At 43.2% G+C, this 288358-nt stretch overlaps 14 protein-coding genes, 1 non-coding gene and 1 pseudogene across 30 annotated transcripts; 3 read left to right on the forward strand and 13 right to left on the reverse strand.

Moving 5' to 3' along the window:
• Positions 1–2828: 2828 nt before the first annotated feature.
• On the reverse strand, positions 2829–32273 carry LOC118384971 (phosphatidylinositol-binding clathrin assembly protein). Of its 7 annotated transcripts, XM_052520740.1 has the most exons (20): positions 30033–30347; positions 29518–29635; positions 27797–27939; positions 26993–27068; positions 26673–26775; positions 26253–26346; positions 26034–26145; positions 20540–20646; positions 19562–19603; positions 17661–17746; positions 15852–15945; positions 15460–15587; positions 15067–15167; positions 13815–13952; positions 13660–13690; positions 10748–10886; positions 10226–10249; positions 10071–10127; positions 8849–8968; positions 2829–5915 (listed from the first exon to the last, which is right to left on the reverse strand). In XM_052520740.1, exons 2-20 carry the CDS (start codon positions 29597–29599, stop codon positions 5883–5885), a joined length of 1710 nt encoding a protein of 569 aa, XP_052376700.1. In that variant the 5' UTR covers positions 29600–29635; positions 30033–30347; the 3' UTR covers positions 2829–5882. The 7 variants fall into 7 exon arrangements, 6 of the variants coding, with proteins under 6 accessions (XP_052376700.1, XP_052376701.1, XP_052376695.1 ...); XM_052520741.1 differs by lacking the exons at positions 29518–29635; positions 30033–30347 and adding an exon at positions 32180–32273; XM_052520735.1 differs by having other exon boundaries at positions 29518–30347.
• LOC118385743 (ras-related protein Rab-38-like) lies at positions 30578–33451 on the reverse strand (annotated as a pseudogene).
• A 3499-nt stretch (positions 33452–36950) lies between these two features.
• Positions 36951–50928, forward strand: LOC118384972 (ras-related protein Rab-39B-like). 2 transcript variants are annotated; one of them, XM_035771703.2, is made up of 3 exons: positions 36951–37306; positions 38501–38727; positions 46820–50928. In XM_035771703.2, the coding sequence occupies exons 2-3, from the start codon at positions 38513–38515 to the stop codon at positions 47244–47246; spliced, it is 642 nt and encodes a 213-aa protein (XP_035627596.1). In that variant the 5' UTR covers positions 36951–37306; positions 38501–38512; the 3' UTR covers positions 47247–50928. The 2 variants fall into 2 exon arrangements, with proteins under 2 accessions (XP_035627596.1, XP_035627595.1); XM_035771702.2 differs by lacking the exon at positions 36951–37306 and adding an exon at positions 37389–37776.
• Positions 50929–52905: 1977 nt separating this feature from the next.
• Positions 52906–70700, reverse strand: LOC118385744 (cationic amino acid transporter 3-like). 3 transcript variants are annotated; one of them, XM_052520742.1, is made up of 12 exons: positions 70536–70700; positions 61524–61985; positions 61203–61364; positions 60777–60966; positions 60493–60611; positions 59335–59557; positions 59073–59212; positions 58388–58490; positions 57989–58212; positions 57662–57828; positions 57431–57539; positions 53466–57285 (listed from the first exon to the last, which is right to left on the reverse strand). In XM_052520742.1, the coding sequence occupies exons 2-12, from the start codon at positions 61888–61890 to the stop codon at positions 57137–57139; spliced, it is 1953 nt and encodes a 650-aa protein (XP_052376702.1). In that variant the 5' UTR covers positions 61891–61985; positions 70536–70700; the 3' UTR covers positions 53466–57136. The 3 variants fall into 3 exon arrangements, with proteins under 3 accessions (XP_052376705.1, XP_052376702.1, XP_052376704.1); XM_052520744.1 differs by having other exon boundaries at positions 70498–70675; XM_052520745.1 differs by lacking the exons at positions 53466–57285; positions 57431–57539 and adding an exon at positions 52906–53040.
• Positions 70701–73524: 2824 nt separating this feature from the next.
• LOC118384973 (sorting nexin-12-like) lies at positions 73525–77790 on the reverse strand. Of its 2 annotated transcripts, none has more exons than XM_035771705.2 (5): positions 77405–77790; positions 76985–77080; positions 76606–76730; positions 76243–76333; positions 73525–74890 (listed from the first exon to the last, which is right to left on the reverse strand). In XM_035771705.2, the coding sequence occupies exons 1-5, from the start codon at positions 77567–77569 to the stop codon at positions 74882–74884; spliced, it is 486 nt and encodes a 161-aa protein (XP_035627598.1). In that variant the 5' UTR covers positions 77570–77790; the 3' UTR covers positions 73525–74881. The 2 variants fall into 2 exon arrangements, with proteins under 2 accessions (XP_035627598.1, XP_052376706.1); XM_052520746.1 differs by having other exon boundaries at positions 73525–75132; positions 77405–77789.
• Positions 77791–80537: 2747 nt separating this feature from the next.
• LOC118384975 (cytokine receptor common subunit gamma-like) lies at positions 80538–107463 on the reverse strand. The gene is made up of 10 exons (XM_035771711.2): positions 107377–107463; positions 106937–107001; positions 88481–90460; positions 87431–87524; positions 83096–83262; positions 82800–82936; positions 82494–82665; positions 82296–82395; positions 82077–82146; positions 80538–81952 (listed from the first exon to the last, which is right to left on the reverse strand). The coding sequence occupies exons 3-10, from the start codon at positions 88578–88580 to the stop codon at positions 81731–81733; spliced, it is 1062 nt and encodes a 353-aa protein (XP_035627604.2). The 5' UTR covers positions 88581–90460; positions 106937–107001; positions 107377–107463; the 3' UTR covers positions 80538–81730.
• On the forward strand, positions 97000–116216 carry hif1al2 (hypoxia inducible factor 1 subunit alpha, like 2). Of its 3 annotated transcripts, none has more exons than XM_035771707.2 (12): positions 97000–97250; positions 108505–108755; positions 108853–108992; positions 112998–113082; positions 113169–113266; positions 113471–113646; positions 113758–113864; positions 113964–114111; positions 114336–114493; positions 114590–114669; positions 114794–115053; positions 115513–116216. In XM_035771707.2, exons 1-12 carry the CDS (start codon positions 97150–97152, stop codon positions 116081–116083), a joined length of 2175 nt encoding a protein of 724 aa, XP_035627600.1. In that variant the 5' UTR covers positions 97000–97149; the 3' UTR covers positions 116084–116216. The 3 variants fall into 3 exon arrangements, with proteins under 3 accessions (XP_035627600.1, XP_035627603.1, XP_035627601.1); XM_035771710.2 differs by lacking the exon at positions 97000–97250 and adding an exon at positions 107456–107576; XM_035771708.2 differs by lacking the exon at positions 97000–97250 and adding an exon at positions 107702–108271.
• A 417-nt stretch (positions 116217–116633) lies between these two features.
• Positions 116634–116715, forward strand: trnas-gcu (transfer RNA serine (anticodon GCU)). The gene has a single exon. It is a non-coding gene; the product is annotated as a tRNA-Ser (tRNA).
• A 1484-nt stretch (positions 116716–118199) lies between these two features.
• LOC118384976 (endosialin-like) lies at positions 118200–121227 on the reverse strand. The gene has a single exon (XM_035771712.2). It carries the CDS (start codon positions 121028–121030, stop codon positions 118946–118948), a length of 2085 nt encoding a protein of 694 aa, XP_035627605.1. The 5' UTR covers positions 121031–121227; the 3' UTR covers positions 118200–118945.
• A 26212-nt stretch (positions 121228–147439) lies between these two features.
• LOC118384977 (ras-related protein Rab-1A-like) lies at positions 147440–154454 on the reverse strand. Of its 3 annotated transcripts, none has more exons than XM_035771714.2 (7): positions 154290–154454; positions 153992–154077; positions 151410–151482; positions 151221–151316; positions 151025–151120; positions 150800–150931; positions 147440–149847 (listed from the first exon to the last, which is right to left on the reverse strand). In XM_035771714.2, the coding sequence occupies exons 2-7, from the start codon at positions 154003–154005 to the stop codon at positions 149653–149655; spliced, it is 606 nt and encodes a 201-aa protein (XP_035627607.1). In that variant the 5' UTR covers positions 154006–154077; positions 154290–154454; the 3' UTR covers positions 147440–149652. The 3 variants fall into 3 exon arrangements, with proteins under 3 accessions (XP_035627607.1, XP_035627608.1, XP_035627606.1); XM_035771715.2 differs by having other exon boundaries at positions 153992–154115; positions 154290–154453; XM_035771713.2 differs by having other exon boundaries at positions 153992–154447.
• A 3221-nt stretch (positions 154455–157675) lies between these two features.
• On the reverse strand, positions 157676–180307 carry LOC118384979 (EH domain-binding protein 1-like protein 1). Its single transcript, XM_052520748.1, has 18 exons — positions 180234–180307; positions 179761–179813; positions 178281–178454; positions 176747–176803; positions 176243–176606; positions 175013–175504; positions 173975–174529; positions 162712–163084; positions 162387–162559; positions 162102–162150; positions 161435–161992; positions 161231–161282; positions 161010–161071; positions 160211–160322; positions 159953–160052; positions 159717–159790; positions 159270–159384; positions 157676–159113 (listed from the first exon to the last, which is right to left on the reverse strand). Exons 6-18 carry the CDS (start codon positions 175318–175320, stop codon positions 159026–159028), a joined length of 2619 nt encoding a protein of 872 aa, XP_052376708.1. The 5' UTR covers positions 175321–175504; positions 176243–176606; positions 176747–176803; positions 178281–178454; positions 179761–179813; positions 180234–180307; the 3' UTR covers positions 157676–159025.
• Positions 180308–182124: 1817 nt separating this feature from the next.
• On the reverse strand, positions 182125–195767 carry LOC127930710 (EH domain-binding protein 1-like). The gene is made up of 6 exons (XM_052520749.1): positions 195138–195767; positions 183421–183478; positions 183196–183291; positions 182987–183040; positions 182680–182858; positions 182125–182561 (listed from the first exon to the last, which is right to left on the reverse strand). Exons 1-6 carry the CDS (start codon positions 195239–195241, stop codon positions 182381–182383), a joined length of 672 nt encoding a protein of 223 aa, XP_052376709.1. The 5' UTR covers positions 195242–195767; the 3' UTR covers positions 182125–182380.
• A 4805-nt stretch (positions 195768–200572) lies between these two features.
• Positions 200573–202781, reverse strand: LOC118384981 (leucine repeat adapter protein 25-like). 2 transcript variants are annotated; one of them, XM_035771726.2, is made up of 3 exons: positions 202293–202781; positions 201770–202030; positions 200573–201427 (listed from the first exon to the last, which is right to left on the reverse strand). In XM_035771726.2, the coding sequence occupies exons 2-3, from the start codon at positions 202019–202021 to the stop codon at positions 201143–201145; spliced, it is 537 nt and encodes a 178-aa protein (XP_035627619.1). In that variant the 5' UTR covers positions 202022–202030; positions 202293–202781; the 3' UTR covers positions 200573–201142. The 2 variants fall into 2 exon arrangements, with proteins under 2 accessions (XP_035627619.1, XP_035627618.1); XM_035771725.2 differs by having other exon boundaries at positions 201770–202779.
• Positions 202782–203281: 500 nt separating this feature from the next.
• Positions 203282–205558, reverse strand: LOC118384980 (protein ZNRD2-like). The gene is made up of 4 exons (XM_035771724.2): positions 205357–205558; positions 204730–204881; positions 204440–204524; positions 203282–204139 (listed from the first exon to the last, which is right to left on the reverse strand). Exons 1-4 carry the CDS (start codon positions 205370–205372, stop codon positions 203694–203696), a joined length of 699 nt encoding a protein of 232 aa, XP_035627617.1. The 5' UTR covers positions 205373–205558; the 3' UTR covers positions 203282–203693.
• An 11118-nt stretch (positions 205559–216676) lies between these two features.
• LOC118385745 (putative thiamine transporter SLC35F3) lies at positions 216677–222505 on the reverse strand. Its single transcript, XM_035772949.1, has 7 exons — positions 222377–222505; positions 221704–222070; positions 221077–221296; positions 219191–219316; positions 217361–217553; positions 217092–217181; positions 216677–216927 (listed from the first exon to the last, which is right to left on the reverse strand). Exons 1-7 carry the CDS (start codon positions 222456–222458, stop codon positions 216677–216679), a joined length of 1329 nt encoding a protein of 442 aa, XP_035628842.1. The 5' UTR covers positions 222459–222505.
• Positions 222506–223242: 737 nt separating this feature from the next.
• arr3a (arrestin 3a, retinal (X-arrestin)) lies at positions 223243–234270 on the reverse strand. The gene is made up of 14 exons (XM_052520751.1): positions 234190–234270; positions 229592–229624; positions 227669–227699; positions 227479–227539; positions 227337–227381; positions 225976–226229; positions 225802–225875; positions 225491–225629; positions 225288–225372; positions 225135–225207; positions 224908–225045; positions 224737–224820; positions 224182–224627; positions 223243–223825 (listed from the first exon to the last, which is right to left on the reverse strand). Exons 2-13 carry the CDS (start codon positions 229597–229599, stop codon positions 224525–224527), a joined length of 1095 nt encoding a protein of 364 aa, XP_052376711.1. The 5' UTR covers positions 229600–229624; positions 234190–234270; the 3' UTR covers positions 223243–223825; positions 224182–224524.
• Between the last annotated feature and the right edge of the window lie 54088 nt (positions 234271–288358).

Raw genomic sequence — 288358 nt, forward strand, 5'->3', positions numbered from 1 at the left:
GTTCTGCATTGTATAATAATAGTGAAGACATCAAAACTATGAAATAACACATATGGAATCATGTGGTAACCAAAAAAGTGTTAAACAAATGAAAATATATTTTATTGCATTTCAATTAACAGGTGTGCCATGTTAAAAGTTAATTTGTGGAATTTATTTCCTAAATGCGTTTGAGCCAATTAGTCATGTTGTGACAAGGTATGGGTGGTATACAGAAGATACAGTAGCCCTATTTGGTGAAAGACCAAGTCCATATTATGGCAAGAACAGCTCAAATAAGCAAAGCGAAATGACAGTCCATCATTACTTTAAGACATGAAGGTAAGTCAATGCGGAAAATCTCAAGAACTTTGAGTGCAGCGGATAAATTCATTTGAATTACCAGCCTCAGAAATTACAGCCCAAATAAATGCTTCACAGAGTTCAAGTAACAGACACATCTCAACATCAACTGTTCAAAGGAGACTGCATGAATCAGGCCTTCGTGGTCAAATTGCTGCAAAGAAACCACTACTAAAGGACGCCAATAATAAGAAGAGACTTGCTTGGGCCAAGAAACACGAGCAATGGACATTAGACTGGTGTAAATCTGTCCTTTGGTCTGATAAGACCAAATGTGACTTTTTTTGTGAGACGCAGAGTAGGTGAACGGATGATCTCAGCAAGTGTGGTTCCCTCCATGAAGCATGGAGGAGGTGGTGTGGGGGTGCTTTGCTGGTGACACTGTCTGTGATTTATTTAGAATTCAAGGCACACTTAACCAGCATGGCAACCACAGCGTTCTACAGCAATATGCCATACCATTTGGTTTGCGCTTAGTGGGACTTTCATTTGTTTTTCAAAAGGAAAATGACCCAACACATCTCCAGGCTGTGTAAGGGCTATTTGACCAAGAAGGAGAGTGATGTACTGCTGCATCGGATGACCTGGCCTCCACAATCACCCGATCTCAACACAATTGAGATGGTTTGGAAGGAGTCGGACTGCAGAGTGAAGGAAAAACATCCAAGAAGTGCTCAGCATGTGTGGGAACTCCTTCAAGACTGTTGGAAAAGCATTCCAGGTGAAGCTGGTTGAGAGAATGCAGGGAGTGTGCAAAGCTTTCAAGGCAAAGGGTGGCTACTTTGAAGAATCTAAAATCTATTTTGATGTGTTTAACACTTTTTTGCTTACTACATGATTCCATATGTGTTATTTTATAGTTCACTATTATTCTACAATAAAGAAAAAACCTTGAATGAGTAGGTGTCCAAACTTTTGACTGGTACTGTATATTATACACTGGGTATACAAAACATTGAGAATACCTGCTCTTTCAAATAAAATTTTATTGGTCACTTACACATGGTTAGCAGATGTTATGTTTCTAGTTCCAACAGTGCAGCAGTATCTAACAGGTAATTTCTAACAATTCCACAGCAAAATCTAATATCTAACATATTCCACAACAAAACCTAATATCTAATAAATCCACAACAAAACCTAATATCTAACAAATTCCGCAACAAAACCTAATATCTAACAAATTCCACAACAAAACCTAATATCTAATCATTCCGCAACAAAACCCAATATCTAACAAATTCCACAACAAAACCTAATACACACAATCTAGTAAAGGAATGGAATGAGAATAAATAAATATGAAATATATGGATGAGCAGTGACAGAGCGGCTAAGATGCAATATATAGTCTCAATCTGATGAGTTTGGAGGGCACTATGGTGTTGAATGCTGAGCTGTAGTCAATGAACAGCATTCTCACATAGGTATTCATCTTGTCCAGATGGGATAGGGCAGTGTGCAGTGTGATGGCGATTGCATCGTCTGTGGACCTCTTTCCATGACGTAGACTGACCAGGTGAATCCAGGTGAAAGCTATGATCCCTTATTGATGTCACTTGTTAAATTCATTTCAATCAATGTAGGTGAAGGTGAGGAGACAGGTTAAAGGAGGACGGGCTCATTTAATGGCTGGAACGGTATGAATGGAAGGGTATCAAACATTATATATATGGAAACCACGTTCGACTCCATTCCATTGATGCCATTCCAGCCATTACAATGAGCCGGTCTTCCTATAGCTCCTCCTCTGGTGGGCACCTACATCCAGGACGTCCTTCCCAGCGGTGCCTGTGTCCTCCAATGAGCTTTCAGCGACACATACTATAGTAGGGATCAGAACCTGAGAAAGTGGTATTTCATTAGTTATCTGACCTGTTCCTCATGGAGGTTCATTTATTTAGGTATATTACATACCCCAGGAAGACTGTGACTGACATAGACAGGGAGACACTCCCTATGAGGGAGAACACATCACAAGATAACACTATTTTGAATACCAACTTCCTTTGATATGGCAGATTGTTATGTAATGCACTGTTTCAAAATTCCAGTCCTTAGGCAACCCCAACAGTCCTCATTTTTATTGTAACCCTGGACAAGCACACCTGATTCAACTTGTCAACTAATCAACAAGCCCTAAATGAGTTGAACGTGGTTTGTCCCGGGCAACAACAAAATGTGTTCTGTTGAGGGTACTGGAGGACTTGGCAAACATTGCTGTAATACATATAGCTAGGTTTCCAGGCTTGTTGTTCACAGCAGGTAGATATTTGTTAAATAGATGGTAAACTGTGATTCTATGTCATAGTGAGCGATTTTTGCAATACTAGTGGTAGTGAAATTAGTTATTAATTATACATTTGTGACAGGTACTGTATGGATCTTTGAAATTGATAGAGATTAGTGACAATCGTGTACACGGTTGTTGTGAGTTACAAGGTGTAGCAGCTACAATGGGCAAGAAGAACTACATAAAACCTGAGCAAAATATGACATTTTATTCTATTTTATTCCAAAAACAACAACCTCTGCATTTAAAATAAGAACCAATTGTTTATAACAATGTAACTTATCATTGACAATACAGTGTATTATGTATTATCAATCCATTTGATGTACAAAATCAAAAGGTATGGGCCCTCACTCCTCAAACAGGACATCCTGGACAATGCTTTCATCACAGGAAAACAGACAGTTTCCAGACAGACAGTATGGTATACAGTAGGTAATACTGTTCTCACATTGTGAAATATGCATATATTATATATAACCAGAGAACGTCAGGCAAAAAAGTGAAAACGCATGTTGTTGACATCTTTCAGTAGCCAAAAGATATGAGAGTGAGATTTTCCACTGCAAACACAAAGGAAGCTTATTGGCAAAGAATGATGTGGTCCAATGACAAGGGGACAAGACATCCTTAGATATGTCCAAAAATGTTGTCAGAGTACTCAAAAAAGAGCAAGCATTCAACAAATGTATTGCAAATAGCAACGCTTTAATAAAGAGGGGTTTTGCAGACTAATGTCTGGCTAGCTATAGGTGATGCATGTCATTCACATTCATGTTGTTTCACAAACGAATGGTCTCACAACGGATTTGATAGCGCTTCCGAATGCAACACAGACGTCTGGATATCTGGTGGGACAAACATTTATGAATTCCAATGGATGCTTCTGTAAAGAGGTAAGTAAAAATATTGTTTTGCAAACACACGGTAAGTGCAATTTCACACATGATCATGCTTTTTACCGGGCACACAAGTCAATAAAAAGACAACACTAATCATGCATAAAGACTTGTGTCTCTGAAATCAAATTCCTTCAAATTGGATATCAGCAATGTGACCTTGAGAAAAGCTGCGCTTGATGACTTTGGTGCAAAATGTTCCTGTACGGACTGAGAGGACAGTGTCCACTGCCACAATGAAGACACTCTTGGTAGACAAGTTGTGATACTGTTGAACCCAACCCCCATCCCTCATCAAGATGTAGACAAACATTACAGACGAACAGCCCATCACATCTCCAAACACAATAACCCCACCACAGACACAGCTATAACAACCCATGGCATCTCCATGGGCCATCACTTACAGAGAACACATCAAAAACACGTGAGGTTATATACAGAGGACAGCAGAACGGTCAGAATTGGTCTATGGGACTGCACAAACTTGCATGAAACCATTTAACTGACACAGAGGACATTGAGACTGAACTACAACGTTTCTAATAACATCTACACAATGTGGGCTGGTCACAGATCAGAATGCAGTAGTCCGACAGGCCAATGATTAGCAGAATGAGAGGCTCTAATAGCAATCTAACAGACGACGAACATGTATTGAGACACGTTACGACACTTGACTACTCATTGCTGAATACACGCTACCGGATTGCCTAGATGACTTCAGTGACCTCATTGACCTCGGAGGACCCAGGAGCTGGGAGGCCTCGTGGAGGATCACTACCCTGTTTAACTCACGGGGAAGGCATGGACATAGAGAAACACAATCAATAGAAAACAAAGCTTTCCCCAGCCCCTTCGACTGTACATCCCAGCAAGGGTTTTAGTTTTGTGCAGTAGAACGCTCACCCCTCCAAGGTTTGTGCTATATATGCTGTCTGTCACCGTTAGTTCTTTTGGGAGTTTGACGGACATGACCCTTGATCACATTTACAGATCCCTGTACTTCCTCCTCACTTGTCCCCTGCCTTCAGCTAAAGATCCGGACAGGCTAGGCTCTCTCTGGGGCTGGAGTTAGCAACGGTATGTCAGATAGTTGCTGATTCACTAGAGCGAGTGTCAGTTTCACTGTCTCAGGACGCAGTCTCAGAAAGAGCTCCTCAACAACATTCCCCAGTGGTTGGTGAGGAGCTACACTACAATAACTGCCACTCAGAAACACAACCACTCAGTAGGCCTCAACCTGGAGCAGTACAGTTAGCTGGAGAAGAAAAACAAAGAACGCACTCTCCCAACGTTTACTCACAGACAGGGCAAGACTGGTAGGACCATTACAAGAACAGCACATCTATCTATAAAACGCAACCAGTTTCAAAGAGCAGAATCTGTTGTAGCAGCTCAAGAAACATGGATCATATAAAACAACCTCAAGCAGAGCGAACAATGGACGGGACAGCAGAGGCAGAATGTGTTATGACGTTACATATGGAATGATGAGTGGGGCTTCTTCATTGCTTTCATAGGAGTAATACTTTCAGTTTGTGGATGTATGTAGACATGTGAACCAGCAGTGGCCAGTCAATGCCATGCAGACCACAGCTTTCACAGGAACCCATGAAAACAATACACAATAGCCTTTGTACATTTAGATGTCTGAGTGCTACCTAACCCTCAGATAGATACACAGTACATACACACAACATGTGTCTCCAAGCCATTTATCCAAGGTCTTGCTACAACTGGCTGTGGAATCTGCAGTTAACAACAAAATGGAATGAATACTGATGGTGGTGTACATTGATTTAAATACACACAAAAAAAGGACACACTTATCCATGTTACAACGATGGCAACAGCAACTCTGACAGGAAGTTGGAGAGGAAAGACGTAGCGGTACTGTAGTGGTTTGTATGAGATGCTAAGTGGACAATGCGCATGTAGACATTGATTAAAGTGTGTGCAAACTCTTAGAGAAAGAGATAGACACCGGTGGATAGGGGCTGGCAGTTGTCTGGAATTCACTACAAATGGCCAAGCTCCAAACTGGAATACAGCAGTCATCATACCAGGGGTTCAACTGACAGAACATTACCCATTCAAATGATCAAATTAAATACAGAATGAATGTGAGCTGTGACTTTTCAAAAGACTTGGATGGGACTATCAGTCATGATACACAATGTGACAGAGGTTCTATTCCACAGAGGCCGCTGAAAGAGCACGGACACCAACACATCTCCAGTCTGTCTCCACCCCGATCTTCTGCTCCTCTATCTTGCATTGTATTTGGTTCTGGATTGGTTTGTTTTGTCTCTCTGCTTTGCTGCCATGGTAAAATAATCCCGGTCCTACATGAAGTGCATCTGCATAGGAAAATAAGCCTGTTACGGTTTAATAACAGATAATTCAGTGTAAGAAACAAAACAGTACGGTAACACTACAAAAAGTGAATATAGTAACAAGATCTTACATTATTCCAGAACCTACTGGCAAACCAACACTAATTGGCATTGACAAATGAAGTATTAAACAGTAAGTGATACATTCTAAAAGGAGCAGAGACAGGATTAGAAGTATGATTATGATGATTAACTTGAGGCCTCTTAGCTGATGCCTCGAATCATGATTCACATAACAGAAGTAGTTAGGGAGAGGACAGTGAGGAGAGAGGACAGTGGGGAGAGGACAGTGGAGAGAGGACAGTGGAGAGAGGACAGTGAGGAGTGGAGAGAGGACAGTGAGGAGAGGAGAGAGGACAGTGAGGAGAGGAGAGAGGACAGTGAGGAGAGGAGAGAGGACAGTGAGGAGAGAGGACAGTGAGGAGAGAGGACAGTGAGGAGTGGAGAGAGGACAGTGAGGAGAGGACAGCGAGGAGAGGACAGTGAGGAGTGGAGAGAGGACAGTGAGGAGTGGAGAGAGGACAGTGAGGAGTGGAGAGAGGACAGTGAGGAGAGAGGACAGTGAGGAGTGGAGAGAGGACAGTGAGGAGTGGAGAGAGGACAGTGAGGAGTGGAGAGAGGACAGTGAGGAGTGGAGAGAGGACAGTGAGGAGAGGACAGTGAGGAGTGGAGAGGACAGTGAGGAGTGGAGAGAGGACAGTGAGGAGAGAGGACAGTGAGGAGAGAGGACAGTGAGGAGAGGGAGAGAGGACAGTGAGGAGTGGAGAGAGGACAGTGAGGAGTGGGAGAGAGGACAGTGAGGAGTGGAGAGAGGACAGTGAGGAGTGGAGAGAGGACAGTGAGGAGTGGAGAGAGGACAGTGAGGAGAGGAGAGAGGACAGTGAGGAGAGGACAGTGAGGAGTGGAGAGAGGACAGTGAGGAGTGGAGAGAGGACAGTGAGGAGGGGAGAGGACAGTGAGGAGAGGACAGTGAGGAGTGGAGAGAGGACAGTGAGGAGTGGAGAGAGGACAGTGAGGAGTGGAGAGAGGACAGTGAGGAGTGGAGAGAGGACAGTGAGGAGAGAGGGGAGAGGACAGTGAGGAGAGGACAGTGAGGAGTGGAGAGAGGACAGTGAGGAGTGGAGAGAGGACAGTGAGGAGTGAGGACAGTGAGGAGAGAGGACAGTGGGGAGAGGAGAGAGGACAGTGAGGAGTGGAGAGAGGACAGTGAGGAGTGGAGAGAGGACAGTGAGGAGGAGTGGAGAGAGGACAGTGGAGAGAGGACAGTGAGGAGAGAAGAGAGGACAGTGAGGAGTGGAGAGAGGACAGTGAGGACAGTGAGGAGTGGAGAGAGGACAGTGAGGAGTGGAGAGAGGACAGTGAGGAGTGGAGAGAGGACAGTGGGTAGTGGAGAGAGGACAGTGGGAGTGGAGAGAGGACAGTGGGGAGTGGAGAGAGGACAGTGGGGAGTGGAGAGAGGACAGTGAGGAGTGGAGAGAGGACAGTGAGGAGTGGAGAGAGGACAGTGAGGAGTGGAGAGAGGACAGTGAGGAGTGGAGAGAGGACAGTGGAGAGAGGAGAGAGGACAGTGAGGAGTGGAGAGAGGACAGTGAGGAGTGGAGAGAGGACAGTGAGGACAGTGAGGAGAGAGGACAGTGAGGAGTGGAGAGAGGACAGTGAGGAGTGGAGAGAGGACAGTGAGGAGAGGAGAGAGGACAGTGAGGAGAGGAGAGAGGACAGTGGGGATTGGACAGTGAGGAGAGAGGACAGTGAGGATTGGAGAGAGGACAGTGAGGATTGGACAGTGAGGAGAGAGGAGAGAGGACAGTGAGGATTGGACAGTGAGGAGTGGAGAGAGGACAGTGAGAAGTGGAGAGAGGACAGTGAGGATTGGACAGTGAGGAGAGAGGAGAGAGGACAGTGAGGAGATGAGAGAGGACAGTGAGGATTGGACAGTGAGGAGAGAGGAGAGAGGACAGTGAGGAGAGGAGAGAGGACAGTGAGGAGAGGAGAGAGGACAGTGAGGATTGGACAGTGAGGAGAGAGGACAGTGAGGAGATGAGAGAGGACAGTGATGAGAAGACAGTGAGGAGTGGAGAGAGGACAGTGAGGAGAGAAGAGAGGACAGTGAGGAGAGGAGAGAGGACAGTGAGGAGAGGAGAGAGGACAGTGAGGAGAGGAGAGAGGACAGTGAGGAGAGAGGACAGTGAGGAGAGAGGACAGTGAGGAGTGGAGAGAGGACAGTGAGGAGAGGAGAGAGGACAGTGAGGAGAGGAGAGAGGACAGTGAGAGAGGACAGTGAGGAGTGGAGAGAGGACAGTGAGGAGAGGAGAGAGGACAGTGAGGAGAGGAGAGAGGACAGTGAGGAGAGGAGAGAGGACAGTGAGGAGAGGAGAGAGGACAGTGAGGAGAGGAGAGAGGACAGTGAGGAGAGGAGAGAGGAGAGGAGAGAGGACAGTGAGGAGAGGAGAGAGGACAGTGACCATGGAGAGAGGACAGTGAGGAGAGGAGAGGACAGTGAGGAGAGGGGAGAGAGGACAGTGAGGAGAGGAGAGAGGACAGTGAGGAGTGGAGAGAGGACAGTGAGGAGAGGAGAGAGGACAGTAAGGAGAGGAGAGAGGACAGTGATGAGAGGACAGTGAGGAGTGGAGAGAGGACAGGAGAGAGGACAGTGAGGAGAGGAGAGAGGACAGTGAGGAGTGGAGAGAGGACAGTGAGGAGAGGAGAGAGGACAGTGAGGAGAGGAGAGAGGACAGTGATGACAGGACAGTGAGGAGTGGAGAGAGGACAGTGAGGAGTGGAGAGAGGACAGTGAGGAGAGGACAGTGAGGAGAGGAGACAGCAAGAAGTAGACAGTAAAGAGAGGACAGTGTAGAGAGGACAGTAAAGAGAGGACAGTGTAGAGAGGACAGTAAAGAGAGGACAGTGGGGATTACCTGGGCTCCTGGCATGGGGGCAAATGGATTGGTGTGTCGCAGGACAGGCTGGTTGTACATCATAGACTGTGGTGCCATCATAGGGACTCCACCCATCTGCCCCATCTGATGAGGAGGCATCTACAACGGGGGGAGGAGGACAAAATGTCACCTGAGGATCAGTGGTCTTTGTGTGCAGATTCCCCTTTATTGTTAGGCCTGGGTACTGTACCATGGTGTAGATCATTCCTTATTGTTAGGCCTGGGTACTGTACCATGGTGCAGATCATTCCTTATTGTTAGGCCTGGGTATTGTACCATGGTGCAGATCATTCCTTATTGTTAGGCCTGGGTACTGTACCATGGTGCAGATCATTCCTTATTGTTAGGCCTGGGTACTGTATTATAGTGCAGATCATTCCTTATTGTTAGGCCTGGGTACTGTACCTTGGTGCAGATCATTCCTTATTGTTAGGCCTGGGTACTGTACCATGGTGCAGATCATTCCTTATTGTTAGGCCTGGGTACTGTACCATGGTGCAGATCATTCCTTATTGTTAGGCCTGGGTATTGTACCATGGTGCAGATCATTCCTTATTGTTAGGCCTGGGTACTGTACCATGGTGCAGATCATTCCTTATTGTTAGGCCTGGGTACTGTACCATGGTGCAGATCATTCCTTATTATTAGGCCTGGGTACTGTACCATGGTGCAGATCATTCCTTATTGTTAGGCCTGGGTACTGTACCATGGTGCAGATCATTCCTTATTGTTAGGCCTGGGTACTGTACCATGGTGCAGATCATTCCTTATTGTTAGGCCTGGGTACTGTACCATGGTGTAGATCATTCCTTATTGTTAGGCCTGGGTACTGTACCATGGTGCAGATCATTCCTTATTGTTAGGCCTGGGTACTGTACCATGGTGTAGATCATTCCTTATTATTAGGCCTGGGTACTGTACCATGGTGCAGATCATTCCTTATTGTTAGGCCTGGGTACTGTACCATGGTGTAGATCATTCCTTATTGTTAGGCCTGGGTACTGTACCATGGTGCAGATCATTCCTTATTGTTAGGCCTGAGTACTGTACCATGGTGTAGATCATTCCTTATTGTTAGGCCTGGGTACTGTACCATGGTGCAGATCATTCCTTATTGTTAGGCCTGGGTACTGTACCATGGTGCAGATCATTCCTTATTGTTAGGCCTGAGTACTGTACCATGGTGCAGATCATTCCTTACCATTCCATAAACAGGCAGTTGCTGTGTCGTCATGGGAAAAGCGACTGGTGCTGGAGCCTATGGAAAGAAAGGGTCAAGTGGAACAATGCAAGACTAGAAGAACAGACTGAGGAATGCACTACAGGTACTCCCTCTACAGATATTCATGTACTTACATAGCCAGTATAGATCATTCCATTCTGCAGCATGAGGGTAAGAAGAGGAGGAGAAATAGCAGGACATGTAGATGGGAATGGATGGTGGTGGATAATTGAGTGGAAAATGTAAAGAGAAGATGGATGAAAAAATGAAATGAAAAGAGGAGAGAGATAATTAGAGTGCAAACTTATTCAAATATGCAGAGGGAAAATGAGAATTGCCAGCGCCCGAGAGGAGCTGCAATAACCACTTCCATTTTGAAAGATGAGATTTGCAGCAGAATCCCAGTGTGTAATGCGTGCTGTTAGATTTTATAAGGAAAGAGTACATCTAATATCAAAGCCACCTTTTGCATTGCTGGCTTGTCCTTAAAACATTATATTTGGTGAGAGTAAGCAGGATACTCTTTCAACGCCAGGAACCCGTGTTCGATTCCCGCTGGGGCCACCCATATGGAAATGTATGGACATACAGTATGATTAATGTCGCTTTGTATAAAAGCGTCTGATAAATGGCATATATTACATACTATCACTCACCAGCTGTGGTATGGGCATAGCTTGAGGAGCCATGAGTGTGTGGTGGCTCCAGTTGGGGGTGGTGCAGGTGGTTTTGGCCTGCCAGTGAGTCCCCCCTGTGGGCCTCTTCTCTACCAGGTGGGTCCACTGGAGCTCTGGCCTGAGGGGGTGGGGGTTATGTATCAGATCATACTGGACCAATACTGTATTATACTGGATCCAATACAATACTGTATGATACTGTATCCTATACTGTATCCTATACTGTATTATACTGGATCCTATACTGTATTATACTGGATCCAATACTATACTGTATTATACTGGATCCTATACTATATTATACTGGATCCTATACTGTATTATACTGGATCCAATACTATACTGTATTATACTGGATCCAATACTATACTGTATCCTATACTGTATTATACTGGATCCAATACTGTATTATACTGGATCCAATACTGTATTATACTGGATCCAATACTGTATTATACTGGATCCAATACTATAGTGTATTATACTGGATCCAATACTATACTGTATCCTATACTGTATTATACTGGATCCAATACTGTATTATACTGGATCCAATACTGTATTATACTGGATCCAATACTATAGTGTATTATACTGGATCCAATACTATACTGTATCCTATACTGTATTATACTGGATCCAATACTGTATTATACTGGATCCAATACTGTATTATACTGGATCCTATACTATATTATACTGGATCCTATACTGTATTATACTGGATCCAATACTATACTGTATTATACTGGATCCAATACTATACTGTATCCTATACTGTATTATACTGGATCCAATACTGTATTATACTGGATCCAATACTGTATTATACTGGATCCTATACTGTATTATACTGGATCCAATACTGTATTATACTGGATCCAATACTGTATTATACTGGATCCTATACTGTATTATACTGGATCCAATACTATAGTGTATTATACTGGATCCAATACTATAGTGTATTATACTGGATCCAATGCTGTATTATACTGGATCCTATACTGTATCCTATACTGTATGATACTGTATCCTATACTGTATTATACTGGATCCTATACTGTATTATACTGGATCCAATACTATAGTGTATTATACTGGATCCAATACTGTATTATACTGGATCCAATACTATACTGTGTTATACTGGATCCAATACTATACTGTATTATACTGGATCCTATACTGTATCCTTTACTGTATTATACTGGATCCAATACTATACTGTGTTATACTGGATCCAATACTATACTGTATTATACTGGATCCAATACTGTATTATACTGGATCCAATACTGTATTATACTGGATCCAATACTATACTGTATTATACTGGATCCAATACTATACTGTATTATACTGGATCCAATACTGTATTATACTGTATACTATACTGTATTATACTGGATCCAATACTGTATTATACTGTATACTATACTGTATTATACTGGATCCAATACTGTATTATACTGTATACTATACTGTATTATACTGGATCCAATACTGTATTATACTGTATACTATACTGTATTATACTGGATCCAATACTATACTGGATCCAATACTACACTGTATTATACTGGATCCAATACTGTATTATACTGTATACTATACTGTATTACACTGGATCCAATACTATACTGTATTATACTGGATCCAATACTATACTGGATCCAATACTATACTGTATTATACTGGATCCAATACTATACTGTATTATACTGGATCCAATACTATACTGGATCCAATACTATACTGTATTATACTGGATCCAATACTATACTGTATTATACTGGATCCAATACTATACTGTATTATACTGGATCCAATACTATACTGGATCCAATACTATACTGTATTATACTGGATCCAATACTATACTGGATCCAATACTATACTGTATTATACTGGATCCAATACTGTATTATACTGTATACTATACTGTATTATACTGGATCCAATACTATACTGTATTATACTGGATCCAATACTGTATTATACTGTATACTATACTGTATTATACTGGATCCAATACTGTATTATACTGTATACTATACTGTATTATACTGGATCCAATACTGTATTATACTGTATACTATACTGTATTATACTGGATCCAATACTATACTGGATCCAATACTACACTGTATTATACTGGATCCAATACTGTATTATACTGTATACTATACTGTATTACACTGGATCCAATACTATACTGTATTATACTGGATCCAATACTATACTGGATCCAATACTATACTGTATTATACTGGATCCAATACTATACAGAGTAGGGTTATACTGGATCCAATACTATACTGGATCCAATACTATACTGTATTATACTGGATCCAATACTATACTGTATTATACTGGATCCAATACTATAGGGTATTATACTGGATCCAATACTATACTGGATCCAATACTATACTGTATTATACTGGATCCAATACTATACTGGATCCAATACTATACTGTATTATACTGGATCCAATACTATACTGGATCCAATACTATACTGTATTATACTGGATCCAATACTGTATTATACTGTATACTATACTGTATTATACTGGATCCAATACTATACTGTATTATACTGGATCCAATACTGTATTATACTGTATACTATACTGTATTATACTGGATCCAATACTGTATTATACTGTATACTATACTGTATTATACTGGATCCAATACTGTATTATACTGTATACTATACTGTATTATACTGGATCCAATACTATACTGGATCCAATACTATACTGTATTACACTGGATCCAATACTATACTGGATCCAATACTATACTGTATTATACTGGATCCAATATTATACTGTAGATTGTTTGCACATCGGTCCTTTTCAAATAGTATTGACACTCACTTTTTGGCTGGTATTTCTCCGAACTGCAAGTCTGGAAAATGAGCGATTAAGATGTGTTACATGTTCAGATGTTATTACAGACCATATGACCATTTAATTACTACTGAAAAATAAAAGAATATGTGAAGCAACAAGTAAAAGCGAGAGAGACTCACTACCAACGAGGTTGGCTAAAGAGGAGTCCAGGTGGCTGGGTATCATCTTCCCCCCAGAGTGCAGCGGGATCCCAGGGCTGTGGGAGTGGACATGTGTCGGCTGAGCTGGCTTCAGAAGATCCCCTGGGAGCCCCAAACCTGAGGACAGAGACATACAGGGGGATATAGTTTGTTCTCACGAGGAAAGAGTCCAAGAGTGAATGTTTACTGTTCATTTTTGATTGTTTATTTCCCTTTTGTTTATTATCTATTTAACTTGCTTTGGCAATGTAAACATGTTTCCAATGACAATAAAGCCCTTTGAAACTATTTAAGTCAGGTCACACAGAGAGAGGGTCAGAGAGTCAGGTCACACAGAGAGAGGGTCAGAGAGTAATGGTCACACAGAGAGAGGGTCAGAGAGTCAGGTCACACAGAGAGAGGGTCAGAGAGTCAGGTCACAGAGAGAGAGGGTCAGAGAGTCAGGTCAGGTCACACAGAGAGAGGGTCAGGTCACACACACACACACAGAGACAGAGAGACAGAGAGACAGAGAGACAGAGAGAGAGAGAGACAGAGAGAGAGAGAGAGAGAGAGAGAGAGGGTACAGGTTAATAGCCCTAGCCTCAGGCATATTGTAAGGCTATTTCAGTCCTGTCATATTGTAAGGCTATTTCAGTCCTGTCATATTGTAAGGCTATTTCAGTCCTGTCATATTGTAAGGCTATTACAGTCCTGTCATATTGTAAAGCTATTTCAGTCCTGTCATATTGTAAGGCTATTTCAGTCCTGTCATATTGTAAAGCTATTTCAGTCCTGTCATATTGTAAGGCTATTTCAGTCCTGTCATATTGTAAGGCTATTTCAGTCCTGTCATATTGTAAGGCTATTTCAATCCTGTCATATTGTAAGGCTATTTCAATCCTGTCATATTGTAAGGCTATTTCAATCCTGTCATATTGTAAGGCTATTTCAGTCCTGTCATATTGTAAGGCTATTTCAGTCCTGTCATATTGTAAGGCTATTTCAGTCCTGTCATATTGTAAGGCTATTTCAATCCTATCATATTGTAAGGCTATTTCAGTCCTGTCAGCTGTCCAGTAGAAAGCTACAAGCCATGTTGACTCAGCGATCAGAGAGAGAGGGACTCAGCACGAATTGTGTGTTTGTACTGTATGGATGTGTAGTCTGTGGGCCTCACCTCCCCAGGCGTTGCTGTTAGACGGTACAGTGTGTGTTTGTACTGTATGGATGTGTAGTCTGTGAGCCTCACCTCCCCAAGCGTTGCTGTTAGACGGTACAGTGTGTGTTGTCTGGATGGTTGGGTTGTAGGCGGGCTGGACGTTGAATAGGTCGCTGGTGAGGTTTGGCACGCTGGGGAGACAGAGGAGAGAGTCAGACAGCAGAGATAAAAAAAAGATAGCAGAGCAGACCCCTTCAGGGGATGGTTGGGTTGGGGGGTTCCTGATTCACTAATAACCAGAGATAAAAAAGATAGCAGAGCAGACCCCTTCAGGGGAGGGGGGTTCCTATTCACTAATAACCCAACTAATATACTATAAAGTGATTTAGCATGCTCCCATTTTTAATAAGATACATAGAGTAGTTATACAGAGCAAATAAACTGAATGAAACACGACAATTATCAGACAGCGGGTCTGCTTACGTATTTGTACCGGATAGAACAGATGAGTTGGAGAAGAGTTCTGTGGCCCCGCTGCTGGCACTGCCCACTGACTGGGCACTGGGAGAGATGGTGGGTGTCTGCATGTCAATCACCTTGGCTCCCTCATCCTGTGGGACAGACACACAGGAGTGAATCCACATGAGACAAAAGTACGTACAACAGGGCTGGGTTTTACATGTGTTTCCTAATTAGCCTATATACACGAGTACATTATCTGAAAGAACAATGTATAACAAGTGTTTATAATATGTCAATTATAAGCGTTATAATTTATTCTCATTTATATAAGTTGTTCATAGAGTAATGCATTTACATTGTAATGGGTTATTCAAAAAAGTTGTTCTACAGTGGTAGCAGTGACCCTGTCTGACCTGGATGCTGTTCGGGTCCTCCTTCTGTTCCATGAGGCTGAGGGAGATTCCAGTACTGGACAGTGACGATACAGCACTGGTTAAGGTGCTGGCTCTAGAGAGACCACACAGCGCTTGTCAGGGACCACCACGCACACTAACTGTCACACATAGCACTCTGGGACTAACCTCAGGGATCAGAAAAACACTAATAATGTGTCTGACTGTGTGCCTGTATTGTATTTGTATTGTCAAGACAAGACAACTAATGGTGGAGCAGTGACTGATGAATATGTTGATGTGCCAGCTTCAGTGACTGATAAATATGTTGACGTGCCAGCTTCAGTGACTGATGAATATGTTGACGTGCCAGCTTCAGTGACTGATGAATATGTTGACGTGCCAGCTTCAGTGACTGATGAATATGTTGACGTGCCAGCTTCAGTGACTGATAAATATGTTGACGTGCCAGCTTCAGTGACTGATGAATATGTTGACGTGCCAGCTTCAGTGACTGATGAATATGTTGACGTGCCAGCTTCAGTGACTGATAAATATGTTGACGTGCCAGCTTCAGTGACTGATAAATATGTTGACGTGCCAGCTTCAGTGACTGATAAATATGTTGACGTGCCAGCTTCAGTGACTGATAAATATGTTGACGTGCCAGCTTCAGTGACTGATGAATATGTTGACGTGCCAGCTTCAGTGACTGATGAATATGTTGACGTGCCAGCTTCAGTGACTGATGAATATGTTGACGTGCCAGCTTCAGTGACTGATGAATATGTTGACGTGCCAGCTTCAGTGACTGATAAATATGTTGACGTGCCAGCTTCAGTGGCTGATGAATATGTTGACGTGCCAGCTTCAGTGACTGATGAATATGTTGACGTGCCAGCTTCAGTGACTGATAAATATGTTGACGTGCCAGCTTCAGTGACTGATGAATATGTTGACGTGCCAGCTTCAGTGACTGATAAATATGTTGACGTGCCAGCTTCAGTGACTGATAAATATGTTGACGTGCCAGCTTCAGTGACTGATAAATATGTTGACGTGCCAGCTTCAGTGGCTGATGAATATGTTGACGTGCCAGCTTCAGTGACTGATGAATATGTTGAGGTGCCAGCTTCAGTGACTGATAAATATGTTGACGTGCCAGCTTCAGTGACTGATGAATATGTTGACGTGCCAGCTTCAGTGACTGATGAATATGTTGACGTACCAGCTTCAGTGACTGATGAATATGTTGACGTACCAGCTTCAGTGACTGATGAATATGTTGACGTACCAGCTTCAGTGACTGATAAATATGTTGACGTGCCAGCTTCAGTGGCTGATGAATATGTTGACGTACCAGCTTCAGTGACTGATAAATATGTTGACGTGCCAGCTTCAGTGACTGATGAATATGTTGACGTGCCAGCTTCAGTGACTGATGAATATGTTGACGTACCAGCTTCAGTGACTGATGAATATGTTGACGTACCAGCTTCAGTGACTGATGAATATGTTGACGTACCAGCTTCAGTGACTGATAAATATGTTGACGTGCCAGCTTCAGTGACTGATAAATATGTTGAGGTGCCAGCTTCAGTGACTGATGAATATGTTGACGTGCCAGCTTCAGTGAGTGATGAATATGTTGACGTGCCAGCTTCAGTGACTGATGAATATGTTGACGTGCCAGCTTCAGTGACTGATAAATATGTTGACGAGCCAGCTTCAGTGACTGATGAATATGTTGACGTGCCAGCTTCAGTGACTGATGAATATGTTGACGTGCCAGCATTAGTGTAAATGCCTCCTTCAGACTCAAAGTGTTACCTGGTGTCTGTGGAGAGCTCCTTGGTTCTCCTCCCCTCCAGAGAGGCCAGATGCTGCTCCAGAGCTTCCAGGAGGCTGCTCGGGGCCTGATTGAGAAAGGGGGGGTGAAGTAACAATACTTTACCAATGGGAGAACAGCATTGTGTAGAAAAATTGGGAAAACACACACACACACACACACATACACTCACTCACAGGTGTGGTGCGCACACATTTTTGCACGCACAAGCACACAGACACACACACACAGACACACGCGCACACACAGAGCCAAATAACACATTGTTCAGCATAGTCTCCATATTTGCAGCTAGTTTTACATATCAATACATCTGGTATAATTAGGTTTGGCTTCACGCCAGACATGCACAGATCAGTCATCTCTCTCATGCAATCAAGTAGACAGGCCTGGGAGGTCATTACAGTGTATGGGCCTGAGGGGGTCAGAATACAGAAAAGAGCTTAGCCCATGCATCTATGCCCCCACATACACACATCACAGTCCATTAATGGCCAGTTAACCAATGGATTCTGTTTATATGCTAATTTGAGTATCAGTATTCATTCATGAATATTAATTTAATAAATTGTATTTTACAGGTTAGAGGAGACATAATATTAGTGGATGCTACAATTTTGTCATTAGCTTAGTGTCCAATTCAAAAAGGGTTTGGGAGCCAAACGAGTTAACTGACAGAAAAGCCAAATATCTGATGAAAATGAGGTAAACACATTTGGCAAATGAATAGCATATTTTATAAAGATTTAAAAGAGGATTGTTTAATAAACCAAGGATGAGCGAATTAATTTTGCACATGTCATACCCATGTTTCAACCAGAGGCTTGCTTTTCCTTACAGAACACAATCTTAACTCATGCAGCTACTTGTATAATTATTTGGGGGAAACGTGAATAATTAAAATTCTGGATATCCTTCTTCAGAGAATGATAGAATATTCTAAAAGTTTAAAGTAAAGAAAAAAACCATCTACAGCTCAGTAAAGACACGGGTTACTATTTAGTTTAACAGGGACACATAAGGTCTTCATAAGCACTGCAAACATGACATCACAGTTGACAGAAACATTTGTTCATGATTATTTTTCTCAATGTGGAGGGAAAACATGAGTGTCATTGAAGAAAGCTTCAACAAGTGTTTGTAGCGTCACATCAGATGTTATGCACTGCTTAGGATGGCATTACGGACACTTTGGTAGAAACCATTCGCTGCTCTCCCCACAGCTATGTTGATGGGATATCTTTTCAGGAAAAATATGTACAATAGTGTTCATTTTGAGGCAACACTGTAAACTGTATGAGAAATCATGAAGGGATGTCAAACCTTGATGTACAAAAGGATTATATGGGCGGACACCCTAGGCCCATATCTGCTAGGACAGAGGCTGAATTTGCCTGACTTTTCAGTGTCATTTCAAAATCAAACTAAATGTATTTTGTGATTCAACTAGAAAAAAAATACTAAAATCAAGGTAGAGAAACAAAAAAAAAAAAAATAATCACCAGCACTTGACCCCCCTACTTCTAGCTCTGACTCTACTGTTAGCTATGTTATTGAGGGAAAATGTACTTTCCATGCCTGTGATATGTGTTTGTCCCAACTAGCTATCTTAAGATGAATGCACTAACTGTAAATCACTCTGGATAAGAGCATCTGCTAAATGACTCAAATGTATGTTTTGCACAATCTCCAAAATTAGAAAGGGTCACATATTTTGGAACCCATTTTGAAAGTAGCCCCCTCTGTACCCCAGAGCTCAGAGAGAGAGGGGGGTTCATCAGAATGAGAGGAAGGGCTTGTGGAAGTCTGTAGGGTGAGTAGGGAATGGGAGCGTTCAGAATGGAGCCACATGGGAGATATTGAGATGAAATGTACCACTGACCTGTGTGAGATCGGGGATGTCACCCTGATCAATTCCAACTTGCTGTGTCACAAAAAAGGAGGGAAGGGGGGGGTGGAGGGCAAAAAACCAAACATAATAAACAAACAAACAAATAAACAAACACATAAACAACCACGGAATAAAGGGGGGTAGGTGTTCGGAGGAGGGAAAAAGAAGAATCAAACCAAAGGATCCATTACTCCATGCACTGACTACAAACAAAACAATAAAAAGACAACAGGGGAATTGGCATGCCCACACGTACATACACTACACACACACACAGGATCTGAAGACTGGTTTGAAATGAATGTTTACACATTGAAATGCCATTGACAGGTGTGCCGGGTACATTGGGCTGTAATACTCATGTGACTGCAAGGTGAGAAACATCCAAAACAAACACACAACTAATGTTGACTTTGAACGAAAAAGGCAGGGACACAAATGACAAACACATTGTTAGACGACTAAATGAATGGGCCCTTAGAGTCAACGTTAGCCCGTATTTGGATAGAAGCCCACCCCCATCACCCCAAACCTTCCTCCAAATAGTCACCAAATCAGTAAAGACAGCAAGAACGCCTTTTAATAAAAGAATGCAGGAGAAACGATAAAACTACAGAGAGATACTAATTATCTTCGCAAATCGGCCTTCTGAATTGCAAGTAGTACTTTACTTGGATAACAGCAGACATTCATCATTGCAAAAGAGAGAAAGGGAAGGAAAGAGTAAGAAAAAACCTCTTCCTTAGACATGCAACGCAGGCATCAGAACAGGCAGCACATGGAGGGGCCTTCACTGTGAGATTTGTATGCCCACTAATAGGCTAACCTCTGCATTCATGACCTCAGCATGAGCCTCCACCACACAGCAACAGAGGGACAGAGAGACGGAGAGGAGAAGAGCCCTACCTTCCTGCTGGATCTATCTGAAACCTTCCTTTCCTCAACACAAACCAAACAGGGAAACATTACCTCTGCAACTTTGAGAAACTCTGACAGCTTGGTCATTCTGTTCAGAAACGTCTTATAGATCTCCAGGGCGTCTTTGCATTGGTTCTTCTTCATGTCAAAATATTTCTCTTTAGGATAAAAAAAGAGGATATGTTAACTAAGAAAAGAAGAAAACAAAAAGGGACAAAGGATTTTAGCTAGGTCTTTTCTAGATACATTTACAAACATCCTAGTGACACCATAGTGACATCCCAGTGACATCCTAGTAACATCCCAGTAACATCCCAGTGACATCCTAGTAACACCATAGTGACATCCTAGTGACACCATAGTGACATCCTAGTGACAACATAGTGACATCCCAGTGACATCCCAGTGACATCCTAGTGACATCCCAGTGACATCCTAGTGACATCCCAGTAACATCCCAGTGACATCCTAGTAACACCATAGTGACATCCTAGTGACACCATAGTGACACCATAGTGACATCCCAGTGACATCCCAGTGACATCCTAGTAACATCCCAGTAACATCCCAGTGACATCCTAGTAACACCATAGTGACATCCTAGTAACACCATAGTGACATCCTAGTAACATCATAGTGACATCCTAGTGACATCCCAGTGACATCCTAGTGACATCCTAGTAACATCCCAGTGACATCCTAGTAACATCCCAGTAACATCCTAGTAACATCCTAGTGACATCCTAGTGACATCCCAGTGACACCATAGTGACATCCCAGTGACATCCTAGTAACATCCTAGTGACATCCCAGTGACATCCTAGTAACATCCTAGTGACATCCCAGTGACATCCCAGTGACACCATAGTGACATCCTAGTAACATCCTAGTAACACCATAGTAACACCCTAGTAACACCCTAGTAACACCCTAGTAACACCCTAGTAACACCCTAGTAACACCCTAGTAACATCCTAGTGACATCCTAGTGACACCATAGTAACACCCTAGTAACACCCTAGTGACACCCTAGTGACACCCTAGTGACATCCTAGTGACATCCTAGTAACACCTAGTAACACCATAGTAACACCCTAGTAACACCCTAGTAACATCCTAGTGACATCCTAGTGACATCCTAGTGACATCCTAGTGACACCATAGTAACACCCTAGTAACACCCTAATAACATCCTAGTAACACCATAGTGACATCCTAGTGACACCATAGTAACATCCTAGTGACATCCTAGTAACACCATAGTGACATCCTAGTAACATCCTAGTGATATCCTAGTAACATCCTAGTGACACCATAGTGACACCATAGTGACATCCTAGTAACATCCTAGTGACACCATAGTAACATCCTAGTGACACCATACTAACATCCTAGTAACATCCTAGTAACATCCTAGTAACATAGTAACATCATAGTAACACCATAGTGACACCATAGTGACATCCTAGTAACACCATATTAACACCATAGTGACATCCTAGTAACACCATAGTAACACCATAGTAACACCATAGTGACATCCTAGTAACACCATATTAACACCATAGTGACATCCTAGTAACATCCTAGTGACACCATAGTAACACTATAGTAACACCATAGTGACATCCTAGTAACACCATATTAACACCATAGTGACATCCTAGTAACACCATAGTGACACCATAGTGACATCCTAGTAACATCCTAGTGACACCATAGTGACACCATAGTGACACCATAGTGACATCCTAGTGACATCCTAGTGACATCCTAGTAACATCCTAGTAACATCCTAGTAACATCCTAGTAACATGACATCCTAGTAACATCCTAGTAACACCATAGTGACATCCTAGTAACATCCTAGTGACACCATAGTAACATCCTAGTAACATCCTAGTAACATCATCCTAGTAACATCCTAGTAACACCATATTAACACCATAGTGACATCCTATTAACACCATAGTAACACCATAGTGACATCCTAGTGACATCCTAGTGACACCATAGTAACACCATAGTAACACCATCGTGACACCATCGTGACACCATATTAACACCATAGTGACATCCTAGTAACATCCTAGTGACAGCATAGTAACACTATAGTAACACCATAGTGACATCCTAGTAACACCATATTAACACCATAGTGACATCCTAGTGACACCATAGTGACATCCTAGTAACATCCTAGTGACACCATAGTGACATCCTAGTAACACCATATTAACACCATAGTGACATCCTAGTAACACCATATTAACACCATAGTGACATCCTAGTAACATCCTAGTGACACCATAGTAACACCATAGTGACATCCTAGTAACACCATATTAACACCATAGTAACATCCTAGTGACACCATAGTAACACTATAGTAACACCATAGTGACATCCTAGTAACACCATATTAACACCATAGTGACATCCTAGTAACATCCTAGTGACACCATAGTGACATCCTAGTGACACCATAGTGACATCCTAGTGACACCATAGTGACACCATAGTGACATCCTAGTGACATCCTAGTGTAGTGACATCCTAGTGACATCCTAGTGACACCATAGTAACACTATAGTAACACCATAGTGACATCCTAGTAACACCATAGTGACATCCTAATAACATCCTAGTGACACCATAGTGACATCCTAGTAACACCATATTAACACCATAGTAACATCCTAGTGACACCATAGTAACACTATAGTAACACCATAGTGACATCCTAGTAACACCATATTAACACCATAGTGACATCCTAGTAACATCCTAGTGACACCATAGTGACATCCTAGTGACACCATAGTGACATCCTAGTGACACCATAGTGACACCATAGTGACATCCTAGTGACACCATAGTGACATCCTAGTAACACCATATTAACACCAGTGACACCATAGTGACATCCTAGTAACATCCTAGTGACACCATAGTAACACTATAGTAACACCATAGTGACATCCTAGTAACACCATATTAACACCATAGTGACATCCTAATAACATCCTAGTGACACCATAGTGACATCCTAGTAACACCATATTAACACCATAGTGACATCCTAGTAACATCTTAGTGAAACCATAGTGACATCCTAGTGACACCATAGTGACATCCTAGTGACACCATAGTGACACCATAGTGACACCATAGTGACATCCTAGTGACACCATAGTGACATCCTAGTAACACCATATTAACACCATAGTGACATCCTAGTAACATCCTAGTGACACCATAGTAACACCATAGTGACACCATAGTAACACCATAGTAACACCCTAGTAACATCCTAGTAACATCCTAGTAACATCCTAGTGACACCATAGTAACACTATAGTAACACCATAGTGACATCCTAGTAACACCATATTAACACCATAGTGACATCCTAGTAACATCCTAGTGACACCATAGTGACATCCTAGTGACATCCTAGTGACACCATAGTGACATCCTATTAACACCATAGTGACATCCTAGTAACACCATATTAACACCATAGTGACATCCTAGTAACATCCTAGTAACATCCTAGTGACACCATAGTGACATCCTAGTGACACCATAGTGACATCCTAGTAACATCCTAGTGACACCATAGTGACATCCTAGTAACACCATATTAACACCATAGTGACATCCTAGTAACATTCTAGTGACACCATAGTAACACTATAGTAACACCATAGTGACATCCTAGTAACACCATATTAACACCATAGTGACATCCTAATAACATCCTAGTGACACCATAGTGACATCCTAGTAACACCATATTAACACCATAGTGACATCCTAGTAACATCCTAGTGAAACCATAGTGACATCCTAGTGACACCATAGTGACATCCTAGTGACACCATAGTGACATCCTAGTAACACCATATTAACACCATAGTGACATCCTAGTAACACCATATTAACACCATAGTGACATCCTAGTAACATCCTAGTAACATCCTAGTGACACCATAGTAACACCATAGTGACACCATAGTAACACCATAGTGACACCATAGTGACATCCTAGTAACATCCTACATAGTAACATATAGTAACACCATAGTGACATCCTAGTGACATAACACCATAGTGACATCCTAGTAACATCCTAGTGACACCATAGTGACATCCTAGTGACACCATAGTGACACCATAGTGACATCCTAGTAACATCCTAGTGACACCATAGTGACATCCTAGTAACACCATATTAACACCATAGTGACATCCTAGTAACACCATATTAACACCATAGTGACATACTAGTAACATCCTAGTGACACCATAGTGACATCCTAGTAACACCATATTAACACCATAGTGACATCCTAGTAACACCATATTAACACCATAGTGACATCCTAGTAACATCCTAGTGACACCATAGTAACACCATAGTAACACCATAGTGACATCCTAGTAACACCATATTAACACCATAGTGACATCCTAGTAACATCCTAGTGACACCATAGTAACACTATAGTAACACCATAGTGACATCCTAGTAACACCATATTAACACCATAGTAACATCCTAGTGACACCATAGTGACACCATAGTGACATCCTAGTAACACCATATTAACACCATAGTAACATCCTAGTGACACCATAGTGACATCCTAGTGACACCATAGTGACACCATAGTGACATCCTAGTGACATCCTAGTGACACCATAGTGACATCCTAGTAACACCATATTAACACCATAGTGACATCCTAGTAACACCATATTAACACCATAGTGACATCCTAGTAACATCCTAGTGACACCATAGTAACACCATAGTAACACCATAGTGACATCCTAGTAACACCATATTAACACCATAGTGACATCCTAGTAACATCCTAGTGACACCATAGTAACACTATAGTAACACCATAGTGACATCCTAGTAACACCATAGTAACATCCTAGTGACACCATAGTGACATCCTAGTGACACCATAGTGACATCCTAGTAACATCCTAGTGACACCATAGTGACACCATAGTGACATCCTAGTAACACCATATTAACACCATAGTGACATCCTAGTAACATCCTAGTGACACCATAGTAACACTATAGTAACACCATAGTGACATCCTAGTAACACCATATTAACACCATAGTGACATCCTAATAACATCCTAGTGACACCATAGTGACATCCTAGTAACACCATATTAACACCATAGTGACATCCTAGTAACATCCTAGTAACATCCTAGTGAAACCACAGTGACATCCTAGTGACACCATAGTGACACCATAGTGACATCCTAGTGACACCATAGTGACATCCTAGTGACACCATAGTAACACCATAGTGACATCCTAGTAACATCCTAGTGACACCATAGTAACACCATAGTGACACCATAGTGACATCCTAGTGACACCATAGTAACACCATAGTGACATCCTAGTAACATCCTAGTGACACCATAGTAACACCATAGTAACACCATATTGACATCCTAGTGACATTCTAGTTCTCCTCTAACTAACAGATAGTGTACTTACCCAGCATGTTGATAACTCCTTCATTGTAGGCAGCAAAGAGGCGGATGGAGTCTTTAAAGAGCAGCAAGAAGGCGCTGTTGATGACACCATTGGTCAATTCATTAGAGTTAGCCTGGGAAGAGAACAGATGAGACATTGAGAGTTCATACTGACAGCTAGCTCACTGTCATCATGCAGCCCATATTATGGACCGCTCAACACCCCAACCATGCAGCCTACCTGAAAGTCCAGCAGAGCATCCAGCTGATTCTGAATGATAGGTAGAGTCTTGATCAGCTTGTCAACGGTCATGGTGCGCATCATACCATCAACCCTGTCAGCAAGAGACACGCAGCGCCACTTTACCAGGACAAGTGATGACTAACATGATCATACAGCATGAATCAAACAACTCCCTGTCAATCATGTTGATACTTAATATAATCCACACATTATCCAAAGAGGCTGCTGAAATAAATGACTTGTTTAGCTGGATTACCTTGAATCTATTTAAAGGCTTGTCCCCAATCTTTGCCATTGTTTCTATGACGAAGTCACCGTTTCTCCCTCTTGAGGTGGGCCTGGCCACTGAGGTAAACTATGTATCCCAGGGTGACAATGTGGAGGTTGTCCACACCTAGCCACTACAGGACATCTTACCCTCTCTTCATCTTGGTGAAGTCCACAGCCACCAGTCTGTAGGACAGGGCCTTCTCATTCAGATACCTGCTGTAGCGTCTGATGAATGTTGACATGTCATAACCTGGCAGAGAGGGAGCACTTACATTCATATTTAGAGTACTGGCATGGCAGCATACAGAACCACACCTCTGCAGCGCGTTCAGAGTGACAGTTTGAATTGTTGTACTGCACACTGCTGTTCATGCATTGCACGATTATAATGTTTTTTTATGCCTGTGACTTCTGTACAGTTTGTCTCTGCTGTGAAATGGCTTGCGGTGAAAAATTCCCTACAGTACCTTGTAATGCCCCCTTATCCAAGAAGTTGCTCAGGTTAAAAAGTGTGTTTCTGGACGCCAGGTACTGGATTAATCGCTGGTGATAAAATACAGAGAGAGTGGGATCAAAACCAGTAAGAATAAAGATTCAATCAAATGTTTGAATACCAGAGGACTTGAACAGTGCATAATATAATAAATAATACATGATATGCCATTTAGCAGACACTTTTAACCAAAGTGACTTACAGTCATGCGTGCATACATTTCACATATGGGTGGTCCCGGGAATTGAACCCACTATCCTGGCGTTACAAGTGTCATGCTCTACCAGTAACAATTGAGCTACAGTGAAGCCAGTCATTGCCATACATCATTGGGCTCCCGAGTGGCGCAGCGGTCTAAGGCACTGCATCTCAGTGCTTGAGGCATCACTACAGACACCCTGGTTCAAATCCCGCTATATCACAACCAGCCGTGATTGGGAGTCCCATAGGGCGGCGCACAATTGGCCCAGCGTCATCCGGGTTTGGCTGGTGTAGGTCATTGTAAATAAGAATTTGGTCTGAACTGATTTTCCTAATTAAATAAAGGTCAAATATAAAATAAAAAAGTGATGATGATGAAGGCCTTGAACCCCAGCTACTAGTGTTTGTTTTTAAACAAGGAAAAATCGGACATTTTGCCGGTTCCGACAGGAAAAAAAATTATAAATCAGGCAAATGGGGACATTTGGGTTATGGTTAGGAGTTTTTTTTTTTTTAGTTGGGATTAGGTCTAGTTTTAGGTTAAAACTGTGTGTGTGCGTGTATGTTTGTTACGTACCTCGTTGCCGTACATCATGAGGTGGTGCGTGGTGATGAGGGATTTGAACACCACCACCCAGCTGTTGTTGGCCGTCCTCTCAAACAATGTGTCAGCCAGGTGGGGCACACTCACGTTCAGCTCGTTGGTGCAGTGGATCAGGTCTGCCAAAAAAACACGGCACGTGGGCAATTAAACATTGGACAGTGCTTTCTGTGCTTTACATATAGTCTACTTTACAGGTTGATCAACTCATGCTGAACATTACTAACAGCAGTTAGATCTCTGGTAGGCACCTCCCACCCTAGAAAAAGATCCTGTTACTAGTGAATTAACTATCACTTACTATGCCTTAATTACAGTGACTAACCAGCAATTAACATTTCAAACTGGAAATCTGATTGTAAAGCAGACGGTGATCATGAGACCTGAAATATAATGATGTATTCCTTCTAGACATTTAACTGTAGGGGGGATTTCCCTCCCAGGAGTTTAAGCTTATGCTAAATCATACAAGAGAATATAAAAGTACATTTCCTACATTCTTACCCACCGGATGTTTCCACTTTCCTCAAAGACTGAAATGTGAACTACGTGAGGCATCAGGATAATCCATAGCAGTACAGACTCTTTAAATAACTACATTTGCAGCAGGCTACCACATTTTTATGTCCCATTTGAAGTCTTCGATTCCACTCAGAAATGACTATTTTTATTATTTTAGCTTATGTAATTGCACACAAAATGACTAACATGACTCAAATTTGCACAATTGATTACTTTCAATAAAGATTTGGTAAATAGAGAATTCAACAATGAAAAAATCCTTCCCAGAAAATAACCAGACCGGCAACACAAGATTTGTTAATTGAACCAATAACCCTCTGGATCTATGGGTTGATACAGGACAGGACTGATTGAGCTTAATTGATTGGCTGGACACAGTAATTATTTGGGTAGAAAGCCACCGAAACCTAATCATCAGCAGTTAAATGTGGAGAAAATGCTTGATATCCAACACACACTACAGTTCCAGACAACACAGATAAACAGAAATGTTGAGATCAAGGTTGCCTATGATACTGTTGTCATTGCACTAATATGATTGACCCATGGACACCAGCTCACCACGAATTAAAGGAGCTGAGAAACCTCAAAGGGTACATACAGCATAATATACTGTACCTTTATGGCAGCAATAATATCGGAATAATACCATTGTTAATTAATAAGTTAATAGTCTTAAATTAGACTTATTTTAGTCTAAAACTCAGTAGGAAATAGAGGAAATAATAGTAGATGAACTCAAATTATGCCTCTAAACCTAAACTGCCAGAAAATGTTAGCCTACATAGCCAGTCCTATTAAAAGGGGAATTGATTGCATTATTACTTCATACAATGATGGATAAGGTAATAGGCTATTTATGATCACAATGTGTGCATTTGCATGTATGACACTGAGTAATAACCTATTTGTCTCATTATGTTTAGGCTACAGTACGATAGCCTACTGTAGGATGATGACACTGTAATGATTGACTACATGAGCTGTTGAAGGCTATGATGCGCAATTATTCATAGCCTATGACCATAGAATGTCGAAAACCTTGCTATTAAAACTACACCAATGGCCAATCAAACATGATGAACATACAGGTCTTCTTGAATATTCAATGTTACCAATGCTTTTGTTGCGAAATATGTAGCAACGGCGGGACACTGGTGGTCTACTTAACCTACAGTCAAGGTGTTTCTTCTTTGGTCCGCTGACTTCATGCGTCGTGGCCTTGCAGACGGCTTTGCTTATAGCGGATCCTGTCATGCTGTGCTGAGCCGCAGCGATCCGATCCGTGATAGACTGTCCAGACATGTTCCAAAAGCAAGTAATCGGGGTATTAGAAATCAAAATGTATTTAGTGGTGATTGGGAGCGTGCCCTCTAAACAGATTGCCCGTCTGAAAACAAAAAACGTACACTGACGCGAATCCGATGGCAGAATTCATACGGCAGCCAAATAAAATATACGGCTACAGTCAGTAGTAAACCATATATTTTATTGGCAATCCAATGGTCCACACATACAAATCCAAAAACCTTATCCAAACCCGAGCACACCGAAATCAGCCGATAATGATTCGTTCGGATGGTCGTGAATGTATCCCCATAAAAGCGTTCTAATGGTGATGATGCCGGTTAGTGTACAGCCAGTACAGTATACTACATGAACAGCAGCAATCATTGATTAGTTAGCCTACCAATGCTCGGTTGGTGATCACACAACGTTCGCGCTGGTTAGATGATTGCTGCTAGACTGATTTTGAAGACGTTACAAAATAGCATATGATTAGTGTATTTTCTCTCAAGCTTCCTTGTGATCGTGTCGAGGTCTTGTAGCAGTGACACCGAGTTTTTCCGTATCCTTTAATTGCCGTGTTCCATATGTTTTAATCTGAAGGCATTTACAAATGGTTCTTACATTTTACAAATGTTTTTTGTTAGGTAGCTGATTATTCATTTTTTCAGTTAAACTTCATGTGTAAAATGGCAGTATCGCCTATGAATCAGGTGACTTAGAAAGGGGTTGATTGGCCAACACAGAAAAGGTCCGGGGTGGGCATCTTAAAGTGGAACACTGCGTTTTAATTTTAGGAAGCTGGTTCATGATTTGAAGTGGATGGAATCTGTCTAAAACTCAAACCGATTAGGCCTGCAGTAGGCATGCTGTCCAATCAGATTCAGCCACATCTGAAGACAAACCCCTGGCCTAGTATGGTATTGATGTTATATCATTAGTATTTGGCTATAACAACAACCTTTCACAAAGCACTAGCTTCTCAGTTTCCTGGCTCTCTCTACAGTAGGGTTTACCAATGTTAGTGTTCTCCTGTGCAATAAAACCAAAAATATACAAATTATGGACAGCTAGGAGACAAGCTAGGAGACAGCTATGGGACAGCTAGGAGACAGCTAGGAGACAGAAGACAATAGATCTCAGATGGGAAGTAATCCCAGGGCAGATCTGCTCAGGATTTTAAATCCTTTTACATCAGACAGAAGGTTTATTCTAATCTTTCATCATCTTTATCAATGTAAGATATCAGCTGGGTTAGCCCCAGTGACATATTCACCCAATCAGCCTTCACACTAAACTGAGTAACTCATTAGAGAGTAGCTGTGAGTGTTCCCTTTCTCTCAGTCTGTGAGGAGGGAACACACATTACACAGCCTGCTGGACCATTTGACATGTTCCTGTTCACATTCCCCTTGGCAAACTAGCCTGTGTTCTTCTCAAATGCCCCGCGGCATGCTAGCATTTCATTCCAATTGATCGCATGTATTTGTGATTACATTCGAATGAGTTAAGTTAACCCAAGCTGACAATCAAAGGCTGCTGTCAAATGTGTCTGTGTTCTTTATAAGAAATAGAGACCATTGTACAAAGTGATCTTCCATAGGACCAAGACTGTCAAATGTTATCAGCCAGGGAGCTCCCCAGCAGTCTGAAATGTGTTTAGATTAGAATCGTTAATATACTGAGGCTAGTCTGTCTCACACACAGACACACACACCATTTAAGTGTATCTTATCTTAGCCATTGCAAAGACACCCTCTAGAGCAGCCCACAGAGCAGCCCACAGAGCAGCCCACAGAGCAGCCCACAGAGCAGCCCACAGACGGCAGTTGTGAGAGACTAGGAGGACTACAGTAAGTAAGCTGAAGCGTTTCCTTATCTGCGTCCCTTACCTTGGCTGAGGTCTCAAACCAGCCCACAAATCCTTTTCCCCCACAGAATGTGTCCAGATTGAGCTGCTGGGAGCAGACTTAGTCAGACTTGTAGGCCAGCACCACAGCTGGGACAGGTTTGCCATGACTGAGGGTGACCTTAGTGTCCAGGTCGTCCTTCCACTTGAAAGGACGACCTGGACACTAAGGTCGTGGGTCACGTGGGTCATGTCAAACACCCCCAGAGCTCCAACAGCCTTCCGGTAACACACGCGGGTCATGTCAAACACCCCCAGAGCTCCAACAGCCTTCCGGTAACACACGCGGGTCATATCAAACACCCCCAGAGCTCCAACAGCCTTCCGGTAACACACGCGGGTCATATTCCAATATCTTTCTTGTCCTGGGACAAACAAATACGTGAACAGTACATATCAGGGTCAGACCGACATACAGCACTGATCTATAGCGTATACTGTAATTATATGTACCTATCATCTAATTATATTGCATTATGATTTAGCACATTCCAAAAACAGCAGAAAAGGTCAGGTTTTCATAGTACAGACACACACACACATACAGAGAGCGAGAGAGTAACTTGTGCGCATATGGCTCTAATGAGCATGAGACCAGATGAACCCCGTCATTGTCTGTCACGTTCTACATTTACATTTACCTTAGTTCCTTTGTATTGTCTTTTGTTTTAGTATGGTCAGGGCGTGAGTTGGCTGGGTTGTCTATGTTAGTTTGTCTATGATTTTCTATTTCTGTGATTGGCCTGGTATGGTTCTCAATCAGAGGCAGCTGTCAATCGTAGTCCATGATTGAGAACCACATTTAGGTAGCCTGTTTTCCATTGTGTTTTGTTGGTGGTTATTTTCTGTTTAGTGTTGTGTTGTACCTTACGGACTGTTCGTTGGTTGTTTATTGTTTTGTTTTCAGTGTTCATTAAGATATTTAAAATATGAACACTTACCACGCTGTGCAGTGGTCCTGCTCTCCTTCCCCAGACGACAAGCGTTACAGTATCAGTGTTTTGTTACTTGTCATGTTTGTTGTGGACCCCAGGAAGTATAGCTGCTGCCTCTGCAAAAGCTAATGGGGACCCTAATAAACAAATAGACAAGACACATGCTCCTCCACAGCACACATGAAATTCTGTAGGGAGAAAAACTGTACACTGGTGATTATGATTGTCACACTCTGACCATTATTTGCGTTGTTTGTTTCTATGTTTTGTTTGGTCAGGGTGTGATATGAGTGGGCATTCTATGTTGCATGTCTAGTTAGTCTGTTTCTATGTGTTTTGGCCTGATATGGTTCTCAATCAGTGGCAGGTGTTTGTCGTTGTCTCTGATTGGGAACCATATTTAGGTAGCCTGTTTTGTATTGTGGTTCGTGGGTTATTGTCTATGTGATGTTGCATGTTAGCACTCAGTTTCGATAGCGGTCTTGTTTGTTTAGTGTACTTTGTGTTTTTTTCATCATTCATTAAAAGTATGTATTCACACCACGCTGCGCTTTGGTCACTACGACGATCGTGACAATGATGATACATGTACACAGGCTATCTATGGATAAGACCAAATATAATTATCAAAAGTGTGCTAATTCATTGATATCGAGTTGTTAAAAACATAAACTTGAATAAAGTCTGATGTAGACTGATTGTCTGCAGTTTTGTCCAAACCACTGATGTTACAATAAATTGATAATATATCAAGTAATATCAAAGTAAAATGAAGTGGTTTGACATACTGGCAATGTCCCAAAGCTGTAGTCTTATAACGGAGTCACTGTCCCAGTGCAGAACCTTCAGCACAAAGTCAACATCAATAGTTGCTCGATAATGATGAGAAAAGATCTGATGGACATAACTCTTGACTGATGTTTTACTGACCCCAAGGTCCACTATAACGAGAAGTTTTAACAAATGCTCCAGCTGCATGGTCTGCGTTTGTACAACAGCCCATTCAAAACTCACACTGCTGTCTGATCCAATATCTGCCGGTGTTGATGGCGCATGGAAAACATATTACAATTTAGTTTTAATTCCATTCCAACAAGAGCCTGAAATTCTTTCAAATGTTTCCATACAGAACTTTTAAGGTTCACTGTGCACCTTAACATATGAGGATGTTAAGGATGGAGTCAAGGAAATTATGTATCCTACTTGATTCCATAGTCCGTACATGAAAGGTCAAATTTTTATTTTATAAACTTGTCATATGTTCTCGTCAAAATATATACAGTACCAGTCAAAAGTTTGGACACACCTACTCATTCCAGATGATTTCTTTATTCCTCCTCGGGATAAATTAGCAAGTGCATCGGTGATGTTGTACCCACGGTGACTATTTAATCCTTCCCCAACCAGCAACCTAGGATTGATGGCAGTATCTGTGCAAAACCTGAAAGCGCGAACCACTGCTTTTAATCTTGGCAAGGCGACCGGGAACATGACCGAATACAAGGCAATCAAACAAGCTAAGCATCAGTATAGAGACAAAGTAGAGTAGCAATTCAACGGCTCAGACACGAGACGTATGTGGCAGGGTCTACAGCCAATCACGGACTACAAAAAGAAAAACAGCCCCGTCGCGGACACCGATGTCTTGCTCCAAGACAAACTAAACAACTTCTTTGTCTCACTTTGAGGACATTACAGTGCCACCAACACGGCCCGCTACCAAAACCTGCGGGCTCTCCTTCACTGAGCAAAACATTTAAACGTGTTAACCCTAGCGAGGCTGCCAGCCCAGACGGCATCCCTAGCCGCGTTCTCAGAGCATGCGCAGACCAGCTGGCTGGTGTGTTTACAGACATATTCAATCAATCCCTATCCCAGTCTGCTGTTCCCAAATGCTCCAAGAGGGCCACCATTGTTCCTATTCCCAAGAAAGCTAAGGTAACTGAGCTAAATGACTATCGCCCCGTAGCACTCACTTCCGTCATCATGAAGTGCTTTGAGAAACTAGTCAAGGATCATATCACCTCCAACCTACCTGACACCCTAGACCCACTCCAATTTGCTTACTGCCCCAATAGGTCCACAGACGACGCAATCGCAATCACACTGCACACTGCCCTAACCCATCTGGACAAGAGGAATACCTATGTAAGAATGCTGTTCATCGATTACAGCTCATCATTTAACACCATTGTACCCTCCAAACTCGTCATCAAGCTCCAGACCCTGTGTCCCGACCCCGCTCTGTGCAACTGGGTCTTGGACTTTGACGGGCCGCCCCCAGGTGGTGAGGGTAGGAAACAACATCTCCACCCCGTTCTCAGCCCTCTCCTGTACTCCCTGTTCACCCATGACTGCGTGGCCACGCACGCCTCCAACTCAATCATCAAGTTTGCAGAAGACACTACATTGGTAGGCTTGATTCCCAACAATGACGAGACAGCCTACAGGGAGGAGGTGAGGACCCTCAGAGTGTGGTGTCAGGAAAATAACCTCACACTCAATGTCAACAAAACAAAGGAGATGATCGTGGACTTCAGGAAACAGCAGTGGGAGATCCCCTCCATCCCATATCGATGGGACAATAGTGGAGAAGGTGGAAAATGTTAAGTTCCTCGGTGTACAGATCACGGACAAACTGAAATGGTCCACCCACACAGAGAGCGTGGTGAAGAAGGCGCAACAGCGCCTCTTCAACCTCAGGAGGCTGAAGAAATTTGGCTTGTCACCAAAAACACTCACAAACTTTTACAGATGCACAAACAAGAGCATCCTGTCAGGCTTTATCATCGCCTGGTACGGCAACTTCTCCGCCCACAACCGTAGGCTCTCCAGAGGGTAGTGAGGTCTGCACAACGCATCACCGGGGGCAAACTATCTGCCCTCCAGGACATCTACACTTACCACCCGATGTCACAGGAAGGCCACAGAGATCATCAAGGACAACAACCACCCGAGCCACTGCCTGTTCACCCCGCTATCATCCCGAAGGCGAGGTCAGTACAGTTGCATCAAAGCTGGGACCGAGAGACTGAAAAACAGCTTCTATCTCAAGGCCATTAGACTGTTAAACAGCCATCACTAACATTGAGTGGCTGCTGCCAACATACAGACTCAATCTCTTGCCACTTTAATAATTGGAGGTAATAAATACATCCCTAGTCACTTAAACAATGCCACTTAATATAATGTTAACATACCCTACATTACTCATCTCATATGTATATACTGTACTCTATACCATCTACTGCATCTTGCCTATGCCGTTCGGCCATCGCTCATCCATATATTTAAATGTACATTTTCTTAATCAATCCTTTACAGTTGTGTGTATAAGGTAGTTGTTAGATTACTTGTTAGATATTACTGCACAGTCGGAACTAGAAGCACAAGCATTCCGCGACACTCGCATTAACATCTGCTAACCATGTGTATGTGACCAATAAAATTTGATTTGATGTGATTAGAATAATAGTGAAGACATCAAAACTATGAAATAACACATATGGAATCATGTAGTTAAACCCTTTGCCTTTTTGACAGTTTCTCTCAACCAGCTTCATGAGGTAGTCACCTGGAAGGCATTTCAAGTAACTGTAACGGCAGATTTCCTCCTCTTCGTCTGAAGAAGAGGTGTAGCAGGGATCGGACCAAAACGCAGCGTGGTAAGTGTCCATATCGTTTATTATAAAACATCAACTGAACACTAAGAAATACTTAACAATAAATGTGACCATGAACGAAAACCAAACCGAAACAGTTCCGTGTGGTGACAACCACAGACACGGAAACAAACACCCACAAACCAACAGTGAAACCCAGGCTACCTTAGTGGTTAGAGCGTTGGACTAGTAACCGAAAGGTTGCAAGTTTGAATCCCCGAGCTGACAAGGTACAAATCTGCCGTTCTGCCCCTGAACAGGCAGTTAACCCACTGTTCCTAGGCCGTCATTGAAAATAAGAATTTGTTCTTAACTGACTTAAAAAAATTTAAAATTCAAATCAGAGACAACCAACGACAACGATTGAGAACCATACTAGGCTGAAACAAAAACCTAAACATAGAAACACAAAACATAGACTGCCCACCACAACTCACGCCCTGACCATACTAAATCGAGACAAAACAAAGGAAAATAAAGGTCAGAACGTGTGTCATAATAAACATTGTTTTTTTTTACTACCAAGCCACACTCATTCTCTTGTATCCTGCAGCCTACTGTAGGCCTAACTCAGAGCATGATTCAGACCCTTGCTATTTCGATCATTCAGGTGGTTACACAGTGTGACATCTGCTTCAAACTCACACTCAAACATGTAGATCCCCTGATGTCACTCTCCAGATCCCAATCACCTCAATTCTAGTCACCTGTTCACACACCTGTATGTCATTATCACACACTATTTAGTTGAGTTCCCTGCACCCATCATTGTGAGATATTGTTTGTGACACACTTCTATTCGGAGCCCTGGTTTTCCCCTGTAATTGAATCCTCCAGTGTATGATAGTTTTGGCCTGCCTCACTAACAATGCCTTTTGCCTATTCCCTGCCTGTACTTTAGCTTATTGGATTTTCTGTTATAAACCTATTGCATGATCTCCCAGATGACGTTACTAGCCTTTTCCTTGCTTGTACTGTTGCCTTTTTGGACTCCCTGTGTATAGCCTTCTGCCTGCCACTGGACCCAGCTACCTGCTTCATCCTGGGGTCCTTTGCCAATAAACACCTGCTGCGCCCTGTGCTTGAAACCAGCTCTCTGTCTCCCCTGGTGTTCATTACACACAGTTGTCGTCATTCTTTTTCTCCAACAAAGACATTCCCTTTCTGTCAGGTATGATAACCCGAATCTGATCTTCATAGGACTCCATTTAAATGCCCATTTGTAACACCCAATGTAGTGCCCCTTGAGATTTTTACTGCGTTGATATCTGAGTTCTTACGGTAATGGTGCTGATGAGGAATGAGTAATATATGTGATGCTGTTACTGCCATTTCATCAGCGGATTTTCAGAAACATCTTTAAACATGAAATTGCTATGAAATTAAACCATCGACAAGTTGTGAGGACGGCCGTTATCCAATTTTACATCAAACTCGCCATCACAGTAACAGTTCCCTGTGTAGAATAAAATAATACAAAAGGATACCAGGACAAGGCCTATTTGCGTATCACTGCTTGGGGTAAAACATTGTTTGACTAGGCCTCCTGAGATCACTGTTTCAGAGAGCATCTTCGATATACGAGATTTCTCAAGAACATGGGATTTGCTATTTCCAGCCGTTGATTGCTCATCTAACAAGGTAATTAATTGCACATAAAATTAGTACACGACCATGTTCTAAAATGTATTATGGTATGCCATTGCCACAGATAATACCGTTGTAAATCGATTTTAGATTAAGACTATTGTTTACGAAGAGCAGAAAGAAGATAAGTTAAATGTGTTTTAAATGTTATAAGACTCGTTCAGATGTATGTAGCCCAGAACTAATACGTTTTATTTTTTCCAATGGTGAAATTAGTATTCAATACGTAGCCAATTGTTTGTCCATTAAAAATGCGCATAACTGCCCTTTTAATTGTGTTTAAGGAAAACTGTTTTTATGTCAACACATGTTATTATTGCACATGTGAGCTGAATATGCGAGTGTTCTTTTTTAAGAGCTGTCTGCATTTACCAGGAAAGAGGAGATGCCTTTCCCTAATAATGTACGGCAGGCAGATACGTTTTTCAAGAAAAAGCTAATAAACCGTGCGCTGTGGGCTATAGGGCAAACAATCAAGTCGGTTTTCGATGTTGTGCGCGGTTTTGAGCACACATCCTCACAAATAGGTTTAAACATATATAAGCAGGCCTACCACACAGAACTACATTTGTAAAAAATAGCCCGATAAGGATATCACTGATAGTGGATTGGATAGCCTACCCTTGGGGTCAAAACAAGTGTTAAGTTATTTGTTGAGATGTAGACGGGCCATGCGCATGATTTACTAATCGTCAAATATTTTATTTTTTCCCCATAGATTCTATGAGAGATGGAAGCGATATGGCTGTACCAGTTTCGACTCATTGTCATTGGGGACTCGACAGTAGGAAAGTCGTGCCTGATCCGGCGATTCACAGAGGGACGCTTTGCGCATGTGTCCGACCCCACAGTCGGTGTAGACTTCTTCTCACGCCTAGTGGAGATAGAACCAGGCAAACGCATTAAACTTCAAATCTGGGACACAGCCGGACAAGAGCGATTCAGGTGACACTTTTTTGATTTAAAAACATATATATTCCATTGTAAAGACCACAAATTGTGTGAAATAAATCACAAGTTTTTTTTACAGTCACCTGTAAGTATTATTACACTACCAGTCAAAAGTTTTAGAACACATACTTATTCAAGGGTTTTTCTTTATTTTTTACTATTTTCTACATTGTAACGCTTTTCCAACAATCTTGGAGTTCCCATACATGCTGAGCACTTGTTGGCTGCTTTTCCTTCTCTCTGCGGTCCAACTCATCCCAAACCATCTCAATTTGGTTGAAGTCGGGGGATTGTGGAGGCCAGGTCATCTGATGCAGCATTCAATCACTCTCCTTCTTGGTCAATTAGCCCTTACACAGCCTAGAGGTGTGTTGGGTCATTGTCCTGTTGAAAAACAAATGATAGTCCCATTAAGCCCAAACCAGATGGGATGACGTATCGCTGCAGAATGCTGTGGTAGCCATGATGGTTAAATGGGCCTTGAATTCTAAATAAATCAGTGTCACCAGCAAAGCAACCCCACACCATAACACCTCCTCCTCCATGCTTTACGGTGGGAAATACAATCATTTAGTAGTGGTTTCTTTGCAGCAATTTGACCATGAAGGCCTGATTCACAGAGTCTCCTCTGAACAGTTGATGTTGAGATGTGTCTGTTACTTTAACTCTGTTTCTGAGGCTGGTAACTCTAATGAACTTATCCTCTGCAGCAGAGGTAACTCTGGGTCTTCCATGGTCCTCAAAAGATCCAGTTTCATCATTGCGCTTGATGGTTTTTGCAACTGCACTTGAAGAAACTTTCAAAGTTCTTGAAATGTTCCATATTGCCTTGGTTTCTCCCTCAGACATGTCTTAAAGTGCTTATTTGAACTGTTAATAATAATATGGCTTCTATATTCCTCCCCTAACTTGTCACAACACAACTGATTGGCTCAAACACATTAAGGATGAAAGAAATTGCACCAATTAACTTTTTATTTTTATTTTTTTGTGTGAATTTTACCCCTTTCTCTCCCCAATTTTGTGGTATCCAATTGTTTGGAAGCCGCACTGCTTCTTAACACAGTGCCATCCAAACCGGAAGCCAGTCGTGTCAGAGGAAACACCGCGCACCTGGCAACCTGCGCACTGCACCTAGCCTGCCACAGGAGTCGCTGGTGCGCGATGAGACAAGGATTTCCCTACCGGCCAAACCAATTGTGCGACAAGGATTTCCCTACCGGCTAGGCCAATTGTGCGTCGCCCCACGGACCTCCCGGTCACGGCCGGTTATGACAGAGCCTGGGCGCAAACCCAGAGTCTCTGGTGGCGCAGCTGGCGTTGCAGTACAGTGCCCTTAACCACTGCGCCACCCGGGAGGCCCTACCAATGAACTTTTAAGAAGGCACACTTGTTAATTGAAATGCATTCCAAGTGACTCGCTCATGAAGCTGGTTGAGCGAATGCCAAGAGTGTGCAAAACTGTCAAGGCAAAGGGTGGCTATTTGAAGAATCTAAAATATAAACTATATTTTGATTTGTTTAACACTTTTTTGGTTACTACATGATTCCATGTGTTATTTCATAGTTTTGATGTCTTCAAGATTATTCTTGTCACGCCCTGATCTGTTTCACCTGTCCTTGTGCTTGGCTCCACAACCCTCCAGGTGTTACCCATCTTCCCAATTATCCCCTGTGTATTTATATCTGTGTTCTCTTTTTGTTGCCAGTTCATCTTGTTCGTTCAAGCTTACAAGCGTTTTTCTTGTCAGCTCCTATCGTTTCCCAGCATCTCTTTGCTAGTCCTCCCGGTTTTGACATTTGCCTGTCCTGACCCTGTACCCGCCCGCCTGACCTCTCTGCCTGAGCCTGCCTGCCATCCTGTACCTTTGTTCCACCTCTGAATTACTGAACGCTGCCTGTCCCTGACCCTGAGTCCGCCTGCCGTCCTGTACCTTTGCCGTACCCAGGATTTTCGACCCCTGCCAGCCTTGACCTGTCTTTGCCTGCTCCTGTTGTTACAATAAATAGTGTTACTTGGACAGTCTGCATCTGGGTCCTACCTTGATTCCTGATAATTCTACAATGTAGAAAATAGTAAAAATAAAGAAAAACCCTTGAATGAGTAGGTGTTAAAAAACTTTTGACCGGTAGTGTATAGCAATATATAATTTTATCTAAAATTTGTCTCATCACACTATTTTGCAATGAAGGTCTACAGTAGCCTCAACAGCACTCTGTAGGGTAGCACCATGGTGTAGATGGAGGACAGCTCGCTTCCGTACTCCTCTGGGTACATTGACTTCAATACAAAACCAAGGAGGCTCATGGTTCGCACACCTTTCCATAGACTTACACAGTAATTATGACAACTTCTGGAGGATGTCCTCCAGCCTATCAAAGCTCTTGCAGCATGAACTGGTTATCCACCCAATCAAAGGATCAAATAATTAATCTAGTACTGTAAGAATAAGCTACAGCTATCTAACACTGCAGCGTATAAGACAATAGTTGAACAGTTTTTAACAAATTAATTTCTTACAAAATTAAAAAGCAAGAGAGAAATAGAGTGAGAGTAATTTTTTCCACTTTCAGTTTCTATCACATTTCAGGTATAACCCAGATGCAGACGGTGTCGAAGGAACCAATGTTTATTTCTAATACAGGGGCAGGCAAACGACAGTTCAAAGGCAGGCAGGGGTCAATTATCCAGAGAGAGTGTAAAAGATCCAGAACGGCAGGCAGTCTCAGGGTCAGGGCAGGTAGGGGTCAATAATCCAGTGAGGTGGGGCAAGATACAGAAGGGCAATAAGGGCTGACCTCCATCTTCCTGCTCAGGGAAGAGCGGGGGCTGATACCCCAGGGAACACTCAAAGTGATAGGCCTGTGGCAGAGCAGGGAAGGGTGTTGCAGGTGTATTCGACCCACACAAGCTGCTGGCTCCAGGTGGTGGGGTTGGCGGAGACCAGGCAGTGCAGAGTAGACTCAAGGTCTTGGTTGGCTCGCTCCGACTGGCCGTTGGACTGGGAGTGGAACCCGGAGGACAGGCTGGCCGATGACCCAATGAGGGTGCAGAACGCCTTCCAGAACCAGGATGAGAACTGAGGATCCCGGTCGGAGACCATGTCAACTGGCAGTCCATGGATCCGGAAGACGTGCTGCACCATGAGCTGGACCATCTATTTGGTAGATGGTAGTTTGGGGACAGGAATGAAGTGGGCGGCTTTGGAAAACCGTTCCACAATGGTCAGGATGGCGGTGTTGCCATCAGACGGTGGGAGACCCATGACAAAGTCCGGGGAGATGTGAGACCAAGGACAGTGAGGGACAGGCAGAGTTTGTAGGAGACCAGCCGGCGCTTGCTGAGGAGTCTTGTTCTGTGCACAGACCGTGCAAGCGGCGAAGAATGTGAGACGTCAGGAACCGTGGTAGGCCACCTAAAGCGTTGTCTCACAAAAGCCAGGTTCCGACGGGAGCCCGGGTGGCAGGCAAGCATCGCGTCGTGCACAAACATCCGGTTATCTGAACCCCCCCCCCAGGGTTCGGCTGGGAACGCTGTGCTTCCCAAACCTGCTTCCCTATTCCCACCTCGTCGCCAGGCACGAGGTGGGAAGGATGGTCTCAAGTTCCCGGGGTAGTAGTCGTGGGGCTATAGCGGCGTGACAGCGCAGCCGGTAGGAGAGGGAGAAGTTGAACCGGGTGGTCCCGCCTAGCCTGCCTGGAATTGAGGCACTGTTCGGTGTGGAGATATTCCAGGTTCTTGTGGTTGGTCCACACAATGAATGGATGTTCCAACACCATCTTCACCGCGAGAAGCTCACGATTCCCCACATTGTAGTTCCTCGCCATGCCGTTGAGGCGGTCAGAGAATAAGGTGCAGGGATGTAACCTGAGGTCCAGGCCAGACCCCACTCAGACATCCAAAACATCGGCCTCTACTCCGAACTGGTGGGACGGGTCAGGATGAACCAAGATGGGAGCTGTGGTGAAGCGGTGTTTGAGATCCCGGAACGCCCGGTCAGCAGCTGGAGACCAAGTGAACGGAACCTTAGGAGAGGTGAGTGTAGACGGGGGGAAGCCAGGGTGCTGTAGCCCCGGATAAAGAGGTGATAAAAGTTGGCAAATCCCAGGAAACTCTGCAACCGTACTCTGGACGTACCGCTCTCTCCTTCCCGGGACCCATCTGTTTCACTTACTTCGCTAGTAATGCAGCTAACTAGTTTAACCTACTGAATCACTCTGCTCAAACAGAGGGATGCTATGTTAGCTAGCTGGCTATGACTTTCCAACACAACACTGGAACTCTTCCAAGTCAAAGTAAGCTTTTGGTAATACTCATTTATTGCCACCGGGGCCCGCCGTGTAACTGCTAACTGACTTGACTGTACACTAACGTTACTGCATGATTGTAGCGGTTTACTAACGCATTAGTTATATTAGCTATGCTGACTAGGACGTTACTTTAGCTAATATGGTGACAACGATGTAGGCTGTTTATAGAGGTTTGTCTTGGAAAGGGTTTTTCGCCTGGTCACATACAGCTGATTTGTTGTGCATTGAAGTCTACAAGCGACAACGTGGCTGTTATGAGTGAACTCTGTTTACGTGTGATCAGGGGTGTATTCATACTGCTGATTCTGTTGAAAAACGTTTCTTAAACAGAAGCAAATGGAACAAAACGGGGATAAACATAGCTGAATTTGTCCAATAGAAACTCTCATTTGCAACTGTTGGACTAATGATTACACCCTGTATCAGCTAGATGCAGGCATGAGTGTGCAAGGCGGTATTGAATGTCAATCACCTCAAATTTGTCTCTCAACCTGTGTGCACCTACATTGTAAACTTTCATTCATTCGCTAGGTTTTAGGAACCTCATGATGGGAATAGGGAACATTTGAGTATCATGTTGTAGCCTAAACCTATCGCTGTTGTATTGACTGGGTGAATGGAATATGAATGAGAGTAATCCAATATGCTGTAATAGAAATAAGGCCATGCTCATGAATTATAAGAAAAATAAATAATAATAAACAGCACTGACCGCCACTGTTCTCTATGTCACATCCTCTGTGTAAACAGCACTGACCTCCACTGTTCTCCATGTCACATCCTCTGTATAAACAGCACTGACCGCCACTGTTCTCCATGTCACATCCTCTGTATAAACAGCACTGACCGCCACTGTTCTCCATGTCACATCCTCTGTATAAACAGCACTGACCGCCACTGTTCTCCATGTCACATCCTCTGTATAAACAGCACTGACCGCCACTGTTCTCCATGTCACATCCTCTGTATAAACAGCACTGACCGCCACTGTTCTCCATGTCACATCCTCTGTATAAACAGCACTGACCGCCACTGTTCACCATGTCACATCCTCTGTATAAACAGCACTGACCGCCACTGTTCTCCATGTCACATCCTCTGTGTAAACAGCACTGACCTCCACTGTTCTCCATGTCACATCCTCTGTATAAACAGCACTGACCGCCACTGTTCTCCATGTCACATCCTCTGTATAAACAGCACTGACCGCCACTGTTCTCCATGTCACATCCTCTGTATAAACAGCACTGACCGCCACTGTTCTCCATGTCACATCCTCTGTATAAACAGCACTGACCGCCACTGTTCTCCATGTCACATCCTCTGTATAAACAGCACTGACCGCCACTGTTCTCCATGTCACATCGTCTGTATAAACAGCACTGACCGCCACTGTTCACCATGTCACATCGTCTGTATAAACAGCACTGACCTGTCACACATATATACTGAACCAAAATATAAACACAACATGCAACAATTTCAAAGATCAGATTTTATTGAGTCACGGTTCATATGAGGAAATCGGTCAATTGAAATAAATAAATTAGGCCCTAATATATGGATTTCACATGACCTTAAAAAAAATGGGCCACACAATGGGCCACAGGATCTCGTCACTTTATCTCTGTGCATTCAAATCGCCATTGATAAAATGCAATTGTGTTTTTTGTCCGTAGCTTATGCCTGTCCATACCATAACCCCACCGCCACCATAGGGCACTCTGTTCACAACGTTGACATCAGCAAACCGCTCAACCACATGACGCCATACACGGAAACGGTTGTGAGACTAGTTGGAAGAACGGCCAAATTCTCTAAAACAATGTTGGTGGCGACTTATGTTAGAGAAAGGAACATTAAATTATCTGGCAACATCTCTGGTGGACATTCCTGCAGTCAGCATGTCAATTGCACGCTCCCTGAAAACTTTAAACATCTGTGGCACTGTGTTGTGTGACAAAACTGCCCATTTTAGAGTGGCCTTTTATTGTCCCCAGCAGAAGGTGCACCTGTGTAATGATCATGCTGTTTAATCAGCTTCTTGATTTGCTACACCTGTCAAGTGGATGGATTATCTTGGCAAAGGAGAAATGCTCACTAACAGGGATGTAAACAAACTTGCGCACCAAATTTGGGAGAAATAAGCTTTTCGTGAGTATGGAACATTTCTGGGATCTTGTATTTCAGCTCATGAAAAATGGGACCAAGACTTTACATTGTCGTGTCTTTGGCATCATTAAAAGTGAAGACTGTTATTTCATCAAATCAATTCTCTGTAATTATAATTACGTGATTAAACTAATCATGTAAATGTAATTAACCAGGAAGTTGGGGCACCAGGGAAATCTTCAGATTACAAAGTTATAATTTTCCTAATGTAACTCTTCAGATATTTTAATATCTGATCAATTAGTTTTATATTAATGAATTATTCTTTACCTCACTTCAGTCTCATTCTAAATGTCGTAAATGGTTGGTTATCTGCACGAACCCAGCCTTTACTATAAATCGTCCATACACCAATTGGTTTATTCATTTATTTACTAACTAACCAAATAATCCCAGAAATGCATAAACAAACAAAGCAGTAGATCTGTTACTAACAAATGATAGGGGAGATTCCCTAGTGGGCCAAGCCGATATGACGGCTTGGTGGACAAAGGGAAGTGGGTGTGGACTGAGCGAGGGCAGGAAAGACCAGAGGGATCACTACACACAGTACTACTATAATTAATTGAAATGCTAATCCTTTGCACATGAACGCTCACTCATTCGGGAATAATTCCAAAAAATAAATACATTTGCGCCCGTGTGTCATGATCTTTTCTGTTGGAATCTGGTCCGTCTGCTGGAGAGTCAGTTCATCCGCATCTCTTTCTCTCTGCTGCCCTGAAGATCAGTCTTTCGTGGTTACAATGGATACATCAGAGTATCACTCAGAAATAGATGTTTCGGCGGTTGTCAGTAATAGCACCCCAGGTTTACATAATTTCTAGCTGCAGACTATTAATTCGTATCTAAGATTAGCTCTTATTCTGTCGGCATCAATAGTCTGAGTTTAACCATTTCCAGCCGTGTAGCCATGTGGTATGGTTAGGAATTCAATAACTATTCGCAATCACAGCTCACGCTGTGGGTTTGCTCAATCTTTGTACTCAAACCTGTGCCACCTCAGCTGACACCAAGGTATGTGTGGTCTGAAGAGGATTTCCTCAGGAGGGGTTTTTCTTCATAACAGTAGAAAAGGCGGTTCTATGGCGCCTGATCATGACTGTGTTCACAGGGGCGGACCAATGACTTAATTCAACTTTAAAGGGAATACATCATTTCACAAATAGTTTCATCTTTACACATTCATTTTATACAATAATTTGATGCAAACCTCATAACGGAGGCACCTGTATAAACAGAGTTATGGTAATGTGGCTGTATTGTCTTTCATGAGGTCACAAACATGAAACAAAACGGACCGGATCATAGCTGGCTTCTCCACCGACTGTTTACACATCCTCCAAAACATGAATCAAATTCTGGAATGTCGTAGAATTTGGCAGGAGTTCCTTTGTTCTGCTGTGGAACTCTCTCTCCATACTGCATGAAAAGGGGGAGAGAGTCTCCGCCAGGAATTTACGACCTGAGATAATAGAACAGTAGGAGAGAGTGAGAAGCCATGATCTATACACAGAAAGGGCCACGTTACGACAACATGTGATATTTTTTCAGTGTATTTACCACTGTCCCTCTTCTTTGCTTATCCTCTCACCCTCTCTAGGTCTATTACCAGGGCTTATTACCGTAACTCTGTTGGGGGGCTGCTGCTGTTCGACATCACCAACCGTCGCTCCTTCCAGAATGTGCATGAGTGGCTGGAGGAGGCCCGGAGTCACGTCCAGCCTCACAGCATCGTCTTTCTGTTGGTGGGCCACAAGTGCGACCTGGAGCCCCAGAGGCAGGTGAGCCAGCAAGAGGCGGAGAAGCTGGCAGGTACCTATGGTATGCGCTACGTGGAGACATCGGCTCGCGACGCCGTCAACGTGGAAAAGGCCTTCACTGAGCTAACGCGGGACATCTTTGAGCTCGTGAAGAGCGGTGACATCAACATCCAGGAGGGTTGGGAGGGGGTGAAGAGTGGCTTGGTGCCCAACGTGGTGCACTCCTCAGAAGAGGTCACCAAGAGCGGCCGGCGGTGCCTCTGCTGATTAGCCTGTCTGTCTAGTTGGCTTCACTCAACCCAGCCCATGCAGTCCTGTTACATTATGTCCCACTAGCTCGCAATCTTGTCACATATATATATCTCTCTCACTCCCATTCTGACTACTGGAAGGCCATTCCCGCTCTAGTCTACCACTGAATAAAACATGAATACAGCTACTTTCCACAGTAACCTTCCTGGCGTCTGTCTTACCTGTTACAGGCACTTGAAAGACAAGAAATGGCCTGTTTTATGATTTCATTGTCCTCCCTGTATTTATGCTTCATCTTGTGACCCACAGAAGGAACACACTTCAAACTTTACACGTCTGTTCTGTGTTCTGGAGTCTGGGGAACTCACACAACTATCGGGGGGAGGGGGTGGGGGGTGTTCAATACAGGGGGAAACACCAAATCTATCACAGCTTATTCCACCTTGGCTATGGAAAGAACCAGAAAGCTTGTGTTGTATTACTGGCTGTGTGCAATGCCTCCTGCTTTTGGTGCAAGACTGATGACACCCCCAGACACATGAACAACCAAGAACACAATAGTGTATTGCCATCATCCTTTTCATCACAGATGGAACCAAAGCTTGCGTGGACTGAATCAGTTCTATATGAGTATCAACAGGGAATTTGCACAGTTGAGTGTTGGGTAGCCTGCACTGTGCGATGCCTAACATCAATGTTTTTCATTTGCGGTTTTCTTCATCGTTGCTCATATTAAATGCACAGTTGGGGACACAAGGTACTGCATAACATATCACCTTTTTTGACCACCCTGGCCATCCACCATAATCGTTAGAGAATGCGTCCCATGAGAAAGACGTTTTATATACTCCATTGGCTTTAACAGTAAGCTCACCCCTTAAACATTGACATCTACACAACGATAGCGCCTCCTGATGTTGTGAACACCAAGCTTTAAATGTGGTCAGCTGTTCTAGAGTAGTTTTTTTCCTTCCGTTTATTTAATACCTGCATACTGTAGGGTCATATGCTTGTAGTTTTAACATGATCCTAAGCAACATTCCACACGTGTCCAATATTTCTTCCCAGACTATTGGACTCAGCCACGTGCTTTATCTAACCGTTATATCTTCCAATCACAACCTTTAGTACCCCTCTAAAATGTATTTTTTCTCAATGCCAGTTTCCACCCTCCCCATTGAACTTTTTGGGTCAGCTATGATCCCATTTGCTGGGATCATAGCTGCCAGGCCCATGTCCATATACAACGTTAATCCCAAGCAGACCATATCTGAGAGCAATTTAAAGAGCCTCCTAGGTTCAAAGTATCTATGCAGCAGGAAACTAACCATTTGCTCGAGAGGAAAGCTACAACATGTATTAATCAACCTGAATTTTACTCTCCTTCAGGGTTGTTCAATACTGCACGTGTATAGTTGCATTTTATCCATTTGTAAATAGCCAGGGTGTTCTGGATGAATTAATTTCCAGAACATGAAATGTCATAATGGTTTGATAGAAATGGTAAATTCCATGACTTTCAATATTTGTAGGAGATACAGAGCATTCGGAAAGTATTCATACCCCTTGACTTTTTCCACATTTTGTTACGTTTCAGCTTGTAGCGTCATACCCAAGAAGAATCAAGGCTGTAATCGCTGCCAAAGGTTCTTCAACAAAGTACTGAGTAAAGGGTCTGAATACCAGTTTGGGCACACCTATTCATTCAAGGGTTTTTCTTTATTTGTACTATTTTCTACATTGTAGAATAACAGTGAAGACATCAAAACTATGAAATAACACATATGGCATCACGTAGTCACCAAAAAAAGTGTTAAGCAAACAAAAAAATATTTTAGATTCTTCAAAGTAGCCGCCCTTTGACTTGATAACAGCTTTGCACACTCTTGGCATTCTCTCAACCAGCTCCACCTGGAATGCTTTTCCAACAGTCTTGAAGAAGTTCCCACATATGCTGAGCACTTGTTGGCTGCTTTTTCTTCACTCTGTGGTCCAACTCATCCCAAACCATCTCAATTTGGTTGAGGTCGGTTGATTGTTGAGGCCAGATTGTTGATGCAGCACTCCATCACTCTCCTTCTTGGTCAAATAGCCCTTACACAGCCTGGAGGTGTGTTTGGTAATTTTCCTGTTGAAAAACAAATGATAGTCCCACTAAGCCCAAACCAGATGGGATGGTGTATCACTGCAGAGTGCTGTTGTAGCCATGATGGTTAAGTGTGCCTTGAATTCTAAATACATCACTGACAGTGTCAGCAGCAGAGCACCCCCACACCATCACACCTCCTCCATGCTTCACGGTGGGAACCACACATGCAGAGATAATCTATTCACCTTCTCTGAATCAGACCAAAAGACAGATTTCCACCGGTCTAATGTCTATTGCTCATGTTTCTTGACCCAAACAAGCCTCGTCTTCTTATTGGTGTCCTTTAGTAGTGGTTTCTTTGCAGCAATTCGACCATGAAGGCCTGATTCACCCAATCTCCTCTGAACAGTTGATGTTGAGATGTGTCTGTTACTTGAACTCTGTGAAGCATTTATTTGGGCTGCAATTTCAGTGTCTGGTAACTCTAATGAACTTATCCTCTGCAGCAGAAGTAACTCTGGGTCTTCCTTTCCGGTGGCGGTCCCCATGAGAGCCAGTTTCATCATAGTGCTTGATGGTTTTTGCGGCTGCACTTGAAGAAACTTTCAATTGTCTTGAAATGTTCCGCATTGACTGAACTTCATGTCTTAAGGTAATGGACTGTCGTTTCTCTTTGCTTATTTGAGCTGTTCTCGCCATAATATGGACTTGAGCTTTTACCAAATAGGGCTATCTTCTGTATACCACCCCTACCTTGTCACAACTGATTGGCTCAAACGCATTAAGGAAAGAATTTGCAACATTTTCCAAAAACCTGTTTCTGCTTTGTCTTGTGTGTAGATTGATGAGGGAAAAAACCTATTGAATCCATTTTAAAATAAGGCTGTGACGTAACAAAATATAGAAAAAGTCAAGGGGTCTGAATACTTTCTGAATGCACTGTATATTACAACAGCTGGAGTGTTGCTGTGTTCAGGGTAATAAGATTGGTTTGGTTTGGTTTCCCCCTCTTTCACTGAAGTCACACCCTCTGATTATGAAAGGAGAGGGATCCCTGGGGAAGTCCACAGCCTTTAGAGAGACATCCGTTACCTATATATTAGACATGCGTATTGAGCCTCCATGTGCCAGACGTGTGAATACCCTCCCCACCACAGGTGGCTGGTGGCATCTTAATTGGGAAGGACGGGCTCATAGTCATGGCTGGAACGGAATAAATGGAATGGTATCGAACAAGTGAAATATGGTTTCCATGTGGTTTATTATGAGCTGTCCTCCCCTCAGCAGCCTCCTGTGCTCCCCACCAATGTCGTTGAATGGACTCTCCTGGCTGTATTCTCTGCTAAGCCAGGTACCAGATCAGCTGCTGAATTGACAGCACTGGCGCTAAACCAACTTTGTTTTTCATTCTAAACCATTGAATGACTGTGATATAGGAATGTAGAGAGAACAATCGTTTCATATTTCATGTTCTCTGCTATACCCCTGAGGCTCTGAGTGATGGTGCTTACCTGCACAGTGTCATGCAGAGGTTTGAAATGGCTATGAATCATGTCTTGATAAACCTAGTCAGAGCTAGGATGTATTCCAATTAAATTGTGACTGGTAGATGTCATTTCTTTTTTTGAAACAAACGTAAAACAGACCATGTTTCTTTAGCGGTGTATAGGTTTGGAGTGCATAGCACAAGGGCAGGTTCGATGTCTCATATGCTTGTAAGGAATAAACATTTGATATCAGCAAAGGCATGGTCAATATTCCAGTGCTCTATGATGCCCATCCAAAATACATGTGCTCAGTGTTAGTTGCCTTTGAAGGCACACGCATACCAATGAATTTAAAAATATTCCCCCAGCCTGGAAAAACACTGTTTATTCAACAAGCAGTTGAAAGAAATTGATATTCCGGAGGTTAAACTGGATGTACACTCTATATAAAAATAAGTATGTGGACACCCCATCAAATGAGTGGATTCGGCTGTTTCAGCCACACCCATTGCTGACAGGTGTAGAAAATGGAGCACACAGCCATGTAATCTCCATAGACAAACATTGACAGTAAAATGGCCTTACTGAAGAGCTCAGTGACTTTCAACGTAGCACCGTCATAGGATGCCACCTTTCCAACAAGTCAGTTCCCAACAAGCAGCCCCGGTCAACTGTAAGTGCTGTTATTGTGAAGTGGAAACGTCTAGGAGCAACAATGGCTTAACCCCGAAGCGGTAGGCCACACAAGCTCACAGAACAGGACCGCAGAGTGCTGAAGCGGGTAGTGTATTAAAAACATCTGTCCTCGGTTGCAACACTCACTCCCAAGTTCCAAACTGCCTCTGGAAGCAACGTCAGCACAAGAACTGTTCATCGGGAGCTTCATGAAATGGTTTTCCATGGCCGAGGAGCCAGAGACAAGCCTAAGATCACCATGCGTAATGCCAAGTGTCGGCTAGAGCGGTGTAAAGCTCGCCGCAATTGGACTTTGTAGCAGTGATGAATCATGCTTCACCATCTGGCAGTCCGACGGACAAATCTGGGTTTGGCGGATACCAGGAGAAAGCAACCTGCCCCAATGCATAGTGCCAACTGTACAGTTTGATGGAGGAGGAATAATGGTCTGGGACTGTTTTTAATGGTTTGGGTCCCTTCGTTCCAGTGAAGGGAAATCTTAATGCTACAGCATACAATAACATTCTAGACGATTCTGTGCTTCCAACTTTGTGGCAACAGTTTGGGGAAGGCCCTTTCCTGTTTCAGCATGACAATGCCCACGTGCACAAAGCGAGGTACATACAGAAATGGTTTGTTGAGATCGGTGTGTAAGAATGTGACTAGCCTGTACAGAGCCCTGATCTCAACCCCATACTTTTGGTCATTAATGTTAAGTCAGTGATGTATCTATTTGTACTACAAAGATAATATATACTCCCTATTAAATTGTGAACACGTGATAAGAAAATAACCAAAGATTTTTTAAATTAACTAAATAAAGTTAGACCACAACCTGTCGTTTCCAATGGGCGGAACAGGCAAGGAGGCAAGGAGGTGGGCAGAGCCAAGCCGCGTTCTGGCATGTATTTTCATATTTCCGTTAGGAAACGGCTACTCTTTCAAGTACGCATGTGCAATAACTCAAACAGAAACTGTATTGAGGTCAAATGTTTAATCGATGAGAATATTAGCAGAAGGTTGGCCAAAATACATCTCACTCCATCTTCCCCCACTGCCGGCCACTAGGCTTCCTCTCATCACCATATTTGGTAGTGAGTGGAAACGCCAACCGGATGCTTCACATTTATACAGCTGGTGAAACATCCGTCTCATTGTTCCATCTGTGAAACAACTGTTTGAAGTCTTCATTAGTACAATGCCATATACAAACACAAGAGGGCAGCACACACTAAACAATTGACCTTGTGAATGGTTACAAGGCACAACATCAAATGTTTTATTTGATTTAACCTTTATTTAACTAGGCAAGTCAGTTAAGAACAAATTCTTATTTAAAAGTTCAAGAACATTAAAGTTCAAATATAGGGTGGCCAAATAATATGAGATTCTATTGTGAACTTAGAAACAATTCCTATTAATTGTGAATAATGTAACGTTAACTCCCCAATGGCGATCCACACACAGCGAAACGGCACCACGTAGCCAGGTCCAGCTGCATCATGAGGTAGATGTTGACAAAGACACTGAACAGAGGCAGCCAAGGCAGCAGGGGCACCTAGAGGGAAGAGGTACAGGTTAGTCATACTTTTACTGCATATCAAGCTGGATTATAAACTGGTTGTGAGACATTAATAAACACTGGACATGTTTAAATTAAATTCAGAAACTGACCTTGAAGGTGAGGGCTTCCATGATAATGGCACAAAGGGTACAGAGCAGGGCCAGGAGAATCTGAACGCTTGTCATGTTTAACACATGAACCAAAAGAAATACTTTCAGGTAGATAGATATTAGACATGCAATGCCATTCCAAAAGTTGCAATGTTTAAGTGTTGTGAATCTGTAGATGTGGAGGAAAAGGATATGGATTTTCCCTCGGTTTGATAAGCTTAATTTTTACAACATTTTTATATAATATTTTTTTTTTTAATTACTAAAATAATTCCATCTACTGTTGAGAATCAACAAAGGCATAGAACGTCATTATAATAAACATTTATTTAGAAAAGACAACCTTAAAAATACAGCTAATTTCTACATGACAGGCATATATTCACAGTATATAAAACCAAAGACAAAAAATATAATTGATATTTATGTGACAGCATTTAGAGTAGTACTGATCAATCAGTACTATGGCCTGATATAAGACTTGGTTTACCAGCCCCTGGTATCTGAGGCGGGCGGTATTTTCAGGCACTGGTTTCTTTTTGAGATTCTTACAAGTTGTTAAAATGTATGTTAAGAAGCACAAGTATAAAACACCTCCTTTGAATAAGTGTCCATTTGTATAATATTCAGCATTATACAAATATGATACAGCTATACACATACTGTACATGAGTTATTACTGTACTACAACTCACTTAAAAGGAAATCTCCACACAAATACTATTTTGGTATTTGTTTCATTAGTCCATTGTTGATATTGGCCCAACATCTTTTGCAAAGCAACAATTAACTTAAGATATCATTTTCTAAATACAGTTGTTATGATGCATTTTGCATCATATAATGCATCAGGTTTTGCATGGTATTTTCATTTAACAAACCATAGAACTCAATTATCCTCACCAATTCCAGTGTCTTTACAGATGAGCACAAATATACTTCAGATTTAGAGAGCAGATTTTGCTGGTCAAATTCCTTATGTCCTTGACCTAGTGTATCCAATGCACACTGCATTTTGGTCAAGCAGCACCACAACTAGTGATTAATAGCAAATGGAATCACAAGTTGAAGTCTCAATCATTTGGTGGTGCAAAAGTTTTGCTATATAAAGTAAATCATTAAAGGTGGTCGTCAAGAGTACTTTAAAAACTGTAAATGTAAGAATACAATAACATCTATAAAAGAACATTACTTGATTAACTTAATTTGAAAAGCATAAAATAACTACATATAATAAAACAATTCTACAGAATAGAATATTCAGATAAAATGATGCAAACTCGACAGCTAAGCTTCCAAGAACAAGTTAACGGAAACTAAAAAAAAACATTTGCAAACATGTTTTCACAAGAATCTCCAACTAAAGCTCCATCAGTGGTAGTGCATGACCAGGACTAAAGTCACTGCCTTTAAGATTCAACACAGAGCCACTGAATAGACCCCCGGGGTACTGGTCTTTATTAAACATCTGTAGAGACAGCTCAAGCATTGGATGCAGGCAGAGAACTCAAACTCAAGTATGTTCATATAAAAAGGGTAGTTCTGATTTGTAAAGACAAACTCCAGTGAGATAAACAGAGATACATGAAGGGTGGGGGGGACAAGAGTACAGTACGGCCCAAAATATATAAAATTAAGATGACACTGCAGCAGCCAGCTACAGTGGGGCAAAACAGTATTTAGTCAGCCACCAATTGTGCAAGTTCTCTCACTTAAAAGGATGAGAGGCCTGTAAATTTCATCATAGGTACATATCAACTATGACAGACAAAATGAGAAAAAAAAAATCCAGAAAATCACATTGTTGGATTTTTAATGAATTTATTTGCAAATTATGGTGGAAAATAAGTATTTGGTCACCTACAAACAAGCAAGATTTCTGGCTCTCACAGACCTGTAACTTCTTCTTTAAGAGGCTCCTATGTCCTCCACTCGTTACCTGTATTAATGGCACCTGTTTGAACTTATCAGTATAAAAGACACCTGTCCACAACCTCAAACAGTCACACTCCAAACTCCACTATGGCCAAGACCAAAGAGCTGTCAAAGGACACCAGAAACAAAATTGTAGACCTGCACCAGGCTGGGAAGACTGAATCTGCAATAGGTAAGCAGCTTGGTTTGAAGAAATCAACTGTGGGAGCAATTATTAGGAAATGGAAGACAAGACCACTGATAATCTCCCTCGATCTGGGGCTCCACGCAAGATCTCACCCCGTGGGGTCAAAATGATCACAAGAACAGTGAGCAAAAATCCCAGAACCACACGGGGGGACCTAATGAATGACCTGCAGAGAGCTGGGACCAAAGCCTACCATCAGCAAGGGCATTGAAGATGAAACATGGCTGGGTCTTTCAGCATGACAATGATCCCAAACACACTCCCCGGGCAATGAAGGAGTGGCTTCGTAAGAAGCATTTCAAGGTCCTGGAGTGGCCGAGCCAGTCTCCAGATCTCAACCCCATAGAAAATCTTTGGAGGGAGTTGAAAATCCGTGTTGCCCAGCAACAGCCCCAAAACGTCACTGCTCTAGAGGAGATCTGCATGGAGGAATGGGCCAAAATACCAGCAACAGTGTGAAAACCTTGAAGACTTACAGAAAACGTTTGACCTCTCATTGCCAACAAAGGGTATATAACAAAGTATTGAGATAAACTTTTGCTATTGATCAAATACTTATTTTCCACCATAATTTGCAAATTCATTAAAAATCCTACAATGTGATTTTCTGGATTTTTTTTCTTCATTTTGTATGTCATAATTGAAGTGTACCTACGATGAAAATTACAGGCCTCTCATCTTTTTAAGTGGGAGAACTTGCACAATTGGTGGGCTGACTAAATACTTTTTTGCCGCACTGTAAATGTAGTGGTGCCAGGATGTCGTTTCAGCAACAATATCTCCATGTATTCTTTGGATGAACCTGATATGCATATACTGCTTCCGTTACACAGGGACTAACCAGACAATAACTTACATCATTACGCAGACTATTTTAACATACGTTTAAAAACATTTTCAATGACAAAGACATCACTGGCAACAGATTGTTCATAAATGCCTTTGGGATATTTAGTCCCCACATCTCTGTGGTGATATTTAGTCCCCACATCTCTGTGGTGATATTTAGTCCCCACATCTCTGTGGTGATATTTAGTCCCCACATCTCTGTGGTGATATTTAGTCCCCACATCTCTGTGGTGATATTTAGTCCCCACATCTCTGTGGTGATATTTAGTCCCCACATCTCTGTGGTGATATTTAGTCCCCACATCTCTGTGGTGATATTTAGTCCCCACATCTCTGTGGTGATATTTAGTCCCCACATCTCTGTGGTGATATTTAGTCCCCACATCTCTGTGGTGATATTTAGTCCCCACATCTCTGTGGTGATATTTAGTCCCCACATCTCTGTGGTGATATTTAGTCCCCACATCTCTGTGGTGATATTTCATCTTACAGAACAAGCCGACACCAACAATAAATACTAGTTTCTGCCACAAGGCCCTACTGTTAAATACACTGCTCTGTGACAGGTGATGGAGGACAGTTTGTCTACGCCAGCGATCCCCAAAACACCTGCATCAGGCCTTGATCCACTAACCCTGTGCTGTTGACCCAAGTACACAGAGGTTCTGACCAAGATTGTAAACCCCATAGACCCACTCTGTTTACACATGGCCCTAACCAACACTCCTGGTCAGTTGTAGTTCATATTGCTGCTGGACACCAGGGGCTAACAATTAGAGGCACAGACACAATCAAACTTGGAAGAGACTAACTTCTAATAAATAAAATCACTAGTAATGTTAATAGCAATGTTTCAACTGTTAAAAATATAATTCCTCAAAATGTCCAATAAAGCTTAAAACAGAGATATCCCAAAAATGGAAAACAAAACAGATGAATTGTAGTGTCAATCAGTTGAATTGTCTGCCTTCACTGCAGAGGTATTATGTGTGGGGTTTCATCCAGCTGTTCAGGGGCTCATCCCCTCCACCTCACTCTCGTCTCCCCCCAGGTAGATGTGCTTCTTCTTGGTCTGGAGGGCAGGCTCATATTTCCCACGGGTGCTGCTGGCTGCCGCACTGCTGTGCCAGATCCCATAAAAGAAGTAGATTGCGAATCCTGAGGGAAGGAGTAAGAGGAATGGTTAGAGGAGTCCACACAAATTAAGGTAATATTCTGCTGCTCATAAAAACAGACTTAGTTTTGAGATTCTATTGTGACTTTAGAAACATCTCCTATTGTGTAGAATGTCACATTAACTCACCAATGGTCATCCACACAGCGAAACGGCACCACGTAGCCAGGTCCAGCTGCATCATGAGGTAGATGTTGACAAAGACACTGAACAGAGGCAGCCAAGGCAGCAGGGGCACCTAGAGGGAAGAGGTACAGGTTAGTCATACTTTTACTGCATATCAAGCGGGATTATAAACTGGTTGTGAGACATTAATAAACACTGGACATGTTTAAATTAAATTAATATTCAGAAACTGACCTTGAAGGTGAGGGCTTCCGTGCTCTCTGGTTGTCTCCAGATGATAATGACACAAAAGGCACAGAGCAAGGCCAGGACTACACACACTGTGACCCACACAGGCTGAACCTCCATCAACTCATCCAGCTTCCCTGCCAGCACCACACACAGCACAGTGATGAGCACCGCTAGAAAGGATGAAGAGAGAGCGAGTTAAAATTAGCTTTCTAAAAAAAAAGAAAGAAAAAAAGAGCTGCTTTGAAAACAACCAATGGTCAACCGCATAAGAAAACAACCAATGGTCAACCGCATAAGACGGCAAGTGCGGTTGAGAGAGGTGTCACTCACAGATAATGGCCGTGGTGGCATAGACGATGTTCCCCGAGGTCTTGGTAGGTAAGGCACCACTGGGGAAGAGGAGGAGGCAGGGGGTGAATTTTTCCCTGATGGGGCGGTCCTCCAGATCCAGGCCGTACTCATCTCCACTGTCCCCCCGGGCCACCTTCTCCCCTCCAACCAGCTCCACTAGCTTTTCTGTTTGACTGGATGAGCTCAGGGTGCCGGGCTGGTACCTGGACAGACAGACAGGTCAGTCTCCTGGAACATGGGAGGTATTCACACTGAGCGTGCCATGTAAAATACCATAAGCAAATCCAGTATAGGAGGATAATCACCGTTTCAATATCACAAATGCTAGGTTAGGTATTAAAGTATGTTTAAAATAATGTGGTATAAGTCGTCACCTACCGAAGGATAAGCACACAAATGGCCACTAGTGAGTAGGCCAGCAGTGTCCCTATGGACATGAGATCAACCAGGGCAGCCAGGTCAAAGAGGAAGGCCATCAGAGCTACAGGGAGAGGTGACAAAGCAGCATTACTCACTATATAAAGACAATCTACTCCGTGAAGTTGGTTCATTACCATCATACTCACTATATAAAGACAATCTACTCTGTGAAGTTGGTTCATTACCATCATACTCACTATATAAAGACAATCTACTCTGTGAAGTTGGTTCATTACCATCATACACACTATATAAAGACAATCTACTCTGTGAAGTTGGTTCATTACCATCATACTCACTATATAAAGACAATCTACTCTGTGAAGTTGGTTCATTACCATCATACTCACTATATAAAGACAATCTACTCTGTGAAGTTGGTTCATTACCATCATACTCACTATATAAAGACAATCTACTCTGTGAAGTTGGTTATTTACACAAGTTATTCAAAAACAACGGAACAAAAAAACAGCATTCCGTTGTTCAGAGAATATTTTTCTACGGTCTTCCCTCATGCTGTACATTCCTACTTTCATACATAAACACGAACACAGAACAGCAGGAGTTGACTACAGTGGAACCCAGCAGTAGTAGAGCAGAACCAGATGAATGAACAGAGAGGGAGGAGGGCTGAACTCACATGCCACACAGCCAGAGACTATAGTGGCCATCAGGGGGGTCTTGGTGCGCGTGTTCATGCGGGACAGGCCACGGAACAGGAGCCCATCCTCTGCCATGGCGTAGATCACCCTCGGCATGGGGAACATGGACCCAAGCAGGCTAGGAAAACAAACATTGACTACATAGCAAAGACAGAGTGACTTAAGTACCGATGAGCGTAGTGGATACGTTAAGGGAGCTATAGAACAGTAGCCATAGTGTGATCTATCAGCCTAACTGACCTGGTGGAGAGAGCACAGAGGGAACCCACAGCCACGATGTAGCGAGCAGGATCCCAGCCCACGTAGTTGAAGGCCTCTGGCAGGGGGCTCTGGGTGTCCAGCATGTAGTAAGGCATCATGAGGGTGAGGGCTGCAGACACCCCGAAGTAGGCGAAGAAACAGATGAGCAAAGAGGCCACGATGCCCACAGGGATGGAACGCATGGGGTTCTTAGCCTCTTCACCTGTGGGAAAATACAAGGCAGCACTATGAGAGAGGACCACCAAAGAGAACTACAAGGCAGCACTATGAGAGAGGACCACCAAAGAGAACTACAAGGCAGCACTATGAGAGAGGACCACCAAAGAGAACTACAAGGCAGCACTATGAGAGAGGACCACCAAAGAGAACTACAAGGCAGCACTATGAGAGAGGACCACCGAAGAGAACTACAAGGCAGCACTATGAGAGAGGACCACCGAAGACAACTACAAGGCAGCACTATGAGAGAGGACCACCGAAGAGAACTACAAGGTAGCACTATGAGAGAGGACCACCAAAGAGAACTACAAGGAAGCACTATGAGAGAGGACCACCAAAGAGAACTACAAGGCAGCACTATGAGAGAGGACCACCAAAGAGAACTACAAGGTAGCACTATGAGAGAGGACCACCGAAGAGAACTACAAGGCAGCACTATGAGAGAGGACCACCAAAGAGAACTACAAGGCAGCACTAGGAGAGAGGACCACCAAAGAGAACTACAAGGAAGCACTATGAGAGAGGACCACCAAAGAGAACTACAAGGAAGCACTATGAGAGAGGACCACCGAAGAGAACTACAAGGCAGCACTATGAGAGAGGACCACCAAAGAGAACTTCAAGGTAGCAACCATTTTAAAAGTGACATTTTGAATAACGGAGAAGAACTCTTGAGAAGAAACGAGGTGGACCCATCTAATGTTTATCGCTAGTGCAAAGTAAATAGCTCAAATAACTTGATAAAGTACGACTAGAATTTATATATAAATGCCTTTAGTATTTTAATTTGGGAGAATCTCTTATACAATGGGTTAAAGTTATGTATAGTAACCCTAGGTGTAAAATAATGGCTACTTATCAGAAAAGTATTAAACTGTCAAGAGTTTGTTTAGCTCTGGAGCAGAGTAAGTAACTCACTGGTCGTGGCGATGCAGTCGAAACCGACGAATGCGTAGAAACAGGTAGCAGCACCGGACATAATGCCACTGAGGCCAAAAGGAGCAAAACCACCCGAGCCAAACATCTTATCCACAACCCTGAGTGACAGAGAGGACACAGGGGGTTATACTGTTATGTTTCTGAAACCAAATGCAGAGATCAAACACAGCTAGTCAGATACAAACATGATTTACTCCGTACGATTGGTCTATAATGGAATCTGCCAAATCTCAGCTGGTAGCCATATTAAATGAATGACTCACTCCTGGGATATGCTGGAGGTGTTGGTGTGGTTGGGGTAGGTATTAACAAAGTCCTCCAGGGTGAGGTTCCAGTGGTCTGGGTCTCCCTTCACAAAGCCTGAGATGATGATGAAGCCCAGCACCACCAGGTTGACCCCAGTGAAAATCTTATTGATCAAGGCAGACTCACTCACTCCAAATGCCAGCAGCCCTGGAGGAAGCAACATGATGGCATGATTAACACAAATCTACATTTGTACATTGTCATTTGAGTCATTTCGCAGATGCTCTTATCCAGAGCAGTGCTTTCATCTTTAAGGTAGCTTGGTGAGACAAATCAAGTCATATTACTATACTGTACATACAGCTTTTATGACGGGGTTATTAGTTATGTGCTGCCTCCCCGGGCCCCAACATTATCCATGTTGGTTGACAATGGGTCCTCACCAGTTAATAGGAGCACGATGATGAGTGCAAACAGGTCAGGGTATTCAGCCAGCACGCCCCCCGGGACCTTCATGGCCATGGAAGACCTGAAGAAGAAAGAGATCTTCTCCTCCACTAGATTATCAAATGTAGAGCTCCAGGCTCGGGCCACACTGGCTGTACCTTAAGGACAGAGGACCAAGGAGAATAAGTTAACATGACGCAAAACATCAACCAAACTAAAGAGGATAAGCCATCCTAGAAACAAGCCTCCATCCATGAACATAGTGGCTCAATGCGAAGCCTTTGAATGCTTCACCGATTTCCAATCTACCAACTCACCGATGACATAGGAGAGGATGAGGTTCCATCCCGTGATGAAGGCCCAGATTTCACCAACCGTCACATAACTGTACAGGTACGCCGAACCCGTCTTGGGTACGCGGGCGCCAAACTCGGCATAACAGAGCCCGGCCAGCATAGAGGAGAGTGCAGCGATGAGGAAGCAGAGAACGATGGCAGGGCCAGCCTTCTCCCTGGCCACTTCACCAGCCAGGACGTACACCCCTGCCCCCAGGGTGGAGCCCACCCCCAGGGCCACCAGGTCCAGTGTGGAGAGGCAACGGGCAAAGCGTGTTCCCTCATCGGAACAATCCAGTGCCCTGCGTCGCAGTAGGATCCGGCCGAAAGAGGCCATTTTTTCTACCATGGTTGTCTGTGGAGGGAGCGGGGGCCGAGGCTGTGATCAGTTGCTGATCAGAGCAGTGAAAATGTGTCACGAGCTGAGATGCAGCAGGAGAGATCCTAAGGTCAAACACAGTGGAGAAGCAGATTCATGAGTATATAAGAAAGTCTATAGGCAAAACGCATGCTATTAGTTCTTGCTAATGACATGAAATATTATGATTCAAAAAATTAAAATTTTAAAATTTTAAAAAACTTTGTTGTGTGTGCAATCCTTGTTTGCAAACCAACTGTCTCTGGAACAACAAACAGATTAACTGATTAGTTCTCATATGCATGAGAGAGAGAGAACAACATGAACATTCAAGAAATTTGCCCTGGCAAAGGAATAGCCTACTACTAAAATGGCTAATATTTGGTCAAGCCGGGACATTACAATTGTGTTTGATGCCACACTAGTGTATCCTCCTAAACTGGTAATTCCAGTAATTCTTCCATTTTGGGATTTGGTCCATGTTTTAAATCCCCCTCCTGCATGTTTCCAGACAACCAAACCACACATTCTTCTAAGAAACAGCATGCTGGTATTATGGAACTTCCCAGGATTACATTTTCTCACTTTAGGGCTTTCTGAAAATAAAAAACAAACTGACACAGAGAGCTTTGATAAGCAGACATGGAAGCGAACACCAATATCTCTGTGCGTCACAATCCACTTATAACCTTCCTGGAAGAGTACTGAGTTAAAGACATGCTGACCAACTTTCAGTCATCAGAAACAATTGTTTATGTAGTCTATTATAAACTGGGTGGTTACAACCCTGAAGGCTGATTGGCTGTCAGCCATGGTATATCAGACCATCTACCACTGGTATGACAAAACATTTATTTTTACTGCTCTAATTACATTGGTAACCAGTTTATAATACCAATAAGGCACTTCAGGTGTTTGTGGTATATTAGCCATATACCACATTTCCCCTTGTGTCTTATTGCTTAATTATACTCTAGTACCTAATAGGCTATATTCTATCACATATTCAAGTCCATATCAAGTTTCCAGAATACAGATAGTTCATTTTTTTATCCTAATGAAATTATACCAGGTGGTAAGACAACCACTTAGCCTACATACATAAAAAAAAAATTGTATTACCAAGTTCAACACTGTCACAAGGTTCATTTGCATTCCACCAAGAGCATGTATCAGCGTTTCCCCTATATTCATTTAGCAGCAGCGGGCCGCCAATGCCAAAAAAATTGTCTCCACTCCAAAAGATGATTTTTCTTTAGACACACACGGTAAAAACGGTTTCAGTGTTAAACGACTAAACCTATATATAAATCTACATATTATAATGGAGCTATATATTTAGGAACTGGCCATCACAAAAATAAAAACTAGACAGTCAGGGAGAAACAAAAATCACAAATGTTATGGCATGGAGCCACCACTGATTTTGTTGATGTTTGAGCCCCATGGCAAAAAGTGTAGAAAAGCAGGAAATCATACTGAACAAAAATTATTTGTCTGTACTAAAGCCCTTTTGTGGGTGGGCATGGCTTCCCAGTGGGTGGGCCTACGATCTCCCAAGCCCACCCGTGGCTGCGCCCCTGCCCAGTCGTGTGAAATACATAGACTAGGGCCTAATTAGTGAAGTTCAATTGTCTGATTTCCTTATATGAACTGTAACTCAGTAAAAATCTTTGCAATTTTTGCATGTTGCGTTTATATTTTTGTTCAGTATAGCTTTAAAACAGCATCTTTTTTTGTTCAGCCCCATTACAAAATGTGTAGAATAGCGGGAAACTAGCTTTAAAATGGTAAAAGTATCTCTCAGCCAATGTCAAAATGTGTAGAATTGTAAGAAATTTGCTTTAAAAACAGCTTTTTTTTTTTAATCGAACATTTCCATTTGGCGACTCTGCCATTGGCCACGCCCACTACCACACCCCTGTATACATTACGCATGTTGCACAGTACTTAAGGTCATTATGGCTACTGCTTATTCTACATATCTGAGACACTGCCTCTTCAGCAGCACACCACACACACTCTACAAAGCCTGGAGACTTGTAGCTTAGCCTGTGACACTTAGGCCTTTAATAATAAAGGTGTACAGGCCCATTCTACATGTTGTGATCCATAGAATACAGTGCACAATCACCGGAAATGTGTTGAGAAAACTATTTGCATGAGGAATGGCAGTCTAAAATAAACACAGCCGGCAGTCTAAAATAAACATAGCCCCTGGCCTCTGAAGGTATTGGGAAATTAAAACAATTGTTCAAAAATAACAACTTTCATGTATCGGGCATTGCGTCTGCCACATGAGTCACTGTCACAAACTGTCAACAGGGAAAATAGCCAATGCGGGTTTGATCAGGCTAGCAGCCGTGATTGGATCAGGATGGTGCTGGTATGGGGCCAAGTAGAAAATAATTGCAGCCAACAATACTGTCTCCTTTCCTTGGACACGCACAATAGCTTCCCTCATTTCAGTCTACATGGGCTTGGCATGTCCACCTTGTAACTTAAACCACTGTTCTAAAACACGGAAAGTATGACTGTGCTCTCTAGGGGTTGATTTAACAACTGAACAGTTACACAAGACTGACATGTTAAAACAGATACAGAGTGTGCTCTGCTCGCCGTGAAGAGTTAAACTAGCGATTAACCGCCTTGGGCCAGTAACCGAAAAGTTACTGGTTCGAATCCCCGAGCAGACTAGGTGAATAATCTCTTGATGTGCATTTGAGCAAGGCACTTATCCCCCTCTGGATAAGAGCATCTGCTAAGTTACTCAAAATGAAAACATAGCCATTTTATATGTGGCCCTGGGAATGTGCCCTCTGGGAGCCTCCCTGCCAGCGATTCATGCCCAGTGCCTGAGAGGTTTAGTCTGTATTGTTCTGCCTACTCAGTAAGCTCTCGAGATAGTCTCTTCGGTCTGAGTGATGCAGGGTGGCTGGCCTGTGTGTATGAGTGAGTGGATGTGTGAAACCAGGTTGTGAAGAAGCGAATGCTCAACTCTTCTAAATGTAACGTCTGAAAGCTCAAATCAGACATGCTCGTTGGAGCCTCCAGGCTGAAAGGGTTTAGTGTCCACCTGCCCTTCTCTGTAATAGGTCGGCTGTAGTATACAATGGATAGGACTACTTCAGCAGACCTAAATGATTAGGCCTAGGCTAATTGGCCTAATACCATTTGGATTGCATTTAGGCTTTTGCTGTGGTGCTTTTCACTAGCCCCCCACCTTCCCTCTGTACTACAGTAGATAGTGAATATTAGGTGCCTCGCCGAGCTTCTGGAAACATATATAAAAAGGATTATCCAAAGACTAACCAACCTGTTAATCTCATTAGGGACTGTTGCTCACTCTACACAAAGCATGTTATTGTTTTGACTCTCACTGTCAACAACAACATGTCTGTGTACTTCTTGTCTAGCCCCTTCTCTGCCTGTATGACAGTTTTTTGTTATCATGGTGTCCTAAACTTGCTAGTGCTAAAAGATAACACACAAAACAAACACACTGAAGACCAAATGATTTGCTTAGTTATTATAGTGTACAAGTAACTGGAAAGAGTGGGTTCCCTTTGTGGTTATAGACACCGAGTTCCTGCCCACTGGTAAAGTTCACTATTCTTCTTTTTATACCCAACATGGCAGTCATAGACACACATAGATATTGACTAACATTAGAAAACAATTAGGCTTACACACAATGTAGATGAGAAGACCCACAGAGATAATAATAAGGTGGAAGTAGTATGGTATGGGGCATTTATTGTCTCGCTCAGTCCCGGCGTGTGAGATAGAGAGGAGGGTTGGTGGACAGGTTGTTCTGTCCGGTCACTTGCCCTCACCAGTCTCTAAAAGGGGGATTTGTAGAGAGATTGCACAGCTTGATCAATATTGTACTACATTGTTGAGGAGAGTTATGAAAGTAACTAATAAACTTTGATTTTGCTCTACTCATAACAAAAAAACATTTTAACTGTAACAAGCATACCCATTAATGAGTGCACTGTTCAACATGACTGAATCAGAAAATTGCAGCCCTACATTTCATGTTCGACTAACGACTGCAGACATCATGACCAGAAGAATCACGTGACAAACCGGGTCACCATGTAATGTGGGTAGAGCAGCGTTAATTGGGGAGTGGATACTTTAAGAGGTTTGTACAAATGCGGCACTCTCGCCAGCGTGGGGAATTCAAGAGTGTCCTTTCAGCATTCTAATCTCAGTGGGTAGCTCACCCTTGGAGCTACGTGATGGGCGGCTACATTTCATATGTCATTGTCAATAGTTGTCCAGCTGTTTGAAGTTATGGAACAATCTGTTTTCTTGGCAAAGAAGGACATACTGCTGTGAGTGAACTGTGCAACCCCTCAAACCAATGGAACCAAGCCAACAGGGTCCCTCCCTCCTTCCTCAAGGACCAATACATTGCCTATGACAACTGACCAGTCTAGGACAGACACCAGGCTAGGTGCAAATTTGCCCCCGAACATTTCTGAAAATGTCCCTGTAATTATCATTTATTTCCATCGATCAGCTTAGAATACTAAGGTGAACAAATAAACACCTCCAATGCAAAAAGCGTTGAGTGATATCATCCTGTTTATAGAAGTGAAACCATCCTGCCCATGCATAACTGGCATGAGACTGAAGTCAAACACCACAACTCAACACATGATCTTCAATTTGAAAATTACATTTAAAAAAAATGTTGCTACTGTAGTGGCTAGCTACAAATGTAAAACGCAGCCATCAAGATAACGTAAGCTACCTGCCAGTAGCCCAAACTGATGCAACACATCAAAGGCGCTAGCTGTCATGCCAAGCCCAAAGACCTGTCTATTGGCTACTAAACTCAGTCGTAAAAATCCAAATAACTTCACAGATCTTCATTGTAAAAGGTTTAAACACAGTTTCCCATGCTTGTTCAATGAACATGTACATGTGGAACGCTCGTTAAGACACTAACAGCTATCAGACAGTAGGCAATTAAGGTCACAGTTATGAAAACTTAGGACAGTAAGAGGCCTTTCTACTGACTTTGAAAAACACCAAAAGAAAGATGCCCAGGGTCCCTGCTCATCTGCGTGAACGTGCCTTAGGCATGCTGAAAGGAGGCATGAGGACTGCAGATGTGGCCAGGGCAATAAATTGCCATGTCAGTACTGTGAGATGTCTAAGACCGTGCTATAGGGAGACAGGATGGACAGCTGATCATCCTCGCAGTGGCAGACCACATGTAACAACACCTGCACAGGATCTGTACATCCAAACATCAAACCTACAGGACAGGTACAGGATGGCAACAATAACTGCCCGAGTTACACCAGAAACACACAATCACTCCGTCAGTGCTCAGACTGTCCGCAATAGGCTGAGAGAGGCTGGACTGGGGGCTTGTAGGCCTGTTGTAATGCAGGTCCTCACCAGACATCACCGGCAACAACATCACCTATGGGCACAAACCCACCGTTGCTGGATCAGACAGGACCGGCAAAAGGTGCTCTTCACTGACGAGGTATGGTTTTGACTTAGATGGGGTGATGGTCGGATTCGCGTTTATCGTCGAAAGAATGAGCGTTACACCGAGGCATGTACTCTGGGGTGGGATCGATTTGGAGGTGGAGGGTCCATCATGGTCTGGGGCGGTGTGTCACAGCATCATCGGACTGAGCTCGTTGTCATTGCAGGCAATCTCAACACTGTGCGTTACAGGGAAGACATCCTCCTCCCTCATGTGGTACCCTTCCTGCTGACTCATCCTGACATGACCCTCCAGCATGACAATGCTACGAGCCATACTGCTCGTTCTGTGCGTGATTTCCTGCAAGACAGGAATATCAGTGTTCTGCCATGGCCAACGAAGAGCCTGGATCTCAATCCCATTGAGCACGTCTGGGACCTGTTGGATCGGAGGATGAGGGCTAGGGCCATTCCCCCCAGAAATGTCCTGGAACTTGCAGGTGCCTTGGTGGAAGAGTGGGGTAACATCTCACAGCAAGAACTGGCAAATCTGGTACAGTCCATGAGGAGGAGATGCACTGCAGTACTTAATGCACCTGGTGGCCACACCAGATACTGACTGTTACTTTTGACCTCTCCTTTGTTCAGGGACACATTATTCAATTTATGTTTCTGTCACAGGTCTGTGGAACTTGTTCAGTTTGTCTCTCAGTTATTGAATCTTATGTTCATGCAAATATTTACACATGTTAAGTTTGCTGAAAATAAACACAGTTGATGGTGAGGACGTTTCTTCTTTTGGTGAGTTTATTACACTAACCTGTGAAAGTTGTCTATGATCGGTTTGCTAGTTAGCTACCTTAGCCAGAGTGAATTTACAAACACATGCTATCTACTCAGATTTCAGAGCACTCTCGTTTGAGCGTGCCAGAGCACAGAATAACTGATGACTAACGTCCAACACCCGTTGAATATGGGCGGTGCCAGTAAACATTGGCAAAAAAAATGAATTAAATTGTTGCCAGCAACACAGTTAAATACACCAACACTCTGGATAACATGAGGTCAAGTAAAATGGTCAGTGAGGTGTTCTCTCGAAGTAACGTAAACTCACCCCATTCCGTACAAATGTGCGCAACCGCAACATTCAAACAAGGCTACAAAGAAAACTAATGGGATTGTAGCGATTTTGAAGTCAGCAAAATCGGGGGGGTGAACTAGGTTTCTATTCAAGCGTTGATCGACATGGTAATGGCTCTATACTATTGGAGAAAAGTTGAAAAAAAACTGACCCTCCGTTACATCGTGACGCGTCATGTCGTAACGTACAGAATGCATAAAGCAACTATTTCTGTCTTACAATCTCTCTCCACCAGGTGTAGCACTTCTCTCATCATTTAAAAACAAGAAATGGACAGTGGGGGCCTCCCGGGTGGCGCAGTGGTTAAGGGCACTGTACTGCAGCGCCAGCTGTGCCACTAGAGACTCTGGGTTCGCGCCCAGGATCTGTCATCTGTCATAACCGGCCGCGCCTGGGAGGTCCGTGGGGCGACGCACAATTGGCCTAGCGTCGCCCGGGTTAGGGAGGGCTTGGCCAGTAGGAATATCCTTGTCTCATCACGCACTAGGGACTTCTGTGGCGGGCCGGGCGCAGTGCGCGCTAACCAAGGTTGCCAGGTGCACAGTGTTTCCTCCAACACATTGGCTTCCGGGTTGGATGCGCGCTGTGTTAAGAAACAATGCGGCTTGGTTTGGTTGTGTATCGGAGGACGCATGACTTTCAACCTTAGTCTCTCCCGAGCCCATACGGGAGTTGTAGCGATGAGACAAGACAGTAGCTACTAACAATTGGATACCACGAAATTGGGGAGAAAAAGGGGTCACATTTTTTAAAAAGGGGAAAAAAGAAGAAATGGACAGTGACGGGGGTAAGGGGGGGATACCTAGTCATTTTTTTTACGTCATCACTGCATGCGATCATTCTCAAAGTCGCTGTTTACTTCCAAGATCACTTTACCACCGCCCTAAAAACGCAATTCAAATTCAACACAAACCTTCAAATAGGTATGTAACGACACATTATATAAACTCTTTATAGTGTTTAATTTACATTTTAGAGGCGATAAGGTGCTAAGTTGGACAGATCGAGTGAAAAAAAGCTATTTTCCCCACCCTCTCACTATCACGCATTAGTTTCGCTTCCCCACCCGCCATTTTTAAAAAGAGCCGACAGGGCTCCATTGCCTGCTTGAATTATGCAGAAAAAGGCAGCGTTTAGGTCATGTAATTGATTCTGTTGGAAAGGGGAGAAATTGTGCTTTACGATGGTATTGACATTAGTTGATCTGGAAGTATTACGTTTTGGGGGCGCTAAAATAAGGGCAATTGTACGGACCAAGGCGTTGTACGAGTTTACGTTCATTTACGTTAGCTAACAAGCTGGCCAACCTTGGCTTGGGTGCTTGACTGTCGCTGTGGTCAGGACGCTCGGATCAACGCTACTCCCTGGCCAGAGCGGCCAATCGAACGCTCCGAGAGCGAAACGCTCTGAATTTACCAACGCCCAGAGTGCACTCCAGAGCGAATTTACGAACGCATCCATATTTATGCTACACACATCCACACAGTTCGTTGATGTGTTGTTTCCTAGCTAGCTAGTTAAATATATAAATTACATGTTAGTTAGATAACGTTTGCTAGTTGACTCAAGACTGTTTGTTTGTTAGCTAGACAGCAATGAATTTGTTAGCTAAACAATAATGAATTGACACTTTTTCACACGGCAGACAGTTGCAGTAATGTAAATTTAAAATGCACGTATTTAATGAAATTGATCATTACAATACTAGCAATATGCTAGTTAGCTCTCGTGTAAAACAATCGCGTAGCTAGCAATGCTGGTAACGTTCGTTGTAAGATAGGTTTGGTAAACATTATTTGTTTCAAACAAATAAGTACCACTGATCATTCTAACACCGAAACAATAACCTTAAATGTATTGTTTCAAAATTGAGTAACAGGAGTACATCTGACAGCACACGAGAAATAATTGCGTCAGGGTTATAATAAAAGACTACGGAGCATCGTGCAGTTCATGCAAACACATGGACCACGATATCAAAAGGTATAAAGCAGACCTACTTTTCAGTAAAATGTGTGATGTTTTCAAGCTACTTTACCGTTACTCTTCACTCTGAAGTGTTCGGAGGATCTAGCCACACCGCACGACAAAATACTGCTGACTTCCATAGGCTGATGAAACATCCCGATTTCCTCGGTGAAATTTCCTTGTGGACTTTTTGATTTTCAGAGGGCGGAGCCAGTGACGTGTAAATCATAGTATTAACAAGCCCTTCTTTATGGGGCAGTGCTATCAGGGATATTTGGACCTCCACACCCTTAAACCCCACCTTCACCATTTTACATTTCAACTTCAAAGGGGTGTATGGACGTCCCAAGGATTCTAGATAGCAGGGACCCTTCTTTGAGGGGTGGAGCAAACCATTCATGCATTCCAGGGTGTTTCTCAATGTTCTAAAGTGGCTTCCCCTGTGTGTGTGTGTGTGTGTGTGTGTGTGTGTGTGTGTGTGTGTGTGTGTGTGTGTGTGTGTGTGTGTGTGTGTGTGAGAGAGATTACACAGACCCACAAATAATTTGAAAATAAATCAAATTTTGATAAACTATCTATTGGGTGAAATACCACAGTGTGCAATCACAGCAGCAAAATGTGTGACCTGTTGCCACACGAAAAGGGCAATCAGTGAAGAACAAACACCATTGTAAATACAACCTACATCTATGTTTATTTATTTTCCCTTTCGTACTTTAACAATTTGTACATCATTACAACACTGTATGCATACATAACATGACATTTGAAATGTCTTTATTCTTTTGGAACTTTTCTAAATGTAATGTTTACTGTTCATTTTTAATTGTTTATTTCACTTTTGTTTATTAGCTATTTCACTTGCTTTGGTAATGTAAACATATGTTTCCCATGCCAATAAAACCCTTTAAATTCAATTGAGAGATGAGAAGTCATCATGTTCATGTCTCCTTCGCCCAGATACTGGTTCAGGCAGCAGCCTGCCTTCCCCAAAAAAGGCTTACCCAAGTATGGAAAGAGAGGGTCATTCTCTTTTCAAGATCTTTCACTCCAGCCACTGACCTGGCACCAAGGACTTTCCACGATATCCTCTGTAGCTTTATCACCCAGATTAATAGAATAAATTTTTTTATTCATCTCCGCCCCCAATGCTCTTGTGTGGAGTGTTAGAGGTGCAATGACCATGTTAAATGAGGAAATACTGATGGTGTCACCAAATATCTTTAGAACTAAACCAAATAGAAACAAATGAGTCATGTGGGCAGAACAAGCAAGGCGGTGGGCAGAGCCAAGCACAAGTTTATGAGATCCTATTGGCGAATTTGAGCATATATTTGCATATTTACGTTAGGGAATGCCTACTCTGTGAAGTGTGCGGTTGCAATAACTCAATTCGCCTTTGCACTCCTTCGAAACAATAACATTTTTTAAACTTTAGCAAAAGGTCAAGTCTAATTATCTTAGTCCACTCTGGTCATAACAGATTCTAGTTTTGGGAACAGAAAACGGTATTGAGATCAAATGTTTCATCGATGAGAAAATGTGCAGAATGTCAGCCAAAATGAATCTCGTTCCAGCTTCTCCCACTGCCGGACACATGGCTTCCATATTTGGTAGTGAGTGGAAACGCCAAGCGGATGCTTCACATTGATACATCCGGTGAAATATCTGTCTCATTGTTCTGTGGTGTCACTATATGTATGACATATGGCCTCCCAAGTCCTCATATCTCATTTGGCATGCAAACTCTCAATAACAGACCATAATAAGAATAAAACAGAAATTGAAATATGCATTGACTAATTATATCCCACAATGCTTCATTTGGTTAGTCTTTCTATTTGACTATTTTTAGTTTAACTTTGGTTAATACCCAACCTATTGTCCTTGCTCAGTGACGTCTGCCTCCCTCAAGGCCGGCATCGAGTTGCTCTTTCAATTAACTACCACTTTATCAAGCTAACAAAACTGTGTGTTTCCCTAAATAAAACAAGCATCGTCACCACTAGCCTTATGCTCTGGGATGGTATCGCCGTCTACACCATTAACATAACACTGCTAATCTCACTACTGTCCCATGCAGTTCAACCATTCTGCCCCCTTTCATTGCACAGGACAAGGCCTGTAGATCAAAAGAGAGGCCTGTTTTTTTCAAACATAAGCTCTGCAGTTTTGGTAATGGGTTCTCCAAAAACTCAACTCTTTACTTCACACATCATTTTTGTTTAGCACTATATTCTAAGAAATATGACATGGGGACGTGATCTAAAGCATGTTTAACTGAAAAAATATGTAGTGTTTGTACTCAAGCATTATTTTATAGCATGAACAGCCCATTGTGAATAATTTCATCCCCTGCTATAGTAACTAACTGACCGCACCTGCACACTGTATGTGGGGTGGCTACAAAGGAGCAGAAAATCCCATCATTTTAGTACTACTTTCAATTAAATCTTAACATATGGTTATTTGGGACAATTGTGTTGTATTACAGTCAACTTTAATTAGATTTTTGAGCCATGAACCATACAGGTCAGGTATTTTGGGGAGAAGTTTAATCCCCTTGACTATACTTTCCTTCCCCCTGTTAATCCCGCAGAGTATGCTACTAAGAAATTAAAGTTAAAGTTTAACAGAGCAAGTAACCCCATTTATCCATCCACCAAACTACAGCACTCAGTACTTTGGTTGTCCATGGAGTGTAATCTTATATAACCATGCTGACCTACTTTTGAAGTTATTAGTTATACCAAGAGTTTACATTTTAACACGGATTATGATTGCTGGAAAATGCTTATAAAGGGAAAATAGCTGGTTTATTAGAATATGACTTGCTCTCGACTAAGAACTGTTTCCATAAACTAATCTCTTGGAGCAACAGGGACTATTCTACTTCCGGAATCAGCTGGACACATACGAGGCCACCTAAGAAATGACATTCTAGTTAAAAATCAAATTCAGGAAATAAACAGTATGGTCCTGTACAAGATGCATTAGGAAACACGTATCCCGACATGAAATTGAACAGACCATTTAAAAGAGACAACTGGACATAGCCCTACAGGTAGAGGGAATTTTATTTATGGTACAAACAAGGCAGCTCTTCTGAAAACGGAGATTAAATGTACATGATAATAATGAAGACAAAATACATACGACAAAAAAGGCATTCAAGAAATACTTTAGGTCAATAAACTTCATGCCAAAAGCTTCTTTATCAATAAAAATGTGTGGATTATTCATCAGCCTCTTGTTTTCACAGTGGTTTGATTACCTGACATTACCATAGAGACTGAAGACGATGCAAAGACTGATAATGAACAATTCAAGGCAAACCAAGTCAGAAAAAAAATCTGATAATAAAAAGTAAAATCATAATAGAAAAATCTAACTGCATGAGCATGTTGGAAAGCCACAAATTCTTATTTCAATGGAAAATGCAAAGAAACATGAAATGTCATGTTAGAGGAAAAGTATGGGAAGATCTCCCTTTAAAAAACATTTTTCCAATGATGCTACATTTTGCTTAACTTTGGAAGGTACCATTGTTCACTGACATCCATCAGAGATTTTAATCATACAATTGGAGAAACAATTTTGGTTACTGTGGGTAAAGGGACGGAGATACCTTTAAGTTTTCAATCATAATGTAAGAAATCAGACTATTACAAAAGTGAAACGTCTCCAGAAGGAATGACAGAAATAGGTATTTTTTCATTATTGATGCGTGAAAAAAAATGGGTAACCCATTAACTGGAATGACAGAACCATGAACATATAATCCTTTAGGCTATGCTGGGCAGAGAGAGTATAACAATTTCCTCTCAAACAGCTATGTATTTTCTATTAGGTTATCATATATACTTTACACGTAGACACAGCCAGTCTTCTATGGATGAAGATCATTAGAGAGAGAGATTGTGATTTGTGGATTAAATCATTCAAGAAAATAATTTATTGAGGGAGGGACAAAGACAAGTGAAACAAATGTAGCTGGGAGGTTGGGCAGATTATGAGGCATAGCTGGAATTGATACATAGAGGTGGACTCAACTACAGTGTCAAATGCAATGCTTTTTTTTAGGCGGAAAATTCAGTCAAGATACAGATTTTTTAAAAGAAAATCTAATTTCTGTTTATTTGTAAATCTGCAACAATGTACTAACTTCCCTGTAACACACCCCATTTAGTGTGCTTGGTTACACACACATTATAGGGCTGCGGAGGGCCGTGAACCGGTGTAGCTGGGGTATCTAGAAGAATATACATGTATATACAGTACAAGGCATTAGAGAGACAGAGGCAGCTGTCAGAGGTGGTTGCGGCTGCGACGGGGACAGGGCTCTGTATGCTTTATCGGGACGAGGTGATAAATCAGACGTGTTCTGGCAGGTGCTATGCACATCTCGCCTCTGGATCACTGGATCTGGATCCCAAACAATTGTGCCACATATGATCAGATATCGTCTTTCCATTCGTGAAAGAGATGTTCCACACATTGTGTAAAGTCAGGTCAGATTTATTTTATACTAATTAAGCAGCACAGATATATTAGCCATGTGAACTGTCACTAACATCACAAGATTTTGTGGCCATGCATGCTATCATCTGACTTCCAAAAGATTGTAGTGTTTAAAAAGTAAATAAACAGTCAAACTTACTTCATACCTGTATAAAAAGAGAATAAATAGAATCAGTAAACACACCACTCAATTCACCATACACAGTAGTATTTACAACATATGAAATAAAACAAGTACCGTAATTTCCGGACTATAAGCCGCTACTTTTTTCCCACGCTTTGAACCTCGCGGCTTATACAATGACGCGGCTAATTTATGGATTTTTCCCGCTTTCACAAGATTCAAAAAACTGAGCACCGTCACATAATGTGACGTAAATCGAGCGCGCTCAAACTTCCCATCATTCTGATTACGGTAGTCATTTTGTCACCCTCAACATGGCAAAGACACGGAGAAATGCATATGATGCAGCTTTCAAGTTGAAGGCGATCGATCTGGGTGTTGGAAAAGGAAATAGAGCTACTGCATGGGAGCTTGGCCTTAATGAGTCAATGATGAGACGTTGGAAACAGCAGCGTGAGGAACTGACTCAGTGCAAAAATACAACAAAAGCTTTCAGAGGGAAGAAAAGCAGATGGCCCAAACTAGAACATGAGCTTGAAGACTTGGTCAACACACAGAGAGCAGACGGCCGAGGTGTTTCATCTGAGGCTATTCAATTCCGACACCGAAGGAGATGACTTCAGTGGTTTCAGTGCACAGGAGGAGCAAGATAGTGACTAATGACTTTCTTGGTAGGCTACTGTTTAATGCATTTTATTTTTTTAATTGTTACAAGCCGTGTTTAGTTTAAAAGCCTATTTATTTTTGTTGTTACAAGTCGTGTTTCGTTTAAAAGCCTATTTATTTTTGTTACAAGGCGTGTTTAGTTTAAAAGCCTATTTATTTTTGTTACAAGCCGTGTTTCGTTTAAAGGCTGTGTAAAGTTAATTTGTTTCAATGTACCGGTAGGCACCTGCGGCTTATAGACATGTGCAGCTTATTTATGTACAATGTATTTATGTACAAAATACATTTATATTTGTTTAATTCAGTGGGTGCGGCTTATATTCAGGTGCGCTTAATAGTCCAGAAATTACGGTACTGCACTACTTTGAATGGCAAAGAGCTCAGTGGAAAAACAACAAATGAGAGAAGGGGAACAGAGCAGAAAGCAGTCATTTCCACAGCCCATTGTCAAACCCAACGGCCGTACCTTTCCGGGAATGTAGTTACGGTCAAGGCTCTCGTCCTGCAAAAACATGTGAAGACAGCGCTCGTTTTGAGCGAGAGGATGACCTGCAATTCTAGAAAAAAAAAGAGAAAGACATGAATTTATAAAAAAAAATATGCATTTAAACATCTTGCCGACTGTGCATTTAAAAAATGGTGTCTAAAAATACGACTTTTAGTTATCCACACCAGCAGAAGCCAATTCCAAATCTGTCACCACAACATTGTTTCAGCTTACTTCACATTATTACAAAAAGGTTGATCTTGGTTAGCTCAAAATGTATGTTTTCTCCTGGCATCGGTTGTCTCAAGATGATCCTCTAATGTTTAATAAGTTAAGACCCACCTGTTGATGAACTGCTCAAGACCCACACGTCGCTCTTCGATGAAAGCCTCTTCAAAAATGCCTTCATCCCCACGGAAAGGTAGCTGTCTCTTCAGTGCCTTCCCAGGCAAGGGCGGCACTACAATCTGGAATAAATCAATAGCAATGTACTTAGTCCTTAGCCGTTAAAATAGCTGATTAAATTTAACCATGACTAATTACATTATTATTTCTCTAACTAATGACATTAGTAATGTAATAAGCAACTTGTGTAGACGTCACCATTGAGAAAAACCCTACTGTAATGATATGTAGATACAGTATTTATTATAGTCCATCAATATAGGTCCTACCCAAAATACATTTGAACCCAAAACAAATAGATAAATCTTTCACTCACCTTGCTGTCTCGCTCCAACTCATTCTTCAACCACTCAAAGTCACTGTATCTTCTTCGCACAATGGAATCCTTTAACTTAAAAATCGGCAGGTTTGTCTGCATTTAATGAAAACAGAAACAAGAATATTCTCGTCAAGAGACAGCCACCAAGTATATAACTAACGTTAGCTAACCCTGTTAGCCTAAAAGGGCTAGAAAGTTAACGTTTACCTCAAAGGGTATTTTAATAACTTCCCTAGCTGACAATGCTAGGTTAGCTATCTAGTAGGCCCGTTCTTAATACCTCAGTAGGCCGGACTAAATCCTGGGCCTCGATTTTCATCCACCTAAAGTTCGTAAGCTATAACTCATTAGCTAGCTGAAAATGTTTGTAGGTTTAGCTAGATATGTAACGACAGATATCTATCTTTAGCAACCTACCCGCATACGGACTTCGTAAGTTGTGAAACGGTTCCGCCCGACTCCAACAGTTTGTGGGTCATAAACGTCAATTTCAAGAAAATTGCTGGGGGGACCATAAGCATCCGTAAGGTCCTGAGGCTTTGAGTTCAACCGGCGAGTATCAGCCACTGTGGGATCTGACATTTTCCTTATCCGACAAACCCAGTGAGTTCACGTCAGAACACTCAATACTGAGAAATAATTATTAGATCTCCCCTTTCATTAATTTGATGTGGTATGCAAATGTAAACGAATCTACCCTGATTTAGAGGGCCACCCTGTGCCCTCTCTCGCTACACACACACCCAGCCACACTGAGGGAGTTCGATTAAGTGCACCGGGGCTATGGCCCATGATGTAAAATGGGTAAAAGCGGTGTCGAGGGGCGCCCTCTCAAATGGAACAGTAATCTGCGCCAGTCGGTCATGTTTTATCAACAAGGCAACAATATGTATCGTTCAAAAACATACAATATCTCCTTTCCTTAAAATATATGCTAAAATGTTACAACTACTTTTCATTGCGAAGGTAGATAAAGACTTTAAAAAGAGCAATACATTTTGCATGTGAAAACACCGAATCCTACAAATTACTCCACGACTTTCGGTGTCGGCCTAAACGGGTTCCAAAACGAACGCAATCAACGCTAACCCGGGAATGCCCGGAGAATTAATCGAATCCCCACACTGACTGAACGTGCCACAGTATCAAATGCTGTACATCCATTCTGGAAATGTCATAAAATAGATTCAAACGCCTCAAACTTTAGACAAACGTACTGTACATGTCATGCAGTGTTTTCAGTTGAAGTTTGTTATTTGTCAGATAAACTCACTCCTGGGGGGAGGGGGCTAAAGAAAGCAGGGATCAAATGTGATATTATTTTGAACACGAGGCACAATTCAAACATAGATGTATTCAAATATAGGTGTAAAATAAGCTAAGAGAGGAATTAGCCAATTATAACAATTGCTTATATAACTCTATTTTTTTAAACTGCATTGTTGGTTAAGGGCTTGTAAGCATTTCTTGGCTGATTCACGTGATGTGTTGTCTCTACCTTCTTGCCTTTGTGCTGTTGTCTGTGCCCAATAAGGTTTGTACCATGTTTTGTGCTGCTGCCATGTTGTCATGTGGTGTTGCTACCATGCTGTGTTGTCATGTGTTGCTGCCATGCTATGTTGTTGTCTTAGGTCTCTCTTTATGTAGTGTTGTGGTGTCTCTCTTGTCGTGATGTGTGTATTGCACTATATTTTTTATTTTGAATCCCTCATCCCCGCAGGAGGCCTTTTGCCTTTCGGTAGGCCATCATTGTAAATCAGAAATTGTTCTTAACCGACTTGCCTAGTTAAATAAAGCTTAAATAAATAAAAAAACTTACTTCATACCTGTATAAAAGAGAATAAATAGAATCCGTAAACACACCACTCAATTCACCATACACAGTAGTATATACAACATATGAAATAAAACAAGTACCGTGCTTTCAAGACAACTGGGAACTCGTAAAAAAAGAAGGTTGAATCATGACATCAGTGATTTTCAGGACGGAGCTCTAGAAAGAAGCCCAAGTTCCCGACTTGGAATTCTGAGTTGAAGGACTGTTCTTCCCAATCGGAACTCGTTTTTCTTTAGTTGGATGACTGTTTTCCCAATCGGAGCTAGTTTTTTCTAAGTTCCCAATTGACTTGAACTCACTGAAGTCTGAGATTTCCCAGTTCCGAGTTTCTAGTTGTCTTGAACGTGGCAGAACTCATGCTGGATTGACAGCATGTCCAATGTTGAATGTTTATCCTTTTAAGCTTGGAAAGAGACCCTTAAACTCAGACCACACACCCATTCCACTTAATAGCAGGCTAGTGATTGCTTTGCAATGCTTGCAGTTAACCACTGATTCCTTTCAAACCACTCATTGTTGAATTTGTGATTTCTAACTTGTTGTGTAATGTTTTTGTCCAATGGCTTATGAGCACTGATACCGTTGATCTATAATTTCTATTCATCATTTTTCTTCATATGACAAGGATTGAAAAGGATTTGCCAGCTAAGATTTTGAAAGTACGATGTTGACATAATCAGTCCAATCAAAGCTACGGTAGATTTAACGTGATTTGACATCATTTATCTGTGGCCAATTATTATAATATTTTTTTATTTAACCTTTATTTAACTAGGCAAGTCAGGCCAATGACCTTGACCCTTCTTGGATGGGCACCTCTAATACAACTCTATGGCAGCACCCAAGGGTCTAGAATTTTCTATCTCTACCCATAGATTTTATGGTGATGTAGTGTCATCATGACTGACAGAACACTAAAGCAATCACGGCACAACTAGAGAACCTTAACAAACCCTACGCTCCATATTTTCCGCTGGCTGCCCCACCACCACAGAAAGCCCTGAGCTAGGCTGAAACACCTGCATTTTGGAGCTGCCTTACATGCTGACCAGACCGCTCGTGCGCATGCATGCACATGTTGATTTTGTCCACCCACACCAGACACAATCAGGACACGCAGGTTGAAATATCAAACAAACTCTGAACCAACTATATTCATTTGGGAACAGGTCAAAAAGCATTAAACATGTATGGCAATTTAGCTAGCTAGCTTGCTGTTGCTAGCTAATTTGTCCTGTGATATAAACATTGGGTTGTTATTTTACCTGAAATGCACGAGGTTCTATACTACTACAATTAATCCTCAGATAAAAGGGTAAACCGAGTTCATTTCTAGTCATCTCTCCTCCTTCAGGGCTCTTCTTCTTCTTTGGACTTTATATTGCGGTTAGCAAGCAACTTTAAAGTGCATTGGCACCACCAACTGGACTGGAATGTGGACCTCAGTTCATCTTTCAATCACCCATGTGGGTATATGCTCCTAAAAATCAATGAGGAGATGGGAGCGGCAGGACTTGCAGCGCATCAAGTGTCACAAATAGAACCAAGTTCTATTTTATCGCCTGGCTCCACAGACATTCGTTGACTCGCGCGAGCAGTGTGGGTTCAATGATTAAATAACATGTATGTGTAAAATTATTCCGCAAAGCAAGCGCATGCGACGCGAGCGGTGTGGTCAGCGTGTTACTCAAGAAAGCAAAAAAAGAGACCATGTTTGTCTGCAGCTTTATTATCTCAATGAATATGTTTTTTTTGTTTACATTGTTTGCAAACTGATATGACTTAAAACAGGTGGGGCACCTGCCCTGAATGACAGGTTGCCACTGGTAGGATTACAGGATATCATGCAACATTAGGAAGCAACGTTTATCATATTTATTTAAGAGGAAATAGGCCAATAGCCTATAGTAATTTTTATAGCAGTAACCCCCGCTTGGAAACAACATTTTAAAGAAAATACTATTACAATCAGATTTTTTAAAAACAGATTAAAATATACCTTATGGAACAGCGGGGACTGTGAAGAAATATACACAAAGGTACAGACACAGGCATAGGCACACAAGCGCTAGCACACTCACTCTCCACACATGTACATTGTAATATTGTTGTTTGGTGGTATTATACATTTTGTATTGTAGATATGCAGTGGTGTAATAATGTTGTATGATGTACTGTTTTATCTTTTGTACTATTTTATAATTTGTTTTATATGTACTGTAAGTGCCTTAATGTGTTTGGACCCCAGGAAGAGCAGTGGGTATCCCTAATACATTTAAATACAAGCTCCTTTAAAATACCATTTTATTGAAGGTATACGCTAATATTCCACATTTCAGATGCTCCCTCTATTCCAACGAGATACAGTGTGCAATAGTACAATTGAAATTTCACAAGGGATTGTTTATAATATTAAAACTGTCAGCTGAACACTCAATCAATTCCAACTATGTTTAACCCTGTGCTAAGATCATTTTTTTCATTAGCTTGTATATGCATAGATGTCTTTTTTTTATGACATTATTAGAACCATTTTAGACATGCATGCTCATAAGTAGCCTAGCTCATGTGGTCAGTTTGTGTAATTAACAGTGTTTTATCTCGCAATAGGAGGGTATGTCATTATTGCAATGTTCAGTGCATTTTACGTTTTATTCTCTCTCAAAAATCGATGCATTTAAAAATCTTACAAATGGTTGAACATCAAACAAAAATGCTTGCATTTATTACAAATTGGGTGCCGTAATATTAAGGATGTTCATATGTTAAAATTCAACAACAAAAAATATGATAGAAACTCCCTTTAGCCCATGCATACACCCATCTAATACGTATTATCAATGAGGGGGAGCAAGCAAGTGCACACCTAGGGGAGAAGGGTAATTAGAATGCAGCCATTGTAAGTCTCATTCAATACCAGCTTGTTCATTTTCACTTGTGACAGGAAAAGTGGAAGCTGAGGAGGAGCACGTGGACAGGAGATCTGACTGGTCTGTTAGGATGGAGAAGTTGCTCTCAGATTCACTGACGCTGCCAGTTTGGGGAACCAGACTGTACTCACGAACAGGACAGGCAAGCTCAGTGAAGTTAGACTGGAAGCAAATGTCCTTGGAGATTTGACACCAGGCCTTTAAAGGTAAAGGTTACATGTAATATGTGAGATATAAGATGGGATTTACATTGTATATAACAGTAATAGAGAAACAAAGATTATAATGAAGTGCAATGCATGGGACCAGGGATAAATATTACCTCTACATTCTCATCTAGGTTCTTTCCTGGATTAGGCACAATGGGAATGAGGATGAATCTCAGTCGTTCTCTACAAAGAGATCAGGGTCAGTTCAAAATCAGAGTATCACAGAGGAAGAATGGAGGAGACTGATTTTTAAAAAAATGTAAACTATACCCCTTGATTTTAGTCTTTATTTGGGGCCTAAGTGTGGCATTAACTTCTGTTGGCAAACCCACCTTTCCCTGTAGACCAGCATGCAGGCCAATATGAAGAGTGTCATGGTACCCACTAATGACAATACTGGCTTCCACACAGACATTGAGCTGCCAGATATTTCTAGGCCAAAGAGAAATGTTGACATGACAAAGTCCTGACAGAAGTCTGAGCACTACTTTATAACCATAAAGCAAAGCAGAGATGTTGTATGTATTTACCTGTGATGTTATTTCCCTTCCTGGAATCCCATTGAATAGGCTGACTCCATTCACTCCAGAACTTGGACTCGCCACACATGTTGTTGACTCGTGCTCTCACTTGAAACTCATACCGACTGCTCTTTAACGGGAAAGCCACAGCATACTTCTGTTCCTTGCTTGGAGTAGATGTCTGAAGAAAGGAACAAAGAGAGTGGAGGAGGGAGAGAGTTTTTTTCAAAGATTTGTCCAGCATTTTGTTGAAAAATGACCAGTAGGCTTGTGTCCAAACAGTAGTCCAACTCCTGAGTCCTGATCCATGCCCACCTTCCACTTGTCGCCGTTTATTCTGTAGCGAACTTCACTCTCAATGCATAAGGTGTTCTTGCTGTTGTTCCAGTACAGATTCAGCTCTGGGTCTTTGTTCATCTCAACTGACAGGTTGACAGGAGGGTAAAGCTTCACTAGAAAAAGCGTTAAGGAGGGTCAAATGTTAACGACACATCAAATGAAGATTGAAATTGGAAAAACACCAGTTAAAAAGCCTAAAGATGACTATTGCTCTTCATGTTACATGCTGTTCTGTATGTAAGGTTATGATTTGATTGAGAAAAATAACCTACCCATGCTTTTCAGGTTATGGTCCTGCACATAACTGTTGTTCTGATGGACCAGCTTGGTTGTCAGTGTTCTAAACCTGTCAGACTTGTCATAGGACAGTCTACATCCCACAGCATAACTCTCCTCCTGGAGATATGTTGTGCACTCCTCCATCTTACCTTTGATGAACCTAAACACATACCATGTGAAATTGATGGATGAGAATTAGTAACAAAGTACGGATATTCAAGATTTGACAGAGATACACTCCCCCCCGTTTGTATTCGGACAGTGAAGCGATTATAAATGTTTTGGGCTCTGTACTCCAATATTTTGGATTTGAGATGTTTCCTATGAGGCAACAGTACAGAATGTCAATTTTTATTCACGGGTATTTTCAAACATAATGTATGCATTTTACAGTTAGGAAATGAAAGCATTTTTATGTATCTAGTCCCCCCATTTGAAGAAGTCTTAAGTATTTTGGCAAATTAACTTATGTGTTATAGTAGTCAAAAGTGACAAACTTGTTGGATGCATTTGCAGTTTGTTTTGAGTTATATTTTGCCTAATAGCAACTGAATGGTGAATGATGACTGGAGTAATTTTCTTTCTGTGATAAGATGTTTCTGAACACTTCTAAATTAATCCTGATAATGCCATGATTAAGAAAATAAATCATGAATAGTGATGAGTGAGAAGGTTATAAAAGATACAACAAAACATACTAACCTCTCACCATTACCCATAACAGGGGAGGTTAGCATTGTTAGGGGGTATGATCTTTGTGCCTCTGCAACCTTCTCACTCATCATTTTTCAGGATTCATGATTATCCATAATCATTATAGTATCCACATTAATCCGCGACGCGGATCCTGTGTTCTGCCTTACCAACAGGACAACGGAATGGATCGCATGCAGCGACCCAAGAAAACGACTCCGAAAAAGAGGGAAACGAGGCGGTCTTCTGGTCAGACTCCGAACAAGGGCACATCGCGCACCACTCCCCAGCATTCTTCTTGCCAATGTCCAGTCTCTTGACAACAAGGTTGACGAAATCCGAGCAAGGGTGGCATTCCAGAGGGACATCAGAGACTGCAACGTTCTCTGCTTCACGGAAACATGGCTCACTGGGAAGACGCTATCCGATGCGGTGCAGCCAACGGGTTTCTCCACGCATCGCGCCGACAGAAACAAACATCTTTCTGGTAAGAAGAGTGGCGGGGGCGTATGTATGCCTCATGACTAACGAGACATGGTGTGATGAAGGAAACATACAGGAACTCAAATCCTTCTGTTCACCTGATTTAGAATTCCTCACAATCAAATGTAGACCGCATTATCTTCCAAGAGAATTCTCTTCGATTATAATCACAGCCGTATATATCCCCCGCAAGCAGACACATCGATGGCTCTGAACGAACTTTATTTAACTCTTTGCAAACTGGAAACCATTTATCCGGAGGCTGCATTCATTGTAGCTGGGGATTTTAACAAAGCTAATCTGAAAACAAGACTCCCTAAATTTTATCAGCATATCGATTGCGCAACCATGGGTGGTAAAACCTTGGATCATTGTTACTCTAACTTCCGCGACGCATATAAGGCCCTGCCCCGCCCCCTTTCGGAAAAGCTGACCACGACTCCATTTTGCTGATCCCTGCCTACAGGCAGAAACTCAAACAAGAGGCTCCCACGCTGAGGTCTGTCCAACGCTGGTCAGACCAAGCTGACTCCACACTCCAAGACTGCTTCCATCACGTGGACTGGGACATGTTTAGTATTGCATCAGATAAAAATATTGACGAATACGCTGATTCGGTGTGCGAGTTCATTAGAACGTGCGTCGAAGATGTCGTTCCCATAGCAACGATAAAAACATTCCCTAACCAGAAACCGTGGATTGATGGCAGCATTCGCGTGAAACTGAAAGCGCGAACCACTGCTTTTAATCAGGGAAAGGTGTCTGGCAACATGACCGAATACAAACAGTGCAGCTATTCCCTCCGCAAGGCTATTAAACAAGCTAAGCGTCATTACAGAGACAAAGTGGAATCTCAATTCAATGGCTCAGACACAAGAGGCATGTGGCAGGGTCTACAGTCAATCACGGACTACAAGAAGAAACTCAGCCCAGTCACGGACCAGGATGTCTTGTTCCCAGGCAGACTAAATAACTTTTTTGCCCGCTTTGAGGACAATACAGTGCCACTGACACGGCCTGCAACGAAAACATGCAGTCTCTCCTTCATTGCAGCCGAGGTGAATAAGACATTTAAACGTGTTAACCCTCGCCAGGCTGCAGGCCCAGATGGCATCCCCAGCTGCGCCCTCAGAGCATGCGCAGAACAGCTGGCCGGTGTGTTTACGGACATATTCAATCAATCCCTATACCAGTCTGCTGTTCCCACATGCTTCAAGAGGGCCACCATTGTTCCTGTTCCCAAGAAAGCTAAGGTAACTGAGCTAAACGACTACCGCCCCGTAGCACTCACTTCCGTCATCATGAAGTGCTTTGAGAGACTAGTCAAGGACCATATCACCTCCACCCTACCTGACACCCTAGACCCACTCCAATTTGCTTACCGCCCAAATAGGTCCACAGACGATGCAATCTCAACCACACTGCACACTGCCCTAACCCACCTGGACAAGAGGAATACCTATGTGAGAATGCTGTTCATCGACTACAGCTCGGCATTCAACACCATAGTACCCTCCAAGCTCGTCATCAAGCTAGAGACCCTGGGTCTCGACCCCGCCCTGTGCAACTGGGTACTGGACTTCCTGACGGGCCGCCCCCAGGTGGTGAGGGTAGGCAACAACATCTCCTCCCCGCTGATCCTCAACACGGGGGGCCCCACAAGGTTGCGTTCTGAGCCCTCTCCTGTACTCCCTGTTCACCCACGACTGCGTGGCCACGCACGCCTCCAACTCAATCATCAAGTTTGCGGACGACACAACAGTGGTAGGCTTGATTACCAACAACGACGAGACGGCCTACAGGGAGGAGGTGAGGGCCCTCGGAGTGTGGTGTCAGGAAAATAACCTCACACTCAACGTCAACAAAACTAAGGAGATGATTGTGGACTTCAGGAAACAGCAGAGGGAACACCCCCTATCCACATCGATGGAACAGTAGTGGAGAGGGTAGAAAGTTTTAAGTTCCTCGGCATACACATCACAGACAAACTGAATTGGCCCACTCACACTGGCAGCTGCGCCTCTTCAACCTCAGGAAGCTGAAGAAATTCGGCTTGTCACCAAAAGCACTCACAAACTTCTACAGATGCACAATCGAGAGCATCCTGGCGGGCTGTATCACCGCCTGGTACGGCAACTGAGGGTAGTGAGGTCTGCACAACGCATCACCGGGGGCAAACTACCTGCCCTCCAGGACACCTACACCACCCGATGTTACAGGAAGGCCATAAAGATCATCAAGGACATCAACCACCCAAACCACTGCCTGTTCACCCCGCTATCATCCAGAAGGCGAGGTCAGTACAGGTGTATCAAAGCTGGGACAGAGAGACTGAAAAACAGCTTCTATCTCAAGGCCATCAGACTGTTAAACAGCCACCACTAACATTGAGTGGCTGCTGCCAACACACTGTCATTGACACTGAACCAACTCCAGCCACTTTAATAATGGGAATTGATGGGAAATGATGTAAATATATCACTAGCCACTTTAAACAATGCTACCTTATATAATGTTACTTACCCTACATTATTCATCTCATATGCATACGTATATACTGTACTCTACATCATCGACTGCATCCTTATGTAATACATGTATCACTAGCCACTTTAACTATGCCACTTTGTTTACTTTGTCTACATACTCATCTCATATGTATATACTGTACTCGATACCATCTACTGTATGCTGCTCTGTACCATCACTCATTCATATATCCTTATGTACATGTTCTTTATCCCCTTACACTGTGTATAAGACAGTAGTTTTGGAATTGTTAGTTAGATTACTTGTTGGTTATCACTGCATTGTCGGAACTAGAAGCACAAGCATTTCGCTACACTCGCATTAACATCTGCTAACCATGTGTATGTGACAAATAAAAATGTGATTTGATTTGAAGTGTTCGGGAACATCTTCATTTCTTAATAACAATAAAAGTCACTCCAAAATGACATAATACATTATTCACCATTCAGTTCCTATTGGGCTAAATATAATCAGAAATACAACCAAAACAAAATGCAAATGCATTCAAAGAGTTCGTAGAGTCACAAGATTGATGTGGTCATTGAGTGCTAGGAATTTTGGACCAAATACTTGGCAAGCATTTTGGGCAAAGACCTCAACACCCATCACATTGCACTAACCTGCTGCTGAAAAAGGTGAAGTTGACCTCTGGGATCCTCTGTTCACTCCAGATGCAGTTGACATAATCCAGATTAATGATCAGGCAGTTTACATCTGAAAAAATGGAACAGAAGTTGAAAATCTGTTTCTAATATGACATTACACCGAATCTTTTAAAGGGGAGCTGTGTTATGATATCAATAGGAGATGCATAATTACATTGGGCGCTAACAGTGTTTTAAGAGACAAATCAGATAATATATATTAAGGGTCTATACCTTCATGTATATCATGACTAGAGTACTTTTCCACCATCACATTGAATTAAATGAATAATTTTATCAGTATGCGAATGTATGAGACAAGATGGATGGCCATGTTACAGGAAACCACAAAGTAGTTGACGTCAATCTCAGACTAGCAGGGGACTTTTGGTGTCGCATCAGCAATAGAAATGGCACATGAAACTTTACTTTTCAGATTATTTTGTGTTTCTAGGAAGTTATGTAATAGTTTGATCCAATAAATTGCTATAATACCTGGTATAAAGTGTAATTTGTTTATTATTTGATGACTCCCAAAGAAAGGGTAATTAAATTGGCATTATGTAATTACATTACATACCAGGTATCAATTCAATAAATATTGTTTAACCAAAAAATTGAGTTTTTTAAATGTAACGATTATATTTCCTGAACATAGAATACTATATGTCATAGTCTAAAACAGTTATTAATAACTGGAGAGGAAAAAAACATATATATCATTTGCTGAAACACTTTTGTGAACATTGAAAAAAAATTCAAGACAAATGTCAACTGAGCGGAAACCATCCATCAACATGAGCACACGATAAAATAATCAGAAGATAATCTATTTTATTAACACAAATACATGTTAAAAATTATAATAAATCCTACAAAGATTCTCTAAGATTAAAAACAGTCAAAAGTTAAGGGCACATTGGCCGGATGTGTTGTTGTAGCACCAGGTCTTAAACAGGTTGAATAAATTAACATTAAAATAAATGGCACAGGTGTAGCATCATTATTCCAACAGAACAATCTTACTGTGTGTGGAGGGAGCCTCATATCCTTGGAGAGAGATGAGGAGAAACAACCAGCTTCCAACCATCTTCATGTCAAAATGGATGACAGTGGGAATGAACATAACTAGCTATACGCTAATGCATTTGTGTATGGCTGCTCAGTGACTTCCTCTTTTATCCCCTTTAGATTAACTTTTGTTAAACAGCCATGGTAGGTGTTACATTTCCTGTTCCACTGGCCACATCCTTACATCTATGAAAAACACAGAAAGACAAACTACAGAAAAGAACATTACAGGGGGATTGTACAGACCATTAATAATCTACAACTATAAAGTAAATTAACTATGCACGTTCATTAACAGTCAGTAGGTAAGCGATAAACACAGAAGCTTTGTGTGTTGTTATGTGTTAATAACATTTAGACTACATTACCCAGCGGGCTATGCGGGCGTGGGAGTTGGTTAAAGAATGCCTTGCATGGCTAAACATGGAGTTGTCTAGCTGAAATATATGTTCATTAAAAGTAGTTAAACCTACGCCCCGGTTTGTCATTATATAAGGAACAAACATAACACTTTGTACATAATTAGATTATAAATAACACTTAATCCAATGTTTGTTAACAATCAAAAGTTAGTAAAAACAAACATTTAGTATAGTATATCCTTTTGAATTTAAAGTAGGCCGTCTATAAATATGCGTTGTGCTGATACTGATTAACTTGAAGCAAATGAGAAGTTCCTGTGTAAAACATTTTTTTTTACATTTAAAAAAAGTTCCAGTTAGTGTCAGTTCCACTACTTAAGCTTCAATCAAGTTGCCAGAATTCATCAGCTACATCATCTGTCTTTTTTCTACTTAAAAAGGGTACAGGCACCAAAAGGAAGTCTGTGGCAGGGCTTTGACACGGAAACATACAGGTGTAGGATCTTAATGTTGTGACCCTGTTGTTGCAAGAACATTTCCTGCACTTCAGAAAATGCTAACTTGTTGTGTATTCAAGGTTTAAAAAGGGTTCTAAAGTTTGTAATTTCCACTTGAACATTTCAGACTTTATTTGCTCTAACAAAAATGTATCAAACCCTACACAAAAACATTTTTATAATCCACACAATAATTCTAATTTTTTATTGCTGCAGGATTAAACTCCTCAAATTAAGATCCTACATCTGTAGACCACAATTTAATCAGACCATACTATCTTGAGCTAGTGTGATAAAATGTCATGCAGAGAGACAAAGCTGGTGAACTATAGTGTTGCTTTTATGAAGATTGACATACAGTACAATATGTTCTTTGCAGCATTTTCCTGATAACATTTCATCATTTGTTGTATTTTCCCTGTATCACATTGCACACTACAATGCCTCCATTCTTGATTCTGTTTTCACAATGTAATAAAAACTCCCAAGAGCATCCAAAAACAGGAAATGACCCAAAATCAACTATTGAACCACACCCTGACCACCCAGGTCTCTGATCTACTCTTATAAAAAAAGGGTTCCAAAAGGGTTCTTCCAGTTCTCCATAGGAGAATCAAATCAAATCAAATTTTAGTTATATAGCTCTTCGTACATCAGCTGATATCTCAAAGTGCTGTACAGAAACCCAGCCTAAAACCCCAAACAGCAAGCAATGCAGGTGTAGAAGCACGGTGGCTAGGAAAAACTCCCTAGAAAGGCCAAAACCTAGGAAGAAACCTAGAGAGGAACCAGGCTATGTGGGGTGGCCAGTCCTCTTCTGGCTGTGCCGGGTGGAGATTATAACAGAACGTGGCCAAGATGTTCAAATGTTCATAAATGACCAGCATAGTCAAATAATAGTAAGGCAGAACAGTTGAAACTGGAGCAGCAGCATGGCCAGGTGGACTGGGGACAGCAAGGAGTCATCATGTCAGGTAGTCCTGGGGCATGGTCCTAGGGCTCAGGTCAGTTGAAACTGGAGCAGCAGCATGGCCAGGTGGACTGGGGACAGCAAGGAGTCATCATGTCCTCAGGTCCTCCGAGAGAGAGAAAGAAAGAAGGAGAGAATTAGAGAACGCACACTTAGATTCACACAGGACACCGAATAGGACAGGAGAAGTACTCCAGATATAACAAACTGACCCTAGCCCCCCGACACAAACTACTGCAGCATAAATACTGGAGGCTGAGACAGGAGGGGTCAGGAGACACTGTGGCCCCATCCGAGGACACCCCCGGACAGGGCCAAACAGGAAGGATATAACCACACCCACTTTGCCAAAGCACAGCCCCCACACCACTAGAGGGATATCTTCAACCACCAACTTACCATCCTGAGACAAGGCTGAGTATAGCCCACAAAGATCTCCGCCACGGCACAACCCAAGGGGGGGACGCCAACCCAGACAGGATGACCTCAACAGTGAATCAACCCACTCAGGTGACGCACCCCCTGCAGGGAAGGCATGAGAGATCCCCAGTAAGCCAGTGACTCAGCCCCTGTAATAGGGTTAGAGGCAGAGAATCCCAGCGGAAAGAGGGGAACTGGCCAGGCAGAGACAGCAAGGGCAGTTCGTTGCTCCAGAGCCTTTCCGTTCACCTTCCCACTCCTGGGCCAGACTACACTCAATCATATGACCCACTGAAGAGATGAGTCTTCAGTAAAGACTTAAAGGTTGAGACCGAGTTTGCGTCTCTGACATGGGTAGGCAGACCGTTCCATAAAAATGGAGCTCTATAGGAGAAAGCCCTACCTCCAGGTGTTTGCTTAGAAATTCTAGGAACAATTAGGAGGCCTGCGTCTTGTGACCGTAGCGTACGTGTAGGTATGTACGGCAGGACCAAATCAGAGAGATAGGTAGGAGCAAGCCCATGTAATGCTTTGTAGGTTAGCAGTAAAACCTTGAAATCAGCCCTTGCTTTGACAGGAAACCAGTGTAGAGAGGTTAGCACTGGAGTAATATGATCACATTTTTTGGTTCTAGTCAGGATTCTAGCAGCCGTATTTAGCACTAACTGAAGTTTATTTAGTGCTTTATCCGGGTAGCCGGAAAGTAGAGCATTGCAGTAGTCTAACCTAGAAGTGACAAAAGCATGGATTAATTTTTCTGCATCATTTTTGGACAGAAAGTTTCAGATTTTTGCAATATTACGTAGATGGAAAAAAGCTGTCCTCGAAATGGTCTTGATATGTTCTTCAAAAGAGAGATCAGGGTCCAGAGTAACGCAGAGGTCCTTCAGTTTTATTTGAGACGACTGTACAACCATTAAGATTAATTGTCAGATTCAACAGAAGATCTCTTTGTTTCTTGGGACCTAGAACAAGCATCTCTGTTTTGTCCGAGTTTAATAGTAGAAAGTTTGCAGCCATCCACTTCCTTATGTCTGAAACACATGCTTCTAGCGAGGGCAATTTTGGGGCTTCACCATGTTTCATTGAAATGTACAGCTGTGTGTCATCCGCATAGCAGTGAAAGTTAACATTATGTTTTCGAATAACATCCCCAAGAGGTAAAATGTATAGTGAAAACAATAGTGGTCCTAAAACAGAACCTTGAGGAACACCGAAATGTACAGTTGATTTGTCAGAGGACAAACCATTCACAGAGACAAACTGATATCTTTCCGACAGATAAGATCTAAACCAGGCCAGAACATGTCCGTGTAGACCAATTTGGTTTTCCAATCTCTCCAAAAGAATGTGGTGATCGATGGTATCAAAAGCAGCACTAAGGTCTAGGAGCACGAGGACAGATGCAGAGCCTCGGTCCGATGCCATTAAAATGTAATTTACCACCTCCACAAGTGCCGTCTCAGTGCTATGATGGGGTCTAAAACCAGACTGAAGCATTTCGGATACATTGTTTGTCTTCAGGAAGGCAGTGAGTTGCTGCGCAACAGCCTTTTCTAAAATTTTTGAGAGGAATGGAAGATTCGATATAGGCCGATAGTTTTTTATATTTTCTGGGTCACGGTTTGGCTTTTTCAAGAGAGGCCTTATTACTGCCACTTTTAGTGAGTTTGGTACACATCCAGTGGATAGAGAGCCGTTTATTATGTTCAACATAGGAGGGCCAAGCACAGAAAGCAGCTCTTTCAGTAGTTTAGTTGGAATAGGGTCCAGTATGCAGCTTGAAGGTTTAGAGGCCATGATTATTTTCATCATTGTGTCAAGAGATATAGTACTAAAACACTTGAGCGTCTCTCTTGATCCTAGGTCCTGGCAGAGTTGTGCAGACTCAGGACAACTGAGGTTTGGAGGAATACGCAGGTTTAAAGAAGAGTCCGTAATTTGCTTTCTAATAATCATAATCTTTTCCTCAAAGAAGTTCATGAATTTATCACTGCTAAAGTGAAAGTCATCCTCTCTTGGGGAATGCTGCTTTTTAGTTAGCTTTGTGACAGTATCAAAAAGGAATTTCGGATTGTTCTTATTTTCCTCAATTAAGTTAGAAAAATAGGATGATCGAGCAGCAGTAAGGGCTCTTCGGTACTGCACGGTACCGTCTTTCCAAGCTAGTCGGAAGACTTCCAGTTTGGTGTGGCGCCATTTCCGTTCCAATTTTCTGGAAGCCTGCTTCAGAGCTCGGGTATTTTCTGTGTACCAGGGAGCTAGTTTCTTATGAGAAATGTTTTTAGTTTTTAGGGGTGCAACTGCATCTAGGGTATTGCGCAAGGTTAAATCGAGATCCTCAGTTAGGTGGTTAACTGATTTTTGTCCTCTGGCGTCCTTGGGTAGGCAGAGGGAGTCTGGAAGGGCATCAAGGAATCTTTGTGTTGTCTGTGAATTTATAGCACGACTTTTGATGGTCCTTGGTTGGGGTTTGAGCATATTATTTGTTGCAATTGCAAATGTAATAAAATGGTGGTCCGATAGTCCAGGATTATGAGGAAAAACATTAAGATCCACAACATTTATTCCATGGGACAAAACTAGGTCCAGCGTATGACTGTGACAGTGAGTGGGTCCAGAGACATGTTGGACAAAACCCACTGAGTCGACGATGGCTCCGAAAGCCTTTTGGAGTGGGTCTGTGGACTTTTCCATGTGAATATTAAAGTCACCAAAGATTAGAATATTATCTGCTATGACTACAAGGTCCGATAGGAATTCAGGGAACTCAGTGAGAAACGCTGTATATGGCCCAGGAGGCCTGTAAACAGTAGCTATAAAAAGTGATTGAGTCGGCTGCATAGATTTCATGACTAGAAGCTCAAAAGACGAAAACGTCATTTTTTTTTTGTAAATTGAAATTTGCTATCGTAAATGTTAGCAACACCTCCGCCTTTGCGGGATGCACGGGGATATGGTCACTAGTGTAGCCAGGAGGTGAGGCCTCATTTAAAACAGTAAATTCATCAGGCTTAAGCAATGTTTCAGTCAGGCCAATCACATCAAGATTATGATCAGTGATTAGTTCATTGACTATAATTGCCTTTGAAGTAAGGGATCTAACATTAAGTAGCCCTATTTTGAGATGTGAGGTATCATGATCTCTTTCAGTAATGACAGGAATGGAGGTGGTCTTTATCCTAGTGAGATTGCTAAGGCGAACACCGCCATGTTTAGTTTTGCCCAACCTAGGTCGAGGCACAGACACGGTCTCAATGGGGATAGCTGAGCTGACTACACTGACTGTGCTAGTGGCAGACTCCACTATGCTGGCAGGCTGGCTAACAGCCTGCTGCCTGGCCTGCACCCTATTTCATTGTGGAGCTAGAGGAGTTAGAGCCCTGTCTATGTTGGTAGATAAGATGAGAGCACCCCTCCAGCTAGGATGGAGTCCGTCACTCCTCAGCAGGTCAGACTTGGTCCTGTGTGTGGGCGAGTCCCAGAAAGAGGGCCAGTTATCTACAAATTCTATCTTTTGGGAGGGGCAGAAAACAGTTTTCAACCAGCGATTGAGTTGTGAGACTCTGCTGTAGAGCTCATCACTCCCCCTAACTGGGAGGGGGCCAGAGACAATTACTCGATGCCGACATCTTTCTAGAACCCTTTTGGTTCCATGTAGAAACCTTTGTGGGAAGGATTTTACATGGTACCCAAAAGGGTTCCACCTGGAACCAAAAAGGGCTATTCGAAAGTGTATCCTATGGGGACAGCCGAAAACCCCTTTTAGGTTCTAAATAGCACCTTTTTTTTCTAAGAATGCACCTGCAATTCTCCTCAGCTGGAATTTGATGCTCTCCTAACTCCCTACCACATTCATCCCACTAACTGATACAGTAGACATCACGTCAGTATGGAGGACAACATGCCTTCAGGGCCTTCAAATATACTCTTCTCTTATTATAAAAAAGTAAGTTATCCAACCTGTTTCTAATAAGTAAAGACCGGTTTGCCTGCTCAAGAAGTGGTCGTTTTCTTCTCTCATTTATTTATTTTATTTTAATTTTACCTTTATTTAACCAGGCAAGTCAGTTAAGAACAAATTCTTATTTTATGATGACAGTAGGTATTTTTGTCATAGATGACTGCCTTTTCCATGGGTTACTTTCTGCCTAGGAACATTCTGTTGTGTTGCTTTCTGTTAGCTAATTGTTGGATGCTGATAAGAGAGAACCGTGACTGGTGGCCCTCAGACTGGTCCCTAGGTGACTTGTTATAGAAGCGAGGGTGGCACGATACCCATCCGTCATGCCGTTTCTGTGTTTATTCCGGGCTTGGGCGGTTATGGCGCCAGGCACTTTTGCAGTGTGAGGCATCACGTCCTCCCATCCTACAAACACTGCATCAGCTCCAGATACCAATAACTTTACAAGGCCAACCAGTGGATGACCCGAGCATGGTCTGTGACCAGTGCAACTTGTTGTAACAGAGCTTTAGCACCTGTTTTACCCCTCATCATTTATTCTGCTGCTCTCATTAGTTGAAGGCATATTGGTTCAAGTGGTTCTACCAGCTTGATTGGCTTCCCTTGTCCCCAGGCTATTGACATATTTCTTCCTCTTGTCTAAGACTCATGCCCTTGCGTTCAGTGTATGGAATCGCCTACATGTATCAAGGGTCCAGACTCAATAATAGAGATCCGGCTTTATGGGTTGTGCACCGCGTTGGACTGAAACTGAGGCATTCCAACCAAGCTGACCACAGGAAGACACTCTCTATTAATCACCACTACCTGTCATCTTTTTGGAATGGTAGAAAGCAGAGCTTCCCACTGCCTCTGCACACTGCCGCAGACTAACAGAGAAAGACAGCGACAGAAATGCAGTAGTTCTCTGGATGCGTAATAGATAGATGGAGACATCTATATTTTATGTTCTAGATTCTTTATATGACTCCTTCACTTGTCCCTGCAGATTTCTGGATAACCAGGGTACACTCATAATGGACTCATCTGGACTTACTTTGTACTTCACGGTACATCCCAAGGATAATGAACACAGTTTCAAGACGTGATGAAATAAGCAGAAGAAAGAACACAGGGAGATGGCTTTTTTAAATCGCTGCCTTTATCAAAAGCTGTTGTACGGGATGAGACTGAAGTGCTCCTCTTTGATCATGAAGCATCCATTGTGAGAAGACTCCATTCAGTGGACAACCAAAGAAAAAGAAAGTGGAAAGCAGCTTGTGTATGTATTACATCTGTCAAACTGAGTATTGATTCAAACAACTTACAGAGATGACAGCCTTGTATAAATTAGCCACTTTTATGAAACCTTTTTGAGCCACTGTATCTACTAACAGGGCCGTAGTTTATCCCTTCGGAATAAATTCTGTTTTAACAAGTTGATTGGATATAAAGGAAAGACACTGACAGCCCTTGATATCTAGTGGTCAGTGTTAATTATATAAAAGGGTCTTTTTTTATAGTATACTTAAGCAATAAGGCACGAGGAAGTGTGGTATATGGCCAATATAACACGGCTAAGGACTGTTCTTACGCGCATCGGACCGCGGATTGCCCGGATACAGCCCTCAGCTGTGCTACATTGGCCATTAACCACAAACACCCGAGATGCCTTATTGCTGTTATAAACGGGTTACCAACATAATTAGAGCAGTAAAAATACCCGTGATATATGGTCTGATATACCACGGCTGTCAGCCAATCAGCATTCATGACTCAAAACACCCAGTTTATAATGTTTACTTCACTTGCACAACATTAGGCAGATAATGTGTATGTCTGTGCCCTTGTGTGTGTGGGGTGGGTGGAGGAAGTGTTTACAGCATAAGGCACGCAACTGGCGCCACAGTTTAGGATCAGGAATCATGCCAGATATCCTGCTAAATGTTTTTAAAACACAAAAATTAGGGTTGGTCAATGTCTGTGCCATCTTTACCCTAATCCATCACCTCATGGGTAAGACAACATTTAAAAGAAAATACCATGAAGCAAGTTAGTATTTAGTTTTAGATTTCACTTTAAGAAAGGATAAACATCAACTTCACGATACAATCCACTAATGTATTGATAAATGCTAGCGTGTTCATTTCTTCTACTGTAACACATTTGGTAAATGGTCATTAACTGATAGTTCTGTGCCCAAAGGAGATTGTTTGTAAACAAAGTGGATGAGAGACCCTCCCTGGTGGGAGGTGGCATTTACAAAAGAGGCGGAGTCTCAGGAGAAAGATGAATGACTTGCCACTGGACATTGGTTCAGGAACCTGTTCTAGTTCAACCTCCAAAAGTACAAGTGGGACGAAATGCTTGCGACCGCATGACTGGCATGTGTCTGTGATTACTAGCAAGTGTCCATTCAGAGATTTTGGATAATGTTTCCTCATTTAGGAAATTCTCTGGAAGATGCTTGTGATCAAAAGCTCCACAAAACAAAGAGACAGAAGGACAGAATTAATGGACAGAAGAGAAGCAGGTGAGTTACTTCTCTAATGAATTACTCTAATAAACAAAACAAACTCACCACTTTACTTAGGTTTTTATTTTAGACATGGGAAAGTCAGGAGTGGATTTAGCACTAACTGATCACTAACTGACAAAACATTGTCTATTTGCATTAGAAATGTACAGGATTGTTTTGGTCATATACTGTGAGGTCCATAATTATTGGCACCCTTGATGGGGCTATTTTGCTTCGACTGGTCCTGTGGCCCTTGTTAAGGTCAATGACGTCATGAACATTACCAAGTACCAGGACATTTTATACCACAACCTGGTTGCCTCTGTCAGGAGGCTGACTATTGGCAGCAAGTGGATCTTCCAGCAAGACAATAACCCCAAGCACACATCAAATTCACAAAGAAATGGTTCATTGACCACAAAATCAACCTTTTGCAATGGCCATCTCAGTCTCCAGACTTGATTACCTGTTAAACAAAACCTCTTTCTCTGAGCAGCTTTATTAGTATAAAATACTATAATTCCCCCTTTTTTGTTTCATACAATATAGCTCAGTATTTGTATTATTTATTTATTTTATACTTTACTTTTCCCCCCTCATCTTTATCAAGGGTGCCAATAATTATGGACCTGACTGTATATGATCAAAACAATTCTGTACATTTCTAATGCACTTCAGGACATTTTGCAAGAGTTAGCTATACCAAATATGCTATAGCGTAGTAGTTAGTTTCTGTATCTCTGGAAGCAGACAACCAAGACTGGTTGTGATAAGCTAGCATGACGTAGCTGTGATGTTGTTGCCTCCCATGGCTGAAAGTCGCCCTTTATCTCCTCAGGAGGTTCACACTCTTAGCTTCCCTCTGGCAGAGATACCAGTGATTTGGGCTGGATAACTATAGAATGTATGTCATGGAAACTGTAGTGTTACGTAAACATCCCCTCAGTTTTTCTCCGTAGCAGGGGTTGGAAACACAATTATTTTCCAATAATTTGGTTGTGAACAGAACCACTATTGTTTTTTGTTTCATTCCACAGTTCCGACCAGCAAAATAAAGTTCTGAACCGGTTCGAACCCCAAAAATGTACCGTTTTATATTGTTCCTTTCTAAAAATCTACAGTTTTTACATTTAGCTCATTAAATGACTTCACCAATCAGTGCGGACAGAGCAGGCAAACTAGGTGTTTACATGTGTGATGGACAGACAAATGTAGCCTAACTATTGGAGCAAGATGTGACTGACATTTTGTGGGTAGGGAAGGAGCGTGAGAGGGTTGTTTGAGGAGGAGGCTTGAAGCGCTGGGCACCTTGTTATGCCATGCATTATCTGAATGACGTCCACAGAACTTTTAATGTCCTTTGAGCTAGCTAGATAACTAACAAGCGTGAGCTAGCTAGCTCATACGTTTGTGTGAGTGTAGAGCTGCAACAGAATTAAAAACACGTCTTACCCTTTTCTAGTTAATAAATCCAAGGTAAAACGGGATAAATACGCCTATATTATCCATAACTAGCAGTGTAGAAGTTAATCCATGATTCTCTAGCTAATTAAAAATATCCCCTCTATCTTCTGAGGGGGGAAGAGCCTGCCCCCCCTCATCTGCAAGAACCCCTGTTATTGCTTCTCCCGTAGACGAAGGTCGAAAGCCTTGCGTCCTCCGAAACACAACCCAACCAAGCCGCACTGCTTCTTAACACAGCGCGCATCCAACCCGGAAACCAGCCGCACCAATGTGTCGGAGGAAACACCGTGCACCTGGCTACCTTGGTTAGCGTGTACTGCGAGCGAAGGACTCTGTGTGCTAGCTAGTCCTAAGGAGGACTCCGGTACACAGCAGGTGGAAGGCACACCGTTTCACTAACTATCAAGCTAGCTAGTCTCGAGGTATTGCTTGTCTGAGGTAGAGTACCTTATGATAAGCTGTTGACCACACTATCTACCAAGAGAGTTCTCATCTGTATTATTCGTATTTACCACCACAAAGTGAAGCTGGCACTAAGACCGCTCTCAACCAACTCTATAAGGCCATAAGCAATGAAGAAAATGCTCAACCAGAAGCAGCGCTCTTAGTGGCCGGGGACTTTAATGCAGGCAAACTTAAATCAGTTTACCACATTTTTACCAGCATGTCACATGTGCAACCAGGAAAAAAAAAATCCTAGACCACCTTTACTCCACACATAGAGATGCATACGAAGCTCTCCCCCGCCCTCCATTTGGCAAATCTGAGCATAATGATATCCTCCTGATTCCTGCTTACAAGCAAAAACTAAAGCAGAAAGTACCAGTGACTCGCTCAATTCAGAAGTGGTCAGATGATGCGGATGCTACACGACAGGACATTTACCACCACAAAGCGAAGCCGGCACTAAGACCGCTCTCAACCAACTCTATAAGGCGATAAGCAAAGAAGAAAATGCTCACCCAGAAGCGGTGCTCCTGGTGGCCAGGGACTTTAATGCAGGCAAACTTCAGTTTAATCAAATATTTACCAGCATGTCCTCCTGATTCTTGCTTACAAGCATAAACTTAAGTAGGAAGTACCAGTGACTCGCTCACTACGGAAGTGTTCAGGTGACGCAGATGCTACACTACAGGAATGTTTTTCGGTAGCCGATGTGAACAAAACCTTCAAACGGGTCAACATTCACAAAGCCACTGGGCCATACAGATTCCTAGGACATGTACTCAAAGCATGCGCGGACCAACTGTCAAGACACTGACATTTTCAACCTCTCCCTGACTGAGGCTGAAATATCTGAAATTTCTGAGCAGACCACCATAGTCTGAAATGTTTCAAGCAGACCACCATAGTCCCTGTGCTCAAGGAAGCGAAGGTAACCTGCCTAAATTATTACTGCCCCGAGGCACTCACGTCGGTAGCCATGAAGTGCTTTGAAAGGCTGGTCATGGCTCACATAAACAGCATCCTCCAGGACAACCTAGACCCACTCTAATTCGCATATCGCCCCAACAGATCCACAGATGATGCAATCTCAATCGCACTCCACTCCGCCCTTTCTCATCTGGACAAAAGGAACACCTATGTGAGAATGCTGTTCATTGACTACAGCTCAGTGTTCAACACCATAGTGCCCATGAAGCTAATCACTAAGCTAAGTGTGCTAGCTAGCTAGCTAGCTAGCTAACACACGGTGTCACTTATTAGCTAGCTAGGTGAAGGACACTGTATACCGGTCGTCCCCGCCATGTGGGCGACACTAGCTAGCTAGTACATGTGTGCTAGCTAGCTAATTAGCAAGCTAGCACACGGTGTCACTAACTAGCAAGCGTGTCCTTCGCTCCCACCTGTCAGGTACTGTTTCCCCACAGTTCTGTTAACGAAGGTGAGGGCAGGTCACTGTCTACCAGTGTCGCTCCCGCTAGCTAGCAAGGAGGACTCCGGTAGGCAAGGGTGTTTATTAGGAACCAATGGGATGCTTGAAGGGGGGCATTCCTGCAAATGCAGCAATGCCCACATGCTGTAACGCCCCGAATTGTGAGCTGCAGTTGCACACTATTGCACTCACAGGCAAACATTTTCATCTTGCAGGCAGACACTAATAACACCTAGTTCATGTTACCGATAAGCACTCCGTTATTTTGCACAGGAGGTTATGCATTTCAATGGGGATATCCACAACGGAGTGGTATCGCAACGTCCCCTTGTGGTTCAAGGCTCTATTGCAAGATGGACAGACGCCACATCAGTATTGCCAACTAATTTTCAGGGTAAGTTGCTAGAGGCAGATTGATTTGTTGCTAAATGACGTTGTGATGTCATTGCGAGATAACGTAAAACTACGTCATTACTTAGAATACACAATAACGTTACTCAAATTGACTGGCCATCTCGGAAAAAAATATGATTTGACATTTGTTCAGGTACAGACTCCCACTATTTTCTGTACTTCTGGCTGTACAATTTTGATTGAGACATGTTGATTGATGTTGTAAGTTCTGTTCAAGATCAAACATTCTTGACCAACTATATTCATTGGGTTTGGCTTGTCGAATCCGTAATACTGCTGCTGCAGTCAGCCAACAATGATTTGCAATTTGCTGAAATTGCTGGAGGCCTTCTGCTGCCGTGCACAAGCTGAGCGCCTGCAGCTGACATCACTCATAATGCACTTTTGCAGCCAGGCACATGTGTTGTGACTGAGTGTGTGACAGAGAAAATCATTTTTGTGTCATTTAGAGGGGAAATGCGTGCATTTTAGCATTTAAGTCACCTTTCAAAAATGGCTAAATGTTCCAAATACATTTTTAAAAGTAGCTAAATTTGTTGCTAGGTGCTGTTTGAAAATAAAAGTTGCCAGGGTAGTCTGAAAAGTTGCTAAACCTAGCAACAAAATTGCTAAGTGTGCATCCCTGAGCCACATACAGTACTTTGATTTTTAAAAAACTTTATCTTCAGTCCAGCCAAATATGATGGCTATACTGACATGGTACATGTCTTTCCGCCCTAGCAATGGGAGTCATTGTCCACAAAGCGGCACGGCGTGCTGTCTAGCTCCCGCATATCTTTTCTTTGGATTGATGGATACATCTCATTATTGTAATCTTTTAAAAAAAAATATGAATTGAGGGTTGTTGACGTCAACCGCCTGTATTCAATGGAGAGAGATGTATGCCACTAGCCTCATCCATGAATGTGCATAGCCATCTCAAGACAACTCCAATATAATTTCCTCCCCCCAAAGTTAACGTGACCTACTTATATTTGTACACTCTTAACAACTTAAGCATTTTTTTAGTATTTTCGGAAAATATATATATATATATATATATATATATATATATATATATATATATATATATATGCCATTTAGCAGACGCTTTTATCCAAAGCAGCTTCTCCACAAACTCCTGGAAGGGGAGGTTGAAGTTTGTCTTCACAATAAGCATAGGAACAGTGAACCTATTTCTTGCTGCTGTCCATATATCATTCATTCCGTTTCTTGGAAAGAGCCATTGTACCTCCTCTGTCTGCTCTTCTTACTCTCTTAACTTTTTCTTCTGCTCCAATCTTTCTCCTCTTTTCTTCACTCGTCTTCCTTCTATTTGCCTTTCCACCGCACTCTTATACACTCTCCTTGCTTCACTCTTTTCAGTCCCTTAATTTTTCCTTCTCCCTCCTCTCCAATCTTTAATAATAAATAGTACACTATTAGATAACCAAAGTACTTTAACATTCCCATTTTTATTTTTTATTTCACATGTATTTAACCAGGTAAGCTAGTTGAGAACAAGTTCTCATTTGCAACTGCGACCTGGCCAAGATAAAGCATAGCAGTTCGACACATACAACAACACAGAGTTACACATGGAATGAAAAAAACCTAGTCAATAATACAGTAGAAAAAAAAGTCTATATACAGTGAGTGCAAATAAGGTCAAATAAGGGAGTTAAGGCAATAAATAGGCCAAGGTGGCGAAGTAATTACAATATGGCAATTAAACACTGGAATGGAAGATGTGCAAAAGATGGATGTGTGTAACGGATGTGAAACGGCTAGCTTAGTTAGCGGTGCGCGCTAAATAGTGTTTCAATCGGTGACGTCACTTGCTCTGAGACCTTGAAGTAGTAGTTCCCCTTGCTCTGCAAGGGCCACTGCTTTTGTGGAGCGATGGGTAACGATGCTTCGAGGGTGACTGTTGTTGATGTGTGCAGAGGGTCCCTGGTTCGCGCCCGGGTATGGGCGAGGGGACGGTCTAAAGTTATACTGTTACATGTGCAAGTAGAGATACTGTGGAGCAAAATAAATAAATACAGTATGGGGATGAGGTAGATAGATGGGCTGTATACAGATTGTCTATGAACAGGTGCAGTGATCTGTGAGCTGCTCTGACAGCTGGTTCTTAAAGCTAGTGAGGGAGATGAGAATCTCCAGCTTCAGTGATTTTTGCAGTTCGTTCCAGTCAGTGGCAGCAGAGAACTGGAAGGAAAGGCGACCAAAGGAGGAATTGGCTTTGGGGAAGACCAGTGAGATATACCTGCTGGAGCATGTGCTACGAGTGGGTGCTGCGATTGGGCGGGGCTTTACCTAGCAGAGACTTGTAGATAACCTGTAGCCAGCCAACGAGAGCGTACAGGTCGCAGTGGTGGGTAGTATATGGGGCTTTGGTGACAAAACGGATGGCACTGTGATAGACTACATCCAGTTTGCTGAGTAGAGTGTTGGAGGCTATTTTATAGATGACATCGCCGAAGTCAAGGATCGGTAGGATGGTCAGTTTTACGAGGGTATGTTTGGCAGCATGAGTGAAGGAAGCTTTGTTTGCGAAATAGGAAGCCGATTCTAGATTACATTTTTGATTGGAGATGCTTAATGTGAGTCATATGTGCCCTGGACACATATGGTGTCCAGGGCACAGCTGGGAGCAGAGGGTGGTCTATAGCAAGCGGCAACTGTAAGAGACTTGTTCTGGAAAGGAGAGTTTACAGTCTAACCAGACACCTAGGTATTTGAATTTATCCACGTATTCTAAGTCAGAGCCGTCCAGAGTAGTGATGCTGGATGGGCGGGCAGGTGCGGGCAATTATCGGTTGAATAGCATGCATTTAGTTTTATTTGCGTTTAAGAGCAGTTGGAGGCCACGGAAGGAGAGTTGTATGGCATTGAAGCTCGTCTGGAGGTTAGTTAACACAGTGTCCAAAGAAGGGCCAGAAATATACAGAATGGTGTCGTCTGAGTAGAGGTGGATTAGAGAATCACCAGCAGCAAGAGCGACATCATTGATGTATACAGAGAAGAGAGTCGGCCCGAGAATTGAACCCTGTGGCACCCCCATAGAGACTGCCAGAGGTCCGGACAACAGGCCCTCCGATTTGACACACTGAGCTCTATCAGAGAAGTAGTTGGTGAACCAGGCGAGGCAATCATTTGAGAAACCAAGGCTGTTGAGTCTGCCAATAAGAATGTGGTGATTGACAGAGTCGAAAGCCTTAGCCAGGTCGATGAATACGGCTGCACAGTAATGTCTCTTATTGATGGTGGTTATGATATCGTTTAGGACCTTGAGCGTGGCTGAGGTGCACCCATGACCAGCTCGGAAGCCAGATTGCATAGTGGAGAAGATACGATGTGATTCAAAATGGTCAGTAATCTGTTTGTTAACTTGGCTTTCGAAGACCTTAGAGATGCAGGGTAGGATAGATATAGGTCTGTAGCAGTTTGGGTCTAGAGTGTCTCCCCCTTTGAAGAGGGGGATGACCACGGCAGCTTTCCAATCTTTGGGAATCTCAGACGATACAAAAGAGAGGTTGAACAGGCTAGTAATAGGGGTTGCAACAATTTCGGCAGATAATTTAAGAAAGAGAGGGTCCAGATTGTCTAGCCTGGCTGATTTGTAGGGGTCCAGATTTTGTAGCTCGTTCAGAACATCAGCTATCTGGATATGGGTGAAGGAGAAATGGTGGGGGCTTGGGCGGGTTGCTGTGGAGGGTGCCGGGCAGTTGACCGGGGTAGGGGTAGCCAGGTGGAAAGCATGGCCAGCCGTAGAGAAATGCTTATTGAAATTCTCAATTATAGTGGATTTGTCAGTTGTAACAGTGTTTCCTAGCCTCAGAGTAGTGGGTAGCTGGGATGAGGTGCTCTTATTCTCCATGGACTTTACAGCGTCCCAGAACTTTTTTGAGTTTGTACTGCGGATGCAAATGTCTGTTTAAAAAAGCTAGCCTTAGCTTTCCTAACTGCCTGTGTATATTGGTTCCTAACTTTCCCTGAAAAGTTGCATATCACGGGGTCTATTCGATGCTAATGCAGAATGCCACAGGATGTTTTTGTGCTGGTCAAGGGCAGACAGGTCTGGAGTGAACCAAGGGCTATATCTATCCATGGTTCTACATTTTTTGAATGAGGCATGCCTATTTAAGATGGTGAGGAAGGCACTTTTAAAGAATAACCAGGCATTCTCTACTGTCGGGATGAGGTCAATGTCGTTCCCCGGCCAGGTTGATTGAAAGGCCTGCTCTCAGAAGTGTTTTAGGGAGCGTTTGACAGTGATGAGGGCTGGTCGTTTGCTCGTAGACCCATTACGGATGCAGGCAATGAAAACAGCAGAGGTGTATTTGAAGGGTGAGATGGTTAGGATGATATCTATGAGGGTGCCCGTGTTTACGGATTTGGGGTTATATCTAGTAGGTTCATTGATACATTGTGTGAGATTGAGGGCATCAAGCTTAGATTGTAGGATGGCCGGGGTGTTAAGCATGTCCCAGTTTAGGTCACCTACCAGCACAAGCTCAGAAGATAGATGGGGGCAATCAAATCACATATGGTGTCGAGGGCACAGCTGGAAGCAGAGGGTGGTCTATAGCAAGCGGCAACGGTGAGAGACTTGTTCTGGAAAGGTTAATTTTTAGAAGTAGAAGCTCAAATTGTTTGGGTACAGACCTGGATAGTAAGACAGAACTCTGCAGGTTATCTTTGCAGCAAATTGCAACACTGCCCCCTTTGGCAGTTCTATCTTGTCGGAAAATGTTATAGTTAGGAATGGAAATGTCAAGGTTTTTGGTGGTCTTCCTAAGCCAGGATTCAGACAGGGCTAGGACATCCGGATTGGTGGAGTGTGCTAGGGCAGTGAATAAAACAAACTTAGGGAGGAGGCTTCTAATGTTAACATGCATGAAACCAAGGCTTTTACGGTTGTAGAAGTCAACAAATGAGAGAGCCTGGGGGATGGGAGTGGAGGTAGACACTGCAGGTCCTGGATTAACCTCTACATCACCGGAGGAACAGAGGAGGAGTAGGATAAGGGTACGTGTGGTAAACCAGGCCAATTGGCAAAATATGTATAGTGGCCGAAGATATATGTCCGAAAGGCCTCTTAAATCAGGAGTCCAATGTGCTTAAGATAGCTAGCAGGCCGCAGATTAGCGGCTGTGCGTTCAGGGGTCGTTAGCTGCTATAATTCCAGGTGGAATAAAAAAATATATATATATCATAAGCAAAATGTTTATCATAAAAAAAATTGGTTCAGAGCTTGCGGTAGGAATCCGGAGATAGAGAAGAATAAGTCCGACTAGCTCTGGTTTGAGTCACGCTGTACAGACTGGCGAGAGTTGTCCGGGATAAAGGTAGCTGATGACCGCTAGCAAAGGATAGCTGACTGCTAGCCAGTGGCTTCGGAATGTATTCGATGGGCCTCGTAAGCCAACAGTCCGTTGTGCTCTAGACAGCTAGCATTCAGGTGACGTTAGCTGCAAAGGTCGGAAGGTGAGAAGGTTCAGAGCTTGCGATAGGTATCCGGGGATATGGAGAGAAGAAATAGGTCCGGTATGCTCTGGTTGAATCGTGTTGTCCAAACTGGCAAGAGCTTTCCGAGCTAAGGTTAGCTGATGACCGTTAGCTGATGACCGTTAGCTGATGACCGTTAGCTGATGACCGTTAGCTGATGACCGTTAGCTGGCTAGTTTATGTTGGAGAGATTCCAGTAAGAGGCAAAGAAAAATACGTTAGAGAAAAAGCAGGTCCAGACCACATTGGGTGAGGCGGGTTGCAGCAGAGTATTTTGAAGTAAGGGTTTAGAAAATATAAAAAGATATGCGAAGAAAAATATATATACATTGGACACGACAAGACAAAGGACAAATACAAAGACTGCTACCCATTGTTTGCTTCATTTTTGTATTTTATCTCAAAAACATTGTATGGAATAATAAATTGGCAGGCTCTGTAATCATATATTTACCTTTCCTCCTCTATCTCTTTCACTCTTCTTCCTATCCAGTCTTCCTCCTCTCCTTCCTCTCCACTCTCTAACAGAAAACATTATGCTAATGTTATCCATGAAAATGTCAAAATATATATTTTCACACTATTTATTATAATCCCAAACCATTAAAATTGTAATCTACAAATAAATATGAAATATTCTCATAATTAATTGTGCATTCATTTAATGTAATCATATTTTCAAAATAGCCTCTCCACTGCATGTTTACATGTGAACGTTTTTTTAACCTAGTTACCATGACAGTAGCTGGCTAACCTAGCTAGATAACTTAGTCGACATAGCTAATGTTAGCTAGCATAACCTATTTAAAACCTTATGGCGCAGATCATCTATCTATATAATAAATTGTGACATTTTAACATCACTAGATAGTATCTCAAACGATTGGAATTTACCTGGCTTGAAAAGACGTTTGTGGTGATGTTGTGGATGAACTTGTCACCTTGTTAGCTTCTGGCCGAGTTTTCCACAGCAGTTTTCTCTAAAACTAGCGGGAGCAAGTAGTTAGTAGAAGAAAAAGAGTGAATGAAGCTGCTATAGCGAGCAGCCCCCTCTGCTGGACGAAACGAGCACAACGCGATTGATAAGTCAACTGGTAGACTCTGCTGCCCGGTCTTTCTTGCCACGTAAAATATTATTTCACTTTGCAGTCTGTTTTTAATGCACTGTTAAAAACGGGGACATTTCCGGGGACAGGCCACCGAAAACGGGGACGTCTGGTCAACCTATCTATACGTACTATTTTAATAGTAATGTGTTAACAGCCAATGTGTATTATATGACCGTTGCCTCCTGTTTAAGTTTATTGCAATGACGTTTGTTTTGTATTCTAATTATTAGGTGGAAATTGTGAGCTACGATGGTATCTTTAACCTAGCCTAGATTTTAGTCAGCTGCTCTGCAGTGCAAGCTAGCTTGACTTGCTATAAAGGTCGAGAAACAAGTTGAGGAAAATGTAACTAAACAAAACATGTTTTATTATTACCAGAAACAATATATTTATCCTGTCTTGAATGAACAGATCATATTTTGCAATATTCCAAAATAAAAGTGATCTCTGACAAGAGACAGGCTCTTCTCCAGCTTGAATTAAAAACTCTACACTTTTCAGTTGAGGGGCAAGACTCCATAAAGATGAAAGATAAGTCACGTAAAAGGGGCATAAGTTTCTGAGTGACAGAGTGAGGGCGTTGCATAGGAGCTTTGTTGCGTTTTGTTGTGGGACTAGAAAAAAATGCCTGGAACATAAAAGAAAGCCATCAACCGGTTCCCATGCTTTTAAAAACAATGGTTAGGTTCCAGAACAGTATGGATCACTTTCATTCCAAGTTCTGTTTCTGTTCCTTGAAAAATGTATTTATTTTCCGGTTTTCTGTTCTGTTCCCTGAACCTGTTCCAACCCCTGCTCCTTAGGCCCCTTCACTTCCTGTCTCTGTCTGTAGTTCTCTTTCTTCATTCCTCTCAACTGCATACTATTTTCAGAAATGTTCTCTCTTAATGGTATGACGCTGCTTGTACCACAGGGTGAGTACGGAGCGGCTGCGAGCCCAGTCCCGTGTTGCAGCTAAGAGTAGGAGGGAGAGAGAGAGACGTTTGTTTGGGGAGCTGGCAGCATGGCTACCTCTGCCCTCTGGTCTGACTGGCCACATAGACAAGGCTTCTATCTTCAGACTCACACTGGACTACCTGCGTCTGAGAGCGCTGCTAGACCATCGAGACAATGTCACACCAGAGACCAGGGTCTGCTCTGACACAGTCCACTTCACCATGCACGGTAACAACATACTGTTGGGCTTTTGGAATGTCAAGGCTTTTAGAGTGTTCAAGGGTTTAGAAATATACTAGAAGGCATTGTCCTCTGTGTTATTTAGGCCGATACCCAATGGCTGGGATTTTCTCTGTGGAGACAGTGCTGGAGTCTGCTGTTGGGGGTTTCATGCTCTTGGTGTCTCAGAACGGCCAAGTTATCTTCACTACAGGGGACATAAGAACACACACTGGCATCAACCAGGTACAGTCATATTATACTGAACAAAAATATAAACACAACATGCAACAATTTAAATGATTTTACAGAGTTACAATTCATATAAGGAAATCAGTCAATTGAAATAAAATCATTAGGCCCTAATTTCACATGACTGGGCAGGTGCGTAGAAATGGGTGGGTCTGGGAGGGTATAGGCCCAACCAATCAGAATGAGTTTTTCCCCACAAAAGGGCTTTATTACAGACAGAAGTACTGTGGCTTGCGAAACTATTCACCCCCTTTGGCATTTTTCCTATTATGTTGCCTTACAACCTGGAATTAAAATAGATTTTTGGGGGATTTGTATCATTAGATTTACACAACATGCCTACCACTTTGAATATGCAAAATATTTTTTTGTGAAACAAACAAGAAAGATAAAAAAACAGAACTTAAGCGTGCATAACTATTTACCCCCCAAAGGCAATACTTTGTAGAGCAACCTTTTGCAGCAATACAGCTGCAAGTCTCTTTGTTGCCTCTCTGATTAATGCCCTCCTTGCCTGGTCTGTAAGTTTTGGTGGGTGGCCCTCTCTTGGCAGGTTTGTTGTGGTGCCATATTCTTTACATTTAAAAAAAAATATGGATTTAATGGTGCTCCGTGGGATGTTCAAAGATTCTTATATTTTTTTATAACCTAACTCTGATCTGTACTTCTCCACAACTTTGTCCCTGACCTGTTTGGCAAGCTCCTTGGTCTTCGTGGTGCCACTTGCTTGATGGTGCCCCTTGCTTAGTGGTGTTGCAGACTCTGGGGCCGTTCAGAACAGGTGTATATATACTGAGATCATGTGACAGATTATGTGACACTTAGATTGCACACAGGAGGACTTTATCCTGTTGTAACTCCCCATCCCGTGTCCGGGATCGTTGTCATCATCTGACACTAATTAGCATAACGCAATGGACATAAATATTAATAGAATATATTCCTATTCATGAAATCACAAGTGAAATATATTGAAACACAGTTTAGCCTTTTGTTAATCACCCTGTTATCTAAGATTTTGAAAATATGCTTTTCAGCCAAAGCAAGTCAAGCATTTGTGTAAGTTTATCAATAGCCTAGCAAAGCATTATGTCCAGCTAGAAGTAGGCAACTTGGTCACGAAAATCAGAAAAGCAATCAAATTAAATTGTTTACCTTTGATGAGCTTTGGATGTTTTCACTCACGAGACTCCCAGTTAGATAGCAAATGTTCATTTTTTCCAAAAATATTATTTTTGTAGGTGAAATAGCTCCATTTGTTCTTCACTTTTGGCTGAGAAATCTACCGGAAATTGCGGTCAAGAAAACGCAGAAAAATATTCCAAATTTGCTCCAAAATACAGTTACAGTTTTGGAAATTGTATAGTGTTTTCTATCCTAAGCTGTCAATTATATGCATATTCTAGCATCTTGTCCTGACAAAATAGCCCGTTTACTCTGGGAACGTTATTTTTCCAAAAATGAAAATACTGCCCCCTAGTTACAAGAAGTTATTTAACTTATTATGTGACTTCTGAAGGTAATTGGTTGCACCAGATCTTATTTAGGGGCTTCATAGCAAAGGGGGTGAATACATATGCCAGTTAAAAAAAAATATATATATATATTTTTTTAAACAAGTACATTTTTTAAATGTCACTTCACCAATTTTGACCATTTTGTGTATGTCCATTACATGATATCCAAATAAAAATCCATTTAAATGCAACAAAATAGGAAAAGCGGCAAGGGGGATGAATACATTTGCAAGGCACTGTACTTCTCAGTTTTATCAGCTGTCCGGGTGGCTGGTCTCAGATGATCCCGCAGGTTAAAAAAAGCTGGATGTGGAGCTGGCGTCGTTACACGTGGTCTGTGATTGTGAGGCCGGTTGGATGTACTGCCAAATTCTCTAAAACGGCTTATGGTAGAGAAATGAACATTAAATTCTCTGGCAACAGCTCTGGTGGACATTCCTGCAGTCAGCATTCCAATTGCACACTCCTTCAAAATTGAGACATCTGTGGCATTGTGTTGTGTGACAAAACTGCACATTTCAGTGGCCTTGTATTGTCCCCATCACAAGGTGCACCTGTGTAATGACCATGCTGTTTAATCAGCTTCTTGATATGCCACACACGTCAGGTGAATGAATTATCTTGTCAAAGGAGAAATTCTCACTACCAGGGATGTAAACACATTTGTGCACCAGATTTTAGAGAAATACGTTTTTTTGTGCATATGGAACGTTTCTAGGATCTTTAATTTCAGTTTATGAAACATGGGACCAACACTTTACATGTTGCGTTTATATTTTTTGTTCAGTATATGTACATAAAGTTGAAGTCGGAAGTTTACATACACTTAGGTTGGAGTCATTAAAACTAGTTTTTCAACTACTCCACAAATTTCTTGTTAACAAACTATAGTTTTGGCAAGTCAGTTAGGACATCTACTTTGTGCATGACACAAGTAATTTTTCCAACAATTGTATACAGACAGATTATTTCACTTATAATTCACTGTATCACAATTCCAGTGGGTCAGAAGTTTACATATACTAAGTTGACTGTGCCTTTTAAACAGCTTGGAAAATTCCAGAAAATTATGTCATGGCTTTAGAAGCTTCTGATAGGCTACTTGACATAATTTGAGTCAATTGGAGGTGTACCTGTGGTTGTATTTCAAGGCCTACCTTCAAACTCAGTGCCTCTTTGCTTGACATCATGGGAAAATCAAAAGAAATCAGCCAAGACCTCAGAAAAAAAATGTAGACCTCCAAAAGTCTGGTTCATCCCTGGGAGCAATTTCCAATCGCCATGGTTCATCTGTACAAACAATCGTACGCAAGTATAAACACCATGGGACCATGCAGCCGTCATACCGCTCAGGAAGGAGACGCGTTCTATCTCCTAGAGATGAACGTACTTTGGTGCGAAAAGTGCAAATCAATCCCAGAACAACAGCAAAGAACCTTGTGAATATGCTGGAGGAAACGGGTACAAAAGTATCTGTAAAACGAGTAAAACGAGGCCTATATCGACAAAACCTGATAGGCCGCTCAGCAAGGAAGAAGCCACTGCTCCGAAATCGTCATAAAAAAGCCAGCCTACAGTTTGCAACTGTACATGGGGACAAAGATCGTACTTTTTGGAGAAATGTCCTCTGGTCTGATGAAACAAAAATATAATTGTTTGGCCATAATGACCATCGTTATGTTTGGAGGCAAAAGAAGAACACCATCCCAACCGTGATGCACGGGGTGGCAGCATCATGTTGTTGGGGTAGTTTGCTGCAGGAGGGACTGGTGCACTTCACAAAATGCATGGCATCATGAGGGTGGACAATTATGTGGATATATTGAAGCAACATCTCAAGACATCAGTCAGGAAGTTAAAGCTTGGTTGCAAATGGGTCTTCCAAATGGACAATGACCCCAATCATACTTCCGAAGTTGTGGCAAAATGGCTTAAGGACAACAAAGTCAAGGTATTGGGGTGACCATCACAAAGTCCTGACCTCAATCCTATAGAACATTTGTGGGCAGAACTGAAAAAGCATGTGTTGAGCAAGGAGGCCTACAAACCTGACCCCATTGCACCAGCTCTGTCAGGGCCAAAATTCACCCAACTTATTGTGGGAAGGTTGTGGAAGGCTACCCAAGTTAAACAATTTAAAGTCAATGCTACCAAATACTAATTGAGTGTATGTAAACTTCTGACCCACTGGGAATGTGATGAAAGAAATAAAAGCTGAAATAAATGATTCTCTCTACTATTATTCTGACATTTCACATTCTTAAAATAAAGTTGTGATCCTAACTGACCTAAGACCATTTTTACTAGGATTAAATGTCATGAATTGTGAAAAACTGAGTTTAAATGTATTTGGCTAAGGTGTATGTAAACTTCCGACTACAACTGTATGTTGAGTGTTCATATTGTACTGGAACTGAAGGCAAAACAGATGGAAAACAAAACATATTTTTCTAAACAACAAATGTTTTTATGTCACGTGTAGATGGATCTGATTGGTAGGAGTCTGTTTGACTTCATGCACCACTGTGACCAGAGGGAAGTCAGAGATATCCTCTCAAAAATGATAGGTAAAGGGGACTTCACATATTTTAAACAAGATATTAGTTAGCAAAGAGGCATATTGTTTATCTTCTGTATCGTGTCTTTCTATCAGCTACTGAGAGACAACAGCAGTGTGACTTCCTCCTCCGTGTGAAGAGCACTCTGACCTCTCAGGGTCGAGCTGTCAACCAAAGACACACACGATGGAAGGTCAGTACTTCATACTAGTTTGAAGCAGTGTTAACATGTTGAAGGCCAGTACTTCATGCTAGTTTGAAGCAGAGTATTAATATGTTGAAGGCCAGTACTTCATGCTAGTTTGAAGCAGAGTATTAACATGTTGAGTTTTATTCTTCTCTGTTGTAGAAATACAAACTTCACTTTCTCTTTTCTCTCTGTCTCTCACACACACAGGTGATTCACTGCGTTGGGATTAAGAAACAATCTCACCTTCCAGAGTCAGCCTGTCTTGTCCTAATGTGCCGACCCTTACCCATCTCACAATGCATCATCAGGGATGCCAGCTTGAATCACAAGACCTTCCTGAGCGGACATCACCCGGACATGAGGTTCACCTACTGCCATTCAGGGTACAGTCACTAACTCAACACTCATCTGGTGACGCTAATGAAACAAGACGAGTAATACAAGCATATTACATAATACTTTTCATACTGTTTTTCATGTGATTTTGTTTCTAGTGTCAAGGAGCTGACTGGATATACAGAAACAGAACTTCTGGGCCAGTCTGTGTATCAGTATTACCACACATCTGACTGCCAGCACATTCACAAAGCACACCAGAGCTGTGAGTTACCTCGAATCATGAGGTGTATATAAATATTGTTAATATCACTAGTATGTTCTGACCATGTTAAATTGATATGTGATCATGTGTCTGGGACAGTGCTCTCTAAGGGACAGGCTACCATGGGCAGGTACCGTCTGCTGCTGAAAGGTGGTGGGTATGTGTGGGCAGAGACGGATGCATCGGTGGTGTACAACAACCGGACTGGGCAGCCCCAGAGTGTCGTCTGCATCAACTACATTCTAAGGTGAGAAGTGATGTTGGGGTCGGGGTCCAATGAAAGCATCTAATGAAATGACAACTCTTACCAAGACTGTGTGGATAGGAAGTTGGTTAGACTAGATATCTGTTCAGCTGTTTACAAGTAAAATCCCTTGTTCCTTGTGCTACCAAGTTGTATGCACCGTATCTGGTGTAAAGATATCTTCTCTGTCCTTTTTCCGTTTGCCCTATCTCGTTGTCTCACCACAGTGAGGTGGAGCTACCAGAGATGTTGTTCTCACTGCAGCAAACAGAACCTCTACTGAGGCCCTGTTACTCTGATCTTGTGGGGCCCATCCTGCAGAATGAGACCTATCCTGCAGCAGAGACAGCTGTTCATCTACGCAACACAAAAATACCAACTCCAGGTCTGTCCCTTTAGCTGACGATTATTTGCATCTAACCGAAGAGGTGGTAAGAGACTTGTGGCATTGAATTGTTACGTTCCTCCTAATCTGATCTAGAACACAACAACAAGATCCAAACCTATGAGGGATATTCAGAGCTCAACCGAGAGGATCAAATGAACATTAACTCACTCTCTGTAAGTAGGCCTATCTCTTTGCTCACGGGTAAAACCTGGGCTGAAATTGGTAGCATGGTGGACTTTTTCAATCCATGGTGGACTTTTTCAATCCCTTTTTTAATTGCATATTTCCTCCCTGCAGGAACTATGTGAGCTGGACCTGGACTCGTTGGCTCCATACATACCCATGGATGGAGAAGACTTCCTCCTCACTCCAGTTTTAGATGGGATCTTGGCCATGATAGAAGGTCCTGTTCTTCCACCTGGTTTGGAAGGCCATTGTTCCTCGGGGAAGTCCCCTATATCTGCTGGTTCTTTCACCACACATCAAATGAAAACCTTGCAGATAGAGCCCCCCTGTGACTCAGGCGCGTCACATACAGTCAAAGAGTCAGAGTTCGGGTAAGCACCACTGTGTGTGGGCACAAGCTTCTAGTCTCAGTCAATAGGTATACTGTTAAAAGGTATAAGCAAGTCCTGGTATCGATATTAGCATTTTTGCCGCATTATGTTACAATCATCTATTAAGTGACTTTGTTGAGCTTCACAATCAATTTGAGATACTTTCAGACATGATGCGTGAAAAATGCTAATATCGATACCAGGACTTGGATGAGGTTTTTGCCACATGCTCAAACTCTGGAAACAATGCCAGGGAAACTAAACCAAATAATGGATTGCTGTCAAGGTGAAGACACCATTTTGTCATTTGGGTGAACTGTTCCTTTAACCGTTAATCAATGGCATAATTGTTGCTGATTGTTTTCTTTGGATATAGGGAATCATACCATCATATCCTTGTCTCATTGTTGGCCATTTCAGATGTTTCTTGGTCCTATATAACATCTGCTCTTTCTCCAGGGACCATATGAAGTCAGTCTATAGAGGAGGCAGTGCTCTATTCAAGGAGGGCCCTGACCATGCCGGATTGGAGGGCCTTGTCCCGAACGAACAGTGGAGTGAGAAACACAAGTCCTGTAGACATCCACAGGCACTTATGGCTGCTGCTGCTTGGCTGCCTTACCGGACCGTGGAATATTTCCCCATTCACCCACAAGATGGATCCACTTGCTTGTGTGGATCACCATCAAGGCAAGTGTTGTGGAAATACACACAGCAGCCCAAAATCCCAAGCACAGGCCCTCAGCCACCTTCCAATCATATAGACGAGATGTCAACATGCCATGTTCCTTTCAGCTTGCCAGTACTGAGCAGGCTGGACTGTGAGGTCACACTGGGGCCAACCAGCTGCCTGCTTCAGGGGTCAGAGATCACCTCCTTCCTGGACCAGGCCCCCTCCAGATTCTTACACATGACAACATGGGGCATAAATCAGCTCTCCACCCAATATGCCCATCCTTGTTACGCACCCAGATCAGCTATTGAAGTCAGCTCTGGCACATCGACATCATATGCTGAATGGATAACATGAACTTGATTATCCCACGAATTGTGCCAATCTCTCCTGAACTAGGCCTATAATTGTGACTTTTACTGGCAATTTAACTAACAAATGTGGATACAGCACTTAATTACAATGATCAATATTAAAACTGTTGACTTTGTTTTGTTTACTGTACAGTGCCCATACAAGTTACAATCTATTTGAGTTTTTCTTATCCACTCGGATTCTGCAGGCAAAAACTGCCATATATATCCAGCTCTGTTATACAAAGATTCTCTGCTGTTTTTAAACCCCACTCCATGGTGAAAGTTTCGGTGAAGGAAGTTTATGATGAACCTTTTTTCACCATGGAGGGGCGTTTAGTCCGCGACGATCGCAACTGTCTGGGAATGGGGACTGATCCCATCTCATGTTGTATAAATCCAAAGCAATTAAACGTAGTTTTGGAATGGTATATTCACTAGAGTAGTAAACTGGTGCAAATAAATCGAAAAGCAAAGCATAATAGCAAATTATTAACGCGCATAAAATTATTTTCTACGGATAAATGTAGATATTTTCCGCAGATATTCCAACCGACGAGGTGGCCGAGTGGTTAAGGCGATGGACTGCTAATCCATTGTGCTCTGCACGCGTGGGTTCGAATCCCATCCTCGTCGACATTTACATTTTTCTCCATTACTTTTGCAAGTGTTGCGATGATCTATTAGTCTTTACAAGAATAACGGCGAATTATGAATAATAAGAGTATTTGTATTATAAAGCAAGACAAGTGAAGGCTTTATACAACCTGTTCATATAGTACTCTAAATCCTTGCCTACTATAACCATTCTAAATGCCCATTTAATGCAGATATCCGTATAATACGGTATTCATAGGAAGTGTTACCAAAATTAGGAAAAATAAGAATATGGATATGATAACCTATTATAGCACTATTATGTATAGGCTGAGTAAAAGTCCTGATGATTGTGTTTATGTTTAATCTTAAATGTTTAGAAGACACCCACATTATTTTGTTAGTGAAAGTGATACCGTTTTTAATCTGTATGTCACAGTAGAAAACATGGAAATAGTCCTATTTTACAAATGTAGGCCTGGACCCCAACTGCGTGGGGGCGCTATTACCCAATAAAAGGCAAAAGGAGGTAGATTTAACTATTTCTCTTGGTGTTGGGTATAGAGAAATTGTAACGGACTATTTTTGTAGCCACTAAAACAAGCTGACCAGACCTCACGCGCGCATGTTGATTTTGGCCCCCCACACCAGACCAACTATATTAACTTGGGGACCGGTCTAAAAGCATCCAACATTTATGGCAATTTAGCTAGCTAGTTTATTGTTGCTAGGTAATTTGTCCTGGAATATAAACATTGGGTTGTTATTTTACCTAAAATGCACAAGACAATTAATCCACAGATTAAAGGGTAAACATTTGTTTTCTAGTAATCTCTCCTTCTTCGGGCTTCTTCTTTGGACTTCATATGGTTGGCAACCAATTTAAGGTGCATTACCACGATAGACTGGTGTGTGGAGCTTAGTTCATCTTTCAATCACCCACGTGGGTATATGCTCCTAAAAACCAACGAGGAGATGGGAGAGGTGGGACTTGCACCGCATTAAGCTCCACAAATAGAACCAAGATCTATTTTAGCGCCTGGCTACTCAGACGCTCGTTGAATTGCGAGAGCAGTGTGGGTGCAATGATTGAATAACATGTATGTGTACATTTGGTTCGTTGGACAAAGCCTATGGAGAAATGAATAAGGTTGGCGGTAAACACAGACTTAGGAGATCTTATGATACATTTTGTTCCATGTGATCATTTTCATCAGCCAACTTCACTTTTTATGAATGTCGAAGCATATATGTTACAAAGAAAAGCACTTAAAGGCTTCATAATTCATAAAGGACATGTTAACTGACTGATATTATCTCATATAACAACAAAATATAAGATCTCCTAAGCCTAGACCTTATATTTGGTGTTTATCCCCGAAACCCTATTCTTTCCTCATTCCTTTTCCCCATAGATATGGCTGAACAAACCAGAGGGAACTCTGGTTTAGGACTACAAGCTGGCCCGCTCTGTTCATCATCGTTTTCACGGCATGAGGTGTGTCAGTCAAACAATACAGAAATGGTTTATTGATTTTTATTCAAATCCAATGCATACTCAGTGCAACGAATCTAGAAGGACATAATTCAATTTAGGCCTAACTAACAAAAGTGGGTACATATTACAAAAGGCAACACATTCAAATATTCTGCAATTGGAGCATTTTGCTTGCACATGTTTCTTCTCAATACATGTTATGGGCTTGTTTCTCATCTAGGTTTCTTAAATTAATACTCTGAAGTTTATTCTGTTGATTATCAGTAACCTCAATAACGAGGTCTACAATACACTTTAGCACCTGCTAAATGAATAATTGTTTAAGACATTTTTCTGATGGTGGCGAAATAAGCACTAGCAGTGAAATATGAACCCCTTCCTCTCGATAAAGTCATCTCCCCTGTCTTCAGAAGCACTAGCAGTGAAACATGAACCCCTTCCTCTCGATAAAGTCATCTCCCCTGTCTTCAGAAGCACTAGCAATGAAATATGAACCCCTTCCTCTCGATAAAGTCATCTCCCCTTCAGAAGCATTTATCAGATCTTTACAACACCTAAAAAAACAGCACTTCATTTATGTTGTCATAATTAATAAGCACTATTTGTAGATTAACTTCAGACAGAGACACTAGAATGTTCCGCAGGAGTATGCAGGGGTTCAGTTTCAGAGGCCATCAGATGGGTGGTCTGGATCCTGTTCTTTATTTAACCCTTTATTCATCCCCCCCTATTCAGAACTGATCATTAAAAAGTCAGTATGCCCTCTATTGGTCAAGCAGGAGATTTCGCCTTGTTCTTGTTCTCTGATTTGGAGGTGACGATCCAGCGGTAACAGTCAGTGATTCTCTTGTTTTGTTCTACAGCACAGCTAGTGCAGTACACAATGCCCAGAGCCAGCATCACCACAATGAAAACACACAGGGGCACCAGGAGTGCTACGAGAAGCCAGCTCTTGTCCTGCTTCCGTTTGCCCTTACTGTCAGGCCGCTCTGCCCCTAATGCGAATGCTGTTGTTTGGGCTGGAAGTGGGACTCTGAGTGTGATGGTGGGGGTGGTGGCGGCCTTAATCTCAGAGTTACTGTCTGGGGTTTCTACCACTCTCCCAGCCCCCCTGTCATTCTGGACTGCTGGGTGGTGGCTGTCACTAACGCTGGGCACCACTGAGGGATCACCTGCTTGGCTTTGAGTGACATCATCTTCCTGGGAGGATGAGCTGGGCAAGGGTGTGACAGTGTTCTGAGCGGGCTTTCTCCGTGTGAGAACATCCCAGTGTGAGTTATAGTCATTCGACGGCCTGTGTGGAACCGGCATAGAGGCTGTCTTCTCAGTAGGAAGCCTCTCAAGGCTGGTCTTCTCTGTCAGCCACTCCAAAGCTGTGGTGTCGGTAACCCAGTCTGGGAATTCGGGGACCCAGGAGAAAGAGGTTTGGTAGGATGAGGTAGCTGTGGATGAATACTCATGTTCACCCTCTGGAATGGCCATACAGGAATACTGGTCTGACTGCAGCTCGTACCCTGCCTCACAATAGCACTCAAACCCACCCACATAGTTGAGACACTTCTGGTGGCAGCTTGTGGAGATCTGACAATCATCGATGTCCTGGCATAAGCCTGGATCATCGGGCAGCTCAGTGAAGCCTTGGCGGCAGTGGCAGGCATAGGAACCAGGGGTGTTCTCACATCTGTGTGCACAGCTGCTGGAATCTTTGCATTCATCGACATCCACACATTCTCCGTCTTCATCAGGCTCGTAGCCCTCATTGCAGCGACACTCAAATGTCCCAGGAGCATTTACACAGATATGAGGGCAGGGCGCCTGCAGACACTCATCAACATCCAGGCAGTTGCGTCCACCAGGTGCCAACAGGTAACCATTTGGACATTTGCAGCGGAATCCTTTAGTATTCTCTTCACAGTCAAACTCACAGTTGGCCGTGCCACAGGAATGGTTCGGCTGGCAGGTCTGGCCGTCCTCTGCCAGTGTGAAGCCTTCAGAACACTCACAGTAATAGTGTGTGTCAGCATTCTGACAGAAATGCTCACAGCCACCATTTTCCTCTTCACACCAGTCCTGGGGGCCATCAGAGCAGAGGGGGGCATCCTTTGACCAGCCCACACTCCCATCCTCCCTCAGCATGCAAAGAACAGACTGTTCTCCTAAGCTGTCTTCATTATCTGGGCAGGGCAAGGTGGCTACTGAACCAAAGGGGATGTGAGTGAGGATGGTGCTGAGCAGGTTGAAAGGGGTGGTATACAGTGCAGGTCCCCCTCCCTCACTCTTCAGAGAAGGGCACATCCCCCGGTAGTTGTAGTGACACATGAATCCATCTACAGCCAGTGAGCAGGAGCCATCCAGCCATTTGAAGTTGTCGTGCTGCTCCCGGGTGTCAGCAGCAGTGTTGACACTTATGACGACACAGCGGGGTGCGGCACAGGTACTAGGTGAGTCCGCTCTCAGCCAGTTTCTGTACTGGGTGTCCTGTTCACCTGTGATCCATTGGAATCCCCTGAGTGGGCGTGTGGCAGAGCACTGCCTGGGCTGGCGATGGAGCCCAATCCACAGTCTGACCCTGGCCCGAGGGCCGCGCTGCTCCACCGACGAAAGGAGCTCATGGACCATAGCCGCTTCCTCAGAACTCTTTAGGGTTGCCAGGGAACCACGTTTGTCCTTGCAGAACCTTGCAGATTCCCGAAAAGTCTTCCGTTGGAAATAGACGGCGTAGCAGCCATCTGCAGTGCAGAGGGCATCTTGTTCCTGCAGCTCTTGTCCCAGAGTCCAGGGAGGCCAGCAGGCACACAAGACTGCCAGAAGAGCACAGGAGCGCAAGGCACAGCTCATCTTCCCCATCTGTACCATTGTCTTTTCTCACCTAACTACACCTTTCTCTAAGTAAGACTTTTTTTCTTACTGCTTTTTTTTTCAATACTCCACAACTTTTCCCCAAACAAAACTATTCTCTTACATTTAGTCAGAGGCCTTTCTCCTGAGCTCCCTGCTGGTCTACCTCTGCCTTGGTAGCAGCATTCTAACTGATCTGCAGGAGAAAGAAAAGAGACGGGAGGGAGGGGAGAAAGAAAGAAGGAGGGTATGCAAAGGAAAAAGGATTGTGTGTTTTTGGAAGAGGGGCTGGGTAATGACTGACTGTGTGGAGGAGGGGGGGGGGGATTGCTGTGCTGGACGATGGTTTTCTCTGGTGCCGTATGGTTTTCATAACTTTAAGGGAATGACTCGCAACCCTGCCACCAACCACCCTCCACCACAACAATTTCTTCAGCTCCAGCCACAATAATGGAAACGGATTCATTTTCCCAGTTTCTCAGGCGGATAAAGAGTGGAGACTGTCAAAACTTATAATTGTTTTTGTTCTAATGACCGATCTTTCCTACAGTCTCGTCGTTTCCATTCTCTTTCTGATGTATATTCAACCGTGAAAACAAACCATCTCAGGTACTGAATTCCATGTCCAGATTCTCGTAAAAAAATCGTCTCTCTTTTTCAAACGTCTGTTGGCTGTTACGTTTAGAGAGTTTACACGTGGCTGGATTTATCACCCCCCCCCCGAAAACAAAAACAAAAAAACAAATATGATGAATAGATGTTCATTCTTGACACACTCATGATGCCTCGAAATGTGAAACATTGGTACAGTGTTGGATGATTGGGTCAAGATGTGTGACTACGCAGGTTTACATAATCTGTGGGAAATGGAAAGTATGCAGACAAATAGTTTGTGTGCAGAGCTTTTTAGGGTGAGGATGAAAAGGAGCAAGGGAGTTCACAGTGGCGTTACCAATACCACTGTACCAGTTTACAGGTTATCCAACAGTCACAGAGTTCAAGCAATGGCTGTTTTTCTTCTCTTTGTCTATTTTCCAACGGTCTCTAAATGAAGTCCACCTTTGGTTTCCAATACTGTGGGACTCACTACTGCATCACTGTCACAGCAAGTATTAGCCTGATATTTTTGACCATCCCTGGGGCAAAATACAGTATGTTTCAAACAGTCTGAAATCATACTGGTCTTTTCCAAGTCAAACAATTCTGGTTCAGGACAATATCCTTCCAGATGGCTACCAGATCGTATTTTCCATAATGCTAGTAGGCTAGATACAGTACCGTGCCAAGGGCTTAGTATAATACACATAGAAGAATATGTCTTTCCTGCTGTTGACATCTGGGTGAATTTGTATTGTGGGTTACTTCAGGCACATGACCTTCTGAGACGCCACAGATGTCAAAACACACTTAACAGATCAGTATCAAAACACCGTTTGAATATCTGTTTTTTTTGGTCATCATTTCATCTTCATTTTGGAATGACCAATGTGAAGGTCCGGTTTGCCCTTGTCTGTTGACGTAGTGATAGGAAACTGATCAATACCTTGTCTGCTCCTCCAATCACTGAGTGTTTAGGCCTATGCCTACACACTCATTGAGGTCATCTGGGGCATCAGCTCAGTGAGTTCCAGATGTCTATCGGATTGACCTGCTCTGCTGGATTGAGTTTCAGTGCAAACAAATAGGAAACTTGAGCCTTATGAGGTCACTTCCTGCTCCAGGTCAACTCTGCAGAGCTTATCGAGCATGCATTCCTTTTAATCTCTTTTTTTTGTTGTGTTTTTTTTGTTGACAAGTTCTTTTCTTGATTGTTTTATAAATGAATACATCCATTCTGCAGCTTGAGCTGCCCAAACCTGGTGTTGATGAACACATGACCCAAAAAACAAATAACTTACTCATAATAAGTTAATGATAACTAAATGAACAATGTTTGTTAGCCTGACTGTCACTGATTTGGCAACACTGAATCGTATATTTTTACATAGTTTGAAACTGTGAGTGCAGCTTTAATTGAAGTTATCCTAACACTGGCTGTCAGAGGAAGGCCTTAAATATTGTCAAAGACTCCAGTCACCCTAGTCATAGACTGTTCTCTCTGCTACCGCACGGCATGCGGTACAGGAGCGACAAGTCTAGGTCCAAGAGGCTTATAAACAGCTTCTACCCCGAAGCCATAAGACTCCTGAACAGCTAATCAAATGGCTACCCAGACTATTTGCATTACCCCCCTCTTTTACGCTGCTGCTACTCTCTGTTATTATCTATGCACAGTCACTTTAATAACTCTACCTACTTGTACATATTACCTCAATTACCTCGACTAACCGGTGCTCCTGCCCATTGACTCTGTACCGGTACCCCCTGTAAATAGCCTCGCTATGGTTGTTTTACTGCTGCTATTTAATTATTTGTTACTTTTATTTGTTACTTTTTTGTTGTTGTATTTTTCTGAAAACTGCATTGGTAAAAATACAATTTGATTCGATTATTCTGTTCTTTGGGATTTGTTTAGCTTGGCTGACATGGCGCACATAATTCACAAGGTCAGCAGCATGTATTCCTGTTATGTAATATCAGTGATCCAGAACCAGCTATGTTTGAACTGTTGAACACGGAGCCAAGTAACAGAAGTAACAGGACTCAAATGCGCTATGGTTTGTGTGAATAAAACCCAACACGGTGGTTGATTTTTTTACATTCATTCTGTATTTTGTAAACTTGTGTGAACAGTGTGTGAAGAGAACGTTTTGTTCTTTTTTAGTCACAAGAAAGACTTGTTTCTCCCCAAACTAAGGCTTGGATCAATCTATGAATTAGCTAGCCAACCAATAGGAATGGTAAAACAATAAAGCCACTGAGAGCAGACCTCTGCCCAAGTACACACCAGACTAGACTATTTATCTATACCCATCTGGGACACTGACCAAAAATGAAAGGGTGTTCAGCTCCACATCTTTCCTCCTGACCTTACCGTTGCTGTAGCAGCAGGGAGGACACCAGGACTTTATAAATCTGACCAGCTCTCAGACAGAGCCCAGAGACCCACGGGGACCTCTCTGGTGTAGCTCTCAGACAGAGGGAAGAAAGATTGTCTGTGGCAGGAAGAGAGTCTTGTGGTAGGGATTGCTCTTTCTTCCTCTCTTTCTCACACCATTTCTCCCTCTCTTATTCTTTCTTTCTCCCACTCTTTCTCCCTCTTCTTTTCCTTCTCTTTCCCCCTCTCTTTCTCCCTCTCTTTTCCCCTCTATTTCTCCTTCTTTCTCCCTCTCTTTCTCCCTCTATTTCTCCTTCTTTCTCCCTCTATTTCTCCTTCTTTTTCCCTTTCTCCCTCTATTTCTCCTTCTTTCTCCCTCTCTTTTTCAATTTCTTTCTCCCTTTCTTTTCCCTCTCTTTCCCCCTCTTTTTCTCCCTCTATTTCTCCATCTTTCTCCCTCTCTTTCTCCCTCTATTTCTCCTTCTTTCTCCCTCTCTTTCTCCCTCTATTTCTCCTTCTTTTTCCCTTTCTCCCTCTCTTTCTCCCTCTATTTCTCCTTCTTTCTCCCTCTCTTTCTCCCTCTATTTCTCCTTCTTTCTCCCTCTCTTTCTCCCTCTATTTCTCCTTCTTTTTCCCTTTCTCCCTCTATTTCTCCTTCTTTCTCCCTCTCTTTTTCAATTTCTTTCTCCCTTTCTTTTCCCTCTCTTTCCCCCTCTTTTTCTCCCTCTATTTCTCCATCTTTCTCCCTCTCTTTCTCCATCTATTTCTCCCTCTATTTCTCCTTCTTTCTCCCTCTCTTTCTCCCTCTATTTCTCCTTCTTTCTCCCTCTCTTTCTCCCTCTATTTCTCCTTCTTTCTCCTTCTCTTTCTCCCTCTATTTCTCATTCTTTCTCCCTTTTGTTTCCCTTTCCTTCTCCCTCTCTTTCTCACTTTATTTCTCCCTGTCTTTCTCCATCTATTTCTCCCTCTATTTCTCCATCTATTTCTCCCTCTATTTCTCCTTCTTTCTCCCTCTCTTATTCCCTTTCTTTCTCCCTTTTGTTTCCCTCTCCTTCTCCCTCTCTTTCTCACTTTATTTCTCCCTGTCTTTCTCCCTCTCTTTCTCCATTTCTTACTCTGCCTGGCTTTCCAATTAGTCTGCATGAGAGTCTCAGACATGTTAGCCCCTCCTGCTTCCAAAGAGCCAAAATCCAGCCTTCGCCGTTTTCAGTGAGGAGTTCTGGAGTTGCATTATGGAATTGCAATAGATAGAACAGACATGGTTCTATATATCCCATTCTATATATTCCACTTATATGTGAATATGCTGAGACCTAGCATCCTATTGAAAATGTCCCAGGTGTAGTATAAACTGCCACGACCTCTCTTATACCCTCTCCTCCTCTTTCTGTCCTCACCATTAATGCATGTAGCATGTGTTGCTCTTATTGCTGCTTGTGTGGAAATCATATGTTGCCTCTGTCTCTATGGACCTGGCAGCCAGTTTACACATACCTCAGACCTGGTCTTATATGCAGTGCAGTGCTAAGGCACAATAGATTAAAACATTGCCTTTTATTGTGATTGATGGCTTGCTTTTGTCCAACTATTCCTACTGTATGTATGAACCCTGGAGATATTAAAGTAGTTCAGGTTCTCAGACTGGCGACACCTGTTTTCAGTTACTCAGTAGACCTTCTCTGAATCTCAGTATTCTCAGCTGATCTTTCTAGTTTTTTTTGTTTTTAATCATGTCATTTTTGTCATCTTTTATTCATAATTTCATATTTGGATATTCTAATTTACAGGTGTCTTGTTCCTTGACTTTTCTGACAAAAGAGAAAAGTTCAGGCTCAAAATCAGCCGTCTTGTATAGATGTAAACCGTATCACTGTTTGCTTGTGTTGGTCAGACCGCCCATGTCCTTCATGTTGGCTTCCAGGCACCATGCATCAGCCGCCCGAGGACTCCCATTAGACATACTGAAACAATTAACTACAGCCATGTGGTCAACTAATGGTAGGGAACAAATTCCCATTGATTTTGTTATGGGGTAAAGGAAAAAGAACATAATTATATCCATGTCTTATACTACACTGCCTCAAACCGTTTGCAATTCATAAGCATATGTTTTCAGGCTACCTCTCTTTCAACAAATACATTGAGCTCCAAAAGTATTGGGACAATGTTGTTGTTTTGTCTCTATACTGACTATGAGGTTAAAGTGTCGACCTCATTCCAAATCCAAAATGCTGCAGTACAGAGCCAAAACAACATTAAAAAACTTTTGGAGCTCACTGTAATTACACATTCAGATGCATTAAAGGTACAATGCAGCCATTTTTATCTCAATATCAAATCATTTCTAGGTAACAATTAAGTACATTACTGTGATTGCTTTAAATTAAAATGGTTTAAAAAAATCTACCAAATTAGCTTCTTACCAGAGAGCAATTTCTCAAACAATAATTTTTCTAGAACTGTCTGGGAGTGGTCTGAGTGGGGAGGGGAAAACTGAAAACTAGCTGTTATTGGCAGAGGTTTGGAACTCTCTTCCTTATTGGTCAATTAACTCATTTACCGCCTGGTGATGTCACCTTGCAGGCAAAACTCCATCCCACCAAAGCAGGCTGAAATTTCAGTCGTTCTTTTCAAACAGCTCTTACACTAGGAAATTAAAATAACTTTTACAATTTCACAGTATTATTCCAACTTCACAGTCTGGAAATATATATAAAACGTTTTTGACTGCAACGGGCCTTTACTAAAAAAGAGACCAAGCAGTTATTCAACTGTGAAATGTTGACCGTGAACAAAAGTTTCAGAGAGTTAATGTGTACATTGTGTAATTCCCTGTTTATTCCACCAGGTCCTAGAGGTCCCATCAGGGTGGGAGTGACAACATAATAGAGTCATAAAGACCTCCATAAAATAGGACCCTAATGTCCACACCATAGAATGACATATAAATGATAGGATCTCTATGGTCCACACAGCTAGCTGAGGCTGCTGTTATAGTGAGTGTACAAATACATCTAGGGCCCTGAACTTCTGGTAGGACATATGAGTAGAGGGTTTTTTTACCTGTTTTTTTTTTTATTTCACTTGGCAAGTCAGTTAAGAACAAATTCGTATTTACAATGACGGCCTATTAAAGATGACCATATTATAGTGTTATGAGACGTGTTTATGTTTTGAGTGCTGAGATGAAAGCCACCAGAAATGCAGACACTACCCCCAGTCTTAACTCTGTTCAGTCTCTATTCTTGCAAAACGAGAGGAAAATGAAGAACCTCCTCTACTTGCAGAGCTTGATACTTCCCAGATAGTTTGAGTGTTTTTTTTGTGTTTTTTTTTTTTACCAGACTCAGAGTCCTGGCCAACACTGAAATCTCTATCCGACACAGTGTGGTATATCTGTTTCCATCATCAACATTTTTAGCTGTCAAGACTTGTCTTTGGTGGAAAATTAGGTCATGCTTTATGTTTGTGAGGGTTGCTGAGATTTATAAAGATTGTCCTACTTGAGCAGTATGCTGATTTGTTCTGTCTTTCAACTGTGAAGAGGTCATTTAAATGTCTGATTACAACAATTACAACAATATCACCACAACCTCTTTTCCACATGGGATTTTGTCAACGCATTTGAGATGGGCTCTTGCTGAAATGTTGATGTCATCTTTATAGTTCTGTACATGCTCTACTCACAGTTGCACATGTTTTATTTCACAACACTGAAGTATGTGATGTAGTATTTCATGTTTTGTGTACTGGATAGATTTCAGAGGTTTATCATTTCAGTAAGCCTGTTAGCCCTATGCTGTACCAGTAATACAGATTTAGGAGACACCACACCCCGTCTCAGCTAACTCTGGAGATCCCTTCCATCTTCACTGAGTTAAGGAAATCTCCATTTTGTTTTTTTGCACTTTATTTATCGAATAATCTTCAAAGCCTCTAGGGAAATTCAGATGTCTGGTTGTGGACCTTTTTACTGACAAATTTGTTTGTTTTCTATGATTGTGTTATGCTTTTCGTGTATAGTGATGTGTGTAGGGATGTGTATAGTGTATTTTGATGTGTATAGTGTATACTGAAGTGTATAGTGTATAGTACTGTGCAAAAGTTTTAGGCAGGTGTGAATAACTGCTGTACAGTAAGAATGCTTTCAAAAATAGACATGTTAATAGATTATATTTATCAATGAACTAAATGCAAAGTGAGGGAACAGAAGAAAAATCTAAATCAAATCCAGATTTGGTGTGACGACCCTTTGCCTTCATAACAGCATCAATTCTTCTAGGTTCACTTGCACACAGTCAGGGATTTTGTAGGTATATCGTGAGGTGTATGATTAAACAATTATACCAAACAGGTGCTAATGATCATCAATTCAATATGTAGATTGAAACACAATCATTAACTGAAACAGAAACAGCTGTGTCGGAGGAATCAAACTGGGTGAGGAACAGCCAAACTCTGCTAACAAGGTCAGCCATAATATTACAACACATATTATGGCTGAACTCAAATGTGCTGGTTGATAAAATAACTTTATTTATGGGAAAGATGTTTGAAAGGGGTATTTTGTTCCTAAATGATATTGTAAAGTGTAATGGTAGAGTTATGTCTTTCATGGAGTTATCATAATTATACGGGAAGGTCTGCTCAATCCAAGAGTTCAACCAATTGATTACAGCATTACCCCAAAAATGGAGGAGGCAGGTGGCAGCGGGAGGAGGTAGGGAACTGGTCTGCCTGCCCAATATAAAGGATCAAAACTGGTAGAGGAATAAAAATAGCATAGATAGGAAAGTATACCATTTTCAATTGAGGACCAATATGTTTACATCTGTGCCATACAGATCGCAAAATAGTTGGGAAGAGATTTTTGATGTACTGATTCCATGGTACAGGATGTATGAGTTGATATATAAAATGACGCAAGATTCAACACTTCGTGCTTTTCAGCTAAAATTATTATATAGAATTCTTGCCACCAACAAATGTGAATATTTGAGACATAAAATCATCGAAGCTCTGCAGATTTTGTTGTGAGGATACAGAATCAAATTACCATTTATTTTGGTATTGCCCTCAGGTAGCCTATTTCTGGTCTCAGGTTCAGGAATGGCTGAAAATGATCTAAAATTGACCCTAGAAAGAGTACTGTTGGGAGATCTGGAGAGACCGGGTCAGTCAATTACTGATATACAATACTCTTAGTAAAAGTATTTATCTTCAACATGCAGCCTGTGGATTCTATCTGATTAGATAGATTGAAATTGTATGTTAAACATCATAGTTGAAATATATATGTTGCGTAGAAATCCGAAGAGGGTGGCCAGCAGAGATAGGTGGGATGGGCTGAGGGTGGCCAGCAGAGATAGGTGGGATGGGCTGAGGGTGGCCAGATAGGTGGGATGGGCTGGGATGGGTGTGCCAGCAGAGATAGATGGGAGAGATAGATAGGTGGGATGGGCTGAGGGTGGGACCAGCAGAGATAGATGGGATGGGCTGAGGGTGGCCAGCAGGTGGGATGGGCTGAGGGTGACCAGCAGAGATAGGTGGGATGGGCTGAGGGTGGCAGAGATAGATGGGATGGGCTGAGGGTGGCCAGCAGAGATAGGTGGGATGGGCTGAGGGTGACCAGCAGAGATAGGTGGGAGAGGGTAGATGGGATGGGCTGAGGGTGACCAGCAGATAGATGGGATGGGCTGAGGGTGGCCAGTAGAGATAGGTGGGATGGGCTGATGGTGACCAGCAGAGATAGATGGGATGGGCTGAGGGTGGCCAGCAGAGATAGGTGGGATGGGCTGAGGGTGGCCAGCAGAGATAGATGGGATGGGCTGAGGGCTGGGTGGCCAGCAGAGATAGATGGGATGGGCTGAGGGTGGCCAGCAGAGATAGATGGGATGGGCTGATGGGGGTGGCCAGCAGAGATAGGTGGGATGGGCTGAGGGTGACCAGCAGAGATAGATGGGATGGGCTGAGGGTGGCCAGCAGAGATAGGTGGGATGGGCTGAGGGTGACCAGCAGAGATAGATGGGATGGGCTGAGGGTGGACCCAGTAGAGATAGGTGGGATGGGCTGGGATGGTGACCAGCAGAGATAGATGGGATGGGCTGAGGGTGGCCAGCAGAGATAGGTGGGATGGGCTGAGGGTGGCCAGCAGAGATAGGTGGGATGGGCTGAGGTGGGATGGGCTGAGGGTGGCCAGCAGAGATAGTGGGATGGGCTGAGGGTGGCCAGCAGAGATAGATGGGGATGGGCTGAGGGTGGCCAGCAGAGATAGATGGGATGGGCTGAGGGTGGCCAGCAGAGATAGGTGGGATGGGCTGAGGGTGGGATGGGAGCTGAGGGTTGGGAGAGATGGAATTGCTGAGCAGAGATAGGTGGGATGGGCTGAGGGTGACCAGCAGAGATAGATGGGACAAGTGATGGGCTGAGGGTGACCAGGAGTTGCTGGGGCGGGATGGATGGGCAAAGGAAGGGTTGGGAGTATAAAAATGTTGCCAAATCAAAGGAAAAATAAAACATAATAAAAAGTACGTTTGAATGACACTGAGGGGCAGTGTTTTTACAACCAATGCCGAATTGCCTGAGGCTGATGCCGTGCAGGCGTTTGTACACATGCATATACACACACTCTGATTCAAATAAACACATGCAAGAACACACACATATGTAAATAATGCCAGACATGCACTCAAACATATACAGTTGGCCTTGCTGTTATGATTTAATTGTCCTTGATGTCTTTATTTTAATTTAATTTTTTTGCATTATTGTTTTCTTTTGTCTTTTCCTTTTTTCTCATGACTTCCCAATGTTGGTGCATTTGGGGGGATCGCGAACCCTGAACTGTTCATGTCCCCGTTTTTTATGGCCTTGAGGGAGATCGGTCAACTCAACTATGCAAGAAAACACAGGAATTGGGGTACATAAAAATAGCAGCAGGTGCTCTTGACTGATGAGTCAAAATCTGAAATATTTGACCGTAGCAGAAGGCAGTTTGTTCGGTACACGAATGAGTGTCTGCAGGCAACAGTGAAGTATGGTGGAGGTTCCTTGCAAGTTTGGGGCTGCATTTCTGCAAATGGAGTTGGGGATTTGGTGAGAATTAATGGGCTCCTCAATGCTGAGAAGTACAGGCAGATACTTATCCATCACGCAAAACAATCAGGGAGGCATCTGATTGGCCCCAAATTTATTCTGCAGGATGAAAATGACCCCACACATACAGCAAAAGTTATTAAGAACTATCTTCAGCCTGAAGAAGAACAAGGAGTCCTGGAAGTGATGGTTCGGCCCCAACAAATCCCTGATCTCAACATCATCGACTCTGTCTGCGATTACATGAAGAGAGAGAAGCACCTGAGGCAGCCTAAATCCACAGAAGATCTGTGGTTAGTTCTCCAAGATGTTTGGGCCAACCTACCTGCCGAGTTCCTTCAAAAACTGTGTGCAAGTGTACATAGAAGAATTGATGCTGTTATGAAGGCAAAGGGTGGTCACACCAAATCTGGATTTGATGTAGATTTTTCTTCTGTTCACTCACTTTGCATTTTGTTAATTGATAAATATAAACTATTAACGTCAATTTTTGAAAGCATTCTTACTTTATAGAATTTTTTCACACCTGCCTAAAACTTTTGCACGGTACTGTATATTGATGTGTACAGTGTATACTGATGTGTATACTGTATATTGATGTGTACAGTGTATACTGATGTGTATAGTATATATTGATGTGTATAGTGTATAATGATATGAATAGTGATGTGTATAGGGATGTGTATACTGATAAGCATAGTGATGTGTATAGTGATGTGTATATTGATGTGTATAGTGTAAATTGATGTGTATTGATGTGTATATTGTATATTGACCTGTATAATGTATATTGATGTGTATAGTGTATATTGTTGTGTATATTGATGTGTATAGTGTATTTTGGTGTGTATAGTGATGTGTATAGTGCATATTGATGTGTATAGTGTAAATTGATGTGTATTGATGTGTATATTGACCTGTATAATGTATATTGATGTGTATAGTGTATATTGTTGTGTATATTGATGTGTATAGTGTATATTGTTGTGTATAGTGTATATTGTTGTGTATATTGATGTGTATAGTGTATATTGTTGTGTATATTGATGTGTATAGTGTATATTGTTGTGTATATTGATGTGTATAGTGTATTTTGATGTGTATATTGATGTGTATATTGATGTGTATAGTGCATTTTGATGTGTATATTGATGTGTATAGTGCATTTTGATGTGTATATTGAGGTGTATATTGCATTTTGATGTGTATATTGATGTGTATAGTGTTTAATGATGTGTATAGTACAGTCGTGGCCAAAAGTTTTGACACAAATATTAATTTTCACAAAGTCTGCTGCCTCAGTTTGTATGATGGCAATTTGCATATACACCAGAATGTTATGAAGAGTGACCAGATGAATTGCAATTCATTTCAAAGTCCCTCTTTGCCATGCAAATTACCTGAATCCCCCCAAAAACATTTCCACTGCATTTCAGCCCTGCCACAAAAGGACCAGCTGACACCATGTCAGTGATTCTCTCGTTAACACAGGTGTGAGTGTTGATGAGAACAAGGCTGGAGATCACTCTGTCATGCTGATTGAGTTCTATTAACAGACTGGAAGCTTCAAAAGGAGGGTGGTGCTTGGAATCATTGTTCTTCCTCTGTCAAATATGGGTTCCCTGCAATGAAACACGTGCCATCATCATTGCTTTGGCACAAAAAGGGCTTCACAGGCAAGGATATTGCTGCCAGTAAGATTGCACCTAAATCAACCATTTATCATTCATCAAGAACTTTAAGGAGAGCGGTCCAATTGTAGTGAAGAAGGCTTCAGAGTGCCCAAGAAAGTCCAGCAAGCACCAGGACCGTCTCCTAAAGTTGATTCAGCTGCGGGATCAGGGCACCACCAGTACAGAGCTTGCTCAGGAATGGCAGCAGGCCGGTGTGAGCGCATCGGCACGCACATTGAGGCGAAGACTTTTGGGGGATGGCCTGGTGTCAAGAAGGGCAGCAAAGAAGCCACGTCTCTCCAGGAAAAACATCAGGGGCAGACAGATATTCTGCAAAATGAACAGGAACTGCTGAGGACTGGAGTAAAGTGATTTTATCTGATGAATCCCTTTTCCGATTTTTTGGGGCATTCGGAAAAAAAGCTTGTCCGGAGAAGACAAGGTGAGCACTATCATCAGTCCTGTGTCATGCCAACAGTAAAGCACCCTGAGACCATTCATGTGTGGGGTTGCTTCTCAGCCAAGGGAGTGGGCTCACTCACAATTTTGCCTAAGAACACAGCCATGAATAAAGAATGGTACCAACACATCCTCCGAGAGCAACTTCTCCCAACCATCCAGGAACAGTTTGGTGATGAACAATGCCTTTTCCAGCATGATGGAGCACCTTGCCATAAGGCAAAAGTGATAACTAAGTGGCTCGAACAAAACATAGATATTTTGGGTCCATGGCCAGGAAACTCCCCAGACCTTAATCCAATTGAGAACTTGTGGTCAATCCTCAAGAGGCGGGTGGACAAACAAAACCCCACAAATTCTGACAAGCATTGATCATGCAAGAATGGGCTGCCATCAGTCAGGATGTGGCCCAGAAGATAATTGGCAGCATGCCAGGGCGGATTGCAGAGGTCTTGAAAAAGAAGGGTCAACACTGCAAATATTGACTCTTCGCATCAACTTCATGTTTCTGTCAATAAAAGCCTTTGACACTTATGAAATGCTTATAATTATCCTTCAGTATTACATAGTAACATCTGACAAAAATATCTAACGACACTGAGGCAGCAGACTTTGTGAAAATTAATATTTGTGTCATTCTCAAACCTTTTGGCCAAGACTGCATATATTGATGTGTATAGTGATGTGTATTGTGTAAATGATTGTGTATATTGATGTGTATAGTGTGTATTGATGTGTATAGTGATGTGTATAATGTATATTGATGTGTATAGTGTGTATTGATGTGTATAGTGATGTGTATAATGTATATTGATGTGTATATTGATGTGTATAGTATATAGTGTATATTGATGGTATAGTGTATATTAATGTATATAGTGATGTGTGTAGTGTATATTCATGTGTATATTGATGTGTATAGTGTGTATTGATGTGTATAGTGATGTGTATAATTTATATTGATGTGTATATTGATGTGTATAGTATATAGTGTATATTGATGGTATAGTGTATATTAATGTATATAGTGATGTGTGTAGTGTATATTCATGTGTACATTTACATTTACATTTAAGTCATTTAGCAGACGCTCTTATCCAGAGCGACTTACAAATTGTGCATACACCTTATGACAACCAGTGGAACAGCCACTTGCATCTAAATCTTGTTGGGTATGAGAAGGGGGGTGAGAAGGATTACTTACCCTTACTTACCCTATCCTAGGTATTCCTTGAAGAGGTGGGGTTTCAGGTGTCTCCGGAAGGTGGTGATTGACTCCGCTGTCCTGGCGTCGTGAGGGAGTTTGTTCCACCATTGGGGGCCAGAGCAGCGAACAGTTTTGACTGGGCTGAGCGGGAACTGTACTTCCTCAGTGGTAGGGAGGCGAGCAGGCCAGAGGTGGATGAACGCAGTGTCCTTGTTTGGGTGTAGGGCCTGATCAGAGCCTGGAGGTACTGAGGTGCCGTTCCCCTCACAGCTCCGTGAAAAAGCACCATGGTCTTGTAGCGGATGCGAGCTTCAACTGGAAGCCAGTGGAGAGGCGGAGGAGCGGGGTGACGTGAGAGAACTTGGGAAGGTTGAACACCAGACGGGCTGCGGCGTTCTGGATGAGTTGTAGGGGTTTAATGGCACAGGCAGGGAGCCCAGCCAACAGCGAGTTGCAGTAATCAAGACGGGAGATGACAAGTGCCTGGATTAGGACCTGCGCCGCTTCCTGTGTGAGGCAGGGTCGCTTTACTCTGCGGATGTTGTAGAGCATGAACCTACAGGAACGGGACACCGCCTTGATGTTAGTTGAGAACGTCAGGGTGTTGTCCAGGATCACGCCAAGGTTCTTAGCGCTCTGGGAGGAGGACACAATGGAGTTGTCAACCGTGATGGCGAGATCATGGAACGGGCAGTCCTTCCCGGGAGGAAGAGGAGCTCCGTCTTGCTGAGGTTCAGCTTGAGGTGGTGATCCGTCATCCACACTGATATGTCTGCCAGACATGCAGAGATGCGATTGAGCCACCTGGTCATCAGAAGGGGGAAAGGAGAAGATTAATTGTGTGTCGTCTGCATAGCAATGATAGGAGAGACCATGTGAGGTTATGACAGAGCCAAGTGACTTGGTGTATAGCGAGAATAAGAGAGGGCCTAGAACAGAGCCCTGGGGACACCAGTGGTGAGAGCGCGTGGTGAGGAGACAGATTCTCGCCACGCCACCTGGTAGGAGCGACCTGTCAGGTAGGACGCAATCCAAGCGTGGGCCGCGCCGGAGATTTCGGAGAGGGTGGAGAGGAGGATCTGATGGTTCACAGTATCGAAGGCAGCCGATAGGTCTAGGAGGATGAGAGCAGAGGAGAGAGAGTTAGCTTTAGCAGTGCGGAGCGCCTCCGTGATACAGAGAAGAGCAGTCTCAGTTGAATGACTAGTCTTGAAACCTGACTGATTTGGATCAAAAGGTCATTCTGAGAGAGATAGCGGTAGAGCTGGCCAAGGACGGCACGCTCAAGAGTTTTGGAGAGAAAAGAGAGAAGGGATACTGGTCTGTAGTTGTTGACATCGGAGGGATCGAGTGTAGGTTTTTTCAGAAGGGGTGCAACTCTCGCTCTCTTGAAGACGGGAGGGACGTAGCCAGCGGTCAGGGATGAGTTGATGAGCGAGGTGAGGTAAGGGAGAAGGTCTCCGGAAATGGTCTGGAGAAGAGAGGAGGGGATAGGGTCAAGCGGGCAGGTTGTTGGGCGGCCGGCCGTCACAAGACCGAGATTTCATCTGGAGAGAGGGGAGAAAGAGGTCAGAGCATAGGGTAGGGCAGTGTGGGCAGAACCAGCAGTGTCGGTTGACTTAGCAAACGAGGATCGGATGTCATCGACCTTCTTTTCAAAATGGTTGACGAAGTCATCTGCAGAGAGGGAGGAGGGAGGGGGAGGATTCAGGAGGGAGGAGAAGGTGGCAAAGAGCTTCCTAGGGTTAGAGGCAGATGCTTGGAATTTAGAGTGGTAGAAAGTGGCTTTAGCAGCAGAGACAGAGGAGGAAAATGTAGAGAGGAGGGAGTGAAAGGATGCCAGGTCCGCAGGGAGGCGAGTTTTCCTCCATTTCCGCTCGGCTGCCCGGAGCCCTGTTCTGTGAGCTGCAATGAGTCGTCGAGCCACGGAGCGGGGAGGGAGGACCGAGCCGGCCTGGAGGATAGGGGACATAGGGAGTCAAAGGATGCAGTAAGGGAGGAGAGGAGGGTTGAGGAGGCAGAATCAGGAGATAGGTTGGAGAAAGTTTGAGCAGAGGGAAGAGAAGATAGGATGGAAGAGGAGAGAGTAGCGGGGGAGAGAGAGCGAAGGTTGGGACGGCGCGATACCATCCAGTAGGGGCAGTGTGGGAAGTGTTGGATGAGAGCGAGATTGGGAAAAGGATACAAGGTAGTGGTCGGAGACTTGGAGGAGTTGCAGTGAGGTTAGTGGAAGAACAGCATCTAGTAAAGATGAGGTCAAGCGTATTGCCTGCCTTGTGAGTAGGGGGAAGGTGAGAGGGTGAGGTCAAAGAGGAGAGGAGTGGAAAGAAGGAGGCAGAGAGGAATGAGTCAAAGGTAGACGTGGGGAGGTTAAAGTCGCCCAGAACTGTGAGAGGTGAGCCGTCCTCAGGAAAGGAGCTTATCAAGGCATCAAGCTCATTGATGAACTCTCCGAGGGAACCTGGAGGGCGATAAATGATAAGGATGTTAAGCTTGAAAGGGCTGGTAACTGTGACAGCATGGAATTCAAAGGAGGCAATAGACAGATGGGTAAGGGGAGAAAAGAGAAAGACCACTTGGGAGAGATGAGGATCCCGGTGCCACCACCCCGCTGACCAGAAGCTCTCGGGGTGTGCGAGAACACGTGGGCGGACGAGGAGAGAGCAGTAGGAGTAGCAGTGTTATCTGTGGTGATCCATGTTTCCGTCAGTGCCAAGAAGTCAAGGGACTGGAGGGAGGCATAGGCTGAGATGAACTCTGCCTTGTTGGCCGCAGATTGGCAGTTCCAGAGGCTACCAGAGACCTGGAACTCCACGTGGGTCGTATGCTGGGACCACCAGGTTAGGGTGGGCGGACACGCGGTGTGGAGCGTTTGTATGGTCTGTGCAGAGAGGAGAGAACAGGGATAGACAGACACATAGTTGACAGGCTACAGAAAAGGCTACGCTAATGCAAGGAAATTGGAATGACAAGCGGACTACACGTCTCGAATGTTCAGAAAGTTAAGCTTACGTAGCAAGAATCTATTGACTAAAATGATTAAAATGATACAGTACTGCTAAAGTAGGCTAGCTGGCAGTAGCTGCGTTGTTGACACTACACTAATCAAGTCGTTCCGTTGAGTGTAATAATTTCTACAGTGCTGCTGTTCGGGGCTGAGCTGGCTAGCTAGCAGTGTTGTTTACGTTACGTTGAGTTAAAAGAACGACAATAGCTGGCTAGCTAACCTAGGAAATCGGTCTAGACTACACAATTATCTTTGAAACAAAGACGGCTATGTAGCTAGCTATATAGCTAGCTACGATCAAACAAATCAAACCGTTGTACTGTAATGAAATGAAAAATGTGTATATTGATGTGTATAGTGTGTATTGATGTGTATAGCGATGTGTATAATGTATATTGATGTGTATAGTGATGTGTATAATGTATATTGATGTGTATATTGATGTGTATAGTATATAGTGTATATTGATGGTATAGTGTTTATTAATGTATATAGTGATGTGTGTAGTGTATATTAATGTGTATATTGATGTGTATAGTGTATATTGATGTGTATAGTGTGTATTGATGTGTATAGCGATGTGTATAATGTATATTGATGTGTATAGTGTGTATTGATGTGTATAGCGATGTGTATAGTGTGTATTGATGTGTATAGCGATGTGTATAATGTATATTGATGTATATAGTGATGTGTGTAGTGTATATTGATGTGTATACAGGGCTCATCTGTGAAAAAGACCTTGGCCTCAGCATGACTCCCTGTCAAAATAAAGGTTAAATAACTAAATGTTCATGCCAAATTATTACATCCGTAAGCAGAAGTGGTAACGGCTTCTCTTATTGTGCTTTTCAAAGGGCTATCATTCCTCCTCGCTTATATAGTGTTGAAGGGAATAATTGTGGTAGGATAATATTCTGAGTACAAAATGACTCATAGATCATTCATTTACCAGATGAGATATAGACTCAGCTTTTCCACATTTCACACATATCAGCGTGTCTGTCACTGCCTTTCTGAGGGCAGGAAGAAATGGCCGTATCAACGTGAAGGATTATCAAAGGAAGATGACTGGATCCTGGTAAATGCATTAACAATAGAAGGTGATCCCGGAAAAGGGAATGCCACATGAAAGCTTTACCGGAATCCAAGCCTCAGACTCTTGACGACTGCCTGTAGAAGTCCACAGCCTTTCTCTCTAAAGGACAGGGTGGAAGGTGCCCTTGAGACTGGTACTGAGTCACCCTGGGAGACGCAAAAGGACCAAGTTCTCTCTCTACTCTGCTTCTGTTTCTCCTGTTGAAATGGTTCATGCTTCTGTAGTAACGGTTTATTGTTGGTTGTGTAATAATATACAATGGTTGTGGGGCATTATGAAACCCTTTGGTCTATAGTTGATTTGAAGACTAAATTCTGCCAGATGGATTGTGCTAGCTATGCATATTTCTTACCTAGTGATTCAACATTGTAGATTTGTAAATATGCCAGATGGTAATTGTTTTATTGTTGATGACAGGGGTTGACAGTTCCTTCTTTGATTTGTTTAATATATGTATACCTCTAAACGTCTCTCTCTCCATTACACACAAATCATCCCATAGTCAATTATACTATTTTTGATCTCAGGAGTTTAATTCATATAATAGGGAGGGGACATTAATCAAATAGACTAAATGTTTTTTTGTGTTTTTTTTACAAAACACCGGAGCACACAGAAGTATGCACATGATCACCCCACTGATCTCTGCTTGTGGTCCTGGACCCTCTGCCTGTGGGTCACTGTGATCTCTCTGAGGGCCCTTGGCCTGTGGGTCACTAGGATGTCTCTGAAGGCCCTTGGCCTGTGAACTGGCTATTAGTGGGGCTTTAGCTCGATGGTTGCCATATGGTAATAAACTCCAGGCAGTCTCCAGTTAATTCTCTGTGATGTGGTGCCTTTGTCCTCGTGCTGTTTCCACAGTGCCTCATGAGGACGCTGGAATGAAAGTTTCCTGGACCTCAAGCGTTCCTGAGCCAGGTTCTCTGAGCCAGGTTCTCTGAGCCAGGTTCTCTGAGCCAGGTTCTATCAAAAGAATGGAAATAATGTTTCCAGGCAACAACCATCTCAACCTTCTGAGTCCATTCAGAGAGCTTTATAGACTCTCAGAACCGATGAATGTCGTTTGAACCCATGTCAATTGATGAGTGTCATTCTTATGTGAACCACTCTGTTGTGGAGACAATGGACAGCTGCTAACCACATGCCTGACACTCAGGAAAAATGAAACACGATAACCACTGTGTATAACATTTCATCCCATTTAGTAGAGAAAGAATGTACATGGCACAGGGTCATTGTACAGCAGCCGTGGTGCATTGTAACGGACAGTACGGTTTCCAATAGGACAAGACACAGGAAATATTTTCACACAAGAAGGAATTGTCTGCTCCTGCAAAGCCTGGATAAGTTAGTGCTTGTATAATAATCTCATTTTAGTGTCTTTCCAAGAAAAAAATCTTCAGAGCAGCTGATATTCTACCCAGAAGCAGGACTGGAGCCCACTGGTCCATGCTGATTATAATGAGCAGGATTAGGGGACAGAGGAGCATAAATATACAACTGGAGATTTGTGAACCATTTTAGGGCTGCAAAGTAAGTATTTACAGACAGTTTTGGCAGTCTAGGTAAGAAAACAATTTAGCCATTGACCTTAGTGTTTTCTGTTTCTAAACATTTATGAGAGTATGATTCATAGAATGTCACCTCCCACTGTGCTAACCCTGTGGTAAAATCTCTGTCCCCTGTTCAGACAGTAAAACCTGACGTTATTCCTCACTAAGGGGCGTCAGGGGAATGAACCAACAATCATATGTGTGAAACAGCTACTGGCAAGCTGAATGGATTTGTTATGGGCATTTAAAATACTCTGGAGACAACAAATAAATATTCCAAGTAGAAAACAGTTGTTTTCTTTTTTGAGCAAAGGTCCTGCTGGGGGCTGGAATACACATTACCTTGAGTATGGTTTGAACAGCATAATGGGCGAAACTCACTAGTATATTTCAGTGGAATATGAGGCCAAATAGGATGGAGATTGTGGAAATGGTTTTAGACAGACGTGACTAAAGACCCAAAACATTAAGATTCTAACAAAGAAAATGAACATGTGAAATGAGCGTCAGTGTGTTGCTAACAGTTTAGCTTCCTCCACTGTCCCTGTCCCCATACCGGGCTCGAGACACACGTGACCGTCTTCCTTGACAATGTACCAACGGTTTGAGCTATCGAAAAATCTCTCACCTCGGACATAGATTGAACGAACCATGTTGCTATGGAGCTGAGGGTGGCATCAGGAGCATCCAGTGTGTGAGCCAGGCGCCAGGTTGCAGATAGGTGCTATGCCAAAGGGGTGGCAGCGTAGCCTAGATACGAGTAACACACTAGTAAGATACCAGTAAGATACCAGTAATATCCTAGTAAGATACCAGTAACATCCAAGTAAGATAGCAGTAACATACCAATAAGATACCAGTAACATACTAGTAACATCCAAGTAAGATACCAGTAACATCCAAGTAAGATAACAGTAACATACCAATAAGATACCAGTAACATACGCGTAAGATACCAGTAACATACGCGTAAGATACCAGTAACATCCAAGTAAGATACCAGTAACATCCAAGTGAGATACCAGTAACATACTAGTAACATACCAGTAAGATACCAGTAACATACTAGTAAGATACCAGTAACATCCATGTAAGATACCAGTAACATACTAGTAAGATACCAGTAACATACCAGTAAGATACCAGTAACATACCAGTAAGATACCAGTAACATCCAAGTAAGATACCAGTAACATCCAAGTGAGATACCAGTAACATACTAGTAACATACCAGTAAGATACCAGTAACATACTAGTAAGATACCAGTAACATCCATGTAAGATACCAGTAACATACTAGTAAGATACCAGTAACATACCAGTAAGATACCAGTAACATACCAGTAAGATACCAGTAACATACTAGTAAGATACCAGTAACATACTAGTAAGATACCAGTAACATCCAAGTAAGATATCAGTAACATCCAAGTAAGATACCAGTAACATACTAGTAACATACCAGTAAGATACCAGTAACATACTAGTAACATACCAGTAACATCCAAGTAAGATACCAGTAACATACTAGTAAGATACCAGTAACATCCAAGTAAGATACCAGTAACATACTAGTAACATACCAGTAATATCCAAGTACGATACCAGTAACATACTAGTAAGATACCAGTAACATCCATGTAAGATAGCAGTAACATACTAGTAACATACCAGTAAGATACCAGTGACATACCAGTAAGATACCAGTGACATCCAAGTAAGATACCAGTAACATACTAGTAAGATACCAGTAACATACCAGTAAGATACCAGTAACATACTAGTAAGATACCAGTAACATACTAGTAAGATACCAGTAACATCCAAGTAAGATATCAGTAACATCCAAGTAAGATACCAGTAACATACTAGTAACATACCAGTAACATCCAAGTAAGATACCAGTAACATACTAGTAAGATAGCAGTAACATACTAGTAACATACCAGTAACATACCAGTAAGATACCAGTAACATACTAGTAAGATACCAGTAACATACTAGTAAGATACCAGTAACATACTAGTAAGATACCAGTAACATCCAAGTAAGATACCAGTAACATACTAGTAACATACCAGTAAGATACCAGTAACATCCAAGTAAGATACCAGTAACATACTAGTAAGATAGCAGTAACATACTAGTAACATACCATTAACATACTAGTAAGATACCAGTAACATACTAGTAAGATACCAGTGACATACCAGTAAGATACCAGTAAGATACCAGTGACATCCAAGTAAGATACCAGTAACATCCAAGTAAGATAGCAGTAACATACTAGTAACATACCAGTAAGATACCAGTGACATACCAGTAAGATACCAGTGACATCCAAGTAAGATACCAGTAACATACTAGTAAGATACCAGTAACATACCAGTAAGATACCAGTAACATACTAGTAAGATACCATTAACATACTAGTAAGATACCAGTAACATACTAGTAAGATACCAGTAACATCCAAGTAAGATATCAGTAACATCCAAGTAAGATACCAGTAACATACTAGTAACATACCAGTAAGATACCAGTAACATCCAAGTAAGATTCCAGTAACATACTAGTAAGATAGCAGTAACATACTAGTAACATACCAGTAACATACGAGTAAGATACCAGTAACATACTAGTAAGATAGCAGTAACATCCAAGTAAGATACCAGTAACATACTAGTAAGATACCATTAACATACTAGTAAGATACCAGTAACATACTAGTAAGATACCAGTGACATCCAAGTAAGATACCAGTAACATCCAAGTAAGATACCAGTAACATACTAGTAAGATAGCAGTAACATACTAGTAACATACCAGTTATATACGAGTAAGATACCAGTAACATACTAGTAAGATAGCAGTAACATCCAAGTAGATACCAGTAACATACTAGTAAGATACCATTAACATACTAGTAAGATACCAGTAACATACTAGTAACATACCAGTAACATCCAAGTAAGATACCAGTAACATACTAGTAAGATACCAGTAACATACCAGTAACATCCATGTAAGATAGCAGAAACATACTAGTAACATACCAGTAAGATACCAGTAACATACTAGTAAGATACCAGTAACATCCAAGTAAGATATCAGTAACATCCAAGTAAGATACCAGTAACATACTAGTAACATACCAGTAAGATACCAGTAACATCCAAGTAAGATACCAGTAACATACTAGTAAGATACCAGTAACATCCAAGTAAGATACCAGTAACATCCAAGTAAGATACAAGTAACATACTAGTAAGATACCAGTAACATCCATGTAAGATAGCAGTAACATACTAGTAACATACCAGTAAGATACCAGTGACATACCAGTAAGATACCAGTGACATCCAAGTAAGATACCAGTAACATACTAGTAAGATACCAGTAACATACCAGTAAGATACCAGTAACATACTAGTAAGATACCAGTAACATACTAGTAAGATACCAGTAACATACCAGTAAGATACCAGTGACATACCAGTAAGATACCAGTGACATCCAAGTAAGATACCAGTAACATACTAGTAAGATACCAGTAACATACCAGTAAGATGCCAGTAACATACTAGTAAGATACCAGTAACATACTAGTAAGATACCAGTAACATACCAGTAAGATACCAGTAACATACCAGTAAGATACCAGTAACATACTAGTAAGATACCAGTAACATACTAGTAAGATATCAGTAACATCCAAGTAAGATACAAGTAACATACTAGTAACATACCAGTAAGATACCAGTAACATCCAAGTAAGATACCAGTAACATACTAGTAAGATACCAGTAACATCCAAGTAAGATACCAGTAACATCCAAGTAAGATACCAGTAACATACTAGTAAGATAGCAGTAAGATACCAGTGACATACCAGTAAGATACCAGTGACATCCAAGTAAGATACCAGTAACATCCAAGTAAGATACCAGTAACATACTAGTAAGATACCAGTAACATACCAGTAAGATACCAGTAACATGCTAGTAAGATACCAGTATCATACAAGTAAGATTCCAGTAACATACTAGTAAGATACCAGTAACATCCAAGTAAGATACCAGTAACATACTAGTAAGATACCAGTAACATCCAAGTAAGATACCAGTAACATACTAGTAAGATACTAGTAAGATACCAGTAACATCCAAGTAAGATACCAGTAACATACTAGTAAGATACCAGTAACATACTAGTAAGATACCAGTAACATCCGAGTCACATACCAGTAACATACTAGTAAGATACCAGTAACATACTAGTAAGATACCAGTAACATACTAGTAAGATACCAGTAACATCCGAGTCACATACCAGTAACATACTAGTAAGATACCAGTAACATCCGAGTCACATACCAGTAACATACTAGTAAGATACCAGTAACATACTAGTAAGATACCATTAACATACTAGTAAGATACCAGTAACATACTAGTAAGATACCAGTAACATCCGAGTCACATACCAGTAATATACAAGCAACATTCTAAGTAAGATACCAGTAACATAGCAGTCTATACCAGTAAGATACCAGTCCTCCTGATTTTTGTTTCAGATTTAAATAGTTGTGTTTGACACAGTAGATTTTTTCACACTCATATTTAGAGTGTGTGTGTGTATGTGTGTGTGGGGGGGTCTAATGTAAAACAGGTCCACTACCATGGTGAGTCTGAGGGGTAACGTGGCTGCTGGCACAAAGCCCTCCAGTCGAATGCCCATTACATCCCACAGGGAGGGGCCCAGTTTAAGGGGGAGAGAAGACAATGTGAATAGAAATATAGCGTTCAATAAGCCTACTGTACTAATTTCCCACCGATCCAGAAATTTCAGACTTAACTCAAGTTAAGTAGGAGTCTTACACATAGATCTGCACACAGACTACACAATTGTAGAGCAGGCTACATAAACAATAATCAATGACTTAATTGCAATTTTGAAAAACATGATGGATGTTGAAGTTTGGTTCTCCTATCTTTGCAATTTACTGTGATGCCCACCCAATCTGCCCATGCTTTCAAGACAGGAGGTGACAGAGCAGAGACCACCAACACAGTGGTGAAACGCCTTTTAATCACACTGGGACTATCCCTGTGTACAAACACACACAGGCCGTTAAGCAAATAATTTGCTTTGCTATAGCACTAGTACACAACATTACACTATTGACAGACTGCTGTGTGGACTGGGACTGCTGTGTAGTATAAACTACCTACAAAAGAACAGGCAAGAAGTAAACAGGACAGAATGGACACCCTGCACACTCCATCGAGCGTCAACAAACTATCATTATTATCCAACTGGCATACTTGTGTTGAAATCATGCGTTTTCAAGTCTTCCCCTGCCATGCGAAGGCCTACGAGAGCTTGAAGGTAAATTGTCTTGATAAACTATTTTATGTCAGATGGTGTACAGCTCAAGAGGATTATCGGTAGGCTATTATAGCTTCAGAATAGCTCATTTTCAGGTTCTGTATTTTGTGCTAACTCTGACCTCTGCTGGCCATTATATGTATCACATTCACTTTCAATAGAAATGTTAGGGTCTGAAAGACCTCCTCCACCAATTATAGAGTCAACCCAATACTCATAATGGTAATAATAACAATATACTTTATGACTATGGACTGCAATGTCTTCTGGGCATTAAAAACATGATAAATTGTGCACAGCAAAGAAGAAATAACTAGCAAAGTCCAAATGATTGAATTAGTGGATAGAAGTTATTTGTTGTTTTAAGGAGAGCTGTTGATTAGTTAGTACACTACAGAACCAAAAGTATGTGGACACTTGATTGTCGAACATCTCATTCCAAAATCATGGCCATTAACATGGAGTTGGTCCCCCCTTTGCTGCTATAACTCCCGAGTGGCACAGCAGTCTAACACACTGCAACTCCATGCTAGAGGTGTCACTACAGACCCTGGTTTGATTCCAGGCTTTATCACAATCGGCTGTGATTGTGAGTCCCATAGGGTGGTGCACAATTGACCCAGTGTGGTGAGGGTTTGGCCGTGGTAGGCTGCCATTATAAATAAGAATTAGTTTTTAACTGACTTGGCTAGTTAAATAAAGGCTAAATAAAAATATAACAGCCTCTCTTCTGGGATGACTTTCCACTAGATGTTGGAACATTGCTGTTGGGACTTGCTTCCATTCAGCCACAAGAGCATTACTGAGGTTGGGCGATTAGGCCTGGCTCGCAGTTGGCGTTCCAAATCATCCCAAAGGTATTTGACGGGGTTGAGGTCACGACTCTGTGCAGGCCAGTCTAGTTTTAACTCACTGATCCTGACTAACCATTTCTGTATGAACCCCACTTTATGCACGTAGGCATTGTCATGCTGAAACAGGAAAGGGCCTTCCCCAAACTGTTGCCACAAAGTTGGAAGCACAGAATCGTATAAAATGTAAGTGTATGCTGTAGCATTAAGATTGCCCATCACTTGAACTAAGGGGCCTAACCCGAGCATGAAAAACAGCCCCAAACCATTATTCCTCCACCACCAAACTTTACAGTTGGCACTATGTATTGGGGCAGGTAGCGTTCTCCTGGCATCCTCCTAACCCAGATTCGTCCATCAGACTGCCAGATGGTAAAGCGTGATTCATCACTCCAGAGAATACTTTTCCATTACTCCAGAGTCCAATGGCGGCGAGCTTTACACCACTCCAGCTGACACTTGGCATTTGCGCATGGTGATTTTAGGCTTGTGTGAGGCTGCTCAGGCCATGGAAACCCATTTCATGAAGCTCCCGACGAACAATTATTGTGCTGATGTTGCTTCATGGTGCAGTTTGGAACTCGGTAGTGTCTTGCACCCGAGGACAGATGATGTTTACATGCCACGCACTTCAGCTGTCCCATTCTGTGAACTTGTGTGGCCTACCACATCACGGCCGAGCCGTTGCTGCTCCTAGCCGTTTCCACTTCACAATATCTCTAGCAGGGCAGAAATGTGACAAACTGACTTGTTGGAAAAGTAGCATCCTATGACGGTGACACATTGATAGTTACAGAGCTCTTCAGTACAGGCCATGCTACTGTCAATGTTTGTCTATGGAGATTGCATGGCTGGGTGCTCGATTTTATACACCTGACAGCAATGGGTGTGGCTGAAATAGCTGAATCTACAAATTTGAAGGTGTCCACATACTTTTAGTGTATAGATTAAGGAAGCCTGATCGGTCCGCTAACAAACAAGTTTTACTCAATAAAAAAACTCTGCCACCTTCCCCTGGTATGTTGCTTACCATCCAACCGCAAATAACACCTTTATCAAAAAGGTAAAGGATATCAATGGTGATGCTTAAAAGGCATGTGGAATTCCCAGCCAGACCCAGTTCTACAGTATTTATTCAGGACAACAAAAGTTTCTCTTGTTGTAATCCCCATACTAATTTGAGATGCTGGTGTTATCTCTTCGGTCCTCTGTCTCGCTCTCCCTCTATAATGATCATTAGCATAGACATCTGCAGTTAAAGTTGAAGCAAACATTCAAACATGAAAACAATACAATCAAACAAAGCCTAACTGGGGCAGGCTATGTGTGCCATACTCTTAAAAAAAAAATTCATTTCAACACATACCAAAATCTAACCTTCCTTTAATGCTGGATCATGGAGACTAATGGCATTGTTGAGCTAGTAACAGGTCCGGTTCCAGGCATAAGCGACGTGGTTGCTTAGGGCCCCCACGACCAAATATATATTTTTAAATCAGGAACTCAGTCGGGTCTCAATTTACTTTTGAGAGTAACAATAGTAGAAAACACCAGGTGAAATTTAAAAATGTGCTTGTGCATCCTTACTTTTTCTCTTGTTATGTCTCTCACTGACAGTCAACAAATTAGCCATGCCAGCTAACAATGGTTAGATTGGCAGTTAGTCTAGCAAGCTATCTAAACTTGTAATCATGACCGGACAAGTGTGCAGGGAACCAGACCTCCAGGGGGCCAACATTGATTTCGTTATTCTCACTCAGACCATATTAACATGGCATGTCATTACAAAATGTGTAGAATTACAGGAAATTAGCTTTGAAAACTGCAAAAATCTCTCTCCATACCATGGCAAAATATGTAGAATAGCAGAAAACGTGCTTTAAAACTGCTACATTTTCTCAAAGTCCCATGGCAAAATATGTAGAATGACAGAAAATGAACTTTAAGAAGTACAATTTTTAGCTTCACTGTAAGGGGGGGGCCTATATTGTTTTTCTGCAGGGTTGCAAACTATTAAGTGCAGTACTTTGGACCAGGGCCTTATAGGCGGCAGGTAACCTAGCGGTTAGGAGCTAGCGTTTAGGAGCTAGCGGTTAGGAGCTAGCGGTTAGGAGCGTCCGCCCAGTAACCGCAAAGTTGCTTGTTGGAATTCCTGAACCAACTAAGTGAATAATCTGTCAATGTGCCCTTGAGCAAGGCACTTAACCTTAATTGCTTGCGGTGCTGAACAATGGGCAGTTCAATACCTCTGTCAATTAAATATGTGTGTATTTGATCTGGATAAGAGCATCTGCTGGCTAGTACTGTAATAATGAAAGGAAAGCTGTCAGACACCAACCAGAGGTTGCCCATATAGTATAGGGAACATGTAAAGCTGTGATGGTACAGCAGCATTCTGAATTGATGTGAGGTCAAATGAAATGCTCAAGTATTGGACATTCCTTAATTCCCTCCTGTTTATAGCCAGCTTCCACTCCAGAAAGAACCAAATGCTGTCAGCCTTTGGTTATGCACTCAATCATTAGGTGACAACATAATTGATTATACACATTCTAGATTAGAAAACAGAATCAAAAACAAACATCACAGTAATAAAACCACCATGTAATAATAGTATCATATAGCAATGATTAAATCAGACATTAAAGATGTGAACACCATGATGGCAGGTTTCCATTTACCACGTGATCCCCAGGTTGTGAAAACTGTTTTGACTTCACCATGTCCTCTCCTTTTGCTCAACAGCAGCCCTATATCGTGTTTGTGTGCACGGGCCCAATGATTTATGGCCAATATACCATGGCTGAGGGCTGTGTCCAGGCACTCCGCATTGCCTCGTGCCTAAGAACAGCCCCTAGCCGTGGTATATTGACCATATACCACACCTCCACAGGCCTTATTACTTAAGTAATATAGTCAACCACAGTTGAAAGAACATCCATGATTTCTTGCAATCACACTATATGTGTGAGTGTGTTAAAAAAAAAATTATGTGATACATATGAGACAGAAAGTGCTGGATTAGTTACAATCAGTTATGCCTTATCACATTTGTTTTATTAAGTTATTTCCACTTCTGTGCATATCGTTGAAATTTCTTTCTTATTTTTTTTTTATTTTGTTTTAGAGTTGAGGGGGGACTATTCCTTCAGCACAAAACTCTTACTCACTCAATTATGGGCATTGGTCAAGAGGTAAAAAATGTCAGCCAGTTCTTGAAGATCCCACCACCATATTTTCCAGTTCTGTCAGAAGTACCCCAACTTCAACCCAATACTGTTACTCTACTCATGGGCCTCTGGGGGTGAGAGGAGAGGGCAGGACCGTCCTAACAGCATCCTCCCCCAGACTGCCTCACTGGAGTGCTGTCAATCTTCAGGTTGTGCTTCTCTCCTCCTGCCGTGGCACCAGGCCCCATGCGCTTCTTAATCTCAGCCGCCATGGTCATGAAGGATTGCTCCACGTTAGTTGCGTCCTTCGCACTGGTCTCCAGGAAGGGGATGGATAGGGAGTCAGCAAATTCCTGTTTGAGGAGAGTGAGATGGGTCAATCACCAGTCTGACTGCAGTAGTAGGGTGCTTCCATTGCAAGTAAATAGTGTCTCCCAAGGGTTGATAATTGAGCATGTCGACCAGGGCATAAAATGAACACCCACCAAACGCAGGTAGTTTTAGGTACTAGCGGGTAAGAATGTCTATTTCCCCAGCCATGCTGGCAAGTGGTCAATCTGCAGGGTTCTACAATGCGAGCGTTACATTCACAAATAAAAAAGTGTGAAAAATGCAGTAGTAGCTGTTTTCAAAGTATTTCTGCATTTTGTTTAATAGCTGCTAATTGCACAAAGAAATAAGAATCCTATACCCCTCCTCACGCAGCAACATTGCCTTGCAGGGGAGCTGTGCACACACTGAGTGAGGTGCTGATAGAGTCATTGAGGCGCTGTGCACAGGCATAAAAGCTGGTCTAATTTACACTAAACAAATCTACAAAGTGAGACTTAGTCCTCAAGCTCAGTTGTTTTTCAATGTTAGTTTGAGTCTGCTGCTTCAACTGATAGTGAAGACACGCTCTATAGTCAGATCAAAAATCTCAGACACACGACACTACTCATTTCCTGTTACCATGGTAATGTCCCGCCCTTAAAGGGGCAGATAAAAAAATGTAGTCTGATATTTTGATTTAAGAGACTCACGCCACAAAAAACTAAATTGAGCAATATACCACATTACTTCTTACATTTCTTGTTTTAGAAACATTACAAAGCACGGTGATCTGTTTATGGCCCCAAAAAAATTGACTGGTGAAAATATTTGAGTGGCTAGTATATTTTCTTAATTTACTTGCCACAGTGGCTGGTAGACAAAAAGTACATTTTAGGCCCTGATGTAAACTACAACAAACTAAGGCTACAGAGTAGAATATACCCAAATACTGTGGTTAATCTGTATGAGAGTCCAAGTTTCCTGAGGACTCACCTTGGCTGTCGTGTAGTCTACTACCTTCTTGGTGGTGAGGTCACACTTGTTACCCACCAGCAGCTTGTTGACATTCTCGCTGGCATAGCGGCCAATCTCCTGCAGCCACTGCTTTATATTGTTGTAAGACTCCTAGAAAGAGAAAATACCTCAGTTACGAGTTGTCAATAAATGCAGGTTGACTCAGATGTTAATTAATGTTCTTTGTGGAGGGGCGTCACTAACCTGATCTGTTACATCATAGACAACGATGATACCATGGGCTCCTCTGTAATAGCTGGAGGTAATGGTGCGAAACCGCTCCTGACCAGCAGTGTCCCACTAAAGACAATTTAAAATATATAAGTTACCGCACTACATGAAAGCACGAACTGCAATTAAACTTCCCAGGACAGCTGCAGGAGCTGCTGACTCAACTCACAATCTGTAGTTTGATGGTCCTGCCATCCAATTCAATAGTTCGGATTTTGAAGTCCACGCCGATGGTGCTTATGAAACTTTCCGTGTAGGTGTCATCCTGAAATGCATAATAAAAAACATAGCTTTAATCAACAAATGGACACACAGTATCCATCCAAATGATGTAAAGCTGAAGACTGATAGTTCTTACCGCAAATCGAAGCAGGAGGCAAGACTTTCCCACCCCTGAATCACCAATCAGAAGCAGTTTGAACAGGTAGTCACTAGGGGGAAACCAGGTCAGGGAACATTAAATAACAAACCAACAAATCTATTCAATCAAGCCCCCAGCATTGACTTTCATCTGGGTCTCTGGGGAGTTAGGCTAAGTTCATATGCAATGCTGTCATTTCCATCTGAAATTAGCTATGTTATTATAGCTACAGTTGCAAGGGTGTGCAAAGAAATGTCAAAGAGGAAAATATAAATTATAAACTTGGTGGGTCGAGCCCTGAATGCTGATTGGCTGACAGACCTTATCGAACTGGGTGAGTCTAATCCTGAATGCTGATTGGTTAAAAGAGCATTCCAGCCGGTGCCTAATCCACAAATTACTACCGGCTAAATCTATGACGTTAAAATGCCTATTTACTCTGTTCCATCTAACTGCACAATCCACTGTCTCATCAGCCCAGGCAGGAAAGTTATAAACTTGATCTCCACTATAAAAAGCATCTAGACATTTTTTAACATTTCTTTTAGACTAACATTTAGTTTAACAGCAGAGATTTGTATAAACCTCGCTGTCAGTCTCTGACATTTGCAACATTTTTTCAATATTCAAAATCGATCTCCAACTGTCCCAGAGTACTGAACCTTTAGGGGGTCGGGAAGAGAGGCAGGCAGCATTTCTCAGCCAGTCAAAATCATGAATCAGCTGGCATAATTTTTATGGATATATACAAAGTAATGTCAATTGAAACAAGGTCAATCGAAATGAAGTGCAGTTTGCAGCATTTCCAGCTTCAGTTTGAAGTGATTGTGTTAGCTGTGTTGTTGGCTAGCTCCTCTGAACAACAGTGTCCTGAAGAGAGAGCACGTTTTCTACACCAGGCGAAATTGTGCCTCCTTAGCTCATTGTTATAGATGTATCCAAATAAATGTCACTAGAAATCAGCTTAAACAAATGCAGCTACTGTTGTTATTCTGTCTGCACTGTTTGTCGTGACAAAATTAGCAGTAGTTGTCTAGCTAGCAAGGGATAAGAATGTTGCCAGCCAGTACGGCAATGTAACATTTAGAATGAACGACTGGGTCGCGTCCATAGATAGAGAACAAAAAGAACAGAACAAAAAGAACTAACTGAACGACTTGGTCGCAGCTCTGGCAACTGAACCAATAGAACGAACGACCAGCCGGCTTGGTAGCAACCCTAGATTTGTTTCAGGACTACATCTTGTGGAAGGATGAAATACTATGAATAAATTCATAAAATGAACATCAATTATTTTCCGGTTGTCGTGGTAATACTATGAAAGTGTAGATGCCAATCACCATATAAGTTTAAAGATGAAAAAGCCTGGAAGGAGGAGAGATTGTATTTATTTATTTAACCAGGTAGGCAAGTTGAGAACAAGTTCTCATTTACAACTGCAACCTGGCCAAAATAAAGCAAAGCAGTTCAACACATACAACACAAGAGTTACACATGGAATAAACAAACAGTCAATAATACAGTAGAAAAATAAGTCTATCTATATACAACGTGAGCAAATGAAGTGAGATAAGGGAGGTAAAGGCAATAAATAGGCCATGGCGGCGAAGTAAATACAATATAGCAATTAAAACACTGGAATGGTAGATTTGACAGTAGATGAGTGTGCAAAGTAGAAATACTGGGGTGCAAAGGAGCAAAATAAATACAGTAGAGATGACTAGAAACGAGTCGGCCGGTCGTTATGTGTGGATTAATTGTCGGAGTAGAGGACCTTGTGCATTTCAGGTAAAATAACAACTCAATGTTTATATCCCAGGACAAATTAGCAAGCAACAGCAAGCTAGCTAAATAGGGCAAATTAGCTAGCAAGTGCAAGCCAACTAGCCATACAGGTTCAATGCTTTTAGACCTCTTGCCAAATTAATGTCATTACAAAATAAATTAATGCACGATAGCGCACGCGCCCAGCCGGTTTGGTTTCCGTGTTAGCCGTGGTTTATTGGCCATATACACACACACACACACACACACACACACACACACACACCACCTCCTCGGGCATTATTGCTTAAATATAGAACGTTGCAAGAGACAACTAACTAGATCAACAATATTATACATTGTTTTGTCAGCATTGCTTTTGCTATGATCATGACAACATTGTACCAAAACAACCCGATATGATGGCAGATGTAAGGCACAGAGCGAGCTAGTACGTAAACAAAAGATGACGCAGCGATTTGTGATTTAACGTTAGCAAGCTAACAGTAGCTAGTTAGCCAGCTACATTGGTTTTCACTCAGAAAAACATATCATGTTTTTGTGTGTGCAGTTAGCTACTGTAACTAGCTATGTATTTAAGGGCACTTGTTTTACTTGTGTATTTTGTTTCGCGGTAGACGTGTTTGACGTACTGTAGTGATATAAATGGTTGATTGTTGATCATTTGTATAACGAATATTTGTGCCTGATATTTGTAATTTGTACTTGGAATAAAGAATACAACAAAATGCGTGTTACATCATCGGTGTTATTAGATATGGAGCTAACAAGAACAACACATAAACTTTACTCACTATTCAGGATTCATGGTGTCCGAAATCTGTGTCTTCTTGGCCCTGTCTGGGTCACACACTCATCTTCTTGGTAGCTAGCTGCGTTGCTATCGTAGTAGGAAATAAGACTTGTTGTTGTAGCCAGCTAACGTTATTGTACAGAAAATAAATTAGCTAACGTTAGTTTGGCAAATGGTTCTGCAATTTCACGAGCCAAAATGTTTTGTATAGCTTGTTGGTTAGATAAGTAACTCAAGTGTTCGGTGACTAACCAATTTAGCTAGAATTAGTGTCGCTAGGTAAACATAGCTTTGTTTACCTTGTTGTTCTCGCTTTACTTGTTGCTTACTCGTCCTCATCCCTAGCCTTTTGCGCATGTGCCAGTGAGTGATGACGTTAAATAGTTTTCCTCCACCGATTGGAAAATGTAGTTCAGCCTAAGTCCTTCTGAACGTTCTTCTGGCCAGCTGCGTCTTTCTTTTCCCCATTGCAGTTAAGCCAAAACCACGCCCCGTTATTCAGAGGGGCGTTCTAAAACGCTTTGAGCGCTCTCCAAGTCCGGAAGTGAATATCAGGTAGCTCGAAACTTATTAAGTCACTGATTAATAATATTTGCCATGTTTCAACATTTCAAAAAATATAATAACATAATGTCGTGGACCGAGCTAGCCATTAACGTTCAAAGACAGATTCAATGGCTGTAAGCATAGCGTATTCGACTGAATGATTAGCTAATAAATATTTGTGAAATTATTAATAAAAAGCATATGATTTGACCTGATAATAGACTACTAATGATAATATAACAACTTCAAATTCCGAGCTAGTAACGTTAAGTAGCTTAGGTTAATTTAGCTCACCTTCAATTGAGAGAATTCAGCAGTTCTCAGAGACATTTTTACAACTAATTGAAACTGAAAATAAATACATGATAATAATATGCCTACATTACGGTAGGCAGCTAATTGTTCAATTACACTTTCTTTCCTTACAATACACATTTTCTGAACCACCAAAGGAGGCGTATTTATTCTTCATGCACAAACGTAATAAATAATAGTGCAAGATCAAGATAATAGATATGTTCCTGAACACAATGACATCTATCCACGAAAAAGTGAAGAAGTACCACATAATTTAATATGACAACAAATTAGAGAAAACATATTCAAACAAACTCTTAAAATGTATTATGTATCACTCACAGGTTTAAACAAAACATTGCGTATCCTTTTTAAAAAGAGGCTTGGACAAAGTAATACTTTATTGTCACATCATTACATTTTCAGATCTACCCCCCTCCAAAAAAAAATGTCACATGCTTCGTAAAAAAAGAAAGAAGTGTTGACTAACAATGAAACGTTTACTTAAGGGCCCTTTCCAACAATGCAGAAAACAAAACTAAAATTGAAATAGTTGAAAAAAAATTGAAGAAAATAATATTAATAACACCATGAATAATAGTAATCATCATCTATGATAAATAGCACATAACATCGAACAAGCTATTGGTAAATATTGACTCTATTAATACTAGACAATTTGACAGATCTTTCAAAAAACATGCAGTGCCAGGTAATTAATTTAAATTTGTTTTAACTAGGCAAGCCTTAAGAACAAATTCTTATTTATAATGACCCCTGCCAAACCCTAACTCGGACAACACTGAGAAAATTGTGTGCCACCCAATCACAGCCAGGTGTGACACAGCCTGGAATCGAACCAGGGTCTGTAGTGACACCTTTAGCACTGAGATGCAGTGCCTTAGACCGCTGCAACACTTGGGATACTCAGAATAATTGAGGGACATACAGTATTATATACAGGATGGTATGTATGTTTTCCAAGTAGGACTACTAGCTTATGTCTACAACTAGTTTCACCTTTATTCACTATTCTCTTTTTCTTTCATTTCTGGTTAGATCTGACTGTTCATGCCACTTGTAATATGACACACCAAACCCAGACATTTCTCATGCACATGTCCAATCCATAAATAATATAAAGATTGATAAAACACAATTACAAGTCATCACCAGAAGTCATCAAGACATGATACTCTCATAAACTTGAGTATTTCATAAAACATCTGGGTCCAAAGTAAAACACAGAGCTGCTGTTACCAAACCCTCCTGTATACACAGAGCTGATGTTCTCAAACCCTCCTGTATACACAGAGCTGCTGTTACCAAACCCTCCTGTATACACAGAGCTGATGTTACCAAACCCTCCTGTATACACAGAGCTGATGTTCTCAAACCCTCCTGTATACACAGAGCTGATGTTCTCAAACCCTCCTGTATACACAGAGCTGATGTTCTCAAACCCTCCTGTATACACAGAGCTGATGTTCTCAAACCCTCCTGTATACACAGAGCTGATGTTCTCAAACCCTCCTGTATACACAGAGCTGATGTTCTCAAACCCTCCTGTATACACAGAGCTGATGTTCTCAAACCCTCCTGTATACACAGAGCTGATGTTACCAAACCCTCCTGTATACACAGAGCTGATGTTACCAAACCCTCCTGTATACACAGAGCTGATGTTACCAAACCCTCCTGTATACACAGAGCTGATGTTCCTGTATACACAGAGCAAACCCTCCTGTATACACAGAGCTGAACCCTCCTGTTCAACAGAGCTGATATTCAAACCCTCCTGTATACACAGAGCTGATGTTCTCAAACCCTCCTGTATACACAGAGCTGATGTTCTCAAACCCTCCTGTATACACAGAGCTGATGTTCTCAAACCCTCCTGTATACACAGAGCTGATGTTCCCAAACCCTCCTGTATACACAAAGCTGATGTTACCAAACCCTCCTGTATACACAGAGCTGATGTTACCAAACCCTCCTGTATACACAGAGCTGATGTTACCAAACCCTCCTGTATACACAGAGGCCTGTTGTTACCAAACCCTCCTGTATACACAGAGGCCTGATGTTACCAAACCCTCCTGTATACACAGAGCTGATGTTCTCAAACCCTCCTGTATACACAGAGCTGATGTTACCAAACCCTCCTGTATACACAGAGGCCTGTTGTTACCAAACCCTCCTGTATACACAGAGCTGATGTTACCAAACCCTCCTGTATACAGAGGCCTGATGTTACCAAACCCTCCTGTATACAAAGAGCTGATATTACCAAACCCTCCTGTATACACAGAGCTGATGTTACCAAACCCTCCTGTATACACAGAGCTGATATTACCAAACCCTCCTGTATACACAGAGCTGATGTTACCAAACACTCCTGTATACAAAGAGCTGATGTTCTCAAACCCTCCTGTATACACAGAGGCCTGATGTTACCAAACCCTCCTGTATACACAGAAGCCTGATGTTACCAAACCCTCCTGTATACACAGAGGCCTGATGTTACCAAACCCTCCTGTATACACAGAGCTGATGTTACCAAACACTCCTGTATACAAAGAGCTGATGTTCTCCCTCCTGTATACACAGAGCTGATGTCCTGTATACACAGAGCTGATGTTACAAACCCTCCTGTATACACAGAAGCCTGATGTTACCAAACCCTCCTGTATACACAGAGCTGATGTTACCAAACCCTCCTGTATACACAGAGCTGATGTTCTCAAACCTCCTGTATACACAGATGTTACCAAACCCTCCTGTATACACAGAGCTGATGTTACCAAACACTCCTGTATACAAAGAGCTGATGTTCTCAAACCCTCCTGTATACACAGAGGCCTGATGTTACCAAACCCTCCTGTATACACAGAAGCCTGATGTTACCAAACCCTCCTGTATACACAGAGGCCTGATGTTACCAAACCCTCCTGTATACACAGAGCTGATGTTACCAAACACTCCTGTATACACAGAGGCCTGATGTTACCAAACCCTCCTGTATACACAGAGCTGATGTTACCAAACCCTCCTGTATACACAGAGCTGATGTTACCAAACACTCCTGTATACACAGAGGCCTGATGTTACCAAACCCTCCTGTATACACAGAGGCCTGATGTTACCAAACCCTCCTGTATACACAGAGCTGATGTTACCAAACCCTCCTGTATACACAGAGCTGATGTTACCAAACCCTCCTGTATACACAGAGCTGATGTTACCAAACACTCCTGTATACAAAGAGCTGATGTTCTCAAACCCTCCTGTATACACAGAGGCCTGATGTTACCAAACCCTCCTGTATACACAGAGGCCTGATGTTACCAAACCCTCCTGTATACACAGAGCTGATATTACCAAACCCTCCTGTATACACAGAGCTGATGTTACCAAACACTCCTGTATACAAAGAGCTGATGTTCTCAAACCCTCCTGTATACACAGAGCTGATGTTACCAAACCCTCCTGTATACACAGAGCTGATGTTACCAAACCCTCCTGTATACACAGAAGCCTGATGTTACCAAACCCTCCTGTATACACAGAGCTGATGTTACCAAACCCTCCTGTATACACAGAGGACTGATTTATTTTGTGTCTAAACACCAGACCGTTCATTTCATAGCCAGTTCCATCAAAGCATTCAGGCAAAGTTCTCTTATATTGTTGATGAGATCAGTGAGATGTTTATAGACATAAAAGTAAACATTATGTCCTATACATCTGAACCTCTTAGCTTCATGGCAGTCTAAAGGTACACAGCACATCTGTTTGTACAGTGGGCTTTCTGTCTATTGAATGACAGAGTAAGGCACATTGACAGACTGAATTGGAAAGGTCCTCGTTTCTCAAACAAAAGTACTCCATGGATGGGCGACCTTCCCAGAGTCTCTTACCTCAAGGTACAGAGGGATTTATTTCTTCAAGTATCTCCAAAAGGGAAGGCACACAGCCCCAGCAACCCCGGGGGTATAATTGTTTATTAACCATCAGTCCCAAAATCACAGTTAAGGATTTGTTGAAGTGGTGACATGTTTGTCTAGGAGTGTTTCATATTGTAGGTTGCTGAGTGACTGAGAGCTTGGTTTGAAGCAGAGATTGAGGAGGTTTAGTTCTAGATGGGTTGGTATTTAAGGCACTGCGCTATTTGTCATTGTCGTCCCTACTCTCACTGCAGCACACACTTGTCTTTGTTGCTGAAGTTCCTGCGTCTAAGCTCCAGCCCCCGCTCCAAACGCTCATCCTCCTCAACGGCACTGAGGACACACACACACACGCATAAACAACCACACAGTACTGCATCATTTAAAACGTGTGTAAACGTTTAAAATATGTGTGCTTATGTGTGTGCATGCTTAGTGTGTCTCACTGCATAAGCATGGCTGTATAACAAACAGATGGGCTAGACTCACCCTCTCTCCTTGGCGTCCAAGTCCCTGACCAGCTCGTCCCGCTGGTTGACCAGAGAGACCAGTTCCTGCAGTAGGAGCTCCTCCCGGTGCTGCTGGGCCTTAGTCTTCTGCCACTCTGAAGAGAAGGGGGATGAGGCAAGATAGAACATTTGTGGTCATATGCACGTCCTTAAATAATGTAGTATTATAACAGAAAAGCTCACACACCGAATATGACAACGTTTCAAACCACACGGATCTTCTTCAGGTCAGATCTGGATCAAAACATTGTCAATAAAGGTGGTAATTTGGAGCATATTAAGTGTGTGGGCCTTTCTATTGTTTTCAGGGATGAGAGACAATATCATAGTCATTATATATACACACACAACTGCTGTAGGTCTACAGTCGTCTCACTGGTTGTGTTCAATGTAAACAAGGTTGTGTTTATGCATTGGACTCACTAACCTTCATTGGCCATCATGGCTCTAAGTTCTCTATTCAGTAGTTCAAATCGTTTCTCCAAGTCCTGCTCCTCCTGCCTGTTAAATACAATACATTCAATTAGCTTCCGTCTGCTGGGCGAACACACAGACACACAGAACATAATATGGCGCATTTCAGTTCAAACCATTTCCTCGTAATATAATCCTGTTACGTATTCTTAAGAATAATAGATGTGTGAGTGGTGTGTTGTGTCTTACAGCAGCTCCAGATGATCCTGTCTCCTGATCAGGGCGTTCTTCTTGTTGACCAGAGTGAACCACTCCTGGATCAGTTTCTCTTCCTCGTCACGGTCGCTACCTGGAGCAAGGACACAACACATGACACCTCAGAGGTTAGACCCTGTTATATCTACTGAGAAAAGTCATCTGTGGCCTTTGATAAGCACACGTAAAGGTAAGCCTGACACTTCCTGTTAGGTTCACAGCCACTTTTTTTTATATTGTTCTGTTTCTCACTTGATTCCATCAGTCTTCTGAGTCTCCTCTCCACGATGCCTGCTCGGTTGTCGATGTGCTTCTGTTCAGTCTCCAGGGCTTGCAGCTCACTCAGCACATACTGACTGGTGTCCTGCAGACGAGGACCATGAAGATACAGCGACACACATTGCCAAAACGGACATGCAAGGACAGACACACAGATGAACATAGACGACAAAGAGAAAACGGTCAGGAGATTAGAGGGAGAAACAGGAATAAAGGAGAAGAGAAATCCATGTTGACTCCAATGCTTCCCACGGTGAGTGTCAAGTTGGCTCCATGTCCAGGGTGGTGGAACATTCTTGATACACATGGGAAGCAGTTGAGTGTGAAAAACCCAGCAGCGTTGCAGTTCTTGACACACTCAAACCGGTGTGCTTGGCACCAACTACCATACCCCGTTCAAAGGCACTTAAATATTTTGTCTTGCCCATTCACTCTCTGAATGGCACGCATACACAATTAATTTCTCAATTGTCTCAAGGCTTAAAAATCCTTCTTTAACCTGTCTCCTCCCCTTCATTGATTGAAGTTGATTTAACAAGTAACATCAATAAGGGATCATAGCTTTCACCTGGATTCATCTGGTCAGTCTACATCATGGAAAGAGCAGGTGTTCATAATGTTTTGTAGACTCAGTGTATATAAAACACAGCAAATCAGATTTGTGACTGTACTGGGCCTTTAAGCTAAACAGAGAGAGAGAGAAGGTGGCCTAAACCAAAAGAGAAAAACAAGTGGATAATAATGTGAAGTCAAGGCAAAGGTTTGAACTGACCAGAGTATCCTCCTCCTGGCTTGGGACACTGGACTCCTGGACTTGTGCTGGGCTCCTTGACTCTACACACAGACCAAACAGCGAGACTGCATATTAGTATATTTACAACAACAATAGAAAAAACTCAGAGTATGCAGCCTTTCATATCATGCTTTACGCATTGTCCTTTTCTGTTGTCTGCTCATTCAGTTCAGGTAAAAATCTCCCGGTAAACCTCCTACCGGATTCTGAGGAGACATTCTTCACTTCTCTGTCTGATACACTTTCAGCTGACTGGACAGGAGACACAAACACAATAGATATGATAGGTAAAGAGAAACATGGCCTGGTTTAAATAGCAAAACATTAGCGCATTAATTGAACATCAATCTCTGTTGAAATACAAGAAAACAGTTTTAAAAGCTGGGAGAGTATTCAGCATGTACCTCTGTGCTCTTAGATGTGCTACTCTGCTGCTCCACCACATCCCCTTCATCCATGGACTCACTCTTCAGCCGCAAGCGCCTTTTCTTCACCAGGTCGGCGTGACCAAATCCTGATTTGGCTGCAGAGGTGTGTGACCTGGGTGGAGGCACGGGGGTCTGTGTCTCTCCCGTTCCCCCATCCAAATCCCCAGCTACGCTTCCCTTCTCTTCCACTTTTGTCACCCGTTTAGTCCAGGGGGGTGGCACTAGGCTCCCATTGGGCTTAGAAGCCTGTTCTGTAGCACCGTCCTCCAGGGAGATGCTACCTTCCTGTAACTTGCGGGCACAGAAGCGAGCAGCAGCATCCACATCAGAACCCTCACTGGGTTCAGTCACTGCATAGCTGGACTGGCTGCTGTTGTGCTCTATCTGAAGAACACTCAGCTCCTGCCCCGTAAAGTGGGTGTGGATCTGACTCAGGTAAGTCATGATGATCAGGCGGTCTGGCACAGAGAGCAGCACCATGTCTGAGGGCTCCAGCAGTCGGGAGATGCCCAGCGCAGCGAAGCCATCAAAGGCCTGTGGGAGAGGGAATAGTCAGCACAAAAAACAACGACTTCTGTGTTCCTTATAGACATTATGTATAATTATGTAAATATGTCATCAATAAGCTCATTGACGTTTTCACCTTCTTGTTGTTTAACTTGATATCGTTGGGTTCCAGTGCCTCAAAAGCTCTAAGAAAAACACCAGTAGTTAATAGAAGGACGGAGAGGACATTTTCTACTATTTTGTGAGAACTTCTACCCTATTTCCTGTAAGGAGATGGAATAATTCTACCTCTCCTACATTCAGCTGTATGGGTGGGTTTAAAGTACATGCGTGGACTACTAATAAAGTTGCTCGACATTTCACATTCAGACGAGGATCGAATATTGTGGATGATTTATCTGATTAGTGATCAAGTGCTTACATCTTGTCGGGATAGAAGTGGTGTAGGATGGAACAGAAAGCCAGACCATTACGCCAGGAGGTGTTAAAATTAGTGACCTTCACTCCCTTATAACCCTGTGTAACCACCTGGCACCACTCCAGTAAAGACCTGCTGGAGGACACGAGACCAGGACTGGGCAGAGGAACAGGCATCTGGGCAGGGTGTGAAGGAGAGAAAAGAGAGCGAGAGGAACAGAGGGAGAGAGACCTGTTATAAGTGACATTCCCATTAACATATTCAATGTTCAGCTGTGTTTTAAATATAATTAACTGTTTATATTCACTTGTAAAAAAAATAAATGTACCTCCTGGATGAGGGCGAACACATCCTTCCCATGGGCTTCGTCCTTTACCGCAGGGGGAGTGGAGGCCTCTGGGGCAACTTCCTGGAAGACCACAGGAAAGGAAAGGGGTTTCTTCTTGCTGCGTCGAGGAGGAACAACCGTATCTGACGCTTGACCAGAAGGGATCCCCTTATCTGCTGGAGTCTGTCCATTGGACTGTGGCTCTTCACTGCCTGAGTTACCCTGGATGTTACCCTGGATGTTACCCTGGATGTTACCCTGGATGTTACCCTGGGTTGTGGTGTCTGGTGAGGATGGCTGAGAAGCTTTCTTAGAGCATCTTGTTGGGACAGCCAGGTCACTGGACTTCCCCCCCCCCTCAGCCGTCTCAGATCTATAGAGACAGAAATAGGAGAAATAAGACGTTGGGACAGCAAAGGCAACTTTCAGTTATACACTCCAAAATGATTGGGAAAGACAAACATTTTTGTTGTTGTTTTGGCTCTGTACTTCAGCAGTACGGAGTTGAAATGACATACAAATATATCATACCCGCCCAAAAATGCTAACCTCCCCTGTTATTGGTAATGGTGAGAGGTTAACATGTCTTGGGGGTATGACATTTGTGCATCTATAACTTTCTCACTCATCATTATTCACAATTCATTCAGGATTATCCATAATCATGGTAGCATCCACACGAATGTAGTGTTTAGAAGCATTTTCTATTCTTATCTACAATAAAAGTGACTCCAAAAGGACACATTATTTACCATTCATTTCTACTGGGCACAAAATCATCTGAAACACATCCAAAACAAACAGCAAATGCATCCAACTCATTTGTAGAGTCACAAGCTTTATGTAGTCATTGGGTGCTGGGAATATGGGACCAAATACTTCACTTTTTACTACTTAATACACATAAGTGAATTTGTCCCAATAATGTCCAAAAAGTGCTTTAATTTCTAAACAGTTCACCCGATATGGATGAAAAACCCCTGAAAGTCTGCACAGTTATTGTATAATTTCCAATGTAAAGTCCTGGTGCACAGAGCAAAAACAACAACAAAATTGTAACTGTCCCAATTTTCTGGAGCTTACTGAATATCCTGCAAAACAAACAAAAACTGTTTAAAGTTAAGCACGGATTAATGTGAATATTATTTAACTGTGCAAGTAGTTACAAGAGCCAGATGACATGATCTGATTAACTTCAAATTGTTCTGCCAACTTACTGTTGATCCACTGATGAATCTACAGTGCAAAGAGTGGTATCAGGTTCTATCTCAAGGCCCTTCTCTTCCTTCTCAACCCCTTATTCAGTCACATTCTTATGGGAGACTGTCTCTGCTAATTCAGTCAATAACAGGCACTCCTCTTGGGCAGTGGCACAGAGAAAGGTAGAGAGCGGGCCATTGTCCATTTCAAGTCCTCTGTCAACAGGTACCCCATCTGTCCCTGTTTCTGTCCTCGTGGATTGTCAAGTTCACAGTGGAGTTTGATGTCATACTCTCAGTGGTTGCCACCAGGTCCTCCAGGACCTGTCCATGACTAGTGTCAGTAATAGTCTCTGATGGGTTACTATTTGATGAGGAGGTGGCTATGGTAGAGGGCTCACAAATGATTTCCTGCTGACCTTTCCTTCCATCTAGGTCTAGGTGGTTTGACTCAGGCCTGTCTAGACTGATTTCCTGGGGGATTACTGGTGATGGAGTCTCTTACTCCTCACTGGCCTCGGACCCTGGGAGATCTTCTGGGTTCAGAGAGAGGTCTTCCTCATGCAGGAAGGGGATCAGGCGTTTTCTGACGCAGAGGGCAGGCACAGGTACATCTGATGTCTCTTCTTCTGCCAACTGACTAATATTAGCCAGTAGCAACTTTTCCTCCTTTATGAGGCTTAGGTCATCTTTGGGGGGTTCTGCAGGGCTTATGTGAGGGACCTTGGGACACGTAGTAGATGTTCCAGGTTGAGAGGGTGGTAGAGGCCATGGGACCACTGAGTTGACAGAGACAACTTTCTCATTGTCATCCTCCTGGTCAATGCTGGTCATTGGCTCCCTTCTCCTTGACTGTCACCAGAATGCTATCTGAAGAAGTTGTTTCCATGGCGAGGATGAGTGGTTTTGGAATGTCTTCCTTTAGCATCAGTGTTAAGGGTCTCTTTTGTTAAGCTATCTGTGCTGCTCTCTTGGGCCATTGCCTCATTACTTGTATTATCTGGTGGAGGGACAGTTTTCTTTTGTTTTGGTGGAGTAAGGCAACTGGCAACAGGTGCCGTGTCTTGACTAACTCTTTCTGGGCCTACTTCCTGAAGAGGCACTGGAGGAGTGATATTTTTATTTTTGCTGCGATGACAGGGAAGTGGTTCCAGTTCAATGGTCCTGGCAAAAGGTCCTGCAGGAGGGGACAACACTGACATGGCCTGCTGTATGGACAAACCATCAGGGCGTGTGTCCTCATGTTCAGCAGGTGGTGAAGAAGATAACACCCCTGGACTGTGAAACAGAGATATCAATGTTAGCCATCTGGCATGGCTACAATAGCAATTCAATAAATTCCCCAAAATGCAGACGACCACACAATCCTCAACAATATCACAGACAAAAGACAACAGTAAACATCAACACGGCAAGCTCACTATCAGGTAACGTCCAGTTACATTCCCTGAACAACATTTCATTGGGTTCAGTTCACATGCTCATTCAGCACTAACATCCAACAATTCAACTCTCTCCTCAGGCATGGTAGTAGACTTTACGCACAAAGATATAAAAAACACAAGTTCATGACAAATAACTTTACGATAAATCTTTACAAGATCACTCAGCATAAAGAAAATACTGTACCACTCCAAATGTCTGAAGACACAAAGCCAGTCAAAACTTGACAGAGCTCCATTCCTATGGCATGAATCAAATCTGCCTCATTAAACCATGCAGGAAAGTAGTGCAGAGAGCGACAGGAGCTCTGGCACTTACCCTCCATCTACTGTATGTAAAACTCTGCTAGCCACACTCTTGCCCATCTCAAACTCCAACTCATCTGAATTGCTGTCAGGGATGAACACTGGATCGTCTCCTTACAGACTTTAGCGCCATTAACGATGGGGGTGGCTTCATCTTTATTTTCTTCCAAGCACTCTTCATAAGCTATTTCCTCCAGCTCTGCTTCTCTCGGCAGTGGGAAATGGTCTGTACAGCTTTTGAATCCTTTTTGTATTCTAGAGGTGGTAACACATCCCTCTCTGGTTTACCCTGGTTTACCCACAGTCTTCCCTTTCAGGGGTTCTGTGATCTCCGTCAGTGGTCTGTGATCTCCTTCAGTGGTTTTGTGATTTTATTCAGTGGTTCTGTGATCTCCTTCAATGGTTCTGTGATCTCCCCCAGTGGTTCTGTGACCTTTAGTGGTTATGTGATCTCTATTAGTGGTTCTGTGATCTCTTTCAGTTGTTCTGTGATCTCATTCGGTTGTTCTGTGATCTCATTCAGTTGTTCTGTGATCTCTTTCAGTGGTTTGGCAGTCTTTGTGTGGTTTGATGATCTCTTTCCGAGGTTTGGTAGTGTCTTTATGTAGTTTGGTGGTCTCCTTCAGTGGTTCGGCCTCTTGCTAAATTTTGTTGGTTGGGTCCTTTAACCATCTCCACAGTAGCTAAACGCAAAGTCTCCACTAAGCTTATCCTGCCAGTCTCTTCAGTTGTAGAGAGCTTTTTTTTTTAGCTAATTATCAACTTTACAACTACTTACTACATTAGAGCTACTTTGCAACTAAACTCAGCAAAAAAAAGAAGCGTCCCTTTTTCAGGGCCCTGTCTTTCAAAGATAATTCTTAAATATCCAAATAACTTCACAGATCTTCATTGTAAAGGGTTTAAACACTGTTCTCATGCTTGTTCAATGAACCATAAACAATTCATGAACATGCACCTGTGGAACAGTCGCTAAGACACTAACAGCTTACAGACGGTAGGCAATTAAGGTCATAGTTATGAAAACTTAGGACACTAAAGAGGTCTTTCTACTGACTCTGAAAAACACCAAAAGAAAGATGCCAGGGTCCCTGCTCATCTGCGTGACGTGCCTTAGGCATGCTGCAAGGAGGCATGAGGACTGCAGATGTGGTCCGTACTGTGAGACGCTTAACACAGCGCTACAGGGAGACAGAATAGACAGCTGATCGTCCTCGCAGTGGCAGACCATGTGTAACAACACCTGCACAGAATCGGTACATCCGAACATCACACCTGCGAGACAGGTACAGGATGACAACAACAACTGCCCGAGTTACACCAGGAATGCACAATCCCTCCATCAGTGCACAGACTGTCCGCAATAGGCTGAGAGAGGCTGGACTGAGGGCTTGTAGGCCTGTTGTAAGGCAGGTCCTCACCAGATATCACCGGCAACAACGTCGCCTATGGGCACAAACCCACCGTCGCTGGATAAGAGCATCTTGATAAGAGCATCTGCTAAATGACTAAACTGTACAGGGCACCCACTAATACTCTCATGAAGACATCAACATCAAGACCCTCCTCCTGTACAGCTACAGGAACCCGCTCATCTTCCAACACCTCCAATGTGCTCTCAGCGCTCTTCTTCGACACTGGATCTACCTGCTGTTCATTGTTGGGGTGTCCTTGGAAGAACCTGACTGACTTGCATCTTCCTCACACTCAGTGTGGACAACAGCACATTTTTCCAGATACAATCTATTTTTCTTAGAAGGGTGAATTGGGCCTCCTCAGTCAATAGTGTGTCAAAGGCTCCTGAACTGTCACAGTGAAAGTAAATGTCTGTTTCTCTATTTTACTTGGAGGGAGATGGGAGGAAAATGTCCTATAGGTACTCAGTAATGTAGATCTCTGTTACAGACACCTGTCTAGATGGGCTGCCACGGATACAGATATGAAATGACACACTTGATTGGACACTAATCTGAAACCAACAGAAGGACTGGAATCTATAGAGTCATGATCCATAGGTAATGACTTGTAATATGGGGAAAATGACTAGTGTCCAGAAAAGTTATAGCCTAAACACAGTGTTATTGGCACTTGTTGGCGAGCATTAAAACATTTTTAAAATGTCAACACCACCACAATTATGCATGTCTAGTGTAAATGTGCCTCACAGACACTTTATGCCATGCTGTGATGTGTTCAACCCCCAGTAACTTACCCTGTTTGCAAGGTATTCTTTGTTGGCTCCAATGTGCTCATGCCTACTCCCTCTGTCCCCTTCTCCTTAGTTTCCTCCTCTAAAGTAGCCCACAGAGGCCTTTCTGCCTCAGTTACAGCCTCCCTACTGGGAGGACGCTTCATATCGCACAGCCCCTCTTTCTTCTTAACATCTGACTCTCCAGCTGGAGAAATGTCTCCTTCCACTGACACAGGCATGTCTAACAGCAATGTGCGCTCCATGGTGAAGCTACCGACAGCCTTCGCGGGGAGATCCAGGAGGGGTGTAGTCGATATTGACGGTACACTATCTTTACCATTTTCCTCTTCAATCATCTGTTTTCTATGTGATTCAGAAGACTGGGTAGTGGGCTCTGGGGAAGCTGAAGACTGTGTAGTGGGCTCTGGGGTAGCAGAAGACTGGGTAGTGGGCTCTGGGGTAGCAGAAGACTGGGTAGTGGGCTCTGGGGTAGCAGAAGACTGGGTAGTGGGCACTGGGGTAGCAGAAGATTGGGTAGTGGGCTCTGGGGTAGCAGAAGACTGTGTAGTGGGCTCTGGGGAAGCTGAAGACTGTGTAGTGGGCTCTGGGGTAGCAGAAGACTGTGTAGTGGGCTCTGGGGAAGCTGAAGACTGTGTAGTGGGCTCTGGGGTAGCAGAAGACTGGGTAGTGGGCTCTGGGGTAGCAGAAGACTGGGTAGTGGGCTCTGGGGTAGCAGAAGACTGGGTTAGTGTGGGCTCTGGGGTAGAAGAAGACTGGGTAGTGGGCTCTGGGGTAGCAGAAGACTGGGTAGTGGGCTCTGGGGTAGCAGAAGACTGGGTAGTGGGCTCTGGGGTAGCAGAAGACTGGGTAGTGCGCTCTGGGGTAGAAGAAGACTGGGTAGTGGGCTCTGGGGTAGCTGAAGACTGGGCAGTGGGCTCTGGGGTAGCAGAAGACTGGGTCAGTGTGGGCTCTGGGGTAGAAGAAGACTGGGCAGTGGGCTCTGGGGTAGCAGAAAACTGGGTAGTGGGCTCTGGGGTAGCAGAAGACTGGGTAGTGGGCTCTGGCGTAGCAGAAGACTGGGTAGGGCTCTGGGGTAGAAGAAGACTGGGTAGTGGGCTCTGGGGTAGCAGAAGACTGGGTAGCAGAAGAGTAGTGGGCTCTGGGGTAGCAGAAGACTGTGTAGTGGGCTGTGGGGTAGGGAACTGAAGGTAGTGGGCTCTGGGGTAGCAGAAGACTGGGTAGTGGGCTCTGGGGTAGCAGAAGACTGGTTAGTGGGCTCTGGGGTAGCAGAAGACTGGGTTAGTGTGGGCTCTGGGGTAGAAGAAGACTGGGTAGTGGGCTCTGGGGTAGCAGAAGACTGGGCAGTGGGCTCTGGGGTAGCAGAAGACTGGGTAGTGGGCTCTGGGGTAGCAGAAGACTGGGTAGTGCGCTCTGGGGTAGAAGAAGACTGGGTAGTGGGCTCTGGGGTAGCAGAAGACTGGGTAGTGGGCTCTGGGGTAGCAGAAGACTGGGTAGTGGGCTCTGGGGTAGCAGAAGACTGGGTAGTGGGCTCTGGGGTAGCAGAAGACTGGGTCAGTGTGGGCTCTGGGGTAGAAGAAGACTGGGTAGTGGGCTCTGGGGTAGCAGAAGACTGGGCAGTGGGCTCTGGGGTAGCAGAAAACTGGGTAGTGGGCTCTGGGGTAGCAGAAGACTGGGTAGTGGGCTCTGGCGTAGCAGAAGACTGGGTAGTGAGCTCTGGGGTAGAAGAAGACTGGGTAGTGGGCTCTGGGGTAGCAGAAGACTGGGTAGTGGGCTCTGGGGTAGCAGAAGACTGTATAGTGGGCTCTGGGGTAGCAGAAGACTGTGTAGTGGGCTGTGGGGAAGCTGAAGACTGTGTAGTGGGCTCTGGGGTAGAAGACTGTGAGTGGGCTCTGGGGAAGCTGAAGACTGTGTAGTGGGCTCTGGGGTAGCAGAAGACTGGGTAGTGGGCTCTGGGGTAGCAGAAGACTGGGTAGTGGGCTCTGGGGTAGCAGAAGACTGGGTTAGTGTGGGCTCTGGGGTAGAAGAAGACTGGGTAGTGGGCTCTGGGGTAGCAGAAGACTGGGCAGTGGGCTCTGGGGTAGCAGAAGACTGGGTAGTGGGCTCTGGGGTAGCAGAAGACTGGGTAGTGCGCTCTGGGGTAGAAGAAGACTGGGTAGTGGGCTCTGGGGTAGCTGAAGACTGGGCAGTGGGCTCTGGGGTAGCAGAAGACTGGGTAGTGGGCTCTGGGGTAGCAGAAGACTGGGTAGTGGGCTCTGGGGTAGCAGAAGACTGGGTCAGTGTGGGCTCTGGGGTAGAAGAAGACTGGGCAGTGGGCTCTGGGGTAGCAGAAAACTGGGTAGTGGGCTCTGGGGTAGCAGAAGACTGGGTAGTGGGCTCTGGCGTAGCAGAAGACTGGGTAGTGGGCTCTGGGGTAGAAGAAGACTGGGTAGTGGGCTCTGGGGTAGCAGAAGACTGGGTAGTGGGCTCTGGGGTAGCAGAAGACTGTATAGTGGGCTCTGGGGTAGCAGAAGACTGTGTAGTGGGCTGTGGGGAAGCTGAAGACTGTGTAGTGGGCTCTGGGGTAGCAGAAGACTGGGTAGTGGGCTCTGGGGTAGCAGAAGACTGGTTAGTGGGCTCTGGGGTAGCAGAAGACTGGGTTAGAGTGGGCTCTGGGGTAGAAGAAGACTGGGTAGTGGGCTCTGGGGTAGCAGAAGACTGGGCAGTGGGCTCTGGGGTAGCAGAAGACTGGGTAGTGGGCTCTGGGGTATCAGAAGACTGGGTAGTGCGCTCTGGGGTAGAAGAAGACTGGGTAGTGGGCTCTGGGGTAGCTGAAGACTGGGCAGTGGGCTCTGGGGTAGCAGAAGACTGGGTAGTGGGCTCTGGGGTAGCAGAAGACTGGGTAGTGGGCTCTGGGGTAGCAGAAGACTGGGTCGTGGGCTCTGGGGTAGAAGAAGACTGGGTAGTGGGCTCTGGGGTAGCAGAAGACTGGGCAGTGGGCTCTGGGGTAGCAGAAAACTGGGTAGTGGGCTCTGGGGTAGCAGAAGACTGGGTAGTGGGCTCTGGCGTAGCAGAAGACTGGGTAGTGAGCTCTGGGGTAGAAGAAGACTGGGTAGTGGGCTCTGGGGTAGCAGAAGACTGGGTAGTGGGCTCTGGGGTAGCAGAAGACTGAGTGGGCTCTGACTGTGTAGTGGGGAAGCTCTGGGGCTCTGGGGTAGCAGAAGACTGGGTAGTGGGCTCTGGGGTAGCAGAAGACTGGGTAGTGGGCTCTGGGGTAGCAGAAGACTGGGTTAGTGTGGGCTCTGGGGTAGAGAAGAAGACTGGGTAGTGGGCTCTGGGGTACCAGAAGACTGGGCAGTGGGCTCTGGGGTAGCAGAAGACTAGTGGGTAGTGGGCTCTGGGGTAGCTGAAGACTGGGGTAGCAGAAGACTGGGTAGTGGGCTCTGGGGTAGCAGAAGACTGGGTCAGTGTGGGCTCTGGGGTAGAAGAAGACTGGGTAGTGGGCTCTGGGGTAGCAGAAGACTGGGCAGTGGGCTCTGGGGTAGCAGAAAACTGGGAGTGGGCTCTGGGGTAGCAGAAGACTGGGTAGTGGGCTCTGGGGTAGCAGAAGACTGGGTAGTGCGCTCTGGGGTAGAAGAAGACTGGGTAGTGGGCTCTGGGGTAGCAGAAGACTGGGTAGTGGGCTCTGGGGTAGCAGAAGACTGTATAGTGGGCTCTGGGGTAGCAGAAGACTGTGTAGTGGGCTGTGGGGAAGCTGAAGACTGTGTAGTGGGCTCTGGGGTAGCAGAAGACTGGGTAGTGGGCTCTGGGGTAGCAGAAGACTGGTTAGTGGGCTCTGGGGTAGCAGAAGACTGGGTTAGTGTGGGCTCTGGGGTAGAAGAAGACTGGGTAGTGGGCTCTGGGGTAGCAGAAGACTGGGCAGTGGGCTCTGGGGTAGCAGAAGACTGGGTAGTGGGCTCTGGGGTCAGAAGACTGGGTAGTGCGCTCTGGGGGGAAGACTGGGTAGTGGGCTCTGGGGTAGCTGAAGACTGGGCAGTGGGCTCTGGGGTAGCAGAAGACTGGGTAGTGGGCTCTGGGGTAGCAGAAGACTGGGTAGTGGGCTCTGGGGTAGCAGAAGACTGGGTCAGTGTGGGCTCTGGGGTAGAAGAAGACTGGGTAGTGGGCTCTGGGGTAGCAGAAGACTGGGCAGTGGGCTCTGGGGTAGCAGAAAACTGGGTAGTGGGCTCTGGGGTAGCAGAAGACTGGGTAGTGGGCTCTGGGCGTAGCAGAAGACTGGGTAGTGAGCTCTGGGGTAGAAGAAGACTGGGTAGTGGGCTCTGGGGTAGCAGAAGACTGGGTAGTGGGCTCTGGGGTAGCAGAAGACTGTATAGTGGGCTCTGGGGTAGCAGAAGACTGTGTAGTGGGCTGTGGGGAAGCTGAAGACTGTGTAGTGGGCTCTGGGGTAGCAGAAGACTGGGTAGTGGGCTCTGGGGTAGCAGAAGACTGGGTAGTTGGCTCTGGGGTAGCAGAAGACTGGGTTAGTGTGGGCTCTGGGGTAGAAGAAGACTGGGTAGTGCGCTCTGGGGTACCAGAAGACTGGGCAGTGGGCTCTGGGGTAGCAGAAGACTGGGTAGTGCGCTCTGGGGTAGCAGAAGACTGGGTAGTGGGCTCTGGGGTAGCTGAAGACTGGGCAGTAGGCTCTGGGGTAGCAGAAGACTGGGTAGTGGGCTCTGGGGTAGCAGAAGACTGGGTCAGTGTGGGCTCTGGGGTAGAAGAAGACTGGGTAGTGGGCTCTGGGGTAGCAGAAGACTGGGCAGTGGGCTCTGGGGTAGCAGAAAACTGGGTAGTGGGCTCTGGGGTAGCAGAATACTGGGTAGTGGGCTCTGGGGTAGCAGAAGACTGGGTAGTGCGCTCTGGGGTAGAAGAAGACTGGGTAGTGGGCTCTGGGGTAGCAGAAGACTGGGTAGTGGGCTCTGGGGTAGCTGAAGACTGTGTAGTGGGCTCTGGGGTAGCAGAAGACTGGGTAGTGGGCTCTGGGGAAGCAGAAGACTGGGCAGTGGGCTCTGGGGTAGCAGAAGACTGTGTAGTGGGCTCTGGGGTAGCTGAAGACTGGGTAGTGGGCTCTGGGGTAGCAGAAGACTGGGCAGTGGGCTCTGGGGTAGCTGAAGACTGTGAAGTGGGCTCTGGGGTAGCTGAAAGCTGTGTAGTGGGCTCTGGGGAAGCTGGCATCTGGAGCAGCTCTGATTCATCTGAGATGATTTGCTTGTCACCCTCAACTCTGATAATAGCAGCTTCTGGTTTAACATCGTTGTCTGAGCTGAGAGGGCAAACATATGTGAAGGACATCAGTATTATGACACAGTGAATACTTACAGATCAGACACTCAAAATAACTGTAGGACAGGGCCAGGCATTGTCTTACATTTGAACTATTGCCAAGGATTACCACCAGACCATAATTCACACATATATGGTAAACTTGAACTGGGGTATCCCTGAAGTCATCAATTACTCTCAGTGTTACAGAGATGCCTCCCTTCCTTCCACACTTACCCTGTCGTCCAGTGATTTTACATCTGGCACTAACATGTTCTCATCTACTTCCCCCTGTTCCTCCCTGAGGACTTCATATTTAATCATCACTTCTCCAGAGTCCTGCTCTGGTTCCTGATCATTAGCTTTCTCCTCTAGGGCCTTCCAGAGTGGAACCTCTGGCTGCTCCAGGGCCACTGTTGGAGGCTGAGGCTGTGGGTCTGTCTTCTCTGGCAGTTCTACATTCTCCATTGCATCCTCAGCTATGGTGTATAATGTGAATCTCAATTGGATCATAGGTTCAAGGACTTCAGGCATTTTGGGTGTCTCTAGGCTTACTGGAGTAGCATCCATGGTTTTACCCATAGAAATGGAATAACTACTGTTTGATAGTACATCTACTTCTATGGTTTTATCTACACTGACACTGCCTGACAAGGGAAGCGTTTCTGCTTTTGATGACACATGGTCAGAAGAACTGAAAGAGAGACTGAAGGTGACATGGAACAGGACATGGAGTGTGACAGAGGAAATGAGAGTTAGACAATAGAAAGGTTGACAAGGTTAAAGGACATTTCGTAGAGAGGAAAATGCTAATAAGATGTACTCTCACTTACCGCTCTTTCAGAACACAGTTAGCATCTATTCTGTGTTCTTCCAAAAAGCCTGCTTCCTCTTTCGCTGCGTTCCATTCAGAACTATGTGACTCCTCTACACTCTTGTTCACTTGAACTTCTAGAGTGGCTGATTTGTGCTCATCAGCTTGTGATAATGAGGCCTTCTCATCCCGGGGTTGATGGTACATCTGTTTCTTATCATTCTCTTTGGAGCCCATAACCTCCTCAGTCCATGATGGCCTTTTCGCTTTGATTGGCATTTTCATTTCCTTGTCTTTGCTGGGAGGACCTGCCTTCAGAGCAGCCATGTTTTTCAAAATTTCCTTGTCTTCATCTGACCTGTTGAGGTCATATAAACAAGGTGAATGAGGCACTGGGCTCTGTTTCCCGTGCTTCTTATCAACGGGCTGCTCTAGGCCTTTGGCGTGCTTCTCAGCTGCACACGTGATGTTTCCAATCTCTGGAAGTGTCTTTGTGTCAACTGGGCCGTGCTCTACGTGGAGCTCCATTGATGTTGGCACTCCAGTTGACTCTGGATCAGCTGTCCGTTCAACACTGTGGAAAGGGACATTGATGTTAAGGGTCTGAGCATCAATGGAGATATTATTCTCAGAAGTGCGCGCGTGTATGTGTGAATGCGCGTGTGTGTGTGTGTGTGTGTGTGTGTGTGTGTGTGTGTGTGTGTGTGTGTGTGTGTGTGTGTGTGTGTGTGTGTGTGTGTGTGTGTGTGTGTGTGTGTGTGTGTGTGTGTGTGTGTGTGTGTGTGTGTGTGTGTGTGTGTGTGTGTGTGTGTGTGTGTGTGTATATATGTGCACGTGTGTGAGTACAATTGCAATGGTAAACATATTTTTTTGTGTTAAGGAGAAACAAAGAGGAGCTTTCAATAAACACACAAATAGTTTCTGTAAAATAGCCCAGTATAGTGTTTAGGCTTGTAAGGATGACATGTTATTATACATCATCACATGAGGATGAGGAAAAAGGATGAAACTGCAGCACAGTGTTAGTGTGTGCTTGTCTACGAAATGTCACACTTACCCTCCATCCTGTTGATCCCTTCCAGTCATCAAGGGGCTGAATGGTGACCTCTTTACTGCGCCCACTTTTGATGTTTCTTCATCTGCATTGTCCTCCAAAAATAAGTTACCGGCCATGACTGACGGATCAGGCGTCTCTATGATTATGTCATCAAGGTCGAGCTCAGCCAATGGCGGCTTGTCTGCACTAAAAGGTTTTTCACCCGGGGTTGAGGCAGAGTTGTCCTCTGGTTTGGCAGGTTGAGAAGGCACTTCTTTGGTCTCATTGGATTTCTGTTTAAAGTCAGGCTTCTTTTCAGCCAATGGCATGCTATCAGCACTAAAAGCTCCCCGGATGTTGGTGGAAGGCTCTTTATGGGTAGTGCTCTCTGGTGCTTCTGTCTCTGGGCTAGAGAAAGGCCATGGAGGAGGGAGCGCTGGAATAAGCTCTGCTGAGACTTCTGTGTGAATAGGACCAGGAACACCAGTTGCTGGGTCGCCATCTTGCCCAGAACTGAGGAATAAAGATACTTGGTGTCAGAGCTCAGACGTTGAGAGCAGGGAGGTTGCGGGGGAACACAGCAGGCAGGTCACACACATTGGCAGGGTCATGAACCAGTAGTGTTAGGGAGGGTTGTGCTTTATAGAAGGTGAAATGAAAGTAGGTGTAACAAGACAAAGGGGAGGGGGTGAGTAATTATGGGTATAAATACCAGACACTAGAGACATACATGCCACTCTTTACCCATCCTCCCTGTTTGAGGCCATACATAGGCCTATTTCTGCCCTTTATGAATCAACAGGGATCCATCAAGCAGGAGGTCAGATTACAGCGTGTCTCTGCACTATTGCTGTAAAGCTGAAATCATGGCAATGGTTCCTTTCACTCCATAAAAGTTTTGTATCCATTGGCATCCATTTCATGGTTAGGCAAAAAATTATAGCAATCAATAGAGACGAAAAAGGCCATTTTTACACCAACAAATAACTTTCAATTCATTATTATTTTTCAAATAATCTTTCTCAAAACGTTTGGATATTGTCCCATACAATAATCTGTACTCTTACTTTTTGTTAATTTTGCCGACGCCGCTGCAGTTCCCCAGTGACCCCACTAGACCCCCGACTTTGAATACCACTGCCTACTACATCACACATCAACAAGACAGCAACAACTCCATTTAAAAACCAACGTGTGAGGTCCAAGCTGTGAAGTGGCTGTACGTACGGTGTACCATCACTAGGAACTCACCCTTTAATAGTACTGGCATCTTTCAACCCCGCAGCTTTCTCAGCAGAGGCTTGTTGGTTCGTGATCCTGATGGCGCCAACAGTCCTGGGGGAGTGAGGAGACTCGTCCCCTCTCAGAGCCAGGGGAACGGTCTCACTGGAGACGGTCCTGGGGGAGTGAGGAGACTCGTCCCCTCTCAGAGCCAGGGGAACGGTCTCACTGGAGACGGTCCTGGGGGAGTGAGGAGACTCGTCCCCTCTCAGAGCCAGGGGAACGGTCTCACTGGAGACGGTCCTGGGGGAGTGAGGAGACTCGTCCCCTCTCAGAGCCAGGGGAACGGTCTCACTGGAGACAGACACCGTCTGCTGCTCTGACAGTTTCGGACCTAGAGCAATCAGGGAGGAAAACATATAGATTATCCTATAATTAAGCAATAAGGCCCGAGGGGGTGTGATCGGGGGTTAGTACAGTTTGCACATTAGACTGATTGTATAAATATAGTGAGAACATGGCAGAATGTCTCACCAAGAGTAGGACTGTGGTAGTCCTCTTCTGTGAGAGTCTTCAACCCCCTCTGTATCTCTGTAAAACACACACACATACACACATCATGTCATGGTGATAACGCACAATATTATGTTATTTCAGTGTGTACAATTACGGCACTCAACAGTGCATAACATGATTTATACAGTATGTAAGTGTTGTTGGAACTGATATTTTACTGGCAGCAGTAACAGAACGTTCTACTCCATTACATATGCAACAGAATGTGCCATTCTGTCTACAGACAACAGGTACTTTGTGCAGAATATATTCTTAGCTAAGTACACCACTTCATTGGTACTGTGCCTTCAGCACTGCTCACAGGCATTGACATGAATTTTCGTTAAAGCTACATTTGGCCGTGGAATATTGTGGTTGTCTCAGTGCTTTGCCAACAGGTAGTGTCGGGCAAGGGACAAACTGTCCAGAATGGTTCTATTGATGAAACTAGGCTGACGTCTTGGAGCTAGTTGCCCTCCCATGCTGTGAGACCTGTTAGTTCAGTACCTGACTGGGAGACAGTGAGAACAGCTGAGGCAGGGACAGTAGCAGGAAGCAGAGGGACAGGCTTGGGTAGAGGGTGAGAGAGAGGGGCAACAACTAGGGCAAGTTTATGGTGGGTGTTAGGGTGAGGAGTTGGAGGGTTGTGAGAGAAAAGACATTTGACAGGAGGTGAGGACTTAGGGAAGGGGATGGAAAGGGGAGGAGAGTGAGGGTTACACAGGGCATCCAGGTCTAGTCTAGTCAACAGGGGTACAGTGGGGACAGGGGCCATGGCATCTCTGGGAGAGGGAGAGAAATAGGAGGGGGACAGGCCAGAGGGGCCTGACACAGGCCTTGGCCTCCCCCACTCCCTCTGCCGGACTGAGAGAAGAGAGGTGATGAAGGGGATCGACAGAGAGAGAGTGGGGGTGGGATGAGAGAGAGAGAGAGAGAGAGAGAGAGAGAGAGAGGGGGGCGAGAAAGAGGGAGCGAGAAAGAGAAAGAGAAACAGAATTGTAAGTCAAAGATAGTAGGTAAACAAAGGAAGGGAGAAGAGAAAAATTATATAATTAGTTCAGCAACGAGAATTAAGAGTGAAGACATAGCAGCAAGTCAGCTTGTCTCACGCTCCAATATAATACAACCGAATAGAAACAAGCTACACAAGCTATAATTACAGAAGTAACACCAAGTTATCAGCTTTGGCTACCTGGCTCAGGGTTTGGGAGCTGGGGTTTCGGGAGCGGTGGGTCTGGCTGGGATAGGGCAGTCAAAGTGTTTTTATCTTGAGGAGAAGCAGCAGTGGAAAAGATAGAGGGGGAGGAGGGACGCTGATAAGTTGATACAATCTGAGGTCTGAAGACATTTGAGCGAGCTGCAGTAGAGGAAGAGGGGGGTGTGGGGTAGTGTAGTGTAAGAAAAACTACAGCATGAGACAGTCAAACCTCTATGAGTCAAACTTAAAGACATATAATGGCTAATGTGATAAAGTAGGTGGCCTTTGACCTATGAACTGCCATGTGTCTGGTACCTCTCTGTGGGTCGGAGGGGGGTTGAGAGATGCTAACACCCCGAGGCTTCAAGTCCACTGCAGGGCCACTCAGAGCCCCTGGGAGACTACTGAAAAAAGACCCAGGTACTAGCAGCAACAAGGAAAGGAGAGAGGGAAGATAAATAGCAGAAACCAATGAGTGAGAGCGATGACCTGGTAGAAAGAGGGAAGATAAATAGCAGAAACCAATGAGTGAGAGCGATGACCTGGTAGAAAGAGGGAAGATAAATAGCAGAAACCAATGAGTGAGAGCGATGACCTGGTGGAAAGAGGGAAGATAAATAGCAGAAACCAATGAGTGAGAGCGATGACCTGGTGGAAAGAGGGAAGATAAATAGCAGAAACCAATGAGTGAGAGCGATGACCTGGTAGAAAGAGGGAAGATAAATAGCAGAAACCAATGAGTGAGAGCGATGACCTGGTGGAAAGAGGGAAGATAAATAGCAGAAACCAATGAGTGAGAGCGATGACCTGGTGGAAAGAGGGAAGATAAATAGCAGAAACCAATGAGTGAGAGCGATGACCTGGTGGAAAGAGGGAAGATAAATAGCAGAAACCAATGAGTGAGAGCGATGACCTGGTAGAAAGAGGGAAGATAAATAGCAGAAACCAATGAGTGAGAGCGATGACCTGGTAGAAAGAGAGAAGATAAATAGAAACCAGCGATGACCTGGTAGAAAGAGGGAAGATAAATAGCAGAAACCAATGAGTGAGAGCGATGACCTGGTGGAAAGAGGGAAGATAAATAGCAGAAACCAATGAGTGAGAGCGATGACCTGGTAGAAAGAGGGAAGATAAATAGCAGAAACCAATGAGTGAGAGCGATGACCTGGTGGAAAGAGGGAAGATAAATAGTAGAAACCAAGAGGGAATGACCTGGTAGAAAGAGGAAAGATAAATAGCAGAAACCAATGAGTGAGAGCGATGACCTGGTGGAAAGAGGGAAGATAAATAGCAGAAACCAATGAGTGAGAGCGATGACCTGGTGGAAAGAGGGAAGATAAATAGCAGAAACCAATGAGTGAGAGCGATGACCTGGTGGAAAGAGGGAAGATAAATAGCAGAAACCAATGAGTGAGAGCGATGACCTGGTGGAAAGAGGGAAGATAAATAGCAGAAACCAATGAGTGAGAGCGATGACCTGGTGGAAAGAGGGAAGATAAATAGCAGAAACCAATGAGTGAGAGCGATGACCTGGTAGAAAGAGGGAAGATAAATAGCAGAAACCAATGAGTGAGAGCGATGACCTGGTAGAAAGAGGGAAGATAAATAGCAGAAACCAATGAGTGAGAGCGATGACCTGGTGGAAAGAGGGAAGATAAATAGCAGAAACCAATGAGTGAGAGCGATGACCTGGTAGAAAGAGGGAAGATAAATAGCAGAAACCAATGAGTGAGAGCGATGACCTGGTGGAAAGAGGGAAGATAAATAGCAGAAACCAATGAGTGAGAGCGATGACCTGGTGGAAAGAGGGAAGATAAATAGCAGAAACCAATGAGTGAGAGCGATGACCTGGTGGAAAGGGAAGATAAATAGCAGAAACCAATGAGTGAGAGCGATGACCTGGTAGAAAGAGGGAAGATAAATAGCAGAAACCAATGAGTGAGCGATGACCTGGTGGAAAGAGGGAAGATAAATAGCAGAAACCAATGAGTGAGAGCGATGACCTGGTGGAAAGAGGGAAGATAAATAGCAGAAACCAATGAGTGAGAGCGATGACCTGGTGGAAAGAGGGAAGATAAATAGCAGAAACCAATGAGTGAGAGCGATGACCTGGTGGAAAGAGGGAAGATAAATAGCAGAAACCAATGAGTGAGAGCGATGACCTGGTAGAAAGAGAGAAGATAAATAGCAGAAACCAATGAGTGAGAGCGATGACCTGGTGGAAAGAGAGAAGATAAATAGCAGAAACCAATGAGTGAGAGCGATGACCTGGTAGAAAGAGGGAAGATAAATAGCAGAAACCAATGAGTGAGAGCGATGACCTGGTAGAAAGAGGGAAGATAAATAGCAGAAACCAATGAGTGAGAGCGAATGACCTGGTGGAAAGAGGGAAGATAAATAGTAGAAACCAATGAGTGAGAGCGATGACCTGGTGGAAAGTGGGAAGATAAATAGTAGAAACCAATGAGTGAGAGGATGACCTGGTGGAAAGAGGGAAGATAAATAGCAGAAACCAATGAGTGAGAGCGATGACCTGGTGGAAAGAGGGAAGATAAATAGCAGAAACCAATGAGTGAGAGCGATGACCTGGTAGAAAGAGGGAAGATAAATAGCAGAAACCAATGAGTGAGAGCGATGACCTGGTAGAAAGAGGGAAGATAAATAGCAGAAACCAATGAGTGAGAGCGATGACCTGGTGGAAAGAGGGAAGATAAATAGCAGAAACCAATGAGTGAGAGCGATGACCTGGTGGAAAGAGGGAAGATAAATAGCAGAAACCAATGAGTGAGAGCGATGACCTGGTGGAAAGAGGGAAGATAAATAGCAGAAACCAATGAGTGAGAGCGATGACCTGGTGGAAAGAGGGAAGATAAATAGCAGAAACCAATGAGTGAGAGCGATGACCTGGTAGAAAGAGGGAAGATAAATAGCAGAAACCAATGAGTGAGAGCGATGACCTGGTGGAAAGAGGGAAGATAAATAGCAGAAACCAATGAGTGAGAGCGATGACCTGGTGGAAAGAGGGAAGATAAATAGCAGAAACCAATGAGTGAGAGCGATGACCTGGTAGAAAGAGGGAAGATAAATAGCAGAAACCAATGAGTGAGAGCGATGACCTGGTAGAAAGAGGGATACTACAAGGCAAGCCTTAAGACGTGCACTGATGTTACTTTGACTTTTTCTAAACCACAATTTCCTGTTAATAATGCAGAGGACATTTCTGTTATCTTACAGTAACACTGGAAGTCTTAAACGAAAGCAAACAGGTTCAAAAGTGCCCCTGGTTGATGCTACTATTCATTTCTATGTTGCTCAAAATCACTCTCATTAGACAGGCCAGACAAACCTACAGCATGCTCTTGCTGGGGGATACTTATGTTGAAAATAATTCAAAGCAATTCATAGGTAAATCAGGGAGTACCATCATGCAGATTGAAAAAGAAGTGAAGCTTCAGTAATCACTTGTCAAGGCAGCATCATTCAGTCTATCTGCCTGGCTGGAGGTACCTGAGCCGCAGCTGGGACGGAAGATTTTGAGCAGTGGTTGATAGTGGGTAAAGACTGGCACTGAGGAAACTGGGGCTCCTAAGGATACTAATGGCACAGAGGCTGATAGAACTGATGGAACTGGTGGAACTGATAGAACTGGTGTAACTGAGGGAACTGGTGTAACTGAGGGAACTGATGGAACTGGTGGAACTGAGGGAACTGGTGTAACTGAGGGAACTGATGGAACTGGTGGAACTGAGGGAACTGGTGGAACTGAGGGAACTGATGGAACTGGTGGAACTGATAGAACTGGTGGAACTGAGGGAACTGGTGTAACTGAGGGAACTGATGGAACTGGTGGAACTGAGGGAACTGGTGGAACTGAGGGAACTGATGGAACTGGTGGAACTGAGGGAACTGATGGAACTGGTGGAACTGAGGGAACTGATGGAACTGGTGGAACTGATGGAACTAATGGAACTGGGGGAACTGGTGGAACTAATGGAACTGGTGGAACTGGGGGAACTAATGGAACTGGTGGAACTGTTGGAACTGGTGGAACTGGTGGAACTGGTGGAACTGATGGAACTAATGGAACTGATAGAACTGGTGGAACTGGTGCATCCATCAGCTCTAGGCCAGAACAAGATGAAGAACAGAACAAGGGGAAGAGAGGCAGGGTACCTATGACAGGGGGTTTCTTTAGTGGTGCAGGCCTCCTTCCCGGGGGAGGCACCGGGCAAGCAGGAGGGAGAAGAGCTGGCAGAGAAAGTGGTGAAAGAAAGCAATGAGAATTAAAAAGAAGGGATAGGAGATAGACTTTTAAAAAATGAAGCGATAGAGTGGGGATGCCATTATTTATTGGAGAGAAAGGAAAGCATCAAATAGAGAGATGAACAACAGAAAGCATCAAAGAAGGTAAGGTTTTATCTGACAATGTATGTATGAGTGTATAATTGAAGTGTACCTGCGGCAGCTTTGCTAATGCTAGCTCCAGCACTAGACCTCCTGTCTTCCTCCTCATCACTCTCGTTGAAGTCATCAAGGTTACCGATGTCTGTGGGTTTGACACTCATCAGACTGGCCAGGCTCTGCATGTCCTCGTCACTGTGGGAGAGTAACACAGCATTGTCATCTAAAATACATAATGAAGTCATTACTGATGTTATTACTGTAGTGGTAATTATGAATCTATCATTAGTGGGATATTATGGGATGGACTCACGTGGCTTTCCCCTCTCTGAGAAACACACAGGACAGGGAGAGCTTCAGAGTGGCCTCCAGCACCTTGACAGACAGGGGCTTCAGCTTCAATGTCAGGTCTTGCTGAGTGGGAGTGGCACTGGCAAACTTCTTCATATTCACGTCCACTGCAGCCAAGACCTTACGTTGACCCTTTGTCTCCTGCAAGGCAAGCAGCAGGGATACATTCATCAGTGGGCTTTAGTGGTACCATTAGATGATCTTTAAATAACTTCTATATTTCAATGCTATGAGATATTGTATTAGATAGAGGCAGAAAGTACACTCACACTCTCAATGACAAATGTCCAGTCTTTGTCTTCAAACACATCAGAATGGGGATCCTAGTGGGTAAGTACAGAGATGGAAATGACAGGGGAAAAGGACACATGTTGTTGTACGTTGTCAACTTACATTAGAAATGTCTAAAGATTATTTATCACAGAAGCAAATATCTATGGTGCAGTGTACTCATGAATACCCATGGGATGATATTTACCCTGAAGAGTGTGAGGGAGATATCCACGTTTTCAGGTACGGGCCAAACCACCATCCCCCTGTAGGGGTTCTTGATGCCCGGCTGCCATCCATGAAGCTAAAGAGAGAGATCAAGACAACAAGACTACATCAAAACATGATACAAATTATGGAAATGCATCCCTGCCATCCTGGTGGGATAAGAGATGTGCTGATTTGAGGTAAGTAAAACTGGGTGAGTATTTACCTTAGAGCACATACGCCTATTTCTTCTGGTCCAAACCACCCTGACTTTATCTGGTTGCCTAAAATCAAACAAAAAGGGACAATGAGACAAGAAACAGTGAGAAATGTAATAAATTGTTTTGTAGATTATTTTAGTCCTTACATAATTCAGCATAAGTTATCTTCTTTGCCGTTTCAATGTAATAATTTCCACAAAAACACTAATACAAACACCAACACACAAGTTCTCTGTTATTTGTTATGAAACAATTTTCTGAGAAGAACGGGACTGCTTCCCCAGTCAGTGTCATCCCTGGTGGTTTAACTCCAAAGAAACAGTTTGTTTTACACAAACTGAACAACGCAAGGGAATCATGCCCTAACAGATGTTCTATTCCACAACAGATGACGAAGAGGGTGGATAGCAGACAATCAGCTGGAACCCAATACACACAACCCAAAGGCTGGAAGAGACACAGCATGTGTGTGTGTGTGTCTGTGTGTGTGTGTGTGTGTATGTGTGTCTGTGTGTGTGTGTGTGTGTGTCTGTGTGTGTGTGTCTAAAGTAAATCTCAATCTATTTTACATTACATAATGCATTCATGAAATATGTCATAGGCCTACACAAATGTTTGACTGTTTGTCAGATATATTGCTATTCTTTTGGTCCTCAATGTGTAATATTATACAAGTGTTGCTCGGTCTCCACTGACTGGGAGAAGTTTCCAACCCTTGGTTTGCCTCTTGTGTTTGTTAGATGGAGAAGCTCGGGCTTCTGCAACACAGGAATAATGGAAGGAAGCTGCATTAAGGCCAATGGCACTGCTTTCTTGAGGCCTCTGGGGTGGGGTACCTCACAAGAGGAAGGACCCATATTGCTCAATCACTTTTAATCTACAGTCTGAAGACTCTCCCATCCTGATTGTTTATGTTTTAACAAGACCCTCCCACTTTATTACAACTATATCATGTTATTCTGGAATACAGTTGAGCTGTCTGCTCACTAATATTGCTTGTAAATTGTAATGCACGTGAAATGCAGGCCCTGTTTAATATATTACTATTGTAGGATCTGTCTAAATTGAATTGAAGTTCCTCTAGTGCAAGGGATTCCTTGCTGACATAGAGAGTCATTGAGCTAATACAGCCTGTATAGGAGAACATAGAAAGCAGGGGAAAATTCAGTTCTGTCTCGGATTGTTAGAGCAACAGGGCAGAAGGGAGCCAAACGGCATGTTTGGGTGGGGAGGGGGTTGTTTTTAAAACATTGTGGTATCATAGGGCACAGAAATAGACTGACATACTGGGACAGGCAAACCCATTACAACAGGAGAAAGCACACCCATACTCCTTCCTGAGTTACCAGTGGCCAATATGACTCACACCAAAATCAGGCCACTTTGTCATGCTCCAGCTGTCATAAACTCAACCAGAGGCAAGACTGATCATTTGTTGAGACTGAAGACTTCGACCCTGACAGCTGCAACCAGTAGTAAGGCTTTCTCAACAACAAAAAACTCCCCCTCATTGGTTCTCATGTTAGAATAGCTTATTACTAAACACGAGATGGACAGTGTGATCACTCTTCATGTTTGTGTTATTATAAGTGATACCCAGTTCAACTGGAGAGCTTCAAGTTCTTCTTTGTTCACATCACTGAGGATCTATCATGGTCCAAACACACCAACACAGTTGTAAAGGCACGACAATGCCTTTTCAGAAGGCTGAAGATATTTGTCATGGTCACTCAGATCCTCAAAATCCTCATGGTCACTCATATCCTCGCGCTGCAGACGGCTATACCGGCCCGCTAATACAGGACTATTAAAGGCCCAGGGCACTTTTTTTATATTCAAAAATGTTTCTTTAAATATTTTTGAAATTATTCTGATTTTTCAGGGGGTGCTGCATCCCTCAGCATCCCTACTTCCCGTGGCTTTGACAGCTGCACCATTGAGAGCATCTCGACTTTCTGCATCAACGTTTTGTATGGCAACTACTTGGCATCTGACCGCAAGGGGGTAGTATGTACGGCCCAGGACATCACTGGGGCCGAACTCCTTGCCATCCAGGACCTTTATACCAGGAGTCAGAGGAAGGCCCTAAAAATTGTCAAAGACTCCAGCCACCCAAGTAATAGACTACAAGCGGTACCTGAGCGCCAAGCCATAAGACTGCTGAACAGTTCATCAAATGGCAACCTGGACAATTTACATTGACACCCTTTTCTTTCTCACTGATATTCTTGCACTGGCTCTATGAACACTCACCGAAGTCTACCCACACACTCACTGGACTCTACCCATACACTCACTGGTCGGAGATTTACATACACTTAAGTTGGAGTCATTAAAACTCATTTTTCAACCACTCCACAAATTTCTTGTTGACAAACTATAGTTTTGGCAAGTCAGTTAGGACATCTACTTTGTGCATGACACAAGTAATTTTTCCAACAATTGTTTACAGACAGATTATTTCATTTATAATTCACGGTATCTCAATTCTAATGGGTCAGAAGTTTACATACACTAAGTTGACTGTGCCTTTAAACATCTTGGAAAATTCCAGAAAATTATGTCACGCTTTAGAAGCTTCTGATAGGCTATTTGACATAGTTTGAGTCAATTGGAGGTGTACCTGTGGATGTATTTCAAGGCCTACCTTCAAACACAGTGCCTCTTTGCTTGACATCATGGGAAAATCAAAAGAAATCAGCCAAGACCTCAGAAAAACATTGTAGACCTTCACAAGTCTGGTTCATCCTTGGGAGCAATTTCCAAACTCCTGAAGGTACCATGTTCATCTGTACAAACAATAGTATGCAAGTATAAAACCATGGGACCACGCCATCATACCGCTCAGGAAGGAGACGCGTTCTGTCTCCTAGAGATTAACGTACTTTGGTGCGAAAAGTGCAAATCGATCCCAGAACAACAGCAAAGAACCTTGTGAAGATGCTGGAGGAAACAGGTACAAAAGTATCTGTATCCACAGTAAAACGAGAACTATATCGACATACCCGGAATTTGTGGGCAGAACTGAAAAAGTGTGTGTGAGCAAGGAGGCCTACAAACCTAACTCAGTTACACCAGCTTTGTCAGGAGGAATGGGCCAAAATTCACCAACTTATTGTGGAAGGCTACCTGAAACTTTTGACCCAAGTTAAACAATTTAAAGGCAATGGTATCAAATAGTAGTTGAGTGTAAACTTCTGACCCACTGGGAATGTGATGAAAGAAATAAAAGCTGAAATAAATCATTCTCTCTGCTATTATTCTGACATTTCACATTCTTAAAATAAAGTGGTGATCCTAACTGACCTAAGACAGGGAATTATTACTAGGTTTGAATGTCAGGAATTGTGAAAAACTGAGTTTAAATGTATTTGGCTAAGGTGTATGTAAACTTCCAACTTCAACTGTACTACACTGACATTCCAATACACACATACACACTCCCACATACTAAACTGACACTCCAACACACACACACACACACACACACACACACACACACACACACACACACACACACACACACACACACACACACACACACACACACACACACACACACACACACACACACACACACACACACACACACACACACACACACACACATCGACACACTTTCACACTCTTCACATACTCTGCTGCTACTCTTTTTATTATACACTGCTCAAAAAAATAAAGGGAACACTAAAATAACACATCCTAGATCTGAATGAATGAAATATTCTTATTAAATACTTTTTTCTTTACATAGTTGAATGTGCTGACAAAAAAAATCACTAAAAAATTCAATGGAAATCAAATTTATCAAGCCATGGAGGTCTGGATTTGGAGTCACACTCAAAATTTAAGTGGAAAACCACACTATAGGCTGATCCAACTTTGATGTAATGTCCTTAAAAAAAGCCAAAATGAGGCTCAGTAGTGTGTGTGACTGGACTAAAGCATCCGCCAACTCCTGGGCAGTCTGTGGTGCAACAGTCTGTGGTGGATGGAGCGAGATATGATGTCCCAGATGTGCTCAATTGGATTCAGGTCTGGGGAATGGGCAGGCCAGTCCATAGCATCAATTCCTTCCTATTGCAGGAACTGCTGACACACTCCAGCCACATAGCATTGTCTTGCATTAGGAGGAACCCAGGGCCAACCGCACCAGCATATGGTCTCACAAGGGGTCTGAGGATCTCATCTCGGTACCTAATGGCAGTCAGGCTACCTCTGGCGAGCACATGGAAGGCTGTGCGGCCCCCCAAAAAATGCCACCCCACACCATGACTGACCCACCACCAAACCGGTCATGCTGGAGGATATTGCAGGCAGCAGAACGTTCTCCACGGCGTCTCCAGACTCTGTCACGTCTGTCACATGTGCTCAGTGTGAACCTGCTTTCATCTGTGAAGATGGGCGCCAGTGGCGAATTTGACAATCTTGGTGTTCTCTGGCAAATGCCAAACGTCCTGCACGGTGTTGGGCTGTAAGCACAACCCCCACCTGTGGACATTGGGCCTTCATACCACCCTCATGGAGTCTGTTTCTGACCGTTTGAGCAGACACATGCACATTTGTGGCCTGCTGGAGGTCATTTTGCAGGGTTCTGGCAGTGCTCCTCCTGCTCCTCCTTGCACAAAGGCGGAGGCAGCGGTCCTGCTGCTGGGTTGTTGCCCTCCTGGCTTGTCTCCTGGTAGCGCCTCCATATGCTCTGGACACTACGCTGACAGACACAGCAAACCTTCTTGCCATAGCTCGCATTGATGTGCCATCCTGGATGGGCTGCACTACCTGAGCCACTTGTGTGGGTTGTAGACTCCGTCTCATGCTCCCACTAGAGTGAAAGCACCGCCAGCATTCAAAAGTGACCAAAACATCAGCCAGGAAGCATAGGAACTGAGAAGTGGTCTGTGGGGGTGTCTTGCTAATTGCCTATAATTTCCACCTGTTGTCTATTCCATTTGCACAACAGCATGTGAAATTTATTGTCAATCAGTGTTGCTTCCTAAGTGGACAGTTTGATTTCACAGAAGTGTGATTGACTTGGAGTTACATTGTGTTGTTTAAGTGTTCCCTTTATTTTTTGAGCAGTGTATATCATGATTGCCTAGTCACTTTTACCCTTTACTTTTACGCTTATAGGGAAGGACATTCAACAGGCACAGCACTTACACAAATGACTGATGGTTGGCTGGGAGAAATCGATGATAAAAACATTGTGGGGGCTGTTTTGTTAGAATTCAGTGCGGCTTTTGACACTATCGAAAATAGTGTGCTGCTGGAAAATGTATGTGTTATGGCTTTACACTCCCTGCTATATTGTGGATGAAGAGGTACCGGTCTAACAAAACACAGAGGGTATTCTTTAATGGAAGCCTCTCCATAATCCAGGTAAAATCAGGCATTCCCCAGGGCAACTGTCTAGGCCCATGCACGGCTATGCACGGTATGCTGGTATTTACCGGGTTTTGTTTTCACGCCATTTCCGGTCACAACTTGCAGACTTCTTTGCATGTTGCTGTGCGTTTTGTTGCCAACCTTACTTTATTACAAGACAACTTTACGGTTTTTACTTTTTAATTACCGTTTATATTTTTGGTTTTTCCCTCAACTTTTTTTTTCTCCATTCAACTTTTTCACTCCGGACGCTTTATCTGGACATGATTTGTCAGGACCTCCAACAGCCGAAGCTAAGTAGTAACATTAACATGATGCCTTCTAATTGCAGTCGCTGTACTCATAATATACAGGAGAACGATCGCCTTACGGCGAGGATAGCTGTGCTACAAGCCAGTCAGAGGCAATCGTTAGGCAAGGGTAATTTCAGTGTAGGAAAGGATGAAACAGCGTCTGTGCCACCAGTAAGTACAGATAGGAACGTTAGTATAAATCCCCTCGCACGGTCCCCGCAGCCGGACAATTTTCTCACGGTTTCTGGAGGGAAATGCTGTAGGAATGCTCAACCGGTGTCGCTCATTCAGCCGACAGAAACTTTCAACCTGTTTTCCCCATTAAGCAACGAGTCGGAGTCAGAGGCCGAGCCTTCTCTTGTCTCTACTCCTCCCGTTACGGGGTCTGAGACGCCAAAGCTTCCCACCATTAGCTCTGACAAATTGAAAACTCTAGTCATTGGCGACTCCATTACCCGCAGTATTAGACTTAAAACAAATCATCCAGCGATCATACACTGTTTACCAGGGGGCAGGGCTACCGATGTTAAGGCTAATCTGAAGATGGTGCTGGCTAAAGCTAAAACTGGCGAGTGTAGAGAGTATAGAGATATTGTTACCCACGTCGGCACCAACAATGTTAGGATGAAACAGTCAGAGATCACCAAGCGCAACATAGCTTCAGCGTGTAAATCAGCTAGAAAGATGTGTCGGCATCGAGTAATACTCTCTGGCCCCCTCCCAGTTAGGGGGAGTGATGAGCTCTACAGCAGAGTCTCACAACCCAACCTCTGGTTGAAAACTGTTTTCTGCCCCTCCCAAAAGATAGAATTTGTAGATAATTGGCCCTCTTTCTGGGACTCACCCACAAACAGGACCAAGCCTGCCCTGCTGAGGAGTGATGGACTCCATCCTAGCTGGAGGGGTGCTCTCATCTTATCTACCAACATAGACAGGGCTCTAACTCCTCTAGCTCCACAATGAAAAGCACTGAGACTGCACTTGTGAATGTGGTAAATGACCTTTTAATGGCATCAGACCGAGGCTCTGCATCTGTCCTCGTGCTCCTAGACCTTAGTGCTGCTTTTGATACCATCGATCACCACATTCTTTTGGAGAGATTGGAAACCCAAATTGGTCTACACGGACAAGTTCTGGCCTGGTTTAGATCTTATCTGTCAGAAAGATATCTGTTTGTCTCTGTGAATGGTTTGTCCTCTGACAAATCAACTGTAAATGTCGGTGTTCCTCGAGGTTCCGTTTTAGGACCACTATTGTTTTCACTATATATTTTACCTCTTGGGGATGTCATTCGAAAACATAATGTTAACTTTCACTGCTATGCAGATGACACACAGCTGTACATTTCAATGAAACATGGTGAAGCCCCAAAATTGCCCTCGCTAGAAGCATGTGTTTCAGACATAAGGAAGTGGATGGCTGCCAACGTTCTACTTCTAAACTCGGACAAAACAGAGATGCTTGTTCTAGGTCCCAAGAAACAAAGAGATCTTCTGTTGAATCTGACAATTAATCTTAATGGTTGTACTGTCGTCTCAAATAAAACTGTGAAGGACCTCGGCGTTACTCTGGAACCTGATCTCTCTTTTGAAGAACATATCAAGACTGTTTCAAGGACAGCTTTTTTCCATCTACGTAACATTGCAAAAATCAGAAACTTTCGGTCCAAAAATGACGCAGAAAAATGTATCCATGCTTTTGTCACTTCTAGGTTAGACTACTGCAATACTCTACTTTCCGGCTACCCGGACAAAGCACTAAATAAACTTCAGTTAGTGCTAAATACGGCTGCTAGAATCCTGACTAGAACCAAAAAATTGGATCATATTACTCCAGTGTTAGCCTCCCTACACTGGCTTCCTGTCAAGGCAAGGGCTGATTTCAAGGTTTTACTGCTAACCTACAAAGCATTAAATGGGCTTGCTCCTACCTATCTCTCTGATTTGGTCCTGCCGTACATACCTACACGTACGCTACGGTCACAAGATGGAGGCCTCCTAATTGTCCCTAGAATTTCTAAGCAAACAGCTGGAAGCAGGGCTTTCTCCTATAGAGCTACATTTTTATGGAATGGTCTGCCTAACAATGTGAAAGACGCAAACTCGGTCTCAACCTTTAAGTCTTTACTGAAGACTCATCTCTTCAGTGGGTCATATGATTGAGTGTAGTCTGGCCCAGGAGTGTGAAGGTGAACGGAAAGGCTCTGGAGCAACGAACCGCCCTTGCTGTCTCTGCCTGGCCGGTTCCCCTCTTTCCACTGGGATTCTCTGCCTCTAACCCTATTACAGGGGCTGAGTCACTGGCGTACTAGGGCTCTTTCATACCGTCCTTTGGAGGGGTGCGTCACTTGAGTGGGTTGAGTCACTGATGTGATCTTCCTGTCTGGGTTGGCGCCCCCCCCTTGGGTTGTGCCGTGGCGGAGATCTTTGTGGGCTATACTCGGCCTTGTCTCAGGATGGTAAGTTGGTGGTTGAAGATATCCCTCTAGTGGTGTGGGGGCTGTGCTTTGGCAAAGTGGGTGGGGCTATATCCTTCCTGTTTGGCCCTGTCCGGGGGTGTCATCGGATGAGGCCACAGTGTCTCCTGACCCCTCCTGTCTCAGCCTCCAGTATTTATGCTGCAGTAGTTTATGTGTCGGGGGGCTAGGGTCAGTTTGTTATATCTGGAGTACTTCTCCTGTCCTATCCGGTGTCCTGTGTGAATTTAAGTATGCTCTCTCTAATTCTCTCTTTCTTTCTCTCTCTCGGAGGACCATGCCTCAGGACTACCAGGCATGATGACTCCTTGCTGTCCCCAGTCCACCTGGCCGTGCTGCTGCTCCAGTTTCAACTGTTCTGCCTGTGATTATTATTATTTGACCATGCTGGTCATTTATGAACATTTGAACATCTTGGCCATGTTCTGTTATAATCTCCACCTGGCACAGCCAGAAGAGGACTGGCCACCCCACATAGCCTGGTTCCTCTCTAGGTTTCTTCCTAGGTTTTGGCCTGTCTAGGGAGATTTTCCTAGCCACTGTTTTTCTACACCTGCATTGCTTGCTGTTTGGGGTTTTAGGCTGGGTTTCTGTATAGCACTTTGAGATATCAGCTGATGTACGAAGGGCTATATAAATAAATTTGATTTGAAATTTGATTACCTTTTTTTCAATCTTACATCAGATATCAGCTGATGTAAGAAGGGCTTTAATGACATGCCACTGGCTTTTAGTAATGCCAGTTTGTCTCTGTATGCGGATGACTCAACACTATACACGTCAGCTGCTACAGCAACTGAAATTAACAAAGAGCTCCAGTTAGTTTCAGGAATAAGTTAAGAATAAGTTAGCCCTAAATATTTCAAAAACGTTTTCAAAAACTAAAAGCATTGTATTTGGGACAAATCATTCACTAAAGTCTGTCCATAATAAAGTGCTACTCTACCTTCTTAACAGCACTATCAACAAGGCAGGTCCTACAGGCTCTAGTTTAGTCACACCTGGACTACTGTTCAGTCGTGTGGTCAGGCACCACAAAGAGGGACTTAGGACAATTGCAGTTGGCTCAGAACAGGGCAGCACAGCTGGCCCTTGGATGTACACAGAGAGCAAACATGAATAATATGTATGTCAATCTCTCCTGACTCAAAGTAGAAAAGAGATGACTTGTATTTGTGAGAGGTATTGACATGTTGAAAGCACCGAGCTATCTGTTTAATCTACTAGCACACAGCTTAGACACCCATGCATACCCCACAACACATGCCACTAAAGGTCTCCTCACAGTCCCCAAGTCCAGAACAGACTATGGGAGGTGCACTGTGAAGCAACACATACATAGGCAGAGACACAAGCATACACACACCTGATACACACACGTATACATTGGATTTTGTGTTGTAGATATGTGGTAGTGGAGTATGGGCCTGAGGGCACACACTTAGAGTGTTGTGAATTCTGTAATGAATGTATTGTAATGTTTTAAAAAATTGTATAACATTCTTAATTTTGTTGGACCCCAGGAAGAGTAGCTGCTGCCTAACTAATGGGGAACCATAATAAACCCCAGGAAGAGTAGCTGCTGCCTAACTAATGAGGGACCTGTAATGCTTGTCGTCTGGGGAAGGAGAGGACCAAGTTGCAGCGTGGTAAGTGTTCATATTATTTAATGAAATATGCAACACTAGACAAAACACGACACACAAACAGCCCTGAAAGGTGAAACAAAAACACTAAACAGGAAACAACCACCCACAAAACACAATTGAAAACAGGCTACCTAAATATGGTTCTCAATCAGGGACAACGATTGACAGCTGCCACTGATTGAGAACCATACCAGGCCAAACACAGAAATAGAAAATCATAGACAAACTAACATAGACATGTCACCCAACTCACACCCTGACCATACTAAAACAAAAGACATTGTGTGTTAATATTTTCTTTGTTTTTTCATATTAACTCTGCATTACTGGGAAAGGGCTCGTAAATAAGCGTTTCATGATAAAGTCTAGACCTGTTGTATTCGGGCACATGCAGCAAATAAAATGTGATTTGAATTGATCCATCACCCTGATGGGGCTCAACACTCCCAGGTTCAATGTGCGGACGTTGCGTCAGATTTCAAATGGTATGTGTTTTAGTCCGAGTTTAAATCTTATCTGCTAAGAAAGAATGATATAGTCACACTACTGTACAGTACACAATAGCACATGCTATAGCTCTGTTGGAACATGACAGAATACGCAAGGACATGGCACGGCTGGCAGGCCTGTTTACAAATGACATTATTGTGTAGTCTACTGTGGTGCAACTCAGACACTCATTGAACAATCTTGAAAGATCACATTGAAAGATCTCCCTTATCATGGTTGACAGAAAATAAGTACGTAGTAACTTTCGGATTTCGCGAAGACTGAAGAAAGCATTGTTTTAATTGAATTAATTATGAGGCCCTTCTCCTCTTAAGATCAAACTAGGCAAAGGCTAGCCGAATTGATGACATGTCTGATGACATCAACACAGATAGCCTAATTAACAGTACAAATAAATACCAACAAATCCAATCATAGGGAAACAAATGAAGTTAGACGTGATATCACTCTTGAAAACATTTGCCCTGTTTCCCAGTATCTGGCCATGACAGGGCATCATCATCATCATCATCATGATAGAGATTCTCCTGTCAGCTGAGTGAACTGAGTAATGTCTGTTATTTATCAGTCTTGACAGTGATGAGGTAGGCTTGTGGTAGGAGTATTGATGCCTATTGTGTGCATTACATCTACAGTAGACCTGTGCCTATGGGACACAGTCTTTTCAAGCCACTTCGATACTAAGTCATCTTCGTAGCAAGTTAGGAGAGTATTTTTGCAAACCCTATATATTTTCCTAACCTTTAACCTCTGCCTCCTAACCTGCTACGTTAATTCTCCTGAACTGTTGCGTAAGTTCTGTTACGAAAAAAGTATCGTTGGTATCAAGTGGCGTGAAAATAGTGTTTATCCTGTGCTCATAGCCTACTATAATTACAATACACGCGGAAATGTAGAGGCTCAATTCGATTTCACAGCCACAAAATTGGCTATAGAGTAAAAAAAAAACATTGGTCATTTATGGCAAGGGTAGTAGCAATGTGGTTAAGGTTAAATGTTAGGTTTAAAATAACATTGTACATATAACAATTGGAGAAACAGGCAGAGTTTATCCATCATTATGACTTTATGGTTGTGGTAGCTAGTGACGACAGCTCACGCGCTTCTCTTATTCATATTACTGTTTCAGAGGAAACAACGAACTAACCGCATTCTGCGCTCTTCCTGTAACTCTGTTGTCACTAGTACGGAAATGGAATACGGTCCGTTATGGCTTGGATCAAATAAATGGAATAGGTTCTTGACAAGGATGCCTAAAGCAGTGTCCATGGTGGTAGGCTGCGCAAACCTAACATTAAAGTAGAAATATTACAAGGAGAAACGCCCTTCACGGGAGCAGATAGATAACGTGGGTCAATGGGATGTTGTGAAAATTAGTTCGTTGAACCTAAATAAATGACATAACCTACCATTTCTTCGTGCATTCCAACACAAGTTCTTGATAAGACGCCACAAACTGAAATTTTGAAGCTTTCTTGCCAACGCGTTGTAATCTTTTCCAAACCGAAGTCATAACTTGGTTGAGGTATTACAAAGTTTTAGAAAGTAAATTCCACTCTCTTGTAACTCCTTTCAGGATGGTTGTTCAATGACAGTTCGTGGTGTGTAAAACCCTTGTCTTCAAGCTGGCCGTGTTCAAAAGGAACAGCCGCAGGTGAAGAAGTTGAGTTGAGTCACATAAAACTGTCGCCATCAACTAAACGCATCGAATAAAAAAAATCATGTAGCACGGAACTACCGTAATTATTAAATACAGTATTTATAAGCGGAACCGAATCCACTGTCGTGCGCATTTCAACACTTCCACATGGTCAGAATAAGGAAAAACAAATATCCTAAATGCAACTACTAGTCCACAATATGCATTCCCGAGTTAAAAGACAGTGTCGACAATTCATCCAGGTATATAATAGCTGTCCTTCGCCCAGCCAGGGAAATAAAACTGTCCGATAAAATCAGCATAACACATTTTAGGCTACGTTATACTGACAGTGCAATAAACTCTCCAAGTGGTATCATTTGTTGAGTCTGTAGGCTGCAGATAAAGAAGGGGAGCGGTTGCAAAGCATTGATGACGCGGCACTATGCAAAATTCCCTGTCTTGTATCTTCTTTTTGCCTATCCGTATAACAGTAAACAATAACATTTCAGACTTTGGATTCCGTCCATGGTACGATGCCACTGTCAGTATGATGACCGTTAACGAGTCAGATGACACTTATCCAACTTTTCTGAAGTATATTCAAAATTAATACGTTGTCCTGAATTGTTCACTCAAACTATTATTGGCACTGTTCTCTGCAGTGTACATTGTATCCATTTGTAAAGTGCTCTTGCCTATTTGGACACTTTTATCCTAATATTTGATTTACATTTTAAGAACATCCTTTAATTTCCTTACTGATCTACACGGTTTGTGATTCAATTTGGGCCAAACGCACATTGGGCAATAAGATGATGCATGATTTTTCATGAAGAGAGATGTCCTGTCCCAACGGGTATTCGAAGTAGCCATGCATAGGGATTTTCCATAGCCGTGTGGAGTATATTTTTGGAAGGAGAAGAGGGAGGGGTGGGTGGACAGAGGCAGCTGGGGACAGAGAAGTGTGGTACAGCCTACACGTGGAACACAGCAGCTGTGTACCTCTCCTTTCCTCTTTGCAATAGTATTATAACAACATTGACAGAGAGGATGCACGATCGATCACAGGCTATGAAAAAATCAAGGCATGTTATGACTAGGAGTTATATACATTTATTGAGCCTGATTATGTTCAGAACGTCATTACTTAACATATGGAACTACACTAATAATGTTTTACAGTATTCAGGGAAGAGATCAGTGAAGTAGACAGCTGGCTAGAGCCAAGAGTTTCCTAACTCAACCCCACCTTGTTCACTGAGACAGAGTGAGTGTTCTGCCAGGCAGCAGCGGATGTGTAAGTCATGAGTCAACATGTTATTTATCTTGACTCAAGCAGCAAACACATCACTATCAGTGTCTGAGAGTCATAAGGCCAGGTAAAGACCTGAAATGAGCAGAGGACTTGTCTAATTTATCTATGCTCAGACTGTAGGTTAACTATCATAAACTGAGTTGAAGCCACATTACATTTGTTTTCATGCTCACGCTACAAGTGGTTAAATCGGTCAGCTAATACAGGACTAGTTAAAAGGCCTAGTGCACTACTTCATTTTTTAAATTGAATTGAGATTTTTTTAGGGGGTGCTACAGCACCCTCAGCACCCCTACATCCCGCAGCTGTGTGTGGCCTATTTATAGAAATACATGGGACTTTCTACAAGGAATGTAAAAGCTCTCACCCGTTTTAATGTGCTGTATTACTTGAAAGATCACATTGAATATCTCTCTTATCATGGTTTATAGAAAATAAGTACCTAGTAACTTTAAGATTCCGCTAAGAGTGAACAATGGATTGTTTTAATTTGATCCATCATCATTAGGCTATTGATTGAGGCCCTTCTCCTCTTAAGATCAAAGAAGGCAAAGGCTAGCCTAATTGATGACATGTCTGATGACATCAACACACATAGCCTATTTAACAGTACAAATAAATACCAAGAAACCCAATCATAGTGCTAAAAATTAAGTTAGAAGTTATACCACTCTGGAAAATATTTGCCCTCTTCAAAGTATCTGGTTTATGTTAGGGTGTCATCATCATCGTGATGATGCAGATCCTGCTGTCAGCTGAGTGGATGGAAGTAATGTCTGTCATTTATCAGTCTGACAGTGATGTAGTAGGAATGTAACAGCTCTCACCCCTGTTTTCATGTTCTGTTGCTATATGAATAGTAAATACAATTATTGAAATGGGAACTGACCACAAATGGTAAAAATATTTCAGAGACCGTTATTACGAAAATACAATCAAAGGTTGCAGTAAAGTGGCCTTGCTCTGTGGCTATTAGGAAAATGATCATGGATGTCTGAGGCATGTATGGGGCTTCCTGTTTTCAATTAGTCATTTCCTGGTGGCTAGTGGATCTGTAACATAGCTTGCTCAAGGGTAGAGTTGATCTATTCATGTAATTCCTGTCACCAGTTACTGTGTTAAGCAGTACACACTTAGAAAAAAGGGTTCTTCAACTGTCCCCATACGGGAACCCATTTTGGTCCCAGGTAAAACTATTTTGGGTTCCATGTAGAACCCTCTGTTTAAAGGGTTCTACATTGAACCAAAATGGTTGTACCTGGAGACAAAAAGGGTTCTTCAAAGGGTTCTGCTATGAGGACAGCCTAATAACTATTTTAGGTTCTAGATAGCACCTTTTTTTCTAAGAGTACACTTGCTGCTCTGACCTTAGCATTTGCTGCTATTACTTTTGATTCTGTCTTAAAAGAAAACATACTGACTCTGTGTGTACTAATATACTTATTAGACTGTAATTACAGAAGTTATTCCATTCCAGTTATGCTGGCATAATGTCTATGTAATATATATGGAAGTGTGGCAGAGAATGGAAGGAACTATGTGGAGACAACAATAAGCCGGGCCTACTGGTATAAGCCTCTGCTATTATTGCTTGATGTTGATGAGTTGTCATACAACTTTCCTTTATACTAAATATAATGGCAAGCTAGCAAGATAAATGACCTGGGATGTCCTGGTTGTATTCCTCTAACCTTCCTTTACACAAAACATTATGGTGTTTTCAAGTTTAAACAATAATTGTATGTTTTATTCAAATTCTATTTCAACCACTAAATAAGTAGAAACACTAGATGTTCAGGGCTAATTCCGTTATTAAGGAATGCATTATGATGGTAGTTGAATGTTTTACAGCTACTGTGTTCTGGACTCCTCCTCCTACCCTGGGGAGAGAACAGGGATCATTACCTAATAAGTCCATGTGTGGCTGGAATGGTTTGTTTATAATGGCCAGACAGTCAGAGTGGTGCTCTCAGGAATCAAAAACATGCAAAAGTACAGTCATATAACTTTAAAGGGCTAAACAATGATATCAATGGCATCCACATAACTTCTCCTGTGAGATACTGTAAGTAATAGTTAGATGCAAAAAGGCACACTTCCACGGTTATCAAAAAGGCACACTTCCATGGTTATCAAAAAGGCACACTTCCATGGTTATCAAAAAGGCACACTTCCACGGTTATCAAAAAGGCACACTTCCATGGTTATCAAAAAGGCACACTTCCACGGTTATCAAAAAGGCACACTTCCACGGTTATCAAAAAGGCACACTTCCATGGTTATCAAAAAGGCACACTTCCATGGTTATCAAAAAGGCACACTTCCATGGTTATCAAAAAGGCACACTTCCATGGTTATCAAAAAGGCACACTTCCATGGTTATCAAAAAGGCACACTTCCATGGTTATCAAAAAGGCACACTTCCACGGTTATCAAAAAGGCACACTTCCACGGTTATCAAAAAGGCACACTTCCACGGTTATCAAAAAGGCACACTTCGACGGTTATCAAAAAGGCACACTTCCACGGTTATCAAAAAGGCACACTTCTACAGTTATCAAAAAGGCACACTTCGACGGTTATCAAAAAGGCACACTTCCACGGTTATCAAAAAGGCACACTTCCATAGTTATCAAAAAGGCACACTTCGACGGTTATCAAAAAGGCACACTTCGACGGTTATCAAAAAGGCACACTTCGACGGTTATCAAAAAGGCACACTTCTACAGTTATCAAAAAGGCACACTTCCACGGTTATCAAAAGGCACACTTCCACGGTTATCAAAAAGGCACACTTCCATAGTTATCAAAAAGGCACACTTCGACGGTTATCAAAAGGCACACTTCCACGGTTATCAAAAAGGCACACTTCCATAGTTATCAAAAAGGCACACTTCGACGGTTATCAAAAAGGCACACTTCGACGGTTATCAAAAAGGCACACTTCGACGGTTATCAAAAAGGCACACTTCGACGGTTATCAAAAGGCACACTTCGACGGTTATCAAAAGGCACACTTCCACGGTTATCAAAAAGGCACACTTCCATAGTTATCAAAAAGGCACACTTCCATAGTTATCAAAAAGGCACACTTCCATAGTTATCAAAAAGGCACACTTCGACGGTTATCAAAAGGCACACTTCCACGGTTATCAAAAAGGCACACTTCTATAGTTATCAAAAAGGCACACTTCTACGGTTATCAAAAAGGCACACTTCCACGGTTATCAAAAAGGCACACTTCCATGGTTATCAAAAGGCACACTTCGACGGTTATCAAAAAGGCACACTTCCATGGTTATCAAAAAGGCACACTTCCACGGTTATCAAAAAGGCACACTTCGACGGTTATCAAAAGGCACACTTCGACGGTTATCAAAAAGGCACACTTCCACGGTTATCAAAAAGGCACACTTCCACGGTTATCAAAAAGGCACACTTCCACGGTTATCAAAAAGGCACACTTCGACGGTTATCAAAAGGCACACTTCGACGGTTATCAAAAAGGCATACTTGACGGTTATCAAAAAGGCACACTTCGACGGTTATCAAAAAGGCACACTTCGACGGTTATCAAAAAGGCACACTTCGACGGTTATCAAAAAGGCACACATCCACGGTTATCAAAATGCATACTCTGCAGTGAGCCAGAAACACAAGAACAAAATTACAGTTTTTGGAACTAAAGGGCTTTCTGACTTCACCTTGGGAAACAAGATTTTTCAGGTTTTCTCCATGTGGAACAGATGCTGATATCTGTCACAACAAATGTTGCCATCTAGTGGTTAGAGTATGTCAATAACCCCTTTCCAAACCAATATATTACAGTTGAGCTGGACCCATTAACGGACCATTGAAGTAGTGTAGATTTGACTTAAAAGACATGGTTACTGTCCATAGCATTTTTTATTTTTTTTTATGCCAAGATATTAAAAAAGCTCAATGCATAAACTTCCCATCACAACAAACAAAAAGAGAAATACTGACATTGTGTGTATGTGACTACGTGTCTAAGATTACATTCAATTGTGGAGAAGAAAATTATATTTAGAGAAAAATCTGTTTTACTCCGATGAAGGAGTAAATTACAAGGCATTTACAATCTTGTATATGTATATATATATATATATATATATATATATATATATATATATATATATATATAAATCATCAGGTATTTGAAATATGCCTTAATTGGCTTGTGTTTTCAAGATACGTACAATTAGTCCAAATCAACAAGCAAGGTCTCTTTAACGAAGGATTGTATAGTAACAAGGTTTTGTTGAAAATGTCAGCTCCTTGTGTGATGGAGACTGTTCATCAGTAGGGCACCAGTATAAAAATGTTCTTCTGCCAATAACCTAGCTAGCTGGGTACAAGTATAATAAATAATAAAACAGCTATACAGAACAGGAAAAAGATTATATTATGTAAATACAGGAAAAATATTAGTTGGATTATAAGGAAATGTGGAAGGACTCTTTGATCCATTGGTCCCGGGAGTTTTGAGTTGACTGGAGAGTCAGTGAAGTGCTAGGTAGATTTTGAGGTACATTATCACCATCGTTCTCCTCCTCTTCATAATCATCCTCTTCCTCAGAGTAACTATTTTCTGTAGTGATGCTGCTCTCTGACAGCAGAGAGTTGGAGATGTCCTGAAAGGCTCCCTTGTACTCCTGGATGGACTCATAGAGAGACCACAGCTGACAGTGCAGAGACATGTCCAACTGTCTGAGGCCCACCTAGGACACACAACAGGAAAGGATAATTGTGTCAATAATCGCATACATTAACTATATTAACGTTGTCAATTTAATACAAATTAACAATAACACATGTAGGTAAATTGAGCAGAAATAGCAGCTGATTAAATAAAATAACCCTATTATTTCAGGATGTTCTCTAGATATGTTGTTTGCTGACAATAATCAAAGACAAAAAGCTGTGAGAAATTATCAAAATATTGTATGTATTTCTGTTGTTAATTTGCTTTTGTTGTTTATCAAATTTCAGTATGTTTTTTTACATTTCTTACGATAAAGATTAATAAAATCAAATCAACTGATTGCAAAATAATGTCCAACCATTTCTTCGCGCAGCACTGCGAGCCCTGCGTCCAGACTTGCAGGCTTGCTGCGGCCGAGAGAGTCGATCACTGTAGACTCGCTAATGTCGGCCTGAATGCGTGTCAGTTTACTGTAGACTTTTTTGATGTCCCTCCATGAGCCACCACTGGAGTTCAGGATGCCGCTGAGGCCTTTTGGCAAAGGGGGTAGTCCTTCGATTGAACAGACGCTGTCTGGACATTCAGGAGGACTGGTCTGGAACCCGTTCATTTTCTACCTCTGTATCAATGTATATATATATTTGTTTACTTCCACGCGTCTTATTATATGCTATAATATAACTGCCAGAAATATGAAATCATAAAGAACATACGGATTCAATAACGGAAGTCCACTATCAAGTACAGTTTGTGATAATTTCGAAAAAGTCGGCTATAGCCTAATCGTCTCAAATCAGCAATCCACCGATGATGAGCGTTTAACAGAACATGTCGCAAATGTAGAGGGAATGTATAGTTTCAATAAAAATACGTTGCGTCACCTTCAGTCCGATTATTGTATTTCCAACGAGTCCTCAGTAGCACAATAGAGGCGCCATGCACACAGCATCCATCGTAGTGTGGATGAAAAACTGCTTTGACAATGAAAACATAACGGAAGCCTATGCAAATGTTACCAGGATGAATTCATGTCTGATGTCCTTGCTTTGTTTCCCACTACGCTTTCCTGTCTCAACTGCCAACCTGGCCCTGGATAATATCCCCTCCCCGTCCCACTTCATCGCAGCGAGACCGAGGCGCTGCACCGCTTCCAAAACACACTATTTGGGGAGAGAGGAAACCGTACGTCCTTTGTAACGATAATTCCGAAACGAGGTTGATATTTAATTTAATTCTAGCAATACTAAAAGCTTTACCTTAACCCATTTCCAAATGCCTAACCTCACTCCCACCCAATCTTGCCACCCAGAAATACTGAATATGCCAATTGTCCCCACAATTAAATCGGGTAGTGAACTATGGATCTGTCTCGCATCAGTACATTCCTACTTTCGTCACACGTGATGTCAGACAGCACTAGCACGATTTTGGGTGAATGGTGCATCTTTCCATAGAGTTCCGGCATTTACAATATTACACTGACTGACAAGGCGGGAAATGTTAGTCACACGTGATACCACAATTCGTGGGGCATTTGTATTGTAACCTTGAATTATATTTATACTACAACTCCCAAATAAAAAAATATCCACCATTACAACAAACACACTGAAATTCATTCAGTACTACATCACAGCAAATATCATTATGCATCCATCAAGTCTCCTATCAAAAACATTCTTAGTTGCGCCAACACTATTTGTTAAAAAGTAGGAAAGTCCCACTAGTGAATATTACAAATATCTTCTAGTATAAATAGATTGCTACAACACCATAAAATTACATGACCATTCGGTCACTATATTGTAGTATGCCACATAAACAAAGGCCACTTGTTTAAAAATGAAGTAATAAGGACAGAAAGTAGGAATAATGTGGATAAATTCAGATTTTTATAAACAAGTGATGTACATTAATATCAACCAGTCAAACCCCACTCAACTATATGCAGTTTAAAGAAATTCAACCACTCAGAGGTGCCCATTCTCACCATGCAAGTTTGTGTCAACTTCACCATGAATTCAGAGAAGACTTCAAATGAAAAGTAACAGCAATGTTTAAACAAATGTTACACTACAGGTCAGGCAATCAAAATACAAACTATGCATACACAGACAGTTGTAATTAATAATTACATTAACCTTTACCGCCAGAGGCGAAGCTGTTCATATTTGCCACAAAAACCTTTGCAAGGGAATCAAGCTGCTACAACTTCCGGTGTTGCTTATGTGAGCATGTGTTTATGCCTTGTTTCTGTTTTTAGAATTGCCATCAGTTCAGTCTCATGATTGGTGAAGCTCTTTCAGGCTGCGCAGTGAATCTGCGCAGCTGCGGATGAGGCTGCACAGCTGGATACTAGCCTCTACCGAGGCTGAGTGCTGGAGCTCCTGTGTAGCCCACCGCAGCTTGTGCAGCACTGCATCCTCAGCACTGGACAGGGCTGGGTGAGATGCAGGGGCTACTATGGGGGCTGCCACCTGGACTGGCTGTATGGATGGGGTGGATGTAGGGAGAAAGCTAGGGGTCACGGTGAGTGCTGGGGAGGGGTTGGCTGGTGGAGGTAGGGGCCCTCTCAGTCCTGACGCAGCACCCTCGCAGTGCTCTGGTCGGGGCTGCCCTGTGATGGAGAGGGGGTTGTCACTGGAGGGGGCTCCATTGTCCAGATGGACAGGCTGAGAGGCTAGCTGTCTCTCTCTGACCTGTGACAGGGCAGCCTGGGCATTTAGGGCTGAGTGTGAGAGTAACAGGAAAGAGGAAAGGAGAACAGTTTAGTTGGAGCAAGACAATTATTTGTTCAGTTGCAAAATAATATTAGATTAGTCATAAGCAGGGCCCAGAGTTAGCTCAGGAAACTAATTTCCTAGCCTGTCTACCGATCCACATTGCTCCAGCCAAACGTCACACCCACAAGTGTTTACTTTGTATGGAGTGATCAATAAAGCAGCTAAATTAAATTCAGGATGAGTTGTCAGGCAACTTTCCCCCCCAGTCATAACATAAATTAACCTAGCCCTGCACAGACTCTTACCTGGGTTGTCCTTGTCTACGTCAGAGTCCAGTTCCTGACATGCAACACAGTAGTTCTTCTTCTGCTTGTCCTGAAGGAGAATCGTCTGGACAGGTACAAACAATCAATTATTAAACTCAAGCCCAGATACTACTTAGACGTTCATTAATCTCCAAAGACAAGACCAATCAATCACTTTAGTTTTAAAAAGCATTACGGAGTAAACATATTTAGCTATAGATCTCACTCTGTAAATATATAAAATGTTACAAATATATAAACTGGGATGGCCTGGATTATCCCCCACTCACCCCACATTGCTCACAGCATTCTCCTAACATTTTGTAGCCTTTGAGGAGGTAGGCACCCATGAGCTTGCTTATTTTGTCCTGTCGTTCCCGCTGAGCATGAATAACCTTCATCTCCGATTCTGAAGGGGGTGTCCACTCGAAGTCATCATCGTCTGACAAGAAAACCGTGGAGGGTGAGGAAACCGACATTCAAACTATTAGAACTCAGTCATATGGACACGGCTGGCTTGCAGCTAGCTAGTTTATCAAACTGACAGTACGATCATTTAACGCGTTGCATTAGTCGATTTTGGTTCATCTTTCAGCTAGCTAGGTGATGCTAATCTAACGTTTGATAGTGAGCCAACAGTAACTAGTTAGCAAGCAAGTAATTATGCGACGTCAGTTTGCGCTAACTAAACTGGAGACACCGGTAGACCAACTAGTTGGCTAACGTTAGCCAATTAGCCAGCTAACGTTACTGTAGCTGGTTTAGCTGTCCAAGCTAGCTGTCAAACTGGGCTTCCGGTCAAAACTTTAATTCCCAAAAACGTCTGGCATTCTGAAAGACAGTTAGCAAAATAAACTTTTGAGATAGCCTACCAAAATAAAACATAAGCATTTAAAGAAAGCAGCTGGTTTATTTACCTGCATTCAGTGCCATGATTCCACTGCTGTCCCTGGTTGCTGCACGCCGTTGCTTTACAAAAAATGTATGTACACATGCGTGCACTACGTTTGAAATGTAACCTTTATAGGTTTGCTACTGCCACCTGCCGTAGTGGAAGACTATAGCTAGCTAGCTCAGAGACAGTCCAGTCAAATATATATTTTTATAACTAAACCAAGATAGACCTCAGCCCGGAACAAACGCATCTCGGTGGGCAGAACAAAACCAAGAGGTGGGCGGAGAAACACGAGATGGCAACATCCTATTGGCGCGTTCTAGCATATATTCCGTTAGGGAACGCCTACTCTGTGATTTTTTTATATTTTAATTTTACCTTTATTTTACTAGGCAAGTCAGTTAAGAACAAATTCTTATTTTCAATGACGGCCTAGGAACATTGCCTGTTCAGGGGCAGAACGACAGATTTGTACCTTGTCAGCTCGGTCCAACGCTCTAACCACTAGGCTACCCTGCCGAAAAGCGCGTATGCAATAACACAATTCGCATTTGCACTCCTAAACAACTCTTTTTTTTTCTTTTTTTTTTTACTTTGGCAAAGGGTAAAGTCTACAAAACATAGTCAATTCTGTTTGTAACATATTGTAACATATTCTAGTTTTGGGAACAGAAACCTGTATTGAAATCAAATGTTTCATAAATGAGAAAATTAGCAGAATGTTCTCCCACTGCGGCAAAATAGGCTTCCTCTCACTACTTCCATATTTGGTAGTGAGTGGAAACGCCAAGCGGATGCTTCCGGATACATCCGGTGAAATATCTGTCTCATTGTTCTTTCATTGTTCTTTCTGTGGTACAGTATGAAGATCACCCTTGTAGGCGATGTCATGGCGACGTTGGCTACTTTAACTCATGCGCAGAAACGTCATCGGGTCTAATCTTTCGGATTGCGCATGTGCAGACCATCAAATCAACGGCACTCCTTTAATATAAAGTTGTTTTTTACAAAAATTAAAACGTGTCGGTTTGTCACTTTTACGAGGTTGGAGTAATAACATGTTCAACTACACAATACATTGTCTCGAACCTAGGTTGTGCCTTTAGATTTCGAGAAAATGTACCGCTAAAGAATAATGTTTCACTTCTCTCATTGACTTCTCAAACCTGAGCCTGGTCTGCTTTGCAAGCGTTCCCGAAAGTCTCGCGATCTTCTTCTTCTTCATCTGTGGATTTTATATGGCAACCAACTTTAAGGTTCATTACCACAACCAACTGACTGGAGTGTGGACCAGAGACAGGGAAGGTCTAAATCCTACCCATTATTCTCGTCTCCATAAAGAAAAACACAATTAAATACTACATCCCCTTGGCTCTTCAACCCCATTACTCCTTAAATCTAATAACAATCTCTCCCTTTCCCTCCCATATTCCTGGCACTGAAATAGCACGTGTTCCACTGTCTCCATCTCCTCCTGACAGTGACCACACCTCCCAGTCGGATGTTTTCCTACCAATTTCTATGTAGTGTTGAGCCTCGTGTGTCCCTCTCAGCCTTTTAATTACCCTCTCTCTCAACCCTGCCCCCACCTTTTCCTGGATCTTATATAGTTTTATTTTATTTTATTTTTACAGGGACAGTGCACATTAACGTTTCAGTAAATGTGCCAGTATTAACAAGCTGGCTAATTTTCAACCACAGTCCCTGGGCAGGTTATTAAAAACAATTACAATATAGACAATAGCAACATAGGACAAGCAAGACATAGCATACAGACAGCAACATTGGATAAATAAGACGTAGCATACAGACATAGCAACATAGAACAAAAAGCAGCAAGACAAAATTCATAAAAGCAACAAAGTGTTTCCACACCTCACAAGCTACAGACAACAGACAACATGGAAAGCGGCAACACACAGCTAGGGACCATGTTCACAAATCTGATTGACCTTTCAAATCAAATCAAATCAAATTTTATTTGTCACATACGCATGGTTAGCAGATATATACGTATACGTATACATTATATAAGGTAGCATTGTTTAAAGTGGCTAGTGATATATTTACATCATTTCCCATCAATTCCCATTATTAAAGTGGCTGGAGTTGAGTCAGTGTCAGTGTCAGTGTGTTGGCAGCAGCCACTCAATGTTAGTGGTGGCTGTTTAACAGTCTGATGGCCTTGAGATAGAAGCTGTTTTTCAGTCTCTCGGTCTAAGCTTTGATGCACCTGTACTGACCTTGCCTTCTGGATGATAGCAGGGTGAACAGGCAGTGGCTCGGGTGGTTGATGTCCTTGATGATCTTTATGGCCTTCCTGTAACATCGGGTGGTGTAGGTGTCCTGGAGGGCAGGTAGTTTTCCCCCGGTGATGCGTTGTGCAGACCTCACTACCCTCTGGAGAGCCTTACGGTTGAGGGCGGAGCAGTTGCCGTACCAGGCGGTGATACAGCCCGCCAGGATGCTCTCGATTGTGCATCTGTAGAAGTTTGTGAGTGCTTTTGGTGACAAGCCAAATTTCTTCAGCCTCCTGAGGTTGAAGAGGCGCTGCTGTGCCTTCTTCACGATGCTGTCTGTGTGAGTGGACCAATTCAGTTTGTCTGTGATGTGTATGCCGAGGAACTTAAAACTTGCTACCCTCTCCACTACTGTTCCATCGATGTGGATAGGGGGGTGTTCCCTCTGCTGTTTCCTGAAGTCCACAATCATCTCCTTAGTTTTGTTGACGTTGAGTGTGAGGTTATTTTCCTGACACCACACTCCGAGGGCCCTTACCTCCTCCCTGTAGGCCGTCTCGTCGTTGTTGGTAATCAAGCCTACCACTGTTGTGTCGTCCGCAAACTTGATGATTGAGTTGGAGGCGTGCGTGGCCACGCAGTCGTGGGTGAACAGGGAGTACAGGAGAGGGCTCAGAACGCACCCTTGTGGGGCCCCAGTGTTGAGGATCAGCGGGGAGGAGATGTTGTTTCCTACCCTCACCACCTGGGGGCGGCCCGTCAGGAAGTCCAGTACCCAGTTGCACAGGGCGGGGTCGAGACCAAGGGTCTTCAAGCATTTTGTGAAAGTGTGATATGTGGTGCAGTTAAGTGTGTCTGACGGCAGTGTATTCCAGACATGGGAAGCTCTCACAGAGAAAACTGATTTAATAAAGTTGCTTTTCCTTAAGGGAACTATACAGTCACCTCTCATGGCAGACCTTGTGGATCTGCTGCCATATGTTTGGGTTTTCTGTTTAACAAAAATAATGAGTAGAGGGGGAGCCAGGCCATTTAGGATCTTGAATACAAGACGTGCATCGGTGTATTGCACAATATTTTCCCAACTCAGGAGCTCATGCTTTCTGAGGATGTAACAGTGATGATGGCTATTGGGCTTCCTATCAAGCACTTTGAGAGCCTGTTTGTAGACAGACTGAATAGGTCTTAATGTTGTACAGCAAGCTTGGGCCCAACTAGTCAAGCAGTATGTTAAGTGGGGGAGCATCATAGATTTGAAGTACAGTTTTGCTATCTCTGTATTCAAACACTTTAGTATAAATCGGAAATTAGCCAGGTTGAATTTTGTTATTTGAATTACCTTTTTCACATGCTTTTTAAAAGAGAGGTTAGAATCAAGTATGATGCCAAGGTAATCAGATACCACCTGGAGCTTCGCCCCTGACACATAGACATCTGGCTTAGTAGCATCTGTTGCCCTCTTTGTGAAGAACATGCAAACAGTTTTTTTCACATTGAGATGCAAACACGAGTCACTGAGCCACTTTGTAACCTGGACCATTACAGTAGTGAGTTCTTGTGCAGCTTGTTGTTTGCTCTTTGCATGCACATATATCACTGTGCCATCTGCATACATTTGAACTTCAGACCCAGTACAGACAGAATGCAGATCATTAATGTACAGGCTGAACAGGAGGGGCCCCAGTATTGGCCCTCGGGGCACGCCCACATCATCATAGCTAAGAGTGGGTGACAGCTCATTGCTCACTCTGTCACACTGAGTTCTGCCTTCAAGGTATGATTTCATCCATCTCAAGGCATCAGGGGAAAAGTTGAACTTGGACAATTTTGTGATGAGAATCTCATGGTTAACAGTATCAAAAGCCTTCCTTAGGTCCAGTTGTCTTCCCTTTCCATCCTTTTTCCAAAACTCTTATCATTTGTTTTTAACCACTGTTCTTATTAACCCCTTGGCGTCTGCTTTACTGATTGACAGCTCCATTTCAACATTTGGATGTTTGAGAGGCTGCTTGGTGATAACATCCACCTCCTCATTCCCCTCTACTCCCACATGAGCTGGTACCCAGAGGAACATCACAAATACCACTATTTGTCTCACCCTATACAAGCACTGCAAATCCTCATACAATACATCCTGTCTACTCTGATACACAAATGAGTGCTGCACAAGAGTCAGAGCAGATGACTACCCTGTCTGGCCTCACCTCCTCCACACACTCTGCAGCCAAGAGTATGGCCAGCAACTCCATTGTGTATACGGATAAATTATCCATTGCTCTTTTTGTCACAGCCACTACTCAGTAATACTAAAAGCTGCACCTGTCCTTCCTGATTTAGGGTCCTTAGATCCATCTGTGAATATATTAAAAAAAGGATAGTACTGAGTTCTTAAATGTTCACTTACAACTGAATCCACTCCTTCCTCAACAGCTCTTACCGTCTCAGCTCTTACTCTTACATTATTAATATCTTTCATAATTTCAGAATGAATACACTTTTTGCCGGCAATCCGGTGTTTCTATTTCAAATGGTTTTGGCATATTTCCCTTTTCTGTGATGTATATAAAGTGTAATATTGGGATGCAAACTTAATATTGAATACATTTCAGCTCTATATCTGACATTGTACAGGTACCTTATTTTTTAAAGCCCATAGCTCAAGGTGTATACTTTTGTTTCAAAGTAGATTTGTTCAAGGCTACCCAGAAACCCTCTGTGTGGCCCTGATTTAGCCCAAGGCATTAGAATGTTTAACTGCACCACCAATAGATGCGTTGGGCGGTTAATTAAGGTAGTCAAAAACAGGTTATCTGTATTTCATCTCCAATGTTTATTGAAAAGATAAATACATTTGCAAAATGAGCACTTGTCTCTCAAATTAATTATTACAGTTTCTGGTTAGCTGGCTAGCTAACTAGCGCATTTGAGCCATATTAGCACAGATGTGACATCAGTTAAAACACCACAAAACAAGACATGGTATCAAAAACAAGATCAAATGAACTGAAAGGAGCCACTTACAATTCACCTCATGGCAGTTTCATTGAGTAGCCTACGTTTACATGCACACAGTGGTATAAAGTACTTAAGTAAAAATACTTTATAGTACTACTTAAGTCGTTTTTTGTGTATCTGTACTTTACTATATATTTTTTGGCAACTTTTACTTTTACTTCACGAGATAAAATCTTGTATTTTTTACTCCATACATTTTCCCTGACACCAAAAATTACTGCTTAACAGGACAGGAAAAAGTTCAAATTCACACACTTATCAAGAGAACGTCCCTGGTCATATCACTAAATGCAAATGCTTATTTTGTAAATGGTGTCTGAGTGTGCCTCTAGCTATCCTTAAATAATAAAAAGAAAAAAAAGAAAATTGTGTCATCTAGTTTGCTTAATATCAGGAATTGAAAATGATTAATTATTTTACTTTTGATACTGAACTATATTTTAGCTATTACACAGAATGCGTACAAAGCTCTCCTTCACCCTCCATTTGGCAAATCTGACCATTACTCTATCCTCCTGATTCCTGCTTACAAGCAACAATTAAAGCAGGAAGCACAGTGACTCGGTCTATAAAAAAGTGGTCAGATGAAGCAGATGCTAAACTACAGTCCTGTTTTGCAGACTGGAATATTTTCTAGGATGCTTCCGATGGCATTGAGGATTACACCACATCAGTCACTGGCTTCATCAATAAGTGCATCGAGGACGTCGTCCCCACAGTGACTGTACGTACATTCCCCAACCAGAAAACATGGATTACAGGCAACATTTGCACTGAGCTAAAGGCTAGAGCTGCTGCTTTCAAGGAGCGGGACTCTAGATCCCGCTATGCCCTCCGACAAACCATCAAACAGGCAAAGTGTCAATACAGGGCTAAGATTGAATCGTTCTACACCGGCTCTGACGCTCGTCGGATGTGGCAGGGTTGTAAACTATTACAGACTACCAAGGGAAGCACAGCCAAGAGCTGCCCAGTGACCCGAGCCTACCAGACGAGCTAAATAACTTCTATGCTCGCTTCGAGGCAAGTAACACTGAAACACGCATGAGAGCATCAGCTGTTCCGGAAGACTATGTGATCACACTCTCTCCGCAGCCGATGTGAGTAAGATCTTTAAACAGGTCAACATTCACAAGGCCACGGGGCCAGACGGATTACCAGGACGTGTACTTTGAGCATGCGCTGACCAACAGGCAAGTGACTTCACTGACATTTTCAATCTCTCCCTGTCTGAGTCAGTAATACCAACATGTTTCAAGCAGACCACCATAGTCCCTATGCCCAAGAACAATAAGGTAAACTATCTAAATGAATACCGACCCGTAGCACTCACGTCTGTGTAACAGTATAACTTTAGACCGTCCCCTTGCCGCGAACCAGGGACCATCTGCACACATCAACAACAGTCACCCACGAAGCATCGTTACCCATCGCTCCACAAAAGCCGCGGCCCTTGCAGAGCAAGGGGAACTACTACTTCAAGGTCTCAGAGCAAGTGACGTCACCGATTGAAACGCTATTTAGCTCGCACTGCTAACTAAGCTAGCCGTTTCACATCCGTTACACTCACCCCCCTTTTGACCTCCTCCTTTTCCGCAGCAACCAGTGATCCGGGTCAACAGCATCAATTGGTGCAGTATAACTTTAGACCGTCCCCTCGCCCATACCCGGGCGCGAACCAGGGACCCTCTGCACACATCAACAACAGTCACCCTCGAAGCATCGTTACCCATCGCTCCACAAAAGCCACGACCCTTGCAGAGCAAGGGGAACTACTACTTCAAGGTCTCAGAGCAAGTGATGTCACCGATTGAAACGCTATTTAGCGCGCACCGCTAACTAAGCTAGCCGTTTCACATCCGTTACATCTGTAGCCATGACATGCTTTAAAAGGCTGGTCATGGCTCACATCAACACCATTATCCCAGAAAAACTAGACCCACTCCAATTTGCATACCGCACCAACAGATCCACAGATGATGCTATCTATTGCACTCCACACTGCCCTTTCCAACCTGGACAAAAGGAACACCTATTTGAGAATGCTATTCATTGACTACAGCTCAGCATTCAACACCATGGTGCTCTCAAAGCTCATCAACACCTCCCACTGCAACTGGATCCTGGATTTCCTGATGGGCCGCCCCCTGGTGTTAAGGGTAGGTAACAACACATCCGCCACACTGATCCTAAACACGGGGGCCCCTCAGAGGCCTGATCACGGACAACAATGAGACAGCCTATACGGAGCAGGTCAGAGACCTGACCTTGTGGTGCAAGGACAACAACCTCTCCCTCAACATGATCAAGACAAAGGAGACTACAGGAAAAGGAGGACCGAGCACGCCCCCATTCTCATTGACAGGGCTGTAGTCGAGAATGTTGAGAGCTTCAAGTTCCTTGGCATGTACATCACCAACAAACTAACATGGTCCAAGCACACCAAGACAGTCGTGAAAACCTATTCCCCTCAGGAGGCTGAAAAGATTTGGCATGGGTCCTCAGATCCTCAAAAGGTTCTACATTTGCACAATTGAGAGCAAAGTGACGGGTTGCATCATTGCTTGGTATGGCATCTGCACGGCCTCCGAACGCAAGGCACTACAGAGGGTAGTGCGTACGGCCCAGTATATCACCAGGGCCAAGCTTCCTGCCATTCAGGACCTCTATACCAGGTGGTGTCAGAGGAAGGCCCTATTATTATTATTATATATTATTATTATATAAAAATCGTCAAAGACTCCAGCCACCCTAGTCATAGACTGTTCTCTCTGCTACTGCATGGCAAGTGGTACCGAAGCGCCAAGTCGAACTCGAAGCGGCTTCTAAACAGCTTCTACCCCCTAGCCATAAGACTCCTCCTGAACAGCTAATCAAATGGCTACCCAGACTATTTGCATTGGACATCATCTTTTGGACATCAGAGAAATCTTGAGGGAATCCTATTTGAGTCAGAAAAAGATGTTCATATGACAGGTAAGATTTACTAAACCTTGCACAGAGCCTATCCAACTGACAATCTCTTAGAAAAAAATATAAACTGATGGAACCAAGATTGTGATGGGGTATGAGGATGAGTGTCTGGGCAGATGAGATGTAATCATTGTTTGTGTGTCTTGTAAGTTGTTGTTTGTGTGTATAAGTTAGTTTTTTGGAATGCAAAAAAACTATTACAAAGAAAAATATAAAATATTTTTAAACATGAAGAATTAATCAGTAAAGTAAAAGAGAACTAACTTTTGTTTTCTGCATAACGAAATACAGATATACTCTGTATTTGAGGGTATCTAACACATATCTCATGCCCTTGGGGTACTGAGTACGCCTCGTAGAGAAACATCCACAATATTTTAATATACAGGCCTATGGTCATCTGGCACTTTAGCTCCGAAAGACACAAGACAATTCATTATTTTGGTCAGGGGCGCAATATTCACTGGGGCTTGGCGGACATGACCCCGCAAAATTCTGAAATTGCATTTTTGTCCTTCCCAGTTTTATCATTGCACGGTGATACAAAACTTAGCTTAGGTGTGCTTTAGGACCTTGTAAACGCCTCAGAGCAGTCAGGTAGGCAATTTTCCAGTTTGAGCTGGATTTAGGACCACACAGAAAGCACAGAGCTTGCAGACAGGCTGTGTGAAGGCTAAACTTCTGAACAGAAGCAGCTGCTGTCTATGTTGTGCTTTTTCTCCGAGTTATAAAAGCAAGGAGAGCAGAAATGCGCTACTCTTTAGTTAACTGATCTAGCTGGCAAGGTAACTGCTGTTTGACAGAAAAAAATTACAAATGATTCCCTGTGCTGAGCTAGTAGTGTAACTAACATTAGCACATTTTTCATCCCCTCTCAGCTGAAGTGAATGAACTGCTAGCAGCTACCACAGCCAGTTCAGCTCTAGCTAGCCCCTAGCTGCTGTATCTGTCAGGTAGCAATATCTAACAGCTGTTGTGTGTATGAAAATGTTTTGTTGCCTTTGTTTTGTCCTGTTTCAACATATGTACATTTGATGATGTACCATTGTACCATTAGCTAGCAGAGCTAGCCAAAAGTTGGCTAGGAAAACTGACAGCTAGCCAACTCACTAACTTTAGCTATTATTTTTGCCTCAAATCACACTAGACCTGAATCAAATGATTAAACCCAGAGTTTTTATTAGTCAGTATAGCAATGTAACATGATTTATCTGGCAGTTTCCCTAGCTAATTCCCTTCCATTCACACTGACACGATATAAGCAGCTATTCAGGCTTCATGGTGCAGTCAGTACACAACACTACAGTACACATCAAGCAGGAGCAGATGATGACAGGTGTCCCAGCAGGGTCAGACAGCCAGGGAAGACCAGTCTACAGAGCTCAGGTGAATTTTGCAGTATATTATAACAATCAGTGAATGAATACAAAAGTTCCATCTTGAGTTGGCTAGTCTGGGATCTGGGAATTTCAATTGTTTAACCATTGATTAAAATCATGGATAATATAATGTAGAAATGTACACCAATGTAAGTCTTTGTCATCATGCCTCTTCTTAGTATTTCTGAGCACATCTGAGAAAAAGATGGTGACAGAGTCAAGCAGCCAGGGAAGTCTGGGATGGAGCTGAGGTGAATTCTTGCAGATACAACACTATTTTTTTCAGTGTAGCAAACACTGGGCAAGCAAGAAGCTTCAAAGATTGAAACAATTTCTTTAAACCCTTTTTTCTCCCCAATTGGTAGTAGTTACAGTCTTGTCTCATCGCTGCAACTCCAGTACGGACTCGGGAGAGGCAAAGGTCGAGAGCCATGCGTCCTCCGAAACACAACCCAACCAAGCTTCTTGACACAACACACATCCAACCCAGAAGCCAGACACACCAATGTGTCGGAGGAAACACCTGGCGACCTGGTCAGCATGTACTGCGCCCGGCCCGCCACAGGAGTCGCTAGTGCGCGATGAGACAAGGATATACCTGCTGGCCAAACCCTCCCTAACCCGGACGACGCAGAGCCAAATGTGCATCGCCCCATAGACCTCCCGATGCATTGCCATTAATTGGAAGGTTGGTTATCCTCCCACAATGGATGGAAGAAATGTCAAGTTATGTATCACTAGATACACTTGACACACTAGTATTTATTACTAGACTAAGGGTATACTGTGCAACTTTCATAAAGTATGGATACCTTATATGGAATACAGTATGACAAAGGGTGTCTTTATTGAAAACATGCCATGTCAGGGGAGATAACTATTTAGGAAATCCCTAGCTGCTGGGCTGCTCATTCCTCAGTCCTGGCCTTGGGGGTCTGCCGTGCTGTTGGTTGTCACTCTGACCTTGGCCTAACACACCTGAAACCAATAATGAATGTTTCACTAAAATCTTAAAGCTGAGTGGGGTGTGTTGGGTTGGGGGCTGCAGGGCCGTGGACCTGTAGGGGCAGGATGGGGTGACCCAGCTATATTGTGTGCAGATAAAAAGAGCTACAGTACTATTACACATGATATGATTTATTTAGGGTGTACTGTTTCTGTGTGTTAATGTGTGTGTGTGTTTTTACAACACTTTTGTTTTCAAACCTTTCCTTGAGACATAAAAAAAAGATAGGAAGGAAGTTTTGTTGAGTTATTGACTAGACTGATGGGGGTTGGGCGTGCAGGTGGCTCGGGCTGGCTGGGCGGTCTGGCTGAAATGTAATAAAGACAATCAAAAGTCTTTGTACTTTATTTGTAAGAGTTGTTTGTTTTTTAGGCTGTTGGTTCAAGGTGCAACACATTATTTCTTATTGAATTACCATTGATCTAGTTCAGTCTTATCAATCACTTATCAATCACAAAAACATATTTAATAAGGATCTCTTACCTAGCTTGATGACTGGTCATTTTTGCTTTCTTTATGTTGTTCTAAATAGAGATGGCTAGAAAGGGCAATGGGTCATATTCAATTGTGCAGAAATGCAGGAAATTTCCTTCATATGCCCCCAAAAATGGGAGGACCCCCAGACCCCCCACCAAGTTATTCCCCCCCACTTCTAAAACCAAAGTTGCGTCCCTGGTTTTGGTTGAGAGACTTTTGACACCAAGTTCTGTCATGTAAAACCAAAGAGCATCATGTTAGGGCAGCAATGCCTGCTGGTTTGGGCTTGGGCTTTGCAATTTCTCCTCCATCAGCTCCTCCATCTTCTCCAACCACACTGTCCTCTTTCCATCCTCCTTGCCACAGACCCTCTATCCAGTGGACAACACTGTCATCCCAGTCTCCAGGGAGCAGCAGTAAGAGGTATCCCACCCCGATGATAGCTGCTGCAGCCACTCTGACCTGGCTGAGCTGGGGGGCTGCAGCGACATAGAAATCCACTGCTGCGGAGAGATACAGTAGGGGGTCAGGTAGAGTGGAATGCTGTTTGAAATTCCCACAATGACTTCAGGAAGACCTGTATGAAGATCTCTCATGACACCGTTGTTTAGCTTGATTTATAGTTTGGAGTTTTATAAGCAGATAAATATCATTGTTCTTTCTGTACCTGAATTAGCTGGGATGCTCAGTAACATTCCAAGAGAAATAAGGGAGGGGTAGGCAAGCACACTTCCTAGATTCACCAAGACATTGAAAGCTGATGGTGAGAGAGGAGGGACAAGAGTGAAGGAAATGTTAAAAACACAGTTATTCAAATGAACTAATTTAATATCTGGACGTGTAGGCCGTCATTGTAAATTTGAATTTGTTCTTAGCTGACTTGCCTAGTTAAATAAAAATATAATATCTGTACAGAAATTAGCGGGGGAGTGTTACCAAGGAGCAGGGAGGCCATCACGCACAATGCGTCCCAGGGGATGTACTGGATTGGAGGCCAGTACTCCACATGTGTGAGGTAGAGTATCACACACACCCAGGAGTGGAGGACACAGCAGCATAGCCCCACACAGGACAGTAGAACACTGGCCGTACCCGGCTGCACCTCTCCCACTCGCTTTCTAAACAACACCTTAAAGAACAAAAACAGACATAAATACTTTGTGCTTATGTCTGCCCACCACAACAGCTAAGATTTTGATTTAAGGAAGGAGACCTAAAGACAAACTCCAGCTATTTTTAAATGTTTTCCGTTGAAAAACAATACAGTTTAAGTCAGAAGTTTACATATACCTTAGCCAAATACATTTAAACTCAGTTTTTCACCATTCCTGACATTTAATCTGAGTAAAAATCCTCTGTCTTCGGTCAGTGGGGATCACCACTTTATTTTAAGAATGAAATGTCAGAATAATAGTAGAGAGAATGATTTATTTCAGCTTTTATTTCTTTCATCACATTCCCAGTGGGTCAGAAGTTTACATACACTCAATTAGTATTTGGTACAACATGATGCTGCCACCCCCGTGTTTCACGGTTGGGATGTTGTTCTTCGGCTTGCAAGCCTCCCCTTTTTTCCTCCAAATATAACAATGGTCATTATGGCCAAACAGTTCTATATTTGTTTCATCAGACCAGAGGACATTTCTCCAAAAAGTACAATCTTTGTCCCCATGTGCAGTTGCAAACCGTAGGCTGGATTTCTTATGGCGGTTTTGGAGCAGTGGCTTCTTCCTTGCTGAGCAGCCTTTCAGGTTATGTCGATATAGGACTCGCTTTATATAGATATTTTTATACCTGTTTTCTCCGGCATCTTCACAAGGTCCTTTGCTGTTGTTCTGGGATTGATTTTCACTTTTCGCACCAAAGTACGTTCATCTCTAGGAGACAGAACGCGTCTCCTTCCTGAGCTGTATGAAGGCTGCGTGGTCCCATGGTGTTTATACTTGCGTACCATTGTTTGTACAGATGAACGTGGTACCTTCAGGCGTTTGGAAATTGCTTCCAAGGATGAACCAGACTTGTGGAGGTCTACAATTTTTTTCTGAGGTCTTGGCTGATTTCCTTAGACTTTCCCATGATGTCAAGCAAAGAGTTAAGAGGCACTGAGTTTGAAGGTAGGCCTTGAAATACATCCACAGGTGCACCTCCAATTGACTCAAATTATGTAAATCAGAAGCTTCTAAAGCCATGACATAATTTCTGGAATATTTCAAGCTGTAATAAAGACATGGTCAACTTAGTGTATGTAAACTTCTGACCCACTGGAATTGTGATACTGTGAGTTATATGTGAAATAATCTGTCTGTAAACAATTCCTGAAAAAATGACTTGTGTCATGCACAAAGTAGATGTCCTAACCGACTTGCCAAAACTATAGTTTGTTAACAAGAAATTTGTGGAGTGGTTGAAAAACTATTTTTAATGACTCCAACCTAAGTGTATGTAAACTTCCGACTTCATCTGTATATACAGTAATGTAGACACACTTAAGGGTAAAAAAACATGTTTGCGCTAAATAGTGTTTTTTCGACACAACTGCAAACTTCAAGGCGTTGGCCAATGAAGGAGTCGGTCTGATGGTGCCCTCTGATGTCATCAGCCTCCCTGCTTGCTTGCGGGAGCAACAGAGAATACAAGTGGAAAGGTCCGCCTCGTGCCATGTCATGAGGACACCTGGACCACCTAATGAGATGTGCCTTTTGTTAAGTAGATCATGCGATTAATGAAGCGAAACAGAGAATTGAGTAGGACTTTAATGCCGATGACCTTGTACAGGGCAGTGGTTGAAGCTGAGCCTACTGCCAGGGCCACCCCTGTGATTGAGTCGCTATGGAAACCATCAGCATACGCCATCATGACGATTCCTGTGATGGAGAGAATTACAGCCACTATCTGATAGAGAAAAAAGACACAGGAAGACATCACAGCTCAACACTAATGACAAGGAACACTTTGATTTGCTCAGCCATAAACATCACCTTTTAAAGGTTAGGTACACATTAATCAATTGACTCAAACTCATCAAAGTCAAACCCCACATACGTAGTTGGTCAACAATTACCATGTGAGAGCTTGGCTGGGGTGCATTCAGTTCGGTTGAACATTTGCTACATTGTGTGACGGTTTGTACTGAACAACCCGTTTCCCGCACTGTTCTTTAACAGCCTTTTGAGGTGTGTTTGCCCTCCGGTTGGTAACACTTGACTTGGATCGTCCATTTGTAGATGCTCTACGGACTACTGTATCTACAGACCCTACAGTAACATTTCAACAGTCAATGTACTAACCCAAAAGCTAGTTCTAACCCTAACCCTAAACTTAACCCTTACCCTAAACTTAACCCTAACGCTAAACTTAACCCTTACCCTAAACTTAACCCTAACCCTAAACTTAACCCTTACCCTAAACTTAACCCTAACCCTATAAACTTAACCCTTACCCTAAACTTAACCCTTACCCTAAACTTAACCTTAACCCTTACCCTAACCTTAACCCTTACCCTAAACTTAACCCTTACCCTAACCTTAACCCTTACCCTAAACTTAAACTTAACCCTTACCCTAACCTTAACCCTTACCCTAACCTTAACCCTTACCCTAAACTTAACCTTAACCCTTACCTTAACCCTTACCCTAACCTTAACCCTTACCCTAAACTTAACCTTAACCCTTACCCTAACCTTAACCCTTACCCTAACCTTAACCCTTACCCTAAACTTAACCTTAACCCTTACCCTAACCTTAACCCTTACCCTAACCTTAACACTTACCCTAACCTTAACCCTTACCCTAAACTTAACCTTAACCCTTACCCTAACCTTAACCCTTACCCTAACCTTAACCCTTACCCTAACCTTAACCCTTACCCTAACCTTAACCCTTACCCTAAACTTAACCTTAACCCTGACCCTAACCTTAACCCTTACCCTAAACTTAACCTTAACCCTTACCCTAACCTTAACCCTTACCCTAACCTTAACCCTTACCCTAACCTCAACCCTTACCCTAACCTTAACCCTTACCCTAACCTTAACCCTTACCCTAAACTTAACCTTAACCCTTACCCTAACCTTAACCCTTACCCTAACCTCAACCCTTACCCTAACCTTAACCCTTACCCTAAACTTAACCTTAACCCTTACCCTAACCTTAACCCTTACCCTAAACTTAACCTTAACCCTTACCCTAAACTTAACCCTAAACTGTATTCTAAACCTAACCATAACCATAGTCTTGGCAAGCAGTTGCTGATCAACAGATAGTTTGTTGACAGTATGACCCTCTGTAGATCATCTACCGATGGAAAATCCGGACAATCCAAATAAAGTGTGACCCTCCTGTTTGGTGGGGGGTGTGGCCTGATCAATATGGGTTTGACCATTATACATCTCAAAACTTGTGCAGCACACCATACACAATCGCTCTCTGGGCTGCCATAATCACAACGTTCCTCAACTGGACGTTCAATACAGTACCGTTTCCTTTGAATTAAACGACAAGCACCGCTCTCTCAAGGGAAATCTATACATTTGAGATTTTTTTGATGTGAGTATCTGGATGCTTAAATGAGTATCTACATTGGTAGATGCTTTGTGTTGCACTGTCCATCCACCCCCTTCCCCCTTTATCCAGCACTGACAGAGGAGTTCTTACCCGTACACCCATGAACCGGTCGTTGAGTCCGATCCAGGACAGGAGGAAGATGAAGCCCTGGCTACAGCAGAGAATGGCGCTTGCGTCTCCCGCTGAGATGCGACAAAGAGCCAGCAGGTACAGGTAGCCTGAGAGACTCCACAGCACGGAGAACGGTGCTGCACCCTTCAGGAGCACTCTCACTGTCATGTCCTCCTCCACCAGGAAGCCACTGCACTGCCTGGGACACAGGAAGACAGAGGCAGGCGCCTGGTGACCTGGTCAACCTCTCTACCAATCCTCTGGATAAACAGCAGGGTTGTTTTTAAGATGTTTGTTTGTTGAGCTGCAGATTAAAGCACAAAGCAGCTTGTCTTAAATATCTTGTCTGATACAGAGGGTTTGTGGCAATAGGTTTTCTATATTCCCTAAAAAGAAAACCATTCATTTAGTAATTTGACAAATCTAAAGTTACTGTAAATCCTTATATTACACTCTATCCAAAATAGAGAATCAATCTAGATGAGTGTAATAACAAAAACAAGAGGTGATCATGACTTCCTGCCACACATAGCCCTGTGAAACTTCTCTCAACCTGAAATGGGCCCAACACCTGCTTGTCAGAGGACTCTTTAGCTGTTGTTTCACCTGAAGCAGGCTGTGGGCCACTGTCTCTGCTCTGCCCCTAGCAGGTGTCCCAGGTAGTAGAGGGGGAAGAGGAGGAGGTTCCATGTACTGCAGAACCAAATAGTGAAGAAGGGGGCATGGAGCTGCTCCAGAGACTGCTTGGCACTGTGTGTGCCCACTGCCCACGCCAGGGCCACACAGCACCCAAGAACCAGCCCCCACACAGCTCGACACATGGCTCTCAGCGGGCAGCGTGCACAGCGGCTCTTACTGTCCTCTCTCTTCTCCACACACTCTTCTGCCTGGTCTCCACCCTGCCCTCCACCCTGCCCTCCATCCTGCCCATCTTCAGCCGCATGCTGGGGTCCCCTCTGTCTTTCAGCATGCTCTATATGGCAAAGGCAAAAAAACAATAACATAATAGATGCATAAAGATATAATTCTCACATGGGAAAGGGTAATAGAAGAATATAGCCCATATTACAATTTTACTCCCAAGTTGCCTATTTTTGGTGGATCTTCAAGATATCGAATTATTCCCACAATTCCCACAAGCACCGAAATGGATAGATAATATGTTAATATGCAGTATTACATGTCACTGTGATTTGTCACACCTGACCTACACATAAATGAATGCACATAACGTTAGATTTATGCCTAAAACTATAAGAAAGCTATGAAATATACTCACCCTGTGGAGTGGGCAGCAGAAAGACAGCAGGACCAGTGATGGGCGAGGGAGACACTTTGGCTGTTTGTTTTTTCATGGCCATCTCCAGTGTCGGCTCTTCTCTGGACACTGAGTCCTTCTACAGCCATGGGCTCTGGGTGGTAAGCCTTTGATGTGTATGGAGAATTAAGTTGCTTAAACTCAGCCAACCCAGAATGACCTGTGATTACTATGATTACTCCCCCTGCTCACAGACCATCTAATACCAGGAGGTTGCTTGAAGCCACTAACAGAACTGAAAACGTGTGTTTAGTGAGACGTGTTTACATATTGCCCCCTGAAATGTGTGTAAGTGATGTGGAATACTGTATACCTGTAATTTTTCATTGCAGTAAAGCGTTGACATATTTACGTGGTTTTGGTGTGTCTGATGTAGAGAACACTACAAACTGGGTGGTTTGAGCCCTGAATGCTGATTGGCTGACAGCCGTAGTATATCAAACATTTTTACTGGGTGGTTCGAGCCCAGGAATGCTGATTGTCAACATTGCCAAGCTGTGGTATTTTAGACAGTATACCACCAGTATACAACATTTCTTTTTACTGCTCTAATTACATTGGTATGCAGTTTATAATAGCAGTAAGGAACCTCTGGGGTTTGTGGTATATGGCCAATATACCACGGCTAAGGGCTGTATCCAGGCATTGCGTTGTGCATAAGAACTGCCCTTAGCCATGGTACATTGGCCATGTACCACACCTCTTCAGGCCTTATTGCTTAATTATAAAACATGTTTTGCTATGAAGACGTGAAGTTACCTGATGCCAGTTCAGCACCATGGACAGTTCCCGTCAATGCACTGCAGTGAATGGATGAAATCCCAGTCTTAGAAGTATATGAGTTGTTTTTATTTGGGTCAATGACTTATCAGTCCAAAACATACATACATACCACAGAAAAACACAATTCTTTGAATATGATAAACTGAGTACTACCGGACTCCCTGTTTGATGGAGTAGTTTAGGTGAGAGTTTTATCCGCAAACCAATAAACCCCTTTATACTGAATGTGTTCATTAACCCCCCTTGGTTTTATGTGAGAAGTACAGAGTGAATTAATTAAGTGAGTTAATTAAGCTACGTTTGAAATGATGTGACTCATATGCATGGCTGGATATCTACATTACAGTACAGGTACTACAGGCTCACATTGACAAAACCACTAAAGTACAACACTAAAATGGCCGTAATAGTGAGAGATATCAACATCATATAAAGCTGTTATCGTTTTTATTTATTTCATTGATGGTTCTTCCTATGAGGTTTCCAGTTTCTTCTTTGCTTTGGTCATCAGCCTTTCAATCTGGACAGCCATCAACAGCTTTGCTCCATTGAACTTTACAGTCCCTCATTCCTCGTCTTTCTTGCTCTGCTGGGGGAATGTACTCAGCCTCAAGGGTAACATGCGTTCTGGGGATTCACAAAACACATACAACAAATATGGCTGCTGGGTGACTGTCACAGATGACTACAGTGAATGATGGCACACGAACTGAGGCAGTGAACTCTTGGGCTGAAGTAATGTCCTAATTAGAATCATTCGATTCAGTCACGGGATCATCTGATCTACAGTTGTTTGAACTTCATTGAAATACAACCGCAGGCGCCTTTATGCCAGCACTATTCCAATACTGGTGATAGTAATGGCAAAGCCTGACCTCTATATAAAGACCAGAGTTCAACAGCCCTCCAATGAACGGGCACTTCACATCAAATGTATGCCTACTGTACATTAGGGTCGATAAGTCTGGCGGAGAGAAGCTCACCTTTACTCTCCCACCGGGAGACCTCTGCAGATCATAAAGGAAACACGAAAATAGCACAAGGTCACGAGGCAGTTCAAAATTACTTTAAAATGTGCATAACACAGACTACGTTTCATTAGAGCTGATACCACTAATTGCCACTAATACATATTTTAAAATGATATCCTATAATGTTTTACTCACACATCTGATCATGTAATGGGGTTGATTTTGTAGAAGGGAAAAGAGTTGAAAGATTACATTAGTAACATTGAATAGCAACCTTGAATGAGTAGAGAGAGAGACATTGCACCCTCATCACATCAGTTGTACTTTGACAGTTAATTAGATATGGTAAATCCTATTATTCATTAGGTAACACTATTACTTTACCTTGGGGTTTGGGGTTCATGAGGATCAAGGGGAGCTCCACCTGTACGTCACTGGCTGTGAGACCTCCCAACAAGCTGAATGGGAGTGAAGAACATAATGGGTTAGCATTTAATATTATCCTCAATTTCAATGTAAAACATGGCATTTGCTTACAGGCAAACATGTATTTAATCTAAGACTTACCCTCCTGAAGACACCATCAAGTTGACCTTGATTTTGTAGGAGACCAAGATTCCCAACACTTCTTTATCCATACCGTCTCTCATACTGATGAGGAGAAAGGAGAAGACAGAGATGGACTCAGGTTGTTTGTGTCTAGATTTGAATGTGAAAATAATGTAGACTGCCACTCACATAGTGTTGGAGGCTAGGTTTGTGTCCTCATCCTTCAGTCTGCCGTCCAGCGCCAGACCGCGCTTCTCCTTGTTGTCGGCCAGTAGGGGGATGATGGTGAGGGATTTATCAAATGTGCTATTGGCATCTATTGTCTCTCTGTAAGAGAAGGTTGGAGATGTTAGTGGATCAGGAGAAGAGCACTTCTTAGAAGATGATGAGGAGAGGGTTGGTTTCTGTCTACTCACCCAAACTCTTGACAAAGTACGGTTTTGGTGTATTTGTCCGCGGAGTAGAGCACCACATCTGTAGTCTGGTCAACTGGAGGAAAGAGCCCACTGTTATAAACTTAAGTATAGTATTTTAGTTCTACCATTCAGAGTCAGTGGTGATAGACTTACCTGTGACTTTAATTTTTGTCACTGTTTTGGTGGTTTCATTCTTGACTTTGACGTTGACATTGATCGGATCTCCATGGTAATAGATCTGATATCAATATAAGAAAAACAATTCACTGTTTGCAACCCCTTTTTGTTATGTATTCTAATATAGCTGCTACAGTATATGCGCTGTAGAAGCCGGTGAGGATTTCTGTTTAACTCACCTCCTTATCCAGAGAGGCCTCCAGGTGGACAGGCTTGTCAGACATCATGAAGCTCTTGCAGATGTCGGCCTTGGGACCAGAAGCACCCGTTGCATCTGGAGCAAACTGGATCTTACGGACGATCAGACGGGCAGTGTCTCTACAAGGATGGAGGGAAAAGTGGCAAAGAGGGAGGGAGGGAGGGAGGGAGGGAGGGAGGGAGAAAAGTGTCAGAAAGAAACAATTGTTTTTACATGTAGATGTAGAATTTCCATGTCTTATTGTGTAAAGTATTTCAATAAAAGAAGACAAGTATTTGGACAGCCACTCACTTCTTGTCAAGTTTCTCTTCTGGGTCTGCCACATCTGAAATGTAGGTCTTCACTTCAAAGTCCACACCACAAGCCTAGGTATACACAAAAGGCCAATGTAAATATCATGAATCATTGAATTTAATATATCTGGGGTAAAAAAATATATATATAAATAGCAAGGCAAGTGCCTACCTTTCCAGCATCATCTGGTCCTGGCTGGAGTGTGACAGAGCAGGGAAGGTTTACGGGAATGTCGAAAGTGAAGGCATGGCCCTGCTCTCCTGCCTTCTTGAGCAGGCAGTCATGCATGGGAGTGAGGGTGGGTTTGTGGTCAGCAGCAGGGTACAACTGGAGGTGCTTGAACCAGATGTCTTTCCTGAAGGACAGTCCAATGACATCCAGGTCCTCACGGCCATAACGGAAAGCACAGGCCAGCTGCACAAACACTAGAGACCAGGATAAACATTAGAGACCAGAATAAACACTAGAGACCAGGATAAACATTAGAGACCAGAATAAACACTAGAGACCAGAGTAAACACTAGAGATCGGAATAAACACTAGAGACCAGGATAAACACTAGAGACCAGGATAAACATTAGAGACCTGAATAAACACTAGAGACCAGGATAAACACTAGAGACCAGGATTAACATTAGAGACCAGGATAAACACTAGAGACCAGGATAAACACTGGAGACCAGAGTAAACACTAGAAGCCAGGATACACATTAGAGAGCAGGAAAAACACTAGAGACCAGGATTAACACTAGAGACCAGGATAAACATTAGAGACCAGGATAAACATTAGAGACCAGGATAAACAATAGAGACCAGAGTGAACACTAGAGACCAGGATAAACATTAGAGACCAGGATAAACAATAGAGACCAGGATAAACACTAGAGACCAGGATAAACATTAGAGACCAGGATAAACAATAGAGACCAGGATAAACACTAGAGACCACAATAATCATTAGAGACCAGGCTAAACACTAGAGACCAGGATAATCAATAGAGACCAGGATAAACACTAGAGACCAGGATAAACACTAGAGACCAGGATAAACACTAGAGACCAGGATAAACACTAGAGACCAGAGTAAACACTAGAGACCAGGATAATCACTAGAGACCAGGATAAACACTAGAGACCAGGATAAACACTAGAGACCAGAGTAAACACTAGAGACCAGAGTAAACACTAGAGACCAGGATAATCACTAGAGACCTGAATAAACACTAGAGACCAGGATAATCACTAGAGACCTGAATAAACACTAGAGACCAGGATAAACATTAGAGACCTGAAAAACACTAGAGACCAGGATAAACACTAGAGACCAGGATAATCACTAGAGACCAGGATAATCACTAGAGACCTGAATAAACACTAGAGACCAGGATAAACAATAGAGACCAGGATAAACACTAGAGACCAGGATAAACACTAGAGACCAGGGTAAACATTAGCCAGTGTATAGTCATTCCGCAGGACTACTAACATTAGTAACTTATCTGTAAAGAATAGTTTTGTAAAATAATGTGTACCTTTCTTGCCTCCAAGGTCTGCAGGATCAATTTTCACCACTCCCTCTGTAACAACGATGGGTAGAGATGTTAGAGATTTCCCCCTCAACACAAATGTCTAAACTTACGATACAGAAGTGCCAAGTGTAAAAGTAAGAGTTACCGATGGGGTCCACATTCTGAACATGGTCGACGTAGTCTCTCTTTCCCAGGTAAAGGGTAAGCTGAAGACAGGAAGAAGAAAATGGTCAAACAGAATGTTTTCTGGAGCTCTATCACACTTATCACAAATAGGTGATGGTCGATATTTCTATGGGGCAAGTATTAGAGAGAAAGAAAAGGTTTTCACTTACTGCGCCATTCCCAGAGGTTTTCTTGTATACCCTGAGAAAATATCAAACTAAACGGTCAGCAGTGTTTAAAACATTTCTCTGTCTTACTTTAGTGACCAAAGTGGCACATTCTGCAAGGATTAAACACTCAATGTAAATTTCAAGTCGTGAAAAAACAAAGGTTTATCAGAAGACAAATGATCAATCAACAGTCAATCAAATGTGCGAAGGTATGCAACTTATAATGACACAACCCGATATAAACATATTATTGATACAAAATGATGATAACTGACATGTTTTATCCAAAATGCTTCCTAATCCTGAGAGTTTGGAGATGTGTTTGTCAGACCATACTGAGGGCAGCAGGTATCAGCCAGGGTCGTACATTGTCTTACATGAGCAGATCTGAGGAATTAACCCTTGAGTGTAATATTACCTAACTGGCTGGGTTTGACTCGGGCTGTAAGCCCCCCTGCACGAGTGACCATTCACCACGTAGTGCTTGTGGTATTCAAGGGCACTCAAGTCAAAGCTGCAGCCTTGCCTGCCTCTCTCTCGGATCCTGTTGAACTGACTGGAGCCCTCCTCTCAGTAGTCCTCAGGGAAACCTATTATTGACTTTCACTAGCACCTTATGGCAACTCAACTCATGCAACTCAACTCATGCAACTCAACCCATGCAACTCAACCCATGCAACTCAACCCATGCAACTCAACCCATGCAACTCAACCCATGCAACTCAACCCATGCAACTCAACCCATGCAACTCAACCCATGCAACTCAACCCATGCAACTCAACCCATGCAACTCAACCCATGCAACTCAACCCATGCAACTCAACCCATGCAACTCAACCCATGCAACTCAACCCATGCAACTCAACCCATGCAACTCAACCCATGCAACTCAACCCATGCTGTTAAAACCTACAGAAGAAGGCACAGTGATGCCGAAACGTTGGTAAATACCCAATAAATGACTGGGAGTTTATATATGGAGTTTATATATGGAGTTTATATATGGAGTTTATATATGGAGTGTGCTACTCTCTTTATTTTGATCATTTACAACCTACAGAGGAAACAATGCTCTCCCTATGGGAGATGAAAACCCTGACGTAAGGCTAATGTCACTAACAAACGGACAAATCCTTTGTGAATGATAACACTTAATGGTATTAATAGTGTTGGAGACGACCCATGTTATTTCCTGACATAGTCAGCAGTCCTCTGAGTATTAAAGGGATTTCTTGACGTTTTTGTTAGACACATTTTCTTATTCTGCACCATTTAACAGATACCATCAAGTAGTGGTATAACAGATAGGCCTACATGAGGTAGATAGGTACACACTGCTATCTAGAACCTAAAAGGGATCTTCGGCTGGCCCCATAGGATGACCCTTTGAAGAACCCTTATTGGTTCCAGGTAGAACCCTTTTGGTTTCTATGTAGAACCCTTTCCACAGAGGGTTCTTCATGTAACCCAGAAGGGTTCTCACATGGGGACAGGTGAAGAACCCCTTTGGAACCCTTTGTTCTAAGAGTGTATATAAAATAGAGGAATGTTGCTACCTCTCAGTAGAAAACGTTTGGAATTCTTCCCATGTGTGCTTCTAAAGCACAGTGAAGAGGAGGAGGTGCATCTAAGGACATCTACTCTATGACACCTTTGATAGTCAAAGTGTGATGTAGTGGGTGAGAGAACAGGTTCATTCAACATAACCATCTGCCTCTGTGCTCTCACAGATTAAGAGGCTCTTTGGGGCATGGTGTCCTCAAATGGTCTGAAACACTTGCAAACAGCCAATTACATTGGCCCGAACAAACAAAACAGTTTCACTAGTAACATAGTAATAGTAATATAGACCATGTATGACATTCAATAACATTGCATTGCTATCAACATGTAGTCTGATTGAAAATCAGGTGGGGGCTTACTTAGACATTTTTCAGCAATTTCAGGATTTTTTTCTGTGGAAGACAAAACAAAAGTTCATGAAAATGACAACAAGAAGTGAATCTCAATCACAATCAGGCATAACCCCTGATTCACCAATGAGTTACGGATGAAAGGATGCTGTATCTGTGTTGAGTGACAGGGAGTAATCTGGTGGAATGAGATTACAGCATCACTGTTAGTTGTCCTGAGCCAAATCTTGGCTGGGGTTTAGCTTTTCAAAGTACTGCTGCTATTGACAACGCTCATCTAATAGACTGCAGAGGCACAGAGACCCTAACAGTAGCTAAACGTAACCTGGGCAGGATTTACAAGGTAGCACATTCTTATGTAATACTCCATTCTAAACGAAGGGGTTTCATCCTCACGTATTGACCAAGGTTTCCCAGAAGCATTCACAAGGTCACAGGGTCACAGGGTCACAGGGTCACAAGGTGTCTTATTTTCCTGAAACATTTACTGAGGATAGATGAAGATAATAAAATGAGATCATAACAGTATCAATACTCATAAAAGGAATAATAAGAATTTTCTCATTTTAGGCTAACCCGAAAAATAAGTTTAAATCCACTATTGACATTTCTCTTGTTTGTATTTTGGGACTGTATCACTTTCAATCCTCAACAATGTTGCTGTCCATGTTCCAGATCTCAATACAAGACCGGTATTCAATCAATTACAGTGGATTCCTGGATAGTGCTTCCAGAAGTATCCCAAATGAATACGCCATGCACAAGAGGTTGGTGGCATCTTAATTAGGGAGGATTGGCTCATTGTAATGGCCGGAGAGGAATGAGGGAAATGGTATCAAATGCATCAAACACATGGTTTGGTCCTCCCCTCAGCAACCTCCACAGACACCATGGTATTGATGACCATGGAGAGCGGCCTTCTTGAGTTGCATTTGGAAAGTGTTACAGGGACTACCTGTAGAGTTTACAGGTAGTAGTTGACTATATTTCATTAGTAAGAAGTTAAGATTGGATTGTCAGCAGTCAGCTGTCTTTATAAGAGAGATCTGTTCCACAATGTAATAGCAGCACATTTCTCCTACAGATGGTAGACACTGCCAGTCGGCGACCAGACACTGCTAGTAGGCTACCAGACACTGCCAGTAGGCGACCCGACACTGCCACTAGGCGACCAGACACTGCTAGTAGGCTACCAGACACTGCCAGTAGGCGAATTGACACTGCCAGCAGGCTACCAGACACTGCCAGTAGGCGACCCGACACTGCCAGTAGGCTACCAGACACTGCCAGTAGGCTACCAGACACTGCCAGTTGGCTACCAGACACTGCCAGTTGGCTACCAGACACTGCCAGTAGGCTACCAGACACTGCCAGTTGGCTACCAGACACTGCCAGTTGGCTACCAGACACTGCCAGTTGGCTACCAGACACTGCCAGTAGGCTACCAGACACTGTCAGTTGGCTACCAGACACTGCCAGTTGGCTACCGATCACTGCCAGTTGGCTACCAGACACTGCCAGTAGGCGACCAGACACTGCCAGTTGGCTACCAGACACTGCCAGTTGGCTACCGATCACTGCCAGTAGGCTACCATACACTGCCAGTAGGCGACCAGACACTGCCAGTTGGCTACCAGACACTGCCAGTAGACTACCAAACACTGCCAGTAGGCGACCAGACACTGCCAGTTGGCTACCAGACACTGCCAGTAGGCTACCAGACACTGCCAGTAGGCTACCGATCACTGCCAGTTGGCTACCGATCACTGCCAGTAGGCTACCAGACACTGCCAGTAGGCGACCAGACACTGCCAGTTGGCTACCAGATCACTGCCAGTAGGCTACCAGACACTGCCAGTTGGCTACCAGACACTGCCAGTAGGCTACCAAACACTGCCAGTAGACTACCAAACACTGCCAGTAGGCGACCAGACACTGCCAGTTGGCTACCAGACACTGCCAGTAGGCTACCAGATCACTGCCAGTAGGCTACCAGACACTGCCAGTTGGCTACCAGACACTGCCAGTTGGCTACCAGACACTGCCAGTAGGCTACCAGACACTGCCAGTTGGCTACCAGACACTGCCAGTTGGCTACCAGACACTGCCAGTAGACTACCAAACACTGCCAGTAGGCGACCAGACACTGCCAGTTGGCTACCAGACACTGCCAGTTGGCTACCAGACTGCCAGTAGGCTACCGATCACTGCCAGTAGACTACCAAACACTGCCAGTAGGCGACCAGACACTGCCAGTTGGCTACCAGACACTGCCAGTAGGCTACCAGACACTGCCAGTGGCTACCAGATCACTGCCAGTTGGCTACCAGACACTGCCAGTTGGCTACCAGACACTGTCAGTTGGCTACCAGACACTGCCAGTTGGCTACCGATCACTGCCAGTTGGCTACCGATCACTGCCAGTAGGCTACCAGACACTGCCAGTAGGCGACTTGACACTGCCAGTAGGCTACCAGACACTGCCAGTTGGCTACCAGACACTGCCAGTTGGCTACCAGACACTGCCAGTAGGCTACCAGACACTGCCAGTAGGCAGACACTGCCAGTTCACCAGACACTGCCAGTAGGCTACCAGACACTGCCAGTTGGCTACCAGACACTGCCAGTAGGCTACCAGACACTGCCAGTTGGCTACCAGACACTGTCAGTTGGCTACCAGACACTGCCAGTTGGCTACCGATCACTGCCAGTTGGCTACCGATCACTGCCAGTAGGCTACCAGACACTGCCAGTAGGCGACTTGACACTGCCAGTAGGCTACCAGACACTGCCAGTAGGCGACCCGACACTGCCAGTAGGCTACCAGACACTGCCAGTAGGCTACCGATCACTGCCAGTAGGCTACCAGACACTGCCAGTTGGCTACCAGACACTGCCAGTTGGCTACCAGACACTGCCAGTAGGCTACCAGACACTGTCAGTTGGCTACCAGACACTGCCAGTTGGCTACCGATCACTGCCAGTTGGCTACCGATCACTGCCAGTAGGCTACCAGACACTGCCAGTAGGCGACCAGACACTGCCAGTTGGCTACCAAACACTGCCAGCAGGCGACCAGACACTGCCAGTTGGCTACCAGACACTGCCAGTAGGCTACCAGACACTGCCAGTAGGCTACCGATCACTGCCAGTTGGCTACCGATCACTGCCAGTAGGCTACCAGACACTGCCAGTAGGCGACCAGACACTGCCAGTAGGCGACCAGACACTGCCAGTTGGCTACCAGACACTGCCAGTAGACTACCAAACACTGCCAGTAGACTACCAAACACTGCCAGTAGGCGACCAGACACTGCCAGTTGGCTACCAGACACTGCCAGTAGGCTACCAGACACTGCCAGTAGGCTACCGATCACTGCCAGTAGGCTACCAGACACTGCCAGTTGGCTACCAGACACTGTCAGTTGGCTACCAGACACTGCCAGTTGGCTACCGATCACTGCCAGTTGGCTACCGATCACTGCCAGTAGGCTACCAGACACTGCCAGTAGGCGACTAGACACTGCCAGTAGGCGACCAGACACTGCCAGTTGGCTACCAGACACTGCCAGTTGGCTACCAGACACTGCCAGTAGACTACCAAACACTGCCAGTAGGCGACCAGACACTGCCAGTTGGCTACCAGACACTGCCAGTAGGCTACCAGACACTGCCAGTGGGCTACCGATCACTGCCAGTAGGCTACCAGACACTGCCAGTTGGCTACCAGACACTGCCAGTTGGCTACCAGACACTGTCAGTTGGCTACCAGACACTGCCAGTTGGCTACCGATCACTGCCAGTTGGCTACCGATCACTGCCAGTAGGCTACCAGACACTGCCAGTAGGCGACCAGACACTGCCAGTAGGCGACCAGACACTGCCAGTAGGCTACCAGACACTGCCAGTTGGCTACCAGACACTGCCAGTTGGCTACCAGACACTGCCAGTTGGCTTCCAGACACTGCCAGTAGGCTACCGAACACTGCCAGTAGGCTACCGGACACTGCCAGTAGGCGACCAGGGATTTAACCCACTGCCATTTCCAGTATCAGATATCAATGAATTAGATTGAGTAGCTATATGCCTGAGTGTTGTACATTTTACTGCAATTACAGGAGGGATGCTATGTTACTTTTCTATCATTGACCTGAGTGACAAAAATAATCCTTACAATGTAATTCACTTAATACCTTTTACTATCCCCTACTAAATCTGACTGACATGGGTATTAACAGGCCAGACAGGAAAGACCTAAGTGTTTATGAAGTCAGGGTTGAGCTATTCCATGCTACAATAACATTTGAGGCTCCCAATTAGACAGTGCGTAATGTTTATTGAAGTGCAATAATTGGTTTGCTACAAGTTGAAACATGTACCAACATATTTTCAACTATATTACAGCGGTTTAGACAGCATCAATACTGGTTTAAAGCCAGTTGAAAACTGTGTAGGCATTGAAAGTTTAAATTATTCTACCTATTTGCAGTTAGGACATTTGTTATAATGTACTTCTGCTATTCACAGAGTAAGGCTTTGTCCCTTCCGTCATCCCTCCCATTACAAAACTACAAAGCTGTGAAGCAAAAAGAATGGTGATGTCTTACCTTTCTTAAAGCTATCAGTGTTCCACTGACATTCAAATCCCTAGTGTTCTGTGGTTAGAGTGCAGTCTCTGACTGTTGACATCACTCTTTATAGCCGGACCTCTGACCCCTCCCCCGACTTAACTTTCTTGTTTAAGATGCTGTTGTCTGTCTCTCAATCCAATTATTCAATAAGTAAACACCTTTTTTTTGACAACATATGGTTTAAAAATACCACAGCCAACTGATTTAAAACGTGCATTGCACAGTAAAGTACTCCCAGGGACAGAGAAATGACCTTGATCTATGGTAAGTATAAAACAACAGTGATTCTCTAAAGCCTGTTGTTGGTCCTGTGGCTTACAGTATGCTGAACGTCTAATACTCACAGGGTATTGCACTCTATAGGAAAGAGGCCTACCTTGGTAATTGGCTACAATACTTTGTAAATTAACTAAACTTTTCACCTTTGAGTGTGAAAATATTACAAGTTTGGGGTCACTTACAAATGTCCTTGTTTTTGAAAGAAAAGCACATAGTTTGTTCATTAAAATAACATCAAAATGATCAGAAATACTGTGTAGACATTGTTAATGTTGTAAACGACTACTGTAGCTGGAAACGGCTGATTTGTAATGGAATATCTACATAGGCGTACAGAGGCCCATTATCAGCAACCATCACTCTTGTGTTCCAATGGCTAATCCAAGTTTACAATTTTAAAAGGCTAAATGATAATTAGAAAACCCTTTTACAATTATGTAAGCACAACTGAAAACTGAAGCAATAAGAAGCAATAAAACTGGCCTTCTTTAGACGAGTTGTGTGGAGTATCAGCATTTACAGGCTCAAAATGGCCAGAAACAAAGACTTTCTTCTGAAACTCGTCAGTCTATTCTTGTTCTGAGAAATGAAGACTATTCCATGCGAGAAATTGCCAAGAAACTGAAGATCTCGTAGAAAGCTGTGTACTACTCCCTTCACAGAACAGTGCAAACTGGCTCTAACCAGAATAGAAAGAGGAGTGGGAGGCCCCGGTGCATAACTGAGCAAGAGGACCAGTACATTAGAGTGTCTAGTTTGAAAAACAGACGCCTCACAAGTCCTCAACTGGCAGCTTCATTAAATAATACTCGCAAAACACCAGTCTCAACGTCAACAGTGAAGAGGCGACTCCGGGATGCTGGCCTTCTAGGCAGAGTTGCAAAGAAATAGCAACATCTCAGACTGGCCAATAAAAATAAAATATTGAGATGGGCAAAAGAACACAGACACTGGACAGAGGAAGATTGGAAAAAAGTGTAATGGACAGACAAATCTAAGTTTGAGGTGTTCAGATCACAAAGAAGAACATTTGTGAGACACAGATAAAATGAAAATAACCTGGAGGAGTGCTTGACGCCATCTGTCAAGCATGGTGGAGGCAATGTGATGGTTGGAGGGTGCTTTGGTGGTGGTAAAAGTGGGGGATTTGTACAGTGTAAAAGGGATCTTGAAGAAGGAAGGCTATCACTCCATTTTGCAACGCCATGCCATACCCTGTGGACGGTGCTTAATTGGAGCCACTTTCCTCCTACAACAGGACAATGACCCAGAGCACAGCTCTAAACTATACAAAAACTATTTAGGGAAAAAGCAGTCAGCTGGTATTCTGTCTATAATGGAGTGGCCAGCACGGTCACCAGATCTCAACCCTATTGAGCTGCAGCTTGTCCATATGGTACGTAAGAAGTGCCCATCAAGCCAATCCAACTTGTGGGAGGTGCTTCAGAAAGCATGGGGTGAAATCTCTTCAGATTACCTCAACAAATTGACAACTACAATGCCAAAGCTCTGCAAGGATGTAGTTGCTGCAAATAGAGGATTCTTTAACGAAAGCAAAGTTTGAAGGACACAATTATTATTTCAATTAAAAATCATTAGTTATAACCTTGTCAACGTCTTGATTATATTTCCTATTAATTTTGCAACTCATTTCATGTATGTTTTCATAGAAAACAAGGACATTTCTATTTGACCCCAAACTTTTGAACGGTAGTGTATATTTTCAGTTTGCTTAACATATCTTATATGTTGGTTACATTAGTAGTTTAGCTGAATTAACTTCAATATTGTATTAATCTAATCTGCTGTACTGTGTTCATCTAACAATATGTGCAGAGTGCTGTACCGTGTTCATCTAACAATATCTGCTTAGTGCTGTACTGTGTTCATCTAACAATATCACCTTAGTGCTGTACTGTGTTCATCTAACAATATCACCTTAGTGCTGTACTGTGTTCATCTAACAATATCACCTTAGTGCTGTACCGTGTTCATCTAACAATATCTGCTTAGTGCTGTACTGTGTTCATCTAACAATATCAGCTTAGTGCTGTACTGTGTTCATCTAACAATATCACCTTAGTGCTGTACTGTGTTCATCTAACAATATCACCTTAGTGCTGTACTGTGTTCATCTAACAATATCACCTTAGTGCTGTACTGTGTTCATCTAACAATATCAGCTTAGTGCTGTACTGTGTTCATCTAACAATATCACCTTAGTGCTGTACTGTGTTCATCTAACAATATCAGCTTAGTGCTGTACTGTGTTCATCTAACAATATCAGCTTAGTGCTGTACTGTGTTCATCTAACAATATCACCTTAGTGCTGTACTGTGTTCATCTAACAATATCAGCTTAGTGCTGTACTGTGTTCATCTAACAATATCAGCTTAGTGCTGTACTGTGTTCATCTAACAATATCACCTTAGTGCTGTACTGTGTTCATCTAACAATATCACCTTAGTGCTGTACTGTGTTCATCTAACAATATCACCTTAGTGCTGTACTGTGTTCATCTAACAATATCAGCTTAGTGCTGTACTGTGTTCATCTAACAATATCACCTTAGTGCTGTACTGTGTTCATCTAACAATATCAGCTTAGTGCTGTACTGTGTTCATCTAACAATATCAGCTTAGTGCTGTACTGTGTTCATCTAACAATATCACCTTAGTGCTGTACTGTGTTCATCTAACAATATCAGCTTAGTGCTGTACTGTGTTCATCTAACAATATCAGCTTAGTGCTGTACTGTGTTCATCTAACAATATCACCTTAGTGCTGTACTGTGTTCATCTAACAATATCACCTTAGTGCTGTACTGTGTTCATCTAACAATATCACCTTAGTGCTGTACTGTGTTCATCTAGTGCAATATCTAAGCTTAGTGCTGTACTGTGTTCATCTAACAATATCACCTTAGTGCTGTACTGTGTTCATCTAACAATATCTGCTTAGTGCTGTACCGTGTTCATCTAACAATATCTGCTTAGTGCTGTACTGTGTTCATCTAACAATATCAGCTTAGTGCTGTACTGTGTTCATCTAACAATATCAGCTTAGTGCTGTACTGTGTTCATCTAACAATATCACCTTAGTGCTGTACTGTGTTCATCTAACAATATCACCTTAGTGCTGTACTGTGTTCATCTAACAATATCTGCTTAGTGCTGTACTGTGTTCATCTAACAATATCACCTTAGTGCTGTACTGTGTTCATCTAACAATATCACCTTAGTGCTGTACTGTGTTCATCTAACAATATCTGCTTAGTGCTGTACTGTGTTCATCTAACAATATCACCTTAGTGCTGTACTGTGTTCATCTAACAATATCACCTTAGTGCTGTACCGTGTTCATCTAACAATATCTGCTTAGTGCTGTACTGTGTTCATCTAACAATATCACCTTAGTGCTGTACTGTGTTCATCTAACAATATCAGCTTAGTGCTGTACCGTGTTCATCTAACAATATCACCTTAGTGCTGTACTGTGTTCATCTAACAATATCACCTTAGTGCTGTACTGTGTTCATCTAACAATATCACCTTAGTGCTGTACTGTGTTCATCTAACAATATCACCTTAGTGCTGTACTGTGTTCATCTAACAATATCACCTTAGTGCTGTACTGTGTTCATCTAACAATATCTGCTTAGTGCTGTACTGTGTTCATCTAACAATATCTGCTTAGTGCTGTACTGTGTTCATCTAACAATATCACCTTAGTGCTGTACTGTGTTCATCTAACAATATCACCTTAGTGCTGTACTGTGTTCATCTAACAATATCACCTTAGTGCTGTACTGTGTTCATCTAACAATATCACCTTAGTGCTGTACTGTGTTCATCTAACAATATCACCTTAGTGCTGTACTGTGTTCATCTAACAATATCACCTTAGTGCTGTACTGTGTTCATCTAACAATATCACCTTAGTGCTGTACTGTGTTCATCTAACAATATCACCTTAGTGCTGTACTGTGTTCATCTAACAATATCTGCTTAGTGCTGTACTGTGTTCATCTAACAATATCTCACCTTAGTGCTGTACCGTGTTCATCTAACAATATCTGCTTAGTGCTGTACTGTGTTCATCTAACAATATCACCTTAGTGCTGTACTGTGTTCATCTAACAATATCACCTTAGTGCTGTACTGTGTTCATCTAACAATATCTGCTTAGTGCTGTACCGTGTTCATCTAACAATATCTGCTTAGTGCTGTACTGTGTTCATCTAACAATATCACCTTAGTGCTGTACTGTGTTCATCTAACAATATCTGCTTAGTGCTGTACCGTGTTCATCTAACAATATCTGCTTAGTGCTGTACCGTGTTCATCTAACAATATCTGCTTAGTGCTGTACTGTGTTCATCTAACAATATCTGCTTAGTGCTGTACCGTGTTCATCTAACAATATCTGCTTAGTGCTGTACCGTGTTCATCTAACAATATCTGCTTAGTGCTGTACTGTGTTCATCTAACAATATCACCTTAGTGCTGTACCTTAGTGTGTTCATCTAACAATATCACCTTAGTGCTGTACCGTGTTCATCTAACAATATCTGCTTAGTGCTGTACTGTGTTCATCTAACAATATCACCTTAGTGCTGTACTGTGTTCATCTAACAATATCTGCTTAGTGCTGTACTGTGTTCATCTAACAATATCTGCTTAGTGCTGTACCGTGTTCATCTAACAATATCACTTAGTGCTTAGTGCTGTACCTGTGTTCATCTAACAATATCACCTTAGTGCTGTACTGTGTTCATCTAACAATATCACCTTAGTGCTGTACCGTGTTCATCTAACAATATCACCTTAGTGCTGTAGTGCCGTGTTCATCTAACAATATCACCTTAGTGCTGTACCGTGTTCATCTAACAATACAATATCACCTTAGTGCTGTACTGTGTTCATCTAACAATATCTGCTTAGTGCTGTACTGTGTTCATCTAACAATATCACCTTAGTGCTGTACTGTGTTCATCTAACAATATCACCTTAGTGCTGTACTGTGTTCATCTAACAATATCACCTTAGTGCTGTACTGTGTTCATCTAACAATATCACCTTAGTGCTGTACTGTGTTCATCTAACAATATCACCTTAGTGCTGTACTGTGTTCATCTAACAATATCACCTTAGTGCTGTACTGTGTTCATCTAACAATATCACCTTAGTGCTGTACCGTGTTCATCTAACAATATCACCTTAGTGCTGTACTGTGTTCATCTAACAATATCTGCTTAGTGCTGTACTGTGTTCATCTAACAATATCACCTTAGTGCTGTACTGTGTTCATCTAACAATATCTGCTTAGTGCTGTACCGTGTTCATCTAACAATATCTGCTTAGTGCTGTACCGTGTTCATCTAACAATATCTGCTTAGTGCTGTACCGTGTTCATCTAACAATATCACCTTAGTGCTGTACTGTGTTCATCTAACAATATCTGCTTAGTGCTGTACTGTTCATCTAACAATATCACCTTTCATCTAACAATATCACCTTAGTGCTGTACTGTGTTCATCTAACAATATCACCTTAGTGCTGTACTGTGTTCATCTAACAATATCTGCTTAGTGCTGTACTGTGTTCATCTAACAATATCACCTTAGTGCTGTACTGTGTTCATCTAACAATATCACCTTAGTGCTGTACTGTGTTCATCTAACAATATCACCTTAGTGCTGTACTGTGTTCATCTAACAATATCACCTTAGTGCTGTACCGTGTTCATCTAACAATATCACCTTAGTGCTGTACTGTGTTCATCTAACAATATCTGCTTAGTGCTGTACTGTGTTCATCTAACAATATCAGCTTAGTGCTGTACTGTGTTCATCTAACAATATCAGCTTAGTGCTGTACTGTGTTCATCTAACAATATCTGCTTAGTGCTGTACTGTGTTCATCTAACAATATCACCTTAGTGCTGTACTGTGTTCATCTAACAATATCTGCTTAGTGCTGTACTGTGTTCATCTAACAATATCACCTTAGTGCTGTACCGTGTTCATCTAACAATATCTGCTTAGTGCTGTACCGTGTTCATCTAACAATATCTGCTTAGTGCTGTACCGTGTTCATCTAACAATATCACCTTAGTGCTGTACCGTGTTCATCTAACAATATCACCTTAGTGCTGTACTGTGTTCATCTAACAATATCACCTTAGTGCTGTACCGTGTTCATCTAACAATATCACCTTAGTGCTGTACTGTGTTCATCTAACAATATCACCTTAGTGCTGTACTGTGTTCATCTAACAATATCACCTTAGTGCTGTACCGTGTTCATCTAACAATATCACCTTAGTGCTGTACCGTGTTCATCTAACAATATCACCTTAGTGCTGTACTGTGTTCATCTAACAATATCAGCTTAGTGCTGTACTGTGTTCATCTAACAATATCAGCTTAGTGCTGTACCGTGTTCATCTAACAATATCACCTTAGTGCTGTACTGTGTTCATCTAACAATATCACCTTAGTGCTGTACTGTGTTCATCTAACAATATCTGCTTAGTGCTGTACTGTGTTCATCTAACAATATCACCTTAGTGCTGTACTGTGTTCATCTAACAATATCACCGTGTTCATCTTAGTGCTGTACTGTGTTCATCTAACAATATCACCTTAGTGCTGTACTGTGTTCATCTAACAATATCACCTTAGTGCTGTACTGTGTTCATCTAACAATATCACCTTAGTGCTGTACTGTGTTCATCTAACAATATCACCTTAGTGCTGTACTGTGTTCATCTAACAATATCTGCTTAGTGCTGTACCGTGTTCATCTAACAATATCACCTTAGTGCTGTACTGTGTTCATCTAACAATATCACCTTAGTGCTGTACTGTGTTCATCTAACAATATCACCTTAGTGCTGTACTGTGTTCATCTAACAATATCAGCTTAGTGCTTAGTGCTGTACTGTGTTCATCTAACAATATCACCTTAGTGCTGTACTGTGTTCATCTAACAATATCACCTTAGTGCTGTACCGTGTTCATCTAACAATATCACCTTAGTGCTGTACTGTGTTCATCTAACAATATCACCTTAGTGCTGTACCGTGTTCATCTAACAATATCACCTTAGTGCTGTACCGTGTTCATCTAACAATATCTGCTTAGTGCTGTACTGTGTTCATCTAACAATATCTGCTTAGTGCTGTACCGTGTTCATCTAACAATATCACCTTAGTGCTGTACTGTGTTCATCTAACAATATCACCTTAGTGCTGTACTGTGTTCATCTAACAATATCACCTTAGTGCTGTACTGTGTTCATCTAACAATATCACCTTAGTGCTGTACTGTGTTCATCTAACAATATCACCTTAGTGCTGTACCGTGTTCATCTAACAATATCTGCTTAGTGCTGTACCGTGTTCATCTAACAATATCTGCTTAGTGCTGTACCGTGTTCATCTAACAATATCTGCTTAGTGCTGTACTGTGTTCATCTAACAATATCTGCTTAGTGCTGTACTGTGTTCATCTAACAATATCACCTTAGTGCTGTACTGTGTTCATCTAACAATATCACCTTAGTGCTGTACCGTGTTCATCTAACAATATCACCTTAGTGCTGTACTGTGTTCATCTAACAATATCTGCTTAGTGCTGTACCGTGTTCATCTAACAATATCACCTTAGTGCTGTACTGTGTTCATCTAACAATATCACCTTAGTGCTGTACCGTGTTCATCTAACAATATCACCTTAGTGCTGTACTGTGTTCATCTAACAATATCACCTTAGTGCTGTACTGTGTTCATCTAACAATATCACCTTAGTGCTGTACCGTGTTCATCTAACAATATCACCTTAGTGCTGTACTGTGTTCATCTAACAATATCACCTTAGTGCTGTACTGTGTTCATCTAACAATATCACCTTAGTGCTGTACTGTGTTCATCTAACAATATCACCTTAGTGCTGTACTGTGTTCATCTAACAATATCACCTTAGTGCTGTACTGTGTTCATCTAACAATATCACCTTAGTGCTGTACTGTGTTCATCTAACAATATCTGCTTAGTGCTGTACTGTGTTCATCTAACAATATCACCTTAGTGCTGTACTGTGTTCATCTAACAATATCACCTTAGTGCTGTACTGTGTTCATCTAACAATATCACCTTAGTGCTGTACTGTGTTCATCTAACAATATCACCTTAGTGCTGTACCGTGTTCATCTAACAATATCACCTTAGTGCTGTACCGTGTTCATCTAACAATATCACCTTAGTGCTGTACCGTGTTCATCTAACAATATCACCTTAGTGCTGTACCGTGTTCATCTAACAATATCTGCTTAGTGCTGTACTGTGTTCATCTAACAATATCACCTTAGTGCTGTACCGTGTTCATCTAACAATATCTGCTTAGTGCTGTACCGTGTTCATCTAACAATATCTGCTTAGTGCTGTACCGTGTTCATCTAACAATATCACCTTAGTGCTGTACTGTGTTCATCTAACAATATCTGCTTAGTGCTGTACCGTGTTCATCTAACAATATCTGCTTAGTGCTGTACCGTGTTCATCTAACAATATCACCTTAGTGCTGTACTGTGTTCATCTAACAATATCAGCTTAGTGCTGTACTGTGTTCATCTAACAATATCACCTTAGTGCTGTACCGTGTTCATCTAACAATATCACCTTAGTGCTGTACCGTGTTCATCTAACAATATCACCTTAGTGCTGTACTGTGTTCATCTAACAATATCTGCTTAGTGCTGTACTGTGTTCATCTAACAATATCTGCTTAGTGCTGTACTGTGTTCATCTAACAATATCTGCTTAGTGCTGTACTGTGTTCATCTAACAATATCTGCTTAGTGCTGTACCGTGTTCATCTAACAATATCTGCTTAGTGCTGTACTGTGTTCATCTAACAATATCTGCTTAGTGCTGTACTGTGTTCATCTAACAATATCAGCTTAGTGCTGTACTGTGTTCATCTAACAATATCTGCTTAGTGCTGTACTGTGTTCATCTAACAATATCACCTTAGTGCTGTACTGTGTTCATCTAACAATATCAGCTTAGTGCTATACCGTGTTCATCTAACAATATCTGCTTAGTGCTGTACTGTGTTCATCTAACAATATCAGCTTAGTGCTGTACCGTGTTCATCTAACAATATCACCTTAGTGCTGTACCGTGTTCATCTAACAATATCTTAGTGCTTAGTGCTGTGCTGTACGTGTTCATCTAACAATATCACCTTAGTGCTGTACCGTGTTCATCTAACAATATCACCTTAGTGCTGTACTGTGTTCATCTAACAATATCACCTTAGTGCTGTACTGTGTTCATCTAACAATATCACCTTAGTGCTGTACTGTGTTCATCTAACAATATCTTAGTGCTTAGTGCTGTACTGTGTTCATCTAACAATATCAGCTTAGTGCTGTACTGTGTTCATCTAACAATATCAGCTTAGTGCTGTACTGTGTTCATCTAACAATATCAGCTTAGTGCTGTACTGTGTTCATCTAACAATATCAGCTTAGTGCTGTACTGTGTTCATCTAACAATATCAGCTTAGTGCTGTACTGTGTTCATCTAACAATATCAGCTTAGTGCTGTACTGTGTTCATCTAACAATATCACCTTAGTGCTGTACTGTGTTCATCTAACAATATCACCTTAGTGCTGTACCGTGTTCATCTAACAATATCACCTTAGTGCTGTACTGTGTTCATCTAACAATATCACCTTAGTGCTGTACTGTGTTCATCTAACAATATCACCTTAGTGCTGTACTGTGTTCATCTAACAATATCACCTTAGTGCTGTACTGTGTTCATCTAACAATATCTGCTTAGTGCTGTACCGTGTTCATCTAACAATATCACCTTAGTGCTGTACTGTGTTCATCTAACAATATCTGCTTAGTGCTGTACCGTGTTCATCTAACAATATCACCTTAGTGCTGTACTGTGTTCATCTAACAATATCACCTTAGTGCTGTACCGTGTTCATCTAACAATATCACCTTAGTGCTGTACTGTGTTCATCTAACAATATCAGCTTAGTGCTGTACTGTGTTCATCTAACAATATCACCTTAGTGCTGTACTGTGTTCATCTAACAATATCACCTTAGTGCTGTACTGTGTTCATCTAACAATATCACCTTAGTGCTGTACCGTGTTCATCTAACAATATCACCTTAGTGCTGTACTGTGTTCATCTAACAATATCACCTTAGTGCTGTACCGTGTTCATCTAACAATATCACCTTAGTGCTGTACTGTGTTCATCTAACAATATCACCTTAGTGCTGTACCGTGTTCATCTAACAATATCACCTTAGTGCTGTACTGTGTTCATCTAACAATATCTGCTTAGTGCTGTACCGTGTTCATCTAACAATATCTGCTTAGTGCTGTACCGTGTTCATCTAACAATATCACCTTAGTGCTGTACTGTGTTCATCTAACAATATCAGCTTAGTGCTGTACCGTGTTCATCTAACAATATCAGCTTAGTGCTGTACCGTGTTCATCTAACAATATCTGCTTAGTGCTGTACCGTGTTCATCTAACAATATCACCTTAGTGCTGTACTGTGTTCATCTAACAATATCTGCTTAGTGCTGTACCGTGTTCATCTAACAATATCTGCTTAGTGCTGTACCGTGTTCATCTAACAATATCACCTTAGTGCTGTACTGTGTTCATCTAACAATATCTGCTTAGTGCTGTACTGTGTTCATCTAACAATATCTGCTTAGTGCTGTACCGTGTTCATCTAACAATATCACCTTAGTGCTGTACTGTGTTCATCTAACAATATCACCTTAGTGCTGTACCGTGTTCATCTAACAATATCACCTTAGTGCTGTACTGTGTTCATCTAACAATATCAGCTTAGTGCTGTACCGTGTTCATCTAACAATATCACCTTAGTGCTGTACTGTGTTCATCTAACAATATCACCTTAGTGCTGTACCGTGTTCATCTAACAATATCAGCTTAGTGCTGTACCGTGTTCATCTAACAATATCACCTTAGTGCTGTACTGTGTTCATCTAACAATATCTGCTTAGTGCTGTACCGTGTTCATCTAACAATATCACCTTAGTGCTGTACCGTGTTCATCTAACAATATCACCTTAGTGCTGTACCGTGTTCATCTAACAATATCACCTTAGTGCTGTACTGTGTTCATCTAACAATATCTGCTTAGTGCTGTACTGTGTTCATCTAACAATATCTGCTTAGTGCTGTACTGTGTTCATCTAACAATATCACCTTAGTGCTGTACTGTGTTCATCTAACAATATCACCTTAGTGCTGTACCGTGTTCATCTAACAATATCTGCTTAGTGCTGTACCGTGTTCATCTAACAATATCACCTTAGTGCTGTACCGTGTTCATCTAACAATATCTGCTTAGTGCTGTACTGTGTTCATCTAACAATATCACCTTAGTGCTGTACTGTGTTCATCTAACAATATCTGCTTAGTGCTGTACCGTGTTCATCTAATATCTTAGTGCTGTATATCTAACAATATCAGCTTAGTGCTGTACCGTGTTCATCTAACAATATCACCTTAGTGCTGTACCGTGTTCATCTAACAATATCACCTTAGTGCTGTACTGTGTTCATCTAACAATATCACCTTAGTGCTGTACTGTGTTCATCTAACAATATCACCTTAGTGCTGTACCGTGTTCATCTAACAATATCACCTTAGTGCTGTACTGTGTTCATCTAACAATATCACCTTAGTGCTGTACTGTGTTCATCTAACAATATCACCTTAGTGCTGTACCGTGTTCATCTAACAATATCACCTTAGTGCTGTACCGTGTTCATCTAACAATATCTGCTTAGTGCTGTACCGTGTTCATCTAACAATATCACCTTAGTGCTGTACCGTGTTCATCTAACAATATCTGCTTAGTGCTGTACTGTGTTCATCTAACAATATCACCTTAGTGCTGTACTGTGTTCATCTAACAATATCTGCTTAGTGCTGTACCGTGTTCATCTAACAATATCACCTTAGTGCTGTACTGTGTTCATCTAACAATATCACCTTAGTGCTGTACTGTGTTCATCTAACAATATCACCTTAGTGCTGTACTGTGTTCATCTAACAATATCACCTTAGTGCTGTACTGTGTTCATCTAACAATATCACCTTAGTGCTGTACTGTGTTCATCTAACAATATCACCTTAGTGCTGTACTGTGTTCATCTAACAATATCACCTTAGTGCTGTACTGTGTTCATCTAACAATATCACCTTAGTGCTGTACTGTGTTCATCTAACAATATCACCTTAGTGCTGTACTGTGTTCATCTAACAATATCACCTTAGTGCTGTACCGTGTTCATCTAACAATATCTGCTTAGTGCTGTACTGTGTTCATCTAACAATATCACCTTAGTGCTGTACTGTGTTCATCTAACAATATCACCTTAGTGCTGTACTGTGTTCATCTAACAATATCACCTTAGTGCTGTACTGTGTTCATCTAACAATATCACCTTAGTGCTGTACTGTGTTCATCTAACAATATCACCTTAGTGCTGTACTGTGTTCATCTAACAATATCTGCTTAGTGCTGTACCGTGTTCATCTAACAATATCACCTTAGTGCTGTACTGTGTTCATCTAACAATATCACCTTAGTGCTGTACTGTGTTCATCTAACAATATCACCTTAGTGCTGTACTGTGTTCATCTAACAATATCACCTTAGTGCTGTACCGTGTTCATCTAACAATATCACCTTAGTGCTGTACTGTGTTCATCTAACAATATCACCTTAGTGCTGTACTGTGTTCATCTAACAATATCACCTTAGTGCTGTACTGTGTTCATCTAACAATATCTGCTTAGTGCTGTACTGTGTTCATCTAACAATATCACCTTAGTGCTGTACTGTGTTCATCTAACAATATCACCTTAGTGCTGTACTGTGTTCATCTAACAATATCACCTTAGTGCTGTACTGTGTTCATCTAACAATATCACCTTAGTGCTGTACTGTGTTCATCTAACAATATCTGCTTAGTGCTGTACCGTGTTCATCTAACAATATCACCTTAGTGCTGTACTGTGTTCATCTAACAATATCACCTTAGTGCTGTACTGTGTTCATCTAACAATATCACCTTAGTGCTGTACTGTGTTCATCTAACAATATCACCTTAGTGCTGTACCGTGTTCATCTAACAATATCACCTTAGTGCTGTACTGTGTTCATCTAACAATATCACCTTAGTGCTGTACTGTGTTCATCTAACAATATCACCTTAGTGCTGTACTGTGTTCATCTAACAATATCACCTTAGTGCTGTACCGTGTTCATCTAACAATATCACCTTAGTGCTGTACTGTGTTCATCTAACAATATCACCTTAGTGCTGTACCGTGTTCATCTAACAATATCACCTTAGTGCTGTACTGTGTTCATCTAACAATATCTGCTTAGTGCTGTACCGTGTTCATCTAACAATATCACCTTAGTGCTGTACTGTGTTCATCTAACAATATCTGCTTAGTGCTGTACCGTGTTCATCTAACAATATCACCTTAGTGCTGTACTGTGTTCATCTAACAATATCAGCTTAGTGCTGTACCGTGTTCATCTAACAATATCACCTTAGTGCTGTACCGTGTTCATCTAACAATATCACCTTAGTGCTGTACTGTGTTCATCTAACAATATCACCTTAGTGCTGTACCGTGTTCATCTAACAATATCACCTTAGTGCTGTACTGTGTTCATCTAACAATATCTGCTTAGTGCTGTACCGTGTTCATCTAACAATATCACCTTAGTGCTGTACCGTGTTCATCTAACAATATCACCTTAGTGCTGTACTGTGTTCATCTAACAATATCACCTTAGTGCTGTACTGTGTTCATCTAACAATATCACCTTAGTGCTGTACTGTGTTCATCTAACAATATCACCTTAGTGCTGTACTGTGTTCATCTAACAATATCTGCTTAGTGCTGTACTGTGTTCATCTAACAATATCTGCTTAGTGCTGTACTGTGTTCATCTAACAATATCACCTTAGTGCTGTACCGTGTTCATCTAACAATATCTGCTTAGTGCTGTACCGTGTTCATCTAACAATATCACCTTAGTGCTGTACCGTGTTCATCTAACAATATCTGCTTAGTGCTGTACCGTGTTCATCTAACAATATCACCTTAGTGCTGTACTGTGTTCATCTAACAATATCACCTTAGTGCTGTACTGTGTTCATCTAACAATATCTGCTTAGTGCTGTACCGTGTTCATCTAACAATATCTGCTTAGTGCTGTACCGTGTTCATCTAACAATATCACCTTAGTGCTGTACCGTGTTCATCTAACAATATCTGCTTAGTGCTGTACCGTGTTCATCTAACAATATCACCTTAGTGCTGTACCGTGTTCATCTAACAATATCTGCTTAGTGCTGTACCGTGTTCATCTAACAATATCACCTTAGTGCTGTACCGTGTTCATCTAACAATATCTGCTTAGTGCTGTACCGTGTTCATCTAACAATATCTGCTTAGTGCTGTACCGTGTTCATCTAACAATATCTGCTTAGTGCTGTACTGTGTTCATCTAACAATATCTGCTCAGGCTTGAAGTTGCATGAACAAAAATACGTATTTTTTTTTAACCAATGCTGATGTTCACATCTCCGTAACACTTTGCCTAAAGCCTCCAGTTATAATGCTTTATTACTTGCTATAATTTATCAACCTTACAATGTATTGTTATTAGAGGAATACATCTTCTTGATGCTCCTGGACACATCATAAGTGAACTGGGTTCAATGGGTGTTTTAGGTCTTTCAACGCCCTCGCCCAGGCAACCCAGGCAAGGTTGATCAGACCTCGACTTACATCCAAGTGGCTATTTCAGCTGCCTCGTTGGTGCTGGTGATGGCTCTCCAGTGATGCTGAGTGTGCTGTAGGCTCTGTGTAGGGATTGCCCAGCAAAACCCCTGCAGCTTACTTCGATAGGCATGTGCCTTCCAACCCTGCTTCCAGCAGTCGATGACCAGTCCCTTGTACTTGGCCCTCTTCTTCTTGTACGCCTCCTCTAGACGTTCTTCCCAAGGGACTGTCAGTTCCAGAATGATAATGGTCTTTGTGGACTCTGAGACCAGGGTGATGTCTGGTCTCACAGTTGTCCTGACAATGTTCTTGTTCCCGTAGAGGGCGATGCTGCTCAGACTCCGTGGCAACCGCAGCCACCTCCGGAGATAGCTGTTGACTTTCCTCTCCAAGTTCTCGACAGTGGAGATGGGGACGTTGTAGATAAGCAGAGCCCAGAGTATCCTCGGAAGGATACAGTGCTGATACATCCACACCTTAAACCTGCCAGGCAGTCCAGACCGATCTACCGCGCTCAGCCAGCTCTCCAGCTCTCCAGCTCTCCAGCTCTCCAGCTCAGCCAGCTCTCCAGCTCTCCAGCTCCCCAGCTCTCCAGCTCTCCAGCTCAGCCAGCTCTCCAGCTCTCCAGCTCTCCAGCTCTCCAGCTCAGCCAGCTCTCCAGCTCTCCAGAACTCCAGCTCTCCAGCTCTCCAGCTCAGCCAGCTCTCCAGCTCTCCAGCTCTCCAGCTCTCCAGCTCTCCAGCTCAGCCAGCTCTCCAGCTCTCCAGCTCAGCCAGCTCTCCAGCTCTCCAGCTCTCCAGCTCTCCAGCTCAGCCAGCTCTCCAGCTCTCCAGCTCTCCAGCTCTCCAGCTCTCCAGCTCAGCCAGCTCTCCAGCTCTCCAGCTCTCCAGCTCTTGACAAGACTTCTGAACTGATGTTGAGTTGTTCAGGCTGCTGTTGAACATCTTGCCAAAGCTCTTCACTGGCTTTTCCAAGATGGTTGGGATCGGCTTTCCTGCAAAGATGAAGTGTAATCTTTCCACGATCTTGCCCTTCTTCAGCACAATGGAATTCAACTTTCTAGACTTGGAGCTTCTCCAGTCCTTGCAGAACAGAATTGTATCCTGGCATTGACTGTAGTGACTGTCAGGTCGTCCATCAAGGTCCTGATTGATGACTGTCGCAACCCAGATTTGTTTCAGAGGCCCCAGCACTCAGCTTCAGCAGACTTTACAATCATGTTAATCGCCAGGGCAACCTGTCTGACCCTGTCATAGTAGTCCAGGATAATAATAACATTAGTCCAGGATAATAATAACAGTAGTCCAGGATAATAATAACACTAGTCCAGGATAATAATAACACTAGTCCAGGATAATAATAACACTAGTCCAGGATAATAATAACACTAGTCCAGGATAACACTAGTACAGGATAATAATAACAGTAGTCCAGGATAATAATAACACTAGTCCAGGATAATAATAACACTAGTCCAGGATAATAATAACACTAGTCCAGGATAATAATAACACTAGTTCAGGATAATAATAACAGTAGTCCAGGATAATAATAACAGTAGTCCAGGATAATAATAACAGTAGTCCAGGATAATAATAACACTAGTCCAGGATAATAATAACACTAGTCCAGGATAATAATAACACTAGTCCAGGATAATAATAACACTAGTCCAGGATAATAATAACACTAGTTCAGGATAATAATAACAGTAGTCCGGGTATGGGTGAGGGGACGGTCTAAAGTAATACTGTTACACAAGTGTGGACTTCCACTTATGAGACACTGAAGCAAAGAGAAACTGGTACCTTGCTCAAATGTTGGTCCCATATCAGAACACTCCCTCCCTGCAAGGACATGCAGGTCTACGTACTTTAACAGATGTTCCATGGAATTACTTGAAAAGTGACCCTTGGACACACAATGAAGTACCTGGTGATGTTACTGTAATAATGGGAAATTATATTAAGGTTCTTACAATGAACAGTTTTTGCATGTTTTAGCAATTGCAATTTCCACACTTGACTAATTAAATTCCTCACATTTTGCAATTTGAATAAATGTGTTTTTAATTCTGAATCATTTAATAAACTATTGTGAATTACGGAAGGAAATATGGTATTGTATTTATTTTTCACAAAAATGTGTCATAGTATCCCTATGACCATCCTAAATCTAACCATCTTGGTCCTTAAATAACTGCACTCCGGCAGATGCATCCCTACCACTAACCCTAACACCAATAATTACCCAGGCACCAAGGCTAACACCTTTGTTGGAAACCAATTAAAACATAAGTCGATTGAGATAACTATAAAACTCGCTCCTGTTATTCACACACCAAGACCATTAAGTTTCAGTCATGTGTTGAAGTGACAGCGTTGAAAGACATTGAAAGCTATGTTTGAATGAGGAAGAAATAATGTTTATGAAGATATTTCTGCTTGAAAATGAATGTCACCTATTTGCCAGTCAATTTTCATTGCTAGTTGTGAGTTTTATTGTCCATCTTTGAACAGAGTGTGCTAAGGCTCCAATATTTAGGGTTCTTCGAAAAAAGCATGCATCAAAGCTGCCTTCCTTTCTTAGTGTTACTGTTATTAATGGTGTTCTCTACCTTATCTGGTTATCCTGTTTAGTTCTCCTATGTCTCACAAGGGCAATCCTGGCCTTGCCTTGATTTGTTTCTGATTTCAGGTGACGTTATAGGGCATCTATACCTGTAGTCGTGGGAGTGGATACTGCTATAGTAAAGTTCTTTGTAATTAAGGTAATCCCCTTACGGTTAAGCTCTGTCTTAAATAGTTGTTCTGGAGTCAAAAGTGGTTCGTGATTTCAGATTTGGTGTGCACTTCATTGTCATAACATCCATCTATATACCATTCACTTACCATGTTATACTCCCCCAAACCTTTAGAATACTGCCATATCCCCTCTCTGTCTCTCTGTCACACACACACAAAGTTTGAGCTCAACTCTAACAGCTATAATGGGCCAACATTTGACTCCTGGAAGCATTCTCATCTCATTGGATTAGGGATCCTAACACCTGTCCTCTCCAGCAGAAGAACCAGAAATATGATTCAACGAGTTCCTCTGCATCATCCTGACAACCTATGCGAAAGGCCCCAAACTCAATCAGGTCTATGTACTCATATGAGACGTGAAGCTTTCGTAGTACAACCATTGATGTCATGTGGATCTGGAAGTCAGTTTAGATGAGTTACATGTACAGTAAGATGTGGCATGTTCTATTTTCAATTATAAACCAGGTGGTTCGAGCTCTGAAGGCTGATTGGCTAAAGGCCATGGTATATCAGACCGTATACCACATGTATGACAAAACATGTATTTTTACTGCTCTAATTACGCTGGTAAGCAGTTTATGAAAGCAATAAGGCACCTCAGGGGTTTGTGGTATATGGCCAATATACCACAGCTAGGGGCTGTATCCAGGGACTCTGCGTTGCGTCATGCATAAGAACAGCCCTTAGCTGTGGTATATTGGCCATATACCACACCCCCTCATGCCTTATTGCTTAAACATACCCTGGATGTCTTAGGCTGGTTGATATAGCCCACATGGTATAACACAAGTTTGGTATCAGCCAGACTAAGAATGCCTAGAAAGTGGTGCCAGATATTATTCTATACTGTAGCCATTATTTCCAATACTAAGTGTACAAGTAGCCCTGTAGTTTCCAAGTATCTGTGGAGTTTGTAAATATCCGTGTTTGATCATAGGCTTTGTGGGCAACATCAACTGCCACAGTCTCAATACATTTGCAATGCCAGAGAGTGCAGTGCCAGTCGGTACACTATTAGAAATAAGGGTTCCAAACGTCTGTCCCCATAGGAGAACCCTTTTGGTTCCAGGTAGAACCCTTTTGGGTTACATGTAGAGCCCTCTGTGAAAATGTTTTTTACATGTAACCCAAAAGGGCACTACCTGGAACCAAAAAAGTTTTACCTGGTACCAAAAAGGGTTCTTCAAAGGGTTCTGCTATGGGGACAGCTGAATAACACTTTTAGGTACAAGATAGCACCTTTTTGTTTTAAGAGTGTAGGATGCCTTTCTGATGCTTCTCTGACGTGCCCCATCATAGCCAACCTCTCAAAAGATTCCCCTGTGAGTTTAACTGGGAGTCTCTTAGAATCCAACACTGATCCGCAACACAATCCAATTACAGACTAAGTGAGACGGCAGACAGATTGAGGGAGATTTGACGCTTAATCAATTCAGACTGCTATAGATAGACAAGACACCTGAGGACTGGAAAACCTTGCTTCTAGAATGCCACAAGTCCTGATCAGGCATGAAGAACATTTAATTCTCTCTCTCTCTCTGTAAGGCACCGTGCCAGACAGGAGGACTGGTAGAGATGTTTGGCTCGACGCGGTCAGGGAGCTGGCATTCTGCAATCTAAATAAGTCCACTGGCTTGGCAAGGGCAAGCAAGACCATTGGACCAGTAAGTAAAGATTGCTGGTTCGAATCCCTGAGCAGACTAGGTGTAAAATCTGTTGATGTCGCCCTTGAGCAAGACACTTAACCATAATACTGTACCTTGAGAAATGTTTCTCTTTTACAGATGTAGTCCCTATTATTTACAAAGCTGAGGTTGTTGTGGAGTGGATACTCTTGTCACGCCCTGGACATAGAGAGGCTTTTTATTCTCTATTTTGGTTAGGCCAGGGTGGGACTAGGGTGGGAGTTCTGTTTTTTCCCCCTATGTTTTTGTATTTCTTTGTTTTTGGCCGGGTATGGTTCTCAATCAGGGACAGCTGTCTGACAAGGAAGCCCGAGAGGCAGCCCCCAAAATTTCTTGGGTGGGGGCACACGGGGAGTGTGGCGGAGTCAGGTTGGAGACCTGAGCCCGCTCCCCGTGCTTACCGGGGCGAGCAGGTGACAGGTCAGGCCCGTGCTATGGGGTGATGCGCACTGTGTCTCGGCCGAGTATTCACCGGCCGGTGTGCTCGGTGCCAGTGTCCCGCATTTGCCGGGTGGCAGCTGGCATCCAGCCAGAACAGGGGGGGGGGGCAGCTATGCGGTCGAGACCGCCAGTGCGCCTCCACAGCCCTGTGTATCCGGTGCCTCGGCCAAGGAAGAGGCCGCCTGTATGTCTCCCCAGCCTGGTGAGTCCTGTGCCTGCTCCCAGAACCAAGTCTCCATCCTGTCCAGAGCTGCCAGCGCCTCACTCCTGTCCATAGCTGCCAGAGCCACCCCCTCCTATCCGGAGCTTCCAGAGCCTCCCTCCTGTCTGGAGCTGCCAGAGCCTCCCTCCTGTCTGGGGCTTCCAGAGCCTCCCTCCTGTCCGGAGCTGCCAGAGCCTCCCTCCTGTCCAGAGCGGAGAGAGACTCCCTCCTGTCCGGAGCTGCCAGAGCCGCCCTCCTGTCCGGAGCTGCCAGAGCCGCCCGCCAGTCCGGAGCTGCCAGAGCCGCCCATCAGTCCGGTGCTGCCAGAGCCACCCGTCAGTCCGGAGCTGCCAGAGCTGCCAGTCAGTTCGGAGCTGCCAGAGTCGCCCTTCACTCTGGAGCTGCCAGAGTCGCCCTTCACTCCGGAGCTGCCAGAGTCGCCCTACACTCCGCAGCTACCAGAGTCGCACTTCACTCCTGAGCTGCCAGAGTCGCCCTTCACTCTGGAGCTGCCAGAGTCGCTCTTCACGCGGAGCTGCCAGAATCACAGCCCCTCAGTCCAGAGGCTCCCCTCAGTCCAGTGGCGCCCTCTACGAGGTTCTTCAGTCCGGGGCCCGCTGCGAGGGTTCCCGCTCCAGAGGCGCCACCTAAGTGGGCCAAGACTGAGAGCAGGGTCCATGTCCCGCACCTGAGCCGTTGCTGTAGGAAGGCCCGCCCGGATCCTCCCCGTTAGTGTCAGGTTTTGCGGCCGGAGTCCGCACATTTAGTTGTTTGCCTCAGTCAGAAGCGACAAAAGGACTGTTTTAGTCTCGAGGACTTGGGTATTATTTAAAAGCTGCAGACAAAATGTAGTTTGAATATAACCGAGATCAAGAGTTCTCTCCAGTCACCCATCATGGAATCGGGTGAGAGATGGGCAATGGTAAACAAACCAATTCCAGTGACCAGCAGCAAGTTCTTTCCATACTGTTCTGCTATTTCAGAGGCTTTCCTCAATTGGCATAGGCCAGGCCGCAGGTAGCTGGATTGAAAACTACTTGAGAGATAGAACTCAATGTGTACAGTGACTTCAGAAAGTATTCCCACCCCTTGACTTATTCCACCTTTTGTTGTGTTTCAACCTAAATTCAAAATGGATTGAATATTTTTTTTCCCTCACCCACCTACACACAATACCCCATAATGACAAAGTGAAAACATGTTCTATACATTTTTGCAGATTTATTGAAAATGAAATACAGAAATATCTAATTTACAGAAGCATTCACACCCACACTCAATACATGTGATAATCACCGTTCGCAGTAAAAAATTGCCATAGATTTCCAAGCAGATTAAAGTCAAAACTGTAACTCGGCCACTTAGGAACATTCCCTGTCTTCTTGATAAGCAACTCCAGTGTAGATTTGGCCTTGTGTTTTAGGTTATTGTCCTGCTGAAAGGTGAATTCCTCTCCCAGTGTTTGGTGGAATCAGACTGAACCAGGTTTTCCTCTAGGATTTTGCCTGTACTTAGCTCCATTCCATTTCTTTTTTATCCTGAAAAACTCCCTAGTGCTTAACGATTACAAGCATACCCATAACATGGTGCAGCCACCACTATGCTTGAAAATATGGAGAGTGGTACACAGAAATGTGTTGATTAGAATTTCCCCCAAACATAACACTTTGTTTTCAGGACAAAACGTTTTTTTTTGTTTGTTGCAGTATTAGTTCCTTGCTGTAAACAGCATGCATGTTTAGGAATATTTGTATTTTGTACAGGTTATGCCTCTCACTAGAATGAAGGTCATTCAGTCGACGTTCATTCTGGTCCAATATGGCGACTATCCCGTAATGTCCCTGACTACATGCCTAGACCAGCTGCGGGGAGTGACTGTGGAGGAGAGGAACCAACACTTTACATAGGCAATGCATTAGTAGTCATGAATATCTCTCACTATTTGTTAAGCATATAGTTGTTAACTATTAATATTAAACAAATCAGGTAAATACGTCATTTTTCTTTCACATCGCTCACCAACCAAGAATTCACAAAATGGGACAAACATCAAATTGAGACTCTGCATGCAGAATTTTGCCTAAATATCCTCTGTGTACAATGTAAAACACCAAATACTGCATGCAGAGCAGAATTAGGTCGATAACATCGATAATGTTTAAAATCCAGAAAAAAAGCTGTTAAATTCTACAACAACCTAAAAGGAAGCAATTTCGAAAACTTCAATAACAAACATCACCTACGGAGAGATGAACCTGGCGAATAATCCCCTTAACAAGCTGATCCTGGGGCTCTGTTCACAAACACAAACACACCCCACAGAGCCCCAGGACAGCAGCACAATTAGACCCAACCAAATCATGAGAAAACAAAAAGATAATAACTTGACACATTGGAAAGAATTTACAAAAAAACAGTGCAAACCAGAATGCTATTTGGCCCAAACAGAGAGCACACAGTGGCAGAATACCTGACCACTGTGACTGACCCAAAATTAAGGAAAGCTTTGACTATGTACAGACTCAGTAAGCATAGTGTTGCTATTGAGAAAGGCCACTGAAGGCAGACCTGGGTCTCAAGAGAAGACAGGCTCTTTGCACACTGGCCACAAAATGAGGTGGAAATTGAGCTGCACTTCCTAACATTCTACAAAATGTATGACCATATTAGAGACACATATTTCCCTCAGATTACACAGATCCACAAAGAATTTGAAAACAAATCCAATTTTGATAAACTCCCCACAGTGTGCAATCACAGCAGCAAGTTTTGTGACCTGTTGCCACAAGAAAGGGGCAACCAGTGAAGAACAAACACCATTGTAAATACAACCTATATTTATGTTTATTTATTTTCCCTTTTGTACTTTAACTATTTGCATATCATTACATTATTTTGGAACTTTTGTGAGTGTAATGTTTACTGTAGATTTTGTATTGTTTATTTCACTTTTGTTTATTATCTATTTCACTTGCTTTGGCAATGTAAACATGTTTCCCAAGACAATAAAACCACTTAAATTGAAATTGAATTGAGTGAAAGTGCGAGTGAAAGTGCGAGAGAAAAATAACGAAAGAGAGAACGAGAGAGAACGAGAGACAACGAGAACGAGAGAGAGAGGAGAGAGAAAGAGAATGGGAAAAGGAGAGGGAGAGAGGGAAAGGGAGAGAGAAAGAGAACGAGAACGAAAGAGATTAAGAGAACGAGAGAGAGAGATTAATTGAGTTATGTACAGTGTATATGTGTGTGATAATGAAATGTTCCAAGGAAAATGGGGAAGGCATTAAACAATGCGCCTACTCCTGTACACCCATCCGGCGCTCGACATCACCGGTCTACTAACCACTGGTCCTGGCAACCCACATTGTGCACACCTGGCAACCATCATTGCTCACACCTCCCCATCGTTACGCACACCTGGACTTCATCACCACCCTGATTACTCTTCCTTCATATAGCCCTCAGTTGACTGTCATCAGGCAGTGTTGGTTATGGTTACGTTCAGTGTGCCGCGCCTGTTTGGTCTTATCGTCATGGTTATTATTAAACGCACCTGCTTCTTGACTTCCTGTGTATACATTACAGCAATGAGCTGCCTATAGTGAGTAATCAATCACTTCTGATGCTCGCAAAATGCATCATATTTAGCAGACCTTGTAAACTAAGTACTCAATAAAGTTTCCAGATGCTTGTATGAGGAATTGTTAACATGACTTCAGGCCTAACCAATCAATACAGAAGAAAGGTGAATGGAGCTGCACAGATCCCAATCCATAGACCCAATAGCGACTGTGTTAGAAAATGACATTGCAATGCTATAAATACTGGGACAATCCTAAAGAAAAACATTTACAGAGAGATAGAGAGGACAGGATCAATAACCTCAGACTAATGTGTCTATTTACTGAAGAATGAATGGTTTAATTAGAATTTTCTAAATCAAAGTAGTGGTCTAAACTGTTTTCAGTTTTTTTCTCCTTCCTTCCTTCCTTCCTTCCTTCCTTCCTTCCTTCCTTCCTTCCTCCCACACCCCCTCTCTCTTCCATATCTCTGTCCCCTTCTATCTCTTTCCCCCCCTCTCTCTCTCTCTCTCTTTCTTTCTTTCTTTCTCTCTCTCTCACACACACACACACACACACACACACACACACACACACACACACATAATCGAGCAGATTGTTGAAGGAATTTGATATAATATGAGTGCAATGTATAATACTCTAGCTTAACCTTTTGAATCAACTTTTATTTTACTAGGCTATGGAAACTTCTCTGTAGGTCATCCATAGCCTATATGCCTATTTATGAAACCCACAAAGACCAAAAACATTGCTCACACAACATGGCATAGAAACACATATTTTTGTAATAGAAAATATTTAACGATGTAATTGTATATATTTAATTACATTTGGCAGTTGAAGTATAAAGCGTGTGACAGTGACATGCCCCTATTCGGGGGCACAAAGCGTGCAAGGTGTTGCGGTCCTACAGCGCTGCCTAGCTACCAAAACAGGCACTGCAGTGTTACAGCCCTGCCTAGCTACCAACACGGACACTGCAGTGTTTACAGCGCTGCCTAGCTACCAAAACAGGCACTGCAGTGTTACAGCCCTGCCTAGCTACCAACACGGACACTGCAGTGTTACAGCCCTGCCTAGCTACCAATACGGACACTGTAGTGTTACAGCCCTGCCTAGCTACCAATACGGACACTGCAGTGTTACAGCCCTGCCTAGCTACCAACACAGACACTGTAGTGTTACAGCCCTGCCTAGCTACCAACACAGACACTGCAGTGTTACAGCCCTGCCTAGCTACCAACACAGACACTGTAGTGTTACAGCCCTGCCTAGCTACCAACACAGACACTGCAGTGTTTACAGCCCTGACGAGCTACCAACACGGACACTGTAGTGTTACAGCCCTGCCTAGCTACCAACACGGACACTGTAGTGTTACAGCCCTGCCTAGCTACCAACACGGACACTGCAGTGTTACAGCCCTGCCTAGCTACCAACACGGACACTGCAGTGTTACAGCCCTGCCTAGCTACCAACACAGACACTGCAGTGTTACAGCCCTGCCTAGCTACCAACACGGACACTGCAGTGTTTACAGCCCTGCCGAGCTACCAACACGGACACTGCAGTGTTAGAGCCCTGCCTAGCTACCAACACAGACACTGTAGTGTTACAGCCCTGCCTAGCTACCAATACGGACACTGTAGTGTTACAGCCCTGCCTAGCTACCAACACAGACACTGTAGTGTTACAGCCCTGCCTAGCTACCAACACAGACACTGCAGTGTTTACAGCCCTGACGAGCTACCAACACAGACACTGCAGTGTTACAGCCCTGCCTAGCTACCAACACGGACACTGCAGTGTTTACAGCCCTGCCGAGCTACCAACACGGACACTGCAGTGTTACAGCCCTGCCGAGCTACCAACACAGACACTGTAGTGTTACAGCCCTGCCTAGCTACCAAAACAGGCACTGCAGTGTTACAGCCCTGCCCAGCTACCAACACGGACACTGTAGTGTTACAGCCCTGCCTAGCTACCAATACGGACACTGCAGTGTTACAGCCCTGCCTAGCTACCAATACGGACACTGCAGTGTTACAGCCCTGCCTAGCTACCAATACGGACACTGCAGTGTTACAGCCCTGCCTAGCTACCAACACAGACACTGTAGTGTTACAGCCCTGCCTAGCTACCAACACAGACACTGCAGTGTTTACAGCCCTGCCGAGCTACCAACACGGACACTGCAGTGTTACAGCCCTGCCGAGCTACCAACACAGACACTGTAGTGTTACAGCCCTGCCTAGCTACCAACACAGACACTGCAGTGTTTACAGCCCTGCCGAGCTACCAACACAGACACTGCAGTGTTTACAGCCCTGCCGAGCTACCAACACGGACACTGCAGTGTTACAGCCCTGCCGAGCTACCAACACGGACACTGCAGTGTTTACAGCCCTGCCGAGCTACCAACACAGACACTGCAGTGTTTACAGCCCTGCCGAGCTACCAACACAGACACTGTAGTGTTACAGCCCTGCCTAGCTACCAACACAGACACTGCAGTGTTTACAGCCCTGCCGAGCTACCAACACGGACACTGTAGTGTTACAGCCCTGCCTAGCTACCAACACAGACACTGCAGTGTTTACAGCCCTGCCGAGCTACCAATACGGACACTGCAGTGTTACAGCCCTGCCTAGCTACCAACACAGACACTGTAGTGTTACAGCCCTGCCTAGCTACCAACACAGACACTGCAGTGTTTACAGCCCTGCCGAGCTACCAACACGGACACTGCAGTGTTACAGCCCTGCCGAGCTACCAACATGGACACTGCAGTGTTTACAGCCCTGCCGAGCTACCAACACAGACACTGCAGTGTTTACAGCCCTGCCGAGCTACCAACACAGACACTGTAGTGTTACAGCCCTGCCTAGCTACCAACACAGACACTGCAGTGTTTACAGCCCTGCCGAGCTACCAACACGGACACTGTAGTGTTACAGCCCTGCCGAGCTACCAACACGGACACTGTAGTGTTACAGCCCTGCCTAGCTACCAACACGGACACTGCAGTGTTACAGCCCTGCCGAGCTACCAACACGGACACTGTAGTGTTACAGCCCCGCCTAGCTACCAACACGGACACTGCAGTGTTACAGCCCTGCCTAGCTACCAACACGGACACTGCAGTGTTACAACCCCGCCTAGCTACCAACACGGACAATGCAGTGTTTACAGCCCTGCCGAGCTACCAACACGGACACTGCAGTGTTACAGCCCTGCCGAGCTACCAACACGGACACTGTAGTGTTACAGCCCTGCCCAGCTACCAACACGGACACTGCAGTGTTACAGCCCTGCCCAGCTACCAACACGGACACTGTAGTGTTACAGCCCTGCCCAGCTACCAACACGGACACTGCAGTGTTACAGCCCTGCCCAGCTACCAACACGGACACTGCAGTGTTACAGCGCTACCCAGCTACCAACACAGACACTGCAGTGTTACAGCCCTGCCTAGCTACCAACACGGACACTGTAGTGTTACAGCCCTACCTAGCTACCAACACGGACACTGCAGTGTTACAGCGCTACCTAGCTACCAACACGGACACTGCAGTGTTACAGCCCTGCCTAGCTACCAACACGGACACTGTAGTGTTACAGCCCTGCCTATCTACCAACACGGACACTGTAGTGTTACAGCCCTACCTAGCTACCAACACGGACACTGCCGTGTTACAGCCCTGCCTAGCTACCAACACGGACACTGCAGTGTTACAGCCCTGCCTAGCTACCAACACGGACACTGCAGTGTTTACAGCCCTGCCGAGCTACCAACATGGCTACCAACACGGACACTGCAGTGTTTACAGCCCTGCCGAGCTACCAACACGGACACTGCAGTGTTTACAGCCCTGCCGAGCTACCAACACGGACACTGCAGTGTTTACAGCCCTGCCGAGCTACCAACATGGCTACCAACACGGACACTGTAGTGTTACAGCCCTGCCTAGCTACCAACACGGACACTGTAGTGTTACAGCCCTGCCTAGCTACCAACACAGACACTGCAGTGTTTACAGCCCTGCCGAGCTACCAACACGGACACTGCAGTGTTACAGCCCTGCCTAGCTACCAACACGGACACTGTAGTGTTACAGCCCTGCCCAGCTACCAACACGGACACTGTAGTGTTACAGCCCTGCCTAGCTACCAACACGGACACTGCAGTGTTACAGCCCTGCCTAGCTACCAACACGGACACTGTAGTGTTACAGCCCTGCCCAGCTACCAACACGTACACTGCAGTGTTACAGCCCTGCCTAGCTACCAACACGGACACTGCAGTGTTTACAGCCCTGCCGAGCTACCAACACGGACACTGTAGTGTTACAGCCCTGCCTAGCTACCAACACGGACACTGTAGTGTTACAGCCCTGCCTAGCTACCAACACGGACACTGCAGTGTTTACAGCCCTGCCGAGCTACCAACACGGACACTGTAGTGTTACAGCCCTGCCTAGCTACCAACACGGACACTGTAGTGTTACAGCCCTGCCTAGCTACCAACACAGACACTGCAGTGTTTACAGCCCTGCCGAGCTACCAACACGGACACTGTAGTGTTACAGCCCTGCCGAGCTACCAACACGGACACTGTAGTGTTACAGCCCTACCTAGCTACCAACACAGACACTGTAGTGTTACAGCCCTACCTAGCTACCAACACGGACACTGTAGTGTTACAGCCCTGCCGAGCTACCAACACGGCTACCAACACGGACACTGTAGTGTTACAGCCCTACCTAGCTACCAACACAGACACTGTAGTGTTACAGCCCTGCCTAGCTACCAACACGGACACTGCAGTGTGATGCTGCGACAGCTCACTACTGCTAAGAGTCCCGCGCTCTACTAATGGAGGAAGTTGTGAGCTAGGCGGCGAGAAAGGGGCGATATCCTCTAAAAAGCCCGACCTAAAACCATGGCGGGGCCAATCATTTTAGAGGACAGCCCCGTACGATGTTTATGATAGAAATAGGCAATTTTTTTAATGTTTCCCCAAATTAGGAAAAGGATGTCTATTGCAGCATAGCGATGAGAATAATCCTTGCCAGGGATGTGCACTATTGCTGCATCAGGCTAGAAATCGCATGTGACGTTAGGTATACCCAGATGCAAGATAACACTTGAATTTGTGTGTGTTCTAGTAAGCGTGAATGAAAAACCAGTTTTCACGTGTTGTATACATGTGCTTAGAAATGCGAGGGGTTGGTCATTTCAATGACAAAACCCACTGGACACAGACGTCAGTTAAACTTCTAGTTTTCATTTACATTTGGTTGAGTTGTCAACTAACGTGAAATCAACTAAAAACACTGTCAGTTGATTTAGGTTAAAAGTTAGATTAAAGAAATACAAGATTTCCTTACATTGATGACTTCTTGCAAATCCAATCAGTTTTCCATGTTGATTTAATGTCACCACGATGCATTTTTGGTTGAAATTACATGGAAACAACGTTGTTTAAACTAGTTTTTGCCCAGTGGGAAGGGTGTGTATAATACATATTGTCTGATAAGATCAGTAATATTAGTTGAAACAGCTCTTTCGGCATTGAAGCGTAATATATAGCCTAGTGTAAGTTGTAGAAGGTTATCATCAGTGGAATCTTGGGTAAGCTGATGAGCTTGGTGTCGGCTGGTGTGTTTCATTGATCATCTTTCCTGCAGACAAACAGATTGACTTAGCCCTATATCTATTTGCATTCACATGACTGCTCAAAGCTGCCTCTTGGATCACAGTGGCCTGTAGATGGAAGTCAGTGGAGGCTGCTAAGGGGAGAACAGCTCATTATAATGACTGGAATGGAGTAAATGGAATGGTATCAGAAACATGGTTGTCATAAGTTTGATCTCATTCCAGTCACTCCATTCCAGCCATTATTTTGAGCCTAGTGGTTAGAGCGTTGGGCTCGTATACTGGAAGGTTGCAAGTTCAAATCCCCGAGCTGACAAGGTACTATCTGTCGTTCTGCCCCTGAACAGGCAGTTAACCCACTGTTCCTAGGCCGTCATTGAAAATAAGAATTTGTTCTTAACTGACTTGCCTAGTTAAATAAAGGTAAAATATATATATTTTTAAAGAGCCAACATTGATGGAAGTACATCTCCATCTTAACCTATGCAAAGTTTTATTAGTAAAGACCACTCTTATTCACTTCAAGTCCTTAAAGTTCTGAAACTTACATGCATGCATTTGCCTCACACATATGAGAAGAGTCTGATAGAGAACAACAACTAGCTCAGTAGTATCAGCAGGATATAATAATGTTAATAATAATATATGCCATTTAGCAGACACTTTTATGCAAAGCGACTTACACTCATGTGCATACATTTTTAAGCACAGGTGTTCTTGGGAATCAAACCCACTGTCCGGGCATTGAAGCGCCATGCTCTAACAACTGAACTAAAGAGTAGGATGTAGGTTGCAGTAGGATGTTGTAGTTGCTACAGTATATAGTAAGGGTCTAAGGACCTCTACTGCTGTTGCAGTAGGACATTGTAGTTTCTACAGTATATAGTAAGGGTCTAAGGACCTCTACTGCTGTTGCAGTAGGACATTGTAGTTTCTACAGTATATAGTAAGATTCTAAGGACCTCTACTGCTGTTGCAGTAGGACTTTGTAGTTTCTACAGTATATAGTAAGGGTCTAAGGACCTCTACTGTTGCAGTAGGACATTGTAGTTTCTACAGTATATAGTAAGGGTCTAAGGACCTCTACTGCTGTTGCAGTAGGACATTGTAGTTGCTACAGTATATAGTAAGATTCTAAGGACCTCTACTGCTGTTGCAGTAGGACATTGTAGTTTCTACAGTATATAGTAAGGGTCTAAGGACGTCTACTGCTGTTGCAGTAGGACTTTGTAGTTTCTACAGTATATATTAAGGGTCTAAGGACCTCTACTGCTGTTGCAGTAGGACATTGTAGTTTCTACAGTATATAGTAAGGGTCTAAGGACCTCTAATGCTGTTGCAGTAGGACATTGTAGTTTCTACAGTATATAGTAAGGGTCTAAGGACCTCTACTGCTGTTGCAGTAGGACATTGTAGTTTCTACAGTGTATAGTAAGGGTCTAAGGACCTCTACTGCTGTTGCAGTAGGACATTGTAGTTTATACAGTATATAGTAAGGGTCTAAGGTCCTCTACTGCTGTTGAAGTAGGACATTGTAGTTTCTACAGTATATAGTAAGGGTCTAAGGTCCTCTACTGCTGTTGCAGTAGGACATTGCAGTTTCTACAGTATAGAGTAAGGGTCTAAGGACCTCTACTGCTGTTGCAGTAGGACATTGTAGTTTCTACAGTATATAGTAAGGGTCTAAGGACCTCTACTGCTGTTGCAGTAGGACATTGTAGTTTCTACAGTATATAGTAAGGGTCTAAGGACCTCTACTGTTGCAGTAGGACATTGTAGTTTCTACAGTATATAGTAAGGGTCTAAGGACCTCTACTGCTGTTGCAGTAGGACATTGTAGTTTCTACAGTATATAGTAAGGGTCTAAGGACCTCTACTGCTGTTGCAGTAGGACATTGTAGTTTCTACAGTATATAGTAAGGGTCTAAGGACCTCTACTGTTGCAGTAGGACATTGTAGTTTCTACAGTATATAGTAAGGGTCTAAGGACCTCTACTGCTGTTGCAGTAGGACATTGTAGTTTCTACAGTATAGAGTAAGGGTCTAAGGACCTCTACTGTTGCAGTAGGACATTGTAGTTTCTACAGTATATAGTAAGATTCTAAGGACCTCTACTGCTGTTGCAGTAGGACATTGTAGTTTCTACAGTATAGAGTAAGGGTCTAAAGACCTCTACTGCTGCAGTAGGACATTGTAGTTTCTACAGTATATAGTAAGGGTCTAAGGACGTCTACTGTTGCAGTAGGACATTGTAGTTTCTACAGTATATAGTAAGGGTCTAAGGACCTCTACTTTTGCAGTAGGACATTGTAGTTTCTACAGTATATAGTAAGGGTCTAAGGACCTCTACTGTTGCAGTAGGACATTGTAGTTTCTACAGTATATAGTAAGGGTCTAAGGACCTCTACTGCTGTTGCAGTAGGACATTGTAGTTTCTACAGTATATAGTAAGGGTCTAAGGACCTCTACTGTTGCAGTAGGACATTGTAGTTTCTACAGTATATAGTAAGGGTCTAAGGACCTCTACTGCTGTTGCAGTAGGACATTGCAGTTTCTACAGTATAGAGTAAGGGTCTAAAGACCTCTACTGCTGTTGCAGTAGGACATGGTAGTTTCTACAGTATATAGTAAGGGTCTAAGGACCTCTACTGCTGTTGCAGTAGGACATTGTAGTTTCTACAGTATATAGTAAGATTCTAAGGACCTCTACTGTTGCAGTAGGACATTGTAGTTTCTACAGTATATAGTAAGGGTCTAAGGACCTCTACTGCTGTTGCAGTAGGACATGGTAGTTTCTACAGTATAGAGTAAGGGTCTAAGGTCCTCTACTGTTGCAGTAGGACATTGTAGTTTCTACAGTATATAGTAAGGGTCTAAGGACCTCTACTGTTGCAGTAGGACATTGTAGTTTCTACAGTATAGAGTAAGGGTCTAAGGACCTCTACTGCTGTTGCAGTAGGACATGGTAGTTTCTACAGTATATAGTAAGGGTCTAAGGACCTCTACTGCTGTTGCAGTAGGACTTTGTAGTTTCTACAGTATATAGTAAGATTCTAAGGACCTCTACTGTTGCAGTAGGACATTGTAGTTTCTACAGTATATAGTAAGGGTCTAAGGACCTCTACTGCTGTTGCAGTAGGACATGGTAGTTTCTACAGTATAGAGTAAGGGTCTAAGGACCTCTACTGTTGCAGTAGGACATTGTAGTTTCTACAGTATATAGTAAGGGTCTAAGGACCTCTACTGTTGCAGTAGGACATTGTAGTTTCTACAGTATATAGTAAGGGTCTAAGGACCTCTACTGTTGCAGTAGGACATTGTAGTTTCTACAGTATAGAGTAAGGGTCTAAGGACCTCTACTGCTGTTGCAGTAGGACATTGTAGTTTCTACAGTATATAGTAAGGGTCTAAGGACCTCTACTGTTGCAGTAGGACATTGTAGTTTCTACAGTATATAGTAAGGGTCTAAGGACCTCTACTGCTGTTGCAGTAGGACATTGTAGTTTCTACAGTATATAGTAAGGGTCTAAGGACCTCTACTGTTGCAGTAGGACATTGTAGTTTCTACAGTATATAGTAAGGGTCTAAGGACCTCTACTGCTGTTGCAGTAGGACATTGCAGTTTCTACAGTATTGAGTAAGGGTCTAAAGACCTCTACTGCTGTTGCAGTAGGACATGGTAGTTTCTACAGTATATAGTAAGGGTCTAAGGACCTCTACTGCTGTTGCAGTAGGACATTGTAGTTTCTACAGTATATAGTAAGATTCTAAGGACCTCTACTGTTGCAGTAGGACATTGTAGTTTCTACAGTATATAGTAAGGGTCTAAGGACCTCTACTGCTGTTGCAGTAGGACATGGTAGTTTCTACAGTATAGAGTAAGGGTCTAAGGTCCTCTACTGTTGCAGTAGGACATTGTAGTTTCTACAGTATATAGTAAGGGTCTAAGGACCTCTACTGTTGCAGTAGGACATTGTAGTTTCTACAGTATAGAGTAAGGGTCTAAGGTCCTCTACTGTTGCAGTAGGACATTGTAGTTTCTACAGTATATAGTAAGATTCTAAGGACCTCTACTGCTGTTGCAGTAGGACATTGTAGTTTCTACAGTATATAGTAAGGGTCTAAGGACCTCTACTGTTGCAGTAGGACATTGTAGTTTCTACAGTATAGAGTAAGGGTCTAAGGACCTCTACTGCTGTTGCAGTAGGACATTGTAGTTTCTACAGTATATAGTAAGGGTCTAAGGACCTCTACTGTTGCAGTAGGACATTGTAGTTTCTACAGTATATAGTAAGGGTCTAAGGACCTCTACTGCTGTTGCAGTAGGACATTGTAGTTTCTACAGTATATAGTAAGGGTCTAAGGACCTCTACTGCTGTTGCAGTAGGACATTGTAGTTTCTACAGTATATAGTAAGGGTCTAAGGACCTCTACTGTTGCAGTAGGACATTGTAGTTTCTACAGTATATAGTAAGGGTCTAAGGACCTCTACTGCTGTTGCAGTAGGACATTGTAGTTTCTACAGTATAGAGTAAGGGTCTAAGGACCTCTACTGTTGCAGTAGGACATTGTAGTTTCTACAGTATATAGTAAGATTCTAAGGACCTCTACTGCTGTTGCAGTAGGACATTGTAGTTTCTACAGTATAGAGTAAGGGTCTAAAGACCTCTACTGCTGCAGTAGGACATTGTAGTTTCTACAGTATATAGTAAGGGTCTAAGGACGTCTACTGTTGCAGTAGGACATTGTAGTTTCTACAGTATATAGTAAGGGTCTAAGGACCTCTACTTTTGCAGTAGGACATTGTAGTTTCTACAGTATATAGTAAGGGTCTAAGGACCTCTACTGTTGCAGTAGGACATTGTAGTTTCTACAGTATATAGTAAGGGTCTAAGGACCTCTACTGCTGTTGCAGTAGGACATTGTAGTTTCTACAGTATATAGTAAGGGTCTAAGGACCTCTACTGTTGCAGTAGGACATTGTAGTTTCTACAGTATATAGTAAGGGTCTAAGGACCTCTACTGCTGTTGCAGTAGGACATTGCAGTTTCTACAGTATAGAGTAAGGGTCTAAAGACCTCTACTGCTGTTGCAGTAGGACATTGTAGTTTCTACAGTATATAGTAAGGGTCTAAGGACCTCTACTGCTGTTGCAGTAGGACATTGTAGTTTCTACAGTATATAGTAAGATTCTAAGGACCTCTACTGTTGCAGTAGGACATTGTAGTTTCTACAGTATATAGTAAGGGTCTAAGGACCTCTACTGCTGTTGCAGTAGGACATGGTAGTTTCTACAGTATAGAGTAAGGGTCTAAGGTCCTCTACTGTTGCAGTAGGACATTGTAGTTTCTACAGTATATAGTAAGGGTCTAAGGACCTCTACTGTTGCAGTAGGACATTGTAGTTTCTACAGTATAGAGTAAGGGTCTAAGGACCTCTACTGCTGTTGCAGTAGGACATGGTAGTTTCTACAGTATATAGTAAGGGTCTAAGGACCTCTACTGCTGTTGCAGTAGGACTTTGTAGTTTCTACAGTATATAGTAAGATTCTAAGGACCTCTACTGTTGCAGTAGGACATTGTAGTTTCTACAGTATATAGTAAGGGTCTAAGGACCTCTACTGCTGTTGCAGTAGGACATGGTAGTTTCTACAGTATAGAGTAAGGGTCTAAGGACCTCTACTGTTGCAGTAGGACATTGTAGTTTCTACAGTATATAGTAAGGGTCTAAGGACCTCTACTGTTGCAGTAGGACATTGTAGTTTCTACAGTATATAGTAAGGGTCTAAGGACCTCTACTGTTGCAGTAGGACATTGTAGTTTCTACAGTATAGAGTAAGGGTCTAAGGACCTCTACTGCTGTTGCAGTAGGACATTGTAGTTTCTACAGTATATAGTAAGGGTCTAAGGACCTCTACTGTTGCAGTAGGACATTGTAGTTTCTACAGTATATAGTAAGGGTCTAAGGACCTCTACTGCTGTTGCAGTAGGACATTGTAGTTTCTACAGTATATAGTAAGGGTCTAAGGACCTCTACTGTTGCAGTAGGACATTGTAGTTTCTACAGTATATAGTAAGGGTCTAAGGACCTCTACTGCTGTTGCAGTAGGACATTGCAGTTTCTACAGTATTGAGTAAGGGTCTAAAGACCTCTACTGCTGTTGCAGTAGGACATTGTAGTTTCTACAGTATATAGTAAGGGTCTAAGGACCTCTACTGCTGTTGCAGTAGGACATTGTAGTTTCTACAGTATATAGTAAGATTCTAAGGACCTCTACTGTTGCAGTAGGACATTGTAGTTTCTACAGTATATAGTAAGGGTCTAAGGACCTCTACTGCTGTTGCAGTAGGACATGGTAGTTTCTACAGTATATAGTAAGGGTCTAAGGTCCTCTACTGTTGCAGTAGGACATTGTAGTTTCTACAGTATATAGTAAGGGTCTAAGGACCTCTACTGTTGCAGTAGGACATTGTAGTTTCTACAGTATAGAGTAAGGGTCTAAGGTCCTCTACTGTTGCAGTAGGACATTGTAGTTTCTACAGTATATAGTAAGATTCTAAGGACCTCTACTGCTGTTGCAGTAGGACATTGTAGTTTCTACAGTATATAGTAAGGGTCTAAGGACCTCTACTGTTGCAGTAGGACATTGTAGTTTCTACAGTATAGAGTAAGGGTCTAAGGACCTCTACTGCTGTTGCAGTAGGACATTGTAGTTTCTACAGTATATAGTAAGGGTCTAAGGACCTCTACTGTTGCAGTAGGACATTGTAGTTTCTACAGTATATAGTAAGGGTCTAAGGACCTCTACTGCTGTTGCAGTAGGACATTGTAGTTTCTACAGTATATAGTAAGGGTCTACGGACCTCTACTGTTGCAGTAGGACATTGTAGTTTCTACAGTATATAGTAAGGGTCTAAGGACCTCTACTGCTGTTGCAGTAGGACATTGCAGTTTCTACAGTATAGAGTAAGGGTCTAAAGACCTCTACTGCTGTTGCAGTAGGACATGGTAGTTTCTACAGTATATAGTAAGGGTCTAAGGACCTCTACTGCTGTTGCAGTAGGACATTGTAGTTTCTACAGTATATAGTAAGATTCTAAGGACCTCTACTGTTGCAGTAGGACATTGTAGTTTCTACAGTATATAGTAAGGGTCTAAGGACCTCTACTGCTGTTGCAGTAGGACATGGTAGTTTCTACAGTATAGAGTAAGGGTCTAAGGTCCTCTACTGTTGCAGTAGGACATTGTAGTTTCTACAGTATATAGTAAGGGTCTAAGGACCTCTACTGTTGCAGTAGGACATTGTAGTTTCTACAGTATAGAGTAAGGGTCTAAGGTCCTCTACTGTTGCAGTAGGACATTGTAGTTTCTACAGTATATAGTAAGGGTCTAAGGACCTCTACTGCTGTTGCAGTAGGACATTGTAGTTTCTACAGTATATAGTAAGGGTCTAAGGACCTCTACTGCTGTTGCAGTAGGACATTGTAGTTTCTACAGTGTATAGTAAGGGTCTAAGGACCTCTACTGCTGTTGCAGTAGGACATTGTAGTTTCTACAGTATATAGTAAGGGTCTAAGGACCTCTACTGTTGCAGTAGGACATTGTAGTTTCTACAGTATATAGTAAGGGTCTAAGGACCTCTACTGCTGTTGCAGTAGGACATTGTAGTTTCTACAGTATATAGTAAGGGTCTAAGGACCTCTACTGCTGTTGCAGTAGGACATTGTAGTTTCTACAGTGTATAGTAAGGGTCTAAGGACCTCTACTGCTGTTGCAGTAGGACATTGTAGTTTCTACAGTATATAGTAAGGGTCTAAGGACCGCTACTGCTGTTGCAGTAGGACATTGTAGTTTCTACAGTATATAGTAAGGGTCTAAGGACCTCTACTGCTGTTGAAGTAGGACTTTGTAGTTTCTACAGTATATAGTAAGGGTCTAAGGACCTCTACTGCTGTTGCAGTAGGACATTGTAGTTTCTACAGTATAGAGTAAGGGTCTAGCCTCGGTGGCAGCTCCGGTGTGGGACGTATACCCCACTCCGCTCGTGGATCCGCCCGCTTCGGTAGCGACTCTGTGGCGGGGATCATCGCCGGAGGAACCGGACCGTGGATCATCGCCGGATGAACCGGGCCGTGGATCGTCGCCAGATGAACCGGACCGTGGATCGTCGCCGGAGGCTCCGGACTGTGGATCATCGCCAGGGACTCTGGACTGGGAACCCTCGCAGGAGGCTCCGGACTGGGAACCCTCGCAGGTGGCTCCGGACTGGGAACCCTCGCAGGAGGCTCTGGACTGGGAACCCTCGCAGGAAGCTCTAGACCATGGATCATCACTGGAGGCTCCATGTCATGGATCATCACTGGATGCTCCGGGCCATGGATCATCACTGGAGGCTCCAGGCCCTGGATCATCACTGGAGGCTCTGGACTAGGAGACGTCGCTGGAGGCTCCGGACTGGGAACCGTGGAGCTGGCACAGGGCGTACCAGGCTGCGGAGACGCACTGGAGGTCTGGAGCGTAAAGCTGGCACAAAGTGTCCTGGACAGATGACAACCTTCACACGGCAAGTGCGGGGGGCTGGCACAGGACGTACCGGGCTGTGAACAGTCACCTACAGCAACACAGCGATTATAGGCAGACCTGGTATTTTGGAATACTGTCCACATCAACAACGTGTACACAATTACGCAGCAAGGCAGCCTAGATTTGCAATGTAACAGAATACATAACAAATGAGGGTTTTTGGTAAGAGACATAAATGCATTACTGTTTGTCTCCCTCTTCAGACTATTGAGAGATTTGCTGTGACGGTAAAGGATATAGCCCAGTTGCTGCCAACATACTGACTCAACTCCAGCCACTTTAATAATGGAAATTGATGTAAAAAATGTATCACTAGCCACTTTAAACAATGCCACTTAATATAATGTTTACATACCCTACATTACTCATCTCATATGTATATGTATATACTGTACTCTATATCATCTACTGCATCTTGTCATCTTATGTATTACATGTATCACTAGCCACTTTAAACAATGCCACTTTATGTTTATATACCCTACATTACTCATCTCATATGTTTATACTGTACTCTATACCATCTACTGCATCTTGCCTATGCCGTTCTGTACCATCACTCATTCATATATCTTTATGTACATATTCTTTATCCCTTTACACTTGTGTGTATAAGGTAGTAGTTGTGGAATTGTTAGGTTAGATTACTCATTGATTATTACTGCATTGTCGGAACTAGAAGCACAAGCATTTCGCTACACTCGCATTAACATCTGCTAACCATGTGTATGTGACAAATACAATTTGATTTGATTTGAGAACTCTTGAACATCAGATCGGAAGTTACTCACCCCAATTCCTGCTTCTCTTTCGACTTATCTGCATTGGGCTCTCTGTAATTCCAACCCAATTTTCGGGCTACCCGAGAGGAAACGGTAGCGATATAGAGGCAAGAGATCCTGTGATTTTGTGGAATAACAATTATTTGCAAGATGACATCAGGTCAGTGATGAGGGAGGGCCGTCACCTGCTCTCCAACCTAGAGGCCGATGGCCAGGAGGACAGAGATATCTAACAGGACTGGAATACAGTACAGAGGTACAATAAACTTGTATTATATCTATTTGTATTTATTTATTGGTTTTCACATATTAATGACACAACATAACAATAATTTCATTCTTCAGGTGTACTTTAAAAATAATAATAAAGTGTGTCTTTACATTGGTGTGTAGTATATTTTGATCTCAGGTTATCTTCATAATAGCAGTCATGCGGTTCTGGAGGGATTCTTGTTTTGAAAGATTTAAGTGTTCACCTGTAGCTTGTGTTCCATCTGTTTCCCTCAGACTTCTGGCACAACTACGACAAGCAGAAATAACATTTAGTGTTAAAAGTAGTAACTTCCTTTTTGCTGTTGTTCAAATTGAGGAGACACTGGACCAGCTGATTGGTCAGGAGAAGGAGGTCACTGCAGTGGGCGGGACTGTAGTCCAGACAGAACAGCTACTGAAAACACTGGAGTCACTGGACACCCGAGCACAGGTCATGGTCCCACTACAGAAACTACCCACGCACAGGTCATGGTCCCACTACAGAAACTACCCACGCACAGGTCATGGTCCCACTACAGAAACTACCCACGCACAGGTCATGGTCCCACTACAGAAACTACCCACGCACAGGTCATGGTCCCACTACAGAAACTACCCACGCACAGGTCATGGTCCCACTACAGAAACTACCCACGCACAGGTCATGGTCCCACTACAGAAACTAGCCTCACACTTTACCTTGATCTAGTACATCTTCATTAGATGACAGTTTCTGCCAGAGAAACATAAACTTCTCCAGACAGGTACAGTAGGATGGGGTTTAGTGATTGTGGTGGCTGTCAGGAGGAGATGGGCTGTGCCCAGATCATCATCCTGCTCGGCCACCAGCTGGCCACCAATCACCACTACGCTCTGGCCCTGATCAACCAGCGCTGTAACGAGCTGCGACACCACTGAGACGTGCTGACCACCGCCATCCAAGCCAAACGGGCTGCCCACACCCGCATATGCCACCGGCTGCTGCGTCTGGAGGTGGTACACACACACACACACACGCACGCACGCACGCACGCACGCACGCACGCACGCACGCACGCACGCACACACACACACACACACACACACACACACACACACACACACACACACACACACACACACACACACACACACACACACACACACACCTCTCCATGTCCACTCATGAAGCCTGCAGTGTGTAACGGTCAGTGTATCATGCTCCCATGCCTTTTTGTCTGCCTTCTTAGCCAATCAGCTGGTAGATAAGTTCCAGTCCAAGGAGGGTGCGCAGGCAGCGCTGCAGGATATAGAGCAACTCCAGGAGGAGGCACAGTGGTGTCTGAGCCAAAGCCCTGAGGTCCTCCGCTACAGGATATAGAGCAACTCCAGGAGGAGGCACAGTGGTGTCTGAGCCAAAGCCCTGAGGTCCTCCGCTACAGGATATAGAGCAACTCCAGGAGGAGGCACAGTGGTGTCTGAGCCAAAGCCCTGAGGTCCTCCGCTACAGGATATAGAGCAACTCCAGGAGGAGGCACAGTGGTGTCTGAGCCAAAGCCCTGAGGTCCTCCGCTACAGGATATAGAGCAACTCCAGGAGGAGGCACAGTGGTGTCTGAGCCAAAGCCCTGAGGTCCTCCGCTACAGGATATAGAGCAACTCCAGGAGGAGGCACAGTGGTGTCTGAGCCAAAGCCCTGAGGTCCTCCGCTACAGGTATACATCCCTGCTCCATAGTTTTTGCTTGGGTATCAGTCACTTTTCCACCCTGTCTGGCTCCAAGCCATACAGTATTATTTCATCTCATTATCACTGGATCATTTCATCCCATTATCACTGGATCATTTCATCCCATTATCACTGAACCTGTCACGGCCTGATCTGTTTCACCTGTCCTTGTGATTGTCTCCACCCCCTCCAGGTGTCGCTTATTTTCCCCAGGGATACTGTGTTTCCTGTCTCTCTCTGCCAGTTCGTCTTGTATGTTCAAGTCAACCAGCGTGTTTTCCCCGTGCTCCTGCTTTTCTATTCTCTTTTACTAGTCCTCCCGGTTTTGACCTTTGCCTGTTTTTCTAGACTCCAATCCCGCCTGCCTAACCATTCTGCCTGCCCTGACCTCGAGCCTGCCTGCCACTCTGTACCTCCTGGACTCTGAACTGGTTTTGACCTTTGCCTGTTTTTCTAGACTCCATTCCCACCTGCCTGACCATTCTGCCTGCCCTGACCTCGAGCCTGCCTGCCACTCTGTACCTCCTGGACTCTGATCTGGTTTTGACCTTTTGCCTGTCCACGACCATTCTCTTGCCTATTCCCTTTTGGATTGTTAATAAACATCTTGGACTGTAACCATCTGCCTCCTGTGTCTGCATCTAGGTCTCGCCTTGTGCCCTTACAGTACCATTTCATCCCATTATCACTGCCATTTCATCCCATTATCACTGTCATTTCATCCCAAAGCTCTTTTGTATGACGATAACATTCTGTAACTGCCAACAAGGCAAACATGACATATTTATATCATCATTACTACAATGCAACTACTGTAAAACTATAACCAACACAAGCTTGTACTATCATTATCAACAACCTACTGTTGCCAGCTCTTCCCAACTGTCTCCATCATATGTATATACTGTACTCTATACCATCTATTGTATCTTGCCTATGCAGTTCGGCCATCATTGATCCATATATTTTTTTGTACATATTCTTATTCATTCCTTTACACTTGTGTGTATAAGGTAGTTATTGTGAAATGGTTAGATTACTTGTTAGTTATTACTGCATGGTCGGAACTAGAAGCACAAGCATTTCTCTACACTCGCATTAACATCTGCTAACCATGTGTATGTGACAAATACATTTGATTTGATTTGATCTTGATGTGAATAGTATTAGCATTTTTTCCAATGTGGTATAATATATTTTTGTCTGTCCTCCACTTGGTCTATGTGCTCTAGAGAGGTTTATCATTCATCAGCTTGTCATGTTGACTAAACTCCATGCTGACACAATACTTGTGTTCTCTCCGGTCTCTCCTCTCCAGATAGAGGTGCTGCATGATCATGAGGAGAACCGCAACTGTCTCTCCTACAGCCAGAGAGGAGAGGAGAGCCCAGACCAGCTGAAACGGTGAAACAGCATCCCACCCCACTCAACATTAGTCTGCATGTACAGTCCGACTCCAGTTTGGTTTCAACACCTGTTTATCTGTCTGTTATCTGCCTAGAATGTTTCATCAGGGTCACATCATTTAATTTAATAAAGCAATTCACATTACTGGTGCTTATCTGACTCGCTCTTTCTCTCTGTGCATCTTGCTGACTGTGCTCTGTGTCTTCAGACACATAATGAAAGAGTTTATTGAGACAGAGAGGTTCTATGTTGAGTAGCTGCTTTTTCTCTTGCTGGTAAGGTGTTTCATTTGACAGTTGCACAGACACACAACCCATCCCAAAGGGTACAGGATAAAAACCCAGTCTCCATTTCTCTAGGGTTATAGAGTGGAGATGGATAACCCTGTTCTCTTTGGAAATATGCCAGAGATCTACAAATTCGACAGCAGGCAAGGATGTACACACAAAACACACAGATATACTCTTTATTTCTCTGTCTCTCTCGCACGCACGCACACACACACACACACACACACACACACACACACACACACACACACACACACACACACACACACACACACACACACACACACACACACACACACACACACACACACACACACACACACACACACACACACACACACACACACAGAGAAGCTCTGACTCATTTTTTGCAGTGAATAGTGTATTGATTGAAGTTAAGCCTGCCATGTCCGCCCCTCCTCCTTTCTGCAGGACCTTCCTCCAGGACTTGGAGGAGTGCCTGGAAACTCATGAGAGGGTTGGAGCCTGCTTTCTACAACGGGTGAGCAAGCTTGTGATCACCCCTCTCTGACCCACTGTCAGCATGTGGTATGAGGTCATCAGCCAGAGACCACTATAACCATCTACAGACATGCTATTGAGATTTCTCTGTCATTTCAGAAAGAAAAGTTTCAGGTGTATGAGCGCTACTGTCAGAACAAGCCACAATCTGAGTTGCTATGGAGACAGTGCTCTGCTTGGCCATTCATCCAGGTACTCTCGCTAAGTGCACTGTCAAGCTTTTTTATTGACCAGAGATGTACTCCTACTTACTTTCTGCTTTTAAATACCCTTTCATCTATTGATAAAATGTTTATTTATTTTTTATTTTAAGTTATAGATTTGACAAATGTGTGTCTTCTGGATAAATTTGAGACATTTCTTCAATCTTTCCATCCAGTGGCGATTGTAACGTGTAAATCTCGGTGGGGCATGCCAGCAAAGCCACAACACAACACAAACAATACATTAATTGCACTATAATGGTGACAAACAGTGCCCACAAACTGTTAGGGCCAACATAAAGCTGTCCCAACATCAGAGCTTTCTATTCAGCACAATGGAGTGAATCCTTACAACTACTACACCTGGCTATCAGCGGAGCCTTGTCTGGCAGCGAAACAGTTCATATAGCCTCATTAACTGCCTTAAAAAAAACATAGCTGATATGGCTGACTTGCTTAAACAAATGTGGTTTCTACTGACAATTGAGATGTACAAACTACGGCATAAGGGTACGACAAATGGATAAGAGGCAATCCATAATTTCGATTAAGACATTAATGAGTGAGCTAGGACGGATGTAGTCAATATAACTATTTGTTCAGCACTTTTGAAATGTACAGCGACAGAATTCAGAACATGGGCCGTTCTTACAGTTTTCTCCCTGTACACCAAGTCAGAACCGTAGGATAAATAAATGGCATATAAACAGATAATGAAAGCTCCTACAATATTCAATGATTACATTTCTCCAAAACAGGCTATAGTCTACATGTGCACCACCAAGTCAGAACAGTAGACTAAATTATGAGGGGGAAAGGGACCAAATGATTAGGGTGAGGCACAGCTTACTACACAACATACACTTAGTATTACTTTCTTAGCTACAGTATACATATCTTCCTGGCATATTACATCATTGATCCAGCCATTTTTGGACTCATCTTGTTGTGCTGTGCTCACTTGAACAGGAAGGTGGCACGGCAGTCCTTGTGGGCAAATTTTGCAATCAATCTTTGTCATCAAAGTCTGTCATTCTCTCGATTTATGGTGCTTTCAAGACAACTGGGAACTCAGTGATCCCTGACGATCACTGACGTCAGTGATCTTCAGGTCGGAGATCTAAAAAGAGGCCCGAGTTTCCGACTTGGAATTCCGAGTTTTCTGAGTTGGATGACCGTTCAAAGCTTATTTTCCCAGTTGTCTTGAACTCACTGAAGTCTGAGATTTACCAGTTCCAAGTTTCCAGTTGTCTTGAACTCACTGAAGTCTGAGATTTACCAGTTCCAAGTTTCCAGTTGTCTTGAACTCACTGAAGTCTGAGATTTACCAGTTCCAAGTTTCCAGTTGTCTTGAACTCACTGAAGTATGAGATTTACCAGTTCCAAGTTTCCAGTTGTCTTGAACACGACAGAAGTCATCCTGGATTGACAGCATGGCCAATGTATTCAAACTTTTCTGTTTGAACTTTTCTTTTGAATGTTTATCCTTTTAAGCTTGTAAAAGAGACCTTTAAACCCAGACTTGGACCACACACCCACTCCACTGGATAGTAGGCTTTGCTTTGCAAAGCTTGCAGTTAGCCACTGATTCCTTCCAAACCATTCATTGTTGAATTTGCAATTTCCAACTTGTTGTCTAATGTTTATGTCCAATGGCTGATTTGCACCAATACGTTTTATCTATAATTTATCTTCATATGACAACGATTGAAAAGGATTTGCAGTAGATTGTGGATGTGATTCATGATGATGACTAATTGTCTAGCTTCCTAGCTGAGATTTTGAAAGTATGACGTTGACATGATCCGTCCAATCAAAGCTACGGTAGATATAACGTGATTTGACATCATTTTATCTGTGGCCAATGACCTTGAGCCTTCTTGGATGGGCACTTCTAATGTAACTCTATGGCAGCACCCAAGGGGCTTGAATTTTCGAGCTCTCTCTGTAGATTTTGTGGTGACGTAGTGTTCCCATGAGTGACAGAACACTGAGCCAATCACGGCGCAACTAAAGAACATTACCAACCCCTACGCTTCATATTTTCCGCTGGCTTCCCCACCACCATAGAAAGCACTGATCTAGACTGAAACACCTGCATTTTGGAGCTGCCTTGCTTCAGAAAGCAAAAAAAAGACCATGTTTGTATGCTGCTTTATTAACTCAGTTATTATTATTATTATTTTAAATTTACATGGTTTGCAAACTGATATGTGACACGTATTCATGCCAAAGTAACATACAAAACAGGCATAGGTCGCCACTGTTTCCGTCTCCATCCTTTGCAGGAGTGTGAGAAAAAGCTGGAGCACAAACTGGGGTTGGACTCATACCGCCGACAGCCAGTCCAGAGGCTGACTAAGTGCCAGCTGCTACTGAAGGTACAGACGGGCTTGGGCTCAGCCAACAACATCTTGACTTAGATGGTTCATGTATGAGTTTTAACATTGTGACATTGCCTTGGTAACACATTGGACCTCTGGGCTCCTGTCTTTCCCAACAGGAGCTGTAGAAGCACAGTGTGGACAGTGAATATATATTTGAGCTGCAGGGGGCACTAGAGGCCATGTGGGATCTCCTCAAGTCTGTCAAATACTCCATGTACCAGACCACCATCACAAGGTATGAGGTAGGGTGTGAGTGAGTGAGAGACCATATGAGTGAACTTTGTAATAATTGTGTCCTACCATATCCCACCATGCTGGGTTGTGTTGTGTCTGGCTGCGTCCCCAGGGCGAGCTGAGGGACCTGTGGCGGGTGCTGAGGCAGGGCTCCTTCAGTGTGTGGATCAGCCATAAGAGGGGCCCCACGCAGATGAAGGAGCTGACCAGCTTCAAGCCCATGCAGAAGCACCTCCTCCTACATGAGCACACTCTGCTCTTCGGCAAGCGCCGTGAGGAGCATGGAGAGGACCACGACTTCTACAGCTTCGAGCGCTGCCTGAAGGTAACTCTGGGAGAGCACTACTAGTACTGCTGATCTTATCATATGAACCCACATGTTGAATTTTATTGAGGGACAATCATTATGCTTTCAATGGTTAATTGTGTTTTCTCTGCAGATGAGTGCTGTTGGGATCACAGAGAACATCAAATGAGATGTGGGAAAGTTTGAGCTCTGGTACAGTGGCAGAGAGGAGTTGTATGTTGTTCAGGTGAGGGCCAGATCAGTGATCATTTGATTTTGATTATCTTGTGCTCTGTCTCGTCTGGGATTTGGCAAGTGACAAAGTGGTCTCTATCTGGTCTTCTTGACTCACTGACCCACACAGTACTGTTCCCTGTGATTGTGTTCCCCAGGCCCCGACAGTCCAGATCAAGATTGCCTGGCTCACAGAGATCAGGAAAATACTCACCAACCAAGATTTCTACTTTGGATCTACTTGTCTGTCATCTTCCACATTGGGTGTTTGTTCCTCATGTCCTCTATTGTGGTGTCTTTCTGCATGCTGTCTGCATGCTAGTAGTTTGGTTAAACTACCGGGAGTTTTAAAGTCCCTTTTATCAGTCCCTGGTAGAGGGGAACAATGAAACAAAGCATTGAAACTGTGCCTGAGGCCAAACCTGTGCACATGTGGATATTGTTTTTTTCCCCCATTCCTTTGCAACTCAGGACCATCCGGCTCGTACGACGGTGTGCATGTCAAGGAGTCCCGGGTAGATCACTGGCTCTTCAGGTTGTTTTGATGTCCTTCCTCACAGTAATATCCCAGACCAGTCCCTAAGCACGGAGGAGGCCGCATCGTTAGGACGCACCAGCCCCGTCCTCACAGACCCCGTGGTCTTCTCCCCCCCCAACCCTGGCACAATAACAGATGCAGTGAGTCAGCGTGGGAAACAGCAGCCATTTTGTCACACCAACTCACTTTAGTAGTAGAGCATACTCTATGTCTATAAGACGGGCCTGTTCGTGAGGTTTTTAAACTGGAAACTCCAGCATGTTACAGTGGAATTTAGTTTGTGTAGTCAGTGGAAAGGTATTCTATATGAATTGTTTTGAAAGTGTCTAGTATAAGTGACACTTACACTTCAGTCTATAAGGTAGTAGTTTTGGAATTGTTAGCTATATTACTTGTTGGTTATTACTGCATTGTCGGAACTAGAAGCACAAGCATTTCGCTACACTCGCATTAACATCTGCTAACCATGTGTATGTGACAAATACAATTTGATCTGATTTGATTTTTTAAGTAGTGAGGCCTTTGCCATGTGAGGTGGTTGTATTTTAGAGGTTCTGTCTGTCAAACGTAGGTTGGCCTGACACCTCCCACTCAGTGGACATCTTTGAGGGGTCCAGAGGCCTGGAGCACCACTGACATGTCCAACCTGTCAGAGTCTGACGAGGATGACCACACTACTCCACTGGTGAGCCGGTCTAAACATCATTGTAGCGTTATTGTTCTGTAAAACAGTTGCGGAATGTCAATAATGTCAGAATGTGTAAAATATGACGCTATTGTCAATCTGTGTTTATTACAGGTCTTAAGGTCACATGTGTTCCTCTCGCAGGGCCCTGGCAGGTACAGCTTCAGTATAGAGACAAAGTAGAGTCGCAATTCAACGGCTTAGACACAAGAGGTATGTGGTAGGGTCTACAGTCAATCACGGATTACAAAAAGAAAACCAGCCCGTCGCGGACCAGGATGTCTTGCTCCCAGCTTATTTGCTCGCTTTGAGGACAATACAGTGCCAATGACACGGCCCACTACCAAAACCTGCGGGCTCTCCTTCACTGCAGCCGATGTGAGTAAAACATTTAAACGTGTTAACCCTCGCAAGGCTGCAGGCCCAGACGGCATCCCCAGCCGCGCCCTCAGAGCATGCGCAGACCAGCTGGCTGGTGTGTTTAAGGACATATTCAATCAATCCTTATCCCAGTCTGCTGATCCCTCATGCGTCAAGTGGGCCACCATTGTTCCTGTTCCCAAGAAAGCTAAGGAAACTGAGCTAAGTGACTACGGCCCCGTAGCACTCACTTCCGTCATCATGAAGTGCTTTGAGAAACTAGTCAAGGACCATATCACCTCCACCCTACCTGACACCCGAGACCCACTCCAATTTTCTTACCGCCCCAATACCCTACAGACGACGCAATCACAACCACACTGCCCTAACCCATCTGGACAAGAGGAATACCTATGTGAGAATGCTGTTCATCGACTACAGCTCGGCATTTAACACCATAGTACCCTCCATGCTCCTCATCAAGCTCGAGATCCTGGGTCTCGACCCCGCCCTGTGCAACTGGGTACTGGACTTCCTGACGGGCCGCGCCCAGGTGGTGAGGGTAGGTAACAACATCTAAACCCCGCTGATCCTCAACACTGGGGCCCCACAAGGGTGCCTTCTGAGCCCTCTCCTGTACTCCCTGCTCACCCACGACTGCGTGGCCATGCTCACCTCCAACTCAATCGTCAAGTTTGCAGACGACACTACAGTGGTAGGCTTGATTACCAACAATGACGAGACGGCCTACAGGGAGGAGGTGAGGGCCTTCGGAGTGTGGTGTCAGGAAAATAACCTCACACTCAATGTCAACAAAACAAAGGAGATGATCGTGGACTTCAGGAAACAGAAGAGGGAGCACCCCCATATCCACATCGACTGGACAGTAGTGGAGAGGGTAGTAAGTTTTAAGTTCCTCGGCGTACACATCACAGACAAACTGAATTGGTCCACACACACAGACAGCGTGGTGAAGAAGGCGCAGCAGCGAGGCTGAAGAAATTTGGCTTGTCACCAAAAGCAATCACAAACTTTTACAGATGCACAATCGAGAGCATCCTGTCGGGCTGTATCACCGCCTGGTACGGCAACTGCTCCGCCCACAACCGTAAGGCTCTCCAGAGGGTAGTGAGGTCTGCACAACGCATCACCGGGGGCAAACTACCTGCCCTCCAGGACACCTACACCACCCGATGTCACAGGAAGGCCATAAAGATCATCAAGGACAACAACCACCCGATGTCACTGCCTGTTCACCCTGCTATCATCCAGAAGGCGAGGTCAGTACAGGTACATCAAAGCAGGGACAGAGAGACTGAAAAACAGCTTCCATCTCAGACAGTTAAACAGCCACCACTAACATTGAGTGGCTGCTGCCAACATACTGACTCAACTCCAGCCACTTTAATTGAAAAATTGATGTAAAAAATGTATCACTAGCCACTTTAAACAATGCCACTTAATATGTTTACATACCAATATGTGTACGTGCCAGCAACATACCACCCTGCATACCACTGCTGGCTTGCTTCTGAAGCTAAGCAGGTTTGGTCCTGGTCACTTCCTGGTCAGTTCCCGGTCAGTCCCAGATGATTCTGGATGTGATGTTGGAGGGCCAGTAGGAGGCACTCTTCCCTCTAAAAAAATAATATCCCAATGCCCCAGGGCAGTGATTGGGGACACTGCCCTGTGTAGGGTGCAGTCTTTCAGATGGGACGTTAAACGGGTGTCCTGACTCTCTGAGGTCATTAAAGATCCCATGGCACTTATCGTAAGAGTAGGGGTGTTAACCCCGGTGTCCTGGCTAAATTCCCAATCTGGCCCAATCTGGCCCATCACGGTCACCTAATAATCCCCAGTTTACAATTGGCTCATTCATCCCCCTCCTCTCCCCTGTAACAATTCCCCAGGTCGTTGCTGCAAATGAGAATGTGTTCTCAGTCAATTTACCTGGTAAAATAACAGATAAATAAGTAAAAAATACCCTACATTACTCATCTCAAATGTATATACTGTACTCGATACCATTGCATCTTGCCTATGCCGTTCTGTACCATCACTCATTCATATATTTTTATGTACATATTCTTCATCCATTTACACTTGTGTGTATAAGGTAGTTGTTGTGAAATTGTTAGGTTAGATTACTCGTTGGTTATTACTGCATTGTCGGAACTAGAAGCACAAGCATTTTACTACACTTGCATTAACATCTGCTAACCATGTGTTTGTGACAAATAAAATTTGTTGTTTCTCTTGTACTCCTGGTTCTCTCTCTGAAGGTGTGAGGAATGTCAGTCGTTGTGATGAGGGGCGGGTCTCAGCTGATAACCTCCACAGGATTCTGGAAGAGAGTGGCCAAGACCACTCATGCAGGAAGGGAGGTGAGGGGTTCCCATGGACCACTACTAGAGATCACTGTTCCTGTTATATTAGCATGGATGAATAAAATGTCCTCATCCCTGCGCAATAATCTTACAACCTATATGTTTTGCTTACTCTTCCAGGAAATGAGACAACCAGGAAGCTCAGCTCTCTCTGAATGAACCATGTGCCATCCATCCTCAGTCCGGACACAAAAACACACCTGTCATCATGCTGCTATCATTCCCATCCATGTTCATATTGCTTGGAGTCTCTTGAGGCCTTAAACCTGCTGCCCGGAGACAGACCAGTCGCCAATCAACCTTAAACCTGCTGCCCGGAGACAGACCAGTCGCCAATCAACCTTAAACCTGCTGCCGGAGACAGACCAGCCATCAATCAACCTTAAACCTGCTGCCAGAGACAGACCAGCCATCAATCAACCTTAAACCTGCTGCCGGAGACAGACCAGCCATCAATCAACCTTAAACCTGTCTGAGACAAACCAGTCATCAATCAACCTTAAACCTGCTGCCGGAGACAGACCAGCCATCAATCAACCTTAAACCTGCTGCCAGAGACAGACCAGCCATCAATCAACCTTAAACCTGCTGTCTGAGACAAACCAGCCATCAATCAACCTTAAACCTGCTGCCCAGAGACAGACCAGCCATCAATCAACCTTAAACCTGCTGCCTGGAGACAGACCAGCCATCAATCAACCTTAAACCTGCTGCCGGAGACAGACCAGCCATCAATCAACCTTAAACCTGCTGCCGGAGACAGACCAGCCATCAATCAACCTTAAACCTGCTGCCGGAGACAGACCAGCCATCAATCAACCTTAAACCTGCTGCCTGGAGACAGACCAGCCATCAATCAACCTTAAACCTGCTGCCGGAGACAGACCAGCCATCAATCAACCTTAAACCTGCTGCCGGAGACAGACCAGCCATCAATCAACCTTAAACCTGCTGCCAGAGACAGACCAGCCATCAATCAACCTTAAACCTGCTGCCGGAGACAGACCAGCCATCAATCAACCTTAAACCTGCTGCCTGGAGACAGACCAGCCATCAATCAACCTTAAACCTGCTGCCAGAGACAGACCAGCCATCAATCAACCTTAAACCTGCTGCCGGAGACAGACCAGCCATCAATCAACCTTAAACCTGCTGCCAGAGACACACCAGCCATCAATCAACCTTAAACCTGCTGCCTGGAGACAGACCAGCCATCAATCAACCTTAAACCTGCTGCCTGGAGACAGACCAGCCATCAATCAACCTTAAACCTGCTGCCGGAGACAGACCAGCCATCAATCAACCTTAAACCTGCTGCCGGAGACAGACCAGCCATCAATCAACCTTAAACCTGCTGCCGGAGACAGACCAGCCATCAATCAACCTTAAACCTGCTGCCAGAGACAGACCAGCCATCAATCAACCTTAAACCTGCTGCCGGAGACAGACCAGCCATCAATCAACCTTAAACCTGCTGCCAGAGACAGACCAGCCATCAATCAACCTTAAACCTGCTGCCGGAGACACACCAGCCATCAATCAACCTTAAACCTGCTGCCCGGAGACAGACCAGCCATCAATCAACCTTAAACCTGCTGCCGGAGACAGACCAGCCATCAAGAGACAGACCAGCCATCAATCAACCTTAAACCTGCTGCCAGAGACACACCAGCCATCAATCAACCTTAAACCTGCTGCCGGAGACAGACCAGCCATCAATCAACCTTAAACCTGCTGCCAGAGACAGACCAGCCATCAATCAACCTTAAACCTGCTGCCAGAGACAGACCAGCCATCAATCAACCTTAAACCTGCTGCCAGAGACAGACCAGCCATCAATCAACCTTAAACCTGCTGCCAGAGACAGACCAGCCATCAATCAACCTTAAACCTGCTGCCAGAGACAGACCAGCCATCAATCAACCTTAAACCTGCTGCCGGAGACAGACCAGCCATCAATCAACCTTAAACCTGCTGCCGGAGACAGACCAGCCATCAATCAACCTTAAACCTGCTGCCAGAGACAGACCAGCCATCAATCAACCTTAAACCTGCTGCCGGAGACAGACCAGCCATCAATCAACCTTAAACCTGCTGCCGGAGACAGACCAGCCATCAATCAACCTTAAACCTGCTGCCGGAGACAGACCAGCCATCAATCAACCTTAAACCTGCTGCCGGAGACAGACCAGCCATCAATCAACCTTAAACCTGCTGCCCGGAGACAGACCAGCCATCAATCAACCTTAAACCTGCTGCCGGAGACAGACCAGCCATCAATCAACCTTAAACCTGCTGCCGGAGACAGACCAGCCATCAATCAACCTTAAACCTGCTGCCGGAGACAGACCAGCCATCAATCAACCTTAAACCTGCTGCCTGGAGACAGACCAGCCATCAATCAACCTTAAACCTGCTGCCGGAGACAGACCAGCCATCAATCAACCTTAAACCTGCTGCCTGGAGACAGACCAGCCATCAATCAACCTTAAACCTGCTGCCGGAGACAGACCAGCCATCAATCAACCTTAAACCTGCTGCCGGAGACAGACCAGCCATCAATCAACCTTAAACCTGCTGCCGGAGACAGACCAGCCATCAATCAACCTTAAACCTGCTGCCCGGAGACAGACCAGCCATCAATCAACCTTAAACCTGCTGCCCGGAGACAGACCAGCCATCAATCAACCTTAAACCTGCTGCCGGAGACAGACCAGCCATCAATCAACCTTAAACCTGCTGCCCGGAGACAGACCAGCCATCAATCAACCTTAAACCTGCTGCCTGGAGACAGACCAGCCATCAATCAACCTTAAACCTGCTGCCGGAGACAGACCAGCCATCAATCAACCTTAAACCTGCTGCCAGAGACAGACCAGCCATCAATCAACCTTAAACCTGCTGCCCGGAGACAGACCAGCCATCAATCAACCTTAAACCTGCTGCCGGAGACAGACCAGCCATCAATCAACCTTAAACCTGCTGCCCGGAGACAGACCAGCCATCAATCAACCTTAAACCTGCTGCCGGAGACAGACCAGCCATCAATCAACCTTAAACCTGCTGCCCGGAGACAGACCAGCCATCAATCAACCTTAAACCTGCTGCCGGAGACAGACCAGCCATCAATCAACCTTAAACCTGCTGCCGGAGACAGCCATCAATCAACCTTAAACCCAGCCACCAATCAACCTTAAACCTGCTGCCGGAGACAGACCAGCCATCAATCAACCTTAAACCTGCTGCCGGAGACAGACCAGCCATCAATCAACCTTAAACCTGCTGCCGGAGACAGACCAGCCATCAATCAACCTTAAACCTGCTGCCGGAGACAGACCAGCCATCAATCAACCTTAAACCTGCTGCCCGGAGACAGACCAGCCATCAATCAACCTTAAACCTGCTGCCCGGAGACAGACCAGCCATCAATCAACCTTAAACCTGCTGCCGGAGACAGACCAGCCATCAATCAACCTTAAACCTGCTGCCGGAGACAGACCAGCCATCAATCAACCTTAAACCTGCTGCCGGAGACAGACCAGCCATCAATCAACCTTAAACCTGCTGCCGGAGACAGACCAGCCATCAATCAACCTTAAACCTGCTGCCCGGAGACAGACCAGCCATCAATCAACCTTAAACCTGCTGCCCGGAGACAGACCAGCCATCAATCAACCTTAAACCTGCTGCCCGGAGACAGACCAGCCATCAATCAACCTTAAACCTGCTGCCGGAGACAG

This window comes from Oncorhynchus keta, chromosome 6, assembly GCF_023373465.1.
Source record: "Oncorhynchus keta strain PuntledgeMale-10-30-2019 chromosome 6, Oket_V2, whole genome shotgun sequence".
NCBI classification, from domain to species: Eukaryota; Metazoa; Chordata; class Actinopteri; order Salmoniformes; family Salmonidae; genus Oncorhynchus; species Oncorhynchus keta.

Bases quoted from the DNA above. Each gene is read 5' to 3' on its own strand.
- LOC118384977 (XM_035771714.2), bottom strand. The intron at 151,317-151,409 runs GTAAGAACTATC...TATGCATTTCAG, and splicing joins GCCTCCTGCTTCGATTTGCG to GATGACACCTACACGGAAAG. The intron at 151,121-151,220 runs GTGAGTTGAGTC...AATTGTCTTTAG, and splicing joins GGACCATCAAACTACAGATT to TGGGACACTGCTGGTCAGGA.
- LOC118384973 (XM_035771705.2), bottom strand. From the start codon at position 77,569: ATGTCAGATCCCACAGTGGCTGATACTCGCCGGTTGAACTCAAAGCCT. The intron at 77,081-77,404 runs GTAGGTTGCTAA...CATTAAATGCAG, and splicing joins CTTACGAAGTCCGTATGCGG to ACAAACCTGCCGATTTTTAA. The intron at 76,731-76,984 runs GTGAGTGAAAGA...GATTTATTCCAG, and splicing joins AGTTGGAGCGAGACAGCAAG to ATTGTAGTGCCGCCCTTGCC.
- LOC118384979 (XM_052520748.1), bottom strand. From the start codon at position 175,320: ATGCCATTGGCTGAAAAGAAGCCTGACTTTAAACAGAAATCCAATGAG. The intron at 162,560-162,711 runs GTACATTTATTT...CACCCTGCCCAG, and splicing joins TGTTCGCCCTCATCCAGGAG to ATGCCTGTTCCTCTGCCCAG. The intron at 162,151-162,386 runs GTAAGCACTTGA...TGTTTTTCTTAG, and splicing joins CACTTCTATCCCGACAAGAT to AGCTTTTGAGGCACTGGAAC.
- LOC118384980 (XM_035771724.2), bottom strand. The intron at 204,525-204,729 runs GTGAGTGGGGGA...GTACCTGTCCAG, and splicing joins AATGCTGTGAGCAATGTGGG to ACGATTCTCCTTCAGGACAA. The intron at 204,140-204,439 runs GTAAGAGTCTGT...TCTCACACTCAG, and splicing joins CGTAGACAAGGACAACCCAG to CCCTAAATGCCCAGGCTGCC.
- LOC118384981 (XM_035771726.2), bottom strand. From the start codon at position 202,021: ATGAACGGGTTCCAGACCAGTCCTCCTGAATGTCCAGACAGCGTCTGT. The intron at 201,428-201,769 runs GTTGGACATTAT...TGTGTGTCCTAG, and splicing joins CAGTGCTGCGCGAAGAAATG to GTGGGCCTCAGACAGTTGGA.
- LOC127930710 (XM_052520749.1), bottom strand. From the start codon at position 195,241: ATGACTTCGGTTTGGAAAAGATTACAACGCGTTGGCAAGAAAGCTTCA. The intron at 183,041-183,195 runs GTAAATATCATC...CTTACCCACTAG, and splicing joins TCTCCCTCACACTCTTCAGG to GATCCCCATTCTGATGTGTT. The intron at 182,562-182,679 runs GTGAGTCCATCC...ACTCTCCCACAG, and splicing joins CTCAGAGAGGGGAAAGCCAC to TGACGAGGACATGCAGAGCC.
- LOC118384975 (XM_035771711.2), bottom strand. From the start codon at position 88,580: ATGTTCATTCCCACTGTCATCCATTTTGACATGAAGATGGTTGGAAGC. The intron at 82,937-83,095 runs GTAGGTTATTTT...CGCTTTTTCTAG, and splicing joins CCATAACCTGAAAAGCATGG to TGAAGCTTTACCCTCCTGTC. The intron at 81,953-82,076 runs GTAATATTTATC...TTACCTTTAAAG, and splicing joins ACCTAGATGAGAATGTAGAG to GCCTGGTGTCAAATCTCCAA.
- LOC118385745 (XM_035772949.1), bottom strand. From the start codon at position 222,458: ATGGCCATGAAAAAACAAACAGCCAAAGTGTCTCCCTCGCCCATCACT. The intron at 222,071-222,376 runs GTGAGTATATTT...TTTGCCATATAG, and splicing joins TCTGCTGCCCACTCCACAGG to AGCATGCTGAAAGACAGAGG. The intron at 219,317-221,076 runs GTAAGAACTCCT...TTTCTCTATCAG, and splicing joins ACCGGTTCATGGGTGTACGG to ATAGTGGCTGTAATTCTCTC.
- LOC118384972 (XM_035771703.2), top strand. From the start codon at position 38,513: ATGGAAGCGATATGGCTGTACCAGTTTCGACTCATTGTCATTGGGGAC. The intron at 38,728-46,819 runs GTGACACTTTTT...CACCCTCTCTAG, and splicing joins GCCGGACAAGAGCGATTCAG to GTCTATTACCAGGGCTTATT.
- arr3a (XM_052520751.1), bottom strand. The intron at 227,382-227,478 runs GTAACTCTTACT...TCGTTGTTACAG, and splicing joins TCAGAATGTGGACCCCATCG to AGGGAGTGGTGAAAATTGAT. The intron at 225,373-225,490 runs GTGAGTTAAACA...TATTGATATCAG, and splicing joins AGGCCTCTCTGGATAAGGAG to ATCTATTACCATGGAGATCC.
- LOC118385744 (XM_052520742.1), bottom strand. From the start codon at position 61,890: ATGGTAGAAAAAATGGCCTCTTTCGGCCGGATCCTACTGCGACGCAGG. The intron at 59,213-59,334 runs GTCAGTTAGGCT...TTGTTTTCCTAG, and splicing joins CTCTGTGCTCTCTCCACCAG to CCTGCTTGGGTCCATGTTCC. The intron at 58,213-58,387 runs GTAGGTGACGAC...CTGTCTGTCCAG, and splicing joins ATTTGTGTGCTTATCCTTCG to GTACCAGCCCGGCACCCTGA.
- LOC118384976 (XM_035771712.2), bottom strand. From the start codon at position 121,030: ATGGTACAGATGGGGAAGATGAGCTGTGCCTTGCGCTCCTGTGCTCTT.
- LOC118384971 (XM_052520735.1), bottom strand. From the start codon at position 29,647: ATGTCTGGACAGTCTATCACGGATCGGATCGCTGCGGCTCAGCACAGC. The intron at 15,588-15,851 runs GTCAGACAGGGT...TCTGTCCCACAG, and splicing joins AGGACCCGAACAGCATCCAG to GATGAGGGAGCCAAGGTGAT. The intron at 5,916-8,848 runs GTAATCCCCACT...AAACCGTAACAG, and splicing joins CCCCCATGCCAGGAGCCCAG to GCTTATTTTCCTATGCAGAT.
- hif1al2 (XM_035771707.2), top strand. From the start codon at position 97,150: ATGTTTCCTCATTTAGGAAATTCTCTGGAAGATGCTTGTGATCAAAAG. The intron at 113,647-113,757 runs GTACAGTCACTA...TTTTGTTTCTAG, and splicing joins TTCACCTACTGCCATTCAGG to TGTCAAGGAGCTGACTGGAT. The intron at 113,865-113,963 runs GTGAGTTACCTC...TGTCTGGGACAG, and splicing joins TCACAAAGCACACCAGAGCT to TGCTCTCTAAGGGACAGGCT.